This window comes from Brassica napus, chromosome C6 (genome assembly GCF_020379485.1).
Source record: "Brassica napus cultivar Da-Ae chromosome C6, Da-Ae, whole genome shotgun sequence".
In the NCBI taxonomy this organism is placed as follows: Eukaryota; Viridiplantae; Streptophyta; class Magnoliopsida; order Brassicales; family Brassicaceae; genus Brassica; species Brassica napus.
The window spans coordinates 28,068,208-28,310,941 of NC_063449.1; the positions used below are offsets into that span (position 1 = coordinate 28,068,208).

The 242,734-nt window shown below is 35.2% G+C and overlaps 29 protein-coding genes and 7 pseudogenes across 43 annotated transcripts; 16 read left to right on the forward strand and 20 right to left on the reverse strand.

Moving 5' to 3' along the window:
* Positions 1-10,878: 10,878 nt before the first annotated feature.
* Positions 10,879-13,915, forward strand: LOC106428249 (ketol-acid reductoisomerase, chloroplastic). Its single transcript, XM_048761176.1, has 10 exons — positions 10,879-11,329; positions 11,435-11,527; positions 11,810-11,875; positions 11,966-12,106; positions 12,189-12,416; positions 12,494-12,611; positions 12,695-12,834; positions 12,908-13,075; positions 13,161-13,316; positions 13,404-13,915. Exons 1-10 carry the CDS (start codon positions 11,036-11,038, stop codon positions 13,767-13,769), a joined length of 1,770 nt encoding a protein of 589 aa, XP_048617133.1. The 5' UTR covers positions 10,879-11,035; the 3' UTR covers positions 13,770-13,915.
* A 1,407-nt stretch (positions 13,916-15,322) lies between these two features.
* On the reverse strand, positions 15,323-17,427 carry LOC106428189 (trihelix transcription factor ASIL2). Its single transcript, XM_013868947.3, has 3 exons — positions 16,373-17,427; positions 15,754-15,796; positions 15,323-15,622 (listed from the first exon to the last, which is right to left on the reverse strand). Exons 1-2 carry the CDS (start codon positions 17,268-17,270, stop codon positions 15,756-15,758), a joined length of 939 nt encoding a protein of 312 aa, XP_013724401.2. The 5' UTR covers positions 17,271-17,427; the 3' UTR covers positions 15,323-15,622; positions 15,754-15,755.
* Positions 17,428-23,480: 6,053 nt separating this feature from the next.
* On the reverse strand, positions 23,481-28,778 carry LOC106428201 (probable serine/threonine-protein kinase SIS8). Its single transcript, XM_013868957.3, has 17 exons — positions 28,582-28,778; positions 28,030-28,275; positions 27,717-27,920; positions 27,289-27,462; positions 26,887-27,137; positions 26,670-26,789; positions 26,447-26,536; positions 26,234-26,329; positions 25,909-26,001; positions 25,624-25,744; positions 25,046-25,331; positions 24,790-24,913; positions 24,674-24,693; positions 24,435-24,591; positions 24,039-24,327; positions 23,888-23,960; positions 23,481-23,798 (listed from the first exon to the last, which is right to left on the reverse strand). Exons 2-17 carry the CDS (start codon positions 28,183-28,185, stop codon positions 23,716-23,718), a joined length of 2,337 nt encoding a protein of 778 aa, XP_013724411.1. The 5' UTR covers positions 28,186-28,275; positions 28,582-28,778; the 3' UTR covers positions 23,481-23,715.
* An 8,469-nt stretch (positions 28,779-37,247) lies between these two features.
* LOC106428200 lies at positions 37,248-40,860 on the reverse strand. Of its 2 annotated transcripts, none has more exons than XM_048761175.1 (6): positions 40,339-40,860; positions 40,058-40,177; positions 39,907-39,965; positions 38,256-39,785; positions 38,050-38,173; positions 37,248-37,920 (listed from the first exon to the last, which is right to left on the reverse strand). In XM_048761175.1, exons 2-6 carry the CDS (start codon positions 40,164-40,166, stop codon positions 37,322-37,324), a joined length of 2,421 nt encoding a protein of 806 aa, XP_048617132.1. In that variant the 5' UTR covers positions 40,167-40,177; positions 40,339-40,860; the 3' UTR covers positions 37,248-37,321. The 2 variants fall into 2 exon arrangements, with proteins under 2 accessions (XP_048617132.1, XP_013724410.1); XM_013868956.3 differs by having other exon boundaries at positions 39,907-39,968; positions 40,339-40,839.
* A 6,373-nt stretch (positions 40,861-47,233) lies between these two features.
* On the forward strand, positions 47,234-48,753 carry LOC106428255 (ribosomal L1 domain-containing protein 1-like). Its single transcript, XM_013869006.3, has one exon. It carries the CDS (start codon positions 47,353-47,355, stop codon positions 48,571-48,573), a length of 1,221 nt encoding a protein of 406 aa, XP_013724460.1. The 5' UTR covers positions 47,234-47,352; the 3' UTR covers positions 48,574-48,753.
* Positions 48,754-49,625: 872 nt separating this feature from the next.
* LOC106428193 (multiprotein-bridging factor 1b) lies at positions 49,626-50,988 on the forward strand. Its single transcript, XM_013868950.3, has 4 exons — positions 49,626-49,870; positions 50,146-50,229; positions 50,515-50,597; positions 50,671-50,988. The coding sequence occupies exons 1-4, from the start codon at positions 49,729-49,731 to the stop codon at positions 50,788-50,790; spliced, it is 429 nt and encodes a 142-aa protein (XP_013724404.1). The 5' UTR covers positions 49,626-49,728; the 3' UTR covers positions 50,791-50,988.
* Positions 50,989-51,673: 685 nt separating this feature from the next.
* LOC106428199 (probable serine/threonine-protein kinase PBL7) lies at positions 51,674-65,436 on the forward strand. 2 transcript variants are annotated; one of them, XM_022705350.2, is made up of 9 exons: positions 51,674-51,835; positions 51,931-52,207; positions 52,360-52,439; positions 59,640-59,692; positions 61,868-62,027; positions 63,703-63,931; positions 64,063-64,301; positions 64,387-64,522; positions 64,613-65,436. In XM_022705350.2, the coding sequence occupies exons 6-9, from the start codon at positions 63,775-63,777 to the stop codon at positions 65,284-65,286; spliced, it is 1,206 nt and encodes a 401-aa protein (XP_022561071.1). In that variant the 5' UTR covers positions 51,674-51,835; positions 51,931-52,207; positions 52,360-52,439; positions 59,640-59,692; positions 61,868-62,027; positions 63,703-63,774; the 3' UTR covers positions 65,287-65,436. The 2 variants fall into 2 exon arrangements, with proteins under 2 accessions (XP_022561071.1, XP_013724409.1); XM_013868955.3 differs by lacking the exons at positions 51,674-51,835; positions 51,931-52,207; positions 52,360-52,439; positions 59,640-59,692; positions 61,868-62,027 and having other exon boundaries at positions 63,637-63,931.
* Positions 52,462-53,541, reverse strand: LOC125589039 (annotated as a pseudogene).
* LOC125575503 lies at positions 53,570-58,623 on the reverse strand. The gene is made up of 9 exons (XM_048759799.1): positions 58,554-58,623; positions 58,276-58,449; positions 57,978-58,193; positions 57,462-57,774; positions 56,422-57,368; positions 55,577-56,285; positions 54,829-55,367; positions 53,924-54,666; positions 53,570-53,872 (listed from the first exon to the last, which is right to left on the reverse strand). Exons 1-9 carry the CDS (start codon positions 58,621-58,623, stop codon positions 53,570-53,572), a joined length of 4,014 nt encoding a protein of 1,337 aa, XP_048615756.1.
* On the reverse strand, positions 59,992-62,283 carry LOC106428206. Its single transcript, XM_013868959.2, has 9 exons — positions 62,134-62,283; positions 61,786-62,047; positions 61,649-61,702; positions 61,218-61,302; positions 61,002-61,134; positions 60,737-60,921; positions 60,540-60,663; positions 60,246-60,461; positions 59,992-60,153 (listed from the first exon to the last, which is right to left on the reverse strand). The coding sequence occupies exons 1-9, from the start codon at positions 62,281-62,283 to the stop codon at positions 59,992-59,994; spliced, it is 1,371 nt and encodes a 456-aa protein (XP_013724413.2).
* Positions 65,437-70,074: 4,638 nt separating the features above from the next.
* Positions 70,075-72,105, forward strand: LOC106428195 (60S ribosomal protein L11-1-like). 7 transcript variants are annotated; one of them, XR_007325231.1, is made up of 5 exons: positions 70,075-70,215; positions 70,311-70,418; positions 70,497-70,539; positions 70,639-70,803; positions 71,423-72,105. XR_007325231.1 is itself a non-coding variant. In XM_022704532.2 (5 exons), exons 1-5 carry the CDS (start codon positions 70,213-70,215, stop codon positions 70,999-71,001), a joined length of 450 nt encoding a protein of 149 aa, XP_022560253.1. In that variant the 5' UTR covers positions 70,075-70,212; the 3' UTR covers positions 71,002-72,105. The 7 variants fall into 7 exon arrangements, 4 of the variants coding, with proteins under 4 accessions (XP_022560253.1, XP_048617134.1, XP_048617135.1 ...); XR_007325229.1 differs by having other exon boundaries at positions 70,675-70,803; positions 70,884-72,105; XR_007325230.1 differs by having other exon boundaries at positions 70,675-70,803.
* Positions 72,106-72,169: 64 nt separating this feature from the next.
* On the reverse strand, positions 72,170-73,341 carry LOC106428194 (annotated as a pseudogene).
* Positions 73,342-73,529: 188 nt separating this feature from the next.
* LOC106428250 (V-type proton ATPase subunit D) lies at positions 73,530-75,114 on the reverse strand. 2 transcript variants are annotated; one of them, XM_013868999.3, is made up of 2 exons: positions 74,867-75,114; positions 73,530-74,484 (listed from the first exon to the last, which is right to left on the reverse strand). In XM_013868999.3, exon 2 carries the CDS (start codon positions 74,467-74,469, stop codon positions 73,684-73,686), a length of 786 nt encoding a protein of 261 aa, XP_013724453.1. In that variant the 5' UTR covers positions 74,470-74,484; positions 74,867-75,114; the 3' UTR covers positions 73,530-73,683. The 2 variants fall into 2 exon arrangements, with proteins under 2 accessions (XP_013724453.1, XP_013724454.1); XM_013869000.3 differs by having other exon boundaries at positions 73,530-74,481; positions 74,867-75,041.
* A 10,167-nt stretch (positions 75,115-85,281) lies between these two features.
* Positions 85,282-89,850, forward strand: LOC106428207 (beta-galactosidase 15-like). Its single transcript, XM_048759800.1, has 12 exons — positions 85,282-85,427; positions 87,232-87,337; positions 87,428-87,636; positions 87,952-88,018; positions 88,108-88,200; positions 88,299-88,442; positions 88,526-88,614; positions 88,702-88,807; positions 88,910-88,997; positions 89,072-89,190; positions 89,270-89,431; positions 89,542-89,850. Exons 1-12 carry the CDS (start codon positions 85,282-85,284, stop codon positions 89,848-89,850), a joined length of 1,638 nt encoding a protein of 545 aa, XP_048615757.1.
* Positions 89,851-99,690: 9,840 nt separating this feature from the next.
* On the forward strand, positions 99,691-102,785 carry LOC106403830 (beta-galactosidase 15-like). The gene is made up of 11 exons (XM_048759801.1): positions 99,691-99,717; positions 99,839-100,047; positions 100,363-100,429; positions 100,519-100,611; positions 100,710-100,853; positions 100,937-101,025; positions 101,113-101,218; positions 101,321-101,408; positions 101,483-101,601; positions 101,680-101,841; positions 101,952-102,785. The coding sequence occupies exons 1-11, from the start codon at positions 99,691-99,693 to the stop codon at positions 102,258-102,260; spliced, it is 1,413 nt and encodes a 470-aa protein (XP_048615758.1). The 3' UTR covers positions 102,261-102,785.
* Positions 102,710-103,554, forward strand: LOC125588454 (beta-galactosidase 7-like). Its single transcript, XM_048759802.1, has 3 exons — positions 102,710-102,766; positions 102,853-103,064; positions 103,167-103,554. The coding sequence occupies exons 1-3, from the start codon at positions 102,710-102,712 to the stop codon at positions 103,552-103,554; spliced, it is 657 nt and encodes a 218-aa protein (XP_048615759.1).
* Positions 103,555-105,896: 2,342 nt separating this feature from the next.
* Positions 105,897-108,942, reverse strand: LOC106428251 (citrate synthase 2, peroxisomal). 2 transcript variants are annotated; one of them, XM_013869002.3, is made up of 12 exons: positions 108,657-108,942; positions 108,392-108,572; positions 108,201-108,286; positions 107,764-107,868; positions 107,605-107,667; positions 107,409-107,518; positions 107,193-107,312; positions 106,967-107,116; positions 106,754-106,874; positions 106,576-106,673; positions 106,367-106,490; positions 105,897-106,217 (listed from the first exon to the last, which is right to left on the reverse strand). In XM_013869002.3, exons 1-12 carry the CDS (start codon positions 108,888-108,890, stop codon positions 106,086-106,088), a joined length of 1,524 nt encoding a protein of 507 aa, XP_013724456.1. In that variant the 5' UTR covers positions 108,891-108,942; the 3' UTR covers positions 105,897-106,085. The 2 variants fall into 2 exon arrangements, with proteins under 2 accessions (XP_013724456.1, XP_013724457.1); XM_013869003.3 differs by having other exon boundaries at positions 107,764-107,856; positions 108,657-108,937.
* A 10,561-nt stretch (positions 108,943-119,503) lies between these two features.
* On the forward strand, positions 119,504-123,249 carry LOC106428192 (agamous-like MADS-box protein AGL1). Of its 2 annotated transcripts, XM_013868949.3 has the most exons (8): positions 119,504-119,745; positions 120,098-120,329; positions 122,120-122,201; positions 122,350-122,411; positions 122,494-122,593; positions 122,668-122,709; positions 122,778-122,819; positions 122,909-123,249. In XM_013868949.3, exons 2-8 carry the CDS (start codon positions 120,103-120,105, stop codon positions 123,098-123,100), a joined length of 747 nt encoding a protein of 248 aa, XP_013724403.1. In that variant the 5' UTR covers positions 119,504-119,745; positions 120,098-120,102; the 3' UTR covers positions 123,101-123,249.
* Positions 123,187-127,530, reverse strand: LOC106353172 (probable galacturonosyltransferase 15). Its single transcript, XM_013792874.3, has 6 exons — positions 126,892-127,530; positions 126,349-126,392; positions 125,114-125,275; positions 124,299-124,883; positions 123,909-124,211; positions 123,187-123,817 (listed from the first exon to the last, which is right to left on the reverse strand). The coding sequence occupies exons 1-6, from the start codon at positions 127,109-127,111 to the stop codon at positions 123,533-123,535; spliced, it is 1,599 nt and encodes a 532-aa protein (XP_013648328.2). The 5' UTR covers positions 127,112-127,530; the 3' UTR covers positions 123,187-123,532.
* A 2,391-nt stretch (positions 127,531-129,921) lies between these two features.
* On the reverse strand, positions 129,922-131,599 carry LOC106428252 (phosphatidylglycerophosphate phosphatase 1, chloroplastic/mitochondrial-like). The gene is made up of 5 exons (XM_013869004.3): positions 130,826-131,599; positions 130,678-130,755; positions 130,511-130,584; positions 130,313-130,420; positions 129,922-130,149 (listed from the first exon to the last, which is right to left on the reverse strand). The coding sequence occupies exons 1-5, from the start codon at positions 131,457-131,459 to the stop codon at positions 130,033-130,035; spliced, it is 1,011 nt and encodes a 336-aa protein (XP_013724458.1). The 5' UTR covers positions 131,460-131,599; the 3' UTR covers positions 129,922-130,032.
* A 415-nt stretch (positions 131,600-132,014) lies between these two features.
* On the reverse strand, positions 132,015-133,354 carry LOC106447132 (annotated as a pseudogene).
* Positions 133,355-133,890: 536 nt separating this feature from the next.
* LOC106428209 (F-box protein At3g59000) lies at positions 133,891-136,225 on the reverse strand. Its single transcript, XM_048759803.1, has 4 exons — positions 136,154-136,225; positions 134,513-135,277; positions 134,290-134,421; positions 133,891-134,196 (listed from the first exon to the last, which is right to left on the reverse strand). Exons 1-4 carry the CDS (start codon positions 136,223-136,225, stop codon positions 133,891-133,893), a joined length of 1,275 nt encoding a protein of 424 aa, XP_048615760.1.
* Positions 136,226-150,220: 13,995 nt separating this feature from the next.
* LOC106428204 lies at positions 150,221-152,935 on the forward strand (annotated as a pseudogene).
* Positions 152,936-155,551: 2,616 nt separating this feature from the next.
* LOC106428240 (F-box protein At3g59000-like) lies at positions 155,552-157,548 on the reverse strand. The gene is made up of 3 exons (XM_013868993.2): positions 156,466-157,548; positions 156,224-156,364; positions 155,552-156,140 (listed from the first exon to the last, which is right to left on the reverse strand). The coding sequence occupies exons 1-3, from the start codon at positions 157,384-157,386 to the stop codon at positions 155,838-155,840; spliced, it is 1,365 nt and encodes a 454-aa protein (XP_013724447.1). The 5' UTR covers positions 157,387-157,548; the 3' UTR covers positions 155,552-155,837.
* A 2,116-nt stretch (positions 157,549-159,664) lies between these two features.
* LOC106428239 (F-box protein At3g59000-like) lies at positions 159,665-162,009 on the reverse strand. Its single transcript, XM_013868991.3, has 3 exons — positions 161,053-162,009; positions 160,811-160,949; positions 159,665-160,730 (listed from the first exon to the last, which is right to left on the reverse strand). The coding sequence occupies exons 1-3, from the start codon at positions 161,971-161,973 to the stop codon at positions 160,393-160,395; spliced, it is 1,398 nt and encodes a 465-aa protein (XP_013724445.1). The 5' UTR covers positions 161,974-162,009; the 3' UTR covers positions 159,665-160,392.
* Positions 162,010-182,710: 20,701 nt separating this feature from the next.
* On the reverse strand, positions 182,711-184,345 carry LOC106428231 (annotated as a pseudogene).
* Positions 184,346-186,655: 2,310 nt separating this feature from the next.
* LOC106428230 lies at positions 186,656-189,372 on the reverse strand (annotated as a pseudogene).
* On the reverse strand, positions 188,764-195,472 carry LOC106428222 (importin beta-like SAD2 homolog). Its single transcript, XM_013868975.3, has 22 exons — positions 195,087-195,472; positions 194,855-194,987; positions 194,644-194,731; positions 194,368-194,517; positions 193,800-193,962; positions 193,533-193,717; positions 193,262-193,435; positions 192,663-192,808; positions 192,464-192,587; positions 192,204-192,384; positions 191,840-191,999; positions 191,687-191,728; positions 191,447-191,565; positions 191,160-191,358; positions 190,886-191,017; positions 190,682-190,785; positions 190,394-190,573; positions 190,119-190,258; positions 189,888-190,027; positions 189,671-189,810; positions 189,473-189,599; positions 188,764-189,384 (listed from the first exon to the last, which is right to left on the reverse strand). The coding sequence occupies exons 1-22, from the start codon at positions 195,177-195,179 to the stop codon at positions 189,221-189,223; spliced, it is 3,084 nt and encodes a 1,027-aa protein (XP_013724429.1). The 5' UTR covers positions 195,180-195,472; the 3' UTR covers positions 188,764-189,220.
* Positions 195,473-197,058: 1,586 nt separating this feature from the next.
* LOC106428225 (protein TRANSPARENT TESTA 12) lies at positions 197,059-200,098 on the forward strand. The gene is given in 8 exon segments (NM_001315837.1): positions 197,059-197,425; positions 198,276-198,820; positions 198,902-198,988; positions 199,054-199,110; positions 199,194-199,432; positions 199,512-199,630; positions 199,724-199,810; positions 199,885-200,098. Coding segments are annotated over 8 exon segments (1,524 nt in total). The 5' UTR covers positions 197,059-197,107; the 3' UTR covers positions 199,957-200,098.
* On the reverse strand, positions 200,031-202,355 carry LOC106428235 (annotated as a pseudogene).
* Positions 202,356-202,491: 136 nt separating this feature from the next.
* Positions 202,492-205,468, reverse strand: LOC106428226 (polyamine oxidase 3). The gene is made up of 11 exons (XM_022705153.2): positions 205,264-205,468; positions 205,094-205,196; positions 204,658-204,776; positions 204,474-204,562; positions 204,268-204,381; positions 204,087-204,174; positions 203,906-203,991; positions 203,716-203,818; positions 203,533-203,630; positions 203,020-203,449; positions 202,492-202,947 (listed from the first exon to the last, which is right to left on the reverse strand). The coding sequence occupies exons 2-11, from the start codon at positions 205,131-205,133 to the stop codon at positions 202,648-202,650; spliced, it is 1,467 nt and encodes a 488-aa protein (XP_022560874.2). The 5' UTR covers positions 205,134-205,196; positions 205,264-205,468; the 3' UTR covers positions 202,492-202,647.
* Positions 205,469-208,015: 2,547 nt separating this feature from the next.
* Positions 208,016-211,929, forward strand: LOC106428234 (aspartyl protease family protein 2). The gene has a single exon (XM_048761771.1). The coding sequence runs from the start codon at positions 210,075-210,077 to the stop codon at positions 211,701-211,703; it is 1,629 nt and encodes a 542-aa protein (XP_048617728.1). The 5' UTR covers positions 208,016-210,074; the 3' UTR covers positions 211,704-211,929.
* A 798-nt stretch (positions 211,930-212,727) lies between these two features.
* Positions 212,728-215,718, forward strand: LOC106428233 (tobamovirus multiplication protein 1). Of its 2 annotated transcripts, none has more exons than XM_013868988.3 (13): positions 212,728-212,976; positions 213,326-213,376; positions 213,470-213,503; positions 213,584-213,670; positions 213,747-213,798; positions 213,899-214,082; positions 214,151-214,246; positions 214,327-214,387; positions 214,538-214,602; positions 214,699-214,773; positions 214,868-214,943; positions 215,036-215,202; positions 215,354-215,718. In XM_013868988.3, the coding sequence occupies exons 1-13, from the start codon at positions 212,854-212,856 to the stop codon at positions 215,375-215,377; spliced, it is 1,095 nt and encodes a 364-aa protein (XP_013724442.1). In that variant the 5' UTR covers positions 212,728-212,853; the 3' UTR covers positions 215,378-215,718. The 2 variants fall into 2 exon arrangements, with proteins under 2 accessions (XP_013724442.1, XP_022561006.1); XM_022705285.2 differs by having other exon boundaries at positions 212,735-212,976; positions 213,292-213,376.
* A 306-nt stretch (positions 215,719-216,024) lies between these two features.
* On the forward strand, positions 216,025-226,818 carry LOC106428221 (putative callose synthase 6). The gene is made up of 42 exons (XM_013868973.3): positions 216,025-216,379; positions 216,576-216,676; positions 216,765-216,877; positions 216,968-217,055; positions 217,125-217,235; positions 217,311-217,463; positions 217,553-217,642; positions 217,723-217,814; positions 217,914-218,037; positions 218,148-218,285; positions 218,370-218,446; positions 218,524-218,611; positions 218,769-218,891; positions 218,987-219,104; positions 219,202-219,533; positions 219,619-219,671; positions 219,775-219,835; positions 220,148-220,229; positions 220,303-220,352; positions 220,510-220,596; positions 220,706-220,804; positions 220,933-221,027; positions 221,135-221,216; positions 221,373-221,536; positions 221,624-221,747; positions 221,854-221,957; positions 222,044-222,155; positions 222,248-222,399; positions 222,498-222,607; positions 222,696-222,809; positions 222,902-222,970; positions 223,043-223,232; positions 223,310-223,421; positions 223,497-223,619; positions 223,694-223,812; positions 223,897-223,980; positions 224,462-224,574; positions 224,647-224,876; positions 224,953-225,750; positions 225,835-225,885; positions 225,981-226,166; positions 226,270-226,818. The coding sequence occupies exons 1-42, from the start codon at positions 216,166-216,168 to the stop codon at positions 226,513-226,515; spliced, it is 5,772 nt and encodes a 1,923-aa protein (XP_013724427.2). The 5' UTR covers positions 216,025-216,165; the 3' UTR covers positions 226,516-226,818.
* Positions 226,819-227,449: 631 nt separating this feature from the next.
* Positions 227,450-230,719, forward strand: LOC106428224 (probable receptor-like protein kinase At2g42960). Of its 3 annotated transcripts, XM_048761772.1 has the most exons (9): positions 227,456-227,969; positions 228,098-228,147; positions 228,350-229,049; positions 229,123-229,227; positions 229,306-229,428; positions 229,519-229,689; positions 229,774-229,903; positions 229,980-230,189; positions 230,270-230,719. In XM_048761772.1, the coding sequence occupies exons 3-9, from the start codon at positions 228,379-228,381 to the stop codon at positions 230,396-230,398; spliced, it is 1,539 nt and encodes a 512-aa protein (XP_048617729.1). In that variant the 5' UTR covers positions 227,456-227,969; positions 228,098-228,147; positions 228,350-228,378; the 3' UTR covers positions 230,399-230,719. The 3 variants fall into 3 exon arrangements, 2 of the variants coding, with proteins under 2 accessions (XP_013724431.2, XP_048617729.1); XM_013868977.3 differs by lacking the exon at positions 228,098-228,147 and having other exon boundaries at positions 227,450-227,969; XR_002659445.2 differs by lacking the exon at positions 228,098-228,147 and having other exon boundaries at positions 227,461-227,969; positions 230,020-230,189.
* Positions 230,720-235,468: 4,749 nt separating this feature from the next.
* LOC125588455 (rhamnogalacturonate lyase-like) lies at positions 235,469-240,887 on the forward strand. The gene is made up of 12 exons (XM_048759804.1): positions 235,469-235,538; positions 236,087-236,145; positions 236,614-236,729; positions 236,816-236,866; positions 236,975-237,094; positions 237,203-237,319; positions 237,461-237,608; positions 238,132-238,302; positions 238,374-238,520; positions 238,593-238,699; positions 239,052-239,142; positions 239,346-240,887. Exons 1-12 carry the CDS (start codon positions 235,469-235,471, stop codon positions 239,574-239,576), a joined length of 1,428 nt encoding a protein of 475 aa, XP_048615761.1. The 3' UTR covers positions 239,577-240,887.
* The last annotated feature ends 1,847 nt before the right edge of the window (positions 240,888-242,734 follow it).

Sequence of the window (242,734 nt, forward strand, 5' to 3'; positions counted from 1 at the left end):
TGAAAAAGATTAATAATTTTCTCAAATAACACTCTTACGTATGGTATTTCAGGACCAAACATATACGAGCGTCTTAAATAAAATACTTTAAGGATCTTTATGATAACATCTCAGTTTTAGATCTCCAGTTTAGAATACATAAAAACAATATGGTATTGTCAAAAGTTTTCTTCCAAAACATAATTTTTCTATAACTCTTCAGGAGTTTTGATTATATTCAAATCATGATTCTATTGATTTATAATCTCTTGATAAATACAAATGGATACATTTGTTAACCTTATAATATTTCATATATCCCATAAAATAGTTTGTTTCAATTCGATCGAATATGCAGAGTTCCCGGGAACATGATTTTGATATCATCAATCCTTCATGGATTATACTTTCAGGGATTAACATTTTTCAAGTGGATTGTTTTATTCAAGTTCTTCCTTTATTACCAGACTATAAGGAACTTGAAACTAGTTGCATCTACCACATGAAATTATGTCTCTTCACAATTAATTTCATATTGATCCTTCTTTGTGTGCAACGGTTCATTTACATCTCACTTGTTTTACACCTTTTAGTGTATGGACTACTGGTCCAAATACTTCTCTATTTCACAAGAAGTTTATATCTTTGTCTATTGCATCTTTCTGATTTGGCCAATCATTTCTTTGTGTACACTTTTCAATAGACTTTCTTTCATGATCCTCTTTCTCATTTATTATATCAACTGCTACTTTGCATGTATAATATCATCGACGTCAATTTTCTTATCGGTTCCATTTTGTTTCATACATGACATAACTTATTGAGATCTCTTCATTTGTCTCAGGTACCTGAATTTTCGTCAGTCATGTTTAATTTCTCTTCTGGAGATCATACAAAACTATATTGCCTCGTTTTGACCATTATCAATATATGCTCCTTTTCATTTACGAGGATTTATCTTGGGAACCAATCTGTCTACCACGCTGCAGGCGTGACTAGCAGTTTGATATTGTTCTTGTAGAACATTTATTCTTATTGGAGCATTTACAGCTGGTATATGTGACTTGATCACTATATTTATATGGGTCGTGTCTGGCAACTGCTTTAGTAAGTTTTGAAATGAATTATCTTTTGGACTTCTATTTCACATTGTGTTTAGCCCGAGGATCAATGATAATTCATTTCAACTTATTTTCTTTTCCAGCTGTTTATTTTCTCCCCCTTATGTTGGAAGTACTAACTCACTTTTAGAATTCATGTATAGCCTTACTTATATTTTTCGGGGATGGCTCTGGATTCTTAAGTGTCAATAGAGATTTATATCCAACATATATTTCCAACCTCATTTGAAAACACATCTTCATTTGAAGCTCTGTGGCGGAGCAACATCCAACATTCTTAGATGAAAATGATTGGTTTCTGATCCTATACCAATGATGGGGAGAACTAGTGAATATTTATTGGCTTGATGCGAACCAGTGTTGCTCAAAATGTTTAGCACTTATCTCAGTGAATGTGCTATAGTCGTTAAAGACTTTAAGAAGTGAATTCACCAATATTATAAAAATGCATAGTGGGTGATCAGTCCACTAACATCTTCGTTATTTATGCCAATATCTTATTTTGGCTGGTGAAAACCATATTACCCTTTTATCTTATGGGTAAGCAATATATGTCAAATCATTCGGAAGAATCTTCTGGTTCTTATATGACTATGCATATGACTATGCATATGACCTTTAAGTATATATTCGCATTATTAATGAACTAAAATGGTCTAACTGATTCATGCCAAATGTAAACTTCTAGTTTACTATACATTTATCTTCATTATACTAATCTTTGTGTAGTACAATATATAAGAGGCTGTAGATATTTTCTCTAAAATACTTATACTGCTTTGAGAATTATTTCTGATTGAAATGTATATATCATTTCGTTTGCTTATTGTCTCAACATAAGTGTCTCAAAATCTCATGGATTTACTTTGAGAAAAATTCATCAATCTTAGTTTTAGTGTAAACATAATCTTCTGGATGTTTGACTTATCATAAAAAGTGAGATTCTTTAACTCTTCCCCTCGAGATGATAATACTACAGGTTTATCAATCTCGAATGTATCTCATTTTTTAATCAACACATATCCTACATGGGTTATGTATTTTTCGTAGATCCTTTTAACTTTTGATACTTATAAAAATACAATACCTTAAGAACTTTAAATTGCATTCTTAAGAACTTTAAATTGAATTTTTATGTGCAGTAATACTATGTACACTTCTGGAGCATCATATAGATCCTCTTTTTAAGCATTCTATAAGTTTTTACTACCTTGTATTGTACACACAATAAATTTTCTTTCATCTTCAGATGAATTCATAATTTCTTTTCTTTATTACCATGTTTATTTTCTCAACTTTAAGTGAGAGTATGAGTTCTATAAAGAAACTCTTTGGACCTTGACCTCATTTATGCTTACGTCTAAAACCACTTTTATGTTCATTTTCTTGACCAATGCTCACGTCTAAAAGGGTATAAATGTCATATTCTCTTCAGGAGAATGAATCATAATCAACTAGACGTGATTTATCAATAGATATTTTTTCATATATATGCATCATAAAAAATTTATTGAAGAAAATTTACTTTTAAACTTAACATCTAACATAGTTGGCTTTATTTACAGACTTCAGGTCTTGTAATCTTTAAATGCAAAATACAAAATGAGCTTTAGGTAATCACTTCAGGTGATAATACCTTTTTTATATATATTATTCTCCAAAACTTATGGATCTTTTAGAGTCAAGCTTTAAACTTAAAATCCTCAATATAAATGGTAATAAAATCAAAATATTTCAAATATATATAAATATGTATTAACAAAGGTGTCTTATTATATCAGAAAATAAATAAAACTTTCATAGTAATTATTATATAGACTATATTATTACTCTCATGCTTTTTAACAAAGTTTAACCTATCAATCAATTTAATGAACAAATTTATATCACTGCCAACTTCATGCAAATTGATTTATCTAATCAAGTTTGTTAAACTTGTATATAAAGCATAAAAATACTTATCTTATAAACAGAAGTATATCGGCGATGAAAGTTTCAGCTGTTCACGTTTCTGAATTGGCTGATAACTTGTACATATCTTTCCGAGAGAATACACAATCCTGAAAACTTTAAATTTTGCTCATATAAACATGGCCATTACATTAGTAAATATCAACATATAATCCAAATTCTTTTATGATATTAGACCAAAGACTAATCGACTACAAAACTAACCGATTACAAATAATTTCTTTTATGATGTTAGACCATGAATCATAAAGTATGTTTCCTTAATACCATTAAACCATGAAGCATATTAAAGTATAATAAGCAAAATTTAATTCATCAAATAACTATTATTCTTACATATAGACAAGCGTTGATATATATATATATATCATCGTCTAAAATGACTATATATATATATATATATATATATATATTTTTTTTTAGAATTTCGCAATTTTAAAATGAACCATTTATTATGAACTTCATAATTTAAAAACCGTTTACATTAATCATGCAAGCAATTACAAGGAGAAGCGATGTAAAGAAAATTAAACCGATATTCATCTTAAATTCACTCGGAGTAAATTCTCCAACGAATAAACCATAAATAGAAACACAAATAAAAATGGCACATAAAAACAAAAGTGCACGAATCATCTTTCTTGAAATGAAAAAATCGGAGGAGAGCGATTTGAATTTTTTTTTTTTTTTTTTGAGAGAAGATGAAATGTTTTGGATGATGAAATGGAGTGAAAATGAGTTGTATTTATAGATGAAAATCACTGTTCATGACCGTTGGAGAAAGGGGAAATTTTTGAAAAATTTTCTTTGTGACCGTTGGGGTTAAATCGAGTGCACCGAAAATCAGTCTGAAAATATCGTATTAAACGATCAATCAAATCTATTAAATTTCATAAAAAAAATAAAAATTATGGTGAATAAATATTTTTTTGTTATGATAATAAATTATGCGACGGCTCAGCCGGTCAATACAGAATAATAAATAAATTATACGGCGGCTCGGCCGACCAATTTGCAATAAACAAAATATAAGGTGGCTCAGCCGACCAGTTAACAACAAACAGAAAATAAAGGCGGCGCGGCCGTCCAGTTAACAACAAACAGAAAATAAAGGCGGCTCGACCGTCCAGTTAACAATAAATAGAATATAAGGCGACTCGGCCGACCAATAAATTAATTAAAATATTAATAAATAATATAGGCGGTATTCCGGCCATTATAACATAATATAAATAATAGTACAGGCGGTATACCGACCATTATAGCAGAGTATATATGATACAATAAATTTTACCGAATTGCAGAACGATCGTGCTGATAACGTGTTATGAAATAACTTATAATTTATAGTATCGAGAAATTTAAATAAGAGTAGAATTTAATACCCGTAGGAAGCAAATAACACTAATATAAGGGAGAGAGTTTATTATAAGGAAGAAGAAGAAGATGTAATGGTTCTTTGATTATAAACTCTTCTTTGTTATGGTGTACAAAAGAGTAAGATGAGTGATGGTATTTATAGTGAGCAACAATACATAAAATAACAAAGATGGTGCTTGATTTGGTAAATGAGTGGGTGATCATAGTGCTTGATGAGTAGATGATCATAGTGCTTGAGTTGGTAAAGAAGTGGAGGATCATTTCAAAATTTATCTTATAAAAATCACTAATTTTTCGTTCTATTGTTTTCACTCAAATCACATAGCATGTTTTCTCCACTTTTGCATCATTTACATGCATGTATCATTTTCTTTGATTTCAAATAATCATGGTTTCCTTCTCCCTTTATTTATCCGGTAATTTATTTTTTGAACTCCTTTTCCAATTGTATTGAAATAAGGAAAATTGGGTTGTATAACCTTCAAACAAAATATAATTCATGGTATGATAAAAAGACCTAACTTGCGAATATGTATTGTGTTTTTTTTATAATAATGCCATAATACTCTTGTGTACAACCAGTGAAACCTGCACAAAGAAAACAAAATTTAATTTATAATTTGTAGCTGTAAAAAGTGAAATGTGGTGTTTCATTACTCAAACATCCTTTTGAATTGAATTTCTTCTCACCAAAAGAACAATCAAGTGTTCTAAAGAAGACACAAAAACTCTTTCATTTCATTTTTTTTTTCTTAAATCAATTGATTCTCACAATCATGTTTTTGTTTTCATACTCTGTTTTCGTTTCTGTTTTTATTTTACGGATCCAGTGGTGAAGAACATACAACGATGAAAGCGTAGACGGTGAGCACACACAACAACTCTTTCATTTTTTTTCCTTTTTTTCTTAAATCAATTGATTTTCACAATTATGATTTTGTTTTCATACTCTGTTTTCGTTTTACAGATCCAGTGGTAAAGAACAACGACGGCGAGTCGGTAAAAACATCGTCGTGTCGGGAAAAAGAGAGAAGATGAAGACGATCTCTATATGGTGGTGAAAAATAATGATGGTGAACGAAATGAATGTATATCAGCCTGTCTAAAAAATGAAAAATTGAAGAAAATGAACTCGCCGTCTATATTATATTCGGTGAAATGAATAGTATAATATATATTCTTAAGTATAGCTACATATGTACGGTTATCATAATATTTGAGACATATTTCTATACTACTCCTTAAAAATGTAATAATATGTCATGTTTTTAAATTTGATAGGTCTCTTCTTTATCATTTTGTATGATTGATTGTAATATGAAATTCATTTTTTGAATGTTGGACAAATTTGATTATTTGGAACATTCATTTACTATACTACTTAGACTATATGGAATATAAGATCTGCAACATACTAAACAAGTAAATGTGCTTTCAAGTGTTTAATATTGGAAAACAATTTATAAATTGTATTTGGGTTTATAGGTTCGTGCCTAAGGTTTAGATTTACTAAATAAATGTTTGGGTATAGTAAACCATATTATATACATTCTATTTGAGTTTATACTTCCTTGATTAGGGTTTAACTTAATCTATTTATTTAGGTTTAGGGTATATTTGGATTAGGGTTTAGTGATTATAATTTAGGGTTTAGTATTTAGAAGGTGAGGGTGTATGGTTGGAGTCAGCATTAACTTCTTTCATGCAATCGTAGACATTTTATAGTTTCACCAATATGTACTATGTTATTTATTTTGTTCCATTCTATTTGGGTTTTGTTTTTATATTTTGGTTTAGAGTTTATATTTGTGTTAGGGTTTAGTGATTAGAGTTTAGGGTTTAGTATTTGGAAGGTGGAGGTTGAGGTTTGGGTTTAGTGATAGTAGTTTAGGGTTTAGTATTAAAAAGATAGGTTTGAGTTTAGTATTTAAAAGTTGTGTGTTGGGTAAGAGCCATATACTATTCAAAAGTTAGTTTTTCTGAGTTTAGTTTAATATTACATAATATTATATATTATTTTCAGATTTTGATAATTGGGTTTATGGTTTATATTTGGGTTTAGGGTTTAGTAATTAGAGTTTAGGGTTTAGTATTTAGATGGAAGAGCGATGTTTAAAATTTAGGGTTTAGTATTTATGGATTGAGATAATGTTTATTATTTAGATGTTGAGAAGAGAATAATGTTCTATATTATTTTGGTGATATGGAATAGAAACACTTTAGCAAACCAAAATACACTTTTTATTTTTTAAAATTTATGTTTCTATCCACTCATTTTACTGCATATAGTAAATAAATATGTTGCAAATAAATTTGTGACATGAGTTTTTTTACGTGATGTGCTTGTAAATAATAGTGATTCATTATTGACCAGCAATAAAAAAAAAATTGGGTGGATTAAATTGGTACGTGGCTGCATGTGTTTCTATCAAATAAAGTAGTTTTAATTTAATCTTTTCCCTATGTTATTTTGGCCAAGTCATATCTAACAATACAATATTATCGGATGATTACAGGAAGAATGAGCAAAACCGGATAATAATTAGCATAAATGATAGCTATTACATTACGTCAAAATCAATGTCACTCATTTAATTTTGATGTCAAAATTGGTTATTAAGCAAATTCACCGTTCAAATAACATAAACAAACAGATCTACAAAGCACATAATTAAAAGTCCTGAAATTTGAACTAACCAAATAACTTTTATCAAGTCCTACACTAATGACTTAATATAAAATGCTAACAAGATCATATGAATGGAGAATATATCTGAGTAAAACGATGTTGTATAAATTTATATCTTACATAGATTCATAAAACTGAAAATTTGTAGGAAAATTTTTAAGATATTTTGTATTCATTTTTATTTAAAAAATATTAACATGTATTATCTCAAACATATATTTATCTCAAAAATAAATAATTATACTTTCAAACAATTATCTCCAAACATTCAACTACTCATATCTGACTAGTTTATAAAATATTATAATTCATAAAATTATCTCAAAATAACTATAATACTAATAATTTCTAGTTTTAACTGTTAATTTTTAAATTTAAAATTAAACAAGGACGAAAGAGTCTTATATCACATAGATAATTGTACGTAGTTTTCAAAATATTATTATAACAATATATTTTTCAAATTTACAATCTTTAATAGGGTAGTTTACAAATTATCTTAAATTTTAAATTAAAAAATTCTAGAAAGTAACATTATTTTAATATTTATTTAATCAGATAATATATTGTATAAATATTATTATGATTAGAATATTATTAAAATATGATATAAATTAGTTATATGATTTTTTATTTAACAAAAAATTAAAATTAGGTTAAATTGGCTGGACCGGTTAGACCATTTTGATTCAATAAAAATACATGCCCGATTTTTAAACATTGGTTGGTCTAAACTCCGATTACACCGACCATCACCCCTCAGATGAATCAATGTTTGTTGAGGCTAGCAACAGAGGAGGAGGTTAAAGAGGCTCTATTTATGATGCACCCAGAAAAGGCACCAGGCCCAGACGGCATGACAGCACTATTCTTCCAACATTCTTGGCATGTTATTAAGAAAGATTTGGTAGAGATGGTGAATAATTTTCTGGTTTCGGGGGCAATGGATGCACGACTAAATATTACTAATATATGTATGATACCAAAAACAGAGAGACCTACAAGGATGACGGAGTTGAGACCAATCAGTCTCTGTAATGTAGGATATAAAATCATTTCCAAGGTCTTGTGTCAGCGATTGAAAATCTGTCTTCCTTTACTCATATCAGAGACTCAATCGGCTTTTGTGGCAGGAAGGTTGATTTCTGATAATATTCTTATCGCCCAGGAAATGTTTCATGGATTGCGAACTAATAAAGCATGTCAGGGAAAGTATATGGCAATTAAAACAGATATGAGCAAAGCATATGATAGAGTGGAATGAGATTTTATTGAGGCTTTATTCCAGAAAATGGGTTTTGATCTTCATTGGATTAAATTGATGATGGAATGCATTTCATCGGTTCAATATCGGGTTCTTATAAATGGTCAACCTTGTGGCCTCATTGTTCCACATAGAGGTCTACGCCAAGGAGATCCTTTATCGCCTTATTTATTTATTCTCTGCACTGAGGCTTTAATTGCAAACATAAAAAAGGCGGAGAGAGAGAAACAAATTACGGGAATGAAGGTAGCTAGAGCTTGCCCATCGATTTCTCATTTGCTTTTTGCGGATGATAGTTTCTTCTTTTGTAAAGCTCAAAAGGAAGAGTGTCAAACCATCCTTAGGATTTTAAAGGATTATGAGATAGTCTCGGGCCAGCTAATAAATTTTGATAAATCTTCCATTCAATTTGGATATAATATTGAAGAACCTGTCAGACAGGAATTAAGAGATATCTTGGGTATTCAGAATCTTGGAGGAATGAGATCATATCTTGGTCTTCCAGAAAATCTGGGGGATCAAAGATTCAAGTTTTTAGTTTTGTTCAGGATCGTTTAAATAATAGAGTAAATGGGTGGACTTTCAAGTTTTTTACAAAAGGGGGAAAGGAAGTGATTATTAAGTCGGTGATCACGGCATTACCAAATCATTCGATGTCCTGTTATCGATTACCTAAAGCAACGGTGAAAAAACTAACAAGTGCGGTATCACAATTTTGGTGGAGCTCAGGAGGAAGCACAAGAGGGATGCACTGGAAATCATGGGACAAGGTATGTGTAGATAAGGAGGAAGGTGGCTTAGGTTTTAAAGATATCACTGATTTCAACACAGCGATGCTTGGTAAACAGTTATGGCGTCTGATAGAGAAGCCAAATACTTTATTTTCTTGAGTCTTCAAAGGTCGGTATTATAGGAATGCTTCACCTTTAGAACCGATTCGCTCATATTCTCCGTCATATGGCTGGCGGAGTATTGTTTCTGCTAGATCTCTGGTTAGCAAAGGAATCAAAAGGGTGGGATCAGGATCTTCTATATCAGTATGGAATGACCCTTGGCTCCCAACCATTCGCCCGAGACCAGCTAATAAAAATCAACACAATCTATACCCTCATCTTACAGTAGAGTCCCTCATTGACTCTACCTCGCGTACTTGGAATTTAGAGGTAATTCGGGCTTTGGTGGATCCTCAGGATGCGAAACTTATAGAAAGTATTCCACTAAGTAGGAATCAGAGGGTGGATAGAGATGGATGGCACTTTACAAAAAATGGAAAATATACGGTCAAATCAGGATATCAGGTAGAACGGATTTATCCACACAAAGGAAGACCACCATTACTGATTGGTCCCACAGTTGATGTTTTGAAGGCTTACTGCTGGAAAATACGGTGCCCACCAAAGCTAAAACATTTTCTATCGCAATTAGTGACAGGATGCATAGCAGTTCGTAAGAATTTACAGGCAAGGGGGATTCAAGGGGATATTTGTTGTACCCGATGTGGAGCTCCTGAGGAATCGATAAATCATGTATTTTTTGAATGTCCTCCAGCTCTTCAGGTTTGGGCTCTTTCGAAGATACCATCAAACCCAGTCTATTTTCCAACAAGTTCCCTATTCACAAATATGGACCATCTATTCTAGAGTTTTCTCGCAGATGGAGGATCACCAGTTTGCATGGATTCTATGGTATATCTGGAAAGGTAGGAATAATAAAGTTTTCAGCAACTTGGATATAGATCCTATGGATACGATTAAATTGGCGGAAACAGAATCAACATTATGGCCTGAGGCACAAGTAGTAAATGACCAGAGGACGCCAACACCAAGAATAGACACGGTATTGCCGTCGATCTCAGGAAGATGGTGTTTTACGGATGGCTCGTGGAAGGAGGGTGCTAGGTTTTCAGGACAAGGTTGGCTTAGTACTTTGGAAGGTTTCGATGGATTGCTGGGGGCGAGGAATGTAAGGGCTAGTCTTTCGCCTCTTCATGCGGAGATGGACGCACTTTTATGGGCAATGGAATGCATGAGGAACTTACGTCAATTTCAGATTACGTTTGCAACAGATTGTTCTCAATTGGTGAAGATGGTTTCGGAACCAGAAGAATGGCCAGCTTTTGCAACATATTTGGAAGATATCAAGACCCTGAAAGAGAGTTTCACCCGATCAGAGATCATCTATGTACCACGGACGCAAAATTCAAAGGCGGATAGTCTAGCACGCAGTGCTAGAAAACAGCCGTCTTTCCTCGTTCACATGGATGCAGATCAGCCGGTTTGGTTCACAGAGTCAATATGAGTTTGTATTGTTGATGACAAAAAAAAAAAAAAAAAACCAAACAAGAAAATCATTTTATCAACTCAACAATAGTTTATGTTTTAGCATTATGGGCCTCATATTATGGACTATAGGCGCATTTATAGATACATTAGACAAGTATATAATGGGCTTCAGGGCCATTTACAGATAACATTAGACAAGTGCCATTATTATTAAATCAATATTTGTCTCTTGGTGGTGTTGAGTAGGTAAAGCTGAGTGCACTTTAAAAACCTCCTCTATCAGTTTCTGTGTGTGACCCTAATTTGCTCCCTCCCGCAGACATTTGGTATTACACTGAGAGAGACTCAAATGGCGGCTGCGACTTCATCCATCGCTCCTTCCCTCTCATGCCCATCTCCTTCTTCTTCCTCCAAAGCCCTTAGGTCATCGAAAGCCACAACCTTTGCTTTCCCCAACATCGGTTCCCTCTCGTCTACTTCCAAGTCTCTGAGGTCCCTCACTGCCACCGTCGCTGGAAATGGTACCGGATCTTCCCTCTCCGCGCGAATGGTTGCTTCGTCTGCGGTTAGAGCCCCTATGTCTCTAGATTTCGAGACGTCTGTGTTCAAAAAAGAGAAAGTCTCTCTTGCTGGTCACGAAGAGGTTCCTTTTTCTTCTATAAATGTCTTCTCTTTTGGGTTAATCATTTTAATATATATCGTTTGTGATTGTTGCTAATATTGAGTTTTGTGGTTATCTTTGGTTTAGTACATTGTGAGAGGAGGAAGGGACTTGTTCAAGCATCTTCCTGATGCTTTCAAAGGGATTAAGCAGATTGGTGTCATTGGCTGGGGATCTCAGGTAGCTTTTTGTTCTCTTGTCTTGTATGTGCTTTCCTTAATCGACATGTTTTTGGTTTGGGTGTTTACTTAAGAAGCAAAACTAACAACTTTTTGGGGTTTTTTGTTTTGTTTTGTGGTATCTATTAACTTCGTTTTCCCCAATGAGCTTGAAAGTTAAACTCACTTAGAATGTATCTTGATTACCTTATGTGAATGAAATAGTTTTCATTTCCATGCTTTTATGAACGAAGAAGATGAGTATGTAAATGTCATGTTCTTTCTCTTCGATATCTATTTGCAGGGACCTGCTCAAGCTCAGAATTTAAGGGATTCCCTTGTGGAGGCAAAGTCTGACATCGTTGTTAAGGTAAACTCCCAACTCATGTGTTGCTTTTTTTTATAGTAGGACTCTTATTTTAAGGCTATACCCTGACATGGTTTCTTTATGGGCATGTAGATTGGGCTTAGAAAGGGCTCTCGCTCATTTGAGGAAGCACGTGCTGTTGGCTTCACCGAAGAAACCGGTACTCTCGGTGATATATGGGAAACTATCTCTGGCAGTGATCTTGTGTTGCTCTTGATCTCTGATGCTGCTCAGGTATATGTGCATTTGATAATCTTCATTATTTGCTCTTTTAAGTATAGACATTAGATTTTAATGTATCTTGTTTTTTTGGCAGGCTGATAACTATGAGAAAATATTCTCCCACATGAAGCCAAACAGCATTCTCGGTTTGTCACACGGGTTTCTACTGGGCCATTTACAGTCCATGGGACTCGATTTCCCAAAGAACATCAGCGTGGTAGCTGTTTGCCCTAAGGGAATGGGTCCATCCGTGAGAAGGCTTTATGTCCAAGGCAAAGAAATCAACGGTGCTGGAATCAACGCCAGTTTTGCTGTCCACCAGGTTTTCTATCTCTCTCTTTAACTACTATACCTCATGTGTTCATTGTTTTAATTATTGATGTGATTTTCTGTTTGCAGGATGTTGACGGTAGAGCCGCCGATGTTGCTCTGGGATGGTCAGTAGCACTTGGTTCTCCTTTTACTTTTGCTACTACTCTTGAGCAAGAGTACAAGAGTGACATCTTTGGTGAAAGAGGTAAGTTGAAACCCAACTTATAAACTGTCTTTCTGTAGCTAAATCCTTAAAACTTATGTTCTTCTTTTTGTTTTGTAAAATAGGTATCCTGCTTGGTGCTGTTCACGGAATCGTGGAGTCCCTGTTCAGAAGGTACACCGAAAATGGAATGAGTGAAGACTTAGCTTACAAGAACACAGTAGAGTGCATCACAGGAACAATCTCAAGGACTATCTCTACCCAGGTTAGTAGTAAGATATCTTTTAGAGGGACCAGTGTTGTTCAAAACCCGTTACTGATGAACTTGAGTAATTCAGGGAATGTTGGCTGTGTACAACTCCTTGTCTGAAGAAGGCAAAAAGGACTTTGAGATTGCATACAGTGCATCCTTCTATCCTTGTATGGAGATCCTCTATGAATGCTACGAGGATGTAGCAGCTGGCAGCGAAATCAGGAGTGTTGTCTTAGCCGGTCGTCGCTTCTACGTAATGACTTCTCTCCTTTTTACATTTACTCAAAACACAGCTTGTCTTGCAGGAACTTTAATGGTTTTTTGCTTGCTTGTAACAGGATAAGGAGGGTTTGCCTGCATTCCCAATGGGAAAGATTGATCAGACAAGAATGTGGAAGGTCGGTGAACGTGTCAGGAAGTCCAGACCAGCTGGTGACTTGGGTCCCTTGTATCCCTTCACAGCAGGAGTTTACGTTGCCCTTATGATGGCTCAGGTACATGTCTTTTTTGTTTATATTCGTTTTCAGTTATCCAGTGAATTCTTGGGAACTACAATCTTGATTTTTTGCGATGTTATGTAGATCGAGATCTTGAGGAAGAAGGGTCATTCCTACTCAGAGATCATCAACGAGAGTGTCATTGAGTCTGTTGATTCTCTGAACCCCTTTATGCACGCTAGAGGAGTGTCCTTCATGGTGGACAACTGCTCGACCACAGCAAGGTTGGGATCGAGGAAATGGGCACCAAGGTTCGACTACAACCTGACCCAACAAGCTCTGGTGGCTGTGGACAATGGTGCACCAATCAACAAAGACTTGATCAGCAACTTCTTCGCTGATCCAGTCCATGGTGCTATCCAGGTCTGTGCAGAGCTCAGGCCTACCGTGGATATCTCAGTGCCTCAAGATGCAGATTTTGTTCGACCAGAGCTGCGTCAGTCCAACTAGAGTGTTATCAGTGTTTGAAATGTTATCGGTCTCTTTTAATGTACTCGTGTGTTTGGAAGAAAGACAATGGTTTTGGAAGTTGTAGGCGTGAGTGAGTGAATGTTTTTGTTTGGACTACTTTAATAATAATGATTTCTCTTTGTCTCTTTCGAATTCCATTAATGGGATGTTCTCTCATCTTATCTACTTCGGTTAAATCTTGTTAGAGAGTTTACTTTCTAGAGAAGCAAATGACTATATTTGACAAGTATTCTAGCAAATGACTATATTTTCAGGCAGAGCATCAAGAAAGTGCCAACCTTTAAAATATATAAAGATGGAGAGAAAGTGGTGCGTCCTAGTCACAAGTTACTAGAGGACAACGTTACCATTTGTTTTTTGAGTTGATTACTCGGACACATTTTGAATTTATACACTTTCCCCTTGTGACACACTTTTTTGTGGGGTCTACTAAATTTTTGGATAACCTTAAAAAAAAGAGAATGTTAGTTTTTGGATTATTTTTCTTATTGTACTTCATGATTTCTTTTGTTTTTATCTCAAAATTTAAAATATATTAAATAAAAATAATTGTCATAATAAATTATATATAAAATTCTCTATCTTTTAAGATCTATTTTCACATATGTATGTTAACTTGTAAACAAAATTAATTGTGGACATGGATTCCAAAGCGTGAATAGTAGAGTTATAAACTAGTTGTGGACATGGACACTTTAACACATAGGTCATTGGCTTATAACTTTAAGAGCTTGTTCTTCGCTATAGTCTCTGGGAAGAAGAAACCCAGATAACCATGTTTCCACCGTTACTCCCACCGTCACCGCCACCACCGACACCATCACCACGATCGAGTTTTGGTTCTAACTCGTTAAAGGTCTCATCTTTCGATCCGATGTACATCGATCTGATGGAGACTTCCTCGTGACCACATCAAATCCAACGCAACTAGCTCTCGATCTTCGATAAGACAGCTCGATCAGAGATGTCTTATCCATTGGAGCTCGATCAGAGCTGTCTTATCAGAAATCGAGAGCTAGTTGCATTGGATTGGATGTGGTCACATGGTAAATCTCCAGCATCCAAAAATGAGATTTTTATCGAGTTGGAACCGCTCGATCGTGGTGGTGGCCTCGGCGGTGACGGTGACGGTGACGGTGGGAGTAACGGTGGAAACGTGGTTATGTGGGTTTTTCTTTTCCGGAGACTATGGCGAAGAATAAGCTTTTAAAGGTTTCAGCCAATGACCTCCGTGTTAAGATGTCCATGTCCACAACTAGTATATAATTCTACTATCCACACGTTGGTGTCCACGTCAATACTTAATTTTGTTTACACGTTAATATATATATATATATATAGATATATGAAAATAGATCTTAAAAGATAAATAATTTTATATATAATTTATTATGACAATTATTTTTATTTAATATATTTTAGAATTTGAGATAAAAATAAATGAAAACGTAAAGTAGAATAAAAAGATGAGAGAAAGTGTCTCTCAAACACTAAATGTCTTATAGTGTAATTGGAAAGTGAGAAATTATCTATAGATGTAAAAAACTCTTGTTTCTTCTCATTTTCTCTCCAAAATCTTTAGCATTCACGAACGTAAATTGATTCACAGAGCCATTTTTCCAATTAAAAGTTTCATTTTTTTTTGTTCTTACTGTATTATCCTATATTCCTATTTGAAATATGCTCTGATTGTATTAATCCAAGGATAATGCTTCAGACAAAGTCAATAAACTGGAAGTGCCTTGTAAGTCTTAGTGCTGCAAGTAGGTATGGTGGGCTGGGCGGACTTGTTCCTTCTTCATCTATGGCTACAATCACAAACTCTCATGATGCTGCAAATCACCAGCAAAGACACAAAACACCATGTTTAGCCCAACAGCTTAAAACCATGACTGTAGCCTAAAGACAAGACTACAATGTTGAGAGTTTTGTAGCAGCTGAAAGAAAATAAAAAGCAGCATACCCTTAGAAGTAACTAGGGAAATCCATCATCCCATACTCAAGAGCTGCACAGACGGAAGATTCAATTATTATTATTATTATTACAAAGAGGTTAATCATATTTGATGCATAAACTGCTACTGATTATTAGTGTCAAAACAATGTAATGCAAAGAGGAATTCATCAAATTAACAAAGGTCAAGGTTGAGAATGACGAGCCAAGCAAAAAAAAAAAAAAAACACAAAAGAAAGGAAGTCTATTGTGTAATGCTCTAGCTAAGTTGCAGTAAAGATTTCATTTCATGCCAGTTTGTTTCCTCAGTGTCATTTCTAAAGCATTCTCATTTTTGACAAAGATATCTCCTAACATCCGAAACAATTAGAATATAAACTCACAATCTTCTCAATCAAGAATGCACTGAAGAAGGCTTAAGCCTACTCAGTTCATGCAGAGTTTGAACAAAACTTAAACAGAATAGCAATTCAGGCAACCATCCTTGGGACGCACAAGTTAAAGCCTTCAAATACTTAAAGCTACAAACAGCAAACAGGAAAAAAGATTTAAACTTTCTAGCTCATGAACCAGCTTCCTAACTAACACCCATTCCAGTCATGCCCGAGAGAAGGGTTTCATGGCTCACCGGCGTTGGCGGAAGAAGTCGGACCAGAGGAACGCCTGAGCTTGTGAAGACGAACCTGCATCTCAGTGAAGAGCTGCATCCTATGACACTCCAACTCCTTAGCGAATCGCATCCTCTGCTTCTCCAGCTCCACCATCTCCTTCCTCTTCCTCTCCTCCACCTTCTCGTATATCTTCCCAAACCTCTCTATCGCCTCCGCAACCTCCTTGTACCCCTTCTTCTCCTCAATCTCAGTCTCCCTCTCCCGCTTCCTGTTATTACCTCCGCTCGATCTGGACCTTGACCCGTCTGAATCATCTTCATACGCCGGGGACGCGGCGGCAGCAGCAGCCGCCGCGAACGCGTTGAGATTCCCGCGAAATCCGAGCAAATTATCCCCGCCGAGAGACATAATCGCCGGCGCCGGACGTCTGGAGATCGCCGATCGTGGCGCGACGGGAACAGGTACGATCGACAACGGCAGCGACGGCGACGGTCTCTGGCTATCATCAGGAGCAGCGCTAGACGACGCCGGGAACGTTTCCCGGAGAAGCTCGTCGAGATCGGAGAAGAAAGGCCACGCGCTGACGTGCGATTCCGAAACCCTAGCCTTCTCGACTTTGTACTTCTTCTTCAGCGTGTCGATCCGGTTCTTACACTGGACGTCGGTGCGGTACGGCTGCGATTTCGCGGCGGAGACGTTGCGGCCGGTGTTGAAGTGACGGTCGTTGACGGCGTTAGCCACCTCTTGCCAGTGTTTCTGGCGGAGGCCGCCTCGGCTAAGGTCGACGTAGCGGCGTCCCCAGGCTTGGATTAGCGTGAAGGTCGCCTCCTCGCTCCAGTAATCTTCTCGGGAAAGCATCGACGGCGAAGGACGAGAGGATCCCGGCGAAAAGGAATCGTTGACGGCGTCCTTCATACCGTTAACGACGGCGAGTTAGTGAGGATGAGAGTAAACGGTGGTGGACGGTGACGGTAACGGAATTAAAGAGGAACGGAGGATTTTTTAAAAAACAAACCAGTTTATGTTTTTGCTATTGTGTGCATGTACTAAACAAACCACTTTATTTCCATGAAATAAAGTGTGGAAATTTATAGTGTAAGATTCTTGTTTTTGTTTTTGTCGTCAGTGTAAGATTAACTTGGTTATATTTGTGATTTTTGTTTTGGTTAGTATTTTCCTATTTTACCTAATATAATTATAATATATTGTTTTAATGGTTTGTATATTTCTAATTTGTATTATTTCTTTTAATTTAAGAAAAAAAGAATTTTGTGAATGTTGACTAAAAGTGTAGATATTCATTTTATTATTTTGGTTATATTTCTGATTTCGGTTTTGGTTAATGTTTTCTTTTCGCCTAATATAATCAGAGTATATGGTTTTAATGGTAAGAAATGAATTTGTATCGACCATTAATAGTATGTAAATTAGTTATTAGTTTTCCCATGGCTTAAGTTTCTGAAACGTAAGATGGAAATCAAAGGTTATTAACCAACTTATCAGATATGAGTATTTGAATGTTTGGTTGTTTTTGGGCCAATATACCCAATACTCAAAGAGAGGCGACGAAAAGGGCGATTAGGGTTTCAGCCGAGTCGCACCGCTCACTGTCCTCACGTCGGTGGCCGAGAAAACACTCCGTCGTCCACATGATTTCCAAATCGATGTCCTCCTCTGGCGAGCCTCCTACAGCAGATCCCGAAAAGAAATCCTTCACCGCGAAAGAAGTTCGTTTGCAAACTCGGCGCTCGATTCAAAGTTGCAGGTTTCTTCGGACCAAGCCCCAGCTCCGACAGCCTCCGCTCCTTCGTATGTCCAAAGATTCAAGTCGTCGCTCAGAAATCTCAGAAAAATCTCGAACTCTACTTTTCTCGAAGATGGAACGCCGGTGGTTCAAGCGCCAGCTTCCGTGCTTCTGAAGACCGCGGAGCTCTAGAAAGACCACATCGTGGCACACTTTCATGGTACCTGTCCTCCACCAGAAAAGATCTTTGCAGATCTGAACCCTGTGTGGGGTAAATATGGAGACATAACGGTGAGAATGGTCTCGGAGACGTCGTGCTTGATATACGTCCCAAACGTGAAGTCAAGAGAGTGGGTACTGCAAGTAGGATACTGGCAAGTAGATCATTGTGCAGTCTCTGTCTTCCCTTGGTCTCCAGAAGGATCGCTTCATGATTTGGAATTGAAGTTTGCTCCAACCTGGCTCATATTAAAGAACGTACCACCTCAGCTGTACTCCCTGGATGGCATTAGTGTAGTCGCAAGTGCAGTTGGAGAACCCCTTCACACTGAGAAATCAAGACTGGATCCATATCATTTTGGAGATACCAAAGTCAAGATAGAGATAGATTTGTCAGTGACTCCGCCAGATGTGGTTGAAGTGAGGGATGCTGAAAGCAACTCGGTGAGAATAAAGATAGAGTACCCAAAACTCCCCCCTAAATGTTGTAATTGTGGAAAGTTTGGGCATTTGATGAATCGCTGTCCTCAACCCCCGATGAAAAGAAAGCCTCGGATAAAAACTCCAGTGAAAGAGAAGGTCAAAGTTGCTATAGCTCCGCCTTCAGTTTCAGTCGCGACAGCTAGTGATCTGGTGGTTCTTGCGATAACGGAGAAGACGCACGAGAGAGGAGATACTCAAGCACACTCTCCGCGATCCTCCTTAAATACGCAAAGGCGAGCTCGGTCGAGGTCCAGAGCCAGGGAGAGACGAAGAAGCCTCTCACAGCTGCCCTCTTATCGTGTAAAAGTGTATTGCAGCGAAGGGGAAGAAGGAGAGATAGTTGAGGGCGTAAGGAATTTGGGAACAGACGTAATGGGAGAGGAAAAGATAAAGGTTCTGGGAAAAAATTTAGAAGGAAGATTTGATTTGAATAGTGAGGATGAAGAGTCTGTATATGTGGCTCCACCACAGGAAGAACATATTTGGATATTGCCAAAAGCGGCGAGGCGTGCTCGGAAGAAGATGGAACGGAGGGCTGTTTGGAATGCTTCAGGGGGTCAGCTGTTAAAGCAAAGGATCCCAATGTTTGTGAACCGAGGTGGTACCTCGGGGAAGAAACATAACCTCTGATCTTTTCAGTTTAAGTGACTGCCCCTACAGTGAATAATTATGAAGATATTTAGCTGGAATGTAAGGGGATTAAACAGTACGGATCGTCAGAGAGTTGTTAAAGAATGGGTTCGAAATGGTCGTTCTTCAGTTGGAGCTTTCCTTGAGACTCATGTCAGAGAGGAAAACGCTACGGTAATTCATGAGACAGTGGTACCAGGCTGGAGGTGTGTTACAAATTACTCGGGTTCAGAAGGAGGTCGTATTTGGGTTGTTTGGGAGCCAGCGGTTTCGGTTATGGTGTACAGCAAGTCCGATCAGATGGTGGTCTGTGGGGTGCTGGAACCAGAGACTGGATTGGAGTTTACAGTAATTTTTGTTTATGGATATAATACAGAAATTCAAAGGAGAAGACTGTGGGAGGAATTGGTTAGGGTTTCCGACATGAATGTGGTTAAAGAGAAGCCACTAATTGTTCTTGGAGATTTTAACCAGATCAGAACATCGTCAGAGCATTTCTCGATTGCCTCTTATCAGCTTCCTGTGAGTGGAATGGGAGAATTGCAAGAGTATCTACTGGACTGTGGATTGGATGACCTTGAAACTCGAGGGATTTTCTACTCCTGGACAAACGGGAGGACAGAAGATCCCATTCTCAGGAAACTTGACAGAGCATTAGGTAACGATTCTTGGAGACAGAACTTCCCGGATATTGTAGCAGTCTTTGAAGCGCCAGGGGACTCAGATCACTCCCCTTGCGTAATAGATTTTGAGGTGGTGCCTGAGATAAGGAAATCGAGCTTTAAGTACTTCTCCTTTCTCTCTACACATCCAAGATATTTGGGAGATCTTCAAGCAGCCTGGAGCGAGAGTATCCTTACGGGATCCAAAATGTTTTCGCTGAAGCAGAGGCTTAAAGCGGCGAAGAAGGCTTGTAGGGAGATTAATAGAGTGGGCTTTGATAACATTCAGCAGAGAGCGAAAGAAGCAATGTTGAGTCTGAAGAGTGTGCAGGAGCGTCTTATGACTGCGCCCACAGATTCGTTATTCCGGGAAGAGTTTGTGGCGAGAAAGAAATGGAAGTTTTTTGAAGCAGCTCAGAACGTGTTTTTCATAAGGAAATCTAGAGTCCGATGGCTTAAAGATGGAGATGCAAATACCACGTTCTACTACAACTCAGTGATCGCTCATCAAGCACGCAATGCTATATGTTATCTAATTGATGAGAATGGGGTCAAAATCTGTAACAAAGCTCAGATAAAAGATATGGTGGTCTCGTATTTTCAAAATCTGCTTGGAGCGGTGAATGGAGAAGTAGTACCCTTGTCGGTTTTAGAGCTTGAAGGGTTAATGAGTTTCCGATATGCAGAGGCGACGAAAGAGGCGTTGATAAAAATACCTTCAGAGGAAGAGATTAAAGGTATGTTTTTCTCAATGCCGAAGAGCAAAGCTCCAGGGCCAGATGGCTTCCCGGCGGAGTTCTTTTGGGAGTCTTGGAGTGTAGTGGGGGAGGATTCGGTGCAGGCAGTGAAGGAGTTCTTTCAAGGAGGAAGACTGCTGAGAGGCTTCAATGAGACAGCAATTTCTCTAATTCCGAAGGTTGTAGGGGCAGATAAGTTGAATTTGTTCAGACCCATTTTGCTCTGCTCTACAATCTACAAGGTCATTGCAAGGGCGTTAAAGACTAAGCTTCAGTTAGTGGTTGATAACATTGTTCAGAGAAACCAAGTGGGGTTTATTCAGAAGAGATTGCTTTGTGAAAATGTTCTTTTAGCTTCGGAGTTGGTTACTGATTTTCATAAAGTAGGGGAGATCAGGAGAGGTTGTTTAAAAATCGATCTCTCGAAGGCATATGACAACTTACATTGGGAGTTTGTGTTAAATTTGCTCGAAGCCTTTGACATGCCAGATAAGTTCATTGGTTGGGTGAAGGAGTGTATATCCACGCCTTCTTATTCTGTTATCGTCAATGGAGAACTTAATGGTCATTTTGAAGGAAGGAAGGGGTTGAGGCAGGGAGATCCGATCTCATCACTATTATTCGTAATGGCTATGGATGTGCTCTCTAAGATGCTGGATAAAGGGGCAGTGAATCAAGTGTTCAAGCCGCATCCATCATGTGAAGATCCGCTGATCACTCATCTGAGCTTTGCAGATGACGTTTTAATCTTCTTTGATGGATCTGAAGAATCGCTAGCAGGGATTATGAGCATTCTGGAGGAGTTCAGAATGGTTTCGGGTTTAAAGATTAATAAGGAGAAGACAGAGCTACTGTTGGATGGAGGTTGCACTGCTAGTTGTCAAGAAATGGCAGAAAGGTTGGGAATAAAGCAAGGGGCTCTGCCCATTCGCTACTTGGGAGTTCCGCTGTCATAAAAAAAAATGAAGAAGAGTGACTTCCAACCTTTGCTAGATAAGATACTCCTTAGATTCAATTCCTGGACAGTGTGGCATTTATCCTTTGTTGGGCGCTTCTAACTCATCCAAGCAATAATTTACTCCACTATTACTTTTTGGGCATCAATCTTTATCATCCCAAAAGAATGCATAAAACTGTTAGAGCAAAAGTGTAATGCATTTTTATGGAGAGGCGCACCAACAGCAGCTAGGGGTGTTAAGGTTTCTTGGATATCAGTGTGTACTCCTAAAGAAGAAGGTGGATTGGGGTGAAGGAGATTGGAGGAGTGGAATCAAGTGCTTGGATTAAAACTGATTTGGCTGATTTTTGCAGCAGGAGGTTCGTTGTGGGTTTCGTGGGTCAGACGTCACCTGATAGGTGATCAAAACCTTTGGGAGCTTCAACCTCAGAGAAGTGATAGTTGGATTTGGAAGAGTATTTGCAACCTCAGACATATTGCTCGCCCCATGTTAGTATGTGAGGTAGGTAATGGTCTTTCTGCTAGTTTTTGGCACGATAACTGGACTACCCTTGGTCCCTTGATTGATCTCACAGGTCCCAGAGGGTAATGAGAGATGGCAACTGGTGGGTCAATAGGAGTATAAGTTGAAAAAAATTGATTACCCTGATCCGGAACTCCTTACCAGCAGCTGCTCCAATTATAGCGTCTGAAGCGGCGGATATTTACTTATGGAAACCGGGAAATAGAGTTGCTTCCTGCTCTTTCTCCACTGCGGATACTTGGGCAGCCCTGCATCCCCAGGGAGAGACAGTGTTCTGGAGTCAACAAGTTTGGTTTCAAGGGAGGATTCCGAAGCATGCTTTTATTACTTGGGTGATTGCAAGAGACAGATTGGGTACGAGAGATAGAATGAGGAGGTGGGGTTTGCAGGTTCCGTCAGTCTGCATTCTATGTAACTCGGCAGATGAATCAAGGCAGCATCTCTTTTTTGAGTGCAGGTACAGTTCCGAGGTCTGGAGTTTCTTCTGTTCTAGAATGAATTTAAACCCACTTGCTCTGTTTGAAGACGGGTTGAGATGGTTGAGAAATCCACCTTCTGATGAGTTTGTGAAGTTGATAGTGAAGCTTGTTTACCAAGCAGCACTATATGGTATTTGGAAGGAGAGGAACACTAGAATTCATAACCAGTGTTTTCGTCCTTCTCGGGCTGTCATTCTCGAGATGAAACAAACGATTCAGGCACGATTGGATCCTTTATCAAGAGCTCATAACTCAAGGAGAACCGATACTACTTTGCTTGCCACTTGGTTCAGTTTCTTTGACCACTGAGGGTTAAGTGAGTTTTGCAGTGATAGGTAGAAGAGTTGAAGAGGCTGGAGAGTCAGAAGAAGGTTAGAAGCGTTGATTTTTTTCTTGGAGATAGGTAGAAGATTTTGGTATAGGTAAGGGTTTTTTATTATGGTTTACCCGTTTGTGGGCGTCTCTTAGGTGTAAAGTTGTAATGCCCAGTTTAATAAATGGAATAAAGGAATAATTTAAAAAAAAAAAAAAAAAGAATGTTTGGTTGTTATTTTATTTTATTAGTCATACAATGCAATGCTAGTGATGTCAAGTAAAAGCTGGTCAAACTAAATCATTATTGGCAAGACATTGATGCAGTGTATATTAGAAAGATCATGTAGGGATGTAACACAAAATGCGATTAGAAACTAAAAATTGTCTCAAATTTTCACCAATTTGCAAGTTAATATCTACAAATATCTAAAAAATGAACTTAAAATTATTTCAAAAGGTTTTAAATTACTGACAAAACTGAAAAGAGTTACACAAAGCTTTATGTGGATGAAAGAGCTAAAGTTCTTTTGTACAACAAACTCAAAGAAAAAGATCTCAAAGATTTTCTATTCACAGAATGAAAAAAAAAAAAAAAAAGATTCAAGAGAAGTTAGCAAAGTGCATACTCGCAATCCATCAAACGAGAAAGTATATCACTGCACCTTGGTCTTTGTTCCGGTTCTGTCCAACAATCTGCAAAACATCACAAAGAACATTCCATAACCCCAAACAAAGATTCAAGAACATAAGAAAGAAAAAAACACTTTGAGAAGTGGCAAGACCTGCAATAAGCTTTCCCAATGGCCCTTCAGGAATCTCAAGCCGAGCTCCCTCATAAGCAACAGCGTAAACAACCTGAGAACATGCAGAAACTAGTTATATAGGTACACAATAACGTCACTATGGCGTTTTCTTCTTGGTGAGTTATGTTACCCGTTCAGGCGGTACTCCTTCCCAAGGTCTGGTTAAAGTGCAGAGTTCCCACATTATTACACCTAAGCTGAAGATGTCACACTTTTCAGAGAAGGGCTCATTGCGGATAAGTTCAGGAGCCATCCACTCTGGAGTGCCTGCAGAGACTGCATCTCTCATTGTTGTCCCTGTCATTATTCTCGATAGCCCAAAATCGCAGATCTTGACTGTCAATTTGCTGCTCAAAAGACAGTTTGCACTCTTTATATCACGGTGTACTATCCCCATCCGATGTATGCACATCAACCCCCTTGCAAAAGTTTCATAAACAAAATTCTTTGTTACAAATCATTTATATGAGACTTCCTCCTCACTGGGACATAGCTACAGTCTTTCCAGACAAAAAATGGAATTTACCGGCAAATGTCACGGAGCATCTTTAGTTTCCTGCGCCAGCTTAACTTCTTCTTTTGTCCACTCAAACGCAGCAAATTATACAAAGATCCCATTTCCATGTACTCAGTGATCAGTGATAATCTTGGAGGTTTTGTGCATGCTCCAAGGAACAGTATAACTACAAGTAGTTGAAGATCACTGTTAATGGAAACTGATACTAAATATCTTACAAATGAAAATTTAAAGAAAGAGTTGAGTACCGTTGGGATGTCTAAGTCGGCTGGTAGTTATTTGGATGCAGAAAGAGAAGGAAGCAAAGAAAGTCAGAAGTTATTACTAAATGTGAATAAAACAGACAAAAGTCTTAAAGATATACCTAAGAATCGATATCTCATTGCAGAAATCTTCCATGTTCTCAGCTGTTAAGTCTTGCTCAAGGAACGCTTTGATCGCAACGTCTGTTCCGTTCCAGACTCCTCGGAAGACTTCTCCAAAAAATCCTGGAAGAAAGAATCAAAAAGAAATAAAAGATATAATACATAGTCCGTTCTTGAAGAAAATATACGGCCGAGAAAATTTTACAAGAACGCATAAACCCAACTCAAAAAACATTGAGCTGAGAAAATTCTCACCAATTCCAACACGAATCCCAACCGTCAACTCAGAGAAGTCTATGTACCATTCTTCATAAGGTAACAATGGCTTGTTCTGGAACATGGGAGATCCCAATACTTTATCCCAAATGTGGCTTATATTACGATGTGACGATCCATTCCGTTCATAGGATTGGCCTCGGTAGTTCTTGGGTGAAGATGGTAGTGAGATTGCCTTCTGTGACTGTGGATCTAGTGGTTCCCTGGAAAGGATCGACCTTCCTCCAGATACTTGGTCATGAGCATCGAGATGGAAACCAGAGACCTGAAAAGCAGAATTGTCTTAGTTAAGCCAAAAGATTCACAGGTCATTATCCAAATTTGAGTAAACGTTCCAGGAATCATAATCTTAAGCATGTTTTGAGGATGAGAAACAAACATCAACTTGAAAATAATTATTGTGCGTTGTTGAAACAGAAAATGCTGTTGCATCCTAAAGTTTCTTTGTTTTCAGTATATTAACTTCTAAGATTACAAGCTATCATTGTTAAATTTCTCAAAATATCTTCAGTGATCGATGTATCAGTAAGCTAAATTATATACAAATATTTACATACATTTTTCTGGAGATGAGGGCCCTCGATTCTGTCATTTGGAGAGTTAGGAGATGAACCATCATCACATTGCTCTTTTGAGAGGCGATTCTGCTTCAACGCTTCATTCATCGCTCTTACTGCCCTGAACAAGATTAGATGCGTTTATCATTAAAATCAAAAAAACTGCAGCTCCGTGTTCAAAACAGTTAATGGTCTACAATTCTCAATGTAGATGCACTGAGCTGAAACTTTCAGTCCCATACATTGAATCTATGATGGTCAATGAGCCATAACAAAAACACCCACCTGACGATATCATCACCAATCTCAGGAGTTATACTAATGCTTCTCCTCCTTATTCTCTTAGTTTCCAGTTTTGCTCGTCCAACAGATTTGGAGCTGCACATGAATACTGAATACATAAGCTTTTTTTTTTTTTAACAAACTTTATGCACAAGAACTAAGTTCTCTGAGAAACTAGACAAAAGAAGTTGGTAAGCACTAAACCAGACCAACAAACAACCTGGCCTCTTGCAGCAATAATTTTATATCTCTAAAACTGAAAAGCTCAAACCACATCTACAAGAACCTTTCCATCTAAGTTACCAAGGAAAAAAAAAACATAACCAACCTTGATGTGGCAACATCACCGGTGAAATCTTGTGCCAGGTTCCTGTCGCCACTTAACATGAACCTTGTACGTGTTCGGAAGGAAAGATGCTCGGGGCTGCATACATGATACAAATAGAAATTTAAGAACAATGGAACTTTGAATGACTAGAAATCAAACTAAGTTGGTTTCAGAATGCATAAACATATACAATTCAACAGAGATGAGAGTAACCTGGAACCAACAGTCCTCTGATCAGCATTGACCTTTCTCCGGTTCTGCCGCCAAATCTCATTAGCAATGTTTGACTCGCTCTGTGAGTAACTGGAGAACAGAAGATACAAATATTGACGCATGGTCACTAAATCCACTCCTCGGTTTAAATAGAACAGAAGGAATCTATAAACATGGAGTTGGTTCATAACATAAAAACACAATAAAAACAAAGTCTCATCACCTTAATTTTCTCTCTATCACGGAGGCAGATCGTAACAGCATATTCCTTGATGGTGGACCAGACCTATTTGGATACCCTTCCAGTTTCCTACGAAACAGAAGGCTTTCATCTTTTTCTGCACTGTACAACAACAATAATTAGAAACTCTGCGCACCAAAGCCTGAGTATTGAAGAAAAGGTAGAGTGCAGACTCCACTTGTAAAGTGATTCTACTTACTTTTCAAGCTCTGGATAACCAAACATGGGACTATTTGGCTCCAAAGGCGAGTCGCAAGAGTCGTTCTCTGCAGAATCACTTTCCCCTGCCGCTGAGATATGACTCATATATATTACCTTGGTTGATAGAGGAATAAGCTGACCAGGAAACCGCATTAGATCAACCAGCATTTCCACAGAATTAAGAAGAACAGTAACAGATATATGATTGTATGAGTCTACGCTCTCAGCAGCTCCATCACTTGACAAACCCTGACCAAAAACAAGTAAACCAAAATACATAGCAAGTTTAAAACTGGTCAAAATATTTGGTATCAAAGGCATGATCACTCATATAAACTAATCAATCACATGCAAAACGTGGAGTGATACTCAATATCACTGACCACATTTGAATACTTACCACTACAAGCCTGCTTTGAAGGCCAACCGTATCAGCTAAAACTTTGAACAAGATAGCTCGAGGACGGCAAGAACCATTCTTGATCTGTCCTAGCAGTTGAATCCCACAATTTTCAAGAGATTGTGTAGTTTTTGCCGGGCTATGCACAGTAGATTGCTTATAAACAGTTTCCACCTGCCAGACAATATTCAACAACGGCTTTTCAATAAAAAAAAAATAAAAGGAATAAACAAGATTTATGAAATGCTTGCTCGTAATGCATCAATAAACATTTTGAAGTTCATTGTAAAGCCGGGAGAAAAGAGCAAGCAAACAACGGTACACATATCCTAGTATAGCACTTTTCTCAAGTATGCAATGCATCAAGAAATATTCTAAGATAAATTGACGATATAAACAAAAGTATCTCAAGTCCCAACTGCTCATACCAGTCCAGCAATTTTCTTGATAATAGCAGCTGGTTTTGAGTTAAATCCACTGACAAGTTTGGTAATCAACTGCTTTTGCCTGAAAAGCTTTTTATCTTTTTGAAAATCAACAAGAATCACATCAGCCTTTAGACCTTCGTCGCCCAGAGCATGAAGATCTTCCAATGTAGGAATGCTATTAAATAGCTGCTTCAATCTACTATCCTGTAGACATCTTAAAAATTAATAGTGTGAAAAAAAAATGAATCTAGTCCAAACAAACCTCACTGAAACGTTATTGAACAGAGCTAGTATCAGCCTAAAAGAAGCTTACCGGGATCACGGAATAGAAGCCGTTTGGGATGGGCTCAGAAAGCGAACCAGTGGTCCAAAGAATATTTGAAGCACTATTAGATGGAAGCCCAAAATCTGAAGGCCACCAGGTTTCTTGCTCTGATGGCCCAGTATCATCATCTCGTGTATCTCCCATTTGCCTATTTCCTTGAAGTCTAAAATTACATCAGCTCCTACTAAATGAGAAGAAAACCTGTAGCTTTTAAGTTGAAGGAGGTCATTCGATCTACATGCATAATTAAACACACGGGTTAAAGAAACAAACCTAAGTAGTGCAATGCTACTACTCGTTTTGCTTGTGGAAAAAAAAGAATATCAAAACCTAAAGTTAAGAGCTATAGAACTATAAAATAAAGAGAGAAGGAATTCATGAGCAGTCCAAAACAGTTCAATATGGTGATCTCATCGTCTTCATCTTAACTCTACAAGCTTTACTTTTACTTTCATGATCTACCCAGAGAGTCAATTGCAATTCATAAGTGAAAAAGAAAATGAGAATGGAAGTTGAATAAAGGGTTTTTTTTTAAATTACCGCAAAATGAGATCGAACTTGAGTATACGAACAAACAAAGTCAATCTCACTGCTGAGAGAGATGCAGTAGAAGAAATACTTCGATCAGATAACAACAGAAGAGCTATGCGTTACTTACAAACACTCAAACAAACAGAGAGCGTATGAACGTGTGTACGTATATTATATAGTTTTTGATTTTTTTTGTCGGGATCTCATCACACACACAAAAAGAAAAGAGTGATGGGATTTTAGGAAAGTGATGAAGAGGAGGAGGGAAAGGAGATGATGTGGGAAACACGTGCGACTTTATGAGTCACGTGCCCAGAAAGTAAATACACCTCTGGGAGATCGACAGCTGGCGTCCCACGTCATCTCCCGTGATTCACCACCGTCGCTTCTATTAATTGGTGGTAATTTTATGATTTCTTTTTGTTGTAAATGTAGACTTTTAATTCAGAGAGATTTATAAGAAAAACAACTAATTAGTACATATGAATTTCTATTTTCTAAAACATATAACCAATATTATAACTGCTTCAGAAATGTATTTTTGAAGTTTTCATACGTATCAAAAAAATTATTTTATAACATCCTTTATATACTAAAGCGCAAGTCGCATAGCGAATCAATTCCTGACACGTGGAAAAGATTTATAAAACAATTTGAAAAAATAAAAATTCATCTCCTATTTTCTGTAATCCAAATTTTTAACTAACTATATTCCTAATTTTTCTCACAAATCCTACGTTATATTTTTTTAAACCGTTTTCTTGGTGTCCTATATAAATTAATCTACTTTCCCTAAATTTTATCTCTCACACAAAAACATCGCGTGTTCAAAGGTGAGTTATGAGTCTGAAACTGTTTTATCATTTATGTACATTTGATCAGAATTTTACTCACTAATCTCCCTCTCTCTCTCCCTCTCCCTTATTCTCCATAGCTTCATGGTTCTTTTTCTATTGAGTTCTTCGACTGATAGAAAACTCTATACAAGTATATGGTTATTCTTAATTTAGATTCAGTTTCCTTTTATTTTTATTTAATAATCTCTTAATTGTTTATTTCAGGATAAAATGACACTAGAATATATTCTGTTTCAAAGCTTTATTTTTCAATAAAAGTTTGGAAAATCAGAGCTTTGCCAGCAATGAAGGAAGAAGATAAAAGACATACAAGCTTTCTCTCAACAAACTTAGAACTAAAGCAGAACCATACCCAATCTAAATACAAATGGTATGTTTCGTTCTTTGATTGACTCTTTTAGGTTACACTTTATAAAACACGTTTTGGTTTTGTAACTTGGAAGAAATCATATCTCATGAAGTAATGATTAACAAATGATCCCATGACATTCCGCCAAGAAAAAAACTCTCAACAATTATGATTATACAAATCAGATATTTACAATTTGTTTGTTATGGTTACTATTTCACTAATCTCCTTTTCAATAAAAGAGCATACGCTACTATCTTACATTTTTTTGTAAGTCTATTATATAAAAATTGACTACGTACATACATGTTTAATTTCATTTTTATGATATAATTTTTTAAGAATTATTTTTTTTTTTAAAACTTATTGTAGGTGGTATCCATTTCTAGAAATGTGCCTAAAATAAGTTTAATTTAGATTAAAACAAATAAAAACTTTAATTTTTTATTTTAAAAGATAATTTAAAAGCAAAAAAGAAATGATCGACCGGGTGATCGTGGTCGAGTGGTAAGGTGACGGGACTGAGATGCCAACACGTTTCAGGTTCGATCCACCTGCTACGCGAAACTAAGTCACAATTATTCTGGTCACCTAACACGGATATGAGCCTATTATGGTCCATTTGAATACCCGGAGAGAAGGTCTATCCGTGGGCTGCACCTCCCCTTGGGATTAGTCTTAAGAGAAATTAATTTAAACAAATAATAATTTTTTTTTAAAAAATAGCCGTATAACAGTTTCGTGAAACCAACTACATTACCCATGATCATTCTTCTTTATCCATGACCATACATTTTTTTTTTGGTAAATGATCATATAGATTTTAAAGTATAGCATACGTTAGGCATAAAGATCACCTATTCTCTGTTACATTCTATTTTTTTATTGTTTTATTAGAGTTATAATATTAGTTTTGGTCGTAAATTAACATACTGAATGAATTACTAAATGAATTTAGTCAAAGAAACATAAATTCAGGTCACAGTCAAAAATTAGGAAAAATAATGAAAGCAACAAAAAGCTGTGAAAAAACCAAATGTGTTGAAAAGAAAAAGTAAACGTAAAAAAAAGTCAAAACCTCTCTGACACAAACTTCGATGCACAGTGTCTGGCGTGTCCCTAGCCTTGCTTCTGGTCGGAACCCTCCGTCTGTTACTGCTGGTGAATCCCCCGACCCTCCGCCTGTTCCTCCTGACCCTCCCAACCCTTCCTCACCCCTCTCTCCAGTTCATTATCCAATTTTAGCTGAAGCCAAAACTGTTCCTAGATCTGGAAAAGCTTCCCAAAGATCTAAAACTACTACTTCAAATACTGATGGCTTCAAAGCCTCAGATGTTACTCCAAATGCTGATTCTACCTCCTTGGTAGGTGAAGCATCTCTACCTCCTTCAACTGCTCCATCCTTTGGATCTGGAAAAAGTACTGCTCATAGATCTGAAACTGAGCTTAACCATAGTAGAAACTTCCATACTCTCCCGCCAAGAACCTCCTCCCTCAGGTCACTCCCTCCTCAAACAGAAGCCACCGTCCAAAACTCTAATCACCCCACCCAAACTAAAACTACCAACCCCCAATCACTTAAACAAACAAATCCTGTCCTGGAAACCTCAACTGAAACCAACCCCACCACGGACCCGCCTTCCCTAGTCGAAAGAATTAGGAAAACTGAAAACAAAACTTTGAAAAGGCTTGCTCCAGACAGTATTGGTGCTACTGGCCGTCCTCGTGTCTTAATCCCTGACTCCGTGTTTCAAAAGGGAGCGGAGTTACATAAGGATTTCATAATTTGCTATTTCAATGGGAAGGCTCCTCCTTTCAACCAGATCCAAAGCGTATTCAACCATATGTGGGGAAAAGGAAAACGATTGGAAATCCACAACAATCCCTTAAACCACTCTGCAATAGTGAGAATACAAAGTGAATACCTTCGAGAGAAGATCCTTGAAAAGAACATCTGGTATGTGGGTGATTCAATGTTCCATACGGCTCAATGGTCTTCAGCTCATTCAAAAAATACTCCACCTCTCAAGGCCATCAAGATATGGGCTCACCTCAGTGGCATTCCCCTTGATCTGCGTCACGATGAAGGATTGAGTTTAGTGGCTGGATTAGTGGGTGAACCAAAAGAGACAGATGACTTCACGAAAAATCTTGTAAGCTTAACTCTATCCCATGTAAAGGTCGAGGTTGATCTCACTCAACCATTACCTGATGTTGTTGAGTTTGAAAGGGAAGATGGTGAGGTAGTAGAAGTCTCAGTTCACTATCCGTGGATCCCCCCAACGTGCTCCCATTGCCATGAACTCGGTCACATAATCTGAAACTGCCTCACTTATTCTCCTCCTCTGAAAGACACTGCAGCAAAGAAAAAGGCACCAGTTACTAAAGTGGCTCCTACTCAAAGTAAAAAATATCGGCCAGTGTCTCATAACACTTCGGCAAGCTCCTCTCAGTTGGCTCCCCCTGATCCTAAGGGCTCGACTCCACAAAAATTTGTGACTGGTGATGCTCATCAGCAAACTGATCAGTTTCCTCCTGAACCTTGTGCTAGCCTAACCAATTCTTCCCTTTCTCACCGTCCTCATCCACCTGTAAAGCCAGTTCTCCCTAACCCTTTCCTAACCCCTGAACCAATACCTAGACCTTCTCTCAAAAGATCTCGATCATCGCCAACCCTTTCTCCTCCCCTCTCTTCAAACCCTAACCCTTTTTCCACTTCTACCCAAATCACTGATCCCTCTCTCTTCCAACCACCAAACACTTCACTGTTAAAACCTTTTACCCCTACTACAAACCCTTTTTCACCCCTTTTGCTTGACTCTTTTGTTTCTTACCCTGATGGCTCTTCCACTCTTTTGGAGGACCCTCAAACCCAAGCCTAAATGAGTGTTAAACTCTTTTTTTGGAATGTTCGTGGTCTAAATGACCCGAGCAAGCATAGACCTTTTTTTTCTTGGCTTAGTTCTAGCAAGCCTCTTTTTGGAGCTATTTTGGAATCTCATATCAAGCAACCTTTTTTGAGTACTATCCTGTCAAGCCTATGTCCGAACTGGTGCTACACATCTAATCACCTTTCCGATCCTGATGGTAGAATCATCCTAATCTGGAGAGATTCCCTCAAAGTTCAAGTTCTGTCGCAAAGTAGACAATGCATTACTTGTCTGGTGTCGTTCCCTAACCAACGTCCAGTCTACTACTCAGCTATCTACGCATCTAATCTAAGTTCAGAAAGGGTTGATCTTTGGACAGAACTCCTACAACTTCACTCAACCTATGACCTAGACAGTAGTAGTTGGATATTGGGTGGAGATCTGAATCAGATAATACATCCGATGGAGCACTCTGACCCTAATGTTTGCGTACCTGATCATCTCATGTACCAGCTGAGAGATTGTATGACGCAACTAGGAATCTTTGACCTCCGCTATGTTGGCGCTTCTCATACTTGGACAAACTATTCGCCCTCAGGACCTATCTCAAAGAAGCTTGACAGGATGATGGTTAACAGCACCTTTGTTTCCACGTTTTCTCATGCCCTAGCCACCTTCCTTCCACCTCTATTCTCAGACCATGCTCCCTGTATCCTCGACCTTGCTTTTAGCCTTCCTACATCCGGAACAAAACCATTTAAGTTCCCCAATTACCTAACCAAACACCCGGGGTTCACTGAGCTAATACAAGATGCATGGATTCAAGCTGGAAACGAGTGTCAAACATTGATGCAACTGTGCTGGAAGCTCAAACTGATCAAAACTAATTTGAAAATTCTAAACAAAGATAACTATTCAAATATACAGGAGAGAGTGAGAGAAACTAACAGTTTATTGCAACTTGCGCAGGTACATGCCTTGCAGGATCCTAATCCAATTACTTTTCAGACTGAACGTGACTTGCACCAGAGATGGAACTTCCTCCGAGAGATCGAGGAGCTCTATTTCAGGCAAAAATCGAGGATAAATTGGTTAAAAGAAGAGGACTTAAACACTACTTACTTCCACCGAATCTGTCAAACCAGAGCATGCTACAATGCTATCAGAGCTTTCCTAGTTGGAAATGATACCTGGATTACAGACCCACAGGAAATGAGTGATCATGCTCTCAGCCACTTTCAGTCAGTCCTAAGCCCGTTGAACTATCACCCGCCAAGCATCTTATCTCCCCCAGTCTGGTTTGCGGATCTCACTGGCTTCTCATTCCCAAATCACCTGCTTCAGTTGATGTTATCCATCCCCACGGCAGAGGAGGTAAAGACTGTCTTTTTCAGACTAAATCCCAACAAGGCTTCGGGTCCGGATGGACTAACATCAGCATTCTTCAAAGCGACATGGGAATTCATTGGACCTGAATTAGCGACATCAGTCAGGAATTTCTTTGCATCAAACTTCCTGCCTGCAACGGTAAATTCCACCATCCTCACGCTCGTGCCAAAATTCCCTGGAGCAACAAAGATTAGTGATTTCAGACCGATATCATGCCTTAATACCATCTACAAAGTCATCTCAAGACTCTTGGTAAAGAGGTTGAAGCCAGTTCTGCCCAACTTAATACTACCTAGTCAGACAGCGTTCGTTAAGGATAGACTACTTGTGGAAAATACTACTTTGGCAGGAGAACTAATCAATGGTTATCACAAGAAGAAGGGAGCAAAGAGAATTACCATCAAAGTTGATATTGCGAAGGCTTTTGATACACTGTCCTGGGAGTTTTTATTCTCCTGTCTCGAGGGATTACGCTTTCCTGCACGGTTCATAGCACAGTTAAAGGCTTGTATATGCACAACAAGCTTTATGGTCGGATACAATGGATCAGTACATGGCTATTTCAAAGGAAAGCGAGGCTTAAGGCAAGGGGACCCCCTTTCTCCCTATCTATTTGTGATTGCAATGAATTGCTTATCATTTATGCTAAACAGAGCAGCAACACAAAACAGACTACGATATCATTCAACTTGCACCTCTACTAAACTTACTCACCTCTCTTTTGCGGATGACCTCCTGATATTTATTGATGGATCTATTGAGTCTGTCCAGCAAGTGCTACAAGTGCTAAAGGAGTTCGAAACAAGATCAGGTTTGGCTGTAAGCATGCAAAAGACCAGCTTCTTCGCTTCAGGATTATCAACAGGGGAAACTGACCTCATACAAGCCTCAATGGGAATCACTCTAGGCTCTCTCCCCTTTAGGTACCTAGGGGTTCCTGTGAACTCTAGAAATATATCTCTCACGAACTGTGAGCCTCTGATCCATCAGATAAAGACAAAGTTCTCGTCCTGGTCAGTGAAGTCTCTATCTTTCTCTGGAAGGCTGCTCCTCATCAAAACGGTGATAGCTGGAATCACAACTTTCTGGTGCTCTGCTTTCATTTTGCCAAAAGCGTGCATAACAAGAATCAACTCCCTGTGTGGCCAGTTCCTGTGGAAAGGTAGTTTGGAAGGTCATAACACTGCTCGTGTATCATGGGAAACAGTCGTGCTAACTAAGAGGCTAGGAGGACTTGGAGTAAAAGATCTGCGTACCTGGAACAAAGCTTGTACTTTTCGACTAATTTGGATGTTGTTTTTCAGACCTGGCTCTGTATGGGTGCAGTGGTTCAATGAAGTGATTCTTCAAGGTTCGGTGCACAACTATTGGACAACAACACCAAAACAATCATACTCCTGGCTAGTGAACAAACTGCTCAAACAGAGAAGTGAAGTGTTCCCTCTAATAAAGCTCAGGCTGCAGAACGGTGAAACTGCAAGGTTCTGGTCGGACAATTGGACTCCGTTTGGGGCTCTCTACACTCATCTCTCGGGACGCAACTCCAGATTGGGGATACCTCATCAGGCAACTGTATCTTCTTTATGTCGTGATGGCTTCTGGGTGCTACCTCCAGCTCGTACTGAAGCGCAAGTGCAACTCTACACCTACCTTACAACAATCCAATTGACTGGTGATCAAGACTACTACGACTGGGAGATTAATGGCACAATCTACAACTGCTTCAAAACAGGTATTCTATACGATTACCTTATGGAACCACGCCCTGATGTTTATTGGTATGGTGCTGTATGGATCTCTAGAGCTATTCCTCGCCATAGTTTCCACATGTGGCTAGTGATTCAGAACAGGATCCCTACTCGAGATAGACTAATCCAATGGGGATTGCAAGTTGATCAATCGTGTCTGCTTTGCAATAGAAATCGGGAATCAAGGGATCATCTTTTCTTCTCCTGTGACTTCAGTTACAAACTATGGGAACTGGTAACGAGGAGACTTGGGATTTCACCTAGCCGCGACTGGGAGAATACACTGGCACAGATGGTTTCCCTCTCTCTGCCTCTACCACAAAGGCTACTTGTTCTTCTTGCTTGGCAGTCGGTGGTGTACTGGTTATGGAATGAGAGAAACACGAGACTTCATGCGAACACCTATCGATCAGCAGATCAGATATTCAAATTGATTGATCGACAGCTGAGGAATAAAATCCAAAGCTTCAGAGATGCAAATCCGACCCGATGCTCCTTGATGATGCAGAGATGGCTGGGTTAATCGACATCGAAGAAACCGCTCTCATAAGAAACAGAAACGACTTCTCCTCTCCATGACTGGGCTTTCAATTCACCCTTTCACCTTCATGGGCTTCACACTACGTATGGGCTTGACTATTAGATTTTATGTAATGAGCTTGTTAGAAAACTAAAGTCATATGGGCTTTTGTAAACTTTTTCATTTTTTCTTTAACTTAAGTAAGCAGTTTTACAAAAAAAAAAAAAAAAACAAAAAGCTGTGAAACGGGAAAGCTTTGAACTAATATTTATATCAAACAAGCTAACTAAGATCAACGTAAAAATATTTAAACAAATCTAACTTCATTTTATAGTATGTTTGTGGTTAAATAATAATAAGTGTGTTAAAATTTTCTTATATATACACATATCCTTCTGATAAATCAAAGGTAAATAATACATGTTATTTTAGTTATATATAATTAAAAATTTATTTTATTTGTAAGCAAAATAATTCCCATGCAAAGTATGGGCTCAATACTAGTATTTAAATATTTTAAAATATTTTTAAAAAAGCATGGACCTTTGGTTCCGTAGGAACACGTCCGAAAGATTGAGAATTATTTTGAAATGAATATAATATTTTTTATCTATTAAAAATGAAGAAATTCTTCAATGAATGGAGTGGTCCTTCATTAATTAAACTACTAAACTATAAAATTATAGTAAAAGAATATCAACTAAATTTGATAAATATAATAAATTTTTTTGGTCAACAATGAATATAATAGCTACATATATTAAAATGTTTGGTGATGGTTCTTGTTGGTCTCATCTTCATTTGTCACCGACACCTTGACTTTCTATAAGATACCACTAAATATACCGGTTTGTTCACTGACTAAACCAGAATCCAGACAGTACCAGTTTCTGGTTCTTCATTATACCAATTCAAAATGAAAGATGCACTTCTTCTCAGCCGTTAACCGTTAAAAAACAAAATAATAATTCATTCAGACAAATTCAAAAACCAGGAGAAGCACTTCTACACACAACTTACAACGGCCGTTTAATAAAGCTAACAGACAAAAGATCACTAACTAAATCATCAACCAAACCAGAAACTATCTCTCCTTCTACATCAATGCCTTCTTCAAACATCTCCCTCTCATAACCAACCCATCTCCCCTCCAAGCAGCTCATGTCATGATCCACAAGCTCGTCTATCATCATCTCTCTCATCTTCTTCAACCCTTTAACTTCTCTGTTCACTTCTTCAGCAAGCAAATCTCTATGTTCCAACATCATCATCATCGTCCCTCCTTTGCAGCTTCCAACTAACATCCTTTCAAACTTCACTGCTAAGCACTGATTCACACACTCGAAAAGCACCTTTCTTTCGATCTTCGTCGAGATTACTGCTCCTCTTGAGCGTTCCATTTCATCAAAGAGGCTCGAGGGTAATACTAGTTCGTTAGTGGTTGTCGTCCCTGAGGCAAAGTCTTGAAACATGAGCTGGCCAGAGTTGAGGATCTCGGTTATGTACTCCAGCTCCCAATCAAGTGTTGCTGCGGAATCTGCTTCATCTACGGTTTGGTGTGACTCAGTTGATGAAACCCAAGTGAGTTCTTGATCTGATGAACTCTGTTTCACGCCTGATAAAAAACAACAACATCAAACCAATTCAATACCAAGACATTAGATTTGCCATCCATGGTGTCAAAATTCACAACCTATGCCATTCACAAGTGAGAAAATCAAGACAAGAATTGACAAAGACATACCATATTCTCTGTCCTGTCTGCAGTCTAAGTAACTCTTGTTGCTGGAGAGCGCAAAATCATCGGTCTCTGTAAGAGTACTGAAGCTACTAACTTCTTGTTCTTCTCCCTGTATCATCTTCTTCTTCTGTAGGGAAGCAAAAGACAATCTTTTATTAGAAGCATTTGATATAATAGAAAAGTGTAGCTGCATTTTTGTGGATACTAACCTGAGATTCCTGGTTGTTATAGAATGAAGTGCAGTCAGAGACAGATTCGCTCTCCGTTAAGACATTATCAAGACTGTTTTGAGTTGTTGCACCATGTTTTGATGGCGATAAAACTACCTTATTCGCTCTACTCTCTGTAATGGAGCTAAAACACTCTTCTTGGATCAAGGTAGAGCTAGATGATTCAATCTTCAAGGTCAATTCCCTGAGCTTCTGCTCCAAAAGAGCATTTAAGGAGTCACCGCCTATCACATTATACTTAACAGCAGAGTCTGCTGCATCTTGTTTGGTTCCTTGTGAGCGAGATGGTAAGCCTTTTATCGAAGACGAGAACGTGAAAGATATCACATCCGTTTCCCTTCTCTGATCATTTTTAGTCGTGCTCGAGTCACCATCCATGGAGATGTTGCATTTTATAGACTTCTCACCCCTTTTGATTACTGGTTCTTGCACCCCGTTTCGTGGTTTCTTGCTACGAGGAAGATTCTTTCTCCGGTGTAAAGGCAAAGATTTAGACTTTTCTGCTGATGTCATAATGGAACCCGAGCTTCTCGATGTAGTTCCACTGTCCACAAGAACCTTGTTCACAACTTTGTTCATTGGTTTCCTACTCTGATGATTGTCTCTGCAGTTTTGCTTCTGGTGGTTCTGCTTAAGGACATTCTTCCCTCCGCTCACGGAAGCTCCTTTGAGACCATTCTGGCTTTTTACTGCACGGTTCTTAGCTTCTGCTGCTTTCTCCTTTTGTCCTGAAGATGTCCTTTTGTTTCCACTCGAGGACGTTATTAAGCTGTTGTGTCTCTGAGCATTACTGCTTCCCTTTGGTTGCGCAGTGAAAGAAGGCGGTTTTAGTTCACAACTGCTTTTCCCTGAAGCTGTAGTCTTAGTCTGGTTTTGATTACTGCTACGAGTATTATCATTTGAGACTTGAGGGCATGAGGTTGAAGCTTTCTGCGCAGCTTCTAGTTTCTCTTTCAAATCTCGGATCCTTAATGGAACTGGAGAAGAAGAATCAGATGATGGAACCACCCTTGTTCTTGCCATCATCCTTGGACTTGACTCTATCATTCTCGAAGCAGCTTCCATAACATAAGCAGGGTTCCTTGATGGAACAAACCCAGGGTTCCTTATAGGAGACAATAGCTTATTGTGAGTGATGGAGATGGGTTTAGCAGATCTTGGAGGTAAAGTTTCAGTTTGAAACCGCTCAATCATACGTTTATGCGGACCTTTACTGGTTCTTGAATCCAAATGTTCCCAAGAACCGCCGTCAAAGTCGCTTTGATGCTCAGCATTAGCATCCCAAGTGTTAGCCTGGTGAGAGGATCTGAGGAAGTATGGATCAAGGCTAGGATTAACCCGTGGTTCCATAAGGTTTGGTTGCGGTATACAATCCAAACCCATGAGCCTCGCTACCACACTCGGTGCTTTAACAACGTTTCCATCATCACTAGTTACAGAGGATGCACAACAGCTAGAGTTGCTTCCCTGGTTGAAAGTTGAGTTCTTTACAGACTGATCAACCTCAAACTGTTTGAAACAGATCACACAAGAGGTGTAACACAATCAGTTCATGTCATCCACTAAGCCAACACACACATAAAAACATTGCATGAAACAAGGAAAATGGTAATGAGAGCAAAAGGCTTACAACAGAATGTCTTGTAATAGAGGAGGGGTTGTGAACATTCTCTTTTGCTTGCTTAGATTCTTCTGTTTAAAAATAAGAAAATTCAGATTGTCTTACTGAATATATATATACATAATGTTTATAAAGAACACAAAAGGATGAAAAGTCATACCAGAGATCTGGGAGATATTGGATGAGAAAAGCTTCTTTCTTGATTTTCCAGGCCAATCAAACAGATTTAGAAACGCTCCTCTAGGTCGTTTTCTCTCAACAATGTCCATTTTATTTTCACCTATATGGGTAACAACAGTTGAATCAATCCTCAGTGGAATGCAATTACAAGATACTGGATCCCATTTAAACAACAACAGATACAACAAAAGGACCGGACTTTGTGAAGTGATATAATGAATCACACATTGAATTAGCTGAAGGATAGTTTATTTTTTTTACCTCTCAGTTACTCAGGATGCTAAAGTCTTCGCCTTTTAGTTATAGATCCATCCATTTAGTGAAGTTTTTAGAAACCCTTGTGGAAGATCGACCAAAGCTCTCAACTTTATCTCTCTCGCTCACAATCCCACTGTGGAATGAGGAAAGATCTGGTGTTTTGTGCGCTTCAGGATGCTAAAGTTCTTACCTTTTACTTAGGTATTGTGATTCTCAAACACGATAAGAATGAGAGAAGATTTGGGATTTTGTGAAGTGGGTCAGATCAGGAAAGATGATACAGAATTGGAATTTGAGGGTTTTATGCATCTGAGATTAGGGATCTCAGGTAGAGAGCTAGAAGCAGCTAGAGAGGTTAAGTAAGGAGTTTGAATTGAAATGACGACAGAGATAGCCGTTGCAAAGTTAGATAGTCAGAGGGAGAGAGAGAGAGAGAGAGAGAGAGAGAGAGAGAGAGAGAAGACAAAGGGAGATTTGAAAGCTCCCTCCTTTGGGAAATTAAAAGTATTGCTTTTTTTCTAGACCCCAAAAGGAAAATCTTTTCTCTATAAACTATTTTGCTTTTGTTTATTGAATGAAAATGGTATATCTATTATCTAACTTGATAGTGTTCGTATTTGAGCATCCAATGGAGTTGGTGAAAGAGAGCAGCATCCTATGAAGTCGAAATTGTTATATGACTAAATAAATATGTGCACGTTTCAGTTTGAACTTTCTAGTTTCAAACATAAAATAATTTTGAATTTGTTTAGGGGACAAAGAAACACAATTTTTAAAAAGGCATTACGTTTCAAATTTCAGTTGAAGAACAGATAAATTAAAAGCAATAACTTTATGGTAGATAGTGTAGTGTGTATCAAATATGTGTATTCATTTTGACAACATTTGAAATCTTGTAAATATTTACTTTTGCATCAGCGCGTTTAAACTAGTTAAATAATGTATTTTGATTGTTGATAGTTTCTTATTTTATTATAAATTTTGAAAATTATTATATCAACAATTTTACAACCGATAATTTTATTATTTTATTAAGATTTACTACATCGTTTTTCCGCGCTACGCGTGGAGATATACTTTTAAATTTATTTACCTATATCATATTTTATCATATGTAAATTGTAATCTTAATTTTAGAATTGTTGTTTTATTTGATCATTTACAATTTACTATTGCCCTGAAAAAATTCTAATCTTTTTCTTTCATAAAAAAAAAAAATTGTTCTCTCTTCCATTATCCATTGTTACGCTTCTTCTCTGATTCCGGTTACTCCCTTAGAGCTGGAGTTGGATCTTTGATTTTGGTTTTTTATCCTATTTTGTCAGCTGAGATCATCTGGTTTTCTTCCTGTTTTTATTTATGGGTAACTTAATCAAGTTTTGATTTTGTATTTTCAGGAGATTAATGAGTTTAGTGATGATCTCAATGCAATGTTAATCGATCTTCTTTGCTTGATATAGCTAGTTAAAGCGGGTTGGGTTTTCTTACCCTCCAGATCTGATTTTATCTTTGAAACCCTGTGATGTTTTGTTTGTGTTGCATGTCGTCTTTGAGCTTTCTTTGGCTCACTATTGGTTTCGATCTTCGACCTTCTCGATCTTTTGAGCAAGTTTGAACTCGATTGTGAGTTGTTTCGCTCCTTTTCATTACCCTTAAGATTTGATCAAAATCTCTTCTTCCATCAAGCTTCGCATAGTGTTTCGAGTTCTCTTCTTTGTCTCTGCCATTCCGGTTGACGACTAATGAATTTAATTGTTCTGTTTCCTGGTGTATGAAGCTTTGGTCTTTATATTGCATGTGCTATTCTATATAGCAGGAGATGCAAGCCAGAGGTCCTAGTCTGGAATCCTCGCCTTGTCTTTGTTCAAAGGAGCTCTATTGCAGTCAACATGCATTGTTTTGTTCTTGGTTTCTTATGATCTGATCCTTGTTTATTCTAATTTAGATTGAGAAAGTTAAAAATTGTGTTATCTCTCTGTTGATCTTTGTCTCCCATGTGTGAGATGTTGTTTCCAGGGACCTTTGGTTTGGTTTGACGGACTGTTCTTGTCGGAATTATGGTAATCTCCGGTCTTTGTATCTTCATTGATTGTAATGAAAATAGTGTTTAAAAAATATTTACAACTTACTATTTTGACTTTTATGGTAATTTTTTGATATATATGACTTTTAAGATTTTATATGCTGTTGCACCGAGCTATTTTAATGTCAAATAAGTTCAAATTACAGTATATGAAATGAAAGGAGTAACCTGAAATTAAGTTCGAGTTACTTTTTTTCGTGAAATGTTTTGCAAGCTTTGCTTCTATATAAGATTTGAAATATTTTAGGGAACAAAATTTCATATAAGTAAAACACATCAGAACAAAAAATATTTGTTCAATAATGCCCTTAAATTTATTAATATTGTTTTATGTAAATTTTTAATAACGATTATTGTTGACTGTTTTAGAACTGAAACCATTTAAGATTTGTCTGACAGTGCATTATTAAATAGTGAAAATATTAATTTATAAAATAAAATTAAGGGTGATTCTTCTAAATAGACAATTTTCAAGTTTTGATCACAAAAATAGAGCACAAATAGGAAAATGACCAAAATATTTCATTTAATAGATAAAATGACCATAATACTCTAGATATATAAAAAATATAAAAATAAAAATAATAAATAATAATTTAAAAATAATAATTTTTATAGTTTTAGATTATATGTTTTCAAATTAGAACTTTTTTATAATTTTTTTCGATTTTTTTTATATTTTTTTAATTTTCGTTTTGTAATTCGAAAATACTTTTTGAAAATATTTTTCAAATTTTTATTTTCAAATTTTTAATTTTTAACTTTTAATTTTATAAAATTTTAAATCTCAATCCCAAATCTACACCTCTTAACTCTAAACTATAAGGTTTGGATTAGTTAAACCTATGAATATAAGGTAATATTTACATCTTTAATGAAACATTTTGGTCATTTTGATTCTTAAAGTCTATATTTGTGACATAAACTTTTTCAGTGCTATCCCATAGTATTTCCCTAATATTAATTGGAAGCGTATTAAACGTACTATTAAATATTAGTGACAAATATTTTTGCTGTAGAAAAAATATTTATTTGTACTTGGTTTTTTTAGAATGTGTAAACATTGTTTTTGTAACTTTGTTCTAATATAATTTAGATAACATTATAATAAATAAGTTTATATCTTATTTGGTGTCGGACTTCTGTAAATTAATATATAGTTATGGATAAATTGTTTGATAATTAAATATAAAGAACAATAGTGTATGAACCAAAAGTTCTTTTGAAAAAATAATTTTAAAAACATAGAAGGAAAAAAATAGAAGCGGCATTTATACATGAACATCACTTTTAGAATTTTTGGAGAAACAAATGCATATTCTGATTTCTGGGGAATTTAATTTAAAATTTTACCCCAAGTTTGATATCACTTTTTAAATTTATCTTAAAAAGATAACTATTTTCTTTAATATTTTAAATTTGAAAACTAAAATTAACATTATCATTTATAAATGTTTGATGGAGACAAACGACATGTATGACGGGGACAATGCTGGAAACTAACTCCTCCTTTGCTCCTGGGAGGTAGACGGATATTGTTTTTTTTGGAATAAATTCATATTCCCTCCTTTTCAAAAAGGTGAATATTCCAGAGATTTTTTTTCTTTCAAAAATACTTATTTTATATTTTCAATTCAAATTTTGTAAACTAATAATGAAAAATTGTTAAGTTCAAGAACATTAATTGTATTTTTAAATTTTTATTGGCTTAAAAATATAGAAAATATAAATTACAAAAAACTATGTATTTATTACTAAGGTTTAATATATTTTATTAAAAAGTGTGAAAATTCTAAAACATGTATTATTTTGAAACAGAAGGAGTATTTATTATTCCTCTATTTCATAAGTAGCTAATTTGAGAAAGATTGTTTTTTGTTTCAAAATATAATTAGTTTGAACATTTTAATGCTCTTTGTTGAATATTGTGTGATCAATTAAATTATTAATGTTTTTTATAATTGGTTAAACTTATGAGTATTAAATAATATTTTTAAAAGGTAATAATTTTTTAATAATAGTATTTTTATGTAAAATTACTTACAATTTGAAACATCGGGAATAGTTTCTAAACCAAACGAATCCAAGACACTTCAACTTTTTTTCTTCTTAAACGATTAATCTTAGATTTACATTCCAACACTAAAAATAAACAGAAGTAGACCCAAACTAAAAAATATTCACTAAGTAATTTTGTTGAATAATATTGTTGTTACAAAAAAAAATTCACTAAGTAATGAAAAAATAATATGGTTGGTTGCTTAAATAACACACACTTTGTTATTGGCATGTGATTCAGTCTTAATGCCCTGTCGCTCACTCTTTATTAACATCACGCAAAATTAAAAAAAAAAGGCTAAAGACGATGCAAACGAAGTCCAGCCCACTCCAAATTAAACGAAAACGTGAAGTCTAGAAGCGACTTAAGCCTGTCTGACGTGTCAAAATAAAATGTTCTGATTGGACGATATTTTTAAAAGGTAATAATTTTTTAATAATAGTATTTTTATGTAAAATTACTTACAATTTGAAACATCGGGAATAGTTTCTAAACCAAACGAATCCAAGACACTTCAACTTTTTTTCTTCTTTTAATCTTAGATTTACATTCCAACACTAAAAATTAACAGAAGTAGACCCAAACTAAAAAATATTCACTAAGTAATTTTGTTGAATAATTTTGTTGTTACAAAAAAAATTCACTAAGTAATGAAAAAATAATATGGTTGGTTGCTTAAATAACACACACTTTGTTATTGGCATGTGATTCAGCCTTAATGCCCTGTCGCTCACTCTTTATTAACATCACGCAAAATTAAAAAAAAAAGAGGCTAAAGACGATGCAAACGAAGTCCAGCCCACTCCAAATTAAACGAAAACGTGAAGTCTAGAAGCGACTTAAGCTTGTCTGACGTGTCAAAATAAAATATTCTGATTAGACGATTTTTTGTGCCTATGTGGACACTCTAAGAGGAGCTTATATCCCCCTTTTAGTATAGTATATATCACGCAAAATTTAAAAAAAAAAGCTAAAGACGATGCAAACGAAGTCCAGCCCACTCCAAATTAAGCGAAAACGTGAAGCCTAGAAGCGACTTAAGCATGTCTGACGTGTCAAAATAAAATGTTCTGATTGAACGATTTTTTGTGCCTATGTGGACACTCTAAGAGGAGTTTATATCCCCTTTTAGTATAGTATATATATATATAGATGTTTGGTAGTTGTGTACTGGCTTATGAAAATTTACTTAATGACATTTTAATTGATAATATATTGAGAATACTACATAATTTTTTTTACTATTACTTTTCCTGATTGTTAATAAATAGTTTTCTACAGTTTCAAATCCAGACTAAAAGTGTATACGCATTAATTAAGGTTAATCGCTCCAACCATCAATCTTAAAAAAAAACCTCAAAAGTTTATTCATTTGATTATAGTCTTTAACATTAACAAAAGTTACTAATGATAATATTTTACAAAACTTCACAAATACATATAAAACATAAATTTAATATATTATACAACATACAATATTACAATATTATATAATAAAAATATAAATTACATATATAATAAAACAACACACATACACACAAATTTTAGAAAGTTACATATAAAATATCAAATTACTCAAACATTATTTCTGTAAGATATGTATTATTTAAGTGTTTATGTAATTTTCTTTAATTTTTGTTAAGTTTGTTTAATATATATTTATTTTGTGTGAGCTTTATTTAATGTATTTTCTATTGTGTGAATTTTATTTTAATATTATGTAATATTTATCCTATTTTATTTTAGGGAAATACCATAGAATAACACTAAAAAAGTTTATGTCACAAATATACTATAAGGGTCAAAATGATTAAAATGTTTCATTAAAGAGGTAAATATACACTGAGGTAAATATACATTTATACATCTACGGTTAACTAATCCAAACCTTAGGGTTTAGAGTTAAGGGGTGGAGATTTGAGATTGAGATTTAAAATTTTATAAAATAAATATTTAAAATTTGAAAATAAAAATTTTAAAAATAGTTTCAAAACGTATTTTCGAATTACAAAAAGAAAATTTGAAAAAAAATAAAAAAAAAATTCGAAAAAGAAATTAATTAATTTTTTTTAATAAAAAAGTTCGAATTTGAAAACATATATTCTAAAACTATAAAAAGTTATTTTTTAATTTTATTTTTTTAAATTTTTTTTAAATTTTTAAATTTTTTATATATCTAGGGTATTAGTGTACTTTTACCTATTAAATGAAACATTTTGGTCATTTTTTTCGTTGTAGTCTATTTTTGTGATCAAAAATTGAAAATGGTTTATTTATGAGAATTGCCTTTTATTTTATTTTGGTGTACTTAAAATCTTTTAAATTAAGTTTAGTATATGTATTTGTGAAAAGAAATTAATTATAAGGACAAAAAAAGAAAATAAAAGATAGTTTTGAGGTTTCACTATTTAGAACCTCGAGATTTGAAGATTTGAAGTTGGGTTGGACCAGAAAAAACCATAAAATTTGAAGATTTGAGGTTGAGTTGGAGATGTCCTATCCGTTAATGAAACAATTGATTCGGCTTCTACTTGTTGTTACTATTACTTTTTTTTTTTTCATGCTTTGAAATATAAATATATATTTATATATATGGATGGATAGTTGGTGAATTTCTATGAGTAGATGCCAAAAGACCTTACCAAAGTAAAGTCTAGGCCGACGTCAAAAAAAAAAAAAAAAAAAAAAAAAAAAAAGTAAAGTCTAGGCCCAAAATGTTTTAAAGAAAAACATAGAAGGCTGAAAGAAGTCGGCCCATTAATTCCTATGGAAACAGATCAATGATGATAAACCCTAAACCAGAGAGCCATTTTATCTCTCTTCATCCTCCCTCTCCTTCCTAAACCCTAATCTCTCTCCTCCCCCAAACCTCTCAATGACCACCGCCGCATCCTCGCCAGACCAACTCCTTCCACCTCAACAGACTTCGAGAGTAAGCCCCAAGACGGTGCACGAAGCCGTCACCTCCCTCCTCAAATGGAAAACCGAAAAATCAAAGCTCGCGAAGCCACAGCTCCTCGAGCAAGACGAGTTCGTCTACCTCATCGTCACCTTGAAGAAGATCCCACAGACCAACCGCACGAAGCCTCACCGTATCCTCCTACCTCACCCTCTCATCAACACGGAGGAAGACTCCCCCGAGCTTTGCCTCATCATCGACGACAGACCTAAAAGCGGATTAACGAAGGAGGACGCGGCGAAGAAGATCAAGTCCGATGACATTCCGATCACTAAGATCCTCAAGCTCTCGAAGCTCAAGACTGATTACAAGGCCTTCGAGGCGAAGAGGAAGCTCTGCGACTCTTACGAGATGTTCTTTGCTGACAGGAGAGTGATTCCTCTGCTCCCGAGGTTGATCGGGAAGAAGTTCTTCACGAGCAAGAAGATTCCCGCGGCGGTGGATTTGAAGCATAGGAACTGGAAGGAGCAGATTGAGAAGGCTTGTGGCTCTGCTATGTTTTTCGTTAGGACGGGGACGTGTAGTGTTGTCAAGGTTGGGAAGTTGTCGATGGAGGGGGATGAGATTGTTGAGAATGTGATGGCGACGTTGAACGGTGTCGTTGAGGTGTTGCCTGGTCAGTGGAAGTATGTTAGGTCTTTGCATTTGAAGCTGTCTGAGAGCTTGGCGTTGCCTGTTTATCAGAGTGTTCCTGATTTGAAGCTAAAGATCGATGCTTTTGGAAGTGAGAAGAGTGTTGTTGTTGAGGAAGAGAATAAGAAGAAGAAGAAGAAAGGTGAAAGTGTTGTTGATGGTGGAGAGAAGAGTGATGGTGTGAAGGGGAAGAAGAAGAAGGGTAGGATTCATGAGGTTAGGTATATGGATAGTAATGTATCTGAGGTGCTTGATGAAGATGAGATTGGTGATGTTGAGGTTAGTATTGAGTCTGGTGGTGATAAGGAGAAGAAGATGAAGAAGAGGAAGAAGGAGGTAAGTGAGACTGCAGAGGCTGAGAAACCAAAGAAGAAAGTGGTCAAGGGGAAGCTGAAGGAGAAGAGTAAGGATGAGATAAAGCCGAAGAAGAAGACAAAGATTACTAAAGAAGAGTCTGGTGGTGGTTTGAAACCCAAGAGTAAGAAGAGTGTGCTCCGAAAGTAAGGCGATAGAAGATCAGAGGGTTAAATCTTTCTTTTGCTTCTTACATGATTTATGTTTTTATCTTAGTGCTGATTACATTTTGTTGTCTTTCATATCGTGTACTGCTGCTTCTCTTGAACATCTAGCCGGTGTGTATGTGAACCTTTACTTTTTTTTTTATACACGAGTGTTTTGTCTTGATTTTAGTGCAATCGCTCCAGTGATAATGATATGCTAACATAGTAACAAGATCTTCATTTTCTTATATAAATATATTTCTCACTCAAGGTTAACTTAACTCTCTAGAATCTCATGAACTGTAAAGTTGCTATGATTTGATAGACATGAAATAACGCAAGACAAAGAATCGATGAAATTACATTTGTCTGTGAGGATGATCATATTATACAAAACATTATCATATAATGAAGTAGGCTGAAACTTAATGTGATCACACATGTAAGAACTTCTTGACCACAAAGGAGCAAGCGTGTGAGTGGTTTACCAATTAGTAAAATCCTCTTTCTGGTCTGTTCTTGTATGCTTAAAATCTCTTCTACAATCTCATTTTCTAATGACAGGACCTCTGTAGGGAACTCTCCATATCACAAAGTTATCTGGAGGTTGATACTCTTCAAGCCATGTCATGTCACATATGATATCACTTGTCCATTCATCGCTTCAATCTCACCTGGTTCCACAGATCATACCATCAACAACATTACCATAGCTAGTAAGGAATGAGAATCATAAACCAAATCTGTTTAGCAGTAGATCTAATGCGTGTATTCCATGATATCTTCACTTAGACTCTTATCTAATAAAGAACCTATCGGTTAAACCATGATTCAGTAGCTTTGCTAAGCGATTAAGTTTACGCTAATGTTACCAGGCAAGTCTAGTATGGGGGAGATTTGTGGAAGTAGTTGCAGTGTCTTCCATGAGTAGAAGGGAATCGGAGGAATCAGAATTTGATATTTTGGCTCTTTTGCATAGAAAACGCCAAGTCTCACTTTACTTTTTTGAAATGATCAATTCACACCCATGCTTTTTAGTTTGAATCAATTCCACTACGACACGTCAATGTTGGCTATTTACTAAATTACCCCATTGTAGATATAAAAACGCAAAACGATAAAGGCGGTTGAAGAAGACAACACAATCTCAAGAGAAGCCATGGCAGGAGTAGGACCTATGACTCAGGACTGGGAGCCCGTGGTGATCCGTAAGAAAGCTCCCAACTCTGCCGCTAAGCGCGACGAGAAGACTGTCAACGCCGCTCGAAGAAGCGGCGCCGATATTGAATCCGTCAGAAAATGTTTGTTTTTCGTCTTCAATCTCTTTGTAGATCCTCTCTGATATGCCTTCTTAGCTCAAACTGTGCGATAAGTTTTCTATGGATTGGGTTAGATTTGACGAACGAGCGAATCGATATGAGTTTAGACTTATTGTGCCTGTTGTTAGGGTTTTTGTTGGTTGTGATTTCAATTAATGTTAAAGAAAAATCGTCGGATGATTATCTATGATCGTATCAGGTTGATGTGTATCTGTTTTGACATCTGATAGTGATCTGATTTTTTTGGTTGCAAATAGACAATGCTGGAACCAACAAGGCGGCTTCAAGCGGCACCTCCTTGAACACGAAGAGGCTTGATGATGACACTGAGAACTTAGCTCGTGAGTTTCTAATCTCCTAATATTTATTGACTTCGTTTCTTTCTGTATGAACAAAGAAAATTAGAAAAAGTAATGGTAGAATCACAGCGATTCTAATGGGATGAAACTAATTTCTCATTCCAGTAATGGCAATTCTTAGAGTATGTCGCCTGTCTGATAGTAAGAGGAAGTCTTTGTTCGTAGATGAGATAAAGTTAAAATTGTTTCCTTTTACAATATTAGATCGATTAGTATGTTGGTTGTCTGTAACAGCATATTTATGTGTGTGGTTTTATTGACATTCAGATGAACGTGTGCCTACTGAGTTGAAGAAAGCCATCATGCAAGCCCGATGCGAGAAGAAGCTGACCCAGTCCCAACTTGCTCAAGTACACTACTTTCTCTCTTGTTTCCTCTTGTATTTAATTCGCTTCATGATGATAATATTTGCTGGTTGTGCAGCTGATCAACGAGAAGCCGCAAGTGATCCAAGAATACGAGTCGGGGAAAGCCATACCGAACCAGCAGATCCTTTCTAAGCTGGAGAGGGCACTTGGAGCTAAACTCCGTGGGAAGAAGTAATAACAAAAGCTCTTTAAAGGTAGAAAAGAAAAGTTAATCGTGGTTCTCTCTCCAGTTCATATGGCTGAAGAAACTTTCTTTATATGCCTGCTTTTAATGCTTAGTAGAGCTCTCTGCAAGTGATCTTTTATGGTGTAAGAACGAAACAAATGCTGTTTGGAACCTTTTGTCAGTATAAATAAAATCCCTTGTGCTCTCTTTGTATCATCTTATCACAACCAAATATCAGATTTTGAAACCGGAGTACTAATCTAGTTACTCGGAAGCCAAACCGATTAGCTTATTTTTCTTAACCGGACAATAACCAATTTTGGGCCTTGGTCACGTGCACCCGTCCATATATAAAAATAAAACTAACTGTCGCTTGTCGGTCAATGAGATGTAAAAATATAGGGACCAAAGTTGTAAAGTACCCGTGAGAAGACGAGTATTCTCGTCGCCACGAAACAAGGCAGTACAGTGTGAGTCACTGAAGCTGGCTGACACTCACACAAGCACAAAAACCCAAAAATAATAATAACTAGATACGGATCCGCGCTATGCGCGGATATTATTTGGACAAATTACTCTAATTATTTTTGAGCTTAGATTATATAATTTAAGTTATATGTTTATAATATGATGTCTTCCTTATAATTTAATTTTGTTTTGTTTTTTGAAGTATATATAATGTTTGCTTGTTTAGTACATACATCAAACACACGTTTGTTTGTTAAAACCCAAAATTTAAACAAATTTGGTCCATATATACTTGATAAATGTTTGTGATCCATTAATTTGTAACGTAAGTACAGTTTAAGTATTTTGATTTGGCCCATTTATAAAAACAATATAGTTTGATAAAAAATTAAAGGAAGCCTAGAGTTTTTTTTTTCCGGGAAGATCAACTACTTCAACGTGTCCTTCTAAAAAAATCAACAACTTTATTTTTTCTTCTTCTTCGACGGTGGTTCTGTAATCGATCGAAATCACTTGAATCGTTCCCTTCAAATCCATAATCAAATCGTTCAAAAATCATTCAAGTCAATCGATCTTGTGTTTTAAGGTTAGACTCTTTTGATTTTTGTTTGTAAACACTTATATTAAGCAATCAGTGTTTGAACTTGGTTAATCAGTTGGAATTTTTTTAAACGTTCATAGATCTCTCACCTAGAGTTCTAGATCCCCCATCACAATGTTCGATTTCAAGATCTGCTTTAGTTCCGGGTCAACCATCACCAAGCTTTAGACTCACAGATAAGTTTTATTTTAAATTATAAAAATTTATTTTTGCTGTATAAACAGGATTTAGAAATCCAATTATGTTAATGAATAATTTATTATTGATACGTTTTTGTACAGGTAAAAAAAGTTTTTTCTTAAAAGGACATAAGAAGAGTAGAAGGCAAACCTGATATAGCTTATAAAAAAGTGAAGTGTATGTTTCAAACGCTTTATACACATTACATTTATATAAATTGCCTTCTTATTTATTCTCATGATCTTCTTCCTACTCTGTTTTTTAATAAATTTATTTGTTCTGGTTTATTTACGTTAACAGATCAAACTCATAGTTTATATATTCGTTAGGTTATTGGTGAGGACCTGAGAAAAGAGAAACTACAAATTACTAATTGGAACAGTCCACAAAACCAATTTCAGAAATAAAGGTTAGTACTATCTACCTCGTATATAAATTGAGGAACCGTGAACTAAACCAGTAGAATCTTTATAAGGATAGACTGTTTAGGATGCACGGCTAGACTTTATAGTAATAGATTAGATTGACTGCACTGGGAAATTTTCAGAATAGTGATCGTTGTATACTTGGTGTTAGTTTGGATGATTATTGTTCTGTGTATTGTTGAAATTTATTTGATTTTGGATTGGTTTGACTGGATAACAAACTGTATTTCTTTTGGTACAAAACATGATGATTATATTCATGTTTTGTTTCAATTCAAACCTCTGTAATGAGCAAATAGTGAATAGCAGAGTACATTGTGTCTGGTAAATGAAAAAAAAAACTGAATTTATTTAGTTCAAAGTCAGATATGACTTTAAAAACTTCAACTCAAATGTAGATCAGAAAAAAAAAAAAAAAAACACAAAACACCAGTTTCACGTTGCAGTCTAACACAAAAAACAATCTTTCGTTTAGACACTTCCATCACTCTTCTCTGTTTTCAAGATTATTGAAAACCTCTTTGAAAACAACATTTGTAGTTTTACTTTGTGTCTTCCCCTCTTTATCCACGATCAAAACTTTCAAACCTTTCTTCGATGTAACCCTTGATATGGCAACATATATAGCTGTCCGTGAGAAAAAACTGGTCTAGGAAGAAATAATCCAACTTCAGACAGTGATTGTCCTTGGCTTTTGTTGATGGTTATTGCAAAAGCCACTGCTAAAGGCAATTGTCTTCTACGCATCTTGAAAGGAAGTCTTTTATCTGTTGGAGTGATCAACAATCTTGGAATATAAGCGATTTCACCAACCTTAGCACCAGTTAAGATTCTAGCTTCCACCATAAAATCCATAAGCTGAGTGATTTGCAATCTTGTTCCATTCATTAAACCCTCATTAGGATTAATATTCCTAAGCAACATAACAGGACAACCAATCTTCAATCTTATACTATGGTTTGGTAGACCAGAAACTTTAATGTTGTTTAGGAAGTCGGTGCTGAGAGCATCATTGTTGACTGAACCAGTATCAGAAGGATCAATACTATCAGATGAAATAAAAACCATTTCTTCACCTGAAAGAAAGAACCAAATTTCAAAAATAAGTTAGTGTCTACACAGTATAATGACAATACATGTAATAAATAAAACTCTTACCATCAAGTTTAGACAACATATGATCGTTAATCATATTAACATCCTCATTTGTTGGACATAAGATTGCTCTCTGTTGGAAAAACTTAGGATCTTGAATTCCTCTTAATGAATCTGCATCTCCATAGATGGCATGACTTATAGTTTCTATCGGATACTCTTGGTCCATAATTAGTGCCTCCCCATCATTAGGCTCTGCTATTCTCCCATCCCCAACAGCCAAAATCCATTCAGAAAATTCTTTCAGATCTTTTGCCTCATCCTAAGAAAGATTGTTCGAAGATAATCTCATATTCTTAGTAAGTTTCAGAACCTTGCAATGTTCCCAGAGATAAGAAGAATTCATGGCAGCCAACACTATCTCAGCCCTGCTACCTCCAGTAATCACAGGAAGTACTTGCCGAAAGTCACCTCCAAAAACAATAACCTTCCCACCAAAAGGCTTATTGTCGTGATTCCCCATCAGATCCTTTAAACTTCTGTCTAAAGATTCAAAGCAATGTTTGCTCATCATTGGTGCTTCATCCCAAATAATTAGAGATGCTTCCTTTATCAAATTAGCTTTATCTGATCCATGAGTCAATGAACATGTAGTAAACTCATCTGGATTGATTGGTATGCTAAAACGGGAATGAGCAGTCCTACCACCTTGTAACAACAAAGAAGCAATTCCGCTAGATGCAGTATTAAGAACTATATCTCCCCTACACCTAACAGCAGCTGATAGAATTTGCCAAAGAAAGGTTTTTCCAGTGCCACCGAACCCATAAACAAAGAACATTCCACCTCTATCTTCAACAACAGCACCAATGATCTCATCGTATATCTTTTTTTGTTCATCAGTCATCTTCAGAATATCTCTGTCATGAGTGGCTTGCAACTCATGCAGGTCGTAATTTAATTCATCCAAGATCAAAACATTTTCGATCGGTTTGAATTCAGCAGGCAGTTTAGGCATAGATTCATAGACTGAAAGTGAACTCCCATTCCTTCTCATAAGCTTCTCAATCTCTATAAGAGCATATAGTTTCTTGTCACTGTCATTTAGTATAAGCCCTGCCAATAATATGGACAACATTTCCACTTAGTACCATCTATATAAATACCAATTTAAAATTACAAATATATCAACTAGTGGTAAAAATATCACTAACGTTTAATTTAAAACAAAATAATCTCATGACTGTCATACTTTATTAGAAGAGATTGGTATTGTACCTGGCCTATTGAAATGCATTCTGCGACTATACTCGATATCCTCAGACAACAGTTTCCATGTTTTATCCCAAACAACCTCTGGTTGACACAGACTATCGGATAGAAGCATTAGAACAAAAAGATCACGAACAACAGCTGCAGAGCTATCATAACTGCGCCTCACTAAATCATCTATATACTCCTGGTCATCATCCAATATTCCTCGAGCATAACATGCCTCTTTATACCCCTCGTAAACTACACCATTGTAGGTTTTAATATCGTCAAAGCTGGTAGGACCTTTGACGTAGTTCAATAACACTCTCAAAAAATAAGCACTTTCTTGCTTACGTGGGGCATAATTAATTCTTCCAACACTGAACCCTTGCTTCCTTCTAGTACACTTCTTCTGACTCTTTGAATATGTGTAGTAGTTGGGAATCTGAATATAAGTAAGAGTCCGAGCGAAAGCATCAACTTCATTAAGCTTAAACCAAGCCAGAAACATTGTGTTCTCGATAAGCTTACGACCAAGAACATCTTTCAGTTTGTCCTTCCCTCTGAAGATAATATTTTGTTTTCCTGGTAGATGAAATGAGAGGATCTCAACGGATGTTGATCTATAATGTATGGGATATTTAAAAATCCTCCACGCTCCTTCACAAGTAGAAACATATCTACAAATATATATAAATTTCCTATTAGAATATCAGATTAAAAGCATAATAATCAGTAAAAATATAAAGAAAACTGCATCAAATAATAATACCTGCAATCAAAGAAATCCTTTATTTCATTCTTCTTAATCTCAACGTTTTGTTTCAAAACATCACCACCAGTGTCTGTCGCTGAGTTAGCTGGAGCTGAGGTCGCACAACCTGAGGTTGCTGTAGCTGAGTGGGCTGCAGATGAGCTTGGTGCTGCTGAGTTCGCTGGAGCTGAGGTAGCTAGTGTTTCGCTCCTAACTTCTGGCCCTGGTGGTTCGACAACTACAGTTACACGATCCGCTCCTTTATTAATGTATTTAAATAAATACTTAATAGAACCAACTTGATTGCACCACTCTACATTAATGTGAGCTCGATAACGAAGAGAGAGTTTCCTGTTGTAAGGGATGACCCATCTGTTATCACATTTTAAGCCATTCTTCTCAATATAACAGTCAGACTGGCGTCTTCTATAGAGTGGAAATCCATCTTTTTTCACCCGAGTATTCTCTGCGAATTGCTTAGGAAACATTTTCGAACACTGTCCATTCTCCATACATGGTGAATTCATAATAGCAGCTCCACAGGGACCATGAATCATACAATCCTTAACAACATTGTAAAGATCTGGATCAGATGATTTATCTGGGATCTCAGCTGATATGATTTTATCAATGTCTTCTGTTTTGGGAAACTTGGAGGAAGGGTGCATAAAAAGCAGAATGTGAGCATGTGGCAGGCCTCTCTTTTGAAACTCAACAGTATACATAGCTGCAATAGGAAAAAACTTAACGGGTCAAAAAATATTATAAACTCAAGATCCAATCAATATAAACAGTTCCGAGAATTATAACATATATAAAATAGTAAAAAGATAAAATAATAACGATGTTCGAGCAAAACTTACATGAAGATGTCTTTCCCAGAATATTCTTCTTTGTCAAATCATTCATCAAAGATTCGAGTTTCAGCTTAAAGATCCGACAAATAATCTCAGGCCTGTCATCTGATTTCAAGCCTCTTTTCTTAAGAAATCTTGTAAGTTCTGGCCATTTTGGATTGCATGTGAATGTGATGAAAAGGTCTGGAAAACCAAAATGTCTACAAATGGCCATAGCGTCTAAGTACATATTCTTCATGTATCTTGGACTCCCTGTAAAAGTAGCTGGTAGAAGAAATTGTTGACCTTGTTCATTCATATCTGAGTTGCCAGCATTTTCTGATTCTCTGATAGAGTCGTAACTGTCTGAACGCAAGCATGTCTGGTTAAGCTTCAAATACCTCAGTCTATTAGATTCTATTGTAGTATAGGCGTCCACTATGAACTGTTGAAATAACCTTCTTGAATAGAGCAGAACATGTGACTCATTATCTCGCTCTTGAAGCCTGAAAGCAAAAAACTGCCTCATACTGATTGAAGGATTTTTGAGTTTCTTTGACGCTTCTGTAATGCCTTTCTTAATACCAACCCTGAAACCATCCTCACCATAGACAAATATTAGAGGATATTGTAGTGCTAGATAAGAGATATGAATCTCATCGATCCTGGTTAGTTTTCCAGATTTATGCTGAAGCACAATATCCCGCTTATCCATTCCTAAATTAAAATCACCAGGAATCAATGCAGCCACCTCAGCTGCTGTTGGCATATTATATGTCCTACCATCTTTGTCACTTCTACTGACAATTCGCATATGGAAGGTTTTTTCAGGATTCAATTGAAATCTCTCTCTAGCTGATCGAAACTGCACAACATATGGATTAACAGCATTCAACATCTTGATAATAGGTTGAATAACTTCCTTCTTCAAACCGTCTTGCTTACTACCAGGTGAGAAATTTTTGGATTTGCTGCTAACACAAACAAAAACACGTACACATTTAGCTATTAAATATAAAACTCTTACAAAACGAAAACTTAGCTATGGGCATATAGATATTAGTTACCTCAGAGCATTAAATTTGTTTTCAACTTCATTCTCTGTATCAACAATGTATAGTTGTCCAAACTTGGCATGGTCTCCTTCAGGTGGTGTTAAACTTCCCATCAAATGATAGTTTTCACCATGAAGCTGAATCATCTGTGGTCCTCGTCCCTTTTTCATAGATTTATCTATCTTCCCACCAAGTGAAGTGAAAGAGAAAACCATATTATATGATCTCGTATTCCTTTGAAAATGTTTGCTAAGCTTATCAGTTCCTGTTAGAAGGTTCATTAGAAGATCAGGGGGCTTCTTTAGGTATGGCAACTGAACCTGTCCTTGCATGCAACACAATGTAAATATAGGTTTTCGTCTATATTTGTTCTTGTTTATGCGTTCCCCATACCACATAATAGCTCCACAATGTACACATTTGTGTTCTGGGTCACCCTCATCAACATAATCTGGTAAATTATAAGAAGGTAGGTTAGGAGAACATTTTCCACGAACCAAACATATTTAATTGAGTAATTAAACTAACCATCCTCTTTAGGAGATATTGGTTTGACTTTTTTCTTCACTTCAGAGAAGGTTTTTTTAAACATTGCCGCCAGTTTCATCACTCGTTCTGATTGGTTGTTTATTTCTGGTTCTAGCAAAATAGATTGTTCGTGATCTGAAGTATCAGAATCAAAACTTTCTTGACTACTACTGTCAAATTCTAGGTCATCATAACCATCCATGTTGCTTAGTAAATCTGCAAAATAGTTATCAATTTAAAACATACACAACAGATCAGACACTAATATAACTTGATAGCAACAGTTTATAGAAGTTACCTTCATTCAGTGGATCAGATTTCGAAAAATTATGTTCAGCTCCAGCATTTTTTGACATTCCTGAATCTCTTGTCGTTTCTCTGGTCTGTGTGTTTGGTATTCTAGGAATTGATTTGTGTTGTCTTAAAGATGGGAGATGATTTTGACATGGTCCAGTAAAAGTAGTTGAGATGCCTGCATAACAAAACGAATTAGATAATGAAAGTTAAAATGTTTAGTTTTTAAACGCAAACTCTTTTGTTCGAGCTTTCATCACTCTGTTAATTGGCTTGGCATACCTTTATGTTGTCTATCAAATGTGGATATTCGTGACGCTCTTGCAGTTTCTGTGGTCTTTGTGTTAGGCATTTTAGGAATTGGTGAATATTGTCTTTGAAATGTGAGCTGACTTGGATATGATCCAGTGTAGATAGCTGAGATGCATACATAGTAAAAGAAATTAGTTAATGACTGTAAAATGTCTTAAAAATAATTGCAGACTCTAAAGTTACAACTACTACAACTCTGGCAGTAACTATCTATATACCTTTGATTTGATGACTCATGTTCTTGTGATGAGAAGAATCGTTGTTTTCTTTTTCAGAATAAACTACACCAAGAGTTACAAATTTGTGTGAATTGAATGGTACAATACACTTTGTATATCAAAATAGAAATAGTATATAATATTCACCACCTCGTTTGTTATTAGGTTTCGACACTGTAACTGAAACTCTTGGGTGACAACTTTCTGCAATGTTCTTATTTGTAACATCATTCAATATTCTTGCAAAAACTGCAGTCAAGGGGACATCTTTGGTTTGGGAAGATTCAGTTATTTGTTTAGATGTAGATTGCGCACGTTTCCGATGAGCATCTGCTCCAAAGGAAACATGATGCTTTCGTTTCATTCTGTGAATATAAACATTAATGTGTGCAGAAAACTCTTTGTGTATTATATATATAATAAAATAAAGTTAGCTAATGATTAAGAGAAATGTTAGAATCACCTGAACAACGATGGTGAAAGGAATATAATTGTTCAGAGACTGCTGATAAATCTGTTTCTATAATGAAAAGTTAATCTCTGTACATTCTGCTTATCTAAATTTTGAAGACGAATTAAGGGCGGGACTTATGAAAAATTAAAATTAAAATTGCTTTAGTTAAGATTTTTTGCATAATAGGTAGTATAATATCTAAATAGATCACAACAATTTTTATATTTAGATACAATATAACAGTTTTAACATATATCTCAACCGATTTCTTTAGTATCTGTGTGTTATTCTTTAATTTTGTTTATTACTATCAAATTTGAACATTTCTATTAATAAAATAATAGAAATGACTAACATTCTTCTACGTTATTTGATGTTTTTCAGGACAGTTTATGTGTCTAACTTGAAGCGACATATGGTCATAGAGTTAACAAAAGGTATTCCAACTACAACATATGCCAAGTAAGCGATAACTTAACATTCATTTTGCAGTAGGTTAAACATCTATAATAACAAATAAGATATTTTCCACTACTTGAATATATGTTTAATGAAAGCATAACAATGAAACTTATTAGTTTATTAAAACTCATTTTATTAAAACTCATCCTTATTGATAGGAAAAAACCAACATAATACGTAGAAACTGAAAAAAAACACTATCCTAGAAAAATAAAATAAAAAAGCATTTATTTGATTTGCTAAAATGCAACAAAGTCCGTAACAGCAACACCTTTCACTTCTCCACAGTGTTCTTTACCACCTTGATTATCTTAGAGCATTGTTTCTTTGAAGTAGAAGAAAGGTCATCAATTTCATTACTGCTTCCTTTTCGTTTTGACAGTGGAGTTGAAGATAAACATGTGTTGTCTTCAGATTCAATGCTGATAAAAGACACCTAATACAAAAAAACAGATTCAAAATATTAAATAGGTAACCATAACAAATATGCTTATTATACAATATAAAAACATCACAAATTTTACAAACCTGTCCTGATGAACGATCAGAGGAAACTATGGTCGATGTATCTCCGGTGTCCTCATCGTCCGCGCGAGTTATTATTGCATCAGCAGACCAAGTCTTCCCAACATTAAATATATGGGATCCATAATCAACATTATCTTTGTTCACATAGACTCCAAATTTGAAAGTCTTCCCAATCAGAGCAGTAACTTGGTCAGGCAAGTCTTCAGGATCCTCAACCTAAATAGAAATAAACACAACATTAAAAACGACAAATGCAACCCATAATATAAAAGTGAAATTACAACTTGTATATACCTCTTCTAGAGAACCATTTAAGAGTACTTCAGCACTTACTCCCAAAATAGGTTCAGCAACAGTATCAAGCAACATCACCTTAGTTTCACCAGTGTCATCCTTTAGTAATAGGTGTATTTTGAACCTGTACGAAATTTATAAATTAGTTACAACATATAGATTGTGAAACATTTTAGTTTCAAGTTAAAAAGACATACCTAGGTGCAACATTGGTGACTGACTGATGGCATGTATCACAATACCACATATGTTTCACAGGCACCACATCCCTATTAGTAATGTCAGTAACCTTCTTATAGTGGCACTTAGCACAACCAAAATAATACCATGCCCAATCTGTGTCTATTGCATTAACTGTTGCTGTAACAATGCATTTCTCAATCTGTACAAGTAACGTTAGCTTTATTAACTTTCCACATGTTTTTATTTTAAAAAAAGCTAAGATAAATATATAAAACGAACCTCAGTCGCCATTATGATATCCAAAATTGTTCTCTCTGGGTAAATTGACCACTGATCTGGTTGGCGTTTGTTTCCTTTGGGTTTCACAACCTCACGACCATCAGTAATGAGATCAAGCTCATTATTTGGCATCCTATATAGCAATTAAACTTTTACACAAGAAGGAATCTATGTAGATATATCTAAAAAGTATTATGATATGATCGTATAACGTACAGTCTGATATAATCTTGCACATCAAATCCAGGTGGATTTATCTCCAAGGTTGAAGTATCAAATGCATTTGTTATCTGGACTTGTCCTACAACAAACAAAGTAAATAATTGAAATAAATTAAAATACAAATCTAAATATATGCTAATTAATAGTTTAGTAGATATATTACCCTTGTAAACATTGATTTTGGCAAATCTCAGTAAACAGAGGAAATTTTTATTCACTTGACCAACTTTGTATGTATATAAAATTTGTTCAGCATAACGACCCCAAAGACAACATGCTATTTGGTGGTCCCTGATAATAGAGGAAAAAATATAAATTATTAAAAACACGATTTGGGCACATTTAAAATGTATATTTGTCTAATGTAATGTTCATAACTTACTCTCTATCAGTCAAAGTAAGTTCCAGCTTCTTTGTTTCTTTACCTTGAACTGGCACAACCTGCATATCTCCAATATCTATTGCTTGACCAATAACATCTACAAACATACAAAGAAATTTGGATTATTAATTTAGATAAGCAGAAGAATATAGATATATAAGAAATTATATTATGAGTTACCAATTAGAACATTTGAATCAAGACTTCCATTCATGATTTCTGGGAAAGTGGTCAATGACAAAAATTCATCATCATTTTTCAGGGAGGAATTGGTGACATTAGAGTTACTTATGATGGTCAGCTTGTACGCATGACTGGTCGGTCGGTACTTTCCAGCTGCAGGAGTTACGGACACATTCTCAATGAACCTCCATTGTCCCACCTGAAGTTTCTTAACACGAGCCAAGAAGAGTCTCTTGCAGGTACAATGAATCTTAACACCCTACAATAACATTTGATATAATATAGTTTAGCATACTGCAATACAACCTTTGAGAAACATAAAAGTTATGTCATGGAAACACTTACTGTCTTATCTGCGAGTATGAACTGCAAAGAGTCTCCACCGGGGTAGTTAGAACGCTGTGTCCATGAATGTAGAACCTTTACTTCAACCTTCCAAGTTGATTTAAATGGTTTGACATCGTTCAACAAAGTTATTCGGTCTGATGTAACCATTGCCATTAGCTTCTCTGTCTTTTTAATAGTGAGTTATAGAAAGTGTTAGGCAATGGGAAGATGTTTTATAGTGATATGTTTCTAAAGATTGGATTGAAGGAGTATCGTTAGGATATTTTGATTTGCATATTTTATGAAATCGAAAACAAATTCTGGTTACTCTATTTTGTAGGAGTTGTTATATTCGGTTAAGATATGGAACACATAAGAATGTAATTGTTAAGCTGATAAATATGGCGTTCGAAATATATGGACGAATATCTTGGGAAAAGAATATCCAATCTTTAGAGGATAGATTTGAGTACATTTATTCTTTTGTACTTGATTTTGATAATCAAATATATTTAACGATGGGAGACAGATACAAAATTTAAATGAACGTAAGTCCTGAATCACATAGTTGGCTTCAATAGATAAAAAAATTCATATGTAATGTAATTAGATAACAATGATGAAATTTTACAATTTCTATGATGTAAACTTATATTCATATAATATTATGTTCATAATAGAATTCTGTATAACTGGGAATGTTTGATATGGTGAATAATGATCAAAGTATGTATTACAATTTGTTGGTATAAAAACTGGAATGGTATGTATTACGATTTGGGTACATTTAAAATGTATATTTGTCTAATGTAATTATTAAAACTGGAATGGTAGGTATTGCAGGTGCAGAGTGTGATAACCAAATTTAAATAAATTTTTAATGTTGGTTTTGTCTAAGTTGGGTATGAAGGATAACCGATTAGACGTGTATTTCTATGTTGGTTTAAATTAAGTTGTAAGTTAAACTGATATATTCAAGGAACCAAACACATTTACATATCCAAACACTTGCTATTCTAAAGGTAGTCCAAATTTAAATGACAACTTGTAAATGGTAGATATTAAATATGACTCTGTTTTAATAGATTAGATTCATATAATATTATGTTCATAATAGAATTCTGTATAACTGGGAATGTTTGATATGGTGAATAATGATCAAAGTATGTATTACAATTTGTTGGTATAAAAACTGGAATGGTATGTATTACGATTTGGGTACATTTAAAATGTATATTTGTCTAATGTAATTATTAAAACTGGAATGGTAGGTATTGCAGGTGCAGAGTGTGATAACCAAATTTAAATAAATTTTTAATGTTGGTTTTGTCTAAGTTGGGTATGAAGGATAACCGATTAGACGTGTATTTCTATGTTGGTTTAAATTAAGTTGTAAGTTAAACTGATATATTCAAGGAACCAAACACATTTACATATCCAAACACTTGCTATTCTAAAGGTAGTCCAAATTTAAATGACAACTTGTAAATGGTAGATATTAAATATGACTCTGTTTTAATAGATTAGATTTCACAAGACCCGAAGCTTTAAAGTTATTCTGTATCAATTTCGTCTTCCTCCTTCTAGGGTTTCTACATCTTCTCGTTTTTTCCATTTCTGGAAACCGTTAAAGGCGTCTTCTTGTTCCTGGGGGGTGAAATGGAGGAAACAGAAGAAGCGTACCAGAAGAAAGAGCGAGCTTCACTTGTAGCCATTGTCGTTCTTGCTTGCCTTGCTCTGTCATCTTTGTTCGTCGCCTTTAGCTACTACTGCTATATCCGTAACAAAGTTTCCAAGCGTCACAGAATCAACAAGAGTAAGCACAACAATTTAGACAACAGTTTCTCTGTTTCGTTTCATGTCCTTGTGTAAACAGAACGAGTCTGGTCTTATCTTTAACCTGCAATTTCTTGTCTTTTCGCTCTCTGGTTTTACCTGTGTATATAGAGTTTGACTGCGAGGAGAAAGGTGATTGTCAAGAACAACAAGAAGTTACTGACAAGGGGATACAGGTTTTCACTTTCAAGCAACTACATTCAGCAACTGGTGGGTTTAGTAAGTCGAATGTGGTTGGTCATGGTGGGTTTGGATTGGTTTACCGTGGTGTGCTTAACAACGGGAGAAAAGTTGCTATCAAGTTTATGGATAATGCAGGAAAGCAAGGCGAAGAAGAGTTCAAGATGGAGGTTTGCTGTTGTTTATTTGTGCTATAAGTCTTTGTTTAGCTCACTAATTTCTTCAACGGTTGATTAATTTTGTATCTGATGACAGGTTGAGTTACTGAGCCGTCTGCGTTCACCCTACTTGTTGGCACTTCTTGGTTATTGCTCAGACAATAGTCATAAACTGCTTGTGTACGAGTTCATGGCCAATGGCGGTCTGCAGGAACACCTCTATCCTAATAACAGTTAAGTTTCTTCTTCAAGTTATGTTACAAACTTCCGGCGTGTTTAATAGATATGACTGATATAGAGATGTCTGTTGTTTTTGCATATAGGGTCTGGTTCTGTCCCATTGAGATTAGACTGGGAAACTCGGATGAGAATAGCTCTGGGAGCTGCAAAAGGCTTGGAGTATCTCCATGAACAAGTATCACCTCCAGTGATTCACCGAGACTTCAAGAGCAGCAATGTTCTGCTTGACAGAAACCTCCACACCAAGGTTTCAGACTTCGGATTGGCTAAAGTAGGATCAGATAAAGCTGGTGGGCATGTCTCTACACGTGTACTAGGCACACAAGGATACGTTGCTCCTGAGTATGCTCTAACTGGCCACTTGACTACAAAATCAGATGTCTATAGCTACGGCATTGTCTTGTTAGAGTTACTAACCGGGAGGGTTCCGGTAGATATGAAGAGAGCTACTGGAGAAGGAGTTCTTGTATCTTGGGCTTTGCCTCAACTGGCTGAGAGAGACAAAGTGGTGGACGTAATGGATCCAGCACTTGAAGGGCAGTACTCGACCAAAGAGGTTGTTCAGGTTGCAGCAATAGCAGCAATGTGTGTTCAAGAAGAAACTGATTACAGACCGTTGATGGCAGATGTGGTGAAGTCATTGGTTCCTTTAGTGAGAAGCCGTGGGTCAGGCTCAAAGGTTAGTGGATGCTCTAGTAGCTTTAGCTTGGCTCGCTCTCCTAACTTACCCGATAAAGCAAGCGTCGGTTCTCAATAAAATCAAAGAAACCAAGGTTTTTTTAAGTTTTTTATGTACTAAGGGAGTTTGTTAAGGCAGTGTATAATGTAACAGTGGATGTTTTTACTAAAATATAAACTTTCAAAACTCTGTGTATAAATTTTAATCAAGGTACTGAATGTTATGTAACACTCAACCTTTTGAGTGATGATCAAATAATGAACTTATCAGGGCTGTTTATTTGGCAGAAGCAACTTCCTGCCGTCAGGGACCGGCCCATCGTTACTAAAGATAAACAAAAGTTAAATAATACATAAGTGGTCATTAACTAAAATATTTAATACAGTAAAAAACATCTACCATATTCATTTGTGATGTTCTTACGCAAAAATTCCATCGATCTATCACCAGTCGATTCATATACAATATGTCTACCACCACTATCATCATTATCACCTTCTTCTTCTTCATCACCATCACAATCAGCTTCTTCTCCTTCTCCTTCTCCTTCTCCTTCTCCATCATCATCATTTTGCCATTGTACAAAATCATAATCTTCCCAATGTGAATCACTTATTAAGTTGTGTAGCGTCATCGTCGTTGTCACCAGCTTAATCCACTAGATCATGCCATACTTTGGATGCTTATAATCCAAAATCCTCCATTTTGCTTTCCATACTCCAAATATCATCTCAATCACTGATCGCAACTTGGAGGGCGAACCGACACATGAGTTCCATCAAGTGCTCCAATACAATTTTTGAAATAAGGCCAATATCGATTATCATTCCTCAAAACAAGATTTACTCTTGCAAACTCGCCTTCTTGTGGTTTTAGTGTATCCTCTGCAAACTTGAGAAGAGCACTCAAGACATCATGAAGCTTCATTTTTACCGTATCCAATGACCGCTAATACCTTTCACCTATATCCCTCATAGTCTTATCCTGACCAACCACCTCAAGAAACATCGCAACAGATTCCTCAATGTAGACATTGTGAGACTATTATAATCCATATCACTCAGTTAGCATCTTGCACAAAGCTTCAAAAATTCTTTGATTCATTCAAAGAATGTCATAACATTGCTGATCTGATTCGTACATAAGTTGTTCAACATGACGCCATCATGCTCCTCGATCTGTTCTATGACTCAATCTCTCAGCAGTAACCACATCAAACAAACCAAGTTCATCATCATAATCACCATCCTCATCTTCCAATATCCATCATTCAAGCACCTACAAAGCCAACAAAAGGAGATTGTTTTATTAGTGTTACTACACCAGCAAACAGATTCATTACACGTGATATATAAAGACACCAAACTTGTGAAGAAATCAATACATCAGATTCATTACACCAACAAGGTCATAAGCAACATATCTTCTTATTAACACAACAGCCAAAACACAAGATAACGTATCATTTCCTTCTTGTAGACATTAGATTATTTTCTAGCTAAAATTCAACACACCTTATTAACACAAGACGATCAAGACAAAGTTATATAAACTAGCTTATGAACACAAAACCAGACAAGTCATATCACCAAAACCAGACAAGGATCAAGACAGAGTTATATAACATGTAAGATCAGACCAAGATAAGACCATGATCCGTTGAAACTCATATCTGATCAGTTAATACGGCCGGAAAGTCAGAAGAACCATAAGAAAAGCAAATGTAACAGAGATTGATTGCAAAACAGATTCTTATTAACACAAGACAAAATGCAGAATTTCATACAAAGCTCAGACCAAAATTACAAAACTGTAAAGATCATACAAAGATAAGACCAAGTCCCATACTAGTTCCAAAAAGGGTTTAGACTTCAACTAACCCAAACTCACAAACTAGTTAATCATCACATTTTATCTTTGTCCTAATCTCTAGAAACTTAATATTATCTTTATTTGTCTTAAACTTTATAAATCTCATTCGACCACTATCTATAAGAAGTTCAATTGATGCTTCGTGTAATAGAGACCACTGTCTCAGTCCATGCAATGCATTCAGTATCTCTTAACACATTCTCAACACTAGAGGCATGTTCACGCTCCAACATCCGTTCCGCTATCATATTCTTCTCCTCAAGAGCTTCAGTCCGTTTTACACAAGCATCTACAGCCATATCTTTCTCTTAACGCTTTCTTTTTGCTCTTGAACTTCCAGCTTGAGTTTGTTTCTGAGTTTGTGGCTGAGTTTCTGTCTCCAGTGCTTGAGTCTCTGCTGCTGGAATATCAACAGAATCAACTTCATCACAATCATCTCCACCCACTCTAGAATTCAAACTTGCTTCTCCATGTTGAGCGCTCCATACTTCAGCACCAGTTACTACTACACCATGAAATTCCTCTTCAGACAGATCCATATTAGCAACCTCTTTGCATACAGATTTTCTAATTCCAGGACACTCCTATATAACTAAAAAGAAAGACAGAAACACATAGACTCAAGTTCCATTTATAAAGACAGTTCCATACATATACTCCATTTATAAAGACAATTCCATACATATAAACTCAAGTTCCATATGCCCAGACTAATGTATCAGACCAAGATCACAAATGCAAACAATATCAGACCAAACTTACATCTTTTGTCATCTTAAAATGGTTTGAGACGAGAGAGCCTGAGAGGGTCTGAGACGAGAGAGCCTGAGACCTGTAAAAAGGACAGAAAGAATAAGCAATGAGACCTTACAACTTTAATCAATAGACGCTCGCGAAAACAGAAGCAATCCATAAGACCTTACAAGTTCAACAAATCAAAGAACCCCATCAAACATCATACCTCGACTCAAGAGAGTGAGAGCCTGAGAGGGTCAAGACTCGAGAGAGTGAGCTTGAGAGGGTCTGAGACGAGAGAGCCTGAGACCTGAAAAAAAACAGAAAGAATAAGACATGAGACCTTACAACTTTAATGAAGAAGCATTACGTGTTTCCATGTTTTTTATGTGACTAAACACGAGGACATGAACCAAAGGATAATAGGAGCAAGTAGACTATGAATGCATCAACCCATTAAACATATTACTAGCTAAAGCAATGAACCATTAACCAAAACTATCATAAAAATGTAAGTGAATAGACCACAAACCCATCTAATGCATTCAATATCCTAAATGCTTTAGTACAGAGAACAAAAATAGAGACAATTACCTGTTAAAGGAGAAGAGAGAGCTCGAGGTCTGGTCTATGGAGAAGAGAGAGCACGACGATGGAGAAGAGAGAAAATTAACTTGATCAAAGTTCAAGTAACAGAGAGTAACTCAAGTCCTCTATCATCAACCACCTAATTAAAAAAAGTAAAGAAGCTGGTTACTTAAAACACAATGCAATTACATATCTTAGCATCAGGTCATGTTGATCAGATAATGGTATGCTTACAAGAGGTGATACGATGCCGAGTTTTGCAGAGATTCCCAAGATAGCAACCATCAATGTTAGTGCGAAAAGACCTGAACAGAGACCATCACTATCAACGATCTAGACAAGCTCTAGCCAAAAGGTTTTTGCAAGCACCAAGTTGATTTTAAGCCTCTTTTCAAGAACTTCTTTACAATAGCTGTGACAAAGTACATATCAATACAATATCAGATGAAACTAATAGTTATGACCCAAATCATCAGTAATACAACTAACCAACACAGACAAGCGACAAGGCAAATTTACCAATTAACCAATCACAACCAGACAAAGAACCAAGTAATGAAAAAAATAGAACCAAGTAATGCTACATTCCTCTCTCTCTCTTTCAGGTTTCAATTCTTGATCAGGATAATCTATCAAGCACCCAAAACTCAACATAACATTCATTTTCCTCTGAAGGACTTGGCTTTTCCACATAGAATAGAAAGTTCCCTAAAGCTTTAAAGTTTAAACAGACAAAGAACTAAGTAATAGCTTAGAGAAAGCAACACAAACCTGATCAAGCAAACCCATAAACAAACTTTAACAAATTAAAAATTAATCAAAACTATATCAATCCAAAGCAACACAGACCTGATTGAACTACGAATGAAAACCAACGATTCACATCATAAACGTAACACACTCTAAAATGTTTATCTTTACTTAAAAATGTTTCTGAAACTGAAGCAAAAGTGTTTATAATCAGACCTCTAACCAAGCTCAACTAAAACATCACATTTACAGCAAGAGAAACCAATGACTTAAGAGTACGGAATCATACTTTGCAAGCTGTTCAACCAAAACCCACATTTCATAAACAAGAAAGCTTCATCTCTACAACCAGTAGCAAGCATAAACACAAGAAATCACAGAAACAAGCAAACCCATCCCTGAGAAATAAGCAAACCCCTCACTAATCAGAACTAACATCTATCAAACCTGAGGAGTCCAAATCTGCGTCTATGGAGAAGAGAGAGCTTGAGGAGGTTGCAAGCGTCAGAGATGAGAGAGGTCCAGGAGGTCGCAAGCGTCGGACATAAGAGGTACCGCATGACGCAACGTTCAGATTTTATAAACGCATGACACGATATTCAGACGCAGCTATCCGCATCAGTCAAACGAACAAATTTTATGAATAAATAGCATGCGGCTGCGGACAAACTTTATAAATAAATGGTCGTAAGCGCAGGTAGCCGTGTCTGCCAAACGAACAGCACTATCATCCATCACTTTCGAATCTATATACATAGAGATGGTTAACCAAAATAAGTCCAAGTTCACTAGTTTGTTCTACTCAAACCGGGAGATAAAACCAAAAATCAAAATTTTAAAGAACCGACCGGTAGTAGATTTATCACGTGAGAGGAACGTGGGCTTGTTGGAAAGATGAGGGGTATAGTCGTCATTTCAGTAACAAAATTTGCTTTGGAGCTCTAGACGCTTATTAAGATTCAAGATCCAGGGTTTATAAATTTTGCGGCGGCGTCTCCGTTAACACTTTCGATTCCATCTTTCCCGTCGGTCGGAGTTTTATCGCAATCTGAATCCCAAATGGTCAGTCACCGTTAATTTTCTCTTCATTAATTTTTCAATTTTGATGTTCTTTTCGGTGAAGATGAGGTGATATTTCTGTTTGGTGGTTGAATCAGGCGTCGGAGAAGAAGCTATCGAACCCAATGAGGGACATCAAAGTGCAGAAGCTAGTGCTCAACATCTCCGTCGGTGAGAGTGGAGATCGTCTCACCAGAGCCTCCAAGGTTCTATCTTGTAATTCCATTTCTCTAATTGCACACAGTTAAGTGTTGGGCTGTAATCGAATCAGTTAATTTTGATAGGTGTTGGAACAATTGAGTGGTCAGACTCCTGTTTTCTCCAAGGGTGAGTCTTGTCTTTGATTGTTTTGTTAAAGTTCGGATAAAGAGTTTTGAGTTTGTTGTGTCTTTCTGCACGGTACACTGTTCGTTCTTTCGGTATCAGACGTAACGAGAAGATTGCTTGCTATGTTACTGTCAGGGGAGATAAGGCAATGCAGCTCCTTGAGAGTGGACTCAAGGTTAAAGAGTATGAGCTCTTGAGAAGGAACTTTAGCGACACTGGTTGCTTTGGTTTTGTTATCCAGGAGCATATTGATTTGGGTATTAAGTAAGTCTCTCACTCTTGATAACATAGATTGATTTTGTGTAAGCAGTCATTGAATGGTTTTTGGTTGATTCGATTCTTAGGTATGACCCGTCGACTGGGTATGGACTAGAGATGTCAAATGGGCGGGCTATAAATGGGTGGCCCGTGTCCAAATCGATATGGTCCAAAATGGACAGACCCAGATTAAACCATAATTAAAATTTGTCCAGATGGGTGAACCCAATTATATTCATGGACAATATTGGGCTTAACCACTTGGACAATGGGCGGCCCAATAAACTTAAATGTCTAGGGTTTGAAAAATTGGGAGAAAACACAAATCACCTTTTTTTTTCTTCCCGTCTCACTCTTGTGTTTTTTCTTCGTGTTTGATTCTTCCTCTTCGAATCATCGTCTTCGATTTTTCCTCTTCGAGTCCTCGTCTTCGATTCTTCCTCTTCGTGTTCGATTCTTCTTCCTCGTCTTCGTTCTTCTTCAATTTTTTTTCGATTCTTCACCAACTTCTGATTTCATCATCTCTTAAGATTTGATTTTTCGTGATTTGTGTTATGGGTTTTCACTATTAGCTACTGATTCGTATCATCTACTAATATTGTGTTATGGTTTATGTGTTAAATAGATCGGTGATTTGTGTTCATAACGAAGTTGGTGGCGAGTCTGGCGACTGTTTCTGTTTCCGCAAGTCAGACGAAATTACGAATTTTTTAAACTTATCTTGAATTTTTTATAACTTTGAAACATGAAGTTTAAAACTTAAAGTTTAAGTATGTGACATCTTTAAAATTGAAAACTTAATAATCTTTAAATTTTTAAAACTGAAATTATGTTGTTTACATTAAATGGGCGTATGGGCCGTCCATGGATAGCCCAACAAATCATGGTCTTATTTGGTTATGGTCTCATTTGGACATGGTTCTATTTGGGCTTCGACCAAAAATGTCCACCAAAAAAATGAAACCCATTCGGACACACCCAAACCCGCCCAACCCGCCCATTTGACATCTCTAGTATGGACTTCTATGTTGTTCTTGAGCGTCGCAGAAGATGCAAGGCTCGTGTTGGAATATAGCATAGAGTGACTAAAGATGATGCCATGAAATGGTTCCAAGTTAAATACGAAGGAGTCATTATCAACAAGTCTCAGAACATCACTGGTTAAACAAAACAATATCTCAAAGACAGAGATCTACAATCTCTGTGTTTTCCCTGGTTCTAATCGTATTTTCTCAGTTGTGTTTTGCTTTTTAATTTGTTCTTCAGACAATTTGAATTTTCTTTATAGATATGGCCTATCCACAATGATTATTGGTGCCATTCCTTCCTGTGATACATAGTTCTAGATGAGTTGCGTGTAGCCCAAGCCAAAAAAGGAGAAGACTTATTATTAAACGCTCTAAAGGTCTATCAATGGTGGATTCATATGATTCATTAAATATCACAAATACTAAATTAATATCCTTATGATTCTACATGCGACGAGGATAACCAAAAAGGAAACTTTCTTCCATTGCACGAACCACAGAGATAAGCTCTAACGTGAAGAGATCGTTCACTGTCATGTCTCCGGTGAGATCTGAGCTAACTCCGGGAGAATAATCTCGTCTTGTTGGCTTGAGAATGACGAATCTACAGAGAGGACACTGTCCTTTGCTTTTCAACCATGGAACTATACATTCCTCATGAAACATATGTTTGCAAGGAGTGACCATCACTGTTTCCTTGGGCTCAAAGTCTTCTAAACACACTGTGCATCTCTTTTCATCGTCTTCTTCACCGGAGTAACCTTGAGGGTTTCTTGAATTTCCGCTTCCCGAGTTCCTGTTTCTGTAGTAGAAGCTCAGGTTTCTGAGAAGCTGGCTTTTTGGGACAGGGTTATATGTCTTTTTTGTTAGATGTTTCAGAACATGGTCTTCTACTCCGGCTTGTGATGTTGCAGATCTTGAGTTGTTGTCGTGTCTATGGTGTTGGTTGTGAACGGCTTGCCTTAGTGCCTCAAGTTGTTGCTGGTTCGGATTGGAGTCTGATGTGGAGTATGTGATGGTGGTACATAATCTCTGCCAAGAACAGCGGTTACTACTGAAAACAAAATCAAAAGCAGGAAGATATCAGATATGATGATGAACTGATGATTAAGTACACGTTTGATGAAGCTGTTCGTGAGTAAGTGGATGGAGGAGGATCATCGAGCAAGCGTCTATTAACTATCTGAAAGAGAACACCAAAACATCAAAACACCATTAAAGGAGGCTAAAACATTCTTTGCCATAAGTGTACCGACCAAATCACTCATGGACCAAGCGTTCCGGGAAGAGAGAGAAGGAACTCGCCGACCCATGGATCTTGTAACCAAGCCATATCTATCGGATTGATTTGGAGCATCAGAATAGCTATTTCGGACGTTGTTATTCATAGCTGAATGAATGATCTTTCTTGTTACAGAGAAGGGATATGAGAAGTTCTTGTAATGCAGACTCAGTTTATATTCTTTGTACTTGCTTTGAGTTATTCTTTCTCCACTTATATGGATTCCCTTTGAGTTGATAAGTCAAGCAAAGAATCTATCCTACCGTGTGATATGCCATGTCTTCACTCCTGAATAAGTATCATAGACACATCATACGTGGATGTGATGGAAAAGAATCACTAACAGCAATGCTGGTCTAGCCAGGTAACGTTTTACATTTGCTTGGTTTCTCAAAACAGGGGAATAATTATTACACTGAACATTAACAATCACAAATCTCTCCAAGAAAGTTATATAGCAAAGGACAATCCAAGATGATACAATATTTCATCTACATCATATCCATTTTATTTGAAGAAACATAAAGTCATGAGGAAGAGAGTAATAACAAAAGATAAATAGAGAGCCCCAACACTTCAGAAGATAATGTCTGCATCCTTCTCTGCCCCACCTTCAAGCAAGTTACGAGCAGCGTTAATCGAAATCCCTCTCTGCATAGAGATACCTTCAAGAACCATCTCCTCAGCAAAGGCCTTAGCGTTAGCAGCTTGTCTCTCGACTTCCCTCCTCTTGTATCCCTGAATCTTCTTCAGCCTGAAGAAATCCTCCCTCTCAAGCTCATCAAGCTCTCCCTTGATGTAACTGATCGTATTCTCAATCTTGGGTTTCACCACATTCTCCAGAGCGTTGACCCTGCGGTTAGTCGTCTTGATTGCTTCGTCAAGCGTCAAGAACGAAGTCTGGAGAGAAGCAAGCTCAACCAGAACCTCAATGGCTTTCACATAAGCCACACGGCAAGCTTGGACCTGTTGCCCACCTCTAGCTAAACCGGTTAAGTCGTTCTTGGTCTCGCCTTCAGAGAAATGATCAAACTTTGGAAGCTTCACACCAGCGATGTTCTCTTGCCTTGAACGAACTTTCAGCGTAGCTTCTTTAACGTTCTCGAGAACTACATGCTTAACATTCTCACCAGCCACGTACTTGACTTCGGTAAGAGCAAAAGACGATGTCTTCATCATGTCTCCCATTGATTCCTTGGCCGTAACGATCTTCTTGAGAAGGGCTCTGAACTGAACAGTTAAGGCATCGCTCTTCTTCTTGAGGAGAGCATGGCCTCTTGTGGCTCCAACAAGACGAGCTTTCATCACACCGAGCATAGTAACAGTGGGAACCACATTCAAACGCGCGTTTTGGCCAGCCATGTTTTAAAAAAACTACTGCAAAATCAAGGAGATGGGATTACGACAACTCTTTCAAAAGACTTCTATAGATTGAGAGCAGACAACAACAACAACATAAGATGATTGTGTAACAAAAACAAAGATCAATCTTTAAATCTATAGTTTTACTAACAAAACTGCGAGCAGACAACCAAGCACACAGTCTTTATCAAGAACGATCCAAAACAGAGATCCAGATTGAATCAAAGTCTACGACTTTAGACAACTTTTCTAATCCTAACCACATTACATCGCTACCCAGATCTCCAAAAGATCAAATCTCTTGAACCCATATATCAAACTCGTAAATTTCTCAGATTCAAATGAGAGATCGAAACAGAGGGAATTGAGAGGAAGAGTAAGATGGCAGATGACATACCTGGGCCTCTCGAGGAGACTTTTGCAAGTAGATCACTGAGATAGATTAGATTGGCCTTTGAGAGAAATTGGTGATTTGTTTTCTCTCTTTTTATGGAGAGAGCGATCGTATTCGACCTCGTGGCTTATTTATTGATCATGGAGGAAAGAAAGGGGCTATCGTGTGATTAGTCGTAAACATGAGGGGTTTGTTTTGCTAAATGAATATACAGATCATCGCGTATGTGCTGGGTAGGACCTGCTTTCGTGTCTAAATCTTGACCCCGTGTACTTATCCCCACGTTCTTCTTAGTTCTCAAACACACGTAGTGCTGGGTTGCGGCTCAGATCCGTCCTGCTTGGCAGCCAACCACAGGTTGAATATTTTTTCTTTGTTAAAAGTTCCAATCCTCATAATTCACAAAGAAAAAAATATTAAAGTTATTCAACCGTTAAACTGAAATGAGTCATCTTTTATATATATAAATATTCGCTTTCTATTAATACTCGCTAAACCGCACTAACTCAGTTGATAAATAACTAATTTTATTATGTTACTAGAATTTTTATAAGATATTATATGTATTTGTCAATTCCAAAAAAATAATGTATAATATTGTATTATATTATTTAAATAATATAAAATAAGATTACATAACATAAATATATTTTTTAAATTTTCTTTGTAGAAATCATTATGTTGTTTGATTATTGTGCTTGATTCACATATTTGCATAGATTTGTGATAGATGAATAACTATATTTTTTATTATTAAAAAATATAAGAAAAATGAAATTGTTTACTTTTTAAACAAACTTATCTCATGTTGGGGACTCGGTTATAGACATATCATATTCGAAGGAGACATTTCTTAACAATCAAGAAACAAATCTGAATATCAAAACAATATCTCATACGATCTCTTTGTGGAATAACTCCTCTGAAGAAATTGAATTTATGCATAAAAAAAGACTAGAAATTGATGTGCAGATGTGTTATCTAAATTAGCTTTACTAAGTACTATTCATAGTTCATATATCATTTATGTCCATCCTATTTTTTTGTCCATCCTTTCTTAAACATCTTGAAATAACTGATGCTAATTAATAATAAACTTTTGGCTGGCAAAAAAAAATCAAATTTGTCTAATTATCGCTTAATTTGTCTAACTGATATATGTATTTCTCAATTCTAAAAAATAATGTATAATATTGTATTACATTATTTAAAGATATAAAATAAGACTACATAACATAAATATAATTTTTAAATTTTCTTTGTGGAAATCATTATGTTGTTTGATTGTTGTATTTGATTCACATATTTGCATAGATATTTGTGATAGATGAATAACTATATTTTTTATTATTAAAAAATATAAGAAAAATGAAATTATTTACTTTTTAAACAAACTTGTCTCATGTTGGGGACTCGGTTATAGACATATCATATTTGAAAGAGACATTTTTACAGTTATCAATCTTCTTAACAATCAATAAACAAATCTGAATATCAAAACAATATCTCATACGATCTCTTTGTGGAATAATTGCTCTGAAGAAATTGAATTTATGCATCAAAAAGGACTAGAAATAGATGTGCAGATGTGTTATCTAAATTAGCTTTACCAAGTACTATTCATAGTTCATATATCATTTATGTCCATCCTATTTTTTTGTCCATCCTTTCTTAAACATCTTGAAATAACTGATGCTAAATAATAATAAACTTTTGGCTTGCAAAAAAAATCAAATTTGTCTAATTATCGCTTAATTTTTCTAACTGATATATGTATTTCTCAATTCTAAAAAATAATGTATAATATTTTATAACATTATTTAAAGAATATAAAATAAGACTACATAACATAAATATATTTTTTAAATTTTCTCTGTGGAAATCATTATGTTGTTTGATTGTTGTATTTGATTGTTGTATTTGATTTACATATTTGCATAGATATTTGTGATAGATGAATAACTATATTTTATTATCACTAAATAATATATATTTATTATATAATATAAGAAAAATGAAATCATTTAATTTTTAAACAAAATTATCTCATGTTGGGGACTCGGTTATAGACATATTATATTCGAAGGAGACATTTTTACAGTTATCAATCTTCTTAACAATCAAGAAACAAATCTGAATATCAAAACAGTATCTCATACGATCTATTTATGGAATAACTGCTCTGAAGAAATTGAATTTATGCATCAAAAAGGACTAGAAATGGATGTGCAGATGTGTTATCTAAATCAGCTTTACCAAGTACTATTCATAGTTCATATATCATTTATGTCCATGCTATTTTTTTGTCCATCATTTCTTAAACATCTTGAAATAATTGATGCTAATTAATAATAAACTTTTGGCTGGCAAAAAAAATCAAATTTGTCTAATTATCGCTTAGTTTGTCTAACTGATATATGTATCTCTCAATTCTAAAAAATAATGTATAATATTGTATTACATTATTTAAAGAATATAAAATAAGACTACATAACATAAATATATTTTTAAAATTTTCTTTGTGGAAATCGTTATGTTGTTTGATTGTTGTATTTGATTCACATATTTGCATAGATATTTGTGATAGATGAATAACTATATTTTTATTATCAATAAATAATATATATTTATTATATAATATAAAAAAAATGAAATTATTTACTTTTTAAACAAACTTGTCTCATGTTGGGGACTCGGTTATAGACATATCATATTCGAAGGAGACATTTTTACAGTTATCAATCTTCTTAACAATCAAAAAACAAATCTGAATATCAAAACAATATCTCATACGATCTCCTTGTGGAATAACTGCTCTGAAGAAATTGAATTTATGCATCAAAAAGGACTGGAAATTGATGTGCAGATGTGTTATCTAAGTCAGCTTTACAAAGTACTATTCATAGTTTATATATCATTTATGTCCATCCTATTTTTTTGTCCATCATTTCTTAAACATCTTGATATAACTGATGCTAATTAATAATAAACTTTAGGCTGGAAAAAAAAAATCAAATTTGTCTAATTATCGCTTAGTTTATCTAACTGATATATGTATTTCTCAATTCTAAAAAAATAATGTATAATATTGTATTACATTATTTAAAGAATATAAAATAAGACTACGTAACATAAATATATTTTTTAAATTTTCTTTGTAGAAATCATTATGTTGTTTGATTCTTGTACTTGATTCATATATTTGAATAGATATTTGTGATAGATGAATAACTATATTTTTATTATCAGTAAATAATATATATTTATTATATAATATAAGAAAAATGAAATTATTTACTTTTTAAACAAACTTGTTTCATGTTGGGGACTCGGTTATAGACATATCATATTCGAAAGAGACATTTTTACAGTTATCAATCTTCTTAACAATCAAGAAACAAATCGGAATATCAAAACAAAATCTCATACGATCTCTTTGTGGAATAACTGCTCTGAAGAAATTGAATTTATGCATAAAAAAAGACTAGAAATGGATGTGCAGATGTGTTATCTAAATCAGCTTTAAAAAGTACTATTCATAGTTCATATATCATTTATGTCCATCCTATTTTTTTGTCCATCATTTCTTAAACATCTTGAAATAACTGATGCTAATTAATAATAAAGTTTTGGCAGACAAACAAAATCAAATTTGTCTAATTATCGCTTAAATATTTTATTAATATTGTCTAAGAAGCTTTCAAGTGATATCATAGTTTAGTTTTTATTAGTTTTTTTTTGGTTAATTTTTAGAGTTTTGTATTTAAGATTTTTTTTCCTTATAAAGCCTTTATTTCTTTCACATAATTGATATATATATATATATATATATCATAAAAATTACCATCAAATCAGTTTTACATATTTATTATTTTTTTTAATGAAAATACACTTTTTAAAAAAATTAATTTAAAATAAAATTATATATTAATTTTCTGTATTCTAACAATTTGACTGATTTAATTAATTTGTTTTGGTGGATAACTTAAAAAGTTTTCATATGAATCGGAGAAAACAAGTTTATGTTGTTATATTATATTTATTTGTGTATATAGAATATATATATAATGCTAGTGTAATAAAGAAAGAACATTATTTTTTGTAACTTCAAAAAAATACATTATTACAATTTGAAATTAATCAAATTGAATAAAATGGTAATTAAATATTTGTAAATCTAATTGTTTTTTTATCTTGATTAGTTGGATTCTCATGAAAAGAAATCGATAGGTTAAACAAATGTTTCAAAATTTGTTGTGTTATTGTTTTGTCTGTAAATTACAAAATTTATTGAATTGATATGTTTAATTATTGCACCCTTAAATAATATTGTATTAAGACATTAGAGATCTATGTTTTGAGTTGTTTGTCAAAATTGTACAAAAATCTATGCTTTTTCATATTTGTCACCAAAATTTATATGTTAAACTTACTTTTACAAAATTCTTACCTTTGTCACAAAAACAAAAATCTATGCTTTTTCATATTCGTCAATGTTCTCACACTTTCAAAGAATATATTAGCTTAGTCACTTATTTTTTTTTTTTTACAAAACAAAGTATCAGAGTCTTGAAAGTTGAATTCATATTATTGTAACTGTAGATAAGAGTTTCTGATTACATACTTAGTGATTCTTGTATATGTGTCCAAGAAAAGTTTCAATGGCTTAGTGGTAACTGCCCTATATTTATGTCATACCATCAAATCAGTTTTACTTATTTATTATTTTGTTTTTAATGAAAATACATTTTTTAAATAATTTAATTTAAAATAAATTTATATATTAATTTTCTGTATTCTAACAATTTGACTGATTTAATTAATTTGTTTTGGTGGATAACTTAAAAAGTTTTCATATGAATCGGAGAAAGCAAGTTTATGTTGTTATATTATATTTATTTGTGTATATAGAATCTATATATAATGCTAGTGTAATAAAGAAAGAACATTATTTTTTGTAACTTCAAAAAGATATATTATTACAATTTGAAATTAATCAAATTGAATAAAATGGTAATTAAATATTTGTAAATCTAATTATTTTTTGGGCTTTTTGCAGAATTGACCTATAACTTAATGTCAAACACAAAACTAACCGCCTTTTTTTTTTAAAATTGGTTTTGCCCTATTCACCCCACAAGTTCATATAATTTACGAAAATGCCATCAATTTTTTTTTTCCTTTTTTTTTCGAAAATGACATTTTTACTCTCTCACCCTCATCATCTTCAAGTAATTACAAGATTGCCATTGTCATCAATACCACAACCACCATGAACAACCAATTTGAAGCTCTTAATGCTCCCAAAATCGATTTACCCTTCTTCTTTTTCCATTCTTGTGAACTAAACACAACATATCTCTCACTTTCTCTCCACAATGAGCTAAAAAAACTCAAGATTTTGATTCTAAATTTTTTATGGTTCATAGAGTCATAGAAGCTAACGATTCTGGGTGGGTTACTTTCGTTTGTGATTCTGTGTGCTTGGAGAAGCCTTATGTATGCTAAGGAACTTATCTCACCAATTTAAGGTATGACATCGAGTTTTTTTCCAGATCTGTTCGTCAGACGACTTACTTGGGAAGTCGTCTGGCTGTAGACAACTTACCTGGAAGTAGTCTGGTCAATGCAGAGGTTATTTTTGCAATTGATTTTGAAATCTGTAACCTGAGACGACTGAAAGTTAAGTCGTCTGTTTTTGTTTGGTTTCAAAAAAAATTCCAAAGAACCTAGACGACTTACATTTCAGTCGTCATAGGTCAGTTTTGCATTTGACTGGATAATTTCAGAAGTTTGACTTCCCCAGACGACTTACATTTCAGTCGTCTGGCGTAAATTAAAATAATAATATTTTTTTTAAAAGTAGACGACTTACAGTTAAGTCGTCATAGGTTAGTTTTGCAATTAAAAAAAAAACTTCAAAATTTAATTATACACAGACGACTTATACTTCAGTCGTCCACGAGACGACTTACTTGTAAGTCGTCCAGGATTTTTTTCTGAGATTCTGGTCAAACCTCGTAAATCCTGGACGACTTACATTTCAGTCGTCTCGTGGACGACTGAATTATAAGTCGTCTGTATATAATTAAATCTTGAAGTTTTTTTTTTCAATTGCAAAACTAACCTATGAAGACTTAACTGTAAGTCGTCTACTTTTAAAAAAAATATTATTATTTTAATTTTCACTAGATGACTGAAATGTAAGTCGTCCAGAAAAGTCAAACTTCTGAAATTATCCAGTCAAATGCAAAACTAACCTATGACGACTGAAATGTAAGTCGTCTAGCTTTTTTGGAGTTTTTTTTTAGCCAAACAATAGTAGACGACTTATTTTTCAGTCGTCCGAAATAACAGATTTCAAAGTCAATTGCAAAAATAACCTCTGTGTTGACCAGACGACGTATAGTTTAGTCGTCTGGACAACTTAGATTGAAGTCGTCCGCGTCTTCTCCGCTAGTTTTTAAGTCTTCTACGTTAGTTTTTGAATAACTTGTATTTTTAAGAGTGATAAGTAACTTCAAGATATGTAAAACTCATATTTACAAAATATGTTCTCTCCCTTAGTTTTACTAAATTTGACTAAGTTTTTCAACGCAAACTTATAATAAAATATGATATGCTTTGACTAGTTACTATTGTTTGTTTCCATCTCTTAAGTATTATTGTTATAGACAATAATGATGACCATTGTTATGAGTTGGAAGAAGGGTTAAAATACTTCTTAAAATGTTGTATCAATATAAAGCTACCAACATTCTTGTTTATTAAGATGAGAAAAAGGCCATTGGAGTTTATTATTGCATATGAGAGATCCAAAGATAAGAAAAAGGCTACTGAAGTCTATTATTTCATTGATTTGTAAATGTGTAAACACATTGTTAGCACATTTAATACATCTTGGAAAACATTATTACTGATTTTACAAAAAATTCACAACTAAAAGAGTAAACATGCAATTCACAAAACAGACCACAAACAAAACTATTATAGATCATTCCTCTACAAAGACAAGCTTGGATTCCACTTGAGTAGACAAGACCACACGACTTTTAAGAAGTCCAGACGACTTCTAAGAAGTCCAGACGACTTCCAAGAAGTTCAGACGACTTTGTCAGAAGACTTTTAGGAAGTTCAGACGACTTCCAGACGACTTTACAGGAAGTCCAGACGACTTTACAGGAAGTCCAGACGACTTTGTCAGAAGACTTCCAAGAAGTCCAGACGACTTCCAGACGACTTCCAGACGACTAACAGGTAAGTCGTCCCAGAAGTCTTCCAGATCTGAAAAACCTGCATATTAAATCCAGACCTGAAAAACCTGCATATCCAAAAACGTTCAAATGGCTTAAAAACAGAAAAAATGAATGAAAGATTAGATAAATCTACCTTTACAGAACACACAAAAATACATATCTAAAAATAATAGATTCAAGTCAAAGAGATTAGAGTGGGTTTGGAGAGTTTTAGTTTGGGAAAAAAGTAAGAACTTTATACAACAAGAAGTTCCCAAATGAAGAAAAATCAGACATAAGAACTTACCAAAACGCTCAGATCTATTATGAAAGGGAGACTTCGTCAGAAGACTTCCATGAAGTTCAGACGACTTCCTGGAAGTCCAGACGACTTCCTGGAAGTCCAGACGACTTCCTGGAAGTCCAGACGACTTCCTGGAAGTCCAGACGACTTCCTGGAAGTCCAGACGACTTTGTCAGAAGACTTCCAAGAAGTCCAGACGACTTCCAGACGACTTCCAGACGACTAACAGGTAAGTCGTCCAAGAAGTCTTCCAGATCTGAAAAACCTGCATATCAAATCCAGATCTGAAAAACCTGCATATCCAAAAACGTTCAAATGACTTAAAAATAGAGAAAATGAGTGGAAGATTAGATAAATCTACATTTATAGAACACACAAAAATACATATCTAAAATTAATAGATTTACCTTTAAATTTATGGAAGATGAGTACCATTTGATTAAAAACCTGTAAAAGAGATAGATTAGTAAGAAATACATGAGACAAAACTGGAAAATTCATATAAAGTTTGGTGTTTTCAAGTCAAAGAGATTAGAGAGAGGTTGGAGAGTTTTAGAATGATGAACATTACATTTTTGTTGCAGCCATTTGAGATGAGGAGAGAGAATGTGTAAATTTTTCTTTATAGAGGGAGACAAAAAATCCAATTAGATTAAATATTTTTTACTCAGACGACTTCCTGGACGACTTACATTTCAGTCGTCTGGTGAAGAAATTAAAACAGACGACTTACATGTAAGTCGTCCAGAAGAGTTTAATATTTTTAGCGGGAAATTAAATATTTTTAGCGGGAAACTAAAATAGAAGATTTTCCAGACGACTTACAAGTAAGTCGTTTGGTTTAAATTATTTAAGCGGGAAAATAATTTTTTTAAAAAATTTTAGGCGGGAATATTTGGACGACTTACATGTAAGTCATCTGTTTTAATTTCTTCACCAGACGACTGAAATGTAAGTCGTCCGAGTAAATTATTCAACAGACGACTAAAATATACGTCGTCCGAGTAAATTATTCAACAGACGACTGAAATATAAGTCGTCCACACCCTAAACATAACCCCTAAACTTAATTATCTAATTAAAGACTTCATAAAATCAAATCAAACTTGAAAAGTGTTTACTATACACATAAATAAACACATATAGGTGAAAACTAATTTTTGAAAAAAACATTTTAGTTTTCCAAAATCTAACCCTAACAATACATACAATACTACAACATATGTTTGCCAAACTCCTAAACCAAAGTATTTCATGATTCACTACTTCCACTCATCTATCTTCAAAACAAATCAATTTTATCATATCTTAATTTATATCACTTAAAACTGTTTATAATTACTTGATTTTTATTTTTCACGCATCAAAATATTTTTTTACAAGATTTATAAATTATTTTTAAAATAAACCGGTACCAGACGACTTACACTTCAGTCGTCCAGACGACTTCCAACATCTCAGACGACTCAGACGATTTACTAGGGCTATATTCGTAAAAATGGCTTCTGTTTTTTGGTCACAAGGGGCTGAGCTGTAATTTCACTAGGTTTTTAGGTTAGTTTTGCATTTGATTCAAGTTTGAGTATAAGTTTGAGGTTAAAATCAAGTTGTGGGTTAGTTTTGGCAAAAACCCCTTATTTTTTTATCTTGTTTAGTTGGATTCTCATGAAAAGAAATCGATAGGTTAAACAAATGTTTCAAAATTTGTTGTGTTATTGTTTTGTCTATAAATTACAAAATTTATTGAATTGATATGTTTAATTATTGCACCCTTAAATAATATTGTATTAAGACATTAGAGATCTATGTTTTGAGTTGTTTTGTCAAAATTGTACAAAAATCTATGCTTTTTCATATTTGTCACGAAAATTTATATGTTAAACTTACTTTTACAAAATTCTTACCTTTGTCACGAAAACAAAAATCTATGTTTTTCTTATTCGTCAATGTTCTCACACTTTCAAAGAATATATTAGCTTAGTCACTTACTTATTTTTTTTTACAAAACAAAGTATCGGAGTCTTGAAAGTTGAATTCATATTATTGTAACTATAGATAAGAGTTTCGCATTACATACTTAGTGATTCTTGTATATGTGTCCAAGAAAGTTTCAATGGCTTAGTGGTAACTGCCCTATATTTATTTATCTTGTTTAGTTGGATTCTCATGAAAAGAAATCGATAGGTTAAACAAATGTTTCAAAATTTGTTGTGTTATTGTTTTGTCTATAAATTACAAAATTTATTGAATTGATATGTTTAATTATTGCACCCTTAAATAATATTGTATTAAGACATTAGAGATCTATGTTTTGAGTTGTTTTGTCAAAATTGTACAAAAATCTATGCTTTTTCATATTTGTCACGAAAATTTATATGTTAAACTTACTTTTACAAAATTCTTACCTTTGTCACGAAAACAAAAATCTATGTTTTTCTTATTCGTCAATGTTCTCACACTTTCAAAGAATATATTAGCTTAGTCACTTACTTATTTTTTTTTACAAAACAAAGTATCGGAGTCTTGAAAGTTGAATTCATATTATTGTAACTATAGATAAGAGTTTCGCATTACATACTTAGTGATTCTTGTATATGTGTCCAAGAAAGTTTCAATGGCTTAGTGGTAACTGCCCTATATTTATTTCATACTAACCCAGGTTCGATTCTTTTCTTCGCCTTGTTTTTTCTTTTTTTTTACGAAAAAATAAATGAGATGACGTGGCAACTTCGGACTATCTGATTGGTTGATTTTTCTATCCTACGTGGACACCTTCTCCATGGCTTATATTTGCCTTTTAGTATTGTATATAATAATACTTTTTTGCATTAAATAAAATCATTAACCCTTTTTCGCCATTCTCTTTGACGTACACGAACATGAGCTTGTCGCCGCATTCGGAAAGTTTTTCCAGCGAAGATGATTTCGGCAAGACAGTGAGTTTGAGAAGAACTGAAGCACTTTCTTCTTCAGTCGTTTGTTTGCCGCCACCACCTACGGTGAAGAGATTGACTGGAATCGCGTTGTGATCCGGAGGATTAACTGATATATTAGGAGGTAAGGGATATGGTGAGGAGTGAGGAGGATTTACATGTGATGCTGAACGAGAGAGGATGCAATGTGTGAACGGGCGATGCTGAATGAGAGAGGAGGAAATGGGCGATGCTGGATGAGGAGAGAGGAGAGAGAGGGCGAGATGAGAGTGAGGGTAATGCTGGGAAAAGAGATGAGAGAGAGATATCGATTTTGGGAGGAGATAGGAGAGAAAGTGGATGATGATGTATCACTCTTGGCTCTATCTCTTCTCTTCCGTTCTCCTTTGATGGTTTCATATATTTTTACTCAGTTTCCCAAAGCTGTTTCGATTTGTTTCACAAAAGATATGCATACATACAAAATTTCAAGCTTGAGGCTTCCATCATAAGCTTAAAATAGTCAATTATCTTAATTAACAGATGAGTCTATCTCTCTCCAACAAGCTTATTGAAGCCATTTTGATCCCAAATCTTATTGTTGGCCAAAAGAATTTGTTTCCATTCTTTTGCTTAATTTTTCACAAATTTTGTTGGCTTCCAACGAAAATTTTGAATATTATAATAAGAATTAGGTTTCAAAAAAGAGAAAACGAATAAAAAAAATTTAGTAGCATTGTAGAGAAAAATAACTTTCTTCTTGCAAGGATCATAAGATAAACCTATTTTTTAAACTATTGACATTTCTTTTGTCATACCGGGTCTGCAACTTCAACCGTTAGGTTATCCAACTTTAGCTGTTAAATTATAATTTTAATTACTAAAACATCCTCCGTGTCCAAATAACTTATACCATTTGCCATAGCACCTTAAACCTCTACAATTTACAAACTACGCAACAAATTTGATAGTTATATTACCTTAAATTTTGATTCCCATAGAAATCTAGAGATGCTAAATGGTTTAGATGTTTGAAAATAATATATGCTATTTCTTTTCTACAACATTTTTAATTCTCATTTGTAAACAGAAGTGTGAATGAGTATGTTTTAATTTTAGTTAAACAAAACTAGACATAGAGCATTGCGTTTTTATAGCTAAAATATAACAAAGAAAATCAAACTCTTTACTAACATGTAACCCAAAATTTTAAAATCTAACTATTTTGAATCTTAAGTGGATCAAAATCATATTTTTGTATATATTAATGGGTCTCGTAAATCATTTAATATCTTCCTCTTCATTAAGTTAGTATAACATTTATTCAATGCTCATTCACAAATTTGATTAACACAAACAAGATATTTATTATATAAAAAAATAGGTAGTCAAGTCAATTAGTTTTATCTCCTTTATAAAAATGGAAAGTATTAAAAAAGTTATTCAGACTTAAACTAGTTTAAAATTTAGAGGAAAAATATATAAATAAATATGATGTTTTTAAAATTTACATTATTTGCAAATCAAATAATTTTTCATATTCAGACATGTTTTAAGATTAGATGAATTGAGAACAAATTTCAACAACCAAGCTACATTGATTCAGATTTTTGGCATAAAATATGTTATTATCCAAATCGGATTTAAGTTGAAAACGAGGATAAATAATTTTTTATTGGTTAAAAATTTCACAAAATTAGTTAAAAAATTTAACAAAATTTATACTAAAATAATATGGCAGTTAGAATTTTGTTTTTGTTTTCTGGAATATCTATAATTATCCATATTATCTTTAGGTAACGATTTTATACCCCTATAAAAGCTTTGTTTCCTTTCATATTTCTTCATTCAAAAACCATTCTTCTAAGTAAATATGGTTTTTCTAAGATTTCTTTTATGTTTTCTTTTCGTAAGTAGTGTCTATGCCACAATTGTTTCTCATGATGGCCGAGCCATTACCATAGATGGTCACCGCCGAGTTCTCCTTTCTGGTTCTATCCATTATCCTAGAAGCACTCCTGAGGTATTTAATCTACCTTACATCAAACAGTATGTGTGGTCCTAGTATTTTATGTTTGCTACTAATTATAATCGTTTTTGTTAATATGTTTAGATGTGGCCGGATCTTATCAAAAAAGGTAAAGAAGGAGGTCTTGATGCGATCGAAACATATGTCTTCTGGAATGCGCATGAGCCTACTCGCCGTCAATATGATTTTTCTAGAAAATTAGATCTTATTCGATTCCTGAAAACCATTCAAGATGAAGGATTGTATGGTGTTCTTCGCATAGGACCATATGCATGTGCTGAGTGGAATTACGGGTAATATACTTAGAATGGATTTAGGTAGTCTCTTAAAGTGCAATATATACCAGTTTAATACATTTTGATGATAAGTTAGCTTCTTGTATGGTCATAATGCGATTTTCCATATAATGTTTTGATCAATAAATGGTCCAATGGATTGATTTTATTAATCATTATACCAACACTTATGTATCATAAATGTCAGTACTAGTCTTTTAATTATAGTATATTTTTTAAGAAATTATTATAATGAGTTGGCTTCTTGTACGATGATATTACTGTTTCTCTTGTAATATTTTTGACCTGGATTTTTTTAATTATTGTAAACAGAGGATTCCCAGTGTGGCTGCACAACATGCCTGGAATGGTGTTCAGAACTACAAACAAAGCATTTATGGTAGTCTTACCAGATGATCAATATATATATTTTTATCATATATGTAGTGTTATTTTCAATTAAATTTTATATGAATGATTTATATATAGGATGAGATGCAAAACTTCACAACTATGATAGTAGACATGGTCAAGAAAGAAAATTTATTTGCATCACAAGGAGGCCCAATTATTCTTGCTCAAGTAAATCGATTTAATCTTTTAAATACATTATGTGGTGTTTCTTAATGTTATATACAATTCTTAACAATATTTATCTTTTTGTTTTATTAATCTTGCAGATAGAAAATGAGTATGGAAATGTAATGGGACCCTATGGAGAATCGGGTAAAGAATACATTAAGTGGTGTGCAAACATGGCTCAGTCTCTTGATGTTGGTGTTCCATGGATAATGTGTCAACAAAATGATGCTCCTCAGCCTATGGTAATAAGATCAGTCTAGTTATAATGAATATATATTTAATATATTCAAAGGTTAATTATTTTAAATTGTTTCTGCTTTTATAGTTGAATACATGTAATGGCTTTTATTGTGACAATTTTGTACCAAACAATCCCAACACTCCTAAGATGTGGACTGAGAATTGGACCGGATGGTAAGTTTTATTTTCAGTATGATTATATTCTTATTATTTTTTAAATATTTTATCATAATATATTTATTTTGTCTTCTATTTGTTTAGGTTTAAGCAATGGGGTGGTAAAAATCCTCATAGAACAACCGAAGATGTTGCATTTTCGGTTGCAAGATTCTTCCAAAGAGGAGGAACTTTTAATAATTATTATATGGTAAAAATATAATAATGAAATTTAACTTATTTATTAAAATAAGCTCACAAAAAATCGACATTAACTAGAAAGAGTAATTGAATTTTTTTATTATTATTGTAGTACCATGGAGGCACGAACTTTGACAGAACCGCAGGTGGTCCATACATCACAACTTCGTATGATTATGATGCTCCCCTTGACGAATATGGTAAATTTAAAATATATTCATATACAAAAATATTTTAGAAGTTTCTATTTTTACTTACATGGGAAATCTATTAGGTAATTTGAGTCAACCAAAATACGGGCATTTGAAACAACTTCATGATGTTCTTCACTCAATAGAGAAAACTCTCACATACGGAAACATCTCCACCATTGACTTTGGAAACTCTGCATCGGTAATATTCTTGTTATTTTTTTATCAGTATTGTACATGTTATTCTTGAAATAATTACTTATCATGAATATATTACATAGGCAACAATTTATAAAACCGAAGAAGGATCAAGCTGCTTTTTTGGAAATGGAAATGAAAATTCAGATGCAACAATTAGTTTCCAAGGAGAATCTTACGTTGTCCCGGCTTGGTCTGTTACCATTTTACCGGATTGCAAAAATGAGGCTTATAACACCGCCAAGGTTTTTTTATTTAAAATTTTCTTTTGTGGACTTTAAATTTTCATACTAACAACCATTATTCATTCAAAGTTGTAACCAAAGTTCATTTTTTGTTGGTTTTATATTTTCAGATTACCACTCAGACTTCAATGATGGTTAAGAAACCAAATGAAGCTGAGGATACCCCTTCAACTCTGAAATGGTCATGGAGACCAGAGAACATGGACAACTTCCTTTTGAAAGGAAAAGGAGAATCTACACAGACACAACTATTTGATCAGAAAGTAGTCACCAATGACCAAAGTGATTATCTATGGTACATGACTACCGTTAAGTTTAAAAAACGAGATCCGCTTTTGGGTAAAACTATGTCTCTTCGCGTCAACAGTACTGCTCATGTCCTTCACGCTTTCGTCAATGGAAAAAATATTGGTAAGTAACTCTTATATGTGTTTTACATATCTCAATAACACCACCTTACCAAAAAGTCTTTGATTTATATTTTTAGGTAATCAACACGCTGAGAATGGAAAATTTAACTATGTATTTGAGAAAGATGTGAAGTTTAAGTCTGGTCGTAATGTCATTGCTCTTCTTAGCATAACTGTGGGACTTGCGGTAAGTTCTTAGATATTATTTTATCTTGTATTTATTTTTAAAGTTAAAACTCTTATTTTTTTATATTTTAACTGAAAATAAAAATTTGACAATTTTTTTTTGATAGAACTATGGTGCTTTCTTTGAAAGTAAGCCGGCTGGAATCACTGGACCCATTTTTATTACTGGAATAAATGGTGATGAAACTATAGTTAAGGACTTGTCTGCTCATAAATGGAGCTATAAAACCGGTTTAAATGGGTTTGACAACCAACTCTTTAGAACGGAATCAATGTCTAAATGGTCAGTTGAAAATGTACCGTTTAACCGAACCATGACTTGGTATAAGGTAAAGAGATGTTATTATATATAAGATAACAAACCAAACACTTGTTGATTTATTATCAAATCAAATCATTCCATTTTTTCTTTCAGGCTACATTCAAGTCTCCCCTGGGAAATGATCCAGTTGTTGTCGATCTTATGGGACTTGGAAAAGGTACAGCTTGGGTCAATGGAAACAACATTGGACGTTATTGGCCGGCATTCATTTCAAGCGAAAATGGTTGTGATGCAAAATGTAATTATAGAGGTGCTTATCATGCTGAAAAATGTTTGACCAATTGTGGAGAACCCACACAAAGATGGTACATTTTCCACATCTTATTAGGTTCTAGAATCAAATATGTTAATGTTAAACCTGAGAAATCTTTACATGGATTTTGTTGCTTTGTTATTTTCTTGAACAGGTACCATGTTCCTCGTTCTTTCTTGAATGCAGAAGGAGATAACACACTAGTTTTGTTTGAGGAGATGGGAGGAAACCCATCGCTTGTCAGTTTCCAAACTACTAGAGTGGGAAGTGTTTGTGCTAACGTCTACGAGAAAAAAATTATTGAGCTTTCATGCGACAGAAAACCCATTTCTGCCATCAAATTTGCATCCTTTGGTAACCCAAATGGCAATTGTGGATCTTTTGAAAAAGGAACTTGTGAATCAAGTAAAAACACGGTTGATATTCTCACACAAGAATGTGTTGGAAAAGAGAAGTGTTGCATTGATGTCTCTACGGAAAGGTTTGGAGCACCAGATTGCAGTGGTGCTCCTAGAAGGCTCGCTGTCGAAGCTATATGTTAAATTGTTTTCTAGATTTATGTTGTTTTCTTTATCATATTTCCAAATTATGCTATATATTTTTTCAAAGATTTAATTCTTTTAATATTTATTGGTGATTGTTTTATTCAACAAAAGAACACATTCTTATATACATTTTACACGGTCATCTTCTTTCCCAAAACATTCATGGTCATTTCTTCTCCGCCATCATCACTCTCTCTGAAAAATTGAATAATTTTTCCCTTCAATATTTATTATTTTTCTTTTTAATATATAACAATGACTAAACCGTGTTAGCTCAGTTGGTAAATAAATAGTTTTAGTGTAATAAGATACACGAGTTCAATTCTTATTTAGACATTTTTATTTTTATTTTCTTATTAAATAAAATCTTGAGCTTACAACCAATCACACAAAATGATAGAGAAAAAAATATCAAATTTGAAAGCGTAACAGAGTGTTTTATTTTAAAGAAATAGTATATAAATACTTGAAGTATATAAGACTATATCTTAAATAGTATATTAGACCCTCTATAAATAGTATAGTTCGCACTAGTCCAATGTATAGTTTAATGGTTCAATGCTTTTTGGCCATCTTTGATTTTCAATAATATAACCATATTATGTTATCATTTGTAAATGCTTATTTTGATAATAAGTACAAACCAAGCGATTCATAACAATGATACATCAACAAAACATACCAAATGTTTATTTACTGTGCAGCCACATTTCTATTCTACTTCGTCAAATAGAATGAAACACTACACATAACACACTGCAACTGAGCGACATGACGTAAAGCCGATGGAGTAATTAAGGAGAAGAATGTGGAGACGAATGAGAAGATATGATTTGCAGAAGAGCTGGTGCCGGAGTTGATGGAGGAGGAAAAGAAACCACCACAAAAGGTGCAGAAGAAAATGAGACAGTGGGATAAAGAGACATGGGTGACGACGGCGGTGGAGAGAAGGTTGTGGCAACAATGAAACAACTGGTGATGATGGTAGTCGTTGTGCTGATCAGATGGAATAATATTAAGAAATAATATATATTGCATTGCATTTCATTTCTATTCATTTTCTCCGATCATTTTTACTAACTGACGATGGAGTGTATGTGACAGCAGCAAAAAAAAAAGGGTGCTTCTCTCCATGTCAAATACATAGGATGTGGGGGAAGTGAGTCCTAGAATGTGAATAAGAAAAAGAGGAAGAAAGTGAGGGGTTTGTGCTTTCAAATTTGGTAAACATTAGTAGCGTGAATGTTAGGAAATTGGCAACACAATATTCGTTCCAAATCAACTCTGGTGCGCCTAAAGCCTACGTCGATGAATAGATATATCAAACTAGATTCATTTCTACAGTATCAAATGTGTGGTTATGCTTTGATTAGAGAAACCAGTTAAGAAACTCGAGACGATTACATTAGCCTTTGTTGTTTGAGAGTTTTTAAAAATAAGGATTTGATGGATACTGGTTCTTGTTTGTATAAGAAAATTTAAAAGTTTTATTTAATGCAAAAAAAAAAAATGTCACACTAAGTATTCAAACTCTTGTAAGGTAGCACAAGAAAATTAGATATTTACCAACTGAGTCTGTGCGACTAACTGAATATTAAGGCAAAGAGAATATTTATATATCTAAAAGACAACTCATAAATTTTTTTTTGTGGTTGGCTAATAATATGTTATCAAAGTAGTTTTAAGTGTTATGATAACATTTATTCATTGCTCATACACAAATTTGATTAACACAAGCAAGATATTTATTATATAAAAAAAGAGGTAGTCAAGTCAATTAGTTTTATCTCCTTTGTAAAAAATGGAAAGTATTAAAAATGTTATTCAGACTTAAACTGGTTTAAACATTAGATGAAAAATATATAAATAAATATGATGCCTTTACGATTTACATTATTTACAAATCAAATAATTTTTCAGACATGTTTTAAGATTAGATGAATTGAGAACAAATTTCAACAACCAAGCTACATTGATTCAGATTTTTGGCATAAAATATGTTATTATCCAAATCAGATTTAAGTTGAAAACAAGGATAAATAATTTTTTATGGTTAAAAATTTCACAAAATTAGTTAAAAATTTTAACAAAATTTATACTAAAATAATATGGCAGTTAGAATTTTGTTTTTGTTTTCTGGAATATCTATAATTATCCATATTATCTTTAGGTAACGATTTTATACCCCTATAAAAGCTTTGTTTCCTTTCATATTTCTTCATTCAAAAACCATTCTTCTAAGTAAATATGGTTTTTCTAAGATTTCTTTTATGTTTTCTTTTCGTAAGTAGTGTCTATGCCACAATTGTTTCTCATGATGGCCGAGCCATTACCATAGATGGTCACCGCCGAGTTCTCCTTTCTGGTTCTATCCATTATCCTAGAAGCACTCCTGAGGTATTTAATCTACCTTACATCAAACAGTATGTGTGGTCCTAGTATTTTATGTTTGCTACTAATTATAATCGTTTTTGTTAATATGTTTAGATGTGGCCGGATCTTATCAAAAAAGGTAAAGAAGGAGGTCTTGATGCGATCGAAACATATGTCTTCTGGAATGCGCATGAGCCTACTCGCCGTCAATATGATTTTTCTGGAAAATTAGATCTTATTCGATTCCTGAAAACCATTCAAGATGAAGGATTGTATGGTGTTCTTCGCATAGGACCATATGCATGTGCTGAGTGGAATTACGGGTAATATACTTAGAATGGATTTAGGTAGTCTCTTAAAGTGCAATATATACCAGTTTAATACATTTTGATGATAAGTTAGCTTCTTGTATGGTCATAATGCGATTTTCCATATAATGTTTTGATCAATAAATGGTCCAATGGATTGATTTTATTAATCATTATACCAACACTTATGTATCATAAATGTCAGTACTAGTCTTTTAATTATAGTATATTTTTTAAGAAATTATTATAATGAGTTGGCTTCTTGTACGATGATATTACTGTTTCTCTTGTAATATTTTTGACCTGGATTTTTTTAATTATTGTAAACAGAGGATTCCCAGTGTGGCTGCACAACATGCCTGGAATGGTGTTCAGAACTACAAACAAAGCATTTATGGTAGTCTTACCAGATGATCAATATATATATTTTTATCATATATGTAGTGTTATTTGCAATTAAATTTTATATGAATGATTTATGTATAGGATGAGATGCAAAACTTCACAACTATGATAGTAGACATGGTCAAGAAAGAAAATTTATTTGCATCACAAGGAGGCCCAATTATTCTTGCTCAAGTAAATCGATTTAATCTTTTAAATACATTATGTGGTGTTTCTTAATGTTATATACAATTCTTAATAATATTTATCTTTTTGTTTTATTAATCTTGCAGATAGAAAATGAGTATGGAAATGTAATGGGACCCTATGGAGAATCGGGTAAAGAATACATTAAGTGGTGTGCAAACATGGCTCAGTCTCTTGATGTTGGTGTTCCATGGATAATGTGTCAACAAAATGATGCTCCTCAGCCTATGGTAATAAGATCAGTCTAGTTATAATGAATATATATTTAATATATTCAAAGGTTAATTATTTTAAATTGTTTCTGCTTTTATAGTTGAATACATGTAATGGCTTTTATTGTGACAATTTTGTACCAAACAATCCCAACACTCCTAAGATGTGGACTGAGAATTGGACCGGATGGTAAGTTTTATTTTCAGTATGATTATATTCTTATTATTTTTTAAATATTTTATCATAATATATTTATTTTGTCTTCTATTTGTTTAGGTTTAAGCAATGGGGTGGTAAAAATCCTCATAGAACAACCGAAGATGTTGCATTTTCGGTTGCAAGATTCTTCCAAAGAGGAGGAACTTTTAATAATTATTATATGGTAAAAATATAATAATGAAATTTAACTTATTTATTAAAATAAGCTCACAAAAAATCGACATTAACTAGAAAGAGTAATTGAATTTTTTTATTATTATTGTAGTACCATGGAGGCACGAACTTTGACAGAACCGCAGGTGGTCCATACATCACAACTTCGTATGATTATGATGCTCCCCTTGACGAATATGGTAAATTTAAAATATATTCATATACAAAAATATTTTAGAAGTTTCTATTTTTACTTACATGGGAAATCTATTAGGTAATTTGAGTCAACCAAAATACGGGCATTTGAAACAACTTCATGATGTTCTTCACTCAATAGAGAAAACTCTCACATACGGAAACATCTCCACCATTGACTTTGGAAACTCTGCATCGGTAATATTCTTGTTATTTTTTTATCAGTATTGTACATGTTATTCTTGAAATAATTACTTATCATGAATATATTACATAGGCAACAATTTATAAAACCGAAGAAGGATCAAGCTGCTTTTTTGGAAATGGAAATGAAAATTCAGATGCAACAATTAGTTTCCAAGGAGAATCTTACGTTGTCCCGGCTTGGTCTGTTACCATTTTACCGGATTGCAAAAATGAGGCTTATAACACCGCCAAGGTTTTTTTATTTAAAATTTTCTTTTGTGGACTTTAAATTTTCATACTAACAACCATTATTCATTCAAAGTTGTAACCAAAGTTCATTTTTTGTTGGTTTTATATTTTCAGATTACCACTCAGACTTCAATGATGGTTAAGAAACCAAATGAAGCTGAGGATACCCCTTCAACTCTAAAATGGTCATGGAGACCAGAGAACATGGACAACTTCCTTTTGAAAGGAAAAGGAGAATCTACACAGACACAATTATTTGATCAGAAAGTAGTCACCAATGACCAAAGTGATTATCTATGGTACATGACTACCGTTAAGTTTAAAAAACGAGATCCGCTTTTAGGTAAAACTATGTCTCTTCGCGTCAACAGTACTGCTCATGTCCTTCACGCTTTCGTCAATGGAAAAAATATTGGTAAGTAACTCTTATATGTGTTTTACATATCTCAATAACACCATCTTACCAAAAAGTCTTTGATTTATATTTTTAGGTAATCAACACGCTGAGAATGGAAAATTTAACTATGTATTTGAGAAAGATGTGAAGTTTAAGTCTGGTCGTAATGTCATTGCTCTTCTTAGCATAACTGTGGGACTTGCGGTAAGTTCTTAGATATTATTTTATCTTGTATTTATTTTTAAAGTTAAAACTCTTATTTTTTTATATTTTAACTGAAAATCAAAATTTGACAATTTTTTTTTGATAGAACTATGGTGCTTTCTTTGAAAGTAAACCGGCTGGAATCACTGGACCCATTTTTATTACTGGAATAAATGGTGATGAAACTATAGTTAAGGACTTGTCTGCTCATAAATGGAGCTATAAAACCGGTTTAAATGGGTTTGACAACCAACTCTTTAGAACGGAATCAATATCTAAATGGTCAGTTGAAAATGTACCGTTTAACCGAACCATGACTTGGTATAAGGTAAAGAGATGTTATTATATATAAGATAACAAACCAAACACTTGTTGATTTATTATCAAATCAAATCATTCCATTTTTTCTTTCAGGCTACATTCAAGTCTCCCCTGGGAAATGATCCAGTTGTTGTCGATCTTATGGGACTTGGAAAAGGTACAGCTTGGGTCAATGGAAACAACATTGGACGTTATTGGCCGGCATTCATTTCAAGCGAAAATGGTTGTGATGCAAAATGTAATTATAGAGGTGCTTATCATGCTGAAAAATGTTTGACCAATTGTGGAGAACCCACACAAAGATGGTACATTTTCCACATCTTATTAGGTTCTAGAATCAAATATGTTAATGTTAAACCTGAGAAATCTTTACATGGATTTTGTTGCTTTGTTATTTTCTTGAACAGGTACCATGTTCCTCGTTCTTTCTTGAATGCAGAAGGAGATAACACACTAGTTTTGTTTGAGGAGATGGGAGGAAACCCATCGCTTGTCAGTTTCCAAACTACTAGAGTGGGAAGTGTTTGTGCTAACGTCTACGAGAAAAAAATTATTGAGCTTTCATGCGACAGAAAACCCATTTCTGCCATCAAATTTGCATCCTTTGGTAACCCAAATGGCAATTGTGGATCTTTTGAAAAAGGAACTTGTGAATCAAGTAAAAACACGGTTGATATTCTCACACAAGAATGTGTTGGAAAAGAGAAGTGTTGCATTGATGTCTCTACGGAAAGGTTTGGAGCACCAGATTGCAGTGGTGCTCCTAGAAGGCTCGCTGTCGAAGCTATATGTTAAATTGTTTTCTAGATTTATGTTGTTTTCTTTATCATATTTCCAAATTATGCTATATATTTTTTCAAAGATTTAATTCTTTTAATATTTATTGGTGATTGTTTTATTCAACAAAAGAACACATTCTTATATACATTTTACACGGTCATCTTCTTTCCCAAAACATTCATGGTCATTTCTTCTCCGCCATCATCACTCTCTCTGACAAATTGAATAATGTTTCCCTTCAATATTTATTATTTTTCTTTTTAATATATAACAATGACTAAACCGTGTTAGCTCAGTTGGTAAATAAATAGTTTTAGTGTAATAAGATACACGAGTTCAATTCTTATTTAGACATTTTTATTTTTATTTTCTTATTAAATAAAATCTTGAGCTTACAACCAATCACACAAAATGATAGAGAAAAAAATATCAAATTTGAAAGCGTAACAGAGTGTTTTATTTAAAAGAAATAGTATATAAATACTTGAAGTATATAAGACTATATCTTAAATAGTATATTAGACCCTCTATAAATAGTATAGTTCGCACTAGTCCAATGTATAGTTTAATGGTTCAATGCTTTTTGGCCATCTTTGATTTTCAATAATATAACCATATTATGTTATCATTTGTAAATGCTTATTTTGATAATAAGTACAAACCAAGCGATTCATAACAATGATACATCAACAAAACATACCAAATGTTTATTTACTGTGCAGCCACATTTCTATTCTACTTCGTCAAATAGAATGAAACACTACACATAACACACTGCAACTGAGCGACATGACGTAAAGCCGATGGAGTAATTAAGGAGAAGAATGTGGAGACGAATGAGAAGATATGATTTGCAGAAGAGCTGGTGCCGGAGTTGATGGAGGAGGAAAAGAAACCACCACAAAAGGTGCAGAAGAAAATGAGACAGTGGGATAAAGAGACATGGGTGACGACGGCGGTGGAGAGAAGGTTGTGGCAACAATGAAACAACTGGTGATGATGGTAGTCGTTGTGCTGATCAGATGGAATAATATTAAGAAATAATATATATTGCATTGCATTTCATTTCTATTCATTTTCTCCGATCATTTTTACTAACTGACGATGGAGTGTATGTGGCAGCAGCAAAAAAATAAGGGTGCTTCTCTCCATGTCAAATACATAGGATGTGGGGGAAGTGAGTCCTAGAATGTGAATAAGAAAAAGAGGAAGAAAGTGAGGGGTTTGTGCTTTCAAATTTGGTAAACATTAGGAGCGTGAATGTTAGGAAATTGGCAACACAATATTCGTTCCAAATCAACTCTGGTGCGCCTAAAGCCTACGTCGATGAATAGATATATCAAACTAGATTCATTTCTACAGTATCAAATGTGTGGTTATGCTTTGATTAGAGAAACCAGTTAAGAAACTCGAGACGATTACATTAGCCTTTGTTGTTTGAGAGTTTTTAAAAATAAGGATTTGATGGATACTGGTTCTTGTTTGTATAAGAAAATTTAAAAGTTTTATTTAATGCAAAAAAAAAAAATGTCACACTAAGTATTCAAACTCTTGTAAGGTAGCACAAGAAAATTAGATATTTACCAACTGAGTCTGTGCGACTAACTGAATATTAAGGCAAAGAGAATATTTATATATCTAAAAGACAACTCATAAATTTTTTTTGTGGTTGGCTAATAATATGTTATCAAAGTAGTTTTAAGTGTTATGATAACATTTATTCATTGCTCATACACAAATTTGATTAACACAAGCAAGATATTTATTATATAAAAAAAGAGGTAGTCAAGTCAATTAGTTTTATCTCCTTTGTAAAAAATGGAAAGTATTAAAAATGTTATTCAGACTTAAACTGGTTTAAACATTAGATGAAAAATATATAAATAAATATGATGCCTTTACGATTTACATTATTTACAAATCAAATAATTTTTCAGACATGTTTTAAGATTAGATGAATTGAGAACAAATTTCAACAACCAAGCTACATTGATTCAGATTTTTGGCATAAAATATGTTATTATCCAAATCAGATTTAAGTTGAAAACAAGGATAAATAATTTTTTATGGTTAAAAATTTCACAAAATTAGTTAAAATTTTAACAAAATTTATACTAAAATAATATGGCAGTTAGAATTTTGTTTTTGTTTTCTGGAATATCTATAATTATCCATATTATCTTTAGGTAACGATTTTATACCCCTATAAAAGCTTTGTTTCCTTTCATATTTCTTCATTCAAAAACCATTCTTCTAAGTAAATATGGTTTTTCTAAGATTTCTTTTATGTTTTCTTTTCGTAAGTAGTGTCTATGCCACAATTGTTTCTCATGATGGCCGAGCCATTACCATAGATGGTCACCGCCGAGTTCTCCTTTCTGGTTCTATCCATTATCCTAGAAGCACTCCTGAGGTATTAATCTACCTTACATCAAACAGTATGTGTGGTCCTAGTATTTTATGTTTGCTACTAATTATAATCGTTTTTGTTAATATGTTTAGATGTGGCCGGATCTTATCAAAAAAGGTAAAGAAGGAGGTCTTGATGCGATCGAAACATATGTCTTCTGGAATGCGCATGAGCCTACTCGCCGTCAATATGATTTTTCTGGAAAATTAGATCTTATTCGATTCCTGAAAACCATTCAAGATGAAGGATTGTATGGTGTTCTTCGCATAGGACCATATGCATGTGCTGAGTGGAATTACGGGTAATATACTTAGAATGGATTTAGGTAGTCTCTTAAAGTGCAATATATACCAGTTTAATACATTTTGATGATAAGTTAGCTTCTTGTATGGTCATAATGCGATTTTCCATATAATGTTTTGATCAATAAATGGTCCAATGGATTGATTTTATTAATCATTATACCAACACTTATGTATCATAAATGTCAGTACTAGTCTTTTAATTATAGTATATTTTTTAAGAAATTATTATAATGAGTTGGCTTCTTGTACGATGATATTACTGTTTCTCTTGTAATATTTTTGACCTGGATTTTTTTAATTATTGTAAACAGAGGATTCCCAGTGTGGCTGCACAACATGCCTGGAATGGTGTTCAGAACTACAAACAAAGCATTTATGGTAGTCTTACCAGATGATCAATATATATATTTTTATCATATATGTAGTGTTATTTGCAATTAAATTTTATATGAATGATTTATGTATAGGATGAGATGCAAAACTTCACAACTATGATAGTAGACATGGTCAAGAAAGAAAATTTATTTGCATCACAAGGAGGCCCAATTATTCTTGCTCAAGTAAATCGATTTAATCTTTTAAATACATTATGTGGTGTTTCTTAATGTTATATACAATTCTTAACAATATTTATCTTTTTGTTTTATTAATCTTGCAGATAGAAAATGAGTATGGAAATGTAATGGGACCCTATGGAGAATCGGGTAAAGAATACATTAAGTGGTGTGCAAACATGGCTCAGTCTCTTGATGTTGGTGTTCCATGGATAATGTGTCAACAAAATGATGCTCCTCAGCCTATGGTAATAAGATCAGTCTAGTTATAATGAATATATATTTAATATATTCAAAGGTTAATTATTTTAAATTGTTTCTGCTTTTATAGTTGAATACATGTAATGGCTTTTATTGTGACAATTTTGTACCAAACAATCCCAACACTCCTAAGATGTGGACTGAGAATTGGACCGGATGGTAAGTTTTATTTTCAGTATGATTATATTCTTATTATTTTTTAAATATTTTATCATAATATATTTATTTTGTCTTCTATTTGTTTAGGTTTAAGCAATGGGGTGGTAAAAATCCTCATAGAACAACCGAAGATGTTGCATTTTCTGTTGCAAGATTCTTCCAAAGAGGAGGAACTTTTAATAATTATTATATGGTAAAAATATAATAATGAAATTTAACTTATTTATTAAAATAAACTCACAAAAAATCGACATTAACTAGAAAGAGTAATTGAATTTTTTTATTATTATTGTAGTACCATGGAGGCACGAACTTTGACAGAACCGCAGGTGGTCCATACATCACAACTTCGTATGATTATGATGCTCCCCTTGACGAATATGGTAAATTTAAAATATATTCATATACAAAAATATTTTAGAAGTTTCTATTTTTACTTACATGGGAAATCTATTAGGTAATTTGAGTCAACCAAAATACGGGCATTTGAAACAACTTCATGATGTTCTTCACTCAATAGAGAAAACTCTCACATACGGAAACATCTCCACCATTGACTTTGGAAACTCTGCATCGGTAATATTCTTGTTATTTTTTATCAGTATTGTACATGTTATTCTTGAAATAATTACTTATCATGAATATATTACATAGGCAACAATTTATAAAACCGAAGAAGGATCAAGCTGCTTTTTTGGAAATGGAAATGAAAATTCAGATGCAACAATTAGTTTCCAAGGAGAATCTTACGTTGTCCCGGCTTGGTCTGTTACCATTTTACCTGATTGCAAAAATGAGGCTTATAACACCGCCAAGGTTTTTTTATTTAAAATTTTCTTTTGTGGACTTTAAATTTTCATACTAACAACCATTATTCATTCAAAGTTGTAACCAAAGTTCATTTTTTGTTGGTTTTATATTTTCAGATTACCACTCAGACTTCAATGATGGTTAAGAAACCAAATGAAGCTGAGGATACCCCTTCAACTCTGAAATGGTCATGGAGACCAGAGAACATGGACAACTTCCTTTTGAAAGGAAAAGGAGAATCTACACAGACACAACTATTTGATCAGAAAGTAGTCACCAATGACCAAAGTGATTATCTATGGTACATGACTACCGTTAAGTTTAAAAAACGAGATCCGCTTTTGGGTAAAACTATGTCTCTTCGCGTCAACAGTACTGCTCATGTCCTTCACGCTTTCGTCAATGGAAAAAATATTGGTAAGTAACTCTTATATGTGTTTTACATATCTCAATAACACCATCTTACCAAAAAGTCTTTGATTTATATTTTTAGGTAATCAACACGCTGAGAATGGAAAATTTAACTATGTATTTGAGAAAGATGTGAAGTTTAAGTCTGGTCGTAATGTCATTGCTCTTCTTAGCATAACTGTGGGACTTGCGGTAAGTTCTTAGATATTATTTTATCTTGTATTTATTTTTAAAGTTAAAACTCTTATTTTTTTATATTTTAACTGAAAATAAAAATTTGACAATTTTTTTTTGATAGAACTATGGTGCTTTCTTTGAAAGTAAGCCGGCTGGAATCACTGGACCCATTTTTATTACTGGAATAAATGGTGATGAAACTATAGTTAAGGACTTGTCTGATCATAAATGGAGCTATAAAACCGGTTTAAATGGGTTTGACAACCAACTCTTTAGAACGGAATCAATGTCTAAATGGTCAGTTGAAAATGTACCGTTTAACCGAACCATGACTTGGTATAAGGTAAAGAGATGTTATTATATATAAGATAACAAACCAAACACTTGTTGATTTATTATCAAATCAAATCATTCCATTTTTTCTTTCAGGCTACATTCAAGTCTCCCCTGGGAAATGATCCAGTTGTTGTCGATCTTATGGGACTTGGAAAAGGTACAGCTTGGGTCAATGGAAACAACATTGGACGTTATTGGCCGGCATTCATTTCAAGCGAAAATGGTTGTGATGCAAAATGTAATTATAGAGGTGCTTATCATGCTGAAAAATGTTTGACCAATTGTGGAGAACCCACACAAAGATGGTACATTTTCCACATCTTATTAGGTTCTAGAATCAAATATGTTAATGTTAAACCTGAGAAATCTTTACATGGATTTTGTTGCTTTGTTATTTTCTTGAACAGGTACCATGTTCCTCGTTCTTTCTTGAATGCAGAAGGAGATAACACACTAGTTTTGTTTGAGGAGATGGGAGGAAACCCATCGCTTGTCAGTTTCCAAACTACTAGAGTGGGAAGTGTTTGTGCTAACGTCTACGAGAAAAAAATTATTGAGCTTTCATGCGACAGAAAACCCATTTCTGCCATCAAATTTGCATCCTTTGGTAACCCAAATGGCAATTGTGGATCTTTTGAAAAAGGAACTTGTGAATCAAGTAAAAACACGGTTGATATTCTCACACAAGAATGTGTTGGAAAAGAGAAGTGTTGCATTGATGTCTCTACGGAAAGGTTTGGAGCACCAGATTGCAGTGGTGCTCCTAGAAGGCTCGCTGTCGAAGCTATATGTTAAATTGTTTTCTAGATTTATGTTGTTTTCTTTATCATATTTCCAAATTATGCTATATATTTTTTCAAAGATTTAATTCTTTTAATATTTATTGGTGGTTGTTTTATTCAATAAAAGAACACATTCTTATATACATTTTACACGGTCATCTTCTTTTCCCAAAACATTCATGGTCATTTCTTCTCCGCCATCATCACTCTCTCTGAAAAATTGAATAATTGTTCCCTTCAATATTTATTATTTTTCTTTTTAATATATAACAATGACTAAACCGTGTTAGCTCAGTTGGTAAATAAATAGTTTTAGTGTAATAAGATACACGAGTTCAATTCTTATTGAGACATTTTTTTATTTTTATTTTCTTATTAAATAAAATCGTGAGCTTACAACCAATCACACAAAATGATAGAGAAAAAAATATCAAATTTGAAAGCGTAACAGAGTGTTTTATTTTAAAGAAATAGTATATAAATACTTGAAGAATATAAGACTATATCTTAAATAGTATATTAGACCCTCTATAAATAGTATAGTTCGCACTAGTCCAATGTATAGTTTAATGGTTCAATGCTTTTTGGCCATCTTTGATTTTTAATAATATAACTATATTATGTTATCATTTGTAAATGCTTAGCTTGATAATAAGTACAAACCAAGAGATTCATAACAATGATACATCAACAAAACATACCAAATGTTTATTTAGTGTGCAGCCACATTTCTATTCTACTTCGTCAAACAGAATGAAACACTACACATAACACACTGCAACTGAGCGACATGACGTAAAGCCGATGGAGTAATTAAGGAGAAGAATGAGGAGACGAATGAGAAGATATATATGATTTGCAGAAGAGCTGGTGCCGGAGTTGATGGAGGAGGAAAAGAAACCACCACAAAAGGTGCAGAAGAAAATGAGACAGTGGGATAAAGAGACATGGGTGACGACGGCGGTGGAGAGAAGGTTGTGGCAACGATGAAACAACTGGTGATGATGGTAGTCGTTGTGCTGATCAGATGGAATAATATAAATATAATATATATTGCATTGCATTTCATTTCTATTCATTTTCTCCGATCATTTTTACTAACTGACGATGGCGTGTATGAGACAGCAGCAAAAAAAAAAAGGGTGCTTCTTTCCATGTCAAATACATAGGATGTGGGGGAAGTGAGTCCTAGAATGTGAATAAGAAAAAGAGGAAGAAAGTGAGGGGTTTGTGCTTTCAAATTTGCTAAACATTAGTAGCGTGAATGTTAGAAAATTGGCAACACAATATTCGTTCCAAATCAACTCTACGTCGATGTATAGATATATCAAACTAGATTCATTTCTATAGTATCACACCAACCTAATTCAAAATTGCGATACCAAGCGATGAGAAAGTAAGTTACACAACAATAGTATAAGAATTTATACGTTTTTTTCCTATTTTGTTGTTAACTTAATATGGTTTTTTTTTATCAGGGGGTAACAATCTAAAGCAACTTCTTATGGAACTGTAAATGATCATGGTTTAATTATCATGAATCAAGGAGAATGGTTTGAGATTAATAGTTTCAAACTAATTCACGCATCTGGGATACACAAGGACGACTAGAAAAAGATACCATCTTCGCCTAGACAAAAATACACTTGACTTATGAGATTCCACCAACAGCCTGCTGCAACTAAGTTGACAGTAAGACTTAATTGTATGGGATACATGATATTTTTCATTTCATAATTCATTTGTGTTTTTTTTTTCTGAATAATTTGTTTATGTTTTCTATAATTTTCGCAGAAATAAATTATATTAATGTATTATTTTTAGTTGTGTATGATTCAAAGTTGAAGAAGAACTTTGAATAATAAACTAATCTAAGTACACCAAAAATTCCATCAAATTACAGCAGCACATATAAATCTGGAAGACAAACCTGCTATTGGTTTATATATATCAGCTTGAAAGGCATAATCTTTGGTTCTGTCAGTTCTCGGATCGTCAGTGACGAAGTACTGCTCGGCTTTTGAAGTCCTTGGAGCTTGAGCTATCGAGTAACTGTTGTCGGAGTTTTAGAGGAATCACTGTATATGAAACTTCATCTTGAATCGAAAGAGGAGAATTGTGGGATTGCTTTGATCGATTGAAAGGGATCAGATCGAATTTTGATTAATCCACCGAAACATTAAAAAATTATTGAAAGCGTTTAGATACGATGTAGCCTTATTTGGTGCAGAATCATTTTATGTTTTAGGTTGCAACTCACCTGCCGCAATTGTTTCACCCTTTCAAAAATTATTCATATAAACTCATTCCCCAGCTATCATCCTAGTAGACTATTATTACGGAACCAGTACAAAATATGTTTAAAATCATCATATAAAATACCAGACAACCAATAGTAAGTGGATTATTGAGGGTGCATGTTGAATAAAAAATAATAAGAGGAGAAAGAAAACAACAGAGATTGTTGAGAAGAGTCCCTCTCGTTTGCCCAGAGGTGTCACCCAATTGGTTTATTCGTATGTAGTAAAGATTGAGAGCTTGAGACTAAAGTGCAGAGCCAGATAAACGCCTTCTTGATGCATTCGAAATCGAAACTTGACCCAACTTATCCGAATCACTTGACAACGTTCTTTCTCTCACCGGCTCGTAATGCCTTAGCCACACCCCAGTGTAGGCCTACACAATACAATCAGTAACCCATGATGAGCCAAACAGGAAAATACAACACCTATTTTTAAATCACTCATCTATCAGAGTGCATGTATAAATAACCAATGAGCCAAAACCCTTTTATGTCATCGATTTCTAACAAAGAGTGCACTTACCTGTTGGGGTCTCATGATCTTAGTGTCAGGATCATCTAAAGACTCCCGCCAGTGTGACAAATATCCAGCCATACGCGGGACTGCAAACAGGACTGTGAAGAATTCTGGTGGGAATCCCATTGCCCTGTCCAATTCATTTACCAAACACATCAGATTCAGGTACAGAAGCTTATATGAAAGACCTTTTTGTTTTGGTAAAATATGGCTACCTATAGATTAATCCAGAGTAGAAATCCACATTTGGATAAAGCTTTCTCTTCACAAAATATTCATCAGAGAGTGCCGCCTTCTCTAGAGCAACTGCTACCTGAAAACATCATACATACAAAACTTTGTTTAAACCACAATCTTTATATATTTATAATACAAAAAGGATCTCTAACGTACCTCGATCAGAGGATCCCTTCCAACGATGGAGAACACTTCATCCGCCAGTTTCTTAATGACTTTTGCTCTCGGGTCGTAGTTTTTGTAAACACGATGTCCAAAACCAGACATCTTCCTCTTTCTGAGGATATGCAAAAAGGAACTTAATATTAGTGGCATTGCTCATCACAGTCTTAGAGCATTGGTCTTTAGCTAGAATAGAATAGAGTTTACCTGTTCTTCACCCCTTCGATGAACTCTGGAATGTTTTCAACACTGCCAATCTCTGCTAACATCTTAAGGACAGCCTCGTTCGCACCGCCATGAAGAGGACCGTATAGGGCTCCAACAGCTCCCGCAACAGCGGTGTACACATCAACACCACTGCCAGAAACACATTACATATTCAAACAACCGCATAGAAGACTCAAAGAATCTCTAATCAGTGGTAGGTAAGTACCTAGAGGCAAGATGCCGAGCAGCAGCAGTGGAGCAGTTCATTTCATGTTCAGCATGCAATATGAAGAGGATGTCTAGCACTCGAGCTAGACGAGGATTAGGCTTGTAAGACGTATTGCCCCTGAGATCAGTGGAAAATGAAAGAATATTTCTAACTATCATCTACAGACTCAAGTGTCTAGACAAAATATATAGGGATGATAGATGGCGGAAGTACATTGAATCCAGCATATAGAGGAAATTCTCAGCATAAGAAAGGTTCCCAGAAGGAAGAACAGGAGGCCTGCCTGCCATCCTCAAATAAGCAGCCGCTGCAATTGTTGGAGCCTGCAAACACGTTATATTACACGTACAAAACCTTGTTCACATATTGAAAGCCTGGTTATACATTAAGGCAATAGACACAACAATACCTTTCCAAGAATACGAACAATCTGTTTATCACGAACTTGTTTTGACTTGTAAATATCTTGGCCCTACAAACAAATGGAGTAGAGAGCGTACGGGATTTGAATTTTCAGGAAAATACATGTAAACAATACATAAAGAAAAAACAGGACTGTAAAGCTTACCCTAAGAGCAGGGTTGGCATCAGGATGAAAGATGGAAAGTGCGCTCATTGCACTCACAAGAACGCCCATTGGGTGCGCATCATGCGGCATGGACTGTATGATTTCCTGCGAGGTCATTCATAAATAATCCCAGATCGACATCGCTATTATTTTACTAGCGCCAATAATAATCATCCGATATCCAAATGCTCAATAGTTCCAAAAACGAAAAAAAAATAGAAGACCCTTGTTCAACAATACATGTTGCTTCCAATACTAGTGTTATGTGGTTAGACAGTCACTCATCATAATACACATTGACATCGCAACAGATAAGCATGGTTTGCAGGAAAGAACAATTTAAACTGGAAAAAAATCATTTTAAAAATCCCTCTCTGTTAATATTGAATAGAAAGAAGGTTTCGAACTTATGAAGAAGGAAAGAGTAGAAAATATACCAATACTCCTTGTGGGACAGCAGAATGTTGAGAAATGGTGAACTCCCAATCAGCTAGCTGACTTTGAGAAGGCAGATTCCCATACACTGCCACCAAAGATGATTACTTTATCAAAGACTATGATCAAACATTTGCTACAAGCAGCAGCAGCAGCAGCAACATGAAACAAGAAGCCACAAGATGAGACTTACTGAGGAGATAAGAAACCTCAATGAAAGTGCTGCTCTCAGCCAACTCTTCTATTGGGTACCCACGATAACGTAGGATCCCTTCATCTCCATCGATGTAAGAGATCGAAGACCGAACAGGAGCCGTGTTCAAGTAACCTGGATCGTACAACTTAAGCCCCTTGTCATCCTTCCCCGTCGTAATCTGCACCCACCAAACATGTAAAATAATTCGAAATCAAATTCATTGTCAGATCGATTTTAGGATTCGATTCAGAGATTAGAATACCTTCTTGAGATCAACGGCTTTAACGGTACCATCCTCTGAAACTGGGACCTGATATCTCTTCCCCGTGCGCTCATCAACGATCGTTAAGCTTCCCTTGAGCGATCCATGCGGTGGTAAAGCACTCGATGTGCACCATGGCTCGATCGCCGGCGGCAACACCTGGATCGATCCGACGGGATCAGGTACCGCCAAGTGCGCAGTGATAACGGCCAATCTTCTCGCAGAAATCTCCATTTTCACCTCGACAAATATCAGAATTCGAAAAAAATAAGCAAAGAAGAAACTTTCTTCGGGATATATTTCGGGTATCCGGGTTTATCCGAAGATCAACGGTGAGATGAGAATAAAGATTGGATCGACGGTTGGTATTCTTTTAATCTTAAAATAGAAAGTCCAAGATGCTTATCTGTCTGATTTTATCCTCATGGGATGGATTTAAACTTTCCTATAGTCAGGTCATCTATCTCAGTGAAGATGCAAATCAATGTTTGTTTTATGAATTATAATGCTACATCCAGATAGATCACCCAGCTGAATTTTTAAAAACTCATCTTAAAAAATGAAGGTAAGTTTTGATGGTGCATCTGTACGAAGATCCATCTAGTTCAGTCCAAAACTATAAACGACAAAAATGACTTTTTAAAATCAAAATATTATTTTCAAACCGTAAATTCTATTTTTTGCAAATACATTTTTCCGTCATAACCGAAAAATATATTTTCCCGCAAAACTGAAAAACACACTTTCCCGCCAAAACCGCAAAACGCGTTTTTCCTCAAAAAAACCGTAAAACGCATATTTCCATAAAAACACATTTTTCGGTCAAACCAGTAAAACCACACTTTTGGCCAAAACCGGAAAAAACGCATTTTCCCGCCAAAACCGAAATAATGCATTTTCCCGCCAAAACCCAAAAACGCATATTCCCGCCAAACCCCCCCCCCTCCAAAAAAAGCATTTTCGTCAAAACCGGAAAAACGCAATTTTCTCGTGAAAACCGGAAAAATGCATTTTCTCGCCAAAACCGGAATACGCATTTTTCCGCCGAAACCGGAAAATCACATTTTCCCGCCGAAACCGGAAAAACACATGTTCGCGCTAAAACCGGAAATACGCATGTTCGCACCAAAACCGGAAATACGCATATTTGCGCCGAAACCGAAAAAAGCATTTTGCCGCTGAAACCGAAAAAACACATGTTCCCGCCAAAACCGGAAAAACGCATTTTGCCGCCAAAACCGGAAAAACGCATTTACATTTTCCCGCCAATACCGGGAAAACGTATTTTCCCGCCGAAAACGAAAAACGCATTTTCCCGCCGAAACCGAAAAAAACGCATGTTCACGCTTAAACCGAAAAACCGCATGTTCCCGCCGAAACCGGAAAAACGTACGTTCCCGCCAAAACCGGAAAAACGTACGTTCCCGCCAAAACCGGAAAAACGCATTTTCCCGCCAAAACCGGGAAAACGCAATTTTTTCGCCAAAACCAGAAAAACACATTTTCCCACCGAAACTGCAAAAAAAAAATATTTTCCGCCAAAAACGCAAAAATGCACTTCTCCCGTAAAAAACGCAAAAAAGCATATTTTCTGCCAAAACCGCAAAATGCATTTTCCCGCCAAAATCGCGAAAAAAAAACTTTTCTTGCCAAACCCGCAAAACGCACTTTTTCGTCAAAAACACATTTTCCGCCAAATCCGCAAACATATTTTTTCCGCCAAAACCGACAAAACGTATTTTCTGCCAAACCCATAAAAACGTATTTTCCGCCCAAACCGTGAAAATACTATTTTTCCGCCGAAACATAAAAATATATATTTTAGTTATTTTATTAACAAGTCCATGTGAATGCAGATGCAAGTTAAAAAACGAACATAGCTGCATTCAGATGATTCATCTGGAATTCTGGATGCATGGACGAAATGAAGAAACGAACAACACCTAAATCAACTTTAGCGCGGCAAGGCAGTGAAGACTACTTCTCTAGGAGATCACAAGTGTAACATTAGCGAGTGGCTCTGAGAGGCTTTAGTTATTTTGGTCATTTTCTTTTTTTTACGGCTGTTTTTGTGACAAAAAATTTAAAAAATGATATTTGAGATAATTGTCGTTGTGATAATCCTAGAATCAAAAAAAAATTATATATTAAACTTTTAAAATGTTATATATTAAAAAAAAAAAGAGGTAAAACCAATTTATTATTGGACCATATTTTGAGAACCGTCCTGAACATAACTAGTTTATTTTCTGACAAGTTTATTTTGAGAACCGAACTGAACCGGCCGAAGATCAAACCCACTTGATTATTTTACATTAGAAGTTGTATTCCCTAGTTGTCAGTTTCTTTGACAAGGCTTTTATTTAGAGCTTATAACCCATCAGTTAAATGATTCTAAACATGCATCTAGTTTAGCTTTTAATCTAGAGACTTGAGCTGGCGGAAGTAAGCATGATTCTTTACATGCATCTAGTCTATATGTGATGTATTAGAGTAAATGCAATCTTATATATTAAAACAGAAGTCACAACCTTGATTTATGTGTGATTTTTTTTAAAAATAGACTCTCACTAGAAATCAGTTATCATTCATTTATTACTAATAATATGGATTAATAATATATCATTCATAATATAACATCAACTCCTAAAAACCCGGATTGGTTAACAAACTCATCTTGATTCATGTGTGATATTTTAATATGGATCATCATTTAAATTTTTTATTAAATGTATTTCTTTAATGCTAATATATAATCTTTTAACTACTTAAATCATAATATAATTTGATATCTTTTAATTTAAAAAAAAAATATATATATATATATATATATATATATATATATATTTAATTTTCTTAACAAATGTGTTGAAAAACATTATAACAATATCGTAATTATCAAAAATTGTATATAAATATTTTCACTATTTTTGTAATTAGTAATGAAATTAATATTATTATACATTGATATATATATATATATACTCAGTTATATTTTATAAAATGAAAAAATTATATCAAATTTTACTATTTTATAGTTATATCTATCATTTTCAAATAAAACATTGTATTTAACTATATATGATAAAATTATTTTAAACTGATAAATTAATATATTTTATTTTCACAAACATTAAAAAATTATGCTAGAAATATAATATGTTAGTATAAGGGTTAACTTTAATAAATTAGATAATTCATGTATAAAATTAACTTATCTTAAACTTATATATATATATACATATATAGTTATTATCTTAAATGAATAAGCATAAAAAAATATTGATAAAGAAAATCTAGCGTTTTGAATTACGGATCAGGATCATAATAATTGAATAAAAAATAATTTTAAAATATATATAATAAAAATAACAAATATATGTGATGATTTGAAATAATCAATTAACTTACAGCATGAAAACTATCAAATTTTTATATTTAAAATAATTATATATAAACATTAATTAAATATATATAAGTAACTTTAAAAATATATTATAATTATGTAAAATATATATAAACATGGTGTGGGTCCAAATCTAGTTAGTAATTACAAGGAAAGTGATGTAGGCATGGAGCAAAAAGAGTTTCTATTTGTACACAAATAGTTAATGTGAACTGTGAGAAAGGTTTGTGAATGATTATGACTATACGTATGATTGGTCAGCACTTAATGGATTCCTTAATTTCTTGTTCCCTCATTAAGTTGTCGTCTCATCATTTCTTTTCATTTCTAGATCCATGGTCTCAGATTGGACTTTTAAAGAGGTAGATTTCAATATCAATGGTCGCACTTTTTTTAGTCCAACGTATTCATTTTCAAGTTCTCAAACAAGTGTGGTGATTATTTTGCAATGTTTATTCACACGTCTAACTTCTATCATGTATAGGGCTGGGCAAATAAACCGAACCCGAAAACCCGACCGAATCCGATCCGATAAAAATGAATCCGAACCGATCCGAACCCGACTTAAATACCGAATGGATCTTGTTCTGTGGTATTTCGAGTTATGGGTATTATCCGAACCGAATCCGAATCTAAATGGATATCCGATAGAACCCAAAACATTCAAAACCTCGAAAAGATCTTGTACCAAACATGATCTCAATTCCTAATATGTATCCAAAATACACTAAGAAATATTGAACATCTAAAACATTTATCTATTACATGAAGGTTGGTAGTTCTATTACATGAAGGTTGATGGTTGAAGATGGTCGTTGAATCTTGAAGTATTTAGATTTTGATTTTGTTTTCGTTAAACAATGTTTCTCATTTTCATGAGAACTTTGTTTTCGTTTTATGCTTTTATTTATTTGGTTTTCTTTTTATCAGTAAATATGTTTACTTTTCGTTTGATTTTGAATGATCACGGTTGATGTTCCTTATTTTTGATTTTACTTAAGTTTTGGTTACAAAATAGGTACAAATAAGGTATTTTAAAACTGAAGAACCGATTTTACTCATGTTTTGGTTATAAAATAAGTAAAAATCAGGTACTTTTAAACCAAAAAACGGATTGGGACCCGAACCCGAAAGTATATTGGGTTGTACCGGTTCTTTGAAGATTTACTAACCCCGACCCGAACCCGATAGAACCCGAACCGGTTCCGAACCGAACTTTCATATAATACGAATGAGGCTGATTTTGATAAACCCGAAAAACCGAAATCCGATTAGATAAAACCGAAATCCGATTGGGACCCCGAATGCCCAAGCCTAATCATGTATGTCATTTTCTACGGATAAGAAGCGAAAGCGTTGCAAATAATATTATCTCGAATTAAATGGGATTAATTAGGCCATAATTGATGACAAAAAAAAAAAAAATTAGGCCATAATCTAGATTCTATGTATCTTCTATAAACAAAACATACGCTCAAATTTAGATGCGTATTTGAGTAGATTTTTTCGTCATTCCTCATGAAATATAGTAATATACTTGTAAGAAAAAACTTGTTGGACTGCACAATAGTTTTGTTAACGTGTAATTAAATAGCGTATTTGTAAGATTTGTGGTTTAAAATCGTCTTTGACAGCCATTACAAGTATATCTCATGAAATATAGTAATATACTTGTAAGAAAAAACTTGTTGGACTGCACAATAGTTTTGTTAACGTGTAATTAAATAGCGTATTTGTAAGATTTGTGATTTGAAATCGTCTTTGATTGCTCAACATGCTTTGAATCATAAGCAATGTCTAGATTCTCAGCATGTAACTTATATTTCAGATCAGATTGACTGCAAAACGAGGTCTCACGCAAAGAAGGAAAAGACAAGTATGATGTTCTTGGCCTGGAGTTTTCAGTAGAGCATGTTATTAAGGGGTGCAAGAGTGTGGTTCCCAAAAAAGTTTTATGGGACAAAAATCGAAGAAAGAATAAAGATAGAGGATGAAAACACAATATATTATTTGTTATCGCCTATTTCCCATAAAGGATTCATGTACTAGGAGAAGTTGATGCCAATTTCACATGCAAGTCTCTCTCATTACATCTCCATATTTTACCGCACCTACGTCTCTATGTTTACATTCTTGTCATCGACTTTTTCATGAATACTTTTTTTTTTTGCAATTTTAATTTCATTTACACTTATGAATATCTTATTTATATTCTTCCAAGTTGTAATGATCAAATAAATATATATATTTTTTTTTGCTAATAGATCAAATAAATATGCATGCATTGTTGTCATATATATATGGCTATAAATCATTTTAGATTATTGATTTTTTATTATTTTATTTGAAACTTTTAGTTCTATATATCTACGGATAGCAATGTCTAAACTTTTGATTCTTTGTTAAGATGGTGTTCTGAGATCAAAGATTCCCCTCCTATAAGAAGGTGTTCTGAGATTAAAGATTCGCCTCCTAAATTGTGTATTCTTTGCAAAAAGGAGTTCACTTATTCCACTTGTGAACATATTATAAATTGTACTTATAAAAAACATTCTGCAGTTAAAAGAAAACATCAAATTTAGAAAAATTGACTTTATGAAAACAATACCTACTGGCTAGTTAGTAGTGAGAGCATCTTCATTCATGGTTCTTAATTAAAACAAAAAATACAAGTAGTTTAATATAATTAATTACATAAATAACTAAATTTTTATTTTGAAATAAGAATTGAACAAGTTGAGAATTGACAAGTGTTTATTAGGGTTTGAAAAATTGATCAAATGTTATCATTCATCGTCTTCTCTCTCTTCAGCTTTTCTTTGTTTAGTGGTGAGAACTTTCTATGAAAGTGCTCTAACATATTTGGTTACTACAACTAACATTTTTATAATTGACTTTATGAAAACAACACAATCTACTATCTACATGGACTGTAGAATACAATTAATATTAGCTTATATAGAAAGTCTATACAAGTAGCCGTTAGTATCTCCTTGATTACTCTCTAATCATTATTGTATATTCTCTGTATATTACATTCCTTGTATTACTCTTTCTCTGTATATATAAACAGAGCACCAATACTCAATAATAATCATCCAATTACATATCTCAATATGGTATCAAAGCTTAATAGGGACTAATCCTAATTTTCTTTTCTCTTCTCTCTTTCTACGCAGCCTCCTCTCTTCTCATTATCTTAAATTCTTCAATTTTTCTTTTTCTTTCACCTTACGATATGGCCTCTGAGACAACGACAGAACGTACCTCTGTCTTCAATGCTCAAGACCCCCAAAGCACTCTTCTCTCAGTCAATATGTCCAGTGTGACGAAGCTTACCCATCAGAACTATCTTATGTGGGGACGTCAAGTTCGAGCACTACTCGAAGGTCATGAACTGCAGCAATTTATTGATGGATCTGGTGTCGCTCCTGCTCCAACGATCCAAACAGATGGGGTCACCTCTCCAAATCCAGCCTATGCGCCATGGAGACATCAAGATCGACTTCTCTATAGCGCTATCATTGGTGCCATATCCTTACCACTCCAAACGCTTGTCGCTACTTCCGACACTACTAAACAAGTGTGGGACTCTCTTGAAGAAACCTTTGGTAAACCGACCAGAGGCCACATCCAACAGCTGCGACAACAGATCAAGACATGTTCTAAAGGCACCAAGACGATCACCGAGTATCTGCGTTTCATGAAGACCAAATCTGATGAACTAGCGCTCTTAGGCAAACCTATGGATATTGAAGATCTCAATGAATATATTCTTGGTGGTCTCACTGAAGAATACAAACCGGAGATAGATGCGGTGAATGGACGTGATCTTCCCATCTCATTCAATGAACTTCTGGAAAGGCTTCTCAATCGAGAAGCTATGATTCTATGTGCTGAGCCAACTGCGGTAGCTCCAATAGTTGCTCATGCCACAGACACTCGCCAACGCTACAACAATCGTAATCATGGCAATAACCAGAACCAGAATCGCTATCAGCAGCATACTTCACACAACAATCATCACCACCACAACAATCATCATCAGCCAAACAATCAGCCGCAGCACAACAATCGTTTCTCCAAGCCGTATCTTGGACGCTGTCAAGCCTGCGGGATTCAAGGCCATAGTGCGAAGTACTGTCCAGAGTATTGTATAGTTAAGGGGAATAGTTCAGGCGCACAGACATGGAATCATCACCAAAATCAACAGTCTTGGCAGCCACGAGCAAATGCAGCCTTCATGTTTGACCCCTCAACATGGCTCCTCGACTCGGGTGCGTCCCATCACATGACGTCTGATCTGGCGAATCTCTCTCTGCACACTCCTTATCATGGTGGAGATGATGTTCTTCTTGGTGATGGTTCTGCATTGCAGATCACACACTCTGGTTCTACTTCTCTTCCTTCATATACAAAACCTTTTTTGTTAATAATATTTTGTGTGTTCCCTCTCTTGACAAGAATCTCATATCTGTTTTTCAATCATACAAAGCTAATGATGCTGCTGTGATTTTTACTCCTACGTATTTCCAAGTGAGGGACTTACAAACAGGGGTCCTTTGGCTGCAAGGCAAACCTAAACAGGGCACTTATGAGTGGCCAAAAGTTCAAACCCTTGCTCCACCTTCTCTTGCTTTTGCTTCAATAGTTAAAACTACTCTTACGGATTGGCATTCTCGTTTAGGTCATCCGGCTTTACCAATTCTTCAGAAAGTTATTTCTCAGTTTGATTTACCCATTGCTTCTAATTTTTTGTTGGCTCAGCCATGTTCTGCTTGCTCAATTAATAAAATGCATAAGTTACCATTTTCCACTTCTACTTTACAGTCTCAACATCCTTTAGATATAGTTTTCTCTGATGTTTGGTCCTCTCCCATTATGTCCATTGATGGTTTTAAATATTATGTCTTTTTTGTAGATCATTTTACAAGATACACATGGCTGTACCCTTTAAAACAAAAGTCACAGGTCTATGAGGTATTCATCAAGTTCAAAAGCTTAGTAGAAAATCGATTTCAACATAAGCTTAGAACACTATACTCTGATAATGGGGGTGAATATATTGGCCTTGCTAAATTTCTTTCTTTGCATGGCATCTCACATATGATAAGTCCTCCACATACTCCTGAGCATAATGGTATTGCTGAGCGACATCATCGACATATTGTCGAAACAGGTTTGGCTCTAATGTCGCATGCCTCCATCCCAAAAGAGTATTGGACTTATGCTTTTGTTACAGCAGTATATCTCATAAATAGAATGCCTACGCAGAACTTAGTTTTTTTTACTCTTTTTCAAAAACTGCATGGTCATGCTCCGAACTTTCATAAATTGCGCATTTTTGGTTGTTTATGCTTTCTTTGGCTCAAACCCTATGCATCTCACAAGCTAGATGATAGGTCAAAACCTTGTGTTTTTCTTGGATATTCACTTACACAAAGTGCATACTTGTGTTTAGATAGAACTGAAAATCGCATATATACTTCTCGTCATGTGATTTTTCATGAATCTGTGTTTCCTTTTACTACTTCATCACAAATTATTTCTGAAGTAGAAAGTATTGATCTGCATACTGTCTCTTCTGCTCATGTCTTTGTTATTACTAAACCACCAGGCTTTGTTGATAAAGACAATCCCACAGCTGTGTGTAGACTCCGTAAAGCCATTTACGGACTCAAACAAGCTCCAAGGGCCTAGTATAATGAGCTTCGCAAATTCCTACTTCAATCAGGATTCAAAAATTCTCTTGCGGATGCTTCTCTTTTCATCTGCAACAGCAATGGTGTTATGCTCTATATGCTGGTATACGTCGACGATATCATCATCACCGGAAACAGCACCTCTCACATAAACCGGTTTATCGATTCCCTTTCTCATCGTTTTTCAATTAAAGATTTAGGAGACTTATCGTATTTCCTAGGCATTGAGCTTACTCGTTCATCTCATGGATTGCATTTATCTCAACATAGGTACATTGGTGATCTTCTCCAGAGAATGAATATGATGAATGCCAAGCCAATATCTACACTGATGTGCCAAACACCATACTCTCGTTGTCCTCGGGCATGCCACTTGATGTTCCCACACAGTATAGAACTGCGGTTGGGAGTTTGCAGTACCTCTCACTAACAAGACCAGACATTTTCTTCGCAGTCAACAAGCTCTCATAATTCATGCATCGTCCCACAACAGAACATTGGACAGCTATCAAAAGAGTCTTGTGATACCTTTCAGGAACCATGTCGCATGGTGTCTTCTTCCCTACAAAGACCAGTACAGCTTTACATGCCTTCACAGATGCAGATTGGGCTGGGAATAGGGACGACTATACATCGACTGGAGCCTACATTGTCTATCTCGGAAGTCATCCTGTTGCATGGTCCTCAAAGAAACAAACCGGTGTTGCTCGTTCTTCTACGGAGGCAGAATATCAATCAGTTCCATCCACTGCCGCAGAGCTTTGTTGGATCACTTCCCTCATGACGAAGCTTGGCATTCCACCTCAACAAACACCAGTTATTTACTGTGACAACATGGGTGCCACATACTTAACAGCCAACCCGGTTTTCCATTCAAGAATGAAGCACTTAGCCCTCGACTACCACTTCGTACGACAACAGGTTCAAAACCGGACAGTTCGAGTCTCCCATGTTTCCACTCATGATCAACTAGCAGACGTGTTAACCAAACCTCTTTCAAGACCGCGTTTTGAAGGCTTCCTTATCAAGATTGGTCTTTCCTCCGGTGGTCCATCTTGAGGGGGTGTATTAGCTTATATAGAAAGTCTATACAAGTAGCCGTTAGTATCTCCTTGATTACTCTCTAATCATTATTGTATATTCTCTGTATATTACATTCCTTGTATTACTCTTTCTCTGTATATATAAACAGAGCACCAATACTCAATAATAATCATCCAATTACGTATCTCAATAATTAATATTTTAGAATGCTAGAAGTTATCAGTTTATCTACAGTTTGGTTGAATTAATTCAACTAGGTTATGGTTAGACTTGGTTAGGTTCAATATGCACACAGATAGATACGGAGAGGAGCATCTAATTAATTGAACCGCAGACGTGTTTAAAAAGAAAGAGAGAAAGATTACCATAAAAAGGGAGTTTCCAAAAGATGGTTCTGATGTGAAACAGAGCCCCATCCCTCTCCTTTTCCCTTTTCTCATGAAATATATTGGATGGTCCTCCTTCAATGTCCACCACCTACTACTCATCTTCTCTTTTTTCTTTAGTTAGTTTTCAATTTCAATTTCAGTTTCAGTTCCTATAATTTATAAATATTCATATCTATTTATATGCATGTATAGAGAATAAAAAGTGTGAGTTATATAGCTGTCGAGTATTTCCGTTTTGACAATTGGTAGATAATTTATCTGTTTTTTATATATGTATAAATATATTTCAGCTAAGAAAAACTTGTAAACTTCTGTGTTTCTGCAAGTGGGGTCTTAATACCTTCAAAAAATAGTCCTTCAAATGAAACTGATCATAAACCAAATTTGAAAGAGAGATGTATTTTTCAAAAACGACAATTATTAGAAAAGCAGAAAAAAAGCAGTTAAGTGATACTGAGATCAATAATAATATATAGTATCTCTTCAAGAACAATATCTCATTACCCACTTCTCCTTTGTGCTGATCTATCATAAGCTTTAAACCCCAGGTACGGTTCTGAATATTATACAATTTATATAGAATAACTCTAATATACAAGATTTATATTCAGAGTTCTTTTCATTTTCATTTTCAATTCAATATCTGATCCTTTGTTACCTAGATTTGATATGTTTATTTATTATTGTTTACAAAGAGATTTGATCATTTTAACCCTAAACCTAAGTTTTGTACCCAAATCATATGATCTATCTTTTGGTTATTCTTGATCTGCAAAATGATTAATTTGATCATCAATCTTAATTATATTCTCTATAACAATCTTTTTTTTTATTAAGCTTTGCTCTGATCAATCTCTCTCCCTCTTATTATGTTATTTTATTCATCTGGTGATATCACAGAATCAATGGAGGAAGGTGGGAGTAGTCACGACGCAGAGAGTAACAAGAAGCTAGTAAGAGGGAAGATAGAGATAAAGAGGATAGAGAACACAACAAGTCGTCAAGTAACTTTCTGTAAACGACGCAATGGTCTTCTTAAGAAAGCTTATGAGCTTTCTGTCTTGTGTGATGCTGAAGTTGCCCTCGTCATCTTCTCGACTCGTGGCCGTCTCTATGAGTACGCCAACAACAGGTACGCTTCTCCTGCACCTTCTTGATCTTTGCTTTCTTGGTTTATTACTACTACAAGAAAATCTTAGTTAAATGTATGGAGAAGTGACTTGTCGAGTCAAGATTAGGGTTTTTGTTAATTTACAATCCTGGGTTTTTTTCCCATGCCAAAAAACAAAATCCTGGGTTTTCTTGTTTTCCTAAATTAAATATCTCTCTAGAGCTACCATAACTATGTGTGTGTGTGTGTTTGTGTAAGCAAATAATGAAGAAGGAAGAAAGCTGTCTTGTCTTCTCAACTTCTAGTTAGCCTTCTCGTTAGCCTTTTTTGGTGTCACTCTTTTTCTGCAAATCATTGAAACCTGATGCATGCCAGCTTCTCCATGAAATTTCTTTACTCAAATTAATACTAGGGTTTAATCAGTAAACAAGTTGGGTACTTTCTTGACACGAAATAGCATGTATATTATATAAATATGCAAGACTTATGTAACCCTCTGTCTAGTGTAACTTGGGACAGAGCCTAATGATCAGTTGTCACTAGCTAGGGATCCCTATAATTATTTAATCTAGCCCCCCAAAGGCAAATGAAAACTGAAAATTTCATATTCTTGAGTTGGTCTTGAGAAATATAATATGTGGCTGAAATAAAATTGTCCTGGTATGCAAGTTCAGAATTTCAACTCTCTTTCTAAAAAACTGTATATATATAATATGTAACCGATTGTTTACATTTATTTTTAACTTTACCAAAGATGTAGTTAGAGAGGATTATGTATAACAATATAAATGCAGTTTTTAGGTTTCTAATCTAAAATGAGTTGCTACAATCTATATATATTTGATCTAGAAATGGGATTTGTAATAAGGTTTAACATATAATAATGGGATTTCTTAATTTCTCTTCACAAGTCGCATATATCTTTTTGTCTCATATATACATCTTTTGTTACAGTAGTTGACGAAGAACTTCAAATTAAACAATAAACACACATGACTTTAATTTGTCTAACATTGAAATCACTCATCGTCTGTTGAAAAAATAATATTGATATTAATACATAAGCCATTGCTGAATGTATACATATGTAGTCCTTGGATATATTAATGAGAGGGAGATAACTCGGAGAAGTGTCAGAACTCGAAATTGTACGGGCCAATGAGAAGCTCTGGCATTCTGAGCTCCATTTATTTGTTATTATCTCTAAAAAAATTACTGATCCTTTAAGCATATTGTGATGAAATTGAATCATATAATATGCATGGACGTTGTTGTGTACTCCTCCTAATTACCAATTTGAAATCATACTACTAGTGTAATACTTAATTACTTATATCCTTACTTTTTATTTTGTCTCAACGTCAACTATTTCATTAACCGATAAATTAGTACAAAGTATTTGACCACACCAATTTGACCACACATGCAACAATGCATCTTAGTAACACACTGGAACACTCACTAGGTGATTTCTTACTCGGAACCAGCGCAACCTGAGTACATTGCTGCATTTTTCACACTTATATCCTTACTTTAGTTAACTGCATTAGCAGCCATTTATTATTTGATGTAAATTACCTTGGAAAAATATGATACTTCAGCCTGACATAATATGTTTGATTGAAATTCTCTTCATCATCCTGGCAATCAGAGACTGGTCCAAACTTCAAAGCCACACATTCCTTTCTTGTCGATTTTAAGGTTTTTGGCCGGGAAAATAAACTTTCAAAAACCCTAATCAAAGTACAGTACTTACTATGTTTAAGAGTATGTTTATTAAATTAAATCTAATAGGTTCTCCAACTTTTTAGCGTGAAGGGTACAATTGAAAGATACAAGAAAGCTTGTTCCGATGCCGTTAACCCTCCTTCTGTCACCGAAGCTAATACTCAGGTACCGTTCTTTAGTTCTTTTATTCCCCCTCTCTTTTTCTTTTTCTCATCTTTTTTTTATGATGACCAATTAACGTTACAAAAAAAATTAAAAAAATTTGGATGGGTTCATGAAACGTTTTGGTGTTTGTATGCATGGAACTCTGAAGTACTATCAGCAAGAAGCCTCTAAGCTTCGGAGGCAGATTCGTGACATTCAAAATTCTAACAGGTAAATAAGACGGTCTTTTGGTTTGATCACTACTTCTCTATTATTGATGTTGTTTTGATTATTTAATGTTGTGAAATGAAAGGCATATAGTTGGGGAATCACTTGGTTCCTTGAACTTCAAGGAACTCAAAAACCTCGAAGGACGTCTTGAAAAAGGAATCAACCGTGTCCGATCCAAGAAGGTACTTACCCTAACGTCTCTTTGTCTCTCTATAACTTATATAGTTTTCTTACTCTTATAATGAAAATCTCGCAGAATGAGCTGTTAATGGCAGAGATAGAGTATATGCAGAAGAGGGTAAGTAACGTTTCTTCCATATCTTGCACCGTCTTTTTAGGTTTTTGAGTTTCCTATAAATCGTGTAGGAAATGGAGTTGCAACACGATAACATGTACCTGCGAGCTAAGGTTAGTCTAAATCTCTCTTCTTTACATCATCGCCTACCCGAGAAGATAACGTGTGTAACAAACCAAACTTTGATGTTCGGTCTTTGCAGATATCACAAGGTGCGAGATTGAATCCGGAGCAGCAGGATTCGAGTGTAATACAAGGAACAGCGGTTTACGAACCCGGTCTATCTTCCCATGACCAGTCACAGCATTATAACCGGAACTATATTCCGGTTAACCTTCTTGAACCGAATCTACATTTCTCCGGTCAAGACCAACCTCCTCTTCAACTTGTCTAAGTTTTAAACATGAAAAAAAACACTTGTTTCTTCCCCTCAAAACGGTTGTTCAGAGAAAGACACTAAGAGTAACTTCTTCTCATGCATAGTTTTTTAGGTTCCAATAATAATAACATAAATAAATCAAGTGTTACAAAGATACAAACTTACAAACATCTATCTTCTGATGTGTAGCTATAACTAAACAAAATACATTATACTATTTGAGATCACAAAAAAAACTACATTTTTTTTTAATTATAGAGGGGTATACTGGCCCCACAGAATAAACTAGATATTCATAAAGTCTAGTTTAATGTCCTTATTCTATATTACTCTTTAGTATATATGGACATGAGAGAACTATGAGCAGAGGCTGAAGGCTAAACCTACTTCCCTCTGTTCTCTCATACAGCTCCTAGTATTGCCTTTTATCGCCCGTTTCTTTTTTCATCAGTTCATGATTTTACATTTTCTAACCAAGATGTTGGAAGAGTTAACGTATCTATACCAGAGAGATCGCACCACAGGGTTGCTAATCTCTAGCCACGGTTTAGCTGGACCGCTGAAATGTAAAACCGCAGCAGATTTCAGAATCTCTTCAGGGGACTTAAAGGATCGAGATCCTAGTCCAGCTACGTGCCATGATGGGTCAAGAGACTGTGTGAGTCCTTTGAAAGCAAGTAGGGTTGGTGGTAAAGCTCCTGGTTGCCATAACTGTAGTCCAGAGCTAACACTCTGTAATCAAATCAAGATTTGTGTAACCAAGTTGAAGTGTAGCTAATATGATGAAGAGAAATGAGATTGATGTACATATATATATACTCACGAGTCTTAACCATGAGGAGTAAGCTTCTGTGATATTGGTTTGTCTCCAAGCTTTGAGATCAAAGACATTCATACCAGAAAGCCAAGCGCAGTCATCTTGACGTAAGTTTGATGAGATCAGAGGATGCGAGAAGTTGAAATAGTCTTTGTTTTTTCTTCCAGGGCAACAGTTATTTCCGCACCATGAATCAAAAACTGCACCAACAACGTTACCGTTGAGATCCGTTTCCCATAAAGACAAAAGGTCACGTTGTACTACTACATCATCATCCAACAACACTATCTTGTTGAGCTCTGGAAAAAGCTGTGCGGTCCAAAAAGAAAAGAGAACAGATCAGTTCTTTTTTTTTTAAGTCAGAGAAGAGTTGAGTGGAAGAAAAAAAGACTTTACCATGGGAATGTAGAAGCGAAGATGATTCAAAAGAGCAAGGCAGCTAGGGTTTAGAGCTTGCAAGGAGTGCTCATGAGTACCCTCGACGAAACTATAATCAGAGTCCTTCAAATTCTGATAATGACGTCTCCAAATCATGCGGTGAATCTCCAGCATCTCTTTGACCCTGACATTCACTTCCTGAGGCCAGTCATACTGATGAAGACCCTTTACTTCCACAACGGGTGACGAAGCAGAGTTGATAGCAAACCAAGCGTGCATAGGGGTATAGGTCTTCTTATCTGTAACGATGTGAAAGACGAACTTGTCTGGATCCACAGCGTTTTGTACAGTGGAAGATATGACGACAGAGGCAGCCAGAACATTGTCGGTCAAGATGACGACATGGTGAAAAGATGGGTCGGTCAGACGAGAAACGGATTCAGGTGGAGGCAAACGCGCTCGAGCCATTGCGTTGACAGAGTACTCTTCCGTTAACCTGAGGGAAAGGCAATGGAGGCTTTTGGGAATACCGTGGGAAGCTAAATGCCAGTACACTAACTCGTGATGCTTCGCTGATTGGACTTTACGTTCCATCTGCAACAGCTGAAATTTGAAAAGAACAAAATGTCACATGCTCAGGATCAACTCCAACAAAAAAACCTTTAATCATCCACTAGGTTAACGTACAACAACAACCTTCATCTAACCCATGATTTTTTTTTTTTTTTGAGATAGTTGATATAGTAAATATAATCTTACTATTTACCGAAGCTGACACTACCAGAGTATTGGTCAGAAACTTTTTTTAAGAGTGAAGCTAGAAAGAGACTTACTAGCTTCTTAGTCACGGAAGCAAACGCCTTTATATCACGGCGTTTTAACGTCATCTCCTTGACAAGTTCATCAAATGACTCCAATGAGCCCTTCTTTCCTATCCCATTACCGTCCTGACCTGTCTCTTCCACTAGCGCTCGTGTCAACTCTTCGCTAATTTTCTGAAAGAGGCACATAACACGCATTTGTCATACAATGAGTTGTTTGCTAACCAAAAAGCTGCCATAAGTGTCTTTACATCAACTCATGACACAAAACAACAAAAGGGAAACAGTGCATTTGATCCGAAAGAAAGCCTTTTCAAGTCATCTATTGGAATTATCCGTCTGTCTCGTTTCTCTTTGTTCCTATTTGTTGCTACGTATAAAGGAAAAAGGAACCAAGTGGCTATTGATTTTCTCGTGGCAGCTTAATCTGCCACGTCACATGTTAGCAAACTGAGTGGAAAGTTGAAACTCCTGCATATATCCAAGTGATGTCTTACTACGTTGGTTTTGGCATCTATAGCAATCCAATTAAAGTCTCCGAATATATTTGTTCCCTTCGCTAAAACTAATTAGCTCACTCAGTGAAGCTTCTAATTAGACACTCTCTAGGGCATGCTATGTTCTAACTTCTAATCAAGTAAGAAAGGTAAATAGATGACAAGAAACCACTTTGTGGGCTCGTTTCCGACAATCACACATGTTGATATCAGACCAGAGTTTATTCAACGGCATTAAATAAAAAATGAATCTATCAAAATCATTCTATATTTACCAAGATAAAAAGAGGAAAAATCTAACAAGTGTCTGTTTCAATCAAAGTAAAAAATCATACGAGAAAAAGTCATTGCATGGACAAGAAAATGGAGCAAATCACCATTCACCCTAAGACTATTATTACTTTCATCTCAGACAATGACATGAAATGATCACGTATCCACAAGGTAAGAAGGCTCACTATACGACACCAGCAACACTAACGTAATACAGCTGGAAATTACTTTTTCCCCCACACAAAACAATCATATTTTTTTTTTCTCTTTAGTAGCAGCACTATGGCAAGTGCTGAATTTGTTCCGCCCCCGCCCCCCCATCATAAACGTTAATGATTAAAAAGCTTACTAAACCGAAATAATCACATGAAAAATATCTTAACGTATACGATATACTTGTATAACATTTGCCGACATAAAAATTTACAATGAAGATCATGTAGTATTTAATAGTGGAGAGTAATACAAAAAGCTTACCAGAGATGTGTCGCCCCCACTGAAAAGTCTCAGTCCCATGCAATCTGAGGATACACAGAGTAAAAAAAAAGTAATAATATTAAATTTACAAATCATACGAAAAATTAATACATGAACAAGAATCACAAGCACATGGTATTCAATACGAAGATATATTAATGATATAATCCAAATCAAAGGCAAACATTTATTAAATTCACACTTTGCAGCAACAAATTCACCATCACAAGATATTGTACTAAATATTTGCCAAATCCATTGACATTAAAATTAGTCTGGAAGTTGAGAATAATTAATTAAGGTGACCATTTTTAATTCACATCTTCTCAATTTTTTTAAAAAAATTATGGCGGTTTTCACTTTAATTTATTTTCTAAAATATATAAATATTATTTGAAATGATAATCCCCAATATAAATATAGAGTAATACTCTTTTATGTTTAAATATAGGTGAATGTTATTTTTCTTTAATTTCGAATTTTCAATTAAATCAAAATGTAATAGTAATCTTTATTTGAAAGAATGAGAAGGAAGTATAGTACCAAGTGGAGAATCGCAACCGGAGGCGGATTCGAGGACGAGAAACGCGAACCAAACGAAAACAAAAGGCAGTACGATCGCTAGCACCAGCAGCAACAGTAACAACGTCCGACCAGAGAATCTCCGCGCCGCCACGCATCCTCCGCCTCCTTTCCCGTTACCTCCGCCGGGATTCGATATGGTAACCTTCTTAATCCCAGTAGCCGATATGTAAAACTTCATCTCTTCTCACTGTCTCTCCACTTCCATCAAGTCCAAAACAGTTAACACACCACGACTCTCTGTTTTCCAGATCTCCGACACTGAAAACAAAATTTTACTAAACAACCTAAAACCAACGAGGGATCCGGATGAAGAAGCTTGAAGATGGAAGACAATCGCGAATCCAGAATTTGGATAAACAATCGATGGATGGATTAACGAGACTCGACGAAGAGCGACAGCGTGAGAGGGACTAGGGTGTTGATCTTGTAGTACGATGGGAATAAAAACAACATTCAAAAATGATTTTCTGAACAAGCAAGCCAAGGGGACGACACATGTATATATTTTCACCAATATTATTCCATCATAATAAATTTATTCTTTATAATATTTTGAAAAGGAATAATATAAAATACAAAAAGCCAGAACCAATGCCGCGTTCAATTCAGCGGGAATTTAGCCCATATATATAAATGTCTGTGTAGATATAATAATATAAAATGTTTTTTTTTTGTTTAAAAATATAAAATATTTTGATTTTCTGTATTAGTTTTGATTTAATTGAAAACTGCTTGACAATTTATATTTTGATTGGTTGAAATAATTTATATAAATAATATTTTTTGAAGAAAATTCTATTATTTATGCTGCTTTTAAATAAAATATCATAAATTATAAAAGATAAAATATAATATATGATAATTTATATACAGTTTCATGGTGGAAATAAAAATAATTAAGTAGTAATAGTTTACTGACAAAAGTTCATTTGAGATCAGACATAAGCTCAATTTAATATTTAACTTTCAGTAGAAATTAAACTAAGATAATTGAACATGAATAAAATGTGTGTTTATTTGTTGAACTAAAACACGATTGAACCGCTAAAACAAATACTAACTTTTATATTTCCTTGAATTGGATTAATAGTTGGTACTTATTTTCGAAAAATAAATATTAGTTCAACGATTAATAGATAAATTATTCAGTAAAATGGATTATGAGAACATTAGGAGTAAATAAAATCATAAATACTTACCAATAAATAGATAGTGTAATCGCAGTTGAAAATAACAAGAATGTTCTCTTCCACAATTGATTTTGTTATTTTGTGGAGTCACACCGACACATAGCAGAGAGGGTTCGAGTGTGGGAGCCCCCCACATGGAATTTAATGGGGCGCTATTCCTGGAGATCACCGTCCTTTAATTGCTCTGTTACTTATGGCAATGGAGTAGGTAGTTAACCAAGTTTTGAGGATTTAGCTAATTGCAGTAAAAAGACACAAGATTACTACCAAACTCTAAAAGACATTAGACTATTAATTATGTGTAATTATAACAATAGGAAGGGCACTCAGACAACTTGAGTGATGTCGTGCTATGCTATGGAGTATTGTTTTCTGCCTAGGTGGTGTGAATTGTCAGGCATTTATGTTCACCGACCTTGTGTTTTGTGTTCTTGTTCATATTAGTGTATATACTTAGTTACTATACGAGTATAGGAACTAAGTATATACACTAATAGTTCATGATTTGAATGGTTGTAGTTGAATAAGACAAGTGATGATATGGATTTAAGACGAGTGATGATATGGAATAAGACTTATATATGGTTATTTGAACTAGTGTAATAATTAAATAACTTCAGATTATATACTTCGATGGTTCAACTACAACCATGTAGGTTTGCAAACTAAAAGTCTAGGTCAATTTAAAGGGTATAAATTAATAGATTTCACATTCTGTTGAGTGTCATTATTGTTCGATATGGAAAAATGAACATTAAGATTTCAGAACCAAAGTGTGGCCAGAAAAACCAAATATGTAATATAAACTACAAAGTGTGGCCAAAATGGATATAAACTACAAGTGTGTCAGCTATTTTGTTGCTCAAAAAAAAAAGTGTCAGCTATTTTGGATAACATAAATCATTTCAATTTTAGAGATTAATTTTTTTTAACACAAGCACGTTGTCGTTTCTGCATGTATTGGTAGTGCGTTTGCCAATGTTCCCTACACAAGTTGATAACTTCGGAAATTACATTCAATTATTCATGCAACCGAAAATTTTCAAAATCTTATCTGAAATTCACAACTAACCTATTATACATTTATTATACTCCACTGTCTCCATATGTTTCATTTTATTTGACGTTAAGATTATAAAAATGCAGTATTTGACGTTTTTAAGACTAGAAACTTGCACATGCATAGAGCTCGCAGTCTGAACAAATCTTTAGCTGGTTTAGATCGTACATGGGATGAATGGTTTCAGATTTTCATGTTTTAAGATCCTCGTCCTTTTTCATGGTAATAAAGTGGAACATGTAAAAATTTGGTACTAATGCATGCCTGGTCAGTGAAAAATGCAAAGCAGACTCATTTCAAACACCATGGAAAACCTCAAGAGCCAAGTTGAGTAAAATCCCCCAAACAACCTTCTCTAGTAACTGATCTGAGAATGTTCTTATACCTCCAAATATGGATTTTTAAGAGGCTGCTGAATGCTGATCTATAAAGGCATGTTATAGGGCCTTGGTGCGAAGTATGATAGATTTCTGTTTTTACTCTCCATATCTTCCCAAAAAGTGAACTGTCTGATACTATTTCTAGTATCTTGCTTGTCTTGCAACATGCAATATTTGGTCTTGGTTTGGTTCTGTTACGCTGAGATGCATTGCTAGATATCTACTATTATGCATGATTACTGAGCTGCCGATTCTTTGTCCAATCTTATTTATACCAAGGAGGCAAAGACTCCATCACAAATATATTATGGATCTTTCAGTTCTCTAAATCTTGCTCCTCTGCATTACCAATGATTCGGATCCCAAACTTTGAATTACCATTTCTCACTTGGCCAAAAGTCAAAATTTCCATTACACAAAAAAAAAAACAAGGAACAGAGTTGTTGCTTGAGCAAACTGAGAATCCATCTTACAAATCTGAAGGATCCTTAACAAATGGTGTTACATCTGATACCAAAATGTGATCCACAGGCTTCAAACCTTTTCTCAACCAACGTTTCAACAAGGCCAACTCTAATCTCCTCACCTGTACAATTTGTGTTCCACCAAATAAGTGAAATTACTCCATTAGTTTTATACTATACAACAAGTTTTCAAGCAATCCGAGAAGCAAAATGAAGTGTGATGTAAACAAAACTAAAATGTTCTCCAGTCACATAAGTGTACAAGAGGAGACAAACACAACCAACCTGTCTAACAATGAAAGGCTCCTCAGCTCGACTCAACGGTTCAGTTAACACGGTTAGAAACCCGTTTCTGTTCCCATAAACGATATCTGTAAAAGGTCGATCACCCACCTGTGCCAAAAAAAACTTACACTTTACATACCACACATCTTATCTACCAAGCAGTTTCATCCCAAACATTCATCATGAAGTTTACTTTACCATGATTAGCTCTGAAGATGCGCAACCAAAGTGTTTCTCAACTTCTTCAGCAGTCCCCGCAGGCTTCTTTGTCCCTAAAATCATGAATTTGAAAACAGTCTTGATCAGTTATCAAGTTAAACAAAGCTACAAAACCAAGAGAATCAGAGTAGACACAAGTAACTTACTATGTCTCAACACTCTAATCCCTGTTTCAGCCTCCAATGCTTTAGCTTTCGAATCATCATGATCATATTCCGTAAGCCCTAATGTACAAAGACATTTAAAGTTAGCATCTTTCAATCAACCAAACAACAGAAAGATCCAAAATTTCACCTGCTGAGTTGCTAAACACGGCGATGTCATGTCCGAACACGGCCTTACACTGCTCAATCGAAGGCCTGAGTGGTGGCCAGATCGCTAGAGAGTAAGGAGCAGTAAGTGTGTTATCTTTATCGAAGACTACACCCTTGAACCCCCTTTTCTTCAGCTCTCCCCAATCAATGTAGCGTAAATCTCTGACGGAAACATGGGGAAGAACCAAATGACGGTCTTTTACGATTACGGAGACGGAAGAAACGATGCCCTCTACGTTGATTCGTTGCCCAAGAGCCGCTTTCAGATCTGCCCACCACATGTTCGACGAAATTACCAAGTTTTTACTGTCGTCTTCTACGCTGCGGATAACTAATTCGACCGGTTCTCCGTCAGAGATCCGGTTAGAGAATCCTGGGTCTTCGGTTGGAGAGCTGAATTGGTAGAGGAGAAAGGAATCTTCGAAAGTGGGTGGTAGAGGAAGGTTCTGCTTTTGGATTCGATGGTTTGTCGTTTGCAGAGAAGAGATGGGTTTGGTGGAGCAAGAGATGAGATTATTAGGGTTTCGTTTGTAACGAAAAGGGGGAGAAAGAAGGAAGCTTTTGGGGATCGGGTAGTAGAAAGCAGTGGAGGCAGCCATCGATGGGGTCTGCATCTCACCCTTCTTTATAATATTCTTTTCTTTTTTTTTTTAAAGTTTTATTGACCAAAAAGTAGTTGTGAGTTGTTTATCGAAAACGAGAAGAAGCTCCATATCTCTTGGAGTGCTTGTTTTAGACAAATAGATCGACTCTTTTTGTGTTCCACACACTTTGCTATCCAAAAATATAAACGGACAGTAACAAAAGTGAGTTTACCATTCCTTCCTTATCTGAAGCTGTGTTTGGTCTTTTCTAGCTATGGGCCAAAGGCGCACCAAAACAAGCGCTTCTAAGACTTAGCCTCTGCTTCTTGCGCCATGGCTTATAGGAAAGCACAGATATGAAGATTCTTGGTCTTGATGCAATCTACTAATCTACAATGAGTTGCTTCATTTCTTGCAGTCAGACCTTTGATATGTTCTTCCAAGAACCACTTTCAAAAACTGTCACAAATATATTAAGTTTTTTTTCTTTCCTCATGGACTTGAGATGAAGAAGCACTGGTCAAGCAAAACGTGTTTCTCTCTGAAATCCAGTGAATTGGAAAGGAGAAAGACAAGTAGAAGTGATAAAGCACAGTTACGAAATTCATTCGTGGCATAACCAAAAACTGAAGTTTTCCCAATCAACAACAAAAACATCATAAACCCAAAACAAAGTTACAGTCAAACCTGTATAACAATCCATTCTTGAATTCAATCTTTGGTCATCAGTTATTCCTCATCCGCTAACAAAGTATTAATCAAAAAAAAAATCACCTTAGCTTGGAGTAGCAGAGGAACGCGGACGCTGCAACCAAACCAACACCAACCCAATGGCCACCACAACTCGGTACTTTCTCTCTCTGATACCAGGCTTCATGGCTCTCTCTTTCAACTCAACTATCATCTCCCTCGCTTCACCAACTCCTTTTTCTTCAACTCCATTTCCTTCTCTCTTTCCTCAGCTTCGCTCACTGTCCCCTTCGTCTCAAACCTACATTTCTTCAACTCCTCTCTATTCTTCACCACCTCCAGATTCAAGTCCCCAACTTTCTTCTTCAACTCGTTAATCTCCTTCTCTTTCGCATCACCTTTCTCCCTCGTCTCCTCTTCTAATCTAACCTTCTTTCTTGCTCTTCTCCTCCACTACTCTCACTTCCAAAACCCCAATCTTCCTTTCCAACTCTCTAACCTTCCTCTCAACCTCAGCTCTATCTTTCCTTAACCCCTCAGCTTCCTTCTCACACCCTTCCAACTTCTCTCCCTTCTCCAACAAGTAACAACTCTTCCTTCAGCTCAGCAACTTCTTCCACCCCCGCCAACGAAGCGTTGAGATCTTCCTGAAGACTCAACACCTCCGCTTCGAGCTCAACAGCTCTGGTGGAAATAGACTCAAGAGCCTTCTTCTCTTCCTCGTAGTCCTCCATCTCTTTCTCCATTTCTCCGATGCTCTGATTCATCTCCGCTTCCACGCGTTTCATCTCCTCGATTTCTCTCGTTAGCTTCTTTAACCTCTCCTTCATCTCGAGATTCTCCCTCGTGAGCTCCTGACTCTTGTTCTCCATCTCAAGATTCTCCCTCGCCGCGCGATCCTCAGCGTCGCCGTGGATTATCACCTCAAAGACATGAACAATTCAACGGGTAAATATAAAAAAAGAAAATCAAAATCAAAATCTCAGAGTTAGAGAATCAGTCACTCTGACATTTTCAAGGAAACAATGCGATACAGAGGATAATTTCACTAATTGAGAAGGAGAGAGATGACTAGAACCTCGAATTAAGAGACAACAATAGAGTTTTCTTGAGGTGGTTCCGTTCACCTTGGGATTTTTCCACGCAGAGAAAACGACCAACTTAATCTAATCAGATTTTATCGGTTTATTTTCCGAAACAAATGGCATTGAGAATTTAGGCTTTGGTTTAATCTCAGGTAGGTAGGTAGGTAGGTGGTTAAAGAAAAGTCCACTTGGCAGCATCGTTTTACTGATCTCATGTTATATGGCCCATTAGTAATAAGGCCCAAGCTGTTATGGCTTTTCACCAAATGTATAAAACTAACAACTCAAACCATAAGTTAAACTTGGTTCGGTTTCTAAATCGGCTGGTTTAAGGTTTTCATGTCTTTACCTGAATCGGTTTGAATTCATGGTCAGATTTTATGATTACATTCTTAAGACAACGACGTTTGGACTAAGATGGCCTATGTGATGAATTCGTAACCTTTGTCACTCTCTTCTCAAAAACAAAACATATCACTTTTGTTAAAAGGGCAACAAACTCAAATCAAACACCTGTTGGAGAATCAAAGGAAAGCAATCCATCAATAATAGTAAATGATTCAGATTACAAGCAAGAAGAAGAAACTACAGTCTTAGTTGAATTTGAGACAGGTTTTCAAGCAAAGTTAAAACACAAACTTAAACTGCAGGCCAAAAAAAAAAACTAGGATTATGGTTTTTCTTCTTCATATGCGGAGCTGGACATTGCAACTCGATAACTTGTTGTAGAGTTCGAACATCTCCAAGACACGTTGGTTTCCTCCTACCCGTGTAGGATTATTATTCTCTTCAGCAGCATAGACCTCCATCTCCTTCAAACATGGAAAATAGTCCAAGAAATGCTTTATCATCGCCATCTCTTCCATTGTTCCTTCAAACCCATGGACCTTCATCACTTTTACTGGACAAAGTGTGAGTGAAAGTCCTTTGTCCTCCCGAGAGATGCAGCAGCAAACATCCCCACACTTATCTGTCACACGGTGCACGAGACCCTAAAGGTACAAAGGAGACCCTTTAAGAGAAGATTCAAAGTATTAAACATGGACTATAGAATACATGTTAGTTGTTTTTATTATCTTAATGACAAGAGTTTCTAAATTTGGACAGTTCCTTAGAAGAGCTGGCATTGCTTGCCATCCTCTAGACTTGTGACTCTCAATAGCTAATGATTTGAGGTTGTTGAAGACTGGCATCGATTCAGAGCACATAGAAAGCACCTGAAAGCAAGACAAAATAATTTTGGAATCACATGTTTCAAACCTATACAGAGAGAGATATTTCAAGAGGGAGAGAGAAGAGAAGAGTGACCTCAAGAGTATCAGGAAACAAGTCAAGATTCGGAGCATTTCGTAAGCCATGAAAGAAATTCCACACATTTCGTATGACAAGACCTCGATTCCACCTATTACTAAACCGGAGAGCAACTTGGTTGTCAAACCAATCAAGATCTGGTTCTCTAAGTTGCTTGATATGCAGTTGACTTAAGAAGAAGTCGATTTGAGCATCAACCAAGTTTCCCATATTAACTAGTGGATAGTCCGATGCAACAAAACCAGAGCACTCAAAGTGAAGGAGACTTGGCGTATCAAATGATAAAGCGTTGAAAACAAAGATTGAGTTTATTGTTAGGGTCTTGAGGCTCGCACTTGACACTGTGACATCCATACCTTTCCACACTACATGAGTCAGAACCAATTCCTCAAGGGAAGGTAGAGCATGAAGCAGAATCTCAAACTCACGTGGACAAACGGGAACTGTGTCAAGAATCAGAGTTTTAAGCAACGGTAAGAAAACGCGACCAGCAACCCAACCAACACCAATCCCATAGTTTATTTTCAGCTGATAGTAATCCCCAGGGATCTTTAGATCAAGATGCAGAACGATATTTAGATCAAGATCCGAAACACCACGTGCTAACACACTGCTTATCCAACCATCCAGTCGATCTGTGTCAGCCACAGGAGCATACTCAAAGGGATAATTTTTTAAGTGGAGAGTTACCCTGCAGCACCAAAACTCTATCCACAAAGTCCATGAAGCTCTGTTTAATGTCTTCTCTATCCCGCTTACCCTCTTCCGGATGAAGAAACACAGAGTTATCAATAGTAAGAGAAGGGACAAATGGCGAGAATTGATGTCAAAGCAGCCTCCTTTGTAGTAAGCAAAGACAGAATATGACAGAGAACCCCGTCTGGTAGATTGCTAACGTGATCTATTTTATTTTCTCCCAGGAGGTTGTTGAATGAACTACTCCAAAGATTGATGCTTCTGATTTTTGATATTTTTGTGATGGATGCTTTGATACCAAATTATTTTCGAGCTTTTGTATTTGATATTTCTGCTATTCAGAGATGGAGTCTCAACAGAAAAGTTTAGATGTATACAAGCAAGCTCGCCTAAGTCTTATTTCTTCATGGATGCCTTATGCATCTTTTTATATTACAACGGAGGCGTTTAAGAGGATAAGATTGAAATCTTATCTTGGCCAATCGAAACAAAAAGAAAAATAGAAAGATAAGATTACATTATTGATTTTTTTAAGTGGTTACGAGTGGTTGCCGACCTAATTTTCTCACATGTTTATTGTTTTTGTCGGTGTTGCTTCGTCTTCTATTATTGGGTCATCACTGGAGTCTTCTTGGGCCTTTTCTTCTTGGGCTTCTTCTGACTTGTCTGTACAGATCGGGCATTTGTGTTTTTCGCTGATCTTGTCCTGTAGCTGACTTTTAATGAGTAGTCTACACATTGTTTGTTGATATTGCAGACTTTTGTTGATCCCATTGTCCCATATTTTGTAGACTAACGGGCCTATAATTCTTGGATGTCGAATTCTTTGGTTGATTTGGTGAGTAAAAGTGTTGAGTCGGATTTGTAGTTGAGTCGGAAGAAGTTGTTCATGTAGACAAGTTTTCTGAGTATTCCTATGGTTAATTCAGCATCGACTCGAACCAGGTCGTCTTCATCGTAATGAATGTTTGCTGCACCATCCTTGGTTGGATATTGCTCGTTACTGATCCCCATTATTATTAATTTGATCGCTGGGCAGCTTATTCCTGTTTGGTTGAGTTCTGGGTGGTTGCTGTAATACTGAAGAAATACTTCCTTTCCTTTAGCATATCCTGAAAAATATCTTGTAATAGCTGTTTTTAATCCGATCGGAAAATGTTTTAGCTGGTAGTCAGGTTTTCGTATATAAAGGGTTTCTATAAGTCCATATTCATGGAGGTTTTTTGTGAGTATTGGGTCTGTTTCGGGAAGTACTACTGCTTTTGGGCCAAGGCCTTGGTGGATTTTTGGGTATATATGTTTGTAGATGGTTTTTTCCGGGTAGGTATTTATTTCTTCGAAGTATTCGAGAAAATTTTCCTTGGTTAGTTTTATCTGTTCAAGGATGGCTTGGGTAGTGTCTATTTTGGCAATGGTAGGAATTTTTCCGATAGGGGTGAGTCTGGTTACAGGTTGTGGTTGATTGTTTCGTCCTCCTCCCCCGAGAAGAAGTTGATCCTTGAAAGAAACGGCTATTCCTTTTTGTTTCTGGACCGAGTCGTCAAGCGCCTGTTTTGCGTCCTCAAGGTTGCCATAGCTTTTATGAGTGATATTTCTTCCTGTGATGAATTGTGAGGCCTTATGCCATACGTCGTATATTCCACGCATTGGGCCGTTGAAGATAACATAATATTTATGGGGTTTTTTAGTAGCTGGGCTTGTAGGCGGGCTTTCTGGTAATATTATTGTTTCACTGTTTTGGGTTTGGTTTTTTAGTGTTTGGATAGTAGCTTCAAGTTGGGTAATTTCGTCTTGGAGTTTTTGTAGATTTTCTTTTTTTCTGCTTGATAGTATTCTCCATCATTTTTATCACTGATTCCATGGTTCCTGAAAATATTGCCAAAATGGCTAATTATTGTCCGAAGACTATCTGTTTCGTTGATAATCTTTACCAATTATCGATGGTTGATCTTTTATACTCAAGGTCATGAGTTATTTATTAAAATTATTTAATAAATTGAACCAGTCTTTCGACTGTTGATTTCGGTATTCTCGTGTAAGAGAATCTGCTATAGAATTGAGTTCTCCTTTTATATAGACTGGTATGTATGAGTATTGAGATAATTGCTTTTATATTATACTTCTGAAATCCTATCAAATATTTTGAGTCAGTTCTTAGGTAAAAGGTTATTGGTCTTAAATCTATTTGCCATTTTTTAAAAAGCTTTTATAGCTGCTAATGTTTCTAGTTCATGAATAGGGTAATTTTGTTGAGTTACTGTAAATGTCCCACTGTTATATTTAACTAGTTTTTCTTGTTTTAGACTTGTCTTCTGGGTAATCAATTCTTTTAATTTTTCTGTTTTCTCTAAGGCTCTATTAGTTAGAGCCGTAAGAGTTGTTCCCCAATGTGTAATACATGCATCTGTTGATACTATTAGAATGTCATTATCAGTCGGGTTATATAATTCTGGTAAATTTTTACACATTTCTTTTAATTTCTTCACTGTTTAAATATCTGTTTCTTCCCATTTCCATGGTACCTTTTCTGATATTTTTTCTTGTAACGATTTTCGCTCTTTTGCTATATTCTTAAAGAAACCTTGTTCTGATAAATAGTTAAGATTTCCTATGAATCTTTGAATTTGTTTTCTGTCTTCTAGTTTATTTGGAAACTCATAATGTTTTTCTAATATATGTTTTTGTGCGGTTATTTTTCCTTCACTAGTTATTTCTAAACCTAAGAATTCAATTCTTGTTTTTAATATCTGTGCTTTCTTTTTACTTAGTACTACTCCTTTTTCTTTACACATTTCTAATATTTTATAAACTTTTTCTAAATGGTCGTTTTCGTGATTTTTTGTGAATATTATAATATCATCAATATATGCCGAACTAAATTCTTCATATCCAATCAAATTGTTATCCATAAATTGTTGAAAAATTTCTGGTGCTTGTTTTAATCCAAAAGGTAAAACATTCCATTCGAAGTGTTTTTGAGGTGGACAAGTAAAAGCCGTTAATGGTTTTGTATTTTCATGGAGACGTATTTGCCAATATCCTGATTTTGCATCTGATGCCGAGAAGAATTTTGCTCCTCTAAGTTTTTTAATTAAAAATTATTTACGTGGTAGGTTTTGAGCGTTTCCAATAGTTGCTTCATTAATTTTTCTATAGTCTATTACCATTCTTCGTTTTCCTCGTTTCTGCTCGTTATGGTTATTAACATAAAAAGCTGGTGACGAATGAGGACTATAACTTTCTCTTATCAACTCTTTATTAAGTAATACCTTTGTTTCTTCTTTAAATTCGTTTACATCCTGTTCAATATATGTCATTTTGTAGTTTACTTTAATTTCTTTATTTGGGTCTCTTAGTTTTATTTCTATTAAAATATTATTTGTATTTTTTATATCTAATGGATCTTCACTGCAAACTTCATCAAGTTTATTTATTACCATTTCATTGTTTACTATTTTTACTATTACATTATTTATGTTATTTATTAGTAATAATCTTTTTGAATTATATAGGTATTTTTATTTCTTCCTTCCTTTAATTCTTTAGTTTTGGACATGTAAGTGTTATATGTTTTAGATGTTGACAGAAAGGTCTCTATAATTTTAGAAAGTTGTTTCCTAGTAAAAAAGATAGTCTGATATCATGTTTATATATACTTGGAATAATAAATATTTTGTTCATTATTTTTATTTTTACTAAGAATGCTGCATATTTTAATTCATGTTGGCTTTTATCTGCAACTGTAATTTTAGTTGGTTTTGGTAACTTCTTCCATGTTTTCTTGCTCAACATTTTTTCTTGAGCAATACAAAGGGTTGCTCCTGAATCTATATATGCTAGAGTTAATTTATTAGTTTCTTCGATTTCTATTTTTATGAATGTACTATTCGAATTCATCTGATGATCTAGTATAACTAGATTCTGATGATTCTGAATCAGTAGTAATTTTATAACAGTATTCTATTTCACTATCTGATGATTCAATAGGTTCTAACCCTATTTGATTTGCCAAATTTAAATATTGAATTTCTTTTTTATAGTTTTTTCTTTTTGGGCATTCATTAGCATAATGTCCAATTTCTTGACATAACCAACATTTGCAATTTTTCTTTACCTGCGGACAATATTTTTTATCAAATTTTTTCTTAAAATATTTTTTATTTTTATATTTATCATTCCATTTTTTTTTTTGTGGTTTATAATATTTATTATTGTATTTAAATCTTCTTTTATTATAACTTTTGTAGTATTTTGGTTTATGTTTTCTACGTTTTTTATATTTTTCTGGTTCATAGCCAAATCTTTGTGGTATATCTTCATATTTATCACAACATAGGTTAAACGGTCTTTTTGATTTTTTAAGTTCTTGTTTTTGAATACATAGATTTCTTATATAGTCTCTTAGTGATTTTATTATTCCTCCTAAAGAGTTTGCTACTAATCCTTCTGTTTTATTTTCTTTAAATTTCTTGCTAATAGTTTCGTTAAATGGTTGAGGTAATTTTTGGATAAATATATCCATGTATTTTTCATAATCTTCATGAGGTAGTTGATAATAATATGATTCATACTGACATATAAATTCGTTTAGGTAGCATATATCACATATCTCTATATTATTTAGTACATGCCTTACTTTCATTATTTGATCTTCGTCTTCATTAGTTTGTACATTTCCTAAGAGGTTTAATCCTCCGAGGAATTGTTGGTTAAGTGTTTCGACAATAGCTATTAGGATATCATTATGCGTTTTGTAAGTATTAATTTGTATTTTTACGGTGTCTTTTAAACTAGCTAAGAAGGTAAAAACCATTCCTGTGGTTCTATATATGAGCAGATTTAGATAACTTTCTGCATTTAATTTTGAAATCGATTCATCAAGTTGTAATTGTATTTGATGTTCAGCAACCCAAGTGTGAAGTCTAGTTTTTCCTTCTTGTTGTTGTACACAATCTAGACCGAGAAGGTCGTCTCTCATTTCTTTTGGTTTAAAATGTTTATATTTTTCATATTTTTCATATTTATCATCTATTGTTTTAAAATATCCTTTTTTGTTTTTAAGCTTTTCAATCTCATTTTTTGATTTTTCTTCTTTCTTTAATTTTTCTTCTGGCTTTAACCCACTACCCCCCCTCTTCGAGAGGATGCAAGAGCTTCTTATCGGGTTCATCTTCTGAGGAGTTATCAATAATTACTTCGTTTTCTTCCATAACTGGATTATCTAGTAGTGTTATCTGTTTCATCATTTCTCTTAATTCATCCATACTTTCATTTATATTACTCATCTTCCTACTCTTATTATACTAGTTGCGGCTACTGGTTGTCGAAAATCTTTATTTTTTATAAAATATTTTTCTAATTCTTCTATAGTTATGCATTTATGCTTTTCTGACTCCTCTAATTTATGTTTAAGCTCACCTAGTTATTTTATTTGTCTATCATTTAATTGCTTGTAGTTGTCTATATTTTCTTTGAGTTTTTCATTTGTTTGTTGCATCTTATTTAAATCATTGTTTATTTTTTCTTCTATATTTTGTATTTTTTCAAGTATTATCTTTATTTGATCACCAATTTTTTCAGTCATAATTTTTCAGTGAGTTTATTCATTGTTATAGTTAAATTACTTACCATTTTTAATAAATCATCTAATTCTTGTAATCTATCAAGTTCATCTAAAATTTTTATTTCACTTTTTATATCATTAAGACTTTCTTGTATCTTAATTTGGTCTATTGATATGTTACTTAACATTTCGGTATGATTATTTAAAACTCCACATATGATTCGTAGTGAATGACTAATCTTTTGTTCTTCCTTTATGTTTGCACCTAAATTATATTCAGTATTTTCTGCCATATTTCTTTGTATTGGTATAATTCTTTCTTTATATGATATTCCTGGTATAGAATATAATTCCGGATGATGTTCTACAGTTTGTTCCATAATTCTATCCATTTTCATAACTTTTGATATTCTTCTACTATTTTGATTTTGTTTAAATTAATATTAACTATATCTTTTTCCATTTTGTTGAAATTGGTTGCTCTTCCATTATTTTTATTTATGATTTTACATATTTCAGCAAAATATTTGCTTCTTTTGTCTGTGCCTTCTCTAGATTTTTCTTTATCTTTTGCCTTTTTTATTTGGGACTTTTGCATTTTTTGTCTAATTTTTATTAGAGTCTATTATCTAAGTCTGCAAGGGAATTTTCTAATCTATTTAGTTTGATATTTACTGTTTCTAATTCTTTTTCTCGATGATTATTACTTATTCTTGTTGCACTCGTGCTTGGTTCAATAAATTTTTCATTCGAGTTTCTTGATTTAGAAACAGATGGTCTCCGTTCAATCAGTCTCTTGTCTCTTTTAGTTATTGCCTGATTTGGTTTTTCTAGTTTAATAATTGGACTAAATAAATTGTCAATATGTATCCCTTCAGAATTGACATTATAACTCACGCTATGAGATGAATTACTTAGTGCATAGTTTATTTTATATGATATCGAAAACGGGTGGTTTCCTTCTTTGAATAAATCAATCATTTTGAAATCATAATTTACTAACATGGATTTATCAAGGTCCCTGTCTAATAAGGATAAGGTCGTTTGGAGAGTAACATCAACTTTTACTTTTCCAAATTTTTGATTACATGCTCCAGATGCTATTATTTTATCTTGATTATCATTTATTCTATCATCGATTAATTCAAGGTCCATAGGGGTATCTATGCTTTCTCGAAATAATCATTTTATTATTATTTGAATAGTATTTATATTTATATATTTTATTGAGGATTTAATTTTGGAATCTTTAATCTTCTTTAATCGTTCATTTATTTGTTCTTTGTTGACCAAGGATAAGACGACTGTACCAGCTGTCTCATCTATTGGGATAGGTACTTCTCCCATCATAATTCCACAGAAAATATTATTTTTTCTAAATATTTTTGCAAAAGGATTATTTTTATTTTTAAAATTAGTTTTTTCCGATATATCAAAGTTCTCTTTTTCAATTAAAGATCTATGGATCAAAATATCTTGAAAGAAACTTTTTTCGTTATCAACATTTTTTATTACTTCCATTGATTGATTATCGAGATTTTCGAGGGCCATAAGTTGATAAAATTACCCAAAATAACAAGAATTTAAAGTTGAATTTTCTTAGGTTAAACCTTATTGGTAATTGTATAATGTTTATCTATATGAATTTCATAGTTCGTACCTGTCATGGCTCTGATACCAAATTATTTTCTCGCAGGAGGTTGTTGAATGAACTACTCCAAAGATTGATGCTTCAGATTTTTGATATTTTTGTGATGGATGCTCTGATACCAAATTATTTTCGAGCTTTTGTATTTGATATTTCTGATATTCAGAGCCAGAGTCTCAACAGAAAAGTTTAGATGTATACAAGCAAACTCGGCTAAGTCTTATTTCTTCATCGATGCCTTCTGCATCTTTTTATATTACAACGGAGGCCTTTAAGGGACAAATGGCGAGAATTGATGTCAAAGCAGCCTCCTTTGTAGTAAGCAAAGACAGAATATGACAGAGAACCCCGTCTGGTAGATTGCTAATGTGATCCATCTTCTTTCTCTGCACGAAATAAAGAAGAAGAGGTATGTTAAGTAGACAAAGCTCTAAGCTTTTTAGTGGGAACAAAGAGTACAAGTGTAAAAGATATATAAACACAGAAAGGTTAAATCATATATTCAAGTAAAAAAACAGAGGGAAACCCCAATTAACAAGGAATCTAACCAAAGGAGTAAACTTTGAATCTAAGAAACCCTCAGAAGAGAAAAGCGTCGGTAGTATCATTCAGAAGAGAGAGTCAAGCACGGCACCTACCTCGTTACGAAATGAAGACCCTAAGTTTAGGGCTCCCCCCCCCACCACACTCGAACCCTCTCTCTGCTATATGTCGCTGGTTAAACAAACGGAGATACGAACAGTGGCGGATGCAGAATCATATTTAGATGGGGGCACAACATTTTATTTCATTACATTTCATCGTAGGATTATAAAAAATTTCTTAAATTAAAAGTAATTACCGAAAGAAAATAAAAACTAGTTGGGGGCACATGACCCCATTCCTCATCACTTGCGTCCGCCACTGGATACGAAGAAAAAGCAAGAAAACGAATCAATTGCTCAAATGCTCTTGCCAAAAAAAAAAATTATTCTCAAATGGTCTGGTATAATTACTAGTCCAGCGTGAATATATTGGCTATATATGGTTTTCTTCCTGTTTAGATAGACGGTTAGATATTGGTTATATTAATATATATACTAGTACTTGGACCGGGTAACATGATAAATTTTATAGTTTATATTTAATAAAAAAAAAATTTTAATCATCAATTGTATCATCCATACTTTTAGAATATGTTCTATGCATATGCACAAAAGTATTTTTACTTTTTTGTGGATCAACATTTTATATAATGTATAGTAAAATTATTTTATATATTATTTAAAGTCTGGTGCTGTCTATTTTATAGTCTTCAACATTTATATGTAAAGTAATATATTTCTATATTAATTTATATTTTATTTATATATTATATACATGATTCTTTTTATGTGACTTTTTTGTCATTACTAATAAATAATGAAATATAAATATATAGATTTAAAATAATATTGTATTTTAAATTTAGTAAATGGATACCTAAATCGACTTAGGTAGTAGATTTATAATTGTTTGTGTCTCCATTATTAATTAGTTATTAAGAATATAACATTAATATACCTGAATTGATTTTTGTCATGCTTTTAAGGCTGTTTACTTAATCAATATAACATTGACTATTTTTCATGTTTATTAATTAGTTATTTTAAGTTTATGTTTTGACACTAATTATTTTTAAAATCAATTTAGGTATGTTATATTGTTGTTTAATTTGATAAAAAGATAATAAATGCTAAAATTAGAATTAAGTAGTTTTTATGTGGCATTAACGTATAATTAAGTATTTTTAGTTTAAAATCAACATAATATATTATTTATTAAATTAGAAAAAAACAAAATTATTTAAAATAAGCTTATTTATTATTTCAGTTGCATTGCTATATAAATAAGTTTTGGAAGTATTTCTTATTTGTACTTCTATTTTAATAAGAAAGAAGTTTTTTCTTCCGGTTTAAATCGACGGTTTGCTTCTATAGATGTTCTTCCTAAGAGTTTTAGTTTTCTTCTAAATTTGAAGAACCGAATTGAATCTCATCCAAAAAATGGTACCGAAGTACAAGCAAAACTGATTAAATATCTAAGTAAATCTAAAATTTTAATACAAAAAATATTTATAGTATCCAAAGATATTCATGTCCCAATTTTATACTTAACTATATTAATTATTTAATATTTAATATTTATATTAAAATACATAAATATCTAAAGGTTACTTAAAAATAGTAATAAGTAAATATTTAAAAATAACCAAAATCCTCAAAACACCGAGAATATCTGAAATACCTATTTGTTTTCTATGTATATATATCTAAATCAAACTAATTTTTATGTTAATTTTATTGTATAATATACTTTTATGGATTTTGAGAATTTTAAGATTATTTAAATTTTTTATATATAATTTTAACATAATTTAACTAGGTGAGGAAACCAAACCGAACTTAAAAGGATCTAAGTCAAAATTTACAAATATCCGAATGAAGTTTAAAACTCTAGTCTTAAAATCTAAATAGTCCCAACCCGAATATCTACACTGGTGGGAACTAAATTACTGTAGGCTACAATCGCTGGTTGTACGTAAAACCGTAAAGAAAAATTAGGATGCTTGACTAGTTCTAAGTAGTATACATGATTACGTTCTTTAAGTCAAAGTGTTCTTTATGTGAATTATACATAATGGACATGTATCAAACTATCAACTCGAATCATAAGTAACTTGATTTGGTTTCTAAATCAGTTGGGTTAAGGTTTTCATTTCAGTTGGAATTCATACCGGTTTATAACGATTTATAAATCAACCTATGAATTCATATGCCTAGAATCTCATGCAAATACTGAAAATAAATCTAGATCTTATGGTAACGAATATACCTGGTTATTCGCAGCGAAAAGATGAATAAACCAAATCGAGATGTCTAGCACTCCAAACGTCGTGCCTCTACCGGTATCCATACGCACACAAACTGGATCAGAACGGGATGCTAGTGCCGTCGAGATCAAATCTCACACAAACCTTTTTTCTCTTAGTTTTTAGGGTTTCACGTGAGATCGCTGCACTCAACAATAGTCACATCCTCCTTTTCTTTATAATCATCATTATAAACATAATTAGGTTAATGTGGACTAAGCCCATATCCTTATTATTAAGGGGAGTGCACACACGTTCATTGACGTGTACGTATGTCATATATTTATATTATATACACTATATAATATAACATATAAAACCCAAATATATTTATAGTTACGATCTAGTTTGTTTAGGTGTGTGACCCTGTAGGATCATATAATATTAGTAATGAATTCTCAATTCATAGATTATAAACGGTTTCTAACAAAACATTATAAACACCCAATATTATACGATTGTCAATCTCGACACTACGATTTTAACAAGAGTAAGTACAAATGATTTTATTACATTCCCAACAATCTCCCACTTGTACTAGAATCATCTATTCTCATAATCCTTTTGTTTCTATATCTCGATCTCAGCATAAGGCAAGAACTAGTGTCATCCTTATTAAGTTAGATCACGTTTATCGAACTCTGATTTATACTGATAAAACAAATGACTGACAATCACCTCGTTTGAGCACGGCCATGCATTTTTCAGTATCAAATCTTCGATAGGCCCAGAAATATTTATCTCCCGTTATATGGAGAGACAAATCCCATCTTGTTCCATCCCTGTTCCTTAACAGACTTCATAGAACACCTAATCAATGCCTTTATAATCACCAGTTACGGCTGACGTTTGACAAGGTCAAAGTGAACTAATCCATAAATAAAAAATCATGACGAACTCAGGTCTAAGGACTATACTATATAGTCGTAATGAGAAACTCTCATGCCACTCATATAACAATCTTGTAGAGTTCCCATAGCGGGTCAGTCCGATCATGTGTTCTCTAACACATATCCATGTGATTGACTTCAATACCACATATTGAATGACTCCATGAAACTTAGTCATCAATCACCTCACATACTAGCCATTCATGGTCATTAATGTCCCAGTTTAACAACTTTGACTAGGGACCTCAGTAATTTATAGCATGTTTCACTTATAGGGTTTCATGATCAAGTCACGTACTTGATGACCTATAAGAATGATATAAATCATTTTGGGACTTTTATTTAATTATCCAATAATAAAATAAATCTGAAACAATTTTTTTAATTTTAAAACATAACAAAATGTATGTAAACCTGAACATCATATCATAAAAAAAAAAAAAAAATCTCCCACTGGAATCAAGATCACATCTTAAGAAACTTTATGCCTATAGCAGTAGTATGACTCTCATGCTTAGGTCGTGGAAGAGGTTTAGTCAATGGATCAGCAACATTTGCATCCGTTGAGACTCTGCTAATCTTCACATCTCCTCTATCGACGATATCACGAATGAGATGATATCTCCTTTGAATGTGTTTGGATTTTTGGTGGGATCTAGATTCCTTTGCCTGTGCGATGGCTCCATTGTTGTCACAATAGAGATCCACTAGGTTAGAAATACTCGGAACCACACCCAGTTTAACAATGAACTTTCGAATCCAAACAGCTTCCTTTGCTGCGTCAGAAGCAGCAATGTATTCAGCTTCAGTTGTTGAGTCTGCTAAGGTGCTCTGCTTGGAACTCTTCCAACTCACTGCTCCTCCATTAAGACAAAAGATGAAACCAGATTGTGATCGGAAATCATCTTTTTCCGTCTGAAAGCTGGCATCAGTGTAACCACTCACAACAAGTTCATCACTTCCTCCATAGACCAAGAACTTATCCTTAGTATTTCTCAAATACTTGAGGATAGTCTTGACTGCTGTCCAGTGACTTTCACCTGGATCAGATTGGTATCGACTCATCATGCTCAAAGCACATGCAACATCTGGACGAGTACAGAGCATGTCATACATGATAGATCCTATAGCAGAAGCATATGGGATTCTACTCATGCGCTCTCGCTCAACATGTGTCGACGGACACTGAGTCTTGCTGAGAGTTATGCCATGAGACATCGGCAAGAAGCGTTTCTTGGAATCTTGCATCTTGAATCTATGCAAAACCTTATCGATATAAGTATCTTGACATAATCCAATAGTCTTATTTAATCTATCTCTATTGATTCTTATTCCAAGAATATATGCAGCTTCTCCCATGTCTTTCATTGAGAAACAACCTCCAAGCCAAGTCTTTACAGAATTAAGCATAGAAACGTCATTTCCAATGAGAAGTATGTCATCTACATACAACACTAAGAAAACAACTGCGCTCCCACTAGTCTTGTTGTAAACACAAGGTTCTTCTTCATTTCTAATGAAATCAAACTCTTTGATTACCTCATTAAAACGAAGATTCCAGCTCCGAGATGTTTGCTTCAAACCATAAATGGAACGTTGAAGCTTGCATACTTTCCCAACATTTCCAGGGACTGTGAAACCTTCAGGTTGTGTCATGTACACATCCTCTTCGAGATTTCCATTAAGGAAAGCTGTTTTCACGTCCATTTGCCAAATCTCATAGTCATAATGAGCAGAAATTGCTAATGGAATCCGAATGGACTTAAGCATTGCAACTGGTGATAGGTTTCATCATAGTCAATACCATGAATTTGTTTGTAACATTTAGCCACCAATCTAGCTTTGTATATTCGTATATTACCATCCATGTTAGTTTTCTTCTTGAAAATCAATTTACACTCAATGGTTTTAACACCATCAGGTAAATCAACCAAATTCCACACTTTGTTTACTGACATGGAGTCCATTTCGGATTATGCGGCTTCTCGCCATTTATCGGAGTCTAGGCCCATCATAGCTTCCTCAAAGGACGTAGGTTTATCACTCTCTATTATCAATAGATCATGATGATCTGTCACCCAAACCCCATATCTAACAGGTTCGTGACGTGTCCTTTCTGACCTACATACCTCAGGTTCCACAGGTGTAGATTCTATGACTCTTCGTAAATCTAATTGATCATCTTCCTGAGAGGATGAAACATTTTCCTATGTTTCTCGAACTTCTTCGAGTTGTACTTTACTCCCATTGTTCTTCTTAGAAAGAAACTCTTTCTCAAGAAAAACGCCACTACGAGCAACAAACACTTTGTTCTCAGTGGAGTTGTAAAAGTAATAACCTTTGATTTCTTTGGGATAACCAACGAAGAAGCATTTATCAGATTTTGGTCCAAGCTTATCTGTAAATATACGTTTGACATAAGCATCAGAACCCCAAATTTTCAGAGAAGACAAATTTGGAACCTTTCCAGTCCACATCTCATACGGAGTCTTTTCAACTGATTTTGATAGACATCTATTCAGCGTAAACGCAGACGTTTCTAGAGCGTATCCCCAAAAGGATGGTGGAAGATCTGCATGACTCATCATGGATCGAACCATATCTTATAAAGTTCTATTTCTCCTTTCGGACACACCATTCCATTGTGGTGTTCCTAGAGGAGTGAGTTGTGAAACAATTTCACATTCTCTCAGATGATCATTAAACGCTTGACTCAAATATTCTCCACCTCGATCAGATCGAAGAGCTTTTATTTTCTTGTCAAGCTGATTTTGCACTTCATTCTGAAATTTTTTGAACTTTTCAAAAGATTCAGACTTATGTTTCATTAGATAAACATAACCATATCTACTGAAGTCATAGTTAATGTAATGAAGTACTGATAGTTTCCTCTAGCATGTATACTCATTGGTCCACATACATCAGTATGTATAAGTTCCAACAAGTCTTTGCCTCTTTCACCGTGTCCAGTAAAAGGAGCCTTGGCCATTTTACCCAATAAACAAGATTCACATTTTTCATATGATTCATAATCAAATAAGCTCAAAAGTCCATCACTATGAAGCTTTTGAATGTGTTTCTCATTTATGTGGCCCAAACGACAATGCCAAAGAAAATTTTGATTCGTGTCGTTAGACTTGAATCTTTTGGTACTGATATTATAGACAGGCACGCTTTGGTCTAGAATATAAAGTCCATTCTCTAATGGACCGCTGCCATACGATCAAAGGAACAACACTTATTTTTGATCGAAAAATGAAATCCTTCCAAATCCAAACAAGGAATGTAAATAATATTCCTACTTATAGCAGGTACATAGTAGCTATTCATAAGTTCTAAAACCAAGCCTGAAGGTAAAGACAAGTGAAATGTTCCCACGGCTAATGCAGCAACTCTTGCTCCATTTCCCACCCGTAGGCTTGGTTCGAAAAAGCGAGAGTTTTTGTCGCCATGGCGCTAAGGCGCCCAAGGCGATGCCCTCAACGCTTAGAGACACCCTTGCCAGGCGAGGTACATAGATCCCTAGCTTTTCTCGCTTTTTCCTCGCTTTTGCAATATCCATAGAGCGCTAAAAGCGGCGTTTAGTTGTGCATACACAAAAAAAGAAGATTTGCTTAAAAATGTACACTTACAAAACGGTTTTGTCAGAATATTTAGTATATCTAAAAGTATATACTCTTCTCACGTATTAGGCGTGTATAGGAGGGTATCCACAACCCCACTAACCTAGGATGCAATCCCACTAACCCTAATGTCTTCTCCTATATAAGAACCATACAAACCTGAAAGTAAAACTCATTAGCTTTTCCTCTCTACAGCTTACGGCAGTAGCTTATCATTTGCAAGGTTTTATGATCTTTTCTTGTTTATATCATAGTTTCTTCTCCGTATGTTAGTAGTTTTTCATTAATATAAGCCTTGTTTGTTGATCATGTCGACTCTGTTTATATCAGTAGCTTCTTTTAAATGTTAGTTTGTCTCGTGTATTGTTTATAGTTAATAGCTTATTCTCTTTCCACGTTTTTCTATGTTGTAGTTGTGATCATGTCTGACGCTGGAGCTGGATCATCTCATGGAGGGTCTCAAGGAGGAGGAGGGTCTCAGGGAGAAGGACAACAAGTGGATCCGGGAAGGAAGTATGGAACCATTGTTAACAATAACGCCAACCACTGGAAGTGTATCTTCTGCTACAAGGTGTTAACTGCTGGGGTTTCACGATTGAAACAACATCTTGTTGGCGGGTACAAGAATGCAAAGAAATGTCCAATCTGTCCAGAACATGTTAGGGTTGAGCTGCAGACCTACATGGCCAGAAAAGTTGAAGAAAGAGTAGCTCTATCAATGCAGTACCAACCCGTGGTGAATGAAGATGATGTGGAGGACTTGGATGGTGATGATGAACCAATGCGAAAGGCTACCAAGAGGAAGCACTGTGGTCCTTTGGACAAGTTTGTGATGTCTACGCCTCCAGACATCTTGAAAGGTAGAAAGGATAGGAAAGGGGTGTTTGGAGCTTGTGACAAGGACTTACGAGACAAGGTGTGTGGCGCCATAGCAAGGTGGTTCTTCGATGTTGGGCTTCCTTTCAATGCTGTCTCTCATGACAGTTTCAAGGAGATGACAAAGATTATTGGGCAGTATGGTATGGGGTTAAAGCCTCCTTCTCAGTATGAGCTCCGGTTCCCTTTACTTCAAAGGGAAGTCGCCAATGTTCAAGCACTGCTGGCTCCTAACAGGGAAGAGTGGGCAGTGAAAGGATGCTCAATCATGTCTGATGGGTGGCGTGATTCTGTGGTGCAGAAAGACATCGTCAACTTTCTGGTTAACTCACCAAAAGGTTCTGTGTTCATCAGGTCCAAAGAGGTTTCTGAAGTGGTGAAAGATGCTACAATGCTGTTCAAGCTACTTGATGATATGGTTGAAGAAGTTGGTGAGAAGAACGTGGTTCAGGTTGTAATTGATAATGCCTCAAACTACGTCAAGACTGGAAAACTTCTTGAAGCAAAACGCCCACATCTCTTTTGGACTCCATGTGCTGCGCATTGTCTTGATTTGATGCTGGAGGACATTGGAAAGATAGCTGCGGTGAAGACTGCAATGAAGAAGTGCATGTTTATTAATGCGTACATCTACTGCTGTGTTTCTCTTGTGAACATGATGAGGAGGTTCACAGATCAGAGGAACTTGCATTGACCGGCTGTAACGAGATTCGCCACTTCCTTCATCACCATGACCCAGTTTCACCTTCAGCAAGCTAATTTGAAGAAGATGGTGACTTCAGAGGAATGGGAAAAATCAAAATGGCCCAAGGAAGCAGGAGCAAGGAAGCTGAAGCAGTATATCCTTCAAGAAGGGTTTTGGAGAAACATAGCTTATGCTCTGAAGCTAACTTCTCCATTGGTGAAGGTGCTACGGATGGTTGATGGCGAGAAGAAACCACCAATGCGGTACATTTATGCTGCTATGGATAGAGCAAAAGAAACTATTGCTAAGAGTTTTAAGTTAAAGAAGGTGAAGTATGAGAAGGTTTTTGAGATGATTGACAGACGCTGGGACTGTCAGCTACATCAACCACTTCACGCAGCAGGTTATTTCCTCAATCCAGCTGTTCATTATGCTCATCCTGCGGATGTTTGTTGTGAGGAAGTGGAGCGTGGATTGTATAGCTGCATCACAAAGCTGGTCCGAGATCCTAATGTGCAAGACATGATCATGGTGGAGCTTGAAGTTTTTAAGAATGCAAGTGGGCTCTTTGGTCTTCCCATGGCGATTAGGCAAAGAGAGATTAAGTCACCGGGTAACAAGTCTCTGTTTTAAGCTTTGTATGGTTTCATATATGGTTCAAGTGTTTAAGAATGCTAACTTATTTTTTTTTAATGTTTTAATAGCTGATTGGTGGTCAAGCTACGGAAGCTCAGCTCCTAATCTCAGAGATTTTGCTGTCAAGGTCCTTAGTCTAACATGCAGTGCAAGTGGCTGTGAAAGAAACTGGAGTGTGTTTCAACATGTAAGTTTGTTATAATCTCTAAATTTAAATTGAACTTAATGCTATTCATATGTTTGACTAAGTTCTGTTGGAAATAGCTTCATACCAAGAAAAGAAACAGATTAGCTCAAAGCCGATTGAATGACATGGTGTTTGTCAAGTACAATCGTGCTTTGCAGCGTAGGATGAAAAGAAATGATGCAAAGGATCCAATTCTTTTGGAGGAAATAGATGATAGCAACGAGTGGTTGATGGGGAAGATGGATGGAAACTCCTCCAATGATGAAGATGATGCTTTCGTCCATGATGATGAGGACCTGACTTGGACTTTGGTGAGTGAAGCAGCCGGAGCTGAAGAACCAAGCTATGGTACTAGAGGAGCGAAGACTCCTCATTCAGCTAAGAACAACAAAGGGAAAGGAATAGCTACTTCTTCAACTCAGAGCAAGCGCTATGGTACATCAGCTCCTTATTTGGAATTGGTTGATGAAGATGATGACGTTGAAGAGGAGTTAGGAAAGGAAGATGGTAGCTTCTGGAAGGATTTGGAATTGGAGTATGAGGAGAGTGGTTCTGAATCTGAGTAGAGATTCTACTCGGATTGGTGTTTTTATTTGCTTTTGATTTGGTGTTTTATTTGCTTTTGAATTTGGTGTTTGCATTTGGTATTTTCAGTGTTTTGCTATTTGAACCTTTCTGTTTTATTATATGAAGCTGGTGTTTTTTATTTCTTACTTGTCTTTCTTAAGTTTTACGTAATATACTAATATATATATATATATATATATAAGTGGTTTTGCAGGTTACCTTGTTCTGTTGCAGGTAGACAAAGCGCGCGCTTTGTACCGCCATGGCGCTAGGCGCTAAGCTCCCACCTCCTCGCTTCTTGTCGCCACCCGCAATTTCGAACCAAGCCCGTAGGTCCACTTGACCTTTCTCCAAAATTCTACTGTTGCTTAGGCCATTCATATTCGTACAAATATGAGCACCGCAGCCGGTATCCAATACCCAAGAAGTAGAACCAGAAGTAGTAACATTTACTTCTATAACATAAATACCCTTAGACGATGTTTCAAAAGTCTTTTTCCTTTTCAGATCTTCCAAGTAGGGTTTAAACTCTTGTTTGAGAACAATTCTCGGGTTTCGATACCATTGAAGGAAATTTGATCCATTCAATTTGTCCTTCTTAAGGCATATTGGAATGAAAATGAGTTGTGAGGAGTTAACATTGCTTGAATAGAAGAATAGCGAATATTAATATGATGTTCAGGAATTAGAGAAATCTCAAACTCATATTATATTCAAACAATTTCCTCAAATGAATATAATAATCCAAGATCCATATTTCACTAAAATTCGAGTGAGCGTTGGCTCATCGCCCGACAGTTTAACTATTTAGGTAAACAACACTTTGCTAATTATATCAAATATAATTCTTGGTTGTCAGACGACATCTTATGTCTTATCCAACCTGTTTCTCTAAGCCCAAAACCGTTTTGATAGCCTAGTCATGTAAACCAATCTTAATTCATATGGTAACCGTTACCATCCACCTCACTCATATAATCGCAGACACCTTGCTTTGGCAAGCCCATCTTACAATGAAACGAGCCTTGATGGCTGATAAAATTGGGTAAACATCAAAAATATTTGAAATTTATTGATGAATAAATTTTAATCCAATTTACTTTTATATTTTAAATTTATATCTAATATAAAATATAAATATAACTAATACATATCTTATATGTACTTTAATTGGATTACAAATAATTAAAATAATTTTAATCTAATTAAAATAAATTAATTATTTATATATTTAATTTTAGAATTTAATCTAATTAAAATCTAGTCAAATGACCAAATTAATTGGACTGACAGGTTGAACCAATACTGAATCAATCGGGTTTCAAAATTTGCATATGCGAATTATAACAGTTGAAAATCACATGCTTTGAAAATCACATACATGTATGTATACAATAATACTTGTTAACCTTTAACAATTAAACATGCATGAGCACATTACGATACGTACACGTGCGACAAACAACATATGCAATTCATTGATATCTAGCTAGTGCATATTGCTTTATTCAAAGCACTAATCAACCGCACGAACAATTCTGGGTGACTATAAATTAATATTCTTGCATGAATCATTAATTTCACATGTACAGATTGAAAATATCTACGAATGTCAATTCAAATACAATTAATTTGAAACAATTTCAAAACGAGACGGGATGAGTCAGCTCTACTGGTTAGAGTCTTGGGGGCCAATTGTCATGCTTCCGGGTTCGACGTCAGTCGGAGGCGAACTGCTCATCCATGTCACGAAGCGGGTACTGGGCCTTCGGGCTCAGGACATACCCTCCCGGATGAAGCCGGCCCGCTGCCTGACCGGACCCAGGGAATGATCCGCGAAGCAGGGAACCTTTGGATTACCAAAAAAAAAAAAAAAAACAATTTCAAAACGAGCGATTACAATCAGATTATAATCCTACGATTTATATAAACACGATCAATAAACAATTTAACAATTGTTTTTCAATATCAATATATAAATAAAATAAGATTCGGTATTAAACAAGTAGGCTCTGATACCACTATTGGTGTTCATACCAATTTATAACGATTTATAAATCAACCTATGAATTCATATGCCTAGAATCTCATGCAATACTAAAAATAAATCTAGATCTTATGGTAACGAATATACCTGGTTATTCGCACCGAAAAGATGAATAAACCAAATCGAGATGTCTATCATTCCAAACGTCGTGCCTCTACCAGTATCCACACGCACACAAACTGGATCAGAACGGGATGCTAGTACCGCCCAGATCAAATCTGAGACAAACCTTTTGTCTCTTAGTTTTTTAGGGTTTCACGTGAGATCGCTGCACTCAACAATAGTCACATCCTCCTTTTCTTTATAATCATCATTATAAACATAATTAGGTTAATGTGGACTAAGCCCATATCCTTATTATTAAGCGAAGTGCACACACGTTCATTAACGTGTAGGTATGTCATATATTTATATTATATACATTATATAATATAACTATTAAACCCAAATATATTTATAGTTACGATTTAGTTCGTTTAGGTGTGTGACTCTATAGGATCATATAATATTAGTAATAAATTATTAATTTATAGATTATAAGCGGTTTTTAGCAAAACATTATAACCACCTAATATTATATGATTGTCAATTTCGACACTACGACTTTAACAAGAGTAACTACAATTGATTTTATTACATTCCCAACAATTTCTTTGCCTGAAGCGGTTTGATTTGGACTCATTGAATGATCTTACGTAGTATACATGAATATGTTCTTAAGACAAGTGTTCTTTAATCTTTATGTGAACTATACATGATCAACGAACCGTATACTTTCGGGCCAAGATAGATGGCTTACTTGTGATGATAGCTAACCTTTGTCACTCTCTTCTCAAAAAAAAAAAAAACCATTACTTTAGTAAAGTATAGACGACAACAAAAACGAACTCAAAACAAACACTTGTCAGAGAATCAAATAAAAACAAGCCATCGTAAATGATTCATAAAACAAGCAAGAAGAAGAAAGTCTTTTGAGATTGGTGCAGTTTGAGATGGCTTTGTTCTTCAGCCACTTCATATGAAGAGCTGGACATTGCAACTCGAGAACTTGTTGTAGAGTTCGAACATCTCCAAGACACGTTGGTTTCCTCCTAGCTGCGTAGGATAAATATTCTCTTCAGCATACACCTCCATCTCCTTCAGAGATGGAAAATAGTCCAAGAAATGCTTTATCATCGCCATCTCTTTCATTGTTCCTTGAAACCCGTAAATCTCTATCACTTTTACTGGACAAAGTGTGAGTGAAAGTCCTTTGTCCTCCCGAGAAATGCAGTCACAAACATCCCCACACTTATCTGTCACACGGTGCACGGGACCCTAAATGCAGAAAGGAGACCCATTAGGAGAAGATTCAAGTATTATGCATGGACTATAGAATACATGTTAGTTGTTTTTATTACCTTAATGACAAGAGTTTCTAAATGTGGACAGTTCCTTAGAAGAGCTGGCATTGCTTGCCATCCGCGATCCTTGTCACTCCTAATAGCTAATGAATTAAGGTTGTTGAACACTGGCAACGATTCAGAGCACATAGAAAGCACCTGAAAGCAAGACAAAACAAAACAATATATTTGGGATCACATTTTTCAAAACTAGATCTTCGCTTGGTCATATGCACCAGGAACTGAATTAGAAACCTGACCTCAAGAGCATCAGGAAACAAGCTAAGATGAGGAGCATTTCGTATGCCATGAAAGAGTTTCCACACATTACTATATCCAAGAGCAACTTCGTCATTATATGGTGCTCCAAGTTGCTTGATATAGAGTTGACTTAAGTAGAAGTCGATTTGAGTATCAACCAAGTTTCCCATATTAACTACTGGATAGTCCCATGCAGCAGAACCAGAGTACTCAAAGTGAACAAGACTTGGTGTATCAAATGATAAAGTGTTTAACCAAAAGCCTAAGTTTACTGTTAGGGTCTTGACGCTTGCACTTGACACTATGACATCCCTATCTTTCCAAATTACACGAACCAGAACCAATTCCTCAAGGGCAGGCAGAGCATGAAGCAGAGTCTCAAACTCGTTAGGACAAACCTTAACCCAGACAAGAACCAGCGTTTTAAGCATTGGTAAGAAAATTCGACCAGCAGCCAAAGTAACATCAACCCCACAGCCTATGCTCAGCTTAACTAGTGTGCTGCACTCAAAGCATTTTGGTGACATCGGATAGAAAATCCATTTGTCACTACGAATAATGATCTGTAGATCAAGATCCGAAACACCACGAGCTAGCACATTGCTTATCCAACCATCCACACGATCCGTATCAGCCACAGTAAAACACTTAAGGGAGAATCCCTTTAGGGGAGAGTTACCCTGCAACGCCAAAACTCTATCCACAAAGTTCATGAAGCTCTGTATAATGTCTTGCCTATCCTTTTTACCCTCTTCCGGATGCAGGAACACAAAGTCATCATCAATAGTAATACAAGCGACAAACGAAAGAAGGTTGCGCCACCTCTTGGCGAGAATCGACGTCAAAGCAGCCTCCTTTGTCGTAAGAAAGGACAGTATATGACACCGAACCTCGTCTGGTAGGTTGCTAACACGATCCATTTACTCTGCATGAAAGAATAAATATGTTAAGTAGACAAAGCTCAAAGATACAAACAGAGAAAGGTACCACTGTGCAGGTTATACAAACAGAGAAAAGCCCAATTAAATAACACAAGTAGAAATCTAAATATAGGAGGAAACTTTGAAGTAAGAAACCCCTAATCGAATCAGTAGTTAGCAGAAGAGATGAGTAAAGCTCGTTATTTACCTCCATACGAAATAATCAATCCAGCACCCAAGTTTTAGGTTTTTCACTGAGATGAGAGCACGCCCTTAGTTGCTGCTAGGCTCGGGTCTTCGGGTCGGGTTCGGGCCGGTTCCTTTCGGGTCCGGGTCTTTCGGGTCCTAAATATTTAGACCCAATAGGTACTTAGAAATTTTTGGTTCGGGTTCGGGTCGGTTCTTCTCGGGTCCTGGTCGGTTCGGGTCTATAATTAAAATACCCATAACTTTTCGGGTCCATATCGGGTCCGGGTTCGGATACCCAGTTCCATCAAATTAGTTGATATTTGTCATATATATCTAAAATTTTACAAAATAACTTCAATGAAACTATTAATAATTAAAATAAAACATTTTTAAACTCTAAACTTTACATTTTAAAGCTTCATATTACTTAAACAATATTACAAAATAATAACAAATATTGTTAACAAAAAATATTTCAACTAAATCATAAAATAATATGTACAAAATAGAACACAAAAATATCATAGTTTTAAATATACATGTTTTTAAGTCGGGTACAAATCGGTTCTTACCGGGTCGAGTCTATTCGGGTCGGTTCTTTTCGGGTCCGGGTCTATTCAGGTCGGTTTCTTTCAGTTCCGGGTCTATTCGGGTAAAACAATTTTAGACCCAAAAGGTACTTGTAAATTTTCGGTCCGGATCAGATATTTTTGGGTCGGTTCCGGTTCGGGTTTTCGGGTCCAGGTTAAAATACCCAGGCCTAGTTGCTGGTTAAACAAGCGGAGGAGATAGAAAAAAGCAACAATGAGTTGGTTTAGGGTTAAAATTTCAAAAATGAATTCTTCTTAAAATTTTATAAAATTGAGTTTTTTACAAAAAATGTTAAAAACCAAGATTTTTTGTTAAAATAAAAAAATATTCTGCCAAATCAAGTTTTTCCACCAAATCGATTTTTTCCACCAGACTCGGCAAAATTAGTTTTTCCGCCAAAACCGTAAAATCGATTTTTTTCAATCAAAACCGTAAAATCGAGATTTCCCGCCAAAATCATAAAGATTTTCCGCCAAAACCGTAAGCGAGATTCCCCGCCGAAATCGCAAAATCGAGAATGTCCGATAAAATCATAAAAATGAGATTTTCCGTCAAAACCGTAAAATCAAAAAATTTCGTCAAAACTGTAAAATCGAATTTTTTCGTCAAAGCCATAAAATCGAGATTTTCTGCCAAAACAGTAAAATCAAGTTTTCCCGCCAAAACCGTAAAATTGAGTTTTCTGCAAAATCGAGTTTTTTGCCAAAACCGCAAAATCAAGATTTTCCACAAAAACCGTAAGATCAAGTTTTTCCTCTAAAACAAAATTTCCTGCCAAAATCGTAAAAATGGGATTTACCACCAAAAATCAAAAACTGAGATTTCCCGCCAAAACTGTAAAATTGAATTTTTTGCCAAAACCACAAAATCAAGTTTTTTCGCCAAAATCACAAAATAAGCTTTTTTGGCCGTTATCACAAATCTTTAGATTAAAAACAAGAAATATTTTAATCAAAAACCATTTTTCTTTACTTTATGTTAATATATATGAGCCAATATGTATTTTGTAAGAGATTATACAAAATGTATTTACATAAAGAAGATAAAGGGTTTAAAAAGGATTGAAAAGGGTTCAACCCTATTTTACATATTTTGATAGATTCTAAAAAGGTTAGACTTCATTTAAGGCTGAGCTTAAATTACACAGGGAGCCGGGCTGGATAACCCTATATATAACATCCCAGACAAACAAGAATTGAGTTGAGCATAACTTGTCCAGTGTGAATATACGTTGGTTATAGATGGTTTTCTTTGAAGTTATGGGTGAACACAAGCCTAGTATTTCGTTTTCTTAGTATACTTGACTTTCAAATACTGTACTTGCTAAAAAGCTTGACAAAATATATACATACTTGCTAAAACATGATGTATTTTCAAGTTACTTGTAAATTATTTGCAAATTAATTAATAATTATCTATAAAGTACTTATCAATTATTCATTTGTTTGTAAGCTATTTGATATTTTGTTGGAGTTACAAACTAAATCTATATCTAAACTATACTAGTATTCGTGAAATGATTTTCGCATTCAAAGTTTCACATTAAAAATTAGACACGTCAATGTTGTTGTTACATTTAATGAATAATTATAAATTTATTATTTAGTTGATCATTAATAAATCTAATATAAATTAGCTCAAAAAATTAAATGAAAAACGTGTTTGGATAAAATAAGAAGATTAAATGTATTTATTTTCTGTTTATCTACATGTTTCTTTTATTATTCATTATTCTTTTATACTTACTATTGTATATAAATATAATGATTAGATTTTATCATTATACTAAAGTATTAAAGATATGATTATCAAATTAACAATAAATTTGATTTATATTTATCTGTAAACATGATATGTCATAATGTATTTTTCTAAATTATTAGATTTATTTTAATATTAAAATACTAAATATATGTACATAAGAAGTAACAATAAATTTGATTTATAGTTGTGTATTTACGTGATTTTTTATCTTAGTTTTTTTTTTCTTGACATCTATTTTGGTATTTTTCTTTTGTTATCATTCAGTTGCAAGAATAATATTTTTTCAGTTACGAAAAGTTTACACACAATTTAAACTGCAGGCCAAAACTAGGAGATGGTTTTCAAGCAAGTTAAACACAACTTAAACTGCAGCCGAAAACTAGGATTATGGTTTTCAAGAAAGTTAAACACAACTTAAACTGTAGCCCAAAACTAGGATTATGGTTTTCTTCTTTAGCCACTTCATCTGCAAAGAACATCGCCCACCATGACTTTGACTTTGACATTGCAACTCGATAACTTGTTGTAGAGTTGGAACATCTCCGAGACACGTTTACAAACTTCATGGTTTCCTAGCCGTGTAGGATTATTATTCTCTTCAGCATAGACCTCCATCTCCTTCAAACATGGAAAATAGTCCAAGAAATGCTTTATAATTGCCATCTCTTCCATTGTTCCTTGAAACTCATGGATCTTCATCTCTTTTACTGGACAAAGTTTGAGTGAAAGTCCTTTGTCCTCCCGAGAAATGCAGCCACAAACATTCCCACACTTGTCTGTCACATGGTGCACGAGACCCTATAGGCACAAAGGAGACCCATTAAGAGATTCAAATGTTAACTGTTTGTACATGTTTGGCAAAACGGGTTGTATTTATACCTTATAACAAGAGTTTCTAAATGTGGACAGTTCCTTAGAAGAGCTGGCATTGCTTGCCATCCTCGATCCTCGTCACTCCGAATAGTTAATGATTTGAGGTTGGTGAACACTGGCATCGATTCAGAGCACATAGAAAGCACCTGAAAGCAAGACGAGACAAAACAAAACATTTGGGAATCACATGTTTTAAAAACTAGATCTTCGCTTGTTCATATGCTCCAGGAACTGAATTAGAAAACTGACCTCAAGAGTATCAGGAAGCAAGAAATGATTCCCAACATAAGGTATGCTATGAAAGAGTTTGCACACCTTACTATAACGATGAGCATCTTCATCATTATCTGGTTCTCGAAGTTGCTTGAGTTGGCTATCACTTAAGAAGAAGTCGATTTGAGCATCAACCAAGTTTCCCATATTACCTACCGGATAGTCCAATGCAGCATAACCAGAGTACTTAAAGTGAAGGAGACTTGGTGTATCAAATGACAAAGTCTTTAAAGTATAGTCTAACGTCATTGTCAGGGTCTTGAGGCTTGAACTTGACACTGTGACATCCTCCATACCTTTCCACATTACATAAACAAGAAGCAATTCCTCAAGGGAAGGCAGAGCATGAAGCAGAGTCTCAAACTCGTTAGGACAAACCGTAACATGGTCAAGAACCAGCGTTTTAAGCAACGGTAAGAAAATGCGACCAGCAACCAAAGTAAGATCAATCACACAGTTCATTTTCAGCTTAACAAGTGTGCTGCAATCAAAGCATTTTGGAGACAGCTTATAAAATTCCCCTTTGTCACTAGGAATAATGATCTTTAGATCGAGTTCCGAAACAGCACGAGCTAACGCATTGCTTACCCAACCATCCACACGATCCGTATCAACCACAGTAAGACACTTGAGGGAGAATACCTTTAGGGGAGAGTTACCTTGCAACGCCAAAACTCTATCCACAAAGTCCATGAAGCTCTGTTTAACTTCTTCCCTGTCCTGCTTACCCTCTTCAGGATGCAGAAACACAGAGTCATCAATAGTAATACAAGGGACAAACGCAAGAAGATTGCGCCACCTCTTGGCGAGAATCGATGTCAAAGCAGCTTCCTTTGCCGTAAGAAAGGACAGTATATGACAAAGAACCTCGTCTGCAAGAATGCTAACACGGTCCATCTACTCTTCACTTAAGTAGACAAAGCTCAAAGCCTTAACTAACTCGGAACATTAGAGACTCGAATCAATAGTAAGCACTGAGAAGATGAGTTTCGGCGTCTACCTCGCTACGAAATGCTTAATCCAACAATGGGATTTTCACTGCAATGCATCCAGTGAGAAGAGAGCTGATGAGATTTGAATGTGGTTAAAATTGATGGTTTATCAATAAACGCCACCGGTTAAAGGTTAAAGTCTATGGTTTTGCTAAAACGTGCTTCCTGAGACTTGTTATGGTACTTGGCGACCAAATTAACTTAGGCTTTCTTGTCCTCATTTGGTTTTGGTTTGGACCGGTTTTGAACCCATAAGGAAAGTGATTGTTTGATCAGTTCATGAATTCCACAAACTAGGAAGAAAATTTGATCACTTGATTCAGTTAACAAATCAACTAAGAGCAATATTTTCATATCCGATCGAACAAGGAAATTCGATGACTGTTTGAATTTAGTTAAAATTTGCTATTAAAAACTTAATAAACCCGATAAAAGTCCTCAATTAATTTGCAATTCGACACTAATTGATCCGAAAAATGTAGATGAACCAATGTTATTTTTTATAAAAATAATTAAACTTTTGATATATTTTAGTAGTACATAAAATTAAATACACAATTTGATTTTTAACTCTTTACATTTTGATAAAATTTTACTATGCCATTTTTAAAAATGAAGAGAATAATGAAGACAACCAAAATTTATTGATAGGATTAAATATATTATATTTCCATTATTGATAATTTATTATAGTTTTGCATTTTTTTTAGATTTAAAATATATATTATTTGTTATTATTTATTTATTTATTAACTTTTAGCCAAAATCTTAATTTGGTAAAAAATTATTCAAACAATACGTTAATATATATTTTATAATGTTTTTAGAATCTATTTACTATATGCCATCCGTACTCGCCCCACATTGTTCATGTTTAACCAATACTAGAGATCTCGCGAGGATATTAGTTTTTACCGTTTTTATATATTGATATTTGTTTTTCATAATTAGTGTTATATATTTTAGATTGATCATAATATAGATAATTGTATTCAAAAGACCAGTATCGAATTGAGTAATATGGTTCATTTTTGTACAAATATCCGAACCATTTCAGATACATTTGTTATTTAGATATTTTTAGATTCCTATACATCAGAATTGAATTCCTCCAGACCCAGAATGACTTAACTCAAAAATCACACATAAATATATATAGTAGGTTGATGGGTCGCCAGGCAGAGCCTAATTTGAAAAAAACAACGATACCCGAAAAAACAACCGGTACTTAAATGGATAGTCAATGTTCATGCCTAACTGGTTTAATAAACTAATAAAAAAGATCATCTTTATGTGTTTCGCTAAATTAAGTGAAGTAGTAATAAATTTTTTTATTTAGAAAAAATAATTATATGGAGTAAAAAATAAAGTGACAATAACTGTAATACATTTTTATTATTTTGATTTAAGTTATTATTTTATTCACAAAAACATGTCTTTGAATTATTTTTTGGCTACGTAAATTTTCATCGATAAAAACTAAAATAAATATAAAAAAATTTAGTAAAACAAACTAAACCAAACGTTTAACCATATGCAAAATCCAGTTAGTTTACATTTTTGATTTTATAATTGGTACAAAGTTAATGTTGATTAACTAATAAATAAAAATCTGCACTATTATTATTATTAGGGAGAATTGCCAAGTGTGACTCAAAACTTGGAGTCAAACCCAAAACAATACCCCAACTTGGGTCAAAGGCAAAAGTAACCTAAAAGGCTATTGAAATTACAACTATCCCCTTGTGACCAAACAAGAAAACGGAATTTTTTTTACGTTTCTACCCCTCGCAAGTCGTCTGTTTAGACGACTTGAAAATAAGTCGTCCAGACGACTTAACTGAAAGTCGTCTGGACAGTTAGTCTTAAACATAATTTAAAATTTTTGTAAAAAATATTTTGATAAGTGAAAAATGGGAATTATGTAATTAACATATGTCTTAGGAGGTATAAATTAAGATAAAACAAATTTCAATTGTTTTCAGCATAGATGAGTGAAAGTAGTGAGTCATGATATTCTTAAGTTTATGTTTCATCAACATATGTTGTAGTATTGTATGTGTTCTTAGGGTTAGATTTTGGAAAACATTAAAACCGTTTTTGAAAATTTTTAAAATTACTTATGCGTGTTCATTTCTGTGTATAGTAAACACTATTTAAGTATAATTTGATTTTATAACGTGGTTAGTTAGTTAATCTAGTCATTTTAGTTTAGGGGTTCATTTTAGGGTTTAGGACGACTTAATATTTTGTCGTCTGAAAACAGACGACTAAATATTAAGTCGTCTGTTGTACATTATCAGCCAGAATAAGTCGTCTAAACCGGACCAAACCTTAAAGTTTACCAATGTACTTTTAAAGCTAACCGGATTATTTACCCAATATATAAGGAGATTTTTATTTTTTTTGTTTCATTTTTTGCGAAATTCAGAAACCCTAACAGTTCTCTCTCAAAGGCGATTTCGAATTCTCACGATTTCCGAACAAACCATCGTTCTCAACGTCGGCTATCTATCTCACCGTTGTCGCCGCAGCTTCTTCTAACCCTAGCGCCGCCGATTCCTCTAAACCCTAGCGCCGCCGATTCCTCTAAACCCTAGCGCCGCCGCTTCCACTATTTCCGAACAAACCGTCGCCCTCGCCACCGTGGTCACCAACGTTCTCACCGCCGCTTCCTCTAAACACTAGCGCCGCCGCTTCTTCTAAACCCTAGCGCCGCCGCTTCTTCTCTGTAAACCTTAGCGCCGTTTCTCTGTAAACCCTAACGCCGCTAAGTCATCAATCTCGAGGAAAAGATGAACATAAAACGTTGTCTCTATCAATTTACTCATTCTCACCGTTTCACGTTTATTTTTTCAGATCTATAACCGCAATGACGAGTACTCCAACTCCTTCTGCGACTGGAAGACTTGTAAGTAATTTAAGTCGTCTGGAAAGTCTTTCAACTGGACGACTTAGTAGATGACTTAAATATAAGTCGTCCATTTGGAAGACTTTCCAGACGACTTAATTATAAGTCGTCTACTAAGTCGTCTGGACTTATATTGTTGTCTTTGATTATTTTGCAGACAAAAAGGATGGATATTCCAGAACTCCCCCGTAGGTTATACACATCAGGGGAAGAGCCAGAAGCCCACAATAGCATTTTGTATCATACGGATAACAGCAAGTTGCATACTGCTCTTAGGAAAGCTCTTACTGATGACGAATTTGAAGAGCTCAAGGAGTCGAGTTTGGGAGTTTTCATCAAGTTCAAGGAGCAGGGATTTGGTTGGGCTTCAAGGCTGGTTCACTACATGCTCAGTTTCAAGCTGGACATTAAGAAGAAGTATGAGATGTGGTCTCTCGTTGGTCCAGAACCTTTGAGGTTTTCACTGTTAGAGTTTGAAAACCTCACTGGTCTAAACTGCGAGTACATCGAGGACCTTGAGACACCAAAATGTGACGTTACCCCAGAGATGATTTCTTTCTGGGGGATGCTGGGAGTTCATCTGGAAGCTGGGCCAACTACTGATCAGATAATAGCAGCACTGAAGAGATGCGGGGATTGGTCCAGGGAAGATCGCAAGCGGCTCGCGTACCTCTCCATCTTCACTGGATTCATTGAAGGGAGAAAGTTTTCAACCGCTACACGATCTACTCTGGCAAGGCTAGTGATGGATTTAGAACGGTTTGAGAATTATCCATGGGGGAGAGTCGCGTTTAAGGTGCTGATGGACTTCGGAGTACAGTGTCTCCGCTGAGCGATTCGGTCTCCCGCTGAGCATAAATGTTTTTCCACATACTTTGTTACCCAAAACGTGTTTGTCCCATGTTAGACACTCGCTCTGACCTTCCATCCACAATAGCTAACCGGACATGTTGCCACAACGAGAGTTTTCGTTGATTTGTATAATCTGAAAGAAAACTTACCCCTCATTGCTGCCAACCGCAGCTCTGAAAGTAGTGCACCCTTGCTAACAAAACTCTGGTTGACATAGATACTGGTACCATTCGATTTTCCTCCTTCAATAGCATTTGTCTTAGCATATGTCTTTTGGATTTCTTCAAAACAAATATTATCATCATCTTCCTCGTCCTCATCTGGAACCTTTCCATAAAGACTGTAATCCCCACCATTCTGATCCGTTTCACCAACAATAGAATTATCAGCATCCTCCTCCCCATTTTCCTCCTCCCCATCTTGATTTTCATCTTCAACAAACTCATTATCACCAACATCTTCAAAACATTCATCAGCTTCATCATCATCACCAACATCTTCTTCCCATTCACCAGCTTCATCATTATCACCAACATCTTTTTCCCATTCACCAGCTTCATCAATATCCCTTTTCTCTGAAACCGTTTCGACCTTGCTGCGGCTTGATACACAAAGACTTACTCTATGGGTTTTGAGTATCTCCAGCAAGTTTCGAACTTGTCTATCACTTGTAACATTAATGGGAAGACTGCCTGGAGCCATCATCATTTCTGCTGGTAATGAGTAGCTAATCTCCACACTTACTGTTCTCATGTCCAGGTTATAATCTTCTTGAGCCATTGCAACAAGTTCAGCATGTGTTGAATCTTCATTCAATAAAAACAATCTTGCTCCTTTGAGATCATCAACCACAAAATCCCAACGGAAATCTCTCAACAACCATTCTCCATACACTGCATGTAACTGAAAAATCATCTGCAAATATTCAAAATAAAACACATTAGTAAACATAGAGAAAATGAAGAAGTTCAATAAACATTGCCGCAGACGACTTAGCATTAAGTCGTCCAGAAGACTTAAAGGTAAGTCGTCTAAAGAGGTCACTTTTGCAATTGAAAATTAAAAGGGACGACTTAATTCTAAGTCGTCCGGCTTTGTTTGTTAAAAAAAAAACTTCAGACGGCTTATATATAAGTCGTCTACGAGAAACGGGCTAGTTTTGCATTTGACCGAATCGTGTCAGATCTTTGACTATTTCTGGATGACTTATAATTCAGTCGTCTCTGGGAAAGTTAAAATTTCAATATTTTATGAAAACTTGACGACTTACGTGTAAGTCGTCCTAGGTTAGTTTTGTAATTGAAAAATAAAACTTCATAATTTAACTTTAACCAGACGACTTAATATAAAGTCGTCCCTCCAGAAGACTTAATTTAAAGTCGTCCGGGGAAAGCAAAGTCGTCCAGAATTTTTCCCAATTTTCTGGTCAAACCTTGCTTATCCCGGACGACCTTAAATTAAGTCGTTTAGCTGGACGACTTTCATCTAAGTCGTCTGGATAAAGTTAAATTTCAAGTTTTATTTTTCAATTACAAAACTAACCTAGGACGACTTACACGTAAGTCGTCAAGTTTTCATAAAATATTGAAATTTTAACTTTCCCAGAGACGACTGAATTATAAGTCATCCAGAAATAGTCAAAGATCTGACACGATTCGGTCAAATGCAAAACTAGCCCGTTTCTCGTAGACGACGTATATATAAGTCGTCTGGAGTGTTTTTTTTTAACAAACAAAGCTGGACGACTTAATTTAAGTCGTCCGTTTGACCAGAAGACTCATCAGTAAGTCTTCTACATACAGATGACTTACTAGTAAGTCTTCTACGCGAACAGATCTTGAAAAAAAATTCAAATTCGTACCTTAAACTAGGTGAGATGACTTCGTTTGCACACAGAACCTCAAACGAAAGCAACCGTAAGTCAAAACGAAAGAAATATGGCTCTGTCAACCATAGCCCATATTTTGAATCAAAAGCTTGAGTTTTTTGGATGAATATAGAGAGAAAGTGAAAGAAATGTTGTTTTTAGTTCATAACAATTGAAACAGAGAGAGTGTAAAGAGATTTACGTGCATTAAAGGGCATTAAAAGCTTCAAACAGTTCGTACAAGGTTGTTGCCACTATTCATTGCAGTGGCAATATTGTAAATACTTGAAGAAGATGAGGTTGAGACAGTAAAGAAGCCATTTTCGAAAAAAAAAAAATGTTAATGGCATTTTCGTAGATAAACTGCAGGTGTGGGGTTAAAATCTCAAAAAAAAAGGAGTCAAAAGAAAAGGTTAGTTTTTTGTTTGACTCCAAGTTTTGAGTCACTTTTGCGAAAGCCCCTTATTATTATGATAATATAATTAATGATGTGATGTATTGTTAAGGTAATATAATTAATGAAATTATTAAACTGGGGGAAATATGGCAAGACAATTAATGTAATTGTATTAACGAAATTACTAAAATGACACTATATTTGTTTACGTCACTATCCATGTTTCTAAACAATTATCATTTATATTGCTATCTATATTTCCAAACAGTACCAAAAGGTACTTCAGTTTCAATGGAAACTAGAGATTGAGACGCAAGTAATATGGTTATTTTTGGTACTTTTATACATTGATATTTTTTCATAATTAGTGTTATATATTTTAAATGGGTTGTAATATAACTATTTGTATTCAAAATACTTGTACCGAGTCGGGTAATATGGTTATTTTTGTATCAATATCTAAACCCATTTCATATACATTTGCCAGTTAGTTATTTTTAGGTTTCTAAACATCAAAACCGAACTCATCCAGACCCAAAAAGATTCAACTCAAAACCCACACATAAATTTATAATATTTAAGCGGGACCTAATTTGAAAACAAAAAAACGATATACGAAAAGAACAACCCGTACCTTAATGGATAGCCAATGTTCATGCCTAACTGATTTTATAAGCTAATAAAAAATATTTTTTCTATGTGTTTGGCTAAATTTAAGTGAAATAGAAAGAATTTTTTATTTAGTAAAATAATTATATGGAGTGAAAAGTTAAGTGACAATAAATGTAATACATTTTTATTATTTTGATTTAAATTATTATTTTATTCACAAACCATGTTTTTGAATTATGTTATTGGGTACGTAATTTTTCACCGATTGAAACTAAAATAAATAAAAAAATTTTAGTAAAACAAACTAAACCGAACGTGTAACCATATGAAAAACCTAGTAAATTACGTTTTTGATTTTATAATTGGCACAAAGTTAATGTTGATTAACTAATAAATAATAATCTGCACTATTATTATTATGGTAATATAATTAATGATGTGATGTATTGTTAAAATAATATAATTAATGAAATTGTTAAACTGAGTGAAATATGAAAAAACAATTAATGTAATTATATAATGAAATTAGTAAAATGACATTATATTTCTTTTTTATACTGCTATCTATAATTCCAAATGAGCATCTTTCCAAACGTATAAAAATGTACTTCGGTTTTGATAATATAGATAACACAACCCTTTCATTTGTTGTAACTCTGTTTTTTTGGAAAATGAATAGCCGGCATTTTTGTTTTTCTGGTGACTTTTCCGGTTCCAGTGAAACCGGTGGTCAAGATAGCCGGATTATTAGCTCATTAAAAGGTTGTAATGAGCACTACAACTAGTATATTCACACATCAAAAACAGACTTAAATTAAATGAGATATGATGCAAAGAAGTTGGTAACTAAGGGCGGACGCAGAGCCAACGTAATGGGATCACGTGCCCCGTCCAAGTTTTAATTTTTTCTATAGTAATACGAATATGTATAAGTACAAAAAGTGCCTCTGTCTAGAGAGTTAGATGTAATGTAATAATGTCATGTGCCCCCATCTAAGTTTAGTCCTAGATCCGCCCATGTTGGTAACTTAGTGAAAATGAAATACAAAAGTTTGTCTAAGTGACAAAATTCACTTTGTCCCAGATCGGGGAATGCAAGAATCAGAGAGTTGTATAAATATGTCCTTCTCTTATGAAGGTTTAAACGGTTCCTCACGCGCACGCTACCGCTGTCCAATTAGGCTCGACGTGGGTTTGTGTTTGAGCTTAGGCTTTGGATTTCGAGAATGTGGCTTTCGGGTCACTACAAGATGTTTTTTGGGCCAAGTTAAACTTCACGTTTTGGCTCATTTTCTTCCTAAAAGTAACATGCATTTCGTTTTAATACGCAAGTAGTTTTAATAAATAAAAACGTCATGCAGTTTATCTTCAAGATAATTAAATAAAAAAGAGAGAGTCTAGGGAAATAAGTTTTCATAACTCAACTTTCCGTTGATCTCTGTGAAATCTCTGGCAACGTGGTTGCGGAAAACCGCTCCTCGTCTCTTCTTTAAATATCAGTCTCTCTTCATTCTTCGTCAATAATTTCTACATCGAAAAAACCAACAAAACCTCCAAGCGTAAGTTTCTGTAGATAGTGTTTCGTAGATTTTTAGTTCATATGGCAGTTTACAAATGTCGTGTGACAGTCTAACGTGTTTTTTCTTGGGATTTTAATCGTTATAAGATCTGTTGTACTTATGGACGAATATTAAGAGTTAATGAAAGAAATTTATTTCTACTCCACAGTCTGTTTTTTTAATGTTTTTGTATCGTCTTTCATATCGTTTATTTCCGTAACATCGCATGTTATAGTTATTCTTTATGTCAATTCGGTTTTTGGCTTCTTACAGAATTTACTGAGAGCACTATGGAAGGATACTTTAATGTGATGCTACTGGTTTACATTCTTAGGAAAGATATCTCTATTTTGTAATTATAATTGTTCTATCCCCTATATATTAAAAGAAAACCATTACTAAGTTTTAACTATGATACATGTCATTATTAGAATGATTCTTAGAACCAATAGAGAATTAAATTGGTCCATATAAACATATATTATACTTTTTATTAAATTAATCATAAAATAATTATTAATATACAAAAGGATAGTTTCCTTCTTTCCTTAAATGACAGCTACGAAATTACATAGTATGATTAAAATTTATATTATAATTAATTATTTCAAAAATAAATATTTTGTAACAATTTTTATATCCTTCATCATTTTTTGTTTAATTTATGTTAATAATATAAAATTAAAAAATTCTATTCCACATGTAAAACAATTTATATTTTTTCGCATATGTTACATTTAAAATTTTTAAAAACAACTTTAAATTACTAAAATTGGTAAAAATTTCACAGTTAAAATTTTGTGTCAATAATTTAAAAAGATCAAGTCGACAATAGATCTAGCGAACTGTTCCGACAAAACCTAATCCCCTTTTCACTTTTCTTTTATTGGTGACTATTTTTTCCCCAAAATATTAAAATACTTAACAGATTTGGCCAAGCTCATTTATATACTGTAGGTTTTTAAACAATCATTTAGTCCGTTTAGGGCATCTCTAACCCTACTCTATTTTTTACGCCAAACACCATTTTGGAGTAAAATCTACTCCAATCCAATGCATTTCCAACTCCAAAATAGAGTAATAGCTAGGGTTACTTCATTGATGGAGTAATCTTACTCATTACTCCATTTTGAAGGTTAACTTTTTTATTTATTTATGAAATGGTCCTTTATTCTTTAATGTTTTTATTTCTTACTTAAATAATATTTATAAATGATACAATAACATGAAAGATCATAGGATATTCCACAAATGATTATTTAATAGTTTTACATAAAGATGCATAAACTATTTAAAAATAACAAACATAAATAATATAAATAAAAATAACATAAAATAAATGATTTAATAATCCGGAAAATCACTTATGGGTCCGCTAAGATCCGTGAAATATTACCCAAGCGGAGAAGATTGAGAAAGAGCTTGTTGATCTTGTGATTCAGCATTTCGTTTGATAATATTTGAACTTGTTGAACTTGAATATACGCACGAACATTTGGATTTTGACTACATGTATAATTTTACATAACATGATAATTGAGGATGAGCGTGAACTCGATGCACCAATTAAACTTGGAAGAGAAGCCCCACCTCCAGATATTGAAATTGCAGAAAATGAAAATGTATGATTTCAAAATTTTCTTACTCGATTTAGGAATATCAAAGATAAAGAAGCTCATTTTTCATTACGAAATGCATTAGTTGATCATTTGTGAGAAAAATATTATAATGCTCATTGTTGAACCAAAAAAAACATATTGTCTTCTTTATATGATTTTTGTACTTTTTAAAAGTAAATTTTTAATTTAAATAAATTATATTTTAAGAAATTTTTGTAAACATAAGATAGTTGGGTTAGTTGGTAAATTTTTATTAGTAGGATGTATTACTAAAAATTAATAATTAAATAAAAATAGAATATAATTTTTGGAGTAAAAAATAGAGTAATACATTGGAGTAAACCTCAATTTCATTTTGGTGTTGCACATTGTTGGAGTAAAAATGAAGTAATACGTTGGAGATGCTCTTGATATTATGCTTAAGCTTAGGATAAAACCCAACACATATGTTAGATATATTTCACAAAGCCAATAATTTTATAGCTACTATTAATATACAAAAAAATTAAAACACCCAAACATACTGTTATGCTTGATGTCATTACAATACATGTGATATAATGTATTGTACGTGTAATAAATACATAATGTAGAGTTTTAAAAACGTATTTAGTTTCGCGCAAGGCGGTTGGAGAATTATTATCTAATGTACAGTTGGAGAATTATTAAAGGAAACTATTTTCATTTTTTCCATCGTCGGTTTACCTTTTTTTTCTTTATTTTACGATCTCCATTCATTGTTTCGGGAGGAGTTGGTTATCATTACGACATGTGTCAAGAGGAAACACAGTAGTGTATCATGGTCAGATCTTATATAGTGTACATGATCGACAAACCGTAGACTTTCGGGCTAAGATAGATGGCTAACTTATGTGATGATAGCTAACCTTTGCCACTCTCTTCTCAAAAACCAAAAAAAAAACAATCACTTATAGTCAAGTACAGCCGACAACAATAACAAACTCAAAACAAGCACCTGTCAGAGAATCAAAGGAAAACAAGCCATCTATAGCAAATGATTCAGATTACAGGCAAGAAGAAGAAACAAGGGTCTTTTGAGATTAGTTAAATTTGAGACGGTTTTCGAGCAAGTTAAACACAAGTTAAAAAAAACTAGGAGATGGTTTTGTTAGTCAAAGAATCACGTGTTTTATAATGGACGGTAATGGACGGTGAAGTTGAACGAACGGTAAAGGAGGTGATTTTGTCAATAATTATGGCTTTCACATGTCTAAGCTTCTTTTATAAAAGGAGAGCTAAGGTGAAAAGGAAACACATCCCAAAACAAGAAAAGAGAGAACGAGACAAGAGAGAGAAGAGAAGAGAAAAAAATTCACAAAAAAACTTCTTTAAGAAATTACGAGTAATTTCTGAGTGTATTTGGGATCGGGGTGTGAGTTTAGAGCTTGTAAAATTTTCCTGGTTGATAATAAAAGATCTGTAGCAGGTCCGGAGACGTAGGCAACATTGGCCGAACTCCGTTAACAATTTTGTGTGTGCGCTTCTTTTTCGCTCCCATAAATTCTGGTTTTCCGCAAAGTTTGACCGCGTATTTCCTAACAACTGGTATCAGAGCTTGAGTTACGGTGATCGGTCAAAATTTTTTGCGGAGTTACTATTCACGTGAACAGTAATTCGTGAATAGTGAATTTTGTCGGGAACATCGGTTTGTCGACGGAGGTGTTTTAATACACGGTGGTTCCATAAACGATGGGAGGCGAAGATGGTTCGACGCACAGTATCGGAAAATTTGACGGTACAGATTATGCATTTTGGAGAATGCAAATTGAAGATTATCTGTACGGAAAGAAGCTTCATCAACCGTTGAGCAAGAAGCCTGAGAAGATGGATCAGGATGAGTGGGAGCTCCTTGACAGACAAGTTCTGAGTGTTATAAGGTTAACACTGTCGAAAAACGTTGCTCACAACGTTGCAAAGGAGAAGACCACGGAAGGGCTCATGAAAGTTCTCTCAGATATGTATGAGAAACCTTCGGCAAACAATAAGGTGTTTCTCATGAAAAAACTCTTTCATTTGAAGATGGAAGAAGGTGGCCTGGTTGCCGCACATGTGAACGAGTTCAACACGATTGTCAACCAACTGTCGTCAGTTGAAATCGAGTTTGACGATGAAGTGCGAGCACTGATTCTGTTGGCATCTCTGCCAAATAGTTGGGAGCCAATGAGGGCAGCGGTTAGTAATTCTGTGGGTACTCAAAAGCTCAAATTCAATGATGTTAGAGATCGTATCCTTGCTGAGGAAGTTCGAAGGATAGACTCTGGGGAGGCATCAACGAGCTCTGCTTTCAACGTGGAAAACAGAGGGAGAAACCCAGTTAGAAATAACCGGAGTAATGGCAGATCGAAGTCAAGGAATGGACGGGGTCAATCCAAATTCAGACAGCCTGCAGAGTGCTGGAATTGTGGAAAGACAGGTCACATCAAGAACAATTGCCGAGCACCACCGAAGAAGGAAGACAACACTAGAAGCGGAGCCAATGTAGTGACACGTGAAATCGCTGATGCATTGGTAGTGTCTGTTGATTCCCCGAAGAAAATTGAAGCTCGTGATGCAACTGCAAATACCACCAAAGCGCCAATCTCCTATGTCGATAGCCCAGTCGATTCATGGGTGCTTGACTCAGGAGCGTCGTTCCACACCACACCACACCATAACATCATGGAAAATTATGTTGCGGGAAATTACGGAGAGGTATATCTTGCTGATGGATTACCTTTGGACATAGTTGGTATTGGAGATATCAACCTGAAGATGTCAGACGGACGTGTGTGGAAGATTACAAAGGTCAGACATGTGCCAAAGTTGATGCGAAATCTGATCTCAGTAGGTCAACTTGATGATACGGGGCACGATGTTAATTTTGGGGGTGGAGCCTGGAGAGTCAAGAAAGGTTCCATGGTGGTGGCTAGAGGTCATAAAAGAGGCACTCTTTATATGACGACGAGTTATCAAGACACTGTTGCTATTGTCGAGAATGCCAAACAGACCAAGTTGTGGCATTGTAGGTTGGGACACATGAGTGAGAAATGGATGAAACTCATGGTGAAAAATGGCGCTCTTCCGGATCTGAAGACGGTGGATCATCAGATGTGTGAAAGTTGCATCCTTGGGAAACATAAACGAGTTAGTTTCTCTAAAGGAGGAAGAGAGCCAAAATCTGAGAAGTTAGAGCTGGTGCACACTGACGTGTGGGGACCCGCTCCTGTTGCATCGTTGGGAGGTTCGTACTACTATGTGACCTTTATCAACGCCTCCACAAGAAAGGTGTGGGTTTACTTCATGAAGAACAAGCATGAAGTGTTTCCGGTTTTCAAAATATGGAAAGCCATGGTTGAGATTGAGACGAATCTCAAGTTGAAGTGTTTAAGGTCTGATAATGGTGGAGAATACATCAGCGACGAGTTCAAAAGATATTGCGCTGATAATGGAATCAAGATGGAGAAGACTATTCCTGGAACGCCTCAACAGAATGGAATAGCGGAAAGGATGAACTGAACCTTGAATGAGCGTGCAAAGAGCATGAGATTGCACTGTGGATTGCCAAAGACGTTTTGGGCAGATGCAATCAAAACCGCAGCCTTCTTAATAAACAGAGGACCGTCTGTACCATTGGGATTTAAGATCCCTGAAGAAGTTTGGAGTGGAAAGAAAGTAAATCTTTCTTATCTAAAGGTGTTCGGATGCTTAGCTTATGTTCATATTGATGATGCTGCAAGAAGTAAACTTGACTTGAAGTCTAAGAAGTGTTACTTCATCGGCTATGGTAACACGGAGTTTGGTTACCGGTTTTGGGATGATGAAAATCGAAAGATCATCCGCAGCAAGAATGTGGTGTTCAATGAAGAAGTGTTGTACAATGATAAGCTAAGAGAAAGCTCGGAGAGGAAAGAGCCTGGAGCTGTTGACTTAGAAGATATCCTGACACCGGAGTTGCCACAGGATACCGCAACAGCAGAAGATGAAATCTCTCAAGACGAGAGTGGTGAAGCTGAAGAAAGTGATGATTCTGAAGTGGTCCCATATACACCAGTCACGGAATTACGACGGTCAAGTAGAATCATCAGAAAGCCAGTAAGATTTTCTCCATCGCTCAACTACATTCTGCTCACAGACAGAGGCGAGCCTGAATGTTATGAGGAAGCTATGCAAGTTGATGAGTCGATCAAGTGGGAGCTTGCAATGAACGACGAGATGGACTCGTTGTTATCCAATCACATGTGGGAGTTAGCAGATTTGCCTAAGGAGAAAAAGACATTGCATAACAAGTGGGTTTACCGGATAAAAGAAGAACCTGATGGAAGTAAGCGCTATAAAGCGAGGCTTGTTGTGAAAGGATTCCAACAAAAAGAAGGCGTTGACTACACTGAAATCTTCTCTCCTGTAGTCAAAATGGTGACCATCAGAACGGTTCTTGGGCTGGTAGCACAAGAAGATCTGCATCTTCAACAGATGGATGTGAAGACGGCATTTCTTCACGGTGATTTGGATGAGGAAATTTATATGAAGCAACCCGAAGGCTTTGAGATTAAAGGGAAGAAAAGCCTTGTTTGTAAGCTAAAAAGAAGTTTGTACGAGTTAAAACAAGCTCCAAGACAGTGGTATAAACGGTTCGACAGCTTTATTAAAGGCGTTGGTTTCTTGAGGTGTGAAGCTGACCACTGTTGTTACTTCAAGACGCTTGAAGAGTCCTACTTGATATTGCTCCTATATGTCGATGACATGCTGATAGTAGGAGCTGACTTGCACGAGATCAATAGCTTGAAGACGAAACTCTCAGAAGAGTTTGCGATGAAAGACCTTGGAGAAGCAAGACAGATTCTAGGGATGAGAATCAATAGAAGCAAGGAAGATCTTAAGTTATCACAAGAGGAGTATGTGAAGAAAATCCTCAAGAGGTTTAACATGGATGACGCGAAGCCAGTCAGTACTCCCCTGGCAAGTCACTTTCGGTTATCCAGAGAACAGTCTCCAAAGATGGAAGACGAGATGACATATATGGATAAATTTCCATATGCTTCTGCTATAGGCAGCCTGATGTACGCGATGATATGTACAAGGCCAGACATTGCACATGCAGTGGGAGTCGTCAGCAGATTTATGAGCAATCCAGGAAAGGAACATTGGGAAGCCGTTAAGTGGATTTTCAGATACCTGAAAGGAAATCCAAGCTTATCGCTATGTTTCGCGAAATCTGAGACGGGATTGCAAGGATATGTTGATGCTGACAATGGAGGTGACGTTGACAGCACGAAGAGCACAACTGGGTATGTCTACACCTTTGGCGGTACTGCAATTTGTTGGGTTTCAAAGTTGCAGAAAATTGTATCTCTATCAAGCTGCGAAGCTGAGTATGTTGCGGTAACGGAGGCAACAAAAGAGATGATATGGCTACAGTCTTTTCTAGAAGAGCTAGGCCATGACCAAGGGATAGGTGTGTTGTACTATGACAGTAAAAGTGTCATTGATTTGGCAAAGAATCCGGTTTACCATGCTCGGACGAAGCACATACATCGTCGGTATCATTTCATCAGATCAGCGTTGGAAGATGAAATGTTGGTGCTTGAGAAGATCCCAGGACGCAAGAATCCGGCAGACATGTTGACGAAGGTCGTGCCGTATGATACATTGATCAAGGTGTGAAGACAGATTGAAATCAGTCTTCAAGTGGGAGATTGTTAGTCAAAGAATCACGTGTTTTATAATGGACGGTGATGGACGGTGAAGTTGGACGGTGAAGGAGGTGATTTTGTCAATAATTATGGCTTTCACATGTCCAAGTTTCTTCTATAAAAGGAGAGCTAAGGTGAATAAGAAACACATCCCAAAACAAGAAAAGAGAGAACGAGGAAGAGAAGAGAAGAGAAGAGAAAAAAAAATATTTTTTTTTCACAAAAAAACTTCTTTAAGAAATTATGAGTAATTTCTAAGTGTATTTGGGATCGGGGTGTGAGTTTAGAGCTTGTAAAATTTTTCTGGTTGATAATAAAAGATCTGTAGCAGGTCCGGAGACATAGGCAACATTGGCCGAACTCCGTTAACAATTTTGTGTGTGCGCTTCTTTTCCGCTCCCATAAATTCTGGTTTTCCGCAAAATTTGACCGCGTATTTCCTAACGGGTTTTGTTCTTCAGCCACTTCATATGCAGAACTGGACACTGCAACGCGATAACTTGTTGTAGAGTTGGAAAATCCTCAAGACAAGTTTAGAAACTTCACGGTCACGTAGCTGTGTAGTACTATTCTCTTCAGCATAGACCTGCATCTCCTTCAACGATGGAAAATACTCCAAAAATGCTCTATCATCGCCATCTCTTTCATTGTTCCTTGAAACCCGTGAATCTTCATCACTTTTACTGGACATAGTGTGAGTGAAAGTCCTTTGTGCTCTCGATAAATGGAGTCACAAACATCCCCACACTTATCTGTTACATACACTTACACGGTGCACGAGACCCTAAATGCACAACGGAGACCCATTAAGAGAAGATTCAAAGTATTAAGCATGGACTATAGACTAAGTTGTTTGTTTGTACATGTTACTTGTTTTTAATATCTTAATGACAAGAGTTTCTAAATTTGGACAGTTCCTTAGAAGAGCTGGCATTGCTTGCCATCCTCGATCCTCGCCACTCCAAATAGCTAATGATTTGAGGTTGTTGAACACTGGCAACGATTCAGAGCACATAGAAATCACCTGAAAGAAAGAAAGCATTTTAAAATTACATGTTTTGAAACCTAATCATACACAGAGTAAGATATTCCAAGAGGGGGTGAGAGAACAGAAAACTGACCTCAAAAGTGTCAGGAAACAAGTCCAGATGAGGAACATTTCGTATGCCATGAAAGAGTTTCCACACGTTACTATATCCAATAGCAACTTGGACGTCAAACCAACCATTATCTAGTCCTGTAAGTTGCTTGATGATGCAACCATGGTTGAGCCAGATGACTATGCGACAAAGGATAAGCCCGGATGGATGAATGGAAAGCTTGAAGATGAACAAGAAGCTGGAGTGGAGCATGCTGGCCTTATTTTTGCTATGAAAATCATGTTAAACAAGCTGGAAAAGATGTGATCAGACTCATGGATGACTTAGGCCTCTTTCTCAGCCAAAAAAAGAGATCAAATATCCAAGATAAGGATCCATTATCTCTTGCTGATGAGCCAGCCACGAAATTCAAGTCAAGAAGTCAGCCAAAATAATTATTATCGAGTTTTCAAGAGAATTTTAGTTTTAATTAAGTTTTTTTTTTATTTCTGCAATTTAGGACTTTTCGTTTTCCTTCTTCTTCTCTACTTAAACTCTCTTTTGTTTCAGAACAAAATATTCACTTTTTTTATAAAAATCTCTCTAAATCTGTGAATCCTTTGTTCATCTTTGAACATCGATTGCTAGGAGTTCATTCTCTGCAAGCAAAACTTGTCTTTGATTGAAATCAGAGTTCATTCTCTTGATCTTAGACACATCTACACAAGCAATGATCAATCCATAGATCATTTCTGAAGTTCATCCCATCAAACCATCTATCACCAACGAAATCATCCCATTTTCACTCTCAAACATCTGATCTTCTTTCAAAAGAATCAGGGACAAAGGATCTCATCATAAGGGATTCATCAAGTGGTATCAGAGCAGATATGAAGGCTCTTGATATGGGTTTGATTCTAAAACTTCTCTATTTGTTTTGGAAATCTGTTTTCTATTCTCTGCAATTTTTTTTCTCTACAATTTTCTCAGAAATCTCTTATCTTTCTATCTGTATAATCTGCAAGAGGGCCAACCAGATTAAATAAAAAAAACAAAAAAAAACCAAAAAAAAAAAAAAAAAAGTTGAAGAGAAATCCAACTTGGCTGAAGAGAAATCCAGCCCTGGTGGTAATGCCTCTTGCAAACAAAAATCTTGCAATCTGTCTATCTCTTTCTTTTGTTTTGGGGTTGGGGTTTGTTCTCTGAAGCTTGATCTTTGTTTGTTGCTGAGCTACTGGATTCACAGAGAAAATATACAGAAAAATTCAGAGAGAAACACTTGAGAGTTTGCGTGGCTTCGACTATCTGTTATTGTGCTAAATTTTCTTGTTGAGATTGTAACAGGAAACCATGGCTGGGGATGTCAGGAAAAGAAAGGAGGCACCAACTATGAAATTGAACAAATTTCATATGGAAGCAATGATGTCTGAGATCATGAGAAGAATGAAAAAGTCTAATCTTTTACAAAAGAAACATGCTGATGATTTCTTTGATAATGTTTCTGAGGTTCAGAAGAAGCTAAGACCAAAAGGAGTAGCCAGGATGTATCCAAGTGCTACTAGACGTCCTGAGAGAAACCCACAGCCTGACCTACTCAGTTCCTCCACAAAGAGTTTGCTAGAAAAAAAGACAATACTTGTTAAGTAAAGAAAAATTGGGTTTTAACAAATCTGATTTGTTGCAGGAAAGGTCACGACCATGGAGGCTGCTGGACACGCCTATTAGGAGGAGCAGAGGCCAATCTAAACTGCCCAGAGAAGAAACAAAACCTGTCCATAGTCGTGATGATCGGGAGTTGCTGCGGGGAGCTCTTAAGCGGATGAGTAGTCCCCAAAACATTACTGATATGTGTAACCAGATATTCAAGGATTTAGAGAAGGACAAAAGACAGAGAACACGACCTTCCTCAAAGGCTACTGACCCAAGGAATTGTAGCAAGCAGGAACAGATTATCCAAGAGCTGAAAAGAGAGCCATCTAAGGTAATAAAAGAAACTGAGACAGAAAATGAGTTTTCTCATTTCTCTTCTCAGTCTGAACTTGTTGTAAATAAAACCTGTGATGAACTAACTTGTTTTGAACCAGTGCATCCGAGTAGCCTTGTTTCAGTGTCTCAGGTCTCAGAAGAAAACTCAGCATAAGAAGCACAAAAGAGTTCACCACCAGAAGAAGTGTTGGAGCAGCCCAACATTGAAGCAGAAACAAATGCTAAGTCACTCTCTTTGAACTCTCAAGGGCACTGTAAGGATCTTGATATGGTTAATTCTCTGCCTGAAATGTTTGTTATGGCTAGTTCCAGTGATGTAAAACGTTTTGGTCTTGAATAAGTGAAGGATTTTTGTGTCTCGAACTCTGTTTTTGATAACATGATTCATTCCTTTAAGAAACTTGAACCAGATAAATTTTCCGAAGAACAAGGTTTTTCCTGTGATAGTGACATCAATCCTGGTCTTGTTTTGAGTTTTGATCAGTTTATGGAACATAACAAAAGCTTTGAACATCCTGAAAAGTCATTAGAGCTTATTCTGCAACAGCTTGTTTTCTGTTCTAGAAAATCGTTTGATTCATTTGTCTTTAAAGAAAATAGCTTTGTTCTGAGTTGTTCTAAGCATAAAATGGCCACTGCTTATTTGTTTTCTTCCTCACATGTGTGGAAAGATTTTATGGTTAGGAATTTTCAGAAACCAAAATCACTTAGAGATGAAACCGATTTTATTTGTGATTATGTTTTTAAACTTGGTATCTTGTGTTCTGAATCTGATAAACCTTGGCACGTTTTGAGATCATTGCTTGAGAATTGTGTTGTTTTAAGCTTTGATGATATTCTGGTTTACAATACTTTCTTTGATAAGCAAGTTGAGCCTTGGTTAAGAGATTCTCGGTTTGAACTTGATCTTTTGTGTTCTGAATATAAGGAACTTGTGCATTTTCTGACATTGTTCTTTAAGAACCATGCCATCTCATTCCTTGATACCATTCTGGTGTACAATACTTTCTTTGATATGCATCATCATGGTCTGAAACATTTGTTGCATGATATAGGGAAAGAAAGTTTGGTTTTTGATCCGAACAAGGGCATGTGTTGCACTGATAATTCTGGATATCTAGTCTCTGTTTTGAGTGTCCAGGAACAACATGATCAGTCTCAAAGGAGCAAAAGCAAACACCATCCTTATCAGCCAGAGATTTGGAGATGGAAGTACATGAGGAAAATGACTTCAAAACTCCAAGGAAGTTTTTGTCCAAAACCTTACTTTGATGTTGTTTCCATGCTTATTTTCTTGATCATTTATCTCATTTCTTACTTGTTTCCTTTTGATGTAGGAGTTATAGATTTGAGGACAAATCTTTTCAAAGGAGGAGGGGATGATACAACCATGGTTGAGCCAGATGACTATGCGACAAAGGATAAGCCCGGATGGATGAATGGAAAGCTTGAAGATGAACAAGAAGCTGGAGTGGAGCATGCTGACCTTATTTTTGCTGTGAAAATCATGTTAAACAAACTGGAAAAGATGTGATCAGACTCATGGATGACTTAGGCCTCTTTCTCAGCCAAAAAGGAGATCAAATATCCAAGATAAGGATCCATTATCTCTTACTGATGAGCCAGCCACGAAATTCAAGTCAAGAAGTCAGCCAAAATAATTATTATTGAGTTTTCAAGAGAATTTTAGTTTCAATTAAGTTTTTTTCTTATTTCTGCAACTTAGGACTTTTCGTTTTCCTTCTTCTTCTCTACTTAAACTCTCTTTTGTTTCAGAACAAAATATTCACTTTTTTTTAAATAAAAATCTCTCTAAATCTGTGAATCCTTTGTTCATCTTTGAACATCGATTGCTAGAAGTTCATTCTCTGCAAGCAAAACTTGTCTTTGATCAAAATCAGAGTTCGTTCTCTTGATCTTAAACACATCTACACAAGCAATGATCAATCCATAGATCATTTCTGAAGGTCATCCCATCAAACCATCTATCACCAACGAAATCATCCCATTTTCACTCTCAAACCATCTGATCTTCCTTCAAAAGAATCAGTGACAAAGGATCTCCTCACCAGGGATTCATCACTTGAGGTTGTTGAGTTGGTGTTCACTTAATAAAAAGAAGACTATTTGAGCATCAACCAAGTTTCCCATAGTAACTAGTGGATAGTCCGATGCAACACAACCAAAGTAATTAAAGTGAAGGAGATTTGGTGTATCAATTGACAAAGTGCTAACAAAATAGCCTAACTTTATTGTTAGGGTCTTGAGGCTTGCACTCGACACTGTGAGATCCTCCATACCTTTCCACATTACATAAACAAGAAGCAATTCCTCAAGGGAAGGCAGGGCATGAAGCAGAGTCTCAAACTCGTTAGGACAAACCGTAACTGAGTCAAGAACCAGAGTTTTAAGCAACGGGAAGACCATAAGAGAATGCGACCAGCAACCAAGGAAATATCAATCCCACGGTGCATTTTCAGACTAACTAGTGTGCTACACTCGAAGCATTTTGGAGACAGCTGATAGTTATCCTCTTCGTCACTACCAATAGCGATTGCTAGATCAAGATCCGAAACACTACCACGAGCTAACACATTGCTTATCCAACCATCCACTCGATCTGTGTCAGCCATAGTAACACACTTGAGAGAGAATTTTCTTTAAGGAAGAGTTACCCTGCAACGCCAAAACTCTATCCACAAAGTCCATGAAGCTCTGTTTAATGTCGTCCCTGTCCTGTTTACCCTCTTCAGGATGCAGAAACATAGAGTCATAAATAGCAAGACAGGGGACAAATGCGAGAAGGTTGCGCCACCTCTTGGCGAGAGTCGATGTCAAAGCAGCTTCCTTTGTCGTAAGGAAAGACAGTATATGACACAGAACCTCGTCTGGTAGATTGCTAACACGGTCCATCTTTTTCTGCACGAAAGAAAGTAGAGAGGTATGTTAAGTAGACAAAGCTCAAAGCTTTTTTAGTCGGAAGATAAAGCGGATACGATGATGACTAAACAGCATCACTGTGCACGACATAAAAACAACAGAGAAATTTTCTATCATATAAACCCAATTACCAACGCAAGTAGAAATCGGACCAAAGAAGGAAACTTTGAACTAATAAACCCTAACAGGAGACTAGAATCAGAAGAGATGAGTAAAGTTCGGCGTCTACCTCGTTGTAAATACCTAATCCAACACTAACATTTAGGAATTTTTAGTGCATGCATCCAGTGAGAAGAGAGCAGATTGAAGAGTTGAAGACAGCCAAGGCTAGTCTAGTCTCTAGTGTTAATATGTTGGTTAAAATCGATGGTTTACCAGTAAATGCCAACAACGGTTTAAATCTTTGGTTTATCTTAAATTGTTAACCGGTTTTAGTCGATGGTTTACTTCTATTGTCGACGTGCTTCTTCAGAAACTTCGTTATGGGTACTGGGGCCAAATTAACTAGGCTTTCTTGTCCTCCATTAGTTTTGGTTTTGATTTGGTTTCGACCGGTTTTGAACCAACAAGAAAAGTGATCGTTTGATCAGTTCACAAATTTCACAAACCAGAAAGAAAATTGATCATTTGATTTCAGTTAACAAATCAACTAAGAGAAAAATTAATCATTTGATTTCAAATCAGAAAATAAAGATGAGGAAATGTGACAAATATAAATGAAAAATAAACAAAACAGATGAAGCTTTTATCTTACATATTAAAATAGAAGTCATGGTTTCTTTCACGTGTGATTTTTTAATTTGGACTATAACTTAGAAATCTTATTAAATGTATTTTATTAAGACTAATAATACATAGAATCTTTAAAATACATTAATCATAATATCTTTTGATATCTTTTCATTTTAAATATAAATATATTTATTTTAAAATTCTAACAAATCAGTTTTAAAAGATTTTTACAAGATCTTCATTTTCGAAATTATATTTAAATATTTTCACTAATTTCGAAATTAGTTTGAAATATTATTATACATTAATATATTCAGTTATCATTTATAAATGAAAAATAAAAAATTCTATAATATTTTATCTATTATATAATCATAATCAAGCATGTTAAAAGAAAATTATTATATTGAGCTAAATATAATAAAATTGTAATAAATTTATAAATTTTATATATTTTAATATAAAATATTAATGTTCAAAAATAAAATCTAATATGTTGGTAAGATGGGTTAACATTAGCAAACTATATAATACATGTATAAAAATTAACATGTATTTATTTAAAGCTAATAATATAAAATCTTGTAACTACTTTAATCATAATATATTTTCATTTTAAATATAATATATTTATATATTATACTTTAAAAATTCTAATAGATCTGTGTAAAAATATTTTAACAATAATTTAATGTATTTTAAGTTATCGTTTATAAAATGAAAAATAAATAAATTATATCCTATTTTATCTACTTTGTAGTCATGATCATGTTAAAATACAATTATTATACTTAAATAAATATGATAAAAGTATATTCAATTGATAAATTTATAAATTTTATTTTCATAAATATAAACTATTTATTTTAAAAATATAACTAGATCTCGATCCACGCAACCGCGCGAGTGTTTATTTTCATTTATTTTTATATAAATATTTTGTTTTCAATTCTACATTGGTATATATTAGTATAATATATATGAGGTGTGTCTATCACTTTTTAAAACATACAATTTTATCATATATTTTTTTATTGAATTGGTTGTTTCTAGATCACATTTTTTTGCTTGGAAAAGATTAATAGTTATTTAGTTCCTATAATGTAATAGACATATTATTTAGTTTTTATAATCTAGAAAGTGAGTTATTTAGATCTATAATAATGATGAGATTGAAGATTAAATGTAACATGGCTTTCTAGTAATAGGTCTATTTTTAAAAAAAATCACACATGAGTCAAAGTTGTGACTTCTCTTTTAATATATAAGATATGATGATCAAACGGCTTAAAATTAGCAAAATTAACATATTTTAGACTTTTGTATATACAATAATATATTATCTAAAATGAATAAGCATAAAAAATATTAGTAAAAAGAAATCCAGGTATGAAAAAAGGGTCAGGATTTAACATAAATTAAATACAAAATAATTTTCAAATATGTTTTCTCATGAATATGTTATTTTGTTTAATAACTAAATGCAAATACAATAAGATAAATATATAATAAAAAGTGAAAATACATACGGTTTTAAACAATTGATTAATTATAACATGTAAATTATAAAATTATTGTATTTGAAATAGTTATATAAATATTTTAGTATATGATTAACGTTAAAAATATATACCACTAATGTTCTAAAACAATAATTTATGTATAGAAAAATGAAAACAAACGTCTGCGCGGATCAAAATCTAGTTCTTTCTTAACATATACCGAGTCATATCCGGTCCGGTTTTCAAAACATTGTTATTTTGTAATTACTATTTTCATGGTATCACAATTAGTGTTTTTTTTTTTGAATTATACAGAAGTATCATGGCCCCACAGAAGTGATCCAGACTAGTCACGTGTTGCTACGTGTCGGTCTTCTGTCTATGGCGATGCCGAAATGTTAATTTTCCAATAGCCTGGATTCGAACCTATGTGGCGGTATTCATAGCTGGAAACCTTTTACCAGTAGAGCCAATACCACTGGCCAGAAGCTCGGTTCACAATTAGTGTTTTTCTGATGTTCTCTTTTTTAATTTTTTCCATTGTCGGTTTACCTTTTTTCTTTATATTACTATCTCCCTCCGTCCATTGTTTCGAGAGGAGTTGGTTATCATTACGATAGGTGTCGAGGAAACACAGTAGCTTACATGGTCAGATCTTATATAGTATACACAATTATACATGATCAACAGACCCTAAACGATCGGGCTAAGATAAATGGCTTATATATATATATATATATCTACCTTTGTCACTTTCTTCTCAAAAAATAAAATAAAATAGTAACTTATAGTCAAGTGCAGACGACAACGGTAACAAACTCAAACCAAACACTTGTTGGAGAATCAAAGGAAAACAAGCCATCTATAGCAAATGATTCAGATAAAAAGCGAGAAGAGGAAACTACAGTCTTTTGAGATTAGTTATATTTGACAGTTTTCAAGCAAAGTTAAACACAACTTAAACTGTAGGCAAAAGAAACTAGGATTATGGTTTTTCTTCTTCAGCCACTTCATATGAAGAGCTGGACATTGCAACTCGATAACTTGTTGTAGAGTTCGAACATCTCCAAGACACGTTGGTTTCCTCCTAGCTGTGTAGGATTATTATTCTCTTCAGCATACACCTCCATCTCCTTCAAACATTGAAAATACTCCAAGAAATGCTTTATCATTGCCATCTCTTCCATTGTTCCTTGAAACCCATGGATCTTCATCTTCATCTCTTTTACTGGACAAACTGTGAGTGAAAGTCCTTTGTCCTCTCGAGAGATGCAGTCACAAACATCCCCACACTTATCTGTCACATGGTGCACGAGACCCTATATGCACAAAGGAGACCCATTAAGAGATTCTCAAATATTAAGTATGAACTCTGTGTCTGTACATATTTGGCAAACGAGTTGCTTTTATTATACCTTAATGACTAGAGTTTCTAAATGAGGACAGTTTCTTAGAAAAGCTGGCACTGCTTGCCATCCTCGATCCTCGTCACTCCAAATAGTTAATGATTTGAGGTTGTTGAACACTGGCATCAATTCAGAGCACATAGAAAGCCCCTGAAAGCAAGACAAGACAAGACAAAACAAAACATTTTGGAATCACATGTTTCAAAACTAGATCGTTGCTTGTTCATATGCTCCAGGAACTGAATTAGAAACCTGACCTCAAGAGTATTAGGAAGCAAGCTAAGATGATGAACATTTCGTATGCCATGAAAGAGTTTCCACATATCCAAGCGCATCTTCGTCATTATCTGGTTCCTCCAAGTGGCTCGATATCGACTTCACTTAAGTATAAGTAGATTTGAGCATCAACTACGTTTCCCATAGTAACTAGTTGATAGTCTGAAGCAACATAACCAGAGTACTCAAATTGAACAAGACTTGGTGTATCAAATGATAAAGTGTTTAAACATTCATCTAATTTTATTGTTAGGGTCTTGAGGCTTGCATTTGACACTGACATCCTCCACATCTTTCCACATTACATCAACCATAACCAATTCCTCAAGGGAAGGCAGAGCACGAAGCAGAGTCCCAAACTCGTTAGGACAAGCCATAGCCCAGTCAAGAACCAGCGTTTTAAGCATCGGTAAGAAAATGCGACCAGCAACCAAAGTAACATCAATCCCACCGTGTATTTTCAGAGTAACTAGTGTGCTGCACTCAAAGCATTTTTGGTGACAGCTGATAGCATTCCCCTTTGTCACAACGAATAATGATCTGTAGATCAAGATCCGAAACACTACCACGAGCTAACACATTGCTTATCCAACCATCCACACGATCCGTATCAACATCATTAGCACACATGAGGGAGAATTTGTTTAGGGGAGAGTTACCCTGCAACGCCAAAACTCTATCCACAAAGTCCATGAAGCTCTGTTTAATGTCGTCCCCGTCCTGTTTACCCTCTTCAGGATGCAGAAACATAGAGTCATAAATAGCAAGACAAGGGACAAATGCGAGAAGGTTGCGCCACCTCTTGGCGAGAATCGATGTCAAAGCAGCTTCCTTTGTCGTAAGGAAAGACAGTACATGGCAAAGAACCTCGTCTGGTAGATTGCTAACACGGTCCATCTTCTTTTTCTGCACGAAAGAAATAAGAGAGGTATGTTAAGTAGATTTTCAGTGCATGCATCCAGCGAGAAGAGAGAGAGAGAGCAGATGGGATTTGAAAAGGGTTCTTCAGTAATGAAGACAGACAGCCAAAGCTGGTCTAGTGTTATAAATTGTCAACCTGTTTTAATCTATAGTTTACTTCTATTGACGTGCTTCCTGAGACTTGTTTATGGTGGGACCAAAATAACTTTTAGGCTTTCTTGTACTCAATTGGTTTGGTTTGGACCGGTTTTGAACCAATAAGAAAAGTTATCGTTTGATCGATCAGTTCACAAATTCCACAGACCAGGAAGAAAATTGATCATTTTGAATCAGTTAACAAATCAACTAAGATAAATTAATCATTTGATTTCAAATCAGACAATAAAGATGAGGAAATGTGACAAACATAAATGATAAACAAACAAACAAACAAACAATGCTTTTATTCTTTCTTAATATATGCCTCCAACCCCAATAGGAGAACATAGAAACCCCTCCAGAGGGTTTATCTGTTCTGTCTGAAACGAAAAATAAAATAAGCAGCAATAAATTTGGTCTTTTGATTTGGTATTTTGGATGATAAAAACCAAAAAAGGAAACGATGATGAAATGCAAAACTGGAGATGGCAGAGATTGATATCTCTGAGACATGAATGAGTGATTGAGAGTCGACCAGACTCACCTAGATAAAGCCTCTCTACTTTTCTTTAGGATAGAAAGGCTTACATGCAGCCAAACGGAATATAGAATGAGAGCTGCTCCCATTGGCTTTTTTCAAGGACTGAGCTGAGCCCATGAAGAAATCAGGCAGCAACTGTTGTGGAAGATTGCTTCTCAAGTTGCTCTTTTTGAATCTCAGCTCTTCTCTGCTCCGTGTGCTGAGCGATATTGTTTGCGAGTCCTTGGTAATGCGGGTCTAGGGTCTGCGTAAGGCTTTGGAACCTGAGCGAGTCCGATGCTTGCATTGCTAATAAGAAAAACAGAAAGGAAATCAGAAGATAATTAATTCACCATGTATTGCAGATATCAATATATACATGACAAAGCTCTTGTACCTGTGACTGCATCCATGAAGAGTATGAAAGGATCCACTTCATCAATTGGAGTGTCTAATTCCTCGTCGTCACTAAAGTCATCATCCGAGAAATCATCATCATCGCTGTAAGAGCGGAAGTCCTTTGCCTACAAAGGAAGCGACCTCAATGAGCTACTACACTTATAAGCACAGTGATACCTTTCTCAGGAAGACAAACCTGTGCTGCTAGTTTGCGGAGTGTACTTCCATCAGTTTCATCTGGATTCTCGTCATCTCCGTCATCATCTTCATCATCTGTCTGAAAGTCATCCATGTTGTCGTCATCTTCATCTTCTTCATCTTCTGCCTTTGCAGCTTCTGTTACACACATGTTCATAGAGGCATATCAGTGAAGTTTTGTTATTAAGGAAAATGAGAGTGAAAAAGGAACTAACCAGCAAGTTGATCTTTGTATGCCACTAAAAGCTCGAGAAGAGCCCTGAATACGGGTGGCAAGACTTCTCCAGGGAATTGACCAGCAGGAAGACAGAGAAGTGATGTCAAACCCAATATGCAAACTTTCTTACCATGTTCTCTGCTTGAGAAGCAAGGAAGATTGTTTATCTTGAAAGAAATGTGAGGAGAAGATAGAGAGATAAGAGGTTACACAGATTAGATTCACTTACCGCTTGAAGTTAGCATGCACACCACTCTTCTTCTTTTCTTGCAGCATGCGCAGCCATATAGTCAAAATTTCCGTTGCGAAACCGAAGCGTTGCAATATGCCAAGTGCTAACGGGGCACTGTAGTAAAAGGTATTTGCAATCTGCACAAAGGGTGTCAGAGCAATACATTCAGCGGTTATTGCCAATCAGGAAATACAAAACTCTGTGAGACACATCTCAACTAAAGCAGCAATTAGATCTCCGAAGCACAATTTAACTACGGCTAAATTGCTTACCACTTCAATCAGAAGACACTTGAAGGACGATTTCTCAGCACCTCGTAGCCGATCTAATGTGATTCTCAGGTAAGGCTCTACCCACTGATCCACCTGGCCCTTACAAGTCTGAAGCACAATCCCTATTAGCTTCGGAGCTGGCACAAGGTCACTTTCATCAATATTTTTGTTCGCCATAAACTGTCATGGGAAAGAATTAACATATTAGAACATGTGTATGGCCGGAGGGAAAAAGACGACAGCATCAAGTGTTTCATTTATTTATGAGTAAATGTATAGTGAGCTTACCAAGGAGACCACACTCCAAAGACTTTGCTGGTAATCTGGTTCCTTGCAAGTGAGATAACGCTCAGTCCCCCTGGTTATGTAGTTGTGCAGAGGGACCAGTATATCTAAGGAAATTCAAAAGAACGATCCAACAAAAAGAGCAAAAATAAGAAAAAAGAATGAAAATTTATGATTAAGAAAAAACAGAAACGGGAAGTTTCATACTTGGGAAGAAGTCAATAGCCCAATCCACGAGTGCTTGCATCATTAAAGGCCATAGACTCCACATTTCCAGTGATATCGTAGGTGAAAAAGTAGTAATATATGAGACGATCTCAAGAACCTCTTCAAAAACATCTGGCCATAAGAAAAAATATGGATGAATCACCAAGTTTAGATCATTCATAAACCCCAATGCATCTAATATAACGCATTCAAAGGAACCCAATAAATAACTAACAACTCCAAATATATGGTGTCTCTGAAACATTATGAATACCTTGACCATCGGTTGTCAACATTTTACGCATTATTGGCAGCAATTGTGGTTCAATCTGACCATAAAGATGAGGAAGACTACTGATAGATTCAAGAATTGTACTGATGGCACGAAGACATCCCACTGCAGCCAATGCACCAGTATCATCAGTTTCATCATCACCGTTGTCACTGTCGATACACCTCCAGAATGCACTGGCCTGGAAGTTTTATTCAAGAGAACAGGGTTAATAGTGCCAATCGAAAATTAATACACAAAATGGGTACACAACAAAAATACTATCTTACCAAGTTCTGGCACAAACCCAGAGCATAAGGAGAAATCTCCTCTCCAAACTTATACACGATAGTTTCTAACGTAAAAGCAAGATCTTCGTTTTCAACTTCATTCATTAGCTTGAAAAATTCTGCAAAGCATAAGTCCGTGAAGAGTATTTCAGTTGATTAACTTGATGTCAGGTTTTAGCTTTTGAATGAAGTGGAATGGGAGCAACTATAACTATCAGCAGAATCATTATAAAAGTGTACCGTCAAGAAGTTGTGGCAGAAGTGGGCGGATCTCATCTAAATCTGCAGGACATCAATTTAGTTGAATTAATACTAATGCATGTTACATGGTGAAGGCCGGAGAAATCTTAAGAAGAGACAGAAACCTATTTTTCTGGTGGTGCCAATACTTACTTTTGCAGGCTTCAATGAATGAACGCAAAGCAAAAACTGAGTCCACCCGAACAGGAAGTTCTGGATCACGCATTCCAGAGATAACACAATGCAATGCCTTCGAAAAGTTGGTTTGGTCTGAGAAATTAATGTTGGCGTACTGCCCTGCAACCCACGCAGCCTACAAAGATGGAATTTGAGAAATAAGCTTAACAAGATGCAGCATCCATGTGATGAACATAATATGGGTGAGTTGCATCAATATTTAACAAACACACGTTGCTATGTCCAGAAAGATAGGGATGAATAAAAACTTCAGTCGCAAAATCTTCAATGATAACAACATCTAAGCAGAAGCAGGTATATAAAAAACAGTCAGTAAAACCTTGGCTCTAAGATGACCAGCCGGGCTGCTAAATTCAGGAAAAACATGTCGCACTAACATATTCTCCAGCTCAGATTTGTAGGGTTCAGTTTGCCTCAGTTTATCACATAGTGTCCCAACAGCAAGCAGAGCACCATCCTTTTGGCGATAGGGCTTTTGTTCTAGAGGTGCTTCATCGTATCTAAAACAAAGTAATTATATCATGTCGCAATTATATAATTAGATCCTTCGCAAAACTTGTAGATAAAGTTTGAATGTACCTCGTAAAAGTTCCCACGATGAACTGTATAAATTTTGGGAAGTTGTCTTTTCCACGCTTTCTAACTAACTCAGTCACAAAGTCCATAGATGCAGTTCTGGGACTGTACAGATCTTCAATTATATCTGTAGAGAAAGTAAAGATATTATTAAAGAAAAAGACATGATTAGAATTATCCAAACAAGACGACAGGAACATACCATAACCCTTCCTCACATACTCATGCGGGTCTTCTTCCCAAAGCATTTGATCATTATCATTGAAGCACATTAGAGGGAATATTACTTCAAATAATAGAACATCAAGGTGGGGCTGCAGTAAGTTGTACATGCTATTCTTCGGGATACTGCAGAGACACAACAAGTCAATATGAAATCTCGTACCTCACAAATGACAAAGGAATCCAGATACAGATAAAGCATTTATCAGTTTTCAAGGAGACAACAGAAACTGCAAGTCTGCAACTAGAAATTCTACCCACAATTCTAAGACCCTAAAGGTGAAATTTAGTGGTACAAAATGTCGAATTCTTCGGTAAACATTTTTTTTGTATTTCTAAATATGGCTCTGATTACGGTTGTGAGAAAAGGTATGAAATACCAAGACCAAAGATTTCTCAAACAAGGAAAAAATATTATCAACTAAAAACTCTTCAATAAAGCCAAAAAGATCCTTTCCCAGGAACTTCAGGTGCAATAAATTAGTTCAATAGATCCTTTCCCAGGAACTTCAGAGTACCCATATCTAAATAAATTTCTAAAGATGATCAAAAGTATGTATGCCATAGAGAATATCCGACCTGTTGCTTAGATATTGAAGAATTAGGTTGATGACTCTGTCAGGAAGATAATCACCAATACGAATGGCATTCAACAATTTCAAGTGGCACTCCAATATCTTAGCCGCGTAGTTCATCTGAAACATTTGGGCGAAGGCTTTGTTGTCTGGATTCTGAAGTTTCATATCTCCAAACCTATTACAGGTTTTTTAAAACAGTTTATTTGAAGGCAAATGAAAAAAAAGGTGTCAAGGTTGTAAGTTAATAGATAGGTTTTCATGATCCTGCATACCGAGTGTACAGCCTGTTTAAAATGTGAGCAACCCACTTCTTGGTCTTCCACCAGCCCCATGATTTCCTAAGCTCAGGGTCTTCAGGCTGACCTTCCACGGGAACGGGACGTTCCAAAATGTTTAGGAACAGAACCATCCAAGCATTAAAAAAGGTTGGATTAAACAACGGTCTCGGAAGCTCCAGCTGTATAGAACAAGGATAAAAAAGATATATATTATTAAACCTCATCAGATATTCCCTAATGTCTACATGATGTAGGACTTACATAAATACATGACCAGAATATCTTGCAGATAAGCTTGATATGGTCTGCCACTTCAAGGGAAGGATTTTCGATATGGATAAGCTTATTGAATATATTCAAAAGATGTGGAAATGTCTCCTCGACAACTCTGTAAATGGGTGCCCTGTCTTCATCTGACTTAAACCTATAAACAGAGAGTGAAAATTAACGAAAGGGCTTATTTTTATCTAGAAAAACAAAAAGCTGTTGCCCTGATGTTGAATATGATAACTGATACTCTCAACTTTTCGTGGTAAACAGTATCCAATTACCCCACAGAGATATGTCACCCCAACTAACCTAACAGTGGATTTTTTTTCTACTAGTCTACTACCGATAATGATACCACGCTTTGTAAGTTCAAGAATGGGAAGTTGGGTACAGAACTGAGCAGACTAGATACACAAAATCTACAAGTCACTCGTGCAAAGAGGCCTTTTCAGACACCAGATGGCAGGTAAAGAGCAGTGACAAAAAGGTGTAATTCGTAACCACATGGTCATTGCGGGTCAATCAGATTCATAACATGAGTAAAATGAAGCAGACTAACTCATATTTTGAAGATAGAATCCGCAACACAAACAAGGCTCCATAAACTTGTTGATCTTGCAAGTTGTGCTTCACCCAGTCCAGGAGATGAGGCCATTGCTCAGGGTAGTCTGCGTAAATTATTGTCTTCAAGCACTCTCCCATTTGCACTCTGCATCACCAATGAAAAAAGCTAGAATAAGGACCAACAAACACAAGTAAACTTGAGCACAAAGGTTGAAGTACAAAGAAAGGGCACTGTCTTAATGAATGCTGCCAGGTGTACAATAACTGCTACCTCAAAATAGGTGGAAGTTGAGAGACATAAACAAGAATCTGGTCCCTGACGACATTCTTATCACTTGGCAAAATTTTGCTCTGATCACCTGCATTAAATAAAATAAAAAAAACAAGGAATGGATTAATAAAAGTTTCAATTTTTCAAGAAACTAACATTAAAAAGACATTTCATTTGATCAAAAAAAAAAAGAAAGAAACGATTAAATTACCAGAATGAGGATCCCAATGCTTAGCGATGAAATTCTTGAAATGGATACAAGCAGCTTGGCGTACAGCGGGGTCACATCCACCATCAACCACAATTTGCAAAACCCTTATCAGATGCTGCGGAGTGTGCTGAATCTGCAAAATCGAATTTCCAAATAAAAGTATAACCGATTGCTCGTTGACCAGAGTCTGATCAAAGTCAAATCTCTTATAAAGAATAAAAGTTGAGTTAACCTGATCAAGGCTCTGCTCAGCTGCTTTACGGTCGTTTGGATTGGGACTGCAAGCAGCCGCGGCTATGATTACCGCAAGTCTAGACGGATCCATCGGGAAAAATTCACAAACCGATTCTCCGATAAACAATCGGCGTGTCGCGAATTATCAGGTCGTACGGTCGTCTTCTCCGGTGGAAATCGAAGAGACGAGAGTCAAAATCCAAGAGGAAGACGAGCGCGAGAGAGAGAGTGGTCTAGGGTTTTATGATTGGTTCGTTGGTCTGGTCTGGTGTAAGGTAAGATTCTCCCGCACGCGCGTGGTAATTAGTGAAAAAAAAGTCCCACGTGAGACACGATACACCTTACAACCCAGACTCTAGTCACCTCTTTTCTTCACGCCCTACTAGTTTAGTTTCTTACGGTCAAGCGATGGACTCTTCGTTTTACTTTTATGTTGTCTTAAAGAAGACCAAATTAATTTAGATTTCATTTAACTTTTTTTTTGTCAGCAGATTTCATTTTACTATTTTATCATCTTCTGTAATTCTTTGATAATCATATTAAAAGATAATTATATTAAAAATGAAATTGTGATAACCTAATTACAAATTTATAATTTCTTATTTTCATGCATGAATATAAAGATATATATATATATATAGTTAATACATTTATATGATCAAAATGACATTTATCATTAAAATTATATACTTCATATTTAAGGGGAGAGTCTGTATAGTATACACTCGATAGCTAATACAATATAATTTATTAGATTTTGATATAGTGGAAAATTTATTATGAAATTATTAGAAAATGTTGCCAAAAAAAAGAAGAAGAAATTATTAGAAAATAAAACACTTTTAATAATTGGTGGAAATAATGAGTAATCTTCTGAGTTTGGTGGGTCACCCGACCTATTAGACAACTCATTGATTTCATCTTACGTCATGGACAGCTCATCCAATGCGAATAATTTCTTTTATTTTTAGATTAATCGTGTATATTTACAGTTGGGCCTCATGAGCAAAGAAGTAATGGGCTCATACGATGTTTGTGGGCCACAATTCTGAAAAGGGTTTCCGTTCCTTTTTAAAGTTCATTATTATTACTCGTATCGTATCTCTATTATTGGCAAGTGGACTTTGGTAACATGTTAAATTGTGTTATGGAGAACCTAATTAATATTGGTGCACCAAAAAAAAGGAGAAACTAATTAATATATATTAATCACTCATAATTTTTTTTTTTTTTTTTTTTTTTTTTTGATTAACCAGGTGTTGACCTTGCGGCCCCCCACCTAGGCCCGGCGCCAGCCTTTGCCTGTACCTTTTTACGGGTCCTGGGCACGCCTCCCCCTCCCCGCGAGTCGAACAGCCGACCTCCCCTCCCGGAGGTAGTACCACTGGACTACGAGGTCCTGGGTATCACTCATAAACTTCATACAAACGATCTATCATTTTCATTAGTTAAACTCAGTTCGATACAAACGAATATATGCTTTTCGTTAGTTAAACTCAGTCCGATACAAAAGAACATATCTTTTTCATTAGTTAAACTTCATTAATCACTATCTTTTATCATTTTCTTGACAATTATCTACGTGTAAAACACTATTTCTTCACCCATTTAATTTAGAGGATGTACAAAGGTTAAGACTAGCAGTTGGATCTATATTCATAATCGTCGACGAACATTAGGTATCAACAACTTTTTTCTTTTCATGTAAGTATACTTCGTTTTATACCTTGCCACATAATAATTCGTTTGATATGATTAACTTCTCAATCTAGTATAAATGTTTTTTTTTTTTGCTTAAAATCTAGTATAAATGTTTAGGCCACAAATGGTAACAAGAGAATGGTTGTTACAGTAGACACCAAAGTATCAGACCAAACAGTCATGAAACATCTAAACCGTCAATTATATTTTTCATCAACGACTCGAAGTCTCGAACCTTCAAAATAAACCAAAACAAACGTTAGTAATATAATTCACGAATTGTCTATAACTAACAGAAGAGGAAAAAAAAAAGGAACCATGAGCTCCACGGAGACATACGAGCCGTTATTGAGACGGCTCCACTCAGATTCGCAGATCACCGAACGTTCTTCACCGGAGATAGAAGAGTTTCTCGGCCGTGGTAGATCCACGGTGACGCCACGGTGGTGGCTAAGGCTGTTTGTGTGGGAGTCAAAGCTTCTATGGAAGCTCTCTGGAGCCTCTATTGTCGTCTCTGTGCTGAACTACATGCTCAGCTTCGTCACCGTAATGTTCACCGGCCATCTTGGTTCTCTTGAGCTCGCTGGCGCTTCCATCGCTACCGTCGGCATCCAAGGCCTCGCTTACGGTATCATGGTACGCACTACGCTGAAACATATCGGTCCACATAATATTCATAAGCTTTGATACCGTTTTTTTGTTCCGTTATCTTTATTACCACTTTTAGAGCAAACTCATTGAATCTTTGAACAATATAATATTAATTTTTGGGTAAGAAACCTAGTGAGAAACTTATGATAAATTTCACATACATTGTTAATATCATCCATAATATTTGGTTCCTCTCATGAAACGTTATGTTAACTTTAGTTAATATTAAATAATATTAATTAATATATCATCTAAACTTATGTATAATAGAACTTAAAAGAACTTATGTATGATTTATAGAATTTTTTTTGTTAAAATAATAAAATATAAACTCTTTAATTGATAGTTTAAATTAAAGTGTATTTAAAAAAAAAACCTAAACTAAATTCTAGAGATATTTGTTGGGGTATATTTATGATATTTCCCCTTGTTTATGGGTGTGATTGACAATTGCTGTAGAGCCCTCTACAACCACAATTATATCTGCTGTCATAAATCCACACTATTTCTTTAAACTTATTTCTTTATAATTGCTCTACAAAAACAAATACATACAGCTCAAATTTAAAGACTTTTAAAAATTAAAAATCTAGAGTCAAAGCAAAAAAAATCACAGCAATATTTCTACAGCCAAAAAATGAAATTACAGTTTTTACCAATCAAAATCTATATCAGATTCTTTTAAGAGGACTGATAGTTTTTCGTATGAGAATAAATTTTCACCATTTTTATGAAAACAAAAAAATTTAATTAGTTTAATTAATTTTACAAGTGACTAACATCTTCAATGCTGATGTTCTTAGTTTAAATTTTTTTATTTGATCAAATCGACTAGTTGGGAATGGCGAGCGCGGTTCAGACAGTGTGTGGTCAAGCGTACGGCGCGAGACAGTATTCATCAATGGGAATAATCTGCCAACGAGCCATGGTCTTGCACCTCGCAGCTGCAGTCCTCCTCACGTTCCTCTACTGGTACTCTGGTCCCATTCTAAAGGCAATGGGCCAAACCGTAGCCATCGCACACGAGGGTCAGGTCTTTGCACGTGGGATGATTCCTCAGATATACGCCTTCGCTCTCGCTTGCCCTATGCAGAGGTTCCTCCAGGCTCAGAACATAGTAAACCCTTTGGCTTACATGTCTTTAGGAGTTTTCTTGCTCCACACGTTACTCACGTGGCTTGTAACCAACGTGTTGGATTTTGGCTTGCTGGGTGCGGCTTTGATTCTAAGTTTCTCGTGGTGGCTGCTCGCTGCTGTGAACGGTTTGTATATCGTGATGAGCCCGAGTTGTAGGGAGACATGGACCGGGTTTTCAGCTAGGGCTCTTACAGGGATTTGGCCTTACTTGAAGCTCACGGTAGCTTCAGCAGTCATGCTATGGTAAATGTCTATGATCTAAACCGGTTAAATCTATTGTTTAATGAAAAGCTGAAACTAATTTTGAAATGAAAAATCTTGTAGTTTGGAGATATGGTACAACCAAGGGCTAGTGATCATCTCCGGTTTACTCACCAATCCCACAATTTCCTTAGATGCAATTTCGATTTGGTAATATTTTCACCCAAACTTGAATCTCAACGGTTATGTGTTAACCCGGTTTAGTGGTTTTGCAGCATGTATTACTTGAACTGGGATATGCAGTTCATGCTTGGTTTAAGTGCAGCAATCAGGTCTTAACAAAACCCAAAAAAACAGCATGCAGTTTTTTATTTAAGTTACCCCTTTGACGTTTTAATTGTGTTATTTTGGTTAGTGTCCGTGTGAGCAACGAGCTAGGAGCTGGAAATCCACGAGTGGCTAAGTTATCAGTGGTGGTGGTGAACATCACGACGGTTCTCATCAGCTTGTTCCTCTGTGTCGTGGTGCTCGTGTTCCGTGTCGGCCTAAGCAAAGCCTTCACCAGCGACAAAGAAGTTATAGTGGCAGTCTCTGACCTATTTCCTCTACTCGCAGTTTCCATTTTTTTAAATGGAATCCAACCTATTCTCTCTGGTAAAACACACACAAAAGAGACCAGGTTTCTTGATTAATCTTTGTTCTTTGGATTAATCTTTGTGACATTTGAAATAAGGGGTTGCTATTGGAAGTGGATGGCAAGCAGTGGTGGCTTATGTGAATCTTGTTACTTACTATGTCATTGGTCTTCCTATTGGCTGTGTTCTTGGCTTCAAAACAAGTCTTGGAGTTGCTGTATAATCTCTCACTCTCTCTTGCTTTCTTTCTATTCTTCTTTATTTCTATGTATTGTATGTTACATAAGATTTGGGAGACATTTCATTACAGGGGATCTGGTGGGGAATGATTGCAGGAGTCATACTTCAAACCATAACTTTGATTGTTCTTACACTTAGAACTAACTGGACTTCCGAGGTAAAACACTCAAAAATAACTCTCTCTTTCTCTAGTCCAAAGTTATCTTACATTTAACCATGCATTTGTTGCAGGTGGAAAATGCAGCTCATAGGTTGAAAGCTTCGGCAAATGAGAGTCAAGAGATGGCTACCGAAGGAGTCTAAAATAACAGCAACATCAACTATGTTATTTTCTCCTCTGCAAAGCTATGAAATAAATAATCTTTCGTCTCTTAGTATTCAGTACAACATTTCTTTTTGTTAACTATAATGGACAAACTACAATATAATATCCTCTTCTACAAAACCTTTCTTTTGGCTTTAGATGACTACAAACATACAACTTTCTAGTAGTTTTCATAAGCCCACAAGTTCTCCCCTCTGAGAGCTAACATAATGGGAAGACCCTTCTTGTTTTTTATCATACAACACAGTTTCTCCTGCACCATCATCTTCTTCTTCTTCATATTCAAATTCACCACTACTGACATCATCATCAGATTGGTAGAGTCCAGCAAGGATTGTTGTTGTCTCATCTCTAAAACCATTAAGTTCTTTACCTTCCTCTAGCTCATCTCGACTAGAAGCCAATGACAAAAGCACATTTTTAGCTTTATGATCAGGCGTTACACCACAACTTTCCATCTCCTTGTACCAACTAAGAGCGCTCCCAAAATCCTTACACCTCCCAAACGCATCCATGATAATCGTTAAGATGGTTAGATTCGCTTTGATGCCACTAAACCTCATTTTCTCATACACCTCCATAACTTTATCAAGATCATTTGCTTTGAGATAACCTTTTATCATCGTCCCATAGGTGACTACATTAGGTTCAAAACCATCTACTTATATCCTCTTGAAGAATCTCTCAGCACCTTCCATGTCAGAAGCATTTACATACGCTGATAACATAGTTGTGCAAGAGCATAGATCTCAGATAAAGCTTCTTCCTCTCTTCTTGCTCTTCCATATGCTTTGATAAGTAAACAGGATTAGATCACTACTATCACAGGCCATGTATGGTGCTTCCAGCGTATAAGCACCTGGTCATAGATCTTAGAAACTTCTTTATAAGTTTCAAAGGCTATTGTAACAGTAGACTGTGGAACGCCTTTCTCAGCCATTGAAGCAAATACTTTTCGAGCTTTTTCATAGTTCCCAGCCTTCTTGTGCATGTATATCATCATGTGATACATCTTTTGATCCGGCTTCAACGGCGATCTCTTCTCATCTAAGAGAGTCTCAAAGACCTTTTCAGCTTCTTTAAACTTGTTCCCTTCTACGAAAGTCTTTAAGTATAATCTGATAAGTTACAGCAGAAGGCTCTGGCCCTGAAGACTGCATCCTACGAAATATGGCTTCAGCATTGTTGCATTTGCCTCCTCTTCCATGAGAGCGGTATAAGAGATCACGTTTGGAGTTGAGCCCATCTTGCTCAGAGAGCTTAAAACCCTTTCAGCTCTGGTTGAAGTTTCCTAGTTTCCCATAAGCTGTGATGAGCATCAAATAATCCATTTCACTGAAGTTCCACCAGTTCTGGTATCTAATCCATTCAAGAATCTGGATATCAAAGGAACACAATACGCACAACACTAGATTAAGATGGCTCATCTAATCTTTTCTCAATCAAGATTCAAGACTAACTTCATGAGAAGAGAAGTTATTTTCAGTCTCATTCATTCTCCATACCTCGCTGACGAGATTCCATTTCTTGAGCTGCTTAAACCTAACCAAAGTGCCCAAAACAAGGTCCCTGGGAAGACCTTGGTCACCGTCACTTCTGTACTGCCTAAGAACAGAAACTGCAGAACCAGTTGATTCAATCTCTAACATTAGCCCTCTCCATCTCTTCTGATCCACCTCGTCTGCTGCATCTTTGAAAACCTCTTATCTTCCTCCTCTTTTGCAGGAACTTCCTAGTAGCCAGCATCCCCATACAAACAACTCTGAACCGGTTCTGGATTTTAACACCAACATTGATGATGTTGTTCTGTAGTTTCCTCTGGCTGACACAAAGACGAAGACAGAGAGAGACTTTCAAAAACTTTTTAGTAACCTAACAAGGATATGGTTTGAGGTAAATGAACATAAACCCCTTAAGGATACAGCTTAAGCTTATATAATCGATTGAATTAAACGAAGCCTAGCACGGTTTTTCTCAGAAATTCGTAAAGGCGCTCCCTTTAATAGAACTGCTACAACTGTCACTGAAAGACGAAACAAATTCTAGAACAGAACCAAGTCCAGAACCCAACACAAAATGAGAGTTGTTCCAAGAAGGTTAAGGCAGTAGATAGGAAAGAGAAAAAGGAAACCTGTGATTACTTGATGGAACTGAGACAAAGGGCTTAAAAATTATAGTCTGTGACATCTAAACTTCGCAGCTTTCTCCTCTGTCGCAGCAGCCAAGAGGAAGAAAGATGTACTTCTCTTATCCTCAAGAAGATATAGTTTCAAAGTTTTTGATTTTTCATTTTAACTCAAAATTTTAAATTTAGACAGAAAGTTGCAGGCGGGGTTTCATGGGGTACTGAGTTGACAGTACTGCCCGCCCCTACATACACCTGATATTTACACAGACGACTCAATTGCATCCTAGTTGCTGATGTGAAAGGACAGAGAAGAAGAACAAAGAGTAGTGTTGTCTCGACTTGTGTAAGGTAATGATTGTACGGAAAAGTTTTGTAGAGTCAGAAAAATGAATAACACATTGCTCAGTTGAGTTTCGACTAAAGACATTGATGCGCACAAGAGTTTTTGAGTTAATGAAGTCCTCATAAATTTTTTTTAGTTGTATATCACATGAAATCATAAAACCCATAAGAAACCGAGAAAACAAATCCTGGTGTTAAATTACATACGGGATATAAGAAGCGGGACAGAGGCAGGAGCTTCCTCTTCAATCTCATGCTCAAGCTCTCCATAACGCTCAAGCACGCGCATCCTGCAGTCCTCAGCAGCTAACAATCCTGTTGAATAAGCACCGTGTACTGATCCCGGGTAGCTTGTGCTAGTAGCTTCCCCAGCAAAGAATAGATTATCCAATGGCACTCTCAGCCTCTCGTAGAGGTCATGAGGTTTGTTCACTATGTCATAGCTATATGATCCCAATGAATTGATGTCTGATCCCCACCTTGATACCAAATAATGTATCTGTCAAAAAGAAAAGAAAAACATTAGCAAACGATATAGAGACTTAGGGGGAGAGATAGGTTAGAGTAGTACTGGTGAAGATGCATCAGGAAGAATCTTCTGGAGTTGTGAAAAAGCAAATTTTACAGCCGATTCGTCAGACATCTTCTCGATGTCTCTAGCGAGCTGACCAGCCGGCATGTAGACAAGAACAGGATGGTTTGTGGCTTTATGCAGGTTCAAGAAATAACTGCATCCATAGGAGGTTTCTGCAACCACTCCTAGAAACTCTACGTTTGGCCAAAACACATTGTCAAAGTTTAGTATTATCTTGTTCTCGATTCCTACACCGAGGTCGTTGATAGCTTCTTGTTTCCAATCCGGAAGCTTTGGTTCGAATTCTATAGTTCCTGACTTTAGGACGCCAAGAGGGAGCGCAATGACTGCAGCATCCGCAGCAAACGTGTCTCCTTTTTCTGTAGTCACTTTCACTCCATTGTAGCGCCTGGCAATCTTGGTGACCCTGACAGAAACAAAAAGGCAGCAAAAAGGTTTAGCTGCAGATTCAAGAAATGGTGGAAACTGCTTTGAAAAAGGAATCTTTACCTGTGGTTTAGTCGAATATCAAGACCTTTCGAAAGAGTGTTGATGATAGGACGATACCCTCTAACCATAAGACCATGTCCACCAGGCAACAGTTCTTCCTGTGAATGTTTTAACTGGACATGTTAAAAATCTAAACATACCTCAACCACTAAACCGAGGACAGATTGCAATTTAGTCACTGACCTGGTCCCAACACTTTGCCGAGATGGTTTCAGCATCAGCAGCAAACCATCCTTCCATGCGGCACAAGTACCACTGAAGCACATTATGGGCAATCCCTTCCAATCTGGAAGAGGAAAAGAACTAAGTTTGAGAACACAACAAATAATAACAAAAATCAAAGCAGTTAGTTGGAGACTATATGTTTACATACCTCAGCTCAGGTGATCTCTTGAATACAATAGAAAAGGCTTGGGATATTGACATGTCTTCAACCTGCTCATCTCTGACTTTACAGATCTGCATTTTGTGAAACAAGTATCTAGTAAACCAAAGACACGCAGAATCTAGAAACAGAACAAAAGAGAAACTGGACACTAAGAGTTAACACAAACCTCTTCTAGAATGTGCTCAAAAGTTTCGCCAACCTTTGTTACCAACTCCTGAGGAACTTGGTTGCCAGCTTTATCGAATAGAGCATAACTGCACAAAACAGAATCACACCGTGAGTGAGTCTTAAAAAAAAGCTAGACGGCTAACTAATAATTATATCTGGAAAATTTCAGAATTACACACCTCTCAAGATCGTGGTCATACAAGACAGAATTGTCACCGCTAGTTCGATAAAGAGGTAATCCTAATCTCCCAATGACTGCGGCCAGAGGATTCTCTTTACAAACACCATGCAGCCTGTCAAAGAACCAAGCTGACTAGTTAGCATCAATGACAAAAGATCCAAAACATGAAACAGTGAGAAAGAGAGAGAGAGTCATGATTTTTACCAAGATGCACCCAAATCAACAGGAAAACCGAAAGAGTAATCAGTGTGAACTCGTCCACCAATCCTGTCACGAGACTCCAATAACACAACCTGAAAACGAAAGAAGACAAAGTATTAATATTTCCTTCCTCGTCACAACATTGTAAGCTTAAAGACTTGCATCGCATTGAATCGTGTTTACAAACCTGAAAGGAAGCATCTTGAAGAGTGCGAGCAGCTGCGATACCAGCCATACCAGCTCCGATAACTATCACTGAAGGTGTTCTCTTCTTCTTCATCCTCTCCAAGGTTGAGACAGAAGTATCTGAAAACACCATATGCAAACAGTTCAGAGCCTATTAGAAGCTTAAACCCATGAAAAAAATTCTTACAGAACACAACAGAGTAATCTAAACAAATAAAAGCTAAATTCTTCACAGACATCATGATTACTAAGACTTAAACCCAAAAAAAAAAAAAGACAACAAAGAAAGGTTAAGGAGTAACACCAATAACATATGCAACATTTCAGGGCCGAAGAGGCTTAAACCCATGAAAAGACAAATCTTACAGAACACAATCTAAACAAGACAAAAGCTAAATTCTTGACAGACATCATTACACAAGGACTAAAGGATCTACCTTTATTCAGCTGAGGATCAGTTTTGCCTTCGGACGCCATGAATCAACAATGCTCAGCGATTCAATTACTACTACTAGTAAGCGATAAAGGATCTAGTGATTTCTGCTCGAAAATAAAGAGCGAAATTGGCAATTGAGGAGAAACACTAAGGATTGAGATCAGAAGATACGTCGTCGTATTGGAGTAGCTTGAAATTGAAGATGCAAAGCTCGCTCTTCCAAACAGTTTCATGCAATTCCGAGTTAAATAGATCCGGCGACGATCAGATTCGAATGCGCGAAAAACACTCGGAAGATCATAGAAAGAGAGCTAGAGAGAGAGAGAGAGAGGTTAAGGAGTCGCAGATTATTTTATCTATTTCTTTATTTGTCGTGTTTGTTTGAGATTGCTGAGGTGTAATAAGCCCAATGGTTGGACTATTTAATCTTATATTATACTTTTTTCGCCGAACTTTAATTTTGTGAATGAGATAGACTCATACACGCTCGAGTATATATTGTAGGATAAACTCGCTCTGTTTGTAAGACACGTGTCATTGGACGATAAAGTCGGTGGTTTTTTGTAGACACCGGCCAAATAACTTGGGGGGAACAGAAAAGTGAGTTGGTCAAGGACGTACGAATTGTGATGGATTAAATCACGTTAGCGTTTTCGGTTTTCTTTTCTCGCGTTTGCGTTGGAAAGCCCGTTAGAGTATCTTTCTAGGCCCAACCTAGCCTCTATATTCTGTTTTAAGCCTTTCAGATTCATCAGCTAAATAATGTTGATGCTTACTACTCATCCAAATATAAAACAGAATGGATACACGTATCCTCCTCGTGTTGGCAACACTTAATTGATGTCATTAAACTGTATAACTAAGCTCTATGTAAGACTACCTTAGTAGATTTTGTATAATACATTTCTTAAACCTCATGTTTATGCCTCCAAAAATAGTTAATCATCAATGTAAGAGTAGATGTGTCAAAATGAGTTATAACTCATGAGCTGGCTCAACTCAACTCGATTTTTCATGAGTACGAGTACTATTTTTAGGCTTATTTAATAAACGAGGTTAATGAATGAACTTAATTTAGATCACAGGTTATATGAACATGATCTAACTCATGAGCTCTGTCGTTTTTATATTTAATATATATATATAGTATAACTTCCATTTACTTATGTAAAAAATAGTTTCTATATTAATCATATTTATCATTTATAATTAAAATGTAAAACCAAAAAGTTTAGATATATATATATATATATATATATAACATGTAAAAATATGTATACCACACATCATATCATATATATTTTTAAAATTAAAATGTAAAACAAAAAAAATAATTAATTTTAGGTGTTGCTTAATTTAGTATTTAATATTAATGTTTTAAAATTTTAATATTTATATTTTGAATTATATTATGAAAATTCTTCGATTTTTTATTTTATAATTATAATTATTTTTAATTATATTATATCGCGAGTCAGCTCATTTAACTCATGATCTAGATGATATGAGTTCGAGTTTACATATTAAAACTTATATAATAAATGAGTTGAGTTGAGCTAGCTCATTGAAAACCTGAGCTCACTATGAGCTGATCTGAATTGAGCGAGCTAGCTTATTTTGACACCCCTAGGAGTTAGGGGTGTCAAAATGAGTTATACCTCATGAGCTGACTCAACCCACTCGATTTTTCATAAGCATGATCTCTATTTTTAGGCTCATTTAATAAATGAGTTTAATGATCGAGTTTAAATTAGATCACAAGTTATATGAACGATCTATAATGAACATGAGCTAGCTCATGAACTTGGTCATTTTTATATTTACAATTTTATATATACACATATATATACTGGATAACCTTTTCTTATGTAAAAAATGATAATTTTTATATTAATCATATTTATCTTCTAAAATTAAAATGTAAAACCAAATATTTTAAAAAGATAATTTCTATCTTAATCACATTTATATTGTAAAATTAAAATATGAAACATACATAAGTAATATAGAACTTATACTTTTAAAAATTATTTATAACTTTTTAGAAGAAAGAAAACATAAACTATCATGTTTTAGAAATTATCTAAATTATCTTTAGTTTAATTTATTTTAAGTGGTTTTATTTAATATTTAATATTAATGTTTTGAAACTTTTAATATTTAAATTATGAATAATACTGTAGCAGTTATTTTAATTTTGCTTTTTTATTATTATTATTATTATTATTATTTATATTAGATTACGAATTAACTCATTTAATATTTAATTCATGATATAGATGATCTGAGTTTAAATTTACGTATTAAAACTCATATATTAAATGAGCTAAATTACTTCGCGAAAGATCCTAGCTTAACTTGAACTGAGTTTAAGAGGATTAGCTTATTTTGACATCTCTCAGTACTCAGTAGTAATCTTAACTAATTGCCACGTTAGCTTATTTTACCCATCAGCTGACTTTGATGTCCCAACGGTGACCCAAATCTCGACATGTCCATTGGTTGTTACACCGCCTACATGTAATTTAAACAAGGTACGTCAAATATCAAACATAATGGGGATTCTTGTGAATCAAAATGACCAAAAGATCTTTGTCTTTTATTTTCTCTATTTCTTTGATCATCCGTTGTAATAACGAATGAGCTAAATTTCTTGCAAAGGGACGCAAAATAAAAACATAATATGGTTGATTGGTTAGAAATTGGCTTTACCTTTAATTTTCATATATAATCTTAAATACTACCAATCATGTTTTATCGTGGTTTTAAAGTTACAAAAAAAATTAAAGCTACAGCAAAAACATACAAAAATAGTTGTAACAATAGTATTTTCTAAAGTCTCATCTTTTTAGGTGTAGAAAATTTTAAAGTTATGTTCCTTAAAGGTAAATAAAAAATCATAGAAAATCACCTCGGTACTAATTGTCTGTAGTTGCATAAACAAAAATGTTCAGTAAAGGCCCAAACACTAGTAGTAGCAGCTTTTACATTCTGAAGATATGTTATTGGGCTTTGTCTTAAGGGCCGAAAAACCCTAGTCCTATAAGAACCGTTCTGAAATCTTTAGGCGCGGTGGCGGCGATGCAGGTAGACGGGTTAGCGGCGGAGGGTGGAAGGGTTGAAAGGCTAGAAGCGGCAGAGAAGTATGTGGATAAGAAACAAATCGACCTGAGGGGAACATGATGTCCTTCCGTTATTTTATAGTTTTCAATCTGAATTTCAATTCCGCCGCTCGCTTTTTCTTGCTTCTACCACCGCTTTTCCCGTCGCTCTGATCTGCTACGCCGCCGACCTTGTGATGATCAGTTCTGAAGGTCCATAACCATAACAAGTTTCTTCTCAAAAGTTCAAAGGTACTACTTAGCTAAGGATTTCAATAGTTTTGTGTCTTTTTGGAATTCTTGGATTTATGAAATTAGTTGACTCTTTCACGAGTTTGACCTTTTCCTATTTTTATTTATTCATGCGTGTAATTTAAATAAAACATGCTTGGATTTCATACGAATTCAGAATGTTAGTATTTTATAAATTAATTTTCTGCAAGATATTTTCATGAGAAACAAATAATAATAAAAGTAGAATGTTTTTTTCGTCCAATGAAAACTTGATGAAAGTCAAAATCAAATTATTTTGTTCTGTTTTTTGTTATATTTGTTTGTATTGACTTGGAATAGTGTTTACAATGAAAAGTATCAAACTTTTCTCCGGTCAACTTCTATCTTCGTACGTTTCTTGCGATGCTAAATGTATTTTATGATGGTTATTAGATGTAAGTTGTGATCAGTGCTAATTAGCCGAATTAGAAAGCTAGTAACGTTTTTTTTTTTGTGTTGAGTGATTCTCTTACTCTATAATATTATCGTGATTATCATCTCAAACTTTGGCTTATGTTCATGATTTGTTTTGATACTAGGGTAATTTTTGTTTTCAATTTATTTTTGGTTCAGTAAATATATAAATTATTGTAAGTAGACATTTATTTGGTTGGTCAAAGTCAAAGAGCTTCAGAGAGAACGTAAAGGACTCGTCTCTTGCAGTCAAGTCGTTACCTACACAAAACTCGACTTAATTTAAAATTGATCTCTGATTGAATAGTATGGTTGTAAGTTATCACCGGTCAACTTTAACGTCTTTGATTGATACTATAATCAGTTTAAACCACACTTAAGAGTCCATAATGCGTTATTTGCTAACTATATTATAGTCTCACGAGGTCTATTTTATTTTAACATGCATCACAAAAAAGGTAGTAGATCAATAGTAGTTGATATGTAGCGACTAACGACTTTTTCTTCGCAAAAATAATCTAATTGTTTGGTTTGGCGGTCAAACTAGTATTTTTCAACAGATTTGTTACTAATATGAAATTTCAAAGCTCTACTTTTTGATTTTAGCATTTTTTATTAGTAGGTAAAGATTTTGAATGATGTACTAATATCCCCCAATCAAATTCTGTTTAGTGACGAATAAAATAGAATATAATTCTAGTGGGTTTAGGTGTTCTTTCTCAGACTATTTTATTATTATGATTTGAGTTTTGTATAGTATTACAAAAACAAGTTAGAGAGAAGATGTTTAAACAAAAAAAAACAATGAAAATGTTTATCTGTAAAACCATTACACAATCTCACTTCATTGCAATTGTTTTACTACCGTTCTTCATTCTCTTCCATGTTTGGTCTTAAGTATGAAACCGCGTGAAGAAGAAGAAGACTTTGGTCAACATTTATCAACTATTATTTTATTTTCAGTATCCTGACTTTCACCAGATCCTTACTGTTCTTTGCTCTTCCTCTCTCTAACTCTTAACTCATCCTCTCTTCTGTTCTTCTTCGGAATCAATTTCTCACAACCTATATCAAATCTCCCCAAAAGTTTCTATTTTTTTCAAAAAGAATACCACTTTTGCATCTGCACTTTTTTCTCTCTCACTTTCCTTTCACGGCCATTCCGAGCTTGTTCGTTGTCGGAGATTTCACTTAATGTTGTCCAAGCAAAGTTTCATTCTTTGTCTTGTTTTCTTCTCCATCACAGCCTTTTCCGGCGACTCCAGAGCCCTCGCCGGGAACAATGAGCAGAAGAAGAACATCTCCGGCTTTTCCGGGTTTGACTTCCCGAATCCGATGCGCTTCGGTTCTGTTTCTTCTTCCACAAGCGACGACTGCGGTTTCTCTTCCCCGGAGAAAGAACCCACCAAGGAAACGACCAGAGAAAACAAAAACAAGACGGTGAAGTTTCACTTAAAGCGCCGACAGGCAACGACCAAGCAAGAAACAGACAAGACAACAAAAACAAATCCAGTTCTTGAGCTCCAAATCAAAGATCTCACAAGGATCCAGATGCTTCACATAAGAGTCTTGGAGAAGAAGAACCAAAACACTGTCTCCAAACCTCACAAACAGAACAAGAAGAACAAGAAGAAGGAAGCTGTCACCTCTCCGGTGAAGGAGGAGAAGCCTCGTCAGCTCGTGGCTACACTAGAGTCCGGTATGTCTCTCGGTTCAGGAGAGTACTTCATGGACGTGTTGGTCGGTTCACCACCAAAACACTTCTCCTTGATCCTCGACACAGGAAGCGACCTAAACTGGATCCAATGCTTGCCTTGCTACGACTGCTTCCAACAAAACGGTGCGTTTTACGACCCAACAACTTCTACCTCTTTCAAGAACATAACTTGCAACGACCCAAGATGTAACCTAGTCTCTTCACCCGACCCTCCAAAGCCCTGCAAATCAGATAACCAACCGTGTCCTTATTACTACTGGTACGGAGACAGCTCCAACACTACCGGAGACTTCGCCGTCGAGACTTTCACCGTTAACCTCACCACCAACGGAGGGAGCTCGGAGCTGTACAACGTTGAGAACATGATGTTTGGTTGTGGTCATTGGAACAGAGGTCTCTTCCACGGTGCTGCAGGGTTGCTTGGTTTAGGAAGAGGGCCGCTTTCGTTCTCGTCTCAGCTTCAGTCTCTTTATGGACACTCCTTCTCTTACTGCCTTGTCGATAGAAACAGCGACGCAAACGTTAGCAGCAAGCTGATATTCGGTGAAGACAAGGACTTGCTAAGCCACCCGAATCTGAACTTCACTTCTTTCGTCGCTGCCAAAGAGAATCTCGTGGAAACATTCTACTACGTACAGATCAAGTCCATACTTGTCGCGGGGCACGTGACGAACATACCTGAAGAAACATGGAACATCTCATCAGACGGTGGTGGAGGAACCATCATTGATTCAGGTACAACGTTGAGTTACTTCGCTGAGCCTGCGTATGAACTCATCAAGAACAAGATTGCTGAGGAAGTGAAAGGGAAGTACCCTGTGTATAGAGACTTCCCTGTCTTAGACCCTTGTTTCAACGTCTCTGGTGTAGATAACGTTCAGCTTCCGGAGCTTGGGATTGAGTTTGCAGACGGTGCTGTTTGGAACTTCCCCACAGAGAACTCTTACATATGGTTGAATGAGGATTTGGTTTGCTTGGCGATTCTTGGAACTCCAAAGTCAGCGTTTTCCATTATTGGAAACTATCAGCAGCAGAACTTTCATGTACTGTATGATACCAAGAGGTCAAGACTCGGATTTGCACCTACAAAGTGTGCAGATGTATAAACCTTCTTGTCGATTTATGCAGATACAAGGTCCATTGAAGCAACTGTACACACAGAAAGTTAGCTACAAGGAGGAACAGATTCTTTTTCTCTTTAATATTTATTTCATTCTTTAGGATAATATTCCTTTTCTTTCAATAATATATTGCTGTAGAACAAAGTTCATATCTCTCTAATGTACTGATTCAACACTCAATTTCTGAATACAAGTGTGTTACTGTTGCTTGCTTGGTATGTGCATTATCACGAGCTCTATAGTCTAACATTTATGAGAAGACAAGAACCAGAGATGACCTCTACAATCACCAAAGGCCTGTGCTAGTCCTAATATGGAATAAGGACTCAAGTCGCTCAACTTTAGGATAAAGCTTTGGTTTAGTAGAAAAAGTATAAATTCTAATATATTATAGTAATGATCCGTTGAGTATGAAAGCACTAAAACTAGGATAAATCAGATTTTTTTTTTGTTGAAATTTTTCCAATATAACAGTATTTTAAAATTAAATTGAGAAATTTCCTATGATATTTTTTTTTAAGTTTTTGTCATAAAAATAGCTTTCAATGAAGAAAATTACCAAAATAAGTTTTATTAAAAGATAAAAATGTGTTTTTATTAAAGGTTAATTAATCGAGACTTAGGGTTTAAAGTTAAGGGGTGAGTTTTTGGGATATGATTTCAAATTAAAAAAAATAAAAAATAAATATTAAAATTTTTAAAATAAAAAATGGCTATTTTGGTCATTTTCTTTCTTGAGTGCTATTTTTGTGACAAAAACTTAAAAATGATTATTTGAGAGAATTGCCCTTTTAAATTTTCCTAAAACATAATCTTTATAAAATAAAATAAAAATTAGCTAATCCCTTTACAAATTAACAATTTTAAATTAGATGGATAAAGTAAGAGTCCAAATATAAATTGATTTCTTTTGAACAAAGTATAATTTATTTTTATTTTTATTTTTTGTCATCAAGTATAATTTATTTAAATTTCCGAAAATATAATGATATAGTATTAAAATAATAATATTTCAGACCAGACCCAACCCATCTCCTACAACCATCTGTCTGTCTCTCGGTGTTCTTTGATCCCCTCTCTCTCTCTCTCTACAAACCTGAAATCTCGGGTCTTTTGATCTCAAGGAGGATTCGCGATGACGATCACAAGAACGCTTTTCGAATCGAAGACGGACAAATGCTACGCTCCGAGCTTCGTCGCCGTCAATCTCTGTCTTGCTTTAATCGATGGCGCTCTCGCTCTCATCGCATTCCTTCAGGTTCTTATCTTCTTCTGATTCTATGTGAAGTTGGTTTCAAAGGTTTCGTCTTTTTGTTGAGGTTCAGTGAATTGGATTAGTCTTTAGAGCTGTGTCTGTTCTTGTGGCTGACCTTTTAAGTTTCAGGTCAATTCTTTGAATAAGAACTCACCGACCTGGAGTGTGTCTTTAGATTTGATTCAGGGAATCTGAATCCGATACGAATTATTTATAGAAAGTAGAAACCTTTACGAGTGTAATAGATTATTCATTGGTTCCTATGTAACGAAAAAGAGTCTTATTCTCTCTTGTTTTGTTGGTTTTGGGGCTTATAAGATTTATCTTGGCTGCCAACTTCTTACACTTTCAGTTAAGTCGGTTTCACAGGCGGGATAAACGAGTTGGATGGACACGCCAAAAGGTATAGTCTTGGCTCTACTTTATGTTATAATGATATAGTTCTTGTTACTTATCATTGTATGTATCTGACACATCCATCAATGGATATATGCAGGTGCTTCATCTTATGATTGGCTCCTCAAACACTGGTAAGCTCTCGGAACATTCCTCAGCAGAGATAATTTAAAGAGACTGTGAATAAGAAGAGCTCTACTCTGTCTGTTTGCAGGTTCTCTTGTTTATTTTGTGGCTGCGGTTATAGCAACTTGCACAAGGTGGCATCATTGGTCCAACCCATTCGGTTTTCTGCTTATGGGTAAAATTAATTATATTCTCTTGTTATGGTTTGTGTATGTTTAGTCCGTCCCTGATGTATCGCATTGTACTTGCAGCGTTTCCCAAGATTCTGTTTCTTGCAACCTTTCTCCTGCTTCTCTCTTTCTGGTACGTATATATTGTCAATGCTTTCTAAGTAAAACCTGCTCGTGTTATGTTATAGTACTTGTTTACAGATAAGACAGAGATACTTTTTTTAATATTATAGGGTAGATGTTTGCCATCAGGGAAATGGAGAGGAAGAGGATGACGATGATGAAGAAAGTAGCATCCAGCAAGTGTTTCTCGAGAAAAGCAAGAGTAAACCAGGTTCTTCCAGTGCAAGTGATCGCAGAAAGTGTTGCTCTTTCCATGGGATTCATGTTGGCACCCGACAGAAGTTTGTTGTCGCCGTATGTAATAGCTTTCTGTTAGCCAAACCATTTTTGTGATCCTTACAAGTATCTTATGTTTTTGCTAGGCGGTTGTTCTTGTGTTCATCTTAATGATATCATTTGCAATCCTTATCTGGATTGCTTCCGGAGATAATTCTGCTGATCCTTCATTATTGGCTGAGGTAATGTGCTACAGTCACTCGTTGCTATTCATAAATGTTCTTGGTCCTCTTATAAACTCACTTCTTGTCTAACCGTGTAGGTGTATGTAGATATTTTCGCTTCAATACTCCTAATCACTGGAGGAGGACTATGCTTCTATGGTGAGTGATTGCTTCATTCCTAATAGCTGTTGCACTTTTTTCGTGTAGCATTTCGAATATGTCAGTTATTAACAAGTTTTTATTGCCATAATATGACTATTGGGCTTTGATCTAGTAGCATAAATTCACAAACTCGTTTATGTTCTCTAGGTATGCGTCTGCTTTTTAACCTAAGGAAGGTCCGGTCTGAACAAGTTTCATCAGAGATGCGAAAGGTAACTAATGATTCTTATTGGCTTCCCAAGGTTTTGGTTCCTTGCAGATAGTCGTCTCATCCTTAACATTGAGAGTATATTTTCACCATCTATAAGGTATCCGGTTTAGCAGGCGTCTCAGTTGTATGTTTCTCCGTGAGCTCTTTAATCGCTCTTCTCACACACATTCCGGTAAGACATTATTACCAAAAGCATATCTGTAAACCTATAGATCTAACATTTGTCAATATGCTTTAACCAAAAAAAAGCAACTTGTGATCCTCAGCTCTTCTATCATTGGAACCCAAACAAGTTACACGGCATCAATGCTTTGGTTCTTCTGATCATATACTATTTCATAGGTAAAGTATTAACACCATTAAATCATCCTTTTTTGCCGTCTTTTAAGACCTCAAATGTAGTATTTATTGATAAGAACTTGGGTTTTTGACAGGTTCGACCTTACCATTGGCTTTCGTTTTATGGGTGTTGCGGGAGTTACCCCCTCAAAACATTGTGAGTAGACAAGAAGAACAAACAAGAATCACTTATGTCAACTACGATACTGTTCCAAGGCAGCCTCCTCAGCAGTGGACCTCCACAACCGTTTCAAAAAATCAGGTACACACTTCTCTTCATCATCTAAAATTACGAACATAACCAACACCAAACTTAGGGTAAAGTAAACAACCAACAAACACATTTATTAAATAAATATAGTTTTAGTTAGGGAGGTCAGTTCACATGTGTTTGGTTGGACACGGTGTTGCAGGTTTCTAAGGCAAGTCCAATATGAACCAAAAGAAACATCATAGCCATACCCTGAAGTGAAAATCATCTAATGTTCTTCTCTTGTTACCGAGAAAAAAAACCTCGTGGAGTTGCGTACTGGATCTATAGCCTGAATATGGTGTTGTGCTGGAGTGAAATTAAAGTTGAAACAAGCTCATTTTCTTCTCTCTATCTGCGTGGCCTTGGAAGACAAGAATGTGTTTATAAAAGATAGAATGGGAGGAATCTCTGTATATATGTTTCTTTGATTTCTTTATATTTTAGTTGCATGATGTGTGGAGAGGCTTGTGGATACACATATGTTCTTACTTCTTAGTAACTTATTGGAACAGTCTCATTGATCTGCTTTTTGGTTTACGTATAGCAATTTTCTTATAAAACGAAAAAAGAAAAAAATGACATTTTAATTTTGTTGTCATAAGTCATTCCTGTTTTGTCTTCCCTCCACTGTCACCTTCCTCGCTAAGCAAAAGAATTCAAGACAGCTTCTTATCAAACCTAACAAGTGAAAACAAAAAAAAGTAAAAGAAAAAGCGAGGGAAAAAGCTAAAAAAGCAGACACATATTTAAAATTAAACAATCTCTCGTAAGGAAACTCTTTTTTCTTTTCTTTATTGATCTCTTTTATCTTTGTGTTTTCTATAAAGTGATTACAAAAGGAGAGATCAATTATCATACTCTCTTCTTACTTTGTTTTCAGTGACATTGTTTGATTTGATTGACCAAGAGGTTTCTGAGTTTGAGTTGTTTGGAGAGGAGAGAGTCACAGATTGTTCTTACTCACGGTTGGCCATGGAAGCTAGTTCAAGCGGAACCGCAGAGTTGCCTCGCTCTCTGTCCAGAAGGGCTGCTCCTTCTCGTGCAACCACTATGATGATTGATAGACCAAACGAAGATGCAAGCGCCATGGATAGCGAGCTTGTTCCTTCTTCTCTCGCTTCTATTGCTCCTATTCTTCGTGTTGCTAATGAAATCGAGAAGGATAATCCTCGAGTTGCTTATCTCTGTGAGTCCACTCTTTGAAAAGATATGATGAGTCTTCGTGGTTATGTTTATGTTAATGTTTATTCTGTTTGTTACTATATATAACAAGAAGAGTTCTTGTTTTGCTTCAGCCAGTTTCTATATGAGTCACTCTTGAGAAGATATGATGAGTCCTCTTGGTTTGTTTCTGTGTAACACTATGTTTCATGTTATGTTAGGTCGCTTCCATGCGTTTGAGAAGGCTCATAGGATGGATGATACATCAAGTGGACGTGGTGTTCGCCAGTTTAAGACCTATCTTCTACATAGGCTAGAGAAGGTATATACATATATATACACATATACTTGCTTTATGTAATGGTTTCTCCACTAGCTTACACTAGTCTTATTTTATTTTTTTAATAAAGGAAGAAGAGGAAACAAAGCCTCAGCTTGCAAAAAGCGATCCTAGAGAGATTCAGGCATACTACCAAAACTTCTATGAGAAGTATATCAAAGAAGGAGAAACATCAAGAAAACCGTGAGTGCAGGCAAAATATTTATAAGCTGAACTTGGTTATATTATATTAACCCCTGGTCTTACGTTCTTGGTCTTTTTTCTTTACTGTAGAGAAGAGATGGCAAGGCTTTATCAAATCGCTTCCGTGTTGTATGATGTTCTGAAGACTGTTGTACCTTCTCCTAAAGTGGATTATGAGGTAATGATACTTTGGCTAGATACCTCTGTGTGAAGCCTCATTTTCTTATGCAATTGTTTCATTGTTTAGACACGTAGATATGCGGAAGAAGTTGAAAGGAAGAGGGATAGATATGAACACTACAACATTCTTCCTTTGTATGCTGTAGGGACTAAACCAGCTATTGTGGAACTTCCTGAGGTGCGTCTTGTTTGTATACATAGACTCGATTAGTAATGTACACTTGGTCATGTTATATGTACTCTGACAAAATAGGTCAAGGCTGCATTCAGTGCGGTTCGTAACGTGCGCAACCTTCCTAAACGAAGAGTTCATTTGCCATCTAATGCACCTGATGAAATGCGCAAGGCTAGAAGTAGACGTTTCAATGACATACTTGAATGGCTTGCTTCTGAGTTTGGGTTTCAGGTAATGTGTTTATTTTGTATAACTCATATATATTGTTGTTATGATGATTTGCTAGCTCATGTAGTGTTTTCATATGGTGATTATAATAGAGAGGGAGTGTGGCGAATCAGAGGGAGCACATCATATTGCTTCTTGCTAATGCTGATATTAGAAACAGAACTGATGAAGAATATGATGGGGTGAGATCATTGTTGTAGGGTGTGTTAACACATCTTCTTGTTACCCTTTATGGTTAGTAATGCGGGAAGTTTTCTTGCAGTTGAAATCAAGCACAGTCACCGAGTTGATGGACAAAACGTTTAAAAACTATTACTCATGGTGTAAATATTTGCACCGTGAGCCTAATCTCAAGTATGTGATCAAGATTATGTGACAAGTTCCAATATATTTTATATGATCTTAATTGGTCACACTATCTGATGTTGGATGCTTCAACTTGGTTCTCTAAAGGTTTCCACCAGACTGTGATGAACAACAGCTGCAGCTTATCTATATTTCTCTGTACCTTTTAATATGGGGTGAAGCCTCAAATGTTAGATTCATGCCTGAGTGTATCTGCTATATTTTTCACCATGTAAGTTTTCTGATTTAGATATGCATATGTTAGATAGCTTTCTTCAGATTCTGGATGGTTTAAAATGCTTTTTTTTCTTCTTCTTTGTTTTCTTTGCTATTGTTCTTAAGATGGCAAATGATGTCTATGGGATTCTGTTTAGCAATGTTGAAGCTGTAAGTGGTGAGGCATATGAAACAGGAGAAATAATTGATGAAGAAACATTTCTGAGAAATGTTATAACTCCTATCTATCAAGTCATACGCAATGTAAGTATATCAATGCCACTCATGTTGTTAGGAACTAGACATTGTCTTTTGAACTTTAAAAGTGATTGTACTTACCTTGAGAAGGAAGCAAGAAGGAACAAGGGGGGCACAGGAAGCCATTCACAATGGAGAAACTATGATGATCTGAATGAATACTTTTGGTGAGTTGCTTAATTATTATCTAGACATGCCTAGTTGATGTGGTTTCTCACTGTCAGCTTCCTTTGTTTATTTGAAGGTCTAGAAAATGCTTCAAGATAGGATGGCCTCTGGACCCTAATGCAGATTTTTTCCAAAACTCTGATGAGTCAACTCCACAGAACGAGGTATCTCATTTTTGTTCTTAAGCTGTGTGATTTTTCTTCACGTGTTTTTTTTGATATATTGATGTAGACACAGCTACATATAGTTACCCTATGGCTCAAGATAGAAAGCACAAAGATACTACAGAAACATAATCGTTGTAGGTCTAATGTATTGCAGAGGCTGAATCAAGTCACTTACGGGAAGAGAAAGCCTAAGACCAACTTTGTTGAAGTCCGCACATTCTGGAACCTCTTCAGAGATTTTGATCGAATGTGGATATTCTTTGTCATGGCTTTTCAGGTCATACTTAGTTTTTATATGTAAAAGAGTCGATATTTGTCTGGAAACAAACAAACTGTTTTTCAAATGATCAGACTTGTTCTTGTCTTTTGTAGGCTATGGTAATAGTAGGATGGAATGGTTCTGGATCTCTGGGTGAAATTTTTGACAAGGATATCTTCAAGAAAGTGTTAACCATCTTCATTACTTCAGCATATCTGACTCTTTTACAAGGTTGTGATGATTCCCATAGTAGTTTCTTGTATCCCAATTAAGAGTTTTTCTTATTTGATGTTCTAATGGAGTTCCTTGTCCTTTTTGCATTGTATAGCTGCATTGGATATCATCCTTACTTTCAATGCCTGGAAGAATTTCAAATTGTCTCAGATACTGCGTTACCTTCTGAAACTGGCTGTAGCAGCTATGTGGGCGGTGTTGCTCCCAATTGCTTACTCAAAGTCTGTCCAACGCCCAAGTGGAGTTGTGAAGTTCTTCAGCACTTGGACTGGAGATTGGAAGGACAAGTCTTTTTATAACTATGCAGTTTCATTCTACGTGTTACCAAACATACTATCTGCGTTCTTGTTCCTCATTCCACCGTTCAGGAGAGTCATGGAGTGTTCAGACATGAGAATTATCAAGCTTATCATGTGGTGGTCTCAGGCAAGTCTTAAATTCATCTTGTGATTCTTAAGAATACAGTTTTTTTTTTTGTATTTTGTCATCTTTGTTTCTTTATGATTTGTAGCCAAAACTATACGTTGGAAGAGGTATGCATGAGGACATGCTCTCTCTTTTCAAGTGAGTGATCACAACATTTTTTGCTATCATTATCTAACTTCATAAAGGTTTTTGAACTCTTTTACTAGCATGTTCTCATGTAGCCTAACTTATTTATGCTCAGGTATACCTCCTTCTGGATTATGCTACTGATCAGCAAGCTTTCTTTCAACTATTATGTGGAGGTCTGGATTTTGCCTTTGTCTTACTCTCTTCAACCTATATTTACTCTAGATACATATGAGAGCTATCAATTCATCTCTGCTATGTGAGCTTTTTCTATATAAAAGTTTGGTTTCATTTCTTGATATCTATGTCTAGCAACTCTTTAGGCCAGACATTACACACACACACACACATATATATTCTATTTGGTTATACAGTTCTTAGATGATGGTCTCTTTCTACTTCAATATGTCCTCCTTTCACATTGTACCCTTCCTACAGTGATATTTTTTAAAGCATTGATGAGTACTATTATTATATCTTGCAAACAGATACTACCTCTTATTAAACCAACAAAGATGATAATGAATTTGCACATCCGTAACTACCAGTGGCATGAGTTTTTCCCACATGGTAAGTTTTCATGTTATCCTCTTTTTCTTGTAGCAATGTCGCTTGGTTTGACTAACTCATGATTTTTATATAGCAAATAACAATGTTGGAGTGGTTATTGCTGTATGGGCTCCAATTGTACTGGTAAGTAGAGATTAACAGAGCTCCCAAGACACAAACAAATGTTGTTATATATGTATATATAGCTAACATATATATATATATATATATATATATATATATATATATATTTGAAACACTTATATAGCTTACTTATTTACATGTGTTATATTCTGAGTAGGTTTACCTGATGGATGCTCAAATATGGTACGCTATTTTTTCCACACTGTTTGGAGGCATACATGGGGCCTTCAGTCATTTGGGAGAAGTAAGTGATCATGTCTTTTGTGCAATCTAGTGTACCCTTGAAGGAACTTTAGTTACTTGTTTTGATTCTATTACTATATCTACTTCTTGTCACGTTTGGTATTTCATAGATACGGACTCTTGGGATGTTGCGGTCTAGATTTGAGTCAATACCAATTGCCTTCAGCCGCACCCTCATGCCAACAGAAGATGCAAACAGAAAACATGCGGTATTAAGTTTCTTAAAATATAGTTTACTGTACTTACATATAAGTACTTTTATACTTGTAAGAAGGTGGATCACATCTATATATGTTTTTCTTGTCTGTCATTGATCAATGGTCTATGTAAAATATAGGATGACTATGGGGACCAGAAAAAAATCACGAACTTCTCCCAAGTGTGGAACGAGTTCATAATCTCTATGAGACGTGAGGATAAGATTAGTGACAGGTTAAGACTCTATTCTTTAGAGCAAACACTCTTTTCACTGTATTGTTTTTGTTCAGTATATCAAGAAGGCAAGTCATGTAACGTTTCCTGTTCATGTTGTAACTCAGAGATAGAGACTTGCTGCTCGTACCGTCTTCTTCTGGTGATGTATCTGTCATCCAATGGCCACCTTTCTTGCTTGCTAGTAAGGTAAGAAATCATCGGTCTTGGTGGAAGACTAATTGTTTTCACTTTAGTAGCAAACAAGGATTCACTGATCAAAAATACATGAGTTATCAACTCTTTTTTTAAGATGCATAAGTGATTATTTCAGTTAGGATCATTCATATCTCTTCAACTATGTAGATTCCCATTGCTGTGAAAATGGCAAAAGATTTCAAGGGAAAAGAGGATGCTGAACTATTTAGAAAGGTTACAAGTGATAACTACATGCATTATGCTGTTACTGAGAGCTATGAAACATTGAAGAAGATCATCTCCGCTCTACTTGAAGATAACGCGGATAGAAGGTAAAACCAAACCGGTTTCACCCTAATCATCTTATGCAATCTTGTGCCCTACCTTCATGACTTCACATGTTTACCTCTTTGAATCAGGGTGATGAATCAAGTATTTTCAGAAGTGGACATGAGCATACAGAAGCAGAGATTCATATATGATTTCAGGATGAGTGGATTAACACTCCTTAGTGATAAGTTGGAGAAGTTTCTAAGCATCTTGGTACTGTTTAGAATATGTAGTTCACTCATTCACTACATTTTAGACCTTTACACATGTAACTAATGCATGCTTTGGAACTGTTCTCATGTTTATGTTCTGTAAACAGTTAAGTGACTATGAAGACGAGGGGACTTACAAGTCTCAGTTAATTAATGTCTTCCAGGATGTTATTGAAATCATCACTCAAGATCTCTTGGTTAATGGTCATGAGTAAGTATATCATCAGATAGATAGAAATATGCATTGTGACATCAGAAGTATAGTGTATGACGTCCTCTTGTTTGGTCTTGTTGTAGAATTGTTGAAAAGGCTCGTATTCATTCTCCTGACATCAAGAATGAAAAAAAGGAACAGAGGTTTGAGAAGATTAATATTCATCTCATACAGGACAAACGTTGGAGGGAGAAGGTAACATTCAATGAGCATACTAATAATCATCATGTGAATGTTTTTTGGTGTAACAGCAACATCTAACATGATACCTGACTGCTTCTTTGTAGGTTGTTCGGCTTCATTTGCTCTTGTCTGTCAAAGAATCTGCAATAAATGTTCCTCAAAACTTGGAAGCTCGTCGCCGTATCACATTCTTTGCTAATTCTCTTTTCATGAATATGCCTAATGCTCCAAGAATACGAGATATGCTCTCGTTCAGGTGAACTACAAATCTGTTATGGACTGTCTTTTTAAAAGGTGTTATATTTTTTCTTTATTTATCTGAATTATACACATTTTTTTTTTGTTCATGTTCAGTGTTTTAACTCCTTACTATAAAGAAGATGTTCTATATTCAGAGGAAGAGCTTAACAAGGAGAATGAAGATGGGATCTCAATACTGTTTTACCTACAAAAGATTTATCCTGGTACATCAGTTCTTGATTCTTGACAAAACCAGCAATGTTTATTTTTACACAAATTCAAGTTTTACTGAGTTGATCTTACATGAAATAGATGAGTGGACCAACTTTTTGGATCGGCTAAATGATCCTAAGCTTCTTGAGAAAGACAAGTCAGAGTTCCTTAGAGAGTGGGTATCTTACAGAGGTCAAACACTAGCTAGAACAGGTACAAAGGATCAAAATGTAAATCATATTGTTCTTGTATTACTTTGACTATATGCATATATTAATCTTTGTCTCTTTGATCACTTTTGCCAGTTAGGGGTATGATGTACTATAGGCAGGCTCTGGAGCTTCAATGCTACCAGGAAGTTGCAGGGGAAAACGGTTTGTGGTTTACTAATTTAGAAGCAAAACATGAGATTCTTCAACTTACTATTTTTTTGTTACTTCTTGCAGCCAAGTTCAGTCTACATCAGGCCATGGCATCCAATGATGAGCATCAGAAGGCTTTCCTGGAACGTGCTAAAGCTCTTGCAGATCTCAAGTTCACTTATGTTGTCTCTTGTCAGGTTTATGGGAACCAGAAAAAGTCTGGTGATATACACAACAGGAGCTGCTACACAAACATTCTGCAGCTCATGCTGAAGTATGATGAGTTTAGTTACATTTCAATGAAAGTTATCGCTTGATCTTTGTTCTCTAACCATGTCAATTTTTTTCTAGATATCCATCATTACGGGTTGCTTATGTTGATGAGAGGGAAGAGACAGCAGATGCTAAATCTCCTAAGGTCTTTTACTCTGTTCTTCTCAAAGGAGGTGCTAAGTTTGATGAGGTACAAGAAACTTGCATCGTATAAGAAACTATAGAGTATACATATGCCATTCTTCTTAACGTGTTCCATCTTTAGGAAATCTACCGTATCAAGCTTCCTGGTCCACCAGCTGAAATTGGCGAAGGAAAGCCTGAGAATCAAAACCATGCCATCATATTCACACGTGGTGAAGCGCTGCAAACTATAGATATGAATCAAGTATGTAACTCTTCTTCATTCTCAATAACAGTAGATTTAAGTATTGTATCCTCATGTTTAGTGTCTCTATGCAGGACAACTATTTTGAAGAAGCTTTCAAACTAAGAAATGTGTTGGAGGAGTTTAAAAAGGAGCGTGTTGGTAGACGCAAGCCAACCATTTTGGGTCTCAGAGAACATATATTTACCGGAAGGTACACCCGCCTTGCAAGATATATCAGTTTGTAAAACATGCCTAATCCTGTTGTATTCTTATGTTTCTCCCTTTCTTGGTATAGTGTTTCTTCATTAGCTTGGTTCATGTCCAATCAAGAGAGTAGCTTCGTGACTATTGGCCAAAGAATCTTGGCAAATCCTCTGAGGTATGTTCGTTTATGACACAATGGTTAAATCAAGAATGAGTGGAGTCTCATTCAGAGAAAGAACTATGCTTGCATTTTAAGATTTCAGCTTGGGTTCGGGTCGGTTTTCTATTTTTTATGTAACCCGAAACGGAATCAGATTACCATATAATTCAGATTTGATTAGGGCTTAAACATAAAAACCGACAAAAACCAAGAACCCGAGTTAAATCAAAAAAAAAATTCAGGTATTTGTATTCTTTTTAATAATAATTTTTGTTTATAAATTATATTTTAGTTATATAGTTAGTATATTGGGTATCTATTCGGTTTTTTGTTCTTTGATTTTTGTTTTCTTGTTTAGAGAAATAGGAACCATTGGGGTTTTTGTAAGTTTCGGTTCGGTTTTGGTTTTGGCTTATTCGGTTCGGATTTTTGGTTTCTGATAATATTCCCAAGACTATCTTTCATGATTAACTCATTGTTCCTTTTATCGGTGCAGGGTCCGTTTCCATTATGGCCATCCTGACATATTCGACAGAATCTTTCACATAACAAGAGGTGGTGTGAGCAAGGCTTCTAAAGTGATAAACTTGAGTGAAGATATCTTTGGAGGTAACATGCATCTTTGTTCTCTAAATGTTTTAATCATTAAGCTATAGATGCTGATTTTATCAATGCATGTAGGGTTCAACTCAACTTTACGTGGTGGATACGTTACACATCATGAGTACATTCAAGTTGGAAAGGGACGAGATGTGGGGTTGAACCCTATCTCCATTTTTGAAGCTAAAGTAGCAAATGGGAATGGTGAGCAAACACTAAGTCGTGATGTTTACCGTTTAGGGCATAGGTTCGACTTTTACAGGATGCTCTCATTCTATTTCACGACCATTGGATTCTACTTCAGTAGCATGGTATGCTCCCACAAGTTAATATCTTTCTTCCTCCTCAAGTAAACCTTTTAGGTCTAAGTTTTGTGTTTGTTTTCAGCTCACGGTGATCACGGTTTATGCATTCTTGTATGGACGTATGTACATGGTTATGAGTGGAGCAGAGAAAGAGATCTTAAGGCTCGCAACTCCGAATCAGCTAGCTGCTCTTGAGCAAGCTCTGGCTACACAGTCAATATTTCAGCTAGGGTTCTTGATGGTTTTGCCTATGGTAATGGAGATTGGTCTGGAGGAAGGTTTCCGCTCGGCTATTGTCGATTTCTTCATAATGCAGCTGCAACTAGCTTCCGTGTTCTTCACGTTCCAGCTTGGGACAAAGTCACATTACTACGGGAGAACAATCTTACACGGCGGGTCCAAATACAGACCAACGGGACGTGGCTTTGTTGTCTTCCACGCCAAGTTTGCTGAGAACTACAGGTTATACTCGAGAAGTCACTTTGTGAAGGGACTAGAGCTGCTTCTGTTGCTGATAGTTTATCAAGTCTATGGCCACTCATACCGGAGTTCAAACCTTTATCTGTACATAACAGTCTCCATGTGGTTCATGGTTGGCTCTTGGTTGTTTGCGCCGTTCATATTCAATCCTTCAGGGTTTGAGTGGCAAAAGACGGTTGATGATTGGACTGATTGGAAACGATGGTTGGATGATCGTGGTGGTATAGGTATCCCAGTTGATAAAAGCTGGGAATCTTGGTGGAGTGTAGAGCAAGAATATCTCAAACATACTAATATTAGAGGGAGGATCTTGGAGATCACACTTGCTCTTCGCTTCTTCATTTATCAGTATGGGATTGTTTACCAGCTCAATATCTCTCAGAACAGCAAAAGCTTTTTGGTAATAAAAGAGTTCATGATCATTTGTCTTTTGCATCTTTCAGTTTGGTCAATGATCTAATAATCTCATCCTCTTTTGTTATAGGTTTATGGACTCTCTTGGGTGGTTTTGCTCACATCATTACTTGTTCTTAAGGTTTCAAATATCCTTCCTTGTTTAGTTAACTATATGATGTAGTCATTAATCTCAATGCTTATGCTTAACTTAACTCACTCTACTTTGATCCTCAGATGGTATCTATGGGAAGAAGAAAATTTGGAACAGATTTTCAGCTAATGTTCAGGATTCTTAAGGCACTTCTCTTCCTAGGATTCTTGTCAGTCATGACAGTGTTGTTTGTTGTGTGTGAACTCACTCTCACTGATCTCTCTGCTTCCATTCTTGCTTTTCTTCCAACTGGTTGGGCCATTCTTCTGGTAAATGATTCATCAAACCCCTAGTTCAGATATTATAATACCAACACTTATAAGCGTCATGTTCTTGGTTATAATAACTGTTGTTTTTATTTATTTATCTAAGATTGGGCAAGTACTGAGGTCACCTATCAAAGCTTTGGGGATTTGGGACTCGGTGAAGGAGCTGGGAAGAGCTTATGAGAAGATAATGGGACTTGTCATCTTTGCACCAATAGCTGTTCTGTCTTGGTTCCCTATTGTTTCTGAGTTCCAAGCTCGTCTTCTTTTCAACCAAGCTTTTAGCAGAGGCCTTCAGATCTCTATGATCCTCGCTGGTCGGAAAGACAAAGCAGCTTCTTCCTACAAGTAGCTCAAAAACATACGGTGTTACTGTCTATGTTTTTCTCAACAAAACGGTGTCGTTTATGATAGTTCAATAGCTGTCTATAATAGGGTTTCGTTGGACTTGGACACCTCACTCTCATCACCATCATTCATGTGTTGTCCTTATCACCATGATTTTGACATATTTTCTTTAATAATATAGCAATATTGATTTCTTCTGGTCTTCATTAGTTTTTTTTTACAATAATTGCGGTGTAAAGCCTTATGAAAAAACAGTGAATTGAACCTTACATTCTTGAATGCACATCATGAAAACTCGTTAATTCTTTCCGACTTGTGTTTTGGATGATTGATTATAATATTATATATTTCTAGTTATTTCAAGATACACCAATTGAATGTGCTTGTGACATATGATGAAACTTCAATTTTCTTTATCATTTGGCTTTTTCTTGCATGTGACAAACACTTTATTGTATAAGAGATAAAAACAAAATACTAATAATGTGAATGCATACTCGGATTAAATGGGATCGGAGGATACATAGATAAGCAATTCTATATAAAAAAATTCATAAAGCATAGAATGTGGTTATAGAGTTTGTTTTCTTCATTTTTAAACTTTTTCACTGGAGTCATAAGTTCATAAAATCAGACCTAAACGTATTAAATTTTAGACTCTTTTTTTTTAGTGTTTTAGACTTTTAGTACACTAAATTTCTAACATTCACTATATAAAAAGTATACAAAAATCAATTGTTTTGAAATTTGAAGTTAAACAAGAAATCATTCAATTTAAGGATCTAAAATTCCAAAGCCTGAACAAATGTTTTTTTATTCTATTCAATTATGGGTTTCTCCTTTTTATTTATTTTATTACCATTTATAAAAATATTTTTAATAAACAAATTTTGTTCATTCAGTTATAAATGATCACAGTTGTCAAAGATCATTTTCTTTGCTTTCCCTTCACACTGCTCTCTCTATCTCTCTCTATCTCTCTTTTCTTTTTCTTGTTTTGTTTCTTCAAATTGCAAAAGCAAAAATCAAAGCTTTCTTTCCAGCTTTAAGAAGAGACTCACCAACAATCTCTCTCACCCAACTTCTTTTTTAACCCTCTCACTAAATCCTACTAATCTACAAACCCTATCTCTCATTTCACTCCTTACATTCATCCTATGTATCTTATATATACTCAATAAAGTTTCTATCTTTCTTCTAATTTAGCTAAATCGAGTTTTTACTTTCTGGGTTTATTTGAGTGGACTCAAAAGCTCAAAGCTTAAGAGAAACGCCAATTCCAATTTCATCATCAGCCCTATTGCTAATCTGCGCCATCTTCTTTACTTCAAGTTTTCTTCTTTGGGCTTGCTTCAAAATCAAAGAAAGGCGCAACCTTTATCCTTTTTCTCCGTTTTCTTCCGCTCTAAGCAGATGATTACTCGAAAGGGCAAGAGGGTTTAGACGCTACATTGTAAGGTAAAAGAAAAAGATTCCCTTTTGGGTTTGATTCCTCTGCATAATGTATCTTGCTTCAATCGTAAGTGATTCTTTTCTCCATATGTTTGAAATTTAATGCATATAAACTGTTTGTTGATATGCCGCAGTTAATTGCCTGAAATTGCGTGTGCACTTTGAAGTGTTTATACAGACTTTCGTGAGTCAGCAACAGCTTTACTTGCCATTATTAGATTCTTTCAATTGTTCATGAATCTTAGCTTTCAGACTACGTTGGAAAGAAACAAAAGAAGTTACTTCTCGTTTGCTTGTACGAGTTGTGATAGTTAGAGATGTCTTTATGAGTCTTCTTGATGTATGCAGATGTTTTAAATTAGGTGTGCCCTTTTCTTGTTTTGCAGGTGGGAGTTTGTGAGAAAAGGGACCAAAGATGTCATCTGAGAATCCTTTGAGCGCTGAGATGTCCAAGAAGATCTCTGTGTTTGGTTTGACGGATGTGAAACTGTGGGTGTTGGTTTGTTTGATAGTTGGCACATTCCTAGCTTTGGTTCTATGTATCTTATCTATATGGATTGCATCCCGGCGAAAATCACGGAGACCATCTCACAAGATGTTACCTTTCAGTCAAATACCAGGCATGGCGAAAGATATCAGGGTTGATGATAGAGTTGGGTTTCAAAACCACAATGATAATTTATCTATTACAGTTGCTGATAAACCGAGTGATAGAAACTCAGGGAAGATGATGTCTTACTTGGGGAGAACCAAGTCTAGTGATAATGATAGTGTAAGCCAGAGTAGCTCTGTGCATCATCATGAGAGAGCTTGTAGTTCTCACTCCGGCGAAGAAGGAAGCTTTGGAGCCGCTTGGAGACAAGCTTCCCTTTCGCAGGGAGGGCTTGTAACAGCATCTCCTTTGGTTGGTTTGCCGGAAATATCTCATCTTGGTTGGGGACACTGGTTTACTCTTAGGGATCTTCAGCTAGCCACCAATCGTTTTGCTGCTGAGAATGTGATCGGTGAGGGTGGTTATGGAGTAGTTTATAAAGGTAGACTCATCAACGGTAATGTTGTTGCTGTAAAGAAGCTTCTGAACAACCTGTAAGTTTTTAACCCTGTGAACTTTGTCCTTGTTACTCTCTTAGTAACCCTTTCACAATCTTTTTGTCTCTAGGGGACAGGCTGAGAAGGAGTTCCGGGTTGAAGTTGAGGCTATTGGTCATGTACGGCACAAGAATCTTGTAAGGCTTCTAGGATATTGCATTGAGGGTGTTCATAGGTGATTCTCACTTGTCTCATCAGTAATCTCACGTAGAAACTAGTCCCATGAATTGACTTCTGTTTGGGTGTAATGCAGGATGCTTGTTTATGAGTATGTGAATAGTGGTAACTTAGAACAATGGCTACATGGAGACATGGGGAAACATAGCACTCTCACTTGGGAGGCACGCATGAAGATCCTTATCGGTACTGCACAAGCGTAAGTTGTTAAAAATATTGATTATTGTAGGACCTTTGAGTTGATATTTAAATAAAATTTTGACATTTGCTCTAATGTTACAATCCACAGGCTTGCATATTTGCATGAAGCAATAGAACCGAAAGTAATCCACAGAGACATAAAAGCAAGCAATATCCTGATTGATAATGACTTCAATGCAAAGCTTTCAGATTTTGGGTTAGCCAAGCTCTTAGACTCGGGTGAGAGTCACATCAATACCAGAGTGATGGGCACATTTGGGTAAGCCTTACAATCCTTACCCTTCTTTGGCATTGAATGGTTTGTTGTCTTCGCGTTATGAAAGGTCATGTGTATGTTGTTCAGGTATGTAGCACCTGAATATGCTAACACAGGTCTGTTAAACGAGAAGAGTGATGTCTATAGCTTTGGTGTCCTGCTTCTGGAAGCTATAACTGGAAGAGATCCAGTTGACTATGAACGTCCTGTTAATGAGGTAGACTAATAAAAAAAAATCATTTTTTTGGAATCTTGACTAGGTGCTGAAACATATATATGTTCTCGTTGGCTAGGTGAATCTTGTTGAATGGCTAAAGATGATGGTTGGTACAGGAAGAGCTGAAGAAGTTGTTGATCAGAGGATTGAGCCTAAACCGGCTACACGTGCACTGAAACGTGGACTTCTTGTTGCACTGAGATGTGTAGATCCCGAGTCAGAGAAACGACCCAAGATGAGCCAGGTTGTGCGGATGCTTGAATCAGATGACAACCCTTTTCGTGAGGTATGTATTAGATGGGAAACATTGATACTTTATTAGTGTGATTATTTGATGGTTGTCCAATACCAACGAAATCTTTGCAGGAGCGGAGGAATAGAAAGAGTAGAACAGCGAGTATGGAGATAGTCGAGGCCACAGAGGAATCAGCTGAGTCTAGCAAACGGCCTGGTCACTCACAGAGCCACGCTACAAAACCTGAGAAGACTCATTAAAAGGAAACCTGATGGCACATGAGTTTCTTCGTGGTTGTGGAGAAACAAAACAGAAGGGCTGTTTCAAACATCGGGCGAGTAACTGATGATGCAATCTAATCTAAGGAAGCCAAATATATTTTTGATGATAGAGAAGCCTTTTTGCCTCTCTCGAACTTTGTGATCTTTGGTTCTTCTTAAACTCGGAGTCTGGCTGTTAGGATGTTAAACCTTTAGCCATAGCAGATTTGTTGTTGTACTATGAATCGAATCTATTTGTCATCCTCCCTCTCTCTCTCTCTCTCCCTGCGAGTGAGATGTGTATATAATCAAGTTGCGATATAACTTATAGAACATTCACATCGGAAAAAGGTACCAAATACTGCAGAGAAAACAAGAACTTGAATGGGAATCAGTACCAGGGCTGCTGAAAAGTTGTCCAAATCTAGAAACTCTCGTATGAAACAAATCCTTCAAAGTATCTTATAGCGAAGACACAATTGTTAAGCCTATATATAAAACATTTCCTCTTCTGCTTCAGGGACTCAACCACAAAGCTATGAACAGATGTGGAGACGTGTGTTTATGCAGATCTTGCGAGTAGAAAGACGTTCCTAGTTGCCTGTCATGTTCAAGTCGTGTGAAGATGCTAAAGATATATATATCAATGATGACAACATCGAGAACCGTGTAGAGCACATCAAGCACTTTTTAGAGACAATGCTAAATCCTGAATTAACTCTCTCTTTTTTTGTGTGCAATGATTCACCTTTTGAACAAGATGTGAAAGTGTCAACCCAGCTTCAAATGCTTACTAGAGTAGCTTCACCAAAGTGCAGTGTTATGTTTCGCCCTAAATATCTAGAGGACAAGCAGACTAAGCGACGGTTTAAGACCACCACCAAATTTTTACGGTTTTTCAGGGGGACCAATTTTCTTTCAAATGATAGGATAAAGATTAGGAAGTTTTGTGATTACAACCATGATTTAATCACAAACCAAGACCAATAAAACAATACAGCAAATCTTCATCAAAGTCCACTACCTACCACTTGATTTTTAAGGGGACAGTGATGAGTTGCTTAATTATTGAGCACAGGGACGACTCTACTGTTAAATTATTACATCAAAATACATTAATCTTAGTGAATTAATATCTGATTCATGAGCCGTGGGTAAAGTAAGTCAATGTGGCTATAGCTTGTTTCTCTAATGACTAGACAGTTTTAGTCCGTAAATTCGTATCATTCCTTGAATTTTTTTTTGGGTCTAATCATTCCTAAAAATTGAGATTTATACCATGTTAAATTAACTCTTATTCTTAACATTTACACCAAAAAAACCAACTCTTATTTGAAAATTGATCTTCTTCCAACATAAATTAAAAGATATAATTTTTACTCATATTAAAAATTCAAAAAGTCTTACCAACTATGCTAACTCTTTATCATGTTTAAAAAAAAAACTGTATTCATGTTTTCTTATATAATAGTGACTAGACCCTGAGCGCGGATATAAATTTTCAGTTTTTAATTATTTATTTTATTAAATGATGTATTTGTAATATTCGTTCATATTATATTCATTAAATAAATATTTTTTTTTGCATCTTAAACTATCTATTTTTTTACGAATGTGTGATATCATATAAAAAATAAAAAAAATGAGTATAGAGTTAATTAGATAATTTTAAAAACAAAATTTTTTCTTTCGTGTGCAATATCATATAAATAATGATCCGCCCAGTTAACTAAAATCATGATTATTTTATGTGTAATTTTTTTTTATTTTGACCATTTCTTTAAAACTATATTAAATTTTACATATTTTAATTAGAATATTTTTAATATCTTTATCTTTTTATTTGAAATGCAACTCAATATTTTTTTAACAATTATAACAAAATATTTAAAAAATATTTTTACAATTTGTTTGAAAAATATGAAAAATTACATTTTAAATTAAAATTATCCTAAAATATGATAAGTTTTGATATAAACGAAAACTCAAATTATGTCAAAATAATGATATTCAATGATAATAACAATTTTAATTGATTATTTTTTAAATAATACATTTACAAAAATATTGTTTGAAAGAAAATTCATTTATCTTTCAAATATAAAATGAAAATATTATAATTAAATAATAAAAAATATAAATAAAAACCATAAATTTAGCAAATGACAACTGAGTTATATTATGCTAAAATTTTTTTTCTAACAATTTATCAAATGACAAATGAGTTATGAGCAAATAATACCATATAATTTTTAAAAACATAGTCATTCTTAAATATTTTTTGAATAAATAATTATTTTTAAATTTAATCAACTGGAAATAATATCCGTACAATTGTGTGAGTCAAATTCTAGTTTTATTGATGCATGTTATATATTAGTGCTGCATGTTTTAGGTAACATTTTAATGATGCACGTTTTTAAAAATCTCCATTATTAAAATTATTGCACGTACGGATAACTCATGAGTTTTTTTGGTTGATTAAATGATTTTATGTCCAAATTTATTTAAGGATATTTCATTAAGGTAACTGAAAAAACAAACAATAAAATATGAAGTTTAAATTCATTTAAGCATATTTAATTAATGTAACTGAAAAGACAAATAATAAATTAGGCAGTTTTATTCGTTTTAGTATATTTCATAAATACAACTAAAAAAAACAAGCAAAAAAATGGAAATTTAATTAATGAAGTAATAACATTTTCAAATAGATACTTCTCTTTTGATAATATAGATGCGATAAAGGTTGATATGCATGTTTACTATTATTGTACCTATTTATTTAATTCTGACACCGTAATCGACGTTAGGACATCTACAGTAACATGAGTCACTAATCTCTTTAATCTTGTAAAAACTTTAAATGGTTCAAAAACATCTCATTAAATCACCTGCCTAATTAAAAACAACTTCGATACTGCTCGACTACACCCTTTATTCCATACTTTCACCTAAACAAAAAATAAACTTAGTTCTAATAATTAAAGTATGAAGATGAGTCAACCATGATTAAGAAGAATTTATACCAACCCAAAAAATGCTGTCGATAAATATCATAATCTTCTTTTATAAAATTGCTTACCTGGAGCTAATAATCTTAAATTACAATTTGGATGACTAACTAAAATCCATTATCTGATCCGGAAACAGAATGTACAGAACACTTCAGTAACTTAAATTATGTTTTGTTTTATATCTCAAAACTTTAAAATATAAAATACTTGTATACGGTTCGGTTATTAATAATTTCCAGGCTGCGCACTATTCATGAATTTTAGTGTATTTTAATATCCGAACCAAAATATTTAACATCTTTTGTCAACTCTCGGAATATTGTCTAAGTTCAATACATACTGTATTACTTCCCAAATACGACTGGACAAAAAAACAGGATCCTAAAAACTAAACCGAATCCGATCCGAAAAAGTAGTACCAAATCCGAACCAAAATTCACTAAATATCCGAACGATACCAAATCCGAACCAAAATTCACTAAATATTCATGAAGTATTTGTGTATTTATAAAACCGAAACCGAACCCAACCCGAATCGAAGTATTTTGGGTATTCGAATATATCCGAAATAGATTTATATACCTAAATATATTAATTATTTTTAGATGTAATGTATATTAAAAAATCCAAAATATATAAGACACTTTTAAGTTATCCAAAATATTTGAAAATATATACAAATAATCAAAAGTAAATGTCTAAAATAGTTAAAATATACTCAAAACACCAAAAATACTTAAACAATCTATTGATTCTTTATCCAAATATTCGAACCAAACTAATTTATATGTTAAGTTTATGTATTTTTACATATATTATTCAAATTTATATGTAATATATTATATTTTGTAAGATTTGAGAAATTTACAGTATATAATGAATTTTAAATAATTTAAATGTGTTATCCGAACCCGAACCAAACTCGCAAAGATCCAAACTGAAATCTGGACCGAAATTTAGAAATATCCGAATGGGGCTGAAATTTTTGATCCCGAAAATTCGAAACTCGAATAGACCCGAACCGAACCCAAATGGATATCCGAATGCACACCCCTACCAAATACCATTACTTGAAAATTATAAAAGATTAAGCTGACTTTTAAAAAAAAAATAGCCAACTGAACTCAGACCTCCGAAGAATTTAAGAACTCTTATTTTGTGTTTTTTTTTTTAACATTAAAAAGTTATTCTATTACTCAGTTTCAGTTAGAACTTAGAAGTGGTCTGAGAATTAATATAAAACAAAAACTTTATCAAAAACACAAGCTATCTTGGCTAGACCCGTCAGTGGTTCGATTTTGCTCCCTTAATATGTGTGAGCATGTATTATCATTGATTCTTAGGTTTGCTCCTGTTTTATGATACAAAATTGCAATATATAGTTCTGGTAAGTAAACTAAATGCTGGCTAGCGCTTAAGTTTGCTCCTGTTTAATAAAGAACTAAATAATTTTCTGTTTGCTGTCCGATTAGTTTAAAATATTGCTTATAACACAAACATGCCCTATAAGATGAGAGTAATAATTCAGATCAGTGTGTTTTAAATGATGTATTAGCTGTATCAACGGATGTTAATGCGGCTAGTCTTCCGTCTAGAGTGATAAACTACTATAGATACCACCATCCCGGCCTTATGGTGAGATCAAGTCCTCAAGAACAAGCACAATAAGAGACACTAACGAGAGATATAACACAGAGAGAGATGGCAAAGAAACTAATAGCTCTCGCCTTCACTCTTATAAGTAAACTAAATGCTGGCTAGCGCTTAAGTTTGCTCCTGTTTAATAAAGAACTAAGTAATTTTCTGTTTGCTGTCCGATTAGTTTAAAATATTGCTTATAACACAAACATGCCCTATAAGATGAGAGTAATAATTCAGATCAGTGTGTTTTAAATGATGTATTAGCTGTATCAACGGATGTTAATGCGGCTAGTCTTCCGTCTAGAGTGATAAACTACTATAGATACCACCACCCCGGCCTTATGGTGAGATCAAGTCCTCAAGAACAAGCACAATAAGAGACACTAACGAGAGATATAACAGAGAGAGAGAGATGGCAAAGAAACTAATAGCTCTCGCATTCACTCTTATAATTCTCTTCGCTGTTCTCATTGCAATAATAGGTATTACATTTGTTGATTGCTATCTTTATATTTAGTTTTTGTTGTGCACAGTTATTAATTTATAAGGTTTGGAACTATTCTGTCTGTACATTTATTATACTGATGAATTTTCGATGTCCAAACATGGGATATATTCAATCTGCAATCTGAATTGACTGATTTTAGATGATTTTATATGAACTGAAATTAATTATGATTTCTGTTAAATCACTCTAATCCTTTTATAAGACTGTGAATGATTATAAGTATTTTGAAATTTACTGTTTGAAATATTTTTAATAACAAAAGATTTTAAATTTATCTATCAAATAACAAGTTCAATAACAATAAAATAAAATAAAAACAAAACAAAAATTATCAGAATACTACTGGTCACTTCAACGTTCAGTTTGAAGCCAATTCCTAAAATACCATCGCTTTGAGTGTTGTGTGCGAGCTTTTTCTGGCATAGACTCAATATATGTTAGCCTAATATATGTTTCTCATTTAGTCTTTTTCAGATTCATAATAACTCACGTTTTTTTACGTTCTAATTTTCGTTCTTCCAGGTGTTTTCAGAACGTCAAGGTATGCTCTCTTAACTTCTATGCTTTTACAATATCAGATGGTACAAAATTATATCGAAACTCATTTTTTGGACAATAGATTATAGTTCTGTTGCATCTCGTAATATTTTATGTTTCATTTTGTTTCTCTCTCAAGAGGCAAATGTTAAGAAACATATTTTTTCTTTCGATTCGTTTCTAATCCACGGTTGAACTTGAATCTACATATATTTAGATTCAAGTGAACATTTTGGATTATATATATACACGCACATTATATTTCTTCTTACTACAGAAACAAGTTAGGCATCGCAAAGCCGGAACAGAAGCTCGCATCTGGCCGACTTACGCTTAAAAAAGTTGGTCCTAATCAAGTACGAAGTTTCTATATCTGAATCATTGGTTTTTTATGCTATTATAATATTTTTTTTCATATACTAGAATGTCTCAATTCAAAATATTGCTGCTGTTAAAAAAAAATTGCCGTGTTATGAGATTTTGATGTTTAGTTATTTTGTTTGATATTTAAGGTGGTCGTTGATAACGGTATCATCCAAGTTACCTTCTCAAGTCCACAAGGTTTAATAACTGGAATCAAGTACAAGGGCTTTGACAATGTGTTGAACAACAAAATTAAAAATCGTGGGTACGCGAAGCCTTAATTAATTTACCTATGTTATTTAGTGTTAGTTAAAAATGTTTCAAACGATAAATAAGTATCAATATATGCAGGTATTGGGACGTAATGTGGTATGAACCAGGACAAGAACAACTTATCGATCTGTGAGTTGTCGAATATCTCTTCATATCTTTTTGTTAATATATATCTTTCATTATCACATGCCCCATATTACGTATACTTTATTTTATATTGATATCATATTTTAACAGTTTAGAAGGAGTAAAATTCAACGTCATAAATCAAACAAGTGAGCATGTTGAGATTTCATTTTCACGAGCTTGGAAGATTTCTCAACGTGGCTCACTGGTCCCGTTAAATGTAGACAAACGGTACGTTAATCTGCATGTATAATAAGTATATATATATATATTAATTTTGTAATTTTGAGAAATATTTCCGACGACTTTCATTTATAATTAAAATAACTATCTTTAAAGATATATAATTCGAAGAGGGGTATCTGGAATATACATGTACGCTGTGTTAGAGAAGTTAAAAGGCTGGCCAACTGTGGACATGGACCAAACCAGGATCGTCTTCAAGCTTAACACAAAGTATATCTGAGTAAATTATCTTTTGATTAATTAATATTGTTCTACAATGATTAATGGTCGAATTGTTTTGATTTGGCAATAATATACTGTTTTTACTGAGGGCATAATAATAATATACTGTTTTATGAAACAATTTTTCAGATTTGATTTTATGGCTATATCTGATCAACGGCAAAAAATTATGCCTTCTGAAATCGATCGAGATATTACTAATAAGCGTGCTAATCCATTAGCTTATAAAGAAGCTGTTCGTTTGATAAATCCCCAAAATCGTATATTTAAAGGGCAGGTATAAAAACAAGTCCAAATTTTTTATTTATTTTTATATTTTAAAATATTTATTTATATATATTAAAATTCTAAATTTCACATTCCAAAAACCCTACCCTACCTCTCTCAACAGTAAACCATAAGTCTAGATTAGTTAACTCTATGAATATAATTGTCTTTCACCATTCGTTAAAAATGATGGTAAAAGTGATTAGTTTAAACATGAAAAATAATATTATGAATTTGATATTTGTTGTAATTTCTCCGCCTTTTTTTGTAAACATAGCCAGTTTAGTAAACCACTTTTAAATATTCGTGTCGTTTATTGTATGACATTTATTCATCTGTTTTTCACATCTATTCATTCTGATATCACTAATAACATAAATTTTAAATTTTACCAAAAAAACATAATTTTTAAATTTTACCAAAAAAAACATAAATTTTAAATGAATCGTGAGTAGTTTTAATCTGGTTATACATAACAATGCAATTCTAAAAGCATGCAAATAATTACAACGTAGTGATTGATTGCGACGCAGGTTGACGATAAGTATATGTACTCGATGGAAAACAAAGACAACAAAGTACATGGCTGGATCTCGTCCGACCAACGTGTCGGCTTCTGGATGATTACTCCCAGCGATGAGTTTCGTGTCTGTGGGCCCCCCAAACAAGAACTAACTTCTCATGTTGGACCCACCACACTCTCCGTGAGTACATTACCTCTTAAATAAACCTCAGTTCTCTTATTTGGTTTTAAGAATACAGGGTTTCCTTTTAGATGTTTACAAGTTTACATTACGCGGGGAAAGATATGAACACAACTTATACAAGCATGGAGCCGTGGAAGAAGGTGTATGGTCCTGTCTTTGTTTATCTCAACTCTGCCTCCTCTCCTAATCGTCTCTGGACCGATGCTAAACGACAGGTCTATTCAGTTCAGTTCTAATAACTGTGATAATTGTTTATGCATAATAATGTTGGAAATTGTTAAATGTAGATGGTTGCGGAGGTTCATAGTTGGCCATATGATTTCGTGAAGTCAGTAGATTACCCTCTTCATCAACAAAGAGGGACGGTCAAAGGTCAATTCTTTGTAATGGACAGGTAGATAGATGCATATTTTTCTTTTATATTCTTTTTTATAGTATGTCTTACTTATCTTCAAAATACTTGATAAAATAAATATATATTGTACTATGTTATGACATATGGTCACTGCATCATCATCATCTATGTTAAAATTTGTGTTTCTGAATTTTGTAGATACATAAGCAAGTCTAAGTTACTAAGTGGACGTACACAATCTGCGAACATTAATATAATTCTTAAATTTATGGTTACATTTCTATAACATATACTTTCTTGTATCAACATATATATATGTCATTATTATGCATGATTATATGGAGTATAAAGACAAAATTAAATGTTGAATTTCTGCTTATGAATTTTGTAGATACATAAGCAAGTCGAAGTTATTTGGGAAATTTGCTTTTGTGGGTTTAGCAATGCCCGGTAAAGCTGGTTCATGGCAAACCGAAAACAAGGTATTATTTTGGAATTTTTACTATATTACTGCCATGGTAGCGACATGCTATAACATTAGTTTCGATATGTACTCACTTCTCGATAACAGAATTATATTTTTCATAACGAATATTTTCACAAAGAGATAATCGTCAGACTAAGACCTCTCAAACAAATTAAACGAAGGGCTTAATAGTAACTTTAAAAAATTTGGTGGACAAAGGGATATCAATTTTGGACAACAGCTGACAGAATGGGGATATTCACAATAACGAATGTGAGACCAGGGAGTTATAATCTATATGCATGGGTTTCTGGACATATTGGTGACTATAAATACGAGCGTGACATTACCATCACACCAGGTAATTCAATATATAGTACAATATATAAAATGAACTATATGTTCAATGATCCATTTACATCCAACCAGAGAAGCATGCATATCCATTAGGTCCATACATTTTCTGTAATCGGTATCTTCTGGTGTAGTTTTTTACAACATCATTTGAGGTTCGGTGTAGGCAGGGAGATAGACGTAGGAGCCATACTGTATGAGCCGCCCAGAATCGGCGCTACACTGTGGGAAATCGGAAAACCAGACCGGACTGCTGCAGAATTCTATATCCCAGATCCGGACCCAACCCTTTCGACCAAACTCTATCTTAATAACTCTTATCAACCTCAAGACCGGTAAATATAATTAAGCACTAACTGAACATTATTTAAAGTGTATCTTGTTGAGATATTAAATGGTGTGGTTTATTTTTATATATAATAGATTTAGACAATATGGTCTATGGGATCGGTACACTGCTTTGTATCCTCGAAATGATCTTGTTTATATTGTTGGAGTAAGTGATTATAAAAAAGACTGGTTCTATGCACATGTGACCAGGTAAATAATACTGATACACTATATAGTTCAAAATGATGTGTGTATAATTTATTTTTAAATATAATGATACACTATATATATATCTATCTGTTTGTAGAAATGCTGGAAATGGGACATATCAAGCAACGACATGGCAAATTGTGTTTAGATTGAAAGCAGTGATTAAAACTGGGAACTACACGTTTCGAATGGCTTTGGCTGCAGTCACGACTGCAAATTTATCTGTTCGGATCAACGTACCTACGTCCAAACCTATTTTCATGATTGGGCTAATAGGTCAAGATAACGCGATCGCTAGACATGGGATTCATGGGTTATACAACTTGTATGATATCAATGTTGGTGGAAACTTACTTAGGGTTGGTAATAATACGATTTTTCTCACTCAAGATCGGAGATGGGGATCGTTTACAGGTGTTATGTATGATTATCTACGTCTGGAAAGTCCTCAGGAAGTTTGATATATTTTTAAGATGTCAAAGTCGAACTAATACATTTAAATAAATGCTTCTCAAACTAAACTAACCATATGTACTTTGGTCGCTAAATTAAGTGAAGAAAACGAGGGAGAGATAAAGAGATCCGGAGATGATTTAAGGCTTTTACCTATTTGACCGAGACAATAATCATTCACTTTATGGTTTGTTTGTTTAAGTTCCTATCTTGTGTCAACCTAATCATTAGAATATTCATGAAAATAATTTGGAAGATGTAATATTCATGGGAAAATTGTGAAAAGAAATGGATACTGAATCTAACATGTAATATTGAGAGTTTCCTATTATCAATGTTTTATTTTCGACATAATATAGACCGGTTTAAGTAGTTTTTAACTTTTTAAATTATTCTCGTTATTTGATGGCAAAAAAAAAAGAAGAGAAATGTTAACATCCAAAGAAACATCAATGTTTTCCACAAGAAATATATGATTGGAACTTTCATTCTTGATGAATAATGATCAAGATGAAAGGATTGTAATTTTACAAGTGGAAAAGAATCAACACAATAAAAACATAATGTTCTCTCCAAAGCATCACACGTCAGATTTTAAAATGCTTGTGAGACTGCCACGTCAATTAACGAAAAAACTGTGAAAAGCAATAGAAACATTTTATCTTTCCACTTCACTTTTGTCTCGTGCTTTACCTTTTCTTCTTCGTTTGTACATTCACTTGTCCAAGATTTGCGATCGGAAATATTAACAATCAGATGAGTTCTTCGCTCTCTCTCTCTTCCTCTTTCGCTTTGAAATCGAACGAGGATGGGGAAGAAGACAACAAAGAAGACAAATGCTGAAGAACTTCAGACCCAATCAGCGATCTTCACCACTCTCTTCTCCGGTGAGGTGGCTGAGGCCGGCGAAAGTTCCGGCTTTGCAAGTCTCTTCTCTGTTAACAACCCTTTCCGGCGAAAGAAGCCTATGCCAGAAACCAACAAACCTAATATTGTTACTCATTTCATGTCTCTCTCAATATGAATATGATGGTTCTGTTTGCTGCTAATTAATCTTATTGTTTGGATTTGTATTGGTTTGACGCCATCGTTATGTTGATGCTTCTCTGCAAATTTGTTTTTAGGCAATAATATTGTTTCTCAATAGGTTCTCATTGTTGGGTAGTTGTTATTTGCCAAACATATGATTAGAATGAAATAGTATCACTACAATAAAACATATTTTTTACTAGGGCAGTAGTCGTTGTAAATTCGTCGTAAACAGGGTGTTACGACGAATTAACATCGAAAGACGTTTCGTTGTTAAACGTCCGTCGTAACGGAGGTTTCGTCGTAAACGACTCGTTACGTTTACGACGAAATATATTCCTCGTAAAGCACAGGGAAAGGATTCGTCGTAAACGCCACGTAAGTGTTCGTCTTAAAGCCCACGTAATTATTTCGATGTAAAGCACACGTAAATACTTTCGTTGTAAATCACTCGTAAACATTTCGATGTAAAACCCTCGTAAATATTTCGATGTTAATCACTCGTAAACATTCGATGTAAACTCCATGAAATGTTTACGAGAAGTTTACATCGTTTCTTATTATATTATTAGTATATAATAGATTTTAATTTATATTTAATATTCAGAATTTAAAATAATTTAAATTTTAAAACGAAATATGAAATTGGAAAACATATTTTAAAAAGTAATACAATAATATTTAAATTCATAATACAAACAGAAAAATAAAAAAAACTACATATTCTCGAAGTAGTTGGTGGGGTTGCTCGGCTGTTGACGGGTTGGATCGGACTCTTGGGGATCTCGTGGTGGCATTCCAAGAGCGGCTCGTCTCTCACTCAACATTCTCTGCATAACCGGGTTTCCCACGGCCATCACGTCTAGCAAATCCTCAAGAGAGTCTAAACGAACCTGCTGGCTATCCATTCGAGCCTTCATCTGAGCAGTCTCTTCATCCCGTCTCGAAGTGTATGACGAAATTGCCCTTGCAACTTCGTTAACAGAGCCTATACCGACTATTCGTCCATTCTTTTTAGGAGCCACCTATAAAATCAAAACATATATTAATATAGTTAATTATGTTAAAATATTTAAAATAATGTAAACAAAAATTTTAAGTTACCTCTTCGAAGATTCTGTCGACCTCTTCGGTGGACAATGTGACTGGTAATCCATCGGGAGAGTCCTGAGTTAGTTGCGTCTCCCGTTCTTCAATCCGACCAGCCACTGTTCGGAAGAGTTTCTCAGATG

What these genes read in the sequence shown, in the direction of transcription:
- LOC106428195 (XM_022704532.2), top strand. An exon ending in GACTCCTGTTTTCTCCAAGG is followed by an intron (nt 70,540 to 70,638) that starts GTGAGTCTTGTC and finishes TTTCGGTATCAG; the next exon opens with ACGTAACGAGAAGATTGCTT. An exon ending in CATATTGATTTGGGTATTAA is followed by an intron (nt 70,804 to 70,883) that starts GTAAGTCTCTCA and finishes TTCGATTCTTAG; the next exon opens with GTATGACCCGTCGACTGGGT.
- LOC106428255 (XM_013869006.3), top strand. Translation starts at nt 47,353, where the DNA reads ATGACCACCGCCGCATCCTCGCCAGACCAACTCCTTCCACCTCAACAG.
- LOC106428233 (XM_013868988.3), top strand. Translation starts at nt 212,854, where the DNA reads ATGACGATCACAAGAACGCTTTTCGAATCGAAGACGGACAAATGCTAC. An exon ending in CTCTCATCGCATTCCTTCAG is followed by an intron (nt 212,977 to 213,325) that starts GTTCTTATCTTC and finishes TTACACTTTCAG; the next exon opens with TTAAGTCGGTTTCACAGGCG. An exon ending in AGGAGGACTATGCTTCTATG is followed by an intron (nt 214,388 to 214,537) that starts GTGAGTGATTGC and finishes TATGTTCTCTAG; the next exon opens with GTATGCGTCTGCTTTTTAAC.
- LOC125588454 (XM_048759802.1), top strand. Translation starts at nt 102,710, where the DNA reads ATGTCTAAATGGTCAGTTGAAAATGTACCGTTTAACCGAACCATGACT. An exon ending in GAACCATGACTTGGTATAAG is followed by an intron (nt 102,767 to 102,852) that starts GTAAAGAGATGT and finishes TTTTTCTTTCAG; the next exon opens with GCTACATTCAAGTCTCCCCT. An exon ending in GGAGAACCCACACAAAGATG is followed by an intron (nt 103,065 to 103,166) that starts GTACATTTTCCA and finishes TTTCTTGAACAG; the next exon opens with GTACCATGTTCCTCGTTCTT.
- LOC106428239 (XM_013868991.3), bottom strand. Translation starts at nt 161,973, where the DNA reads ATGGACCGTGTTAGCATTCTTGCAGACGAGGTTCTTTGTCATATACTG. An exon ending in TGCTTCCTGATACTCTTGAG is followed by an intron (nt 160,950 to 161,052) that starts GTCAGTTTTCTA and finishes TCTTGCTTTCAG; the next exon opens with GTGCTTTCTATGTGCTCTGA. An exon ending in TTTAGAAACTCTTGTTATAA is followed by an intron (nt 160,731 to 160,810) that starts GGTATAAATACA and finishes CTTTGTGCCTAT; the next exon opens with AGGGTCTCGTGCACCATGTG.
- LOC106353172 (XM_013792874.3), bottom strand. Translation starts at nt 127,111, where the DNA reads ATGAAGTTTTACATATCGGCTACTGGGATTAAGAAGGTTACCATATCG. An exon ending in GTGGGGGCGACACATCTCTG is followed by an intron (nt 125,276 to 126,348) that starts GTAAGCTTTTTG and finishes TGCCTCTTTCAG; the next exon opens with AAAATTAGCGAAGAGTTGAC. An exon ending in TTCGCTTCTACATTCCCATG is followed by an intron (nt 124,212 to 124,298) that starts GTAAAGTCTTTT and finishes TGGACCGCACAG; the next exon opens with CTTTTTCCAGAGCTCAACAA.
- LOC106428250 (XM_013868999.3), bottom strand. Translation starts at nt 74,469, where the DNA reads ATGGCTGGCCAAAACGCGCGTTTGAATGTGGTTCCCACTGTTACTATG.
- LOC106428207 (XM_048759800.1), top strand. Translation starts at nt 85,282, where the DNA reads ATGAGCTTGTCGCCGCATTCGGAAAGTTTTTCCAGCGAAGATGATTTC. An exon ending in AGATTGACTGGAATCGCGTT is followed by an intron (nt 85,428 to 87,231) that starts GTGATCCGGAGG and finishes TTTCGTAAGTAG; the next exon opens with TGTCTATGCCACAATTGTTT. An exon ending in CTTTTAATAATTATTATATG is followed by an intron (nt 88,808 to 88,909) that starts GTAAAAATATAA and finishes TTATTATTGTAG; the next exon opens with TACCATGGAGGCACGAACTT.
- LOC106428189 (XM_013868947.3), bottom strand. Translation starts at nt 17,270, where the DNA reads ATGAAGGACGCCGTCAACGATTCCTTTTCGCCGGGATCCTCTCGTCCT. An exon ending in GACTTCTTCCGCCAACGCCG is followed by an intron (nt 15,797 to 16,372) that starts GTGAGCCATGAA and finishes CCGTCTGTGCAG; the next exon opens with CTCTTGAGTATGGGATGATG.
- LOC106428249 (XM_048761176.1), top strand. Translation starts at nt 11,036, where the DNA reads ATGGCGGCTGCGACTTCATCCATCGCTCCTTCCCTCTCATGCCCATCT. An exon ending in CTCTTGCTGGTCACGAAGAG is followed by an intron (nt 11,330 to 11,434) that starts GTTCCTTTTTCT and finishes TCTTTGGTTTAG; the next exon opens with TACATTGTGAGAGGAGGAAG. An exon ending in TGATCTCTGATGCTGCTCAG is followed by an intron (nt 12,107 to 12,188) that starts GTATATGTGCAT and finishes TTTTTTTGGCAG; the next exon opens with GCTGATAACTATGAGAAAAT.
- LOC106428200 (XM_013868956.3), bottom strand. Translation starts at nt 40,166, where the DNA reads ATGGACATTGTTGAGAGAAAACGACCTAGAGGAGCGTTTCTAAATCTG. An exon ending in CAATATCTCCCAGATCTCTG is followed by an intron (nt 39,969 to 40,057) that starts GTATGACTTTTC and finishes ATTTTTAAACAG; the next exon opens with AAGAATCTAAGCAAGCAAAA. An exon ending in ATAACAACCAGGAATCTCAG is followed by an intron (nt 38,174 to 38,255) that starts GTTAGTATCCAC and finishes GCTTCCCTACAG; the next exon opens with AAGAAGAAGATGATACAGGG.
- LOC106428193 (XM_013868950.3), top strand. Translation starts at nt 49,729, where the DNA reads ATGGCAGGAGTAGGACCTATGACTCAGGACTGGGAGCCCGTGGTGATC. An exon ending in TATTGAATCCGTCAGAAAAT is followed by an intron (nt 49,871 to 50,145) that starts GTTTGTTTTTCG and finishes GGTTGCAAATAG; the next exon opens with ACAATGCTGGAACCAACAAG. An exon ending in CCCAGTCCCAACTTGCTCAA is followed by an intron (nt 50,598 to 50,670) that starts GTACACTACTTT and finishes CTGGTTGTGCAG; the next exon opens with CTGATCAACGAGAAGCCGCA.
- LOC106428251 (XM_013869002.3), bottom strand. Translation starts at nt 108,890, where the DNA reads ATGGAGATTTCTGCGAGAAGATTGGCCGTTATCACTGCGCACTTGGCG. An exon ending in CTCTATATGCTGGATTCAAT is followed by an intron (nt 107,313 to 107,408) that starts GTACTTCCGCCA and finishes CACTGATCTCAG; the next exon opens with GGGCAATACGTCTTACAAGC. An exon ending in AGATCATGAGACCCCAACAG is followed by an intron (nt 106,218 to 106,366) that starts GTAAGTGCACTC and finishes TGTATTGTGTAG; the next exon opens with GCCTACACTGGGGTGTGGCT.
- LOC106428234 (XM_048761771.1), top strand. Translation starts at nt 210,075, where the DNA reads ATGTTGTCCAAGCAAAGTTTCATTCTTTGTCTTGTTTTCTTCTCCATC.
- LOC106428201 (XM_013868957.3), bottom strand. Translation starts at nt 28,185, where the DNA reads ATGGGAGATACACGAGATGATGATACTGGGCCATCAGAGCAAGAAACC. An exon ending in GGTGATGTTGCCACATCAAG is followed by an intron (nt 26,002 to 26,233) that starts GTTGGTTATGTT and finishes ATTCATGTGCAG; the next exon opens with CTCCAAATCTGTTGGACGAG. An exon ending in ATTGGTGATGATATCGTCAG is followed by an intron (nt 25,745 to 25,908) that starts GTGGGTGTTTTT and finishes AATCTTGTTCAG; the next exon opens with GGCAGTAAGAGCGATGAATG.
- LOC106428192 (XM_013868949.3), top strand. Translation starts at nt 120,103, where the DNA reads ATGGAGGAAGGTGGGAGTAGTCACGACGCAGAGAGTAACAAGAAGCTA. An exon ending in GACATTCAAAATTCTAACAG is followed by an intron (nt 122,412 to 122,493) that starts GTAAATAAGACG and finishes GTGAAATGAAAG; the next exon opens with GCATATAGTTGGGGAATCAC. An exon ending in ACATGTACCTGCGAGCTAAG is followed by an intron (nt 122,820 to 122,908) that starts GTTAGTCTAAAT and finishes CGGTCTTTGCAG; the next exon opens with ATATCACAAGGTGCGAGATT.
- LOC106428221 (XM_013868973.3), top strand. Translation starts at nt 216,166, where the DNA reads ATGGAAGCTAGTTCAAGCGGAACCGCAGAGTTGCCTCGCTCTCTGTCC. An exon ending in TATGGGCTCCAATTGTACTG is followed by an intron (nt 220,353 to 220,509) that starts GTAAGTAGAGAT and finishes TATTCTGAGTAG; the next exon opens with GTTTACCTGATGGATGCTCA. An exon ending in GGAAGTTGCAGGGGAAAACG is followed by an intron (nt 222,971 to 223,042) that starts GTTTGTGGTTTA and finishes TACTTCTTGCAG; the next exon opens with CCAAGTTCAGTCTACATCAG.
- LOC106428240 (XM_013868993.2), bottom strand. Translation starts at nt 157,386, where the DNA reads ATGGATCGTGTTAGCAACCTACCAGACGAGGTTCGGTGTCATATACTG. An exon ending in TGTTTCCTGATGCTCTTGAG is followed by an intron (nt 156,365 to 156,465) that starts GTCAGGTTTCTA and finishes TCTTGCTTTCAG; the next exon opens with GTGCTTTCTATGTGCTCTGA. An exon ending in TAGAAACTCTTGTCATTAAG is followed by an intron (nt 156,141 to 156,223) that starts GTAATAAAAACA and finishes TTCTGCATTTAG; the next exon opens with GGTCCCGTGCACCGTGTGAC.
- LOC125588455 (XM_048759804.1), top strand. Translation starts at nt 235,469, where the DNA reads ATGGCAAAGAAACTAATAGCTCTCGCATTCACTCTTATAATTCTCTTC. An exon ending in TGTTCTCATTGCAATAATAG is followed by an intron (nt 235,539 to 236,086) that starts GTATTACATTTG and finishes TCGTTCTTCCAG; the next exon opens with GTGTTTTCAGAACGTCAAGG. An exon ending in CCGTTAAATGTAGACAAACG is followed by an intron (nt 237,095 to 237,202) that starts GTACGTTAATCT and finishes CTATCTTTAAAG; the next exon opens with ATATATAATTCGAAGAGGGG.
- LOC106428209 (XM_048759803.1), bottom strand. Translation starts at nt 136,225, where the DNA reads ATGGGGATCAGTAACGAGCAATATCCAACCAAGGATGGTGCAGCAAAC. An exon ending in TGTTTCCTGATACTCTTGAG is followed by an intron (nt 134,422 to 134,512) that starts GTCACTCTTCTC and finishes TCTTGCTTTCAG; the next exon opens with GTGCTTTCTATGTGCTCTGA. An exon ending in GTCCAAATTTAGAAACTCTT is followed by an intron (nt 134,197 to 134,289) that starts GTCATTAAGATA and finishes TTGTACCTTTAG; the next exon opens with GGTCTCGTGCACCGTGTGAC.
- LOC106428226 (XM_022705153.2), bottom strand. Translation starts at nt 205,133, where the DNA reads ATGGCGTCCGAAGGCAAAACTGATCCTCAGCTGAATAAAG. An exon ending in GTTGATTTGGGTGCATCTTG is followed by an intron (nt 204,382 to 204,473) that starts GTAAAAATCATG and finishes GTTCTTTGACAG; the next exon opens with GCTGCATGGTGTTTGTAAAG. An exon ending in TTGAGCACATTCTAGAAGAG is followed by an intron (nt 203,992 to 204,086) that starts GTTTGTGTTAAC and finishes CACAAAATGCAG; the next exon opens with ATCTGTAAAGTCAGAGATGA.
- LOC125575503 (XM_048759799.1), bottom strand. Translation starts at nt 58,623, where the DNA reads ATGCCTAACACAAAGACCACAGAAACTGCAAGAGCGTCACGAATATCC. An exon ending in ATCTGATCCACTGAATGAAG is followed by an intron (nt 58,194 to 58,275) that starts GTAACTTCTATA and finishes ACTATTTTGCAG; the next exon opens with ATTTACTAAGCAACATGGAT. An exon ending in AATGCATTTCAATAGGCCAG is followed by an intron (nt 54,667 to 54,828) that starts GTACAATACCAA and finishes TATTATTGGCAG; the next exon opens with GGCTTATACTAAATGACAGT.
- LOC106428224 (XM_013868977.3), top strand. Translation starts at nt 228,379, where the DNA reads ATGTCATCTGAGAATCCTTTGAGCGCTGAGATGTCCAAGAAGATCTCT. An exon ending in AAGAAGCTTCTGAACAACCT is followed by an intron (nt 229,050 to 229,122) that starts GTAAGTTTTTAA and finishes TTTTGTCTCTAG; the next exon opens with GGGACAGGCTGAGAAGGAGT. An exon ending in AGAGTGATGGGCACATTTGG is followed by an intron (nt 229,690 to 229,773) that starts GTAAGCCTTACA and finishes TATGTTGTTCAG; the next exon opens with GTATGTAGCACCTGAATATG.
- LOC106428252 (XM_013869004.3), bottom strand. Translation starts at nt 131,459, where the DNA reads ATGCAGACCCCATCGATGGCTGCCTCCACTGCTTTCTACTACCCGATC. An exon ending in GATTAGAGTGTTGAGACATA is followed by an intron (nt 130,585 to 130,677) that starts GTAAGTTACTTG and finishes TCATGATTTTAG; the next exon opens with GGACAAAGAAGCCTGCGGGG. An exon ending in AGCCTTTCATTGTTAGACAG is followed by an intron (nt 130,150 to 130,312) that starts GTTGGTTGTGTT and finishes CAAATTGTACAG; the next exon opens with GTGAGGAGATTAGAGTTGGC.
- LOC106428199 (XM_022705350.2), top strand. Translation starts at nt 63,775, where the DNA reads ATGGAGGAAACAGAAGAAGCGTACCAGAAGAAAGAGCGAGCTTCACTT. An exon ending in AAGAAGAGTTCAAGATGGAG is followed by an intron (nt 64,302 to 64,386) that starts GTTTGCTGTTGT and finishes ATCTGATGACAG; the next exon opens with GTTGAGTTACTGAGCCGTCT. An exon ending in ACACCTCTATCCTAATAACA is followed by an intron (nt 64,523 to 64,612) that starts GTTAAGTTTCTT and finishes TTTTGCATATAG; the next exon opens with GGTCTGGTTCTGTCCCATTG.
- LOC106428206 (XM_013868959.2), bottom strand. Translation starts at nt 62,283, where the DNA reads ATGGTTACATCAGACCGAATAACTTTGTTGAACGATGTCAAACCATTT. An exon ending in GCAGGTTGTGCCAGTTCAAG is followed by an intron (nt 61,303 to 61,648) that starts GTAAAGAAACAA and finishes TGTTTGTTGTAG; the next exon opens with GACAAGTCCAGATAACAAAT. An exon ending in TAAATGGTTCTCTAGAAGAG is followed by an intron (nt 60,462 to 60,539) that starts GTATATACAAGT and finishes ATTTCTATTTAG; the next exon opens with GTTGAGGATCCTGAAGACTT.
- LOC106403830 (XM_048759801.1), top strand. Translation starts at nt 99,691, where the DNA reads ATGGTCACCGCCGAGTTCTCCTTTCTG. An exon ending in ACTGAGAATTGGACCGGATG is followed by an intron (nt 101,026 to 101,112) that starts GTAAGTTTTATT and finishes CTATTTGTTTAG; the next exon opens with GTTTAAGCAATGGGGTGGTA. An exon ending in CTTTTAATAATTATTATATG is followed by an intron (nt 101,219 to 101,320) that starts GTAAAAATATAA and finishes TTATTATTGTAG; the next exon opens with TACCATGGAGGCACGAACTT.
- LOC106428222 (XM_013868975.3), bottom strand. Translation starts at nt 195,179, where the DNA reads ATGGATCCGTCTAGACTTGCGGTAATCATAGCCGCGGCTGCTTGCAGT. An exon ending in TCTGCCACAACTTCTTGACG is followed by an intron (nt 191,566 to 191,686) that starts GTACACTTTTAT and finishes TATGCTTTGCAG; the next exon opens with AATTTTTCAAGCTAATGAAT. An exon ending in TGGGTTTGTGCCAGAACTTG is followed by an intron (nt 191,359 to 191,446) that starts GTAAGATAGTAT and finishes TAAAACTTCCAG; the next exon opens with GCCAGTGCATTCTGGAGGTG.